Here is a 281,239-nt window from a genome sequence, read left to right as displayed (position 1 = left end):
CTTCATTTCTCTCTCACGTAGAAGGGAGAAGGCAGGCTTCCTGGAGATAGGCTCCTTCTCTTTACACACCATTGTCTTAGCATGTGACTGCCATTTTCAAGCTTACCTCATGGTCCACAATGGCTGCTGGTATTCCAGCCAGCATGTCTGCCTTTCAGGAAGCAGGAAGGAGGTAGCAGAAGAGGACAAAGGGCTTTCCCCAGCCATTGATCCCCCGAGACTGAATGCCTCCTTAGATTTTGCACCAAAGGTGGCTCCCTTGCCTCGTCCTTGCATCAGTCCTGTTAGAAGCTACTGCCCTGACCTTGCAATCCTTGAATATCCTTTGTTCTTCATACTATGTTATGGGCAACAGAGAGGTCCCCCACAGTTTGCCTCTGGTGGGCACTTCATTCCAGGTGACCACGGGCCATGACTGAATCAGCTGGTTCACCACTGGCTGCAGCTCCAGATTTCAATCTGTGGATCTGGTGGGATTCTGAGGAACGACTTTACTGGTGTCAAACATGCACCCATACCTATGCATATGTATGTCTATCTGTGGGCACATATACGTACAAACAGACACAAGAATAAAGTATAGAGTCAATTAGTTTTTACACTACGTCTGCATAGGCCACAGCTCAGACCCAGCTCTTCCTTCAACCCCAGAGGACCCCCTCCTGCCTCTTCCTGGATGGCACCCCCGCCCCCCAACATAACCACTCTTCTGACTTCTGTCAACGTGGATTAGTCTTTCCGTTCTGGAACTTCATATAAACGAAATCCTACAGTATGTAGCCTTCTAGGCTTCAGTGTCAGCCTTTCTTGGCTCGGTATTTTGTCTGTGAGATTCATGCTTGCCGCTCCATGCACCACAGCAGAATTCTATTACATGAATTTGCCACAATTTACCCACCTGTTCCACAGCATTGGGCATTGGGGTCGTTTCCGGCGTCTTGGTTTTTTGAATAAAGCGTCTATGAATGTTCTCGTGTCTGTCCCTTCGTGGACACGTGGACTCGCTTCTCTTGGGCCCATACCCAGGAGTGGAAGTGGTGGCTCGTACATCTAGCTATAGTGGACGTCGCTGAACACTCTTGCCAAGCGTCTGTGCCAGCGCCTGCTCTCCCCGGCGGGGGGGTGGAGCTCCAGTTGCCCCACGTCGTCACCAATACCCCACGTCATCAATCTTTTTTGCTGTCGCCATCCCAGTGGGCGTGTACAAAGGGGATTTTGTCTGCTTTCAGTCCACTGTTTCTCTGAGGGCTGATTACCTGAAATCCATTTCCAGCACCGATTACTATGCCAGTCAGTGTTCTTAGCTGCAAACAACGGAACCAGCTCTCGTGTTGTGCAGAAAAGGGATCTACGGCAGCTCACAGGCTGCCTGGGAAGGGTAGACAGCCAGGCTGCGGACCGAGCAAGAGGCAGGGAAGGCAGGTTAGTGTTCCAGTTAACTTTCGCCAACTAACTAACCACTCCAAAACTTAGTGGCCTCCCACCACCACCATTCCTTTGTGCATGCATCCTCGGGTTGTACCTTGGGCTCAGCTAGGATGGCTCATCTTTGCTCCACACAGGGCTGGCTGGCCTCACTCAGGTCAGGCCTTACCGGGATGGCTGAGATGGCTGGGATGGCTGGGAGGGCGGGGCCCCTCTCTGCATTTGGTCCCTCGTCCTGGTGGACGCTACCCAGGCTTGGTCGTGTGGTGGCGGTGTTCCATGTGTCGAGATGCGAGGCCACCTGAGGCCTGGGCTTGGAACTCACTCACAACGTCACCAGATCAGCATGGATCCAGAGCGTGGGAAAATAGACTCCACGTCCTGATGGGAGGAGCTGCCATTTGAAATGGGCTGTAGCCAGGAGGCTGAGGACAGCTGGACTCAGATAGATTGGAAGTGAAGCCACCAACACCCCTGCCATGGACGTGTCGTTGTCCATGGGCCACGCCTTCCCCATGCTGCTGCTGCTGTTTTACCGCCCCTAGCGAGCATTCTGAACCGTTCCTGCCTCGCTGAGCCCTGTGCTGCAGGCTCGAGGCCCTGAGAGGTTGTCGGAGAGCAGCAACCGGGGCTTTAGGCTTTCACGGGCCAGGTTTCCCAAGCGCAGGAAGGAGGTTCAGATACACTGAGGAATAAATACCCTACGGGCCCTCCATAGAGGGAACTATTACACAGCCGTTCAAAAGGACTTTGTGGCCCCATATGTACTGACGTGAAAGATCTCCAAGACACAGTATCAAGTTAGACAAACAAGCAAGTTGCAGAACATTCCAGAACCTTCTACTGGTTGTCCATTGAGTCTCCATGTCCCATCCTTACCATTCCCAAAAGGATCTCGCTGTTCCTTCCAGGAGCTACCCCTCCCACACTGGGCAGCAGCCCTGGGTGATCCAGGGAGGGCCCAGGGAGCCCCGAGCCGCTCTGCCGCAGTTACTGGTTTGGGGTGCACTTGGTGGGGGCGAGGAGCACGTGACCCGTGGTAGTGCTTCTGTTGGGGAGGGGATTCCCAGGTGATTCTTTCACCTTGAAAACATTTGTGTATCCCTCATGCAATGACAGGGTTTTGTTTGTTTGTTCAATTTTTAAAAAACTTTTTATTGAGATATATATGACATAATGAAAGGTTTTTCAAGAGCAGTCTCCCCACCGCTCAGGCCCTCACACCCCAGGTTTTGGCCACAGCTTCGCGCAAATATGCTCACAACTCCCTGAAATGCCTGGAATTCGTGGTAACTTCCTCGTGCCCCACCCATGAGGTCCCGGGCGAAGGTGGCAGGCCCTCGGGCCTCAGTGAGAGCTGGACGGAAACGGTTTGATGTGGCAGCAGCTGATCTTCTGCAGGAATGTCGCTGGGGGCACGCCAGGAGCTGCGAGCCAAGCATGTGGTAGTTGCAAAACGTCGGAGAGAATGCAGGGCTGGCTTCCCGGCTTCCTCTTCCTCACACCACAGCTCCGCGTCACGGGCCGACTCAGTCTGCACACACGCCCATGCCAGATGTGTGCATTCGCATGGTGCACTCGGGCCATCAGTGGAGGAGGACCTTACGGAGGCCCCTCGGGCTGAGCTGGGGGGTGATCCAGAGGACCGGGGTCTCTGCCTGCAAGAGAGAAACATAGAACGACACAACTACACCAAGGCGGCAAAGAGGAGCTGGAACTGGGTTGGGGACTGCAGGCCAGCAATGATGGCCTTGATGGAGGAGACCGCCCCAGGCTGTCATCTAAAGAGAGAAAAGGAGGGAGGCGTCCAGGAGACGGACTGAGCGGAGACAAACGTGGAAGAGTGGGACCGAGGGGTCTCAGGGAGGCCAGGTCAGCCAGGCCAGGCCAGGGCATCATCGTACTGCTCACGGTGAGGCAGGGAACGTGCGGGCTGGAGTCCCGGCTGCCCTGCTCTGGCTCGTCATCAGAACTTGCTCAAGCAGGGCACCAGGGGCAGGCCTGCGGATCCCTGCCTCACCGGAGCTTGCCCACACCCCTGACCTCCACACACCCGCTAGAGAGGACCTCACGCCCCTGGAGCAGGCAGCCCAGGTCCCCAGCCCAGCCCGCCCACCTCAGATCCCAGGGGCTGCACGGATGCCCAGGCCTGACTCCCTGGAAGGGGTAGGAATTTGGGACTTGTGTTAGTTTCCTGGGGCTGACATCACAAATTGCCACAAACTGGGGCCTTGAAACAACACAAATTTATTCTCTCCTGGTTCTGGAGGCCAGGAGTCTGAGATCAAGGTGCTGGCAGGGCTGGTTCCCTCCAGACACTCTGCGGGAGCATCTGTTCCAGCCTCTCTCTCGGCTTCTGGTGGCTGCCAGTGATCCTTGACCTTCCTTGGCTTGTAGACACATCACTCCAGTCTCTGCCTCTGTCTCCACATGGCCTTCTTTTCTCTGTGTCCCTTTGTGTCTCAAGCCTCCATCTCCTCCTCTTATAAGGACTTCAGTCATTGGATTTAGGGCCCACCCTAAATCCAGGAAGATCTCCTCTTGAAATCCTTGACTTGATTAGATCTGAAGGACCCTTTTTGCAAACCAAGTTGCATTCACAGTTACTGGGGTCTAGAAGTCGGACATATCTTTTTGGGGAACACAATTCTCCCAACTGTGGGGCTGTTCAGAGTTCTAGGAGCAGAGCGTGCTCAGCCTCCGCGTGCATTCTCTGATCTGAACCCTGCTGGCAGCCGGGCAGGTGCTGGTGCTGGGGGCTGGGTCCTCTCGCAGCCTCACATTCCCACCACGGGACCCCAAGGGCACCCAGAGCTACGTGGGGGCCTCCAGCTCTGTTTTTCTCACCTGAAAACAACAAGCTCCTGCGTCTCCCTCCTGGCTGGGGACTGACGTCCAGACTCCGCACAGCTCGCTGTTCCCGGGAGTCTGCTCACCTTGGGCGGGACCCAGACCCTTTCATCCACTCCAGCAAATCCCCCGTGTCTGGCAGGGCTCTTGGCTGTGGCCAGCTCAGCTCGTGGGGGACTGGTGCTGAGCTCTGGTACAAGGCCTCGGGCGGTGACTGCGAAGCTGACACGTAGACGCTGACGGCGATTCTAATCCACCTGCGTGTGATGCTCCCGGTGCTCCGTGGGGATTCGCGAGCCGGGTTTGAATGGATCATGGACCATGACCCCTTTCAAAGATCCGAGAGGCCGAGGCAGGGAAGCCCCCGAGAGACGGATTTTGACTTAATGTGAGGAGGCACATTCTAACGGTCTGAGTGGGACAGAGACAGACGGCTAGCGTTTGTCAGGGACGGTCACAGAGGCAGCCAGCTGAGGCTGGGACCTGAGTTCCAGTCCATGGCTGTGGAGCTGAGCAGACTGGGGCCCTTCACCCCCGTCCTCAGCCTCCTCTTCTGTAAGATGGGGACCCCGCTGGCTTCTGGGCACCCTTTCATCTCTCAAGTCCTTGCTCTGGACCCAGAGGGACCAGCCTCTCCAAAGGAGGCTGAGAGAAAAACTGCCCTCTTCCTGCCTCTCGTTTCCTGAGCATCCTGGTGACACCGCTCGGCCACCATCTGTTTGAGGGGCCCCCCGGGCGCCGCCACACCCTGGGCTTCCCATCCAGGCTCCACAGGGAAGCCGGAGCTGACTGTGCAAAGAGCGAATGTGTTCTTGGAATTTCAGCAAAACAAGGCAGCAGTTTTACCAATGAGAGGCGTCCCCCACTCCCGGGCAGTTAAGGAAGCCCCCCAACCCGGCAAACCTGGAGGTTTGGTCACCCCACTTAAGGATGGACAGTAGCCAGAGGTTCCCTGATGGTGGTCCCTTCAGAAGGAAAGAAATTTCACCACCATCCACCCCAGGCCCCGCCTCTGGGCCATGGAACTTCTTTTCCCTCTCAGAATGCACACAGACAATTTCTTTTTCTGGAACGCTCTTTCTGCTCCCCTCACAAGGTTAATTCCTACACATCCCTCAGTCTGGGGTCTCTCAACCTCAGACCCCGGGGCTCTTGCTGAAAAGGGCCTGAGCGTCCGCGTTTCTTACCGGCTGCCAGCAATGCTGATGCTGCTGGTCCAAGGACCACACGCTGGGCAGCAGGGGCTCAGCGGCCCGACTGACGTCTGGGAACACCCACCTCTCTGTCTTCAGAGTTGAGTCAGCCGCCCCGCCTCATGCCCGAGACACGCCCTACGTCCTCCCCTGCAATAATCCCTCCACAGGGCATGGTGATCCACGCTTGCGTCTCTGCCCCCACTGGACTGAATTCATCTTTCCCACGTTCGGATCCCAGGAATGCCCAGCGCAGAGCGGGAGCATGGTCAGCCCTTAAATCTCCATCAAATGAATGAATCAACCCCCGTGTTGTAACAAGAGGTCAACACAGGCCTACGCCTGCCGTCTCCCCTACCCCATCTACGCAAACCCAGACGCTTAGGACGTGGATCTTGTTTAGAGCCGTAAGCAGAGGAAGTGAAAAAGCTGTGAACGCCGAGCCAGCTTAGGTCAGCTTCAGCTCAGATCATCTCAACCAGCGGTTCGCAGAGTGGGGTCCCTCATCAGCAGCATCAGCACCGCCTGGGTATCAGCATCGCCTTGTTAGCAATGTGAATTCTTAGACTGCCTGGTCCCGCTGAGTCAGAGACCCTGGGGAAGGGGCTGCAATCTGTGCTTCCAGAGCCCTCCAGGCATTCTGGGCAATCCGCCCCCCCCCGCCCCCCACCGCCGCAACCACGGCGTGCAGAGCACGCGGCCTAGACAGGAGACAGCCGCAGCAGCTGCGTCTGGGAATCTCTGGGAGCTTTGAAAGCTCTGATGCCTTTGGGTCTTTGATCTGTTGTCACAACCCTGACAGCAATGAGAGGGTTTTTTCCTCCTGACACCTAACGGGCGGTGTCATTCCCAGCAGCCCTTCTCCGACTCTGACACTAACTGCCTGGGGTTAGCGCAGACCCCCAGGTTAAGGGCTCAGTCCCGTTAGACTGCCCGCCACTTCAGACGCCAGCCACAAGTCCCAAGGGGGGTTCCCACCACCCCCTCTTCGGGTTGGATAATTTACTGGAATGGCCCACGGAACTCAGGAAAACGCTTCACCTACTGTCACGGGTTTATCGTAGAAGGATCCAATGTGGGAACAGCCAGATGGAAGAGATGCCCACAGCAAGGTATGGGGCAGGGGGTGAGCTTCCCCGCCCTCCCCGGGTGCCCCACTCCCCCAACACCTCCACCACTCGTTCACCAACAGCAGGCTCCCCGAACCCCGTCATTTTGGGGTTTTTATGGGGTCTTCAGGATCGATCAAACCACTGGCCACTGGGGATTAACTCAACCTCCAGGAGATGGGGCCGGGGCTGGAGGTTCCAAACTCCTAATCACGTGGTTGAGTCCTCTGCAACCGGCCCCACCCTCCAAGAGCCACCTCATTAGCATAAACTCAAGTGTGGTCCCTACGGCTCCTTAGGAATACCAACAGATGCTCTGCTCTCCCCAACCACTCAGTTAATTCCAAGGCTTTAGAGGCTCTTGTTCCAGGAACCAGGACGAAGTCCTAGCACGCATTTCCTATTGTATCACAATATTGCAGGCCCCTCCCCCGCCCCCCATTCTGGCAGGTCGGCTGTGCTCAGGCTCCTTTTGGCTGCCATGGTGGGGGAGGGAGGGGGCTGGACAGGAGAAGGCAGGGGCACCCAGGTATCTGGGCAGGACTGCTGAACAAGGAGGGAGGCTGTCAGAGGTGGGGAGATGGGGCCCGTGGGCCTCTTTTCCCAGAGCCTTGCCCGCGAGCCGGGAGGCTGGCAGGGGTGCGACCACGGGCAGCTCCGGATGATTCCGTGTGTGCTGTGCGGAGCAGCTGTTCCCCATCGGAGCAGCCTGAAGCCCTTTCCGAGGAGCCGCGTGCAGAAGGCTTTGCTGCGTCACTGCAGACCCAGGGATGGGTAGCAGGGAAGGAGCGTTGCCTTGGCAACGCAGTGACTCAGGGGGCGCGATGGTAACCAGGGCTGCTTTTGACCTTGGCCATCTCCCGGGGCTGGTGGCTTTCTCTTCTCCCTGCTCTGCCACTGGGGCCATCCCCCGCCTGTGATGAGACACCGTTCTCAGGGGAGGCCTTTGGCGACCCCCTCACTCCCACCCTCTCATCTTGGAGGGCAGTTGCCTCTGAAATAAATTTCCCCAGGTGGCGCAGAGGAAGCCTGTGCCCATTTGAAAGAGCCTAAACCACAGCGAGGACCCAGCTTGCCCCAGACTTGCCCTGTGGCCCAGAAGAGCCACACCTGCCGCTCAGTGCAGCTCTAACCAGACAAGCAAGGTGACCTCTGAGTCCCAGGTGGATCCGACACAACAGATGATGAAACACAGCCTTAGAGTCACATCTCCAGGCTTAACTGCTGTCTCTTGGCTGTGTGACTTTAGGCAGAAGGCTTCACCTCTCTGAGCCTGAGCGTGGTCTCTGTAAAGTGGGTGTCGATACACTGCCTCTCTCCAGGGGCTGGCGTCACCACTGCATGGAAGGGCATCTGAAGGCTCCCATGGGCCACGGTGCCCTTATCATGATGGGGAGGGTGTGTGTTACTCTGCTCAGGCTGCTACTACAGAGCACTGCAGACTGGGTGCCCTACAAGCAGCAGAACTTACCCCTCACAGCTCTGGAGGCTGGAGCCCGAGATCAAGGTCCCGGCAGACTCGCTGTCTCTGGGGGTCCTCTCCCTGATTCATTGATGGCCATCTTTTTTGCTGTGTTTTCACAGGGTGGAAGGGTGGAGGGAGCTTTCTGGGTCTCTTTTGTAAGGGCGCTAATACCATCATGGGGCTCCACCCTCCTGACCTGATCACCTCGCAGAGGCGGCACCTCCAAAGACCATCCCGTTGGGGGTTAGTTTGCAACATGCGAACTCGGGGGGGACACCAATGTTCAGTCCACGACAGGATGTTATTGCGCCGTCTTTCCTGGATGCTCACGCAGGTCCAGCTCTGTGCCAGGCCCTCCAGGAGTCTCCGCTCTTTTAGAGGCCTGGGTTAGAGACCCAGTGCCCCCAGGCCCCGCCAGGAGCTTTCCCCACCCGCTTTGGATTAAGGCAGTGTTGCCCTCGGGGGTCCAGGCTTCATGGTCTTTCAAAGGCTTTGGGTTGACTGAGGTTCAGGGAGGGGCCCACGCTGCAGCCAGGCAGTCCCCATGGGCCCAGGGAACAGCCAGGAGGGCTCCCCTTGACCACACAAGGGGCCAGGCCAGCTCCCCTCCTCCCCCACCCCCGCTGGGCTGAGCTGCTCCCTTTGACCTTGGCGGCATCTGCTGGCTGCCTGCACAGGCAGCCTGCCTGGTCTCATGCAAGGTCAGAAGATTTCTGAAAATGCTTGAAATCTTCAGTTCTTATAAGAAGGATTCTCTTCCTTTTGGCACAGTGGGGAGTTTCTGGGCTGTGGGTTGTCCAAACCCTGGGGCGCCTGCATTTACTCATCCAGGCAGGGAGGAGGCCGGGCTGCGAGGAGGCTGGAATGGGGTGCCTGGAGCGGTGGGTCTTGGGGACTCGCCCTGAGCTTCCACAGGCTGGGAGTCAAGGCCCTCCAGCCAAGGAGGAAACAGGCCAGTTAGGTGCCCCTCCGCCCCCAAGTCAGGGCTGCCAGGACACCACGGCCCCGGGGCTGGCCACCCAGGGAGTCATCCAGCCTGCCGGCTCCAGCTGGCCCAACACTGGCACCTGCTCCCCGCACAAGCTCCAGAGGGCACCCTGGGAAGAATCCAGAGGGAGAGGGGGCCCCCCCCGAGGCCCAGGAGGAGGAAAACTAGCTTGGCCCCTTTAAGAATCTGTGTTGCCAGAGGAGGGAAAATGCAGAGCAAGCCGTTTGGTAAACATCTGAGGGCTCCAGTAACAACTACCAGCTGTGCAGGGGCGCGGGGGGCGGGCAGGGAGGGCCGGCCTGGCTCGGCTGGAGGGTGGGATGGGCTGAGGTCAGTCTGGGTGGGAACCAGGCAAGAACAACTGTAGGGAGGACAACTGGCTCAAACAGGGAGAGTCGTTTGTTCGAGGGCAGTGGACAGGGGGAGCCTCGAAGCCGCTGAGCCACCTGGGCCTAGAAACTTCCATTTCCCTTGGTGCCTTTCCCCCGAATCCTTCCGGGAGATTTGTAGCTTCTCCTCAGTGCCAAACAGCGAGGACGATGGGAGAGGAGGCTGGGCCCAGTCCTGCGGGAGGGGAGGGCAGGGAGCGTTGGTGCAGCTTTCTTCAAGTCACTCCCAATAGCTCAACTGCTCGTCCGGTTCTTCATCCGAAGAGGGTGGTGGTTTGTATCTCTTTCTATCACTCGTAGTACCAAGCACAGCACCTGTGAACTGTCACTCAGCAACGCTCGTCTCCAGACCCATGACCTTGACCTTCACCTCCCTTGCCTGGGAGTTTTGCTGCAGCCTCCTGAGTGGCCTCTCTGCCTCCCACCCCTCCAGGCCAGAAGCATTGAGCCACCAGAGTTATTGTTCTAAAGCACCTGATCGAGGTGTTCCCCTCTGCTTGAACCCAGATCATGACCCCGTGTTAGTGATAGTGGATATATTAGTTAGGATGCTTTTGCTTATGGGTAACAAATCCAATTCAGAAAGGCTTAGGGGCTGGCTCTGTGGCTGAGGGGTTAAGTTCGCACGCTCCGCTGCGGTGGCCCAGGGTTCGGATCCTGGGCACGGACATGGCACCACTTGTCAGGCCAGGTGGAGGAGGCATCCCACATCCCACAACTAGAAGGACCTGCAACTAAGATATACAACAGCGGGGTTTGGGGAGATAAAGCAGAAAAAAAAAAAAAGAAAGAAAGGCTTAAACTTTGGAGAGGATGTTTCTGTTCGTATCGACTGGAAAGAACGGAAGCTGGCTAGGCTTCTTGGCAGGTTGAGCCAGCAGTTCAGCCATGTCCAAAGGACCAGGTTCAGGTCCACCTCTCCTTTCTACCTTCTGTAGCAGCAACTTTATCCTCACATTGGCTTCCCTCATGGTGCCAAAACGGCTGCAGTAGCTCCAGCTCTATACCATGACTTTTAAAAGGCAGAGCGAACCTCTTTTTCAGGACTCCTGTTCTAGTTATCTATTTCTGTGTAACAAATCACCCCAAAACTTAGTGACTAAATCTTTTATTTTGCTCACAAATCTGTGATTTGGGCAGGGCTCAGCAGGAATGGTTCCTCCTTATTCCACATGGCATCAGCTGGGGCAGCTCAACTGGGGCCTAGAGAATCTATTTCAAGATAGCTCACTCACGTGGCTGAAAATGGTGCTGATGATGGCTGGGAACTCAGCCGGGGCTCTGGACTGGGGACCTCGGCTCCTGCTCATAGCGTGGTGGCTGGGTTCCAGGAGAACGAGGCAGAAGTGCACGGCATTGCTGTGACTGGCCTAGGAAGTGTCGCAGCCTCACTCCCCTTGCATACCATTGGTTGAGGTGGTCACAAAGCCCTGCTGGGTTTCAAGGGGAGGGTCCACAGAGCCCACCACTCACGGGAGGAGTGTCCAGGTCACACTGCTGGAGGAGCACGTGGGATGGGAGCTATTGTTGTGGCCATCTTGGAAAATAGGATCTGGGGAGGAAACCCGGATGAGCAGGGAGCAGGGAGAATACCTGGGGAGGCAGCGAGGAAGCCCGGCACTGGGCGGACGAGGCTGGGAGGGGAGTGGAGGGCTCAACTCTGCGAAGAGAAAGTGAACGACTTCCCACCGTTGCCCAAATCCATTCCGCTGAAGCCATGTTTCTACCAGGACTTCGAGGCAGACATCCCCCCCCAGCGTCTGAGCATGACCAAGCGCCTCTGCTACCTGTGGGTGTATCCTGAATCCTGACAGGGCTTTATGGAGCCCACTCCTGGCAGGCTCCCTGAACTTGAAGCCACCAGACCCCACATGGAAGCAAGGGCCTCGTGTCCAGCTGCTGCCCCCTCGGTGGAGGGACAGTTCCGTGTTCTCGTGGGTGTCACTGGGAGTGTTGCAGCTCTGAAGTTGCCCCTTCTGGTGCGAAGGCTTTTGGATATTCCTGGCCTGGAAGTAGCAGTAGTTAAAACTGAGAGAGCCAAACATTTCTACACTCCCAGGATGTTCCTGTCACCCTCGACAGCGATGCTGATGGATGGGAGATGTGGCAGCGCCGATCTGATCCACTTCTCCACATTGACCTGCGGCAGTGTGCAGACCTGATGCTGGTGGCTCCTCTTGATGCCAATACTCTGGGGAAGGTGGCTAGAGGCATCTGTGACAACTTGCTTACCTGTGTCATCCGGGCCTGGGACTGCAGCAAGCCTCTGCTCTTCTGCCCGGCGATGAACACTGCCTGTGGGAGCACCCCATCACCGCACAGCAGGGGGGCCAGCTCAAGGCCTTCGCTGCGTCGAGATTCCCTGTGTGGCCAAGAAGCTGGTGTGTGGAGACCAACGTCTGGGGGCCATGGCTGCAGTGGGCACCATTGTGGACAGAGTGAAAGAGATCCTCCCCCTTCACGGTGGCTTCCAGCAGAGTTGAACCCAGGATTTCTGTCGTGTGTGTCCCTCTGCACTCAGCGTGTTTTCAGGCCAAGCTGGTGAAGTAGATGGACGTTGGCAAAATATGATGAAGACGCCTGCATTTGCTGAGTAGGGCTCCAGCCTGGGCCTGCTCTGGAGCCTCCCCCGGGGCCTGACTTGCCCCAGGTTAAACGAGACCAAAGGCCCAGGTCTCAATTCCTTTCCACTTAGAAGATACTCACTTTCTGGAGCCCCTCCCCACCTCGTCCTGGGATGAGCACAGCAAGCAAGCGGAACAAGTTGCTGTATCGTCCCTGCGCTCTGGGAGAGGGACAGAGGAGTGGCTGAGAAGCCTTGACTCTACATTGTGCCCAAGAGCAGCTTTTAGAAACAGCCAAAGCTGGAGATCCCCAGCATGGCGGGCCCCTGGCCAGGCCTTTGGAGCTTCAGCTCGCTGGTATGGTGCCCAAGTGCCACGGAGAGTCAGGGAAGCCTGTGAGCTGGCAAGTCCCTGATTCCCCAGAGACCATGCCATGAGATCGGGGGTACTGGAGAAGAAAGTGACCATTTAGGAGACTCTGTCCTTCCTTTAGAGCCCGTCTGTGGTCTCAAAGATTGGAGGCATTGCTAGGTATGGCTGGGAAGGGTCTGGGCTGATGAGTGACTGGCGCTCCTTAGTCCCCATGTTGTGTGGTGGCTAAGGGCAAAGGACCCTGAAGCCAGACAGCCCCTAGCTCAAGCCCCAGCGCTGCCACGTACTAGCAATGGGACCTTGGCTCAGAGCTCAGCCTTTCAGACCCTCGCTTTCCTCATATGTGTTATCATCCAGCTCTCATGGAGAGTTGAAAGGATTAACTGAGACAATATGTACAAAAAAAAAGAAAAATGAAAAGAGGCTCTGCCGCCACCTCCTGCTAATGTCTCCTCCGTTCTCGCTGAGTCCATTTGGGGCACGTGCTTGGCACTAAACGGCTAGCCGAGGCCAGGGGACGGGCCCCGTGGCACCACTGAGCCCGGGAAGACTCGTCTCTCCCCAAAGAGTCTGGGCTGCGTGGGGAGGTGTAGATTCCAAACAAACCCAGCAGGGTCCCCCAGAAAGAGGGAGGAGGAGCCGGGACGCCATCACAGTGCCCCCGCGGCCGCGCTCATGGAGTGCTTACAGGGCACCCGGGGCTGTGCCGAGTGCTTGATCCTCGTCTACTTGATTACTTCTCCCCACGACCCAGCGAGACCGGGGCTGTTCTCCACACTTTACAGAAACCGAGGGCTATAACTTGCCCAAGGCCACAAGGCCAGAAGACGGCAGAGACAGAGTTAACGGTCAGGTCTGTCTGGCTCTGAGTCTACGCTTCTAACCACTGCATAGCAGAGTTCAAGACTTGTGGTCCGTGGCCGAAGAAAGCAACTGGAATGTGGAAGCATATGGCCTGGGTGCACTGGCAGCCACTTTGTGGCAATCCAATTTAAGAAAGAAGCAGATGAACGGAGGACGGGGGACCCTTGATCAAACACGGCAATGTCTGCCCTCCCTGGGGCCCCTTCTGTGAAGTGGGCCAGTAAATCTACTTTCCTGCTGTATGAGTTTGTGCATAGTTATCTACAATGGAGCGCCTCTTAACCCACGTGGACGGCTGGTGTAATATTTTTCCCATTTCATCGTAGGAATCGTCTGAATGTCTGTCTGTGCGATTGGACAACAAGCGGCTTCGAGAAGGGAGCAGGCCTGAAGCATGTCTTTATGCCCAGTGTCTGGCTCAGCAAGTTACACTTCATTTTTTGAACCATATTAGGAGAGGAAATAAATGAGAACAGGTGTAGCTATTCTTCCAGGATTTTCAGGTGTCCATGTCGTAACCCTCTCTCTCTGCGTCCACACCTGGGGGCCTTCCTTCCCGGCTCCCTATTGTCAGAGTGCAGACACAGAGCCCACCTTGCAGCTCAGTCCCCCAGAGGTGACACTGGTGAAAGAAAGAAGAAAGGCAAGTAAGTGCCTTTTTCAGGAGCAGCCAGGCCGTGGAGAGACCATGCAGAAGCTTTGTGGGAAGCGAGGGTGCAGCCCCAGTGCCCCGACGCCACCAACACGCTTCCTGGCAATAAACTAGGCCTCGCTGCTGTGAGAGCCTTCAGCCCGAGAAGAGCAGCCTTGCTTGTTTTCTTTTTCAGGGTTAACTTTTCACAAGTCTGATCTCCTCCCCCTCAACCAGCCCCGTCAGGGAGCTTTTGGCACCTGGAGCTTTGCTGAGCCTGATGAAGGAAAGCCTCAAAAGAAAAAAAAAATAGACGTGTGTTCTGGGAGTGTTTCTGGGGAAGTGTGCCAGCCAGCTCCTTCTGAAGCCTTCCCTCCTCGGCGTGGGCGCCCAGGGTCTGTCTCCGGCCCCCGGCACTTCCTCCAGAGCCGGCGAGTTGGAGCATGGTGGTCACCCGTCTCCACCCGTCTGGGAGGAAGAAGTGGGACCGGGAAGATGCAGCTGTCTTTTCAGAGAACGGGACTCATCAGCTGATGGGTCTGGCTCCTGTTCTGACGCTGGGTCTCTACTCGGTTTGCTTTCCATCACAAATAAAAGAAAACTCCATTCAACAGGTGTGAGCAAGAAGAGTGGTCTAGAGCTGTCATCTAACACAGTCCAGAATCAAGAGGTCCCAGCGTGTGTTCGCTCAGGGGCTCAGCGCGGCCGCACCCACCGCCATCGGCGGACTGTGGTTTTCTTACCCACTGACGTCCTCGGTGTTTGACATTTTCTCTGTCCTAACAGCAGCCAACCTTCCTTGCTATTTTGCCTGCCCCTTAGTTCTGTTCTGGGTTGTTTTCCCAGGAAAGGAAGGGGATGTTGGACCAGATTCTGGATATTCCTCGGATGTTGAGCAATTTCGACAGACACGATTCCTGCCACCTCGTAACTTTCCCTCTAAGACAGTCACCCCAGTAAGGATAAATGCAGACCAACTGTTGGCAAGAAATTGCAAGTTTAACCCAACTAAGCAGTGACCATGTTTTCTATATAAATAAAGTCGTCTTTGCAAAGATGACAAGACAGGTTTTTGAAAAATTGAGATGTGTGTTTGCGGTGGCCTGACCTAAAATAGAAGCCTGGCAAAGTGAGTCCCCACAGCTGGCAGTCAGGACAGAGGTCAAAGAGGGGACAGGGACCGGGAGGGGACACTGAGGAGGTGGTGTTCCAGGTGCTGGCGATGCTCCATTCCTTGCTCTGGACGGTGGTCATGTCGGCACGTTCACTCTGCAGGGATGGGCCAAGCTCGACCCTTCAGATTCGTGCGCTTCTCTGTATGTACATTGTGCTTGATTAAAATGTGTCTGTCGGTATCTCTCAGCCAGGGGGCCCAGAAGCTCCCTCTAAGGGGCAGGTCAGAGGGATGATGTCGGAGGGCAGAACTGCAGAGGATGGCACCTATCAAGATGCCCCGGCGAGAGGAGATCGGCAGGGGTTTGGGCTCTGAGCCCCAAAGCAAAGTTGCAAGGGCGCCCCTCTGATTTGTGGGTGAGCTGCCTATTCTGCGTGCAGCTCCATGCGCGTGAAGACGAGAGTCATGGGGTGTCGGCCCTGGTCTCGCTGAGCAACCTGGTCCCTGAGCAGCGCTGGGAGGCCAATTGTCTGGTCACAGGTCTGGGAATGGCTGTGCCTCTTCTGGAACCAGGGCTCTGCCTCCAACTCTCTGCCTTTCAGAGGTTGTTACATCCTGCTCGGACTTGCCACCATCACAGGAACCCTCAGTAGATGCCTTAACATGGGCAAGTAGCCCGAGATGTCGGGGTTGCCCCTTCCTTGAGCCCCAAGTTTCCCCTCAAACACATCACAATCGCGGAGAGCAAAGCAACCACATTATTTCATAACATCCGTGCAGAGTGAGACTCTGAGGGAGGAGAGCTCCTGGGCCACGGGTCTTAAAGCCCGCCGACCCCAGCGCTTCCTACAGGCAGACGACCCTCAGCAGTTGCCGGCCCGGCTCTGTCACCTGTGCTCCTGCAGAGCCAGCATCGAATGGATAGAGGATTTTAGCAGCATTGGTAGATGGCCCAGACCCAGCCTCGCTCCATCCAGGCTGCCTGTTTTCCTCCATAACCCTGAAACAAGGATGCTCTGTCCCTCCTACATGTGGCAGGGCAGCAGTTAGCCTGTCCAGACCCCAGTCAACAGGAAGAGAGGCGTGGTGCGGTCATACAAGAAGGGGCACCTGGGTCCTAAAGGCAGGCCATGGGAGGACCCCGGTACCCCATGGAGACAAGATGACATCTGGTGGGTGATGTTCGACCCAGGCTACCTGTGGTCCTCTCTCAGCAAATGTCACTTTCAGGGAAATGCCAAACATATGAGGGAGGGATGGACAGGTGGAGCACAGAGGATTCTTAGGGCAGCGAAACGACTCTGTAGGATGCTGTAATGTGGATGCACGCCACCATACATTTGTCCAAACCCACGGAACGTACACCACCAAGATGAGTCCTAATGTAAACTGTGAACTCTAGTTAATAATAACGTGTCAATGTTGGCTCAGCTGTGTAATGGTCCAAGTGTTTGTCTCCCCTCAAAGTTCATATGTTGAAACCTAACCCCACCGTGATGGTGTTAGGAGGCGGGGCCTTTGTGAGGTGCGTAGGTCATGAGGGTGGAGCCTCCTCCATAGAATTAGTGTTCCTATAAAAGGGACCCCAGCGGGCTCCCTTGTCCCTTGTGCCCTGCAAGGACACAGCGAGAAGATGCTGTCTATGAACCAGGAAGTGGCTTCTCACCAGACACCAAGCCTGCCAGCACCCTGATCTTTGACTTTGAGCCTCCAGAACTGTGAGAAACAAATTTCTGTTGTTTAAGCTGCACAGCCTCTGGAATTTTGTTGTAGCAGGGAATAGGGAAAACCGAGGCCAGTGGGGCTGGGGGGTAAAGGGGTACTGTCTGCTCAGTTTTCTATAAAGCAAAAACTATCTTAAAAATTAGTCTAGTCAGTTAAAAAAATTATTTCAGTAAAAAAATTAACAATTTTAAAAGTGATTTAAAAGCAATTTAAATATTTAATGAAGGCATCACATTCAGACACTCAGTAGAACTTCCCTGATTCCTCTTTTCCCAGCTCTCCTTGCGTCACACCCAGAGCACCCGCCCCAGAGCCCCTCCCCCTCCTACCGGTGTCCCCAAAGCTGTCACTCCATCCCAGCCCACGTTTTCAACTCCCCGTCTTCCCCCTCTCGACATCCGGGTGGCTTTGTTGATTTAGCTTGCTCTTTTGCCAGCAAAGCTCTGCCTCTGCCAGCCCAAGGATGAGAATCTGCTCTCACCTCCTTCTGTTCTCTCTCTCACCCACAGCTCCCCCTCCGACAACCGCGGTCCCAAGGCCAGGAGTCAAGCCAGCAGACCCCATGGTTCTGGGGTCCAGGGTGGGTCCCGTGTGGCAGTAAATACTCATATGTTGGGGGTTGTCCTGCCCAAAAAGAGACGATGGTGATGGAGAAGCTGGTGGTGATGCTGCGGGGAGGGTCACAGTGGTTCTCAGGGGGCCTGACTCAGAGACGGGAAGGGTGACAGCTGGCTGGAAAATGTGCTGGGCTGTTGAGGAGGGGAGCGGACAGAGTCCAAGCGAGGAGAGGCGGTCGCGTGCCCCTGAAGCTCTTTCCCCGGGAGCGTGTGCTGTGAGCCTTTGCCGCATCTTCCCATCCTATTTCCGGGGTCCCCCTGACAAGCTGGCGGAGCCATCCCTGTTTGTCTCTGCACTCTCTGGCCTGAAGGAGGAGCCCTAGCCTCAGGCTCTCTTGGGAGGGGGCCTCTTCTATCGTCCGCCCCTACCTCATCCTCCCTGCCAATGTCCCTGCAGATGCCCTCTGCTCCTGCCAGCCTGTCCTGGCCAGGTCCATGCCCACAAGCCAGGCTGGCTCCCCTCTCTGCCTCGGGAAAGCCCGCCTGTCCACCTGGAAAGCTTCTTTTCCTTGACTGTCTAAATTATACCCAACCTTCAAGGCCCAAATGCCACCATCCACATATCCTTTTTTTTAAACAGCTGTATTGAGATATAATTCACTTACCATACGATTCACCCATTTAAAGGGTACAATTCTATAGTTTTTAACATATTCATAGTTATGCAACCATCTCCACAGTTAATTTTAAAACATTTTCAGCACTCCAAAAAGAAACCCCCTACCTCCCCTCCCCGCTCCCTCAGTCCTAAGCAACTGCTAATCCACTTTCTGTCTTTATAGACTCGCCTATTCTGGACATTTCAGATGAATGGAGTCATGCAATGTGTGGTCTTTTGTGTCTGGCATCTTTCACTTCGCATGTTTTCGAGGTTCATCCCTGATGTAGCGTGTGTCAGTCCTTCGTTCTTTTTAACAGCTGAATAATAGTCCCTTGTGTGGATACAGCACAATTCGTTTATCCAGTCCTCATTTGATGGATATTTGGGTTGTCTCCACCTTTTGCTATGAGGAGTCCACCGTCCACATTTAACCTTTTCCGAGCAGGTGTGTGCATTCTGATCTTTCCGAGCAGGTGTGTGCATTCTGATCTCTCCTGTCCCCACACAAACACTTCTTCTAATGATAACCACCCTCTACCAAGCACTGACTACGTGCCAGGCTCCCGACTGGCTCTTCTTATGTCCCACCATGCCTGAAGCGTACGGTAGATACTATTATTTCCAATTTATGGATGAAGAAGCTCGAGTCTGGAGAAGTAAACAGATTGGCCAAGAACACGGTAGAAATTGCGCTCGAACCCAGGTCTGTCCTGCAACAAAGTCCTCCTGTTGTATTTATCTCATTTTTGGCATTTAGCCCTTCATTAGTCAGGTTTTGCATATTTTGGGGTCTCCTCAAAACTGTAAGCCTCTTTAGGGTGAGGACCATGTCTCTCGGTCCTTTCGTCTTAGATCCACTACCTTGTTGGACATTCCTTCCACACGGACTTGTAGAGTTCCTGTTGGTTTGCAGCCTGTGGGGACTCTGTGCTTTTCATCTGCTCAGCATCCCTCCCCTTAGCCTCTTCCTGGCTACAGGATGGGCATGTGGCTCAGCTCTGGCCAATCAAAGCCCTCAATCCCACTGGCTTCAGTGATTGGCTCAAGGATGGGCATAGGATCCAAGCCTGGCCAATCAGAGTCTTCCTCTTTATTTTGCCATAGTAACAGCTGAGGACACCTGCTTCCTCTTTGGGACTGGGAGCTATAAGGACCATCAAGCCTGGAGCTGCCATTAGCAACTTCATCCTGCCTCCCGGGGAGAGCCTGCATGAGAATGCCAGGCAGATGTTAAAAATGGCATTGCAGGAAAATATTTAATGATCTGGAGAGATGTCCATGATACCTCCTTGCATTCAAAAAAAACAAGCTACAAAACAGTACATACCCTATTACTTGCTATATCTCTGCTCATATCTATTCATGTGCAAATAACAAAATGGATGATAGATGCCAAGATATTAACAGTGGTTCTCTCTGTGTGAGTATTGGTTATATTTTTTTCTTTTTGTTTATCTGAACTTTCAAAACTCAGCCTGAATTCTATACTTTTCAGAAGTTTTTGTTATTTTTACTTTTGTTTATTTTAAGCTAGAGCTCATGCAGTCCCCTCAAGAAGTCATTTCTAGCACATTCCTCTTGGGAACGATTTAGTTCAGCCTGAGTTGTCTCATTTGCCTTTTTAGAGCACACGCTTTTCCAACAACCCCAAAATCTGCCCTGGTCCCGGGCCTTCCCTACCCTGGCCCCTCTGCTCACCTGGTCCCCTCTCGGCCACCAGGACCTGCAGTCCCGACTGTGCCTGAGTGATGTCATCCCCGACTGTCTCCAGGACTGTTGGAGAAAGCCAGACCTCCCTCCCCACCACTCATCCTGCTGGGTGTTGTGTTTTCATTCTCAGCTCACAAGGAACCTGCAAAAAATATTTTCCTTGGCAGCCAATTAGAGAATAGCAGCCCCAGACATGCCTTCCAGGTGACGTCCGAGCCTGGAGCGGCCACTGCCTTCTGCAGCTGCCAGGAGACACGGTCATGGACAAGGCCAGGGTTCAGATCTCATTGCCTTGAATAGGGTTCTTCCCCCATCAAGGTTTGAGAGAGCACAAGGCCTAGGAGACGGGGCCCCATAGGACCTTTCCGGTGGACCAAACCTTTCTCCAGCCAATGGCACAAGTCTATCCTGCCAGGAGGTGTGGATGGCCCTCCAGAGGCCCAGACCCTGACTGCCTTCTCTCAGTGCTGAAGGGTCCCACGGGCAGGCAGTCAAGGGCCCAAGTGTCCCCCGGGCCCACGCGTCTCCTTGTGAGGGCCCTACCCTCCCTCCAGAGAGGTGTCAATCCCACTCCCCTTTTGAGCAGGCCTGTTCTTCAGACCCCAGGCCCTGCCTACCCAGTTGGTGCCGGTGGCCACAGCCATCATGCCCGGTGTGAGTAGTCACCTGACCCCAGCTGGCTCATCTGATCATCGCACACAGGAATGTGACACAAGAGAAGAAGGAACTGGGTGAGAATGAACTGAAAGGGCAGCAGGGTGGAGCAGCCAGGCCGGGCTGTGGAAAGGCAGAGAAAGCCAGAGGAGAAAGCAGACGGAGAGGCAAGTAGTTGGGATAAGCCATTGAGGGAGGGAGCGGAGCAAAGGGAGCAGGTGCCCGGACAGTCCTGCAGATCCTGCCGTCCGGCTGTACCTCTTGTTTGTAAGTTACATGACAGGCCCTGCATCTTTTGAACAAAGCCCACTTTAGTTCAGCCGCCTCACCTGGGCTTTATTCCCTACAACGCAAAGATCCAGATGGGCTTACACTAAGGGTGTCTGTCCCTAGGTGGGAGGGTCGTCCTTGCCTGCCTCCAGGTGGAGGGAGATGGCTTCCTCTCCTTCCTCCCCCCTCCCTTTTGCTGCTCATTCCCAAGAGCCTTGAGTTCTTGAAGAAAGTGCTTCCCTGGGACTGGACATCTCCCCAAACCCTGGTGTCCAAGGGGTGAGTTCAGGGCAGAGGACCTTCCAGATCACGACCAAAAGTCACCAGGCAGCCGTGGTTCAGTGGACCCTAAAAAGCATGCTGGTTGGGCATGCTGGCCAGTGGAAAAAGGAAACAGTTTTCAGGGTCTAGCAGCTTCCCAGCTACGCGACCTGCTTTTGTCTCTTGGCTCCTTGGTAGCCAATATCACCCAGAACTTGCCGTGTGCTGGACGCCTTCCTATGAGCTCCTCTAGACAGGACTGCTAGTAGGATCCTGTTTTCCAAAGAAGGAAGTGGAGATGGGAGAGGTTCAGCAATCGTGCACAAGTCACGTACCTGGTTTATCTGAGTCTGGGGAGTTGGTTTTGCCCTAAGAGAAGAAAAAAGTCTGTGCTAAGATAAACCCTCATAAAATAAGGTTAACGCGCTTCTCTACCAAGAAGAAGAGAAGGTAAACCTTCCAAAAAAATGTTCTTCCAATATTTACACAGGAACTTCGACGTCTGGGATTTGCTTCAAAATAACCCACTGGGGCGGGTGTCGATGAAACAGAATTGGATGAGCTGATCACTTTCGAAGCTGGGCATTGGTACGTAGGTGAGCATCATACCGTTCCCTCTCCTCGTGAATACGCTCGGAAGTTTTCATAATAAGACATTTTGTTAAAGCGGCAAGTAGGAACCTGGCCAGAGCTGAGGAGTGAGCTGACAACAGATGTGAAGGTGCAGGCAGTGAGCCCCGAGACACACACATAAGGAGCCCGGAAGCCCTCCCCGTGGCCCCACCGCCAACCACGCTCCCTCCCCACCCCTCTCCCTGTTGACTCCCATGTCGTCCAAGAACCCTCGGCTCTGAGTAATAAATGTGCCTCTCGGCGGGACATGTGTTTCCAATCATACTGCTCAGCAGTGAGTCACCACCGACAGCTGCTGCCTGTCTCCATCTCCCGCCACTCACCTTCAGATCCGCCATGCTGACAGCCCGGGCCCTGCCCCCACCCCAGCTCTGCGCTCAGCCAGCCTGACTCTCTGCGAGCTAGCTGCGGTGTCCTCCTACCTCCAGGCCTTCAGGCGGGCCAGTCCTCCCATCTAGAACAACTAGACCTTCCGTCTTCACGCAGGCCGGTTCCCCGATCTGGAGCAGTGCCCTCATCCTTTATCTGGATAACTCTCACCAACCTCCAGGTCTCATTTATCCCAGGCGGCCTCCCTGCACCACCTGACCTCACTGGCGCCCTTGCTCCACCAGCTAGCACTCAACACGCTTTGCAGTCGTCTCCGTCTGTGTCTCTACTAAAGGGTGGTTTGTGCTGGAGGAGGGAAGGACTGCTTTTCTTCCATCACCATCCTTGGTCCTGCACACACCTGGCACATGGCTGGTGCCCAAACATGTTGAGAGAATGAATGAACGAATGAGCTATAACCTTAAGAAGTAGGAAGCCATGGGGAGACAGACAGGAAGAGAAGAACCGGTGAGAGAAAACACAAGGAGACTAAGGAGTCCAGGTCACGGGCTACAGAAGGGCAGTTTCCATCTCTGCCCCTCCTTAGGGTGACCGGCTCTGCACACAACCCCAGCCGGTCACCTCCCTAGGAGGGAAATCAATCACCGGCCACCTCCGGCTGGCTGGGCTGGGCTGGCCTGGGGGCATGGTGAGGAGGGATCCAAGGCCTCTGGCCGGCCCGGCTCCCTGGGGAAGGCGTGCTGGAGCCATTTGCCTCTGAGGGGACTTGGGGGGGGGGGGCGGGGAGCCAGGCAGGGAATGCCCGTGGGCTACCTGCCAGACACGAGGCTGCATCGAGACATCCCTCTTCCCGCCCTAAGGTGTCAGACCACAGTCCTACTCGATGGGGAGCACTGAGGGGGACCCAGAGCACTCTCCACATCTGCAGGAAGCCTGGTGCTGGCCCAGCCCCCCGTGACTTCTCTGTGGGCATCCAGGCAACATGGCTCCGGGGTCAGGTGACACCTGTCAGGGGACGCTGAACAGGAGCTGGAGAACACAGGGGACACTGAGCGATGACTAGCCAGCGGCCTTGTTCCCAGGCCAAGAAGGCCAGGTCAGAGCCAGGGTGATGCAGATGGAGGAGAGAAGCAGCAGGATTTGGGGTGGGACTGCTCACACGAGCCCACTTCTACCCAGGTGCTAGGCAGGCCCAGGGAGACGCGGGGACCGGAGAGTGAGCCACTGCCTGTTGGCCCCTCTTGCCTATGGAGCTGGGCAGCTCTCTCCTAGCTGAGGGGAGGACGAGAGTGCTAAAAAACAGAGAGCCAAGGAGGCAGACCCCAAACTCCAGGAAGCAGCTGGAAACGGCGGTAAGGACCTGATGAATCACTTTCCGAGGACCTGGGCTTCTCCCGGCCTCTCCCATAGCTCCGTGGCCTTCTGGTCTCTTTGTTGGTGACCAGAGCCACCTCAAACCCTGCTCTTCCTGTTGCCGGGCATTTCAGCTCGAGGCTGAATGAGAGCCTTTAGGAATTCTGTCCCTCACCCTCACGCCGTGCTCCACAGGGTGACGTCTAGGGCCTGAGACCTGTTCCATAGGCTTCAAAGCTGGTCACAGAGGGAGGGAGGCAGCTTGGAATCTGAAGGTGACAAGACGCTGGATGGGGATCGAAGGAGCTTGGTGCTGGTGACCACAGGGCTGACCTCACTGAGAACCTGAAGCATCCCCAGAGAAGAGAGTGGGGTGGGGGGAGAAGGAGGGAAAAGGAAGACAAGGCAGCAACATAGAAAGAAAGATAGGATTGGGGAGAGGGAAGGAGAGAGAGAGAGGAAATTCTTGGGCACAGTCCTAATCATAGCCTTGAAATGAAATTTACTGCTGCACTCAGCATGGGACGCCAGCCAGCGCCCCAAACCAGCCCCCCTTCTGTTTGGATTAGGCGATGACATCATGGCCATGGGCCCGTCACTCCCAACACCAAAGGAAGAGGAGGATGGCGGGGAAATCTGAGCCCCCGCCTCTGGGCTTCCAGGGAGGGAACCTGAAACCAGGAAACTCAGCCTCAACAAACCCCTGCTGAGCTGGGCAGCCAGTTCCCGAGGTGTCCCCGCCCCTCGATCCTGGCCAGCCCCTGGTCCCCAGAACGTCAGCTGAGGCTGCCTCCTGCAGAGAGCCGGGGATGGAGGAGCACTGGGTTCCCAGGCCTGCTCGCTGGCCCCGCTCCCTAACCCGCCCGTGAAAGGAAGCATATGACCACACGCCCAGGGCCAAAAGGAAAGAGCCGGGGCAGGAGCAAATGCAGAGCAGCAGGCCTGACAGAGCCACGCTCACCATCTCTCTCGGTCCTTTGTTTTTCACGGGAACCAAGTCTAACCCAGGACCCAGGAGAGCCGGTTCCGGGAGATGTAGGAGGCAGACAGGTGGGCGAGCGTGGAGGAGAAGAGGAAGGTAGAGCTCAGGTGTGTGGACTCTGGGGAATCCTGGGGTGCGGATTGCTGTGGGAGCTGCTCCCTGAACCCTCCCTCCTGGTAGGAGGGCACGGGGCCCTGCTTGAACCCGCCCTGGCAGGATGGGAGACCCTTCCGGGTCAACGGGAGGTGAAACACGGCCACAAGGAGGAGAAGCAGTGCCATTCCAGAGTCCATGTGGGACAAGGTCTCAGAGGCTTCCGGGCACAAGGGTGACATTGCTGCTGTCCCAGAGCCACCCCCAGAGGAAGGCTCTATGTGCTTCCAGTCCACGTGTCTGCCCCCAGATATTTTAGATGTGGCAGTCTCCTCAAGCCGATGACTTCATGAGCTTCCAGTTCACCCCCAGGACAGCCACCCCGCTCCCTCCTTTCTTTCTGGAGTGACTCTAGACGGGATGGGAGCTGCAAGGGTTGGTGTTGAGACTGCTGCCCGGTCTGTGAAGGCTGGTGCTCTGCCGAGCAGGGACCAGGGCTTCAGATCCAGGCAGGCTTGCAAGGTGGGAGCCCTGGCTCAAGGCTGCCTTTGCCCCGAGGGGTGCCTGCGTGGGAGGGGAGGCAAAAGGAGTGACAGGTGTGTAGGCCAAGAATGAAGGAGAAAGGCCAAGCCCCGCCTCCTTAAAGATGCCCTATGGGAGGGCGTAAAACACAGGCGCGCACGCAGCGAAAGAAACCCCAACGGGAGATGTGAGCCAAGAGCACTGTAGATGATGGAGTGGGATCATTTGAAAGTGAGTGCCTTCAGGAGTGCAGCCAGGGCAGGCTGTAACAGTGCTACACAGAGAGTATAGAAAAACATCCGCATTTCTGCCCCGGGAGCTGTCCATTTTAGGGTTGAAAACTGCTTTCTCCGTACAAGGCGCAGATATGACACCCATCCTGTCACCTAAGTTTCCACCACCGGAGACACTCCACTAACTTTTCCATCGACAGCTTTTTATACATCTGTCTACATCCATGCATGTGTTTAATGTCACATAAGTGAAATATTATGCATGATGTTTACTCATGGACACTTTTTAAAAACAACCTTTGGAATATTCCTTGCCTCCCCTCTCTCCCCTGAGAACCGATGTGGACGGGCTGGTGGGTCACCCCCGGCCCTGTTCTCTGGCCACATGTGGATACCCTGACCCTCCCACATGCATTATTGTTTGCTCGGCAGAAATGGGACCTTGCTGTTTACATCTCTATATTTTGCTTTTCTCGAGGCCAAATATTTTTATTAGTTTCCCTAAGTCAGGGATTATCAACGAAGGCGGTTTTGCCCCCCAGGAGACATTAGGCAATGTCTGGAGACATATTTGGTTGTGACAACTTGGGGGGGTGGGGGTGCTATTTGCATCTAGAAGGTGGAGGCCAGGGAGGTTGCTCAACACCCTGCAGTGAACAGGACGGCCCCGCCAGAGAATGTCTGGCCCAAAGGTCAGCAGGGCCGGGCTGAGAAGCCGGCCCTGGCTGAAGAGGACAAATCTTGAAACGAATGAAATGAAATGAAAATCGAAACGTCCTTTAGCGTGTCCACTGCTGATCATGAAGATGCTTATGTTGACCGTGCAGTGAACTGTGGCCCATCTTTATGCCACAGACGGCCCGATCATTCTTGACTCACCCTCTTGTCATCTTTGGGATGTTCCGTGGTAAACAGCCCTGCCTGCCAGGGAACGTCCAGGACACATATCTGGGTTGGGTGGCACCACCCACCTACTGGGGCTATGATTCTGATGACCAGAGTTGATGGGGGGGGCCCATCGTGACCCCAATGACGGTTGCCCATTCCTCTCTGAGGAATCAGAGGCTTGCATCGCAAACTGCAGAATCGTCCCAACTGCGGGCACACTTCCTGAGCGTGCGGGCCGATCTGAAGGCCTGTCGCACAGCATAGAGCGTCTGGCTCCCCAGAATCTGCCGGAAGGAGTGCGGGGGCTTCAGCTCCGCTCCAGCTGTCTCCAGGGAGGGGATGCTCCACGCTCAGGAGGAAATGGATCTTCTCCAAACTGGGAGGCTGAGTCTTCCAACGCTCGTCCTGGTGCTGGGTGGACAGAGCCTGGTGCAGCCGGGCCTCCAGCCGGAAGCCTATGAGGTCATTCTGACTCTGTTTACCTGAGGGAGCAGGAGGGAGGAGGTGTTGCACTTCCTCCCGGCCCTGGACCACATTTACTCGGCCAAGCCAGGCCCGGGGCATGCTTGCTGGGTATGCTCATGTCACACGCCTGGGACACCTGGGACAGGCTGACAGCTCTGCTGGGCTCCGAGATGGGAAAGTCTTCGAGGGGGAGGCAGGGGCAAGGTGACTGTTTCTGCTGGGAAGTGCTGGCCCCAGGAGCGTGGTCTGAGGGTCCTGGAAGGCCCCCTTCCTGGCTGGCCTGGCAGGCGCTGCCCCCTCCTGTCTATCCTAAGTCCTGCTGGGAGCCAAGGATACAAGCCGAGATCCAGCAGACTGAGGTCAGAACGCACACAGGAGGCCGGGCTGGGGTCTCCTGTATGGCTCCCCTGTTAGCTTGCCCCCCATATCAAAGCAGAGGAGGCAGGTTGGAGAGAGGGTGATAGAGGGAGCTGCCAGCCTCGGGGGCCGCCTTCCTCCTTCCCTCTCCTGCCTGGGTGTGGGACGTCCTAACCCTGTCCTCCCTGCCCGGGGCAGAGGTCAGACCTGCAGCCAGGCCCCCACCTTCATCCTGTGCTGGTGAGCCCTCCTGGCGGTGGAGCAGAGAGCACGGAAAGAGCAGCTTGTTGACGCTAGTGGCCAGATTCTCATCTACTCCCATCTTCAGCAGATTCCATATCTGAGGCCTCAGTTCCCTTCGTTTTGAGATGGGAAGATTCCAACTAGAAGAGGACGCCAGAGAGGGAGGAGAGGTCAGTGGGACTGAGGCTGGGCTCCCGGGAGCCAAGGCCACGGCAGGCACTGGGCGGCAGTAATGGCTGGGGCAGGTCAGGGTGTGATGGGGGACACTGAGTTGGGAAGACGAGGAGGTTTCAGGGACTGCTCTGTCCCTTCACCAGCTCTGCCTTCTGAGAGTCATTTAACACTGGACACCTCAAGCCTCGTGATAACAGCCACCAGTGCACCAGATTTTAGAGCCTTCGGTCAGCCATTCACAGCAATCCCCTAGGAAGGGACTCCTAAGCACTTTGTGGACGGAGAGGCAGGGCTTGGCGAGGCGTCAAGGCAGCTGGGCTGCCAGTCTCCGAGTCACACTGGAGCCTCTGCCCCAACTCCTGTCCACACCACCACAGAGCTCCGTGCTTTCAGGGGAGCCCGCTCCGCCATCTGCTCCACACCCTCAGAACGCTCTGACCTCACTCAGAACAAAACGTGTGCCCCTCCCAGCCCCTCCACCCACCTCCTCTTCCCGCACTGCCCTCCTTCACTGGCTCAGGGGCCTTTCCCATCACTGTCCCCGGGACTTTTGTCTGTTCTGTCCACTTCTGAATGTCTTGCCCTTCAGACAGTGTCCACTGTAGACGCTCAAGTAAGCATTGTGGATGGAAGGAAGGCAAGCAGGGAGAGAGGAGGGAAGGAAGGGAGGGAGGAAGGGAGCCCAGGCCCCTTATTTCCACTACCACCCCCCTCCACACCGTGCAGCCAGCCTTGACCCCGCCCCCTTTTGCAGCACCATTGCTGATGTATTTCTGATTCTCACATGCACTTGGTCACTCACATGCATATCAGCCTGAAAGACTGAGAGCCCCAAAGTTATCTGTTTCTCTCATAAACTGACAAATGGATTTTAGATTCTGTTAAGTTCCGCAGGACTTTGTTCCACTTGTAATAAAAAAGAAAGGAAGAAAGGAAAAGCCTATGGGCAGCCAACATGTTCTAATTTTCCGAATACACTGTGCTTTAAAACGTTAGCATCAAATATCATTTCACAAACAACACAACTCTATTTTACACGTACAAAACCCGATAAAATGACTTTGGGTTTGTCAGGGTGCTAAAAATAACTGCTCTGCCTATTTAACTTTTCTCCAAGTTGTCTGTTTCAAAGCACACGTAAACAGAAAGACACTGTTTTTCCATTCTTTCAATATTTTTCCAGTTTCGTATCTCCAGTCAGCAGTACACCGAGTAGCAGGCAATTATTCTCTCTTTGTGTCATTTTCCTCTGTTTACTTCTCCCCTACTAGATAACAAACGCCCTGCGGGCAGGAGGGAGGTCCTCTGTGGACCAGTACGCTCGCAGAGGGCCCGGCAGGCTGCGGACAGGTAGACAGCGACCCCCGTTGTCACACTCCACATGTGGTCCACACCTTTAAGGTCCTGGCCTTTCTGGAACGCAGACTGTTTTGGGAAAAGTCCTTCAGCTCCCACATTTGCGGGCTAAGGGAGGGAACTGTGAGCAGAGCCCAGCAAAGGCCTTCATCCAATCCTACTGCGTCCTGGGCTCCTGGGCCCACCCTCCTGACTCTTGTTGGCTGGTCAAAAATATGGCCAGTTTATATAAAATCCTGTTTTGTTCATAGTAACCACGCCCACCTCCCCCTCCCACTAAACTGGCCAAGCGCACTTAAAATTCTAAGGCCTCCATTTGAAAGACGAATCCTCAGTAAGCTTCAGGAGGCCACCCACCCACAGCGGGCATGGGGAGGGGGCGGCAGGGAATGACCCCTGCTCCACAGCGCACATCCACTTTGCTCAATGCCTGGCTAGAATCGAAGGGCCCCCAGGGGTGGAAGGGAATCAGGCAGTGTACACCTCCCGCGCCAAGCCTGAGGGGAAGGGGTGCTGGGTGGGCCGCCTGGTGCGCTGGAGGGGTGGGCTGCCAGTCCCAAGTGCTGAGTCAGGGCCCACTGGGGCTGTCCGCCCCGCAGCGCCCCGTTCCCCACCTCTGGCGATCTGGGCGGCTGCGGGGTGTGCCCCGGGCGGTGGGAAGCCAGGTGCGCGGCGGCAGGCCCCTAGACGTGCCCGGCCCGGCACAACAAAAGCTCGGGTTTGGGAGAGGGCCGCGGAGGCGCGGGAGGCGCGCGGGGAGGGGGCGCCGGGAGCTCCCGGGGCCTGCATTGGCCGCCAGCCACCGGGAGGCGGAGCCGCCGATCCCGGCCGCGCGATAAAAGGCCGGCCGGGCCCGCGCCCGCAGCGCACACATCCATAGAAGGCAGTGGAGGCAGCGGCCTGGCCGCGCGTGCTCGCCCACCTCGCCGCCCCTCACCCGCTTTCTTCGCCGCCGCGTAACCCGCTCCCTCGCCCCCCGCCGGCCCCTCGCCGACCCGGCGACAGAGACCGAAGAAAGTTTGTGCGGCGAGTCCGGGCCGGGTGCGGAGGGCGCGCCCGCGGAGCGCTGCGGAGACCCGCGCGGCCCCCGCCCGCCGAGAGGGGAGCGCCCCGAGCCCGCGCCCCCCGCTGCCATGGGCGCCGCGGCCCGCAGCCTGCAGCTGGCGCTCGGCCTCCTGCTGCTGGGGACGCTGCTCCGTCCGGCCGACGCCTGCAGCTGCTCCCCGGTGCACCCGCAACAGGCGTTTTGCAATGCAGATGTAGGTAAGGACAGCGACCGCGCCCCGGCCCGGTGCCCAGCTCCCCCGCGGGGCGCGCGGGACCCCCGAGTTCCGCAGGCGCCCCGCCCGCCCGCATTTTGCAGAGGACCCAGCGCCCGCCTCCCGGCCCTCGGCGCCTTCTCGAATCCTGCAAGTTGATGCCAAAATCGCACTTTCTTTTTCCCTTCCTTCTCTCCCTTTCTTTCCTTCTCTGCTGAGATGCTTCTCAACCTCAAAATTCCACCGAAATTCCGCTGCAGCTCCAGCCCCAGAAAAGGGAGCCAGGGAACGGATTGGGTTTTGGCAGGCGGAGGACCTTGGGATGCCATCACGGGGGCGAGGAGAGTGAGGGACACAGCGTGGGGGGCGGGGGTCTGGACCTCGGTGGGCTGGAGGACAGGGGACCCTAGGAAGAAACTCAACAGGTGAGATGGGAGTTGGTTTCCTCGGGACTAGGGGCTGGATGGGGAAGCACTCTGCCTGGGCCTCTCCCACCAGCTCTGTTTGGGGGCTCACCGGATTAAGCCTGGGCACGATGGAAGCGTCTCTCCCCTCGGCAGGTTCCTGGGCTCAGAGAGGCAGCTGAGAAAAGCCTGCAAAGCCCCATGGCTAGCTCCTTCCTCTGTGCCTGGCACAGGAGGCACCTCTCACAGGCCGGACAGAGAGGAGGGTCCTTGGGTTTGCTGCCCGCCCCCTGTGACTGCTTTTTCAGGACATCCACAGAAATTGGCGACTTTGGGACAAGTAGGGTTGTTGGAATCCCCAGAAAATATCTGTCACCCTCAGGTCTCCTTGCCCCCCAAAGATGGGAGCTAGCAAGGGAGAGAGGAGCCCAGTTATTTGTTCTGATTCACAGAGAGGCAGGAGACAGAAGGGAGAATGCAGCAGAAATGGGAGGAACCAGCTGGGCCCCGGGGGGTTTCCATCCTGCTCTGACACTTGCAGGTCTCTGCTGCCCTGGTGATAGTCAGCCAGGTTTTCCTGGGGCGAGTTTGGTTGAACCAAAAGGACAGAGGTGCAGCAGGTGGGCCTCTGCAGCCCCCTTGGACTTCTCAACAGATTTATTTTCTGCTCCTAAGTCTGTGCCCGCCGAGCATCCTGTTGCCAGGCCAGATGTGGTGAGGCTGGGCTCCCCTCACCTGTGCAGACTCAAAGCCAGGGTCTCCGGGTTTCTTCTGTTGTCAGCCATGCCCTCCTCATCTCCCCCCAACCCCAGGGCTCCTGGCCACACCCTAGTTGGCTGCCTAGCCAGGGAGTCTTAAAGGGGCTACCTGTGGGCCTCCTGTGGCTCAGGCCACCTGGCTTGGAGCCCGGCACGTGCTTCAGAGCACTTCCACGAAACCTGAGTTGGGGGAAAAAGGGTCTGTGCTCCATTGGTTTTGCTGCTCAGCAAGATTACATAGGAAAGCAGAGGCTCCTCCCACTGGGGGAGCCAGGATCAGCCTTCCCTTGGGGTGCCCCTGGGAGTCCAGGCCTGTGCTTCTGACTAGCGAGTCATGGGGCAGAATCGGGTCCAGGCCCGGGAGGAATCCATGACTCGTAAGGCTCCTGGGCTTGGTTGGCAGGAACTGAGTGGGAAGGGCCGGGCCTTGAGGCCACCCTATATTCCTCAGCTGCATGGGGAGAACGACCCACCGGCCACTCCCGTGCTTGCCCAGCATCAGCTGAGGTTGGGGCTGTTTTTGGCTCCAGGTTTGGATCAGGGGGAGCACAGGGTCAGGTTCGAGGAACTTCGGTATGCTTCGAGGCTTACACATTCCTGTCTCCGCCGCCTGGATCTCCTGGCGTTTGTGTCCAGTTCACTGCATCAGGATCATCGTAGAGCCAAAACTTTTAACCCCATCCCAGCTTGGAGGTCCAGTCAGGCCTGCTGGTGCCAGTGCAGGAGATCCCTGGGGCTGCTGTAATGGATTACCGCAGACTGGGGGGGCGTGAAACGACAGGAATCGGTTCTCTCACGTTTTAGGAGGCCCAGAGTTCCAAATCAAGGGCTGGGCAGTGCTGGTTCCTTCCGGGGGCTGTGAGGGAGAGGCTGTTCTAGGCCTGTCTCCTAGCCTCTGCTGGCTCCAGGTGGTCCTTGGCGTTCCTTGGTTGGTAGACACATCACTCCCGTCTCTGCTTTCTCTTCACCTGGCCTTCTCTGTGCGTGTCTGTGTCCAAATTTCCCTCTTCTTATCAGGAGACCAGTCATTGGATTTAGGGCCCACCTTAATCCAGTATGACCTCATCTTAGGTTGATCACATCTGCAAAGACCCTATTTCCAAATAAGGTCACATTCACAGGTTCTGGCTGGACGTGAATTTTAGGGGGATGCTGTTTGAGCCAGCTGCCCAGTCCTGTTTCACAATCAGCCCTTCTGTACTTGGTCAGCTTGGGATGCAGAGCCGAGGCGTTGCAGGGCGGTGGGCTCTGGGTGGCCCTGGAGTAAGCCTCCCGGCCGAGGCAGCGGCCTTTTCCCGTTGCGTCTCCTTTAAGCGGTGCGGCTTCCTGACTTCCTTGACAGTGATTCCCCACTCTGGCAGAGAGCAGAATTGCCTGGGGTCTTTTAAAGATCACTCCAGTCTGGGCGAGACTGTGGCTCAGGCCTCGGCTTTTGTAGTTTTAAGAGCCCAATGGTGATTTCGTGTGCCAGGGCTATGACCCAGGGGTCCAGGGGGGCGGGGGGGGGGGTGCGGGCCAGGTGTGCATTGGGAGTTACTACAGGCTGGCCTTTAATGTGGTGTGCTGGCTCCTTTCATTGCTGGCTGGATGCAGCCATGTTAAATGGCTTGGTGTCTGCAAGAGGCAGTTGGCTTAAGAAGCAGAGCTCTGGCTGCCTGTGTCAGGGTTTCGGGGACGCATCTCCCTAGCTCCTGCAGTCCTGAGAATGGGAAGTGTGCTCGGTGGAAAGAGTTCATTGTGAGGTTATGAGATTTAGGAAGAAGGGGCCGCTGGGTAAGGGGATCTGGCTCCCCCCGAAGGCCTGCTCCCTGTCCTTCCCAGGAAGGTGAGGATGAGCAGGAAGCATTTCATGTCTCAGCACCACTCGGCTGGCCTGCCCCTCCTCTCACCTGATGGAGCCCTGCGCGTCTGCTGCAAGCCTGCGCAGCTCCGGTCATCTGGCTGGACACTGGCTTTGGCCTTGCTCTTCAGCCAGTACCATAGTGTGGGGAGCCTGGAGTCACTTAGCCAGCTGAGCGACTGGGCAGACCCTGTCTGCTTCTGCCAGTTTCTGGAGTCATGGGTCGCTCCAGGAACCCTCTGTATCCAGACAAGAAAATCTCCCCTTGAGTGTGGGTGGCAGTGCCCAAAGCCACATTACTCCAGCAGCATGCCCATGATGCCATCTTTCTCAGGATGTGCCCATCTCCACACACTGCTTTCTGCAGACCCTCTGATGGCCTCTAGCACCAGGTGGAGAAGGGCCCACAGCCAAGGCCATGGGCTGGATGGCAGGGCGAATGGTACCCACTGATGGGACCCAGATAGGGGCCACCCCAGAAAACACGCAGCAAGCGCTCAGAAATGGTTCTGTCTTCACCAGATGTGTGTGCTCGGGAGAGGCAAGGCAGATGAGATGCCTGTGAATTGACTCAGGCCTTAAGGGCATGGGGGCCAGGCTGGCAGTGGCGGGCGCCCTTTAAAGAAACTGTTGGCAACTCTTTCTGCAAAGTGCATACTTGGTCTGTGGTCTATATGTCCTGGTTTTCATATTGGGCTTGTCTGTGTTCAAGAAGCAGTTATGGACTGGCCACTCCCCCCGGGTAGGTAAGGGAAAAAGCAAGATGTCATCCTGTCCCCAGGAGGGGCGCACTAGACGCCAGTGCCAGGCAGTGTGAAGGCGGGTTTAAAACTGTGGGTCGGGCGGGCAGAAGCCCTGCAGATCCCACCTGACCGCCAGGGCATGGTGTGAGGTCAGTCAGACTCGATGTGCTTCGGGCAGATAGTTTAGTAACTGTGTGACAAGGTGAAGTGCATTTGGGGAATCTGAAGATAGAGGGTTCCGATGGGAGGTTGGGGGGTCAGGCCTTGGGGGGACTGGATCTCCTGGGCTCAGTTTTGGATAGTGTCCCTGGAAGGATGTGTTCTCCAGGGGAGTGATGGAACCTGCGTTGGGAGCCGGGAGGAGATGTGTGCAGGGTGTGGAGGCTGCTCTGCGGGGGCGGCAGGTGGATAGAAGGGAGCTCTCCCGGCACCATGCGTGTCCCCTTCTCTGTGATCTGAGCGCACGCTGCCGGCCTGCAGCCTGGGAGCTGCCCCGTCCTCTGGAATTTGCAGTCCTGGCCAGTGGTCCACACGCTGCAGGCAGGCTGGGGTCCTGCCTCTCTCCTCCGCTCTCTCAGCTGGGTTGCCAGGGGGATCCCACTGGTGTGGGCTGCACAGTCCAAATCCTTTGGTGACATTTGGGCACATGGAGAATAGGGGTATAGATGGCTCCCGGGCTTACAGGGCAGGCACGGCAGCACACAGCCACCTTAGTCCTGATGCAGAGCCAGTGATACCTTAAGAGCACCTGCCCTGGACACTCCCTCCACCCCACAATGCGTACACATGCACAAACATGAGACCAAGGGCATGTGGTCCCATGATTAGGATGGTCTTTCTGGAAAGAGAAAGCAGAATTGGGAAATCAAGGTTGGGGAACATGAAGAACCCTGAATTGGAGGACAGGGTCAGGGGACAAGTACCTGGGCATTGTTAAGTGCATCATTAGTGGTGGCAGGGCGAGGGCATGTTTGGACGTGCTAAGCAAAGCCTCTGACTGCCGGGGCAAAGGCTAGAGAGTTCTGGGTGCCGAGCAGGCCGGAGCAGGGGGCTCAGGGCTGGGGGGACCCGAGAGGGAGATTGGGACCAAATGTCACCACTCTGGGTTATCACATGGAGTCTGTGTTCCATCCCAAGGACCCGAGGAGAGCCATCGAGGATGTGCACCTGTGGGATGACAGCAGGCATGGCCCAGGGAGTTCACTGAAAGGCAGACACCTGAACTGGTGTCCTGAATTGGAGCCTCGGGGCACAGGGCGTAGGCACTGGTATTTCTAAGACTGTCCAGGTTGTTCTGACTCCGGCCGAAGTTTGCACAGAGCAGTTGTCTCCAAAGTGGTGTACCCCAGACAATCTTGGTTCAAGAAGAGAATGTTAGAGATGTTTAGTGTACTGATTGACAGCTGCACTTGTCCATGATTTTAAATGGACGGGGAGATGTGGAGAGTGCTTGGCCACGGTTCTGCTTTGTTGCTAGAGGGTCTGAACAAGAAATGGAGACTGCAAGGACCACAGGGTCTTGGGGCGGCATTGGGGAGGGGGGGGGTAGATGAGACGCCCCAGGATGCCAGGAGGAGAGGCAGCGAAAGTGGGGAGGGACAGAGGGAGACTGCTAGACTGAGGGGTGGTCTGGAGCATGAGTGTCTGAGAGGGCGGGTGGATGAAGCTGGCTCCCCCAGCCCAGACCCGCGACCTCCCAGGGCCCACCCCCTGGACCCCTGAGGCCCAGGCTGGCTGGAATCCCGGAGCCTTCGGTGCCTCCATCCGTGTGTGGATGTGCAGCTCCTGGAAAAGTGGCCGAGACCCAGGGGAGTCCCATTTTGGAGATGACAAACTGAGCTGCCCCCTGGGTAAGCTGTGTCCCAGTAGCATCCTGGGTTAAGCTTCTGGAGACCCCAGCAGGCAGACTGGGCAGGTGTTGCTCTAAAAAGCAAGTTGAGGTGTAGTCCTTATAAGGAAGGGTCTCAGCCTGGGGCATATAGACCTCTGTCCAGAGATGTGCCTGGGGGGCCTTGAGCCCCCCAGCTGTGTGTGTGTGTGTGTGTGTGCACGCGTGTGCTCACGTGCATGCTCATGCCCATGTTTTTCTGTGGACAGGGGCCGTGACTTCCACCAGATTGTCAAAACGGTGTGTGACCCCTAAAAGGTTAGTCACTGCCGTTTAAAAAGTCTTTTTACCACCTGTTAGGGACAGTGGAAGACATGGTGGGCAGGGTCACTGGAACCGAAGTGTGGGCAGCCTTGAGCCCAGGTGCAGCAGGAGAGCCTGGAGTCCCGGACTGGGACCCACGGGAGGTTTTCGTGGCCCCGAGAGCTGTTAGGCGTGGGGGCGGGGGTGGGAATGAAGCTGCAGGCAGGAGAGTGATTTTAAGGGGCTTGCAGTCATGCAGGTGAGTGGAGCAGGTACCTGCATGGGGGGAAGGACTCGGGACAGAAGGCAGGTCCCGCACCTGTGGTGGGGGGAGTCAAAGGGCTTGTGAGGATATGGGGGGGTTGCCTCTGTGGTTTGACCTCAGTGCCTGGTGGCCAAGTGTCCCCTCATGTGGTCAGGCCGGGTCGCATTCCCTGTTGAGTTCCACTGGGGGACAGTGACATTGGGCTCTGAACGGGAAGGTCGCCAGCTGTAGCTGCAGGAGGCAGTGGACATGTATGAGGGGACCTTGGAGGGAAGGGGACGTTGGAGCATGTGGAACATGGAGGGAGAGGGAGAGTCCCAAGGAAGCAGGGGAACTTCCAGTTGTAGCAAGTGTGGCGAGGGGCCTGCTCTGCAGCCCCGCAACTCAATCCAGCGGAGTGAGCCCGGGCAAGCGCCCTCGCCCTCGGTTTCTCCATCTCTAAAAAAGAGATGCTAATTTGCCTCCCTCTTGGGGTTGTCGGCCAAGATCACAAGAAACGGCAGGGGTAAGATGCTTAGGGGGCGCCCACCGAGGCTCTCGAGGTTGGGGGCACTGGCTCTTTCTGGGCTGTGGTTGTCACTCGGGTAGGGCAGAGGTGGAGACACAGCTGGGCTCTGGTGCCTCCAAGGGGGAGGCCAGGGTGCAGCCAGGGAACTGGGAGGGAAATGGTGACAGTTCTGTGAGGAGAGTGATGGTGACAGCAACAGCAGTGACAACAGCTGGAGGTGCTGGGTGCTTGGAACCGTATTCCGTGCATTCCTGGTTTAATTCCTAATCATTTTTCCCCATTTTACAGATGATCAAACTGAGGCATGGGCCAATTACATGACTAGGAAATAGCAGAGTGAGAAGAGAGTTTAAAATGAGAGGAGCTGCACACGGCAATTCCAATCCGCGCTGGCGTGGAGGGGGTGGTCTCCAGGGAGCGGTGGCTGCCACGTGGATGGGCGACCACGGAGGGAGAGAAGCTCCTGAGGGCTGACCTTGTGTGTGAGGTCTGCCTGTCGACTGGAGATGAGCTGAATGAATTAAGCCCTACCCTGGCAGCAAAATATTCCGCAGTCATTTTACGGGGTTTTATAGATTCGTGTTTATGACCTAGAATGTTCGGAGTGTGCTTCACAGTCATAGTCAATATGCTGTCACATTTTAAACACCGTCAAACATAACATACGTTTTTTAAAACGCACAACGTTTAAATGTACATTTTAACAGAAAGTTATCCAGTGAATACCCAGGTCAAGAAAACGAACGTCGCTGCCACCCTGAAACCTCTGTTTCTTACTCCTGGTCCCCAGCCCCCCCGCCGCCCCGCTTTCCCTTAGAGATAACCCCTGTCCTGGTTTTTATGGTGAAATTTCCCTGGCTTTTCTTTGTGTTGTTTTACCACTTCTGCATGTATCTTTATATCTCCTTTAAAAAAAAAGTGCACACAGTCCAATGCATGTACAAAGTCCGGAAGCATGTCCCTCAAAATTCTAGGCAGTCGGTGAGGTCAAGGTGATTTTTCTTTTTGCATATCTGCGTTTTCTAAATTTTCTGTGATCAAATGTATTAGTTGTGTAATGACTCTAAAGTCAAAAGGCACTGTGGAAGGAGAGACGGGGCAGAGGGTTTCTTTGAGGCGGGAGAGGCCAAGGGAGGCTGCAGGTGAGAGGGAGCGCCCTGTGCCAGGACAGAAGGCTGTCTCCCAGGGCTGCCTCCTTTGTCTTGTCCTCTGAGATGGAGGCTTTATATTTGACAGCTTCCAGAGGGCCCTGCACTGGGTTTGTCTGGTGTTTCCCAGAGCAGACTCGGGTGGTGCAGGGGGCTGTGTCCTTCCCATCCTCACGGCAGGGGGCACGTGATGGCAGGTGGTCGGCCGGCCTCCTAAGACTCCGCTAGCCTTTCAGGGCTTGGCGAGTTGCACCCACTGTAGCAGCAACGCCTGTTGCTGGAAATACGGTTGCGCTGGGATGCAGCCACGCCCATGTGTAATGCAGTGTCCACAGCTGTTTTGAGCTACAGCAGCAGGGTTGAGTAATTGCAACACGGACCACGTGGCCCGCACAGCAGCGCCTAAAGCACTTCCTCTCTGGCCCTTTACAAGAACTTCTGACCCCGGGGTGAAGTCAGGAGGTCTTACTGCTCAGGTGTGAACTTCCTGATGCCAGCTCACCTCTCACCTGGTTGCCTGCTCCCTGCTTTCCAGGAGCAGGGGAACTTGAGAAGAAATGATGCCTATGGGGTATTCTTCTCCGAACTGACCCCGAAGATACAGTGAAGCCACCCACCTTTTCTGGGCTCTTGAGCCTGTGAGCAAAGTGGCCTAGAAGAGGGAGAAATGAACTTCAAGGCAAAAACTTGGACTTCTGTTGTGGAATGTTCCACGGGTGAAGAGACCCTGAGGTCTCGTCCGTGCATCCAGAACTGGCTCGGGTTGACTGTTTGGCCCTTTCGGGTCTGTCGTGTGGTGATCTTGGTTGTGGCCACCTGCATAGCCTTGCTCAGCACACGGGCCCTGCCTCGGGCTTTCCCGAGGCCCCGCTGATTATAGTCAGAGGCCCTGGTTAGTTAGAAAACACTTCGACAGCTGATTCTTAACCTCACCAAGGACAGAAGAGGAAATGGGCCGACATTTTAGAGAAAAAAAGACAAAAGTGGTTGGTGGTGGGAGAAAAAGCCCGGAGCAGCTAGAAGTGGTTCTGAATCCTGCCTCTCTGCCTCTCTGAGCCTCTTTCCTCTTCCGTAAAAGCAGGATAAAACATCGCAGTCTGCCAGAGTAGACACTGCGTAAATTTCTGATGGATGGGTGAAATAATGCAAAAGCACTGAAGGGGGTCGGTAGATGTTAGTCCCCCCCGCCCCCACTTCTAGAATTTTGAGACCCTGGATGATGCTTCTGAGAAGCCTTGTGGCCTGTGTCCCTGGAGCTCTTCAAGAAGGAAGTCGTGTATGTGGGACGGGAACATAAGCCTTCCCTTTAAAGTCTGTGGCCAGCTCTCTCTTCCTCCTGCAACACGCTTTGCCCAGCTCGCTTCTGCTGCCCTCCTGCCTTCGGTCCAAATCGAGAGCTCAGGGACTGTGGACTTTCAGGGCAGGCCAGATGACAGGAGGGGGACAAGTGCACTTCTCAGTGATCTAAGTAGGAATTTCAGCTTTGATGGTCTGCCACTCTGCCTTTTCCACGCCACCACACCCTGGTCATTCCAGGCGGGTGAGAATTCACTGTGCCGAGTTGGTTGACCCTCCACAAGGCCACCTGGGGGCACTGACATGAGGAGTGGAAAACAAGGACAGGAGTTGGAAGGAAGCCAAGAGTGCACTGGAGCGTTAGACCTGGAGCCTTGAAGGCATGATGCTCTTAGGCTGCGGGTCTGGTGTGTTTTCCCCTGCTCTGTGAAATCTGAGCTCACTATGGCCCTAGGCCATGGAGGGCTCCTCACCCCCAGGCTCCCACACTGAGGGAGATTACCTCATCCGTTTGCCCATGGCCAGGCGGCTGGGGGTGTCCCAGCTGCAGCCACAGCCGGGCACTAGATTCCAGGGTGCTTTCAAGAGACAGCACTGCCTGTCACCCGGAGGAAGGACCAGGGTCCTTCGTGGTGGGTTGCTCTGTTTAGAGAAGAGTGTCTGTTTCCAGAAGGAAGGTGCTGACCCTTGGCCAGGTGGCTTTGGGGGCACACAGCCTCCCTGCTTTGTGGACAAAGGCTTTGATGGATGCACGGCACATACGTCTCTCCTGGGGCCTTTTCTCGACAGCCCTCCTAGTGTTTAACCTTTAATCCTCAGAAGTCCCTGGGAGGAGAGGACCAGCCTGGCCCTGCCCCAGCAGGACCAAGTACTTGGGGAGGAACGGGTCAGAGCAGAGCTCTCATGAGCGTCGCCCGTCCTAGATTCTCAGTGGGCCGTCTCATCCGACATCTTGGCCCAGTTGGCTCCAGTACAGGGAATGGAGGAGCAAACTAGGGTGGTCTTTGCATTCTGTGCATGGGTTCTGGAAAGCCAGGAAAAAAACACCAGGCAAAAGTCACCAATCGTAAGTCTCTTAGAAAAAAATGTCAACTGTCTAGGGCTTTTCTGTACACAAGGACATCACAGCTCTTCTCATCCACAAGGACTCTGTGAGGTTGGTGAGGCCAGTGTCCTCGCCCGCCTGGATGGGGAGCAGTTGGTGACTTGCCCAAGGTCGCGCTGCTGAGGGGTGGTGCCAGGAGTCTAAGGAGCCGCATCCTGGCTCGAGTCGCTGCAAATGGGCTTGGACGTCACAGCCTTGGACTTGCCGTTGCTCTGTTCCATCTGGCCGAGAGGCTTGTAGTCCTTGGAATGGCTGGACTTATAGGTATGTTTCCTCCTAACCTGAGCACTTTAGAGTCTCGGAAGGGCATTTTGGCAACGCGATCAAGGGCTTTAAAAATGAGTCTCCCTTTGATCACACAGCTTTATATCTAGGAATTTTTCTGCAGGGAAATAATTAAGGACACATGCTAGCATTTAGTCACAAGGCTATCCATCACAGTCTTGTTTATCCTCGGGAAATGTTAGAAACACCTGTACATACAGCAGCAGGGAGTGGTTCGCTAAATCACAGCTCTGGATGCTCTGCGGGACCAAATGGTGGAGGATTTTTATTTTTTATTGGGATGTAAAACATTCGGGGAAATTAGACTTTCTTGCGCAAGCGTCTGTTTTCGAATTTTTTTAAGGTGAACTTGAATGATATGTGTTATTTTTAGAGTTTGCTAATGTATAGGTTTAATTCAGTCAACCGTAGTACGGACCCAGACGTTTAAAGCTGGGTTGGTCCCACATCAGTGAAGCAGCTCAGGGAGACGGGACCGCTGAGCAGAGCAGGTCACTGCAGAGGACGGGAGCTGCATGCGAGGAATCGCTAAGCTGTCGTCAGGAGAGCCCAGGCTAGGGGGAAATGTCTTCGATCCAGAAACTGCCTGGAGAGGATAGCAGTGGTGGCTGTGCTAGAACATTCTGGAAGGCTGTCAAAGGCCCTGTAAGCTGTAGTTTTTGGCCGCGTGTTATTTCCCCCTTCCCTAGAGCTTGTCCTTTGCTGAAAGGTGGGTCAACAAGACCCCACTGTGAGGCTAAGGGGCTGTTTTTCTTTGCGGAAAGAGGAGTGGACACAAAACTTTGTGTCTATAGGGCCAAGAAGAGGAACCCAAAAAAGTGCCTGGGTGGGGACTATGGCTGAGCACTTTCCCGTGGGGAGAATTCCTTCTGCCCCTCGCCAGGTCAGGGACCAGATGACCTCTTCAAGGCCCCCTTCCAGCCCCAGCTTGGGGCTTTCGTCCCAGATCAGCTCTCTTGAGACTTAACTTCCCTGAGATCCCCACATTTCAGCCAAGTTTCTGCTGTTGACTTTCTGCTTTCAACACACCAAACCCCGAGAATCAGTTGCTTTGACTTCTTGGGGCCCAAAATCACGTACCCCAAACGAAATTTCTTAATTGTCAAAACTGTAGAGGATGCGCACAGCCCTAGTAACGATGGCAGGAGTGTCCGATTTCTTATTTTGGGTGGGTGACAAAGGGGGCCAGGGCCAGGATTCCTTCTCCCCCACCTCCAGTTGGCTCAGCTCAACAGTGGCATCCTGGAGGAGCGTGTGTCCCCCAGCCCGAGTGGGAGCAGACACTGCCTGAGGGAGAAGGGGCGGGTAAGCATCTTCTGGGAATTCTGACCCTGAAGTGCAACAGCTCTGGGAGGAGCGACACCACAATGAGGAGCATGGTCACCATGCTGCCAGACTGGGGAGGGAAGGACAGCCAATGCCGCGGATGCCTTCCTTAACCCCACGTTGGCCGTCCCTCTGCTCATCGCCCCAGCTGTTTGAGGCAAATCTTTATGATCAGTGGACCCACAACAGGTGTCCTGGCAGGTGCCCACCCTCTGGCTGGCTGGTCACTGTCTCTGACTTCAGCCCTGCTCTGATGTCACAGCACAGCAGCTCTGTCGTTCCCGTGGCAGCAGCCTGCCACGGTTCACCAGTTGGGCAGACGCTGGGCCTCTGGTGGAGGTGGGGGGCTGCGATTCCAGCCAGCTTTGGTCAGTGGGCCCCGGAGACCCCATGTAGACTGCCCAGGGCCGAGGTTTTTGTTGTGTTCCCTCAAGATCCCACATAGGGGTGGGTTCTTTCTGTGCCCGGCTGTTTGTTGAGGCTCCTAAGAGGGCCTTGGAAAATGGGCCAGTGACAGTCTCCAGGCCACATGTCCAGGAGGCTCGTTTGAAAGCCCCTGCCCCGTGGGGCCCACCTCTACGGTCTGTGGGAAGGATGGGTGGTGGAAGCTGGTGGGACAGGCTTGGGGATGAATGTGGTTGTGTGGGGCGGGGGTCATTGTGCAGCAAGAATAGCTGTTGGTAGCAGAGAGTCCTGACCTAGGCTGGGTACCTGGAACCCGTAAGGTTTAAGGGAAACCCGATGATTGACCTTGTCAGGAGACATTTCGTAAGCCGCCAGCGGGATTGGCTGTAAGTGGCCCACCTGGCGAGCTGATGCCCCTATAAGTCTGGAAGAGTCTGCCTTTGTGAAGCTAGTTGAGGAGGTGGTGGAGACACAATGGGCCTGAGCTGGTTCCCCAGCCATCTGGGCTTCTAGAGCTCTCCCAGCTCTGTGCATCAGGCTGTGCATCAGGGGGATAGTTAAACATCACAGATTCACAAGCCCCACCTGCAGGATTTGAGTGAAAAAACCTGCTGAGGGGCCAGGCTAGGACTCACATTCTACCACGACCATGCCCCCCAGGTGATTCTGATGCAGCCAGTCCAAAACCTAGCCAGCTTTAGGAACCACCCCTCTGCACCTTAGCTGAGAGTCAGGAAATGGACAAAAACTGAGGCTCTGGGCTGGACACTGGGTGTCACAGGATGTATTTTTAGAGAGTGAAACTCCAGAGAAATGGATTTTAAAATTTTTCTGTTGTTTGTTTTATCCGGGCTTGGCTTGGATGCCTCCAGTGATGGGTGTCTCACTACCTACTGAGTCAGCCCAATGATTTCAAGACAATCCATTAGAAAGTGCTTCTTTCCACTCCACCAATTTCTACCTCCCTGTAATGTGTTCTCGGTGGTCTAGTTCAGTCAGCTGGAGACACACGGTAAGTACCACCCTCTTCCCCAGACAGCTCGCCAAGCATTTGGGTGTTTCACGTAGTGATGAGAGCTAGCATCTGTATAGATGGCTGCTCCTGTTACCATCCCCATTTTACAGATGAGCAAACTGAGGCACCTGGAGTTGAGGAGCTTGCACTAGTCACACAGTTAGGTAATACTCTTCACTACCACCCTATGCCGTTCTAGACTTTTCTATCGCCTGCAAGCCCCGCTCCAAACATTCTTGGTTCCTTAGGACTTTTCTTCCTGTGACCTGTTTTGTTTGTTTTTTCATTCTCCTCCTGAACGCTGAGGCTCTGGCCCTTCTCCCCATCCTTGTCACTCAGCTTTGTCTGGATGCTGTCTGGAAGGACACATCTCTCCGTTATTCAGATTTCTCCCTTATTTAGTAAAGTTGTAGTTCTCATTTAGTGTAGGTTTCTTAGTAATTTCTAAGCATTTCAGGAGTTACAGTTTGATTTTGAAACTTTTTTCCCATGACAGCGTCTGGTTAGACATTGCTAGGCATAGACACCTCTTACCTTTTGAAAGTTGTTTGTTCACACGTCTGACCATCGGCTCCCTGCATGTGGGACCGACCGGCTGTGTTTGTGTCTCTTTGGGAGGAGAGGCTGACTGCGCCTTCCTGGGAGCCAGGCATGGTTCTGATGCCTCCCAGGCTCCCGTTTGACACTCACAGCGCCCCGTGGCGTGGGATAGGGTGGGCGCTCCTGGGGCGTTGGCAGACCTCTTCCACAGTCCGTCCGGTTGATCCAAGTGCCTCTTTCACGCTGGTGTCTGGATCGGACCATTACCCGGCTTGTTCCAGGCACTTCTATCAACGCAGGTAAAGATCCCACTGGCTCTGGGTGGCCACGTCTCTGCCAACTCCTGGCTCACTGCCGGCTCCAGCCTTTGACTCTGGCGTTGCTTCTTGAGAGCTGGCTTCTCCCGTTTGCACTGGGACAGTCGTATTTGAGGACTCACGTGGGAGTTGTAGACACGTTCCCGATATGTCTTGTCTTGTTGGGTTTGCCCAGGTGTTCAGGCCTGTTACAGATCTTCTGAGCTGGAGGCTGGCGTTCTGGCCCCACGGCTGGTTGTCCATCTCCCCGTGGGTGATGGGGTGTGGTGGGTGACCACGTCTAGAATCGATAAGCTTAGAGTCAGACGCTCAGTCCTTGACTCAGAAGAGCCTGTTGGTGCCCCAGACTTATCTACCCTTGCTTCAGACATAACGTGAACAAGCTGCTTTGTGTGGGTGCAGTTGAGTCGGCAGCAGTTGAGAAGCTGTATCGAAAAGGAGGGTAGGAGGCCGTCAGACCCGCAGACGGAAAGCTGCAACCGAGGACGAGGACATAGGAAGCTGTAAAAAGGCAACTTAAGAAACCCAGAGTATATTCTGGGGTCATTCGTTTAGAGGAACGCTGTCTTATACGTCTTAAAAGCCCTTGAGGGACTCCCGATATTATAGTCCTAAAGATAATCCAGAGTTTTCAAAAAAAGGTCAAAGTCTATTCTTTGTAGTCTAAGAAGACAGAGAAATGATGTACTTTACATATGAAAGAGTAAGCTTTAATTATATGGAAATGTTCTCTCTCTGGCCATGCCAGCTAATGGGAGCCCTTCTATATCTATTTTTAAATGTTTCAAAGAAAAAGTGCTACCCGGTGTCACCCGGCGCCGAGTCTGTGGGCCTGTGGAGGAAGGCAGGAGCGTTTTCCCGGCTGCTGTGAAAGTTGGGGGATGTGCTTGGAGGAAGGAGGAGCCGGACCTGGGCTGGGAACTGTGGGCAGGATGGTCGGGGGCCGTCCGTTTGAGGAAGAAGGACCCGCATGAGCACAGTTGTGGTGTCGGACCTGGGTGGGGGGCATTTGGGAATGGCAAGGAGCCTGGCCAGCCATGCCCAGCTGGGAGAAGGGGGCCGGATCATGAGCTGCTGGAACATTCTCAAGCCTGCAAGCCAGGGATTGCCCAACTGACTTTGAAGAGATAGTTCACTGAGCACATTCCTGGGCCCCTCCCCACAAAGGCTGGGATAGGATCAGTCTGGGGCGGGGCCCCAGAATCTGCATTTTAACTGGCAGCTCAGGTGACCCGTGGTGCAGGTGGCCTGTGGCAGTGTTTGGAGACTTGCCGGTGTGGACAACAGGGAGCTGTTTTAGATGCTGGAAGTTGCGTGGCTGCCTGAATTAGAGTGCTGGCTCCAGCCTGGAGGAGGGGGGAGGGGAGGGGGGGGCCGCCACGGGAGTGGGGGAAGGGGAGGACAGGCTGGTTATCAGGCTTTGGGAGGGGCTCAGGGGAGAGACCGGCGGGCTCAGCTTCTGTGGGGCGAGGGGCTGGCGAGGAGGGGCAGATCCAGACACGGATACTGGGCAGAGTCCTTTACTGGGGCTTTGCTGCTCCCAGTGTGGTCCGTGGGCCAGCAGCATCGCATCCCTGGGAGCTCCTTAGAAATCAGCGTCTCGGGCCTCCCTCAGACCTGCTGAGTCGGAACCCGACTTTCAGCAAGGTTCAAGAAGCACTGTGCCAGGTCTTGCCTTGCAGTGTTCAAGTAAAATACTTGAATGGAAAGGGAGAGGGTGCTCCGTTCTGTGGACTCAGGTGAGTGCACGCAGAGCACGCTAAGGCTCGACTCAGTACCAGAGGCTAAGGGCCTCTCAGAGTCACGGGAGGTCAGAGGTCAGATGAGAACAAAGCTCAACCCAGGGTGGAGTTCTGGCTCCCAACTCTGGCCACATCAGCTTCAGGGGAAGATGCTGGGATCAGGGGTCTTCCTGCTCTGACTTGAATCCTCGCTGCACAGCTTATCAGCTCTGCGGCCTTCGGCAAGTTACTTAACCTCTCTGAATCGGTTTCCCCATTAGAAAATGGGGCTAGGAATAGACATGGTGAGACGGTGTGTGCAAAGTGTGTGAATAGCCTGAGTCACCAGGGCCTGCCGGCACGTGGGTCTACGTGGTAGTCGATGTCATGTCCACACAGCAGGCTCCGTTTTACCCTCTTATGTTCATCTATGTACTTCATTTGTCTGTGAAATCACACACAGTCCCAGGGGCTCAGATAACACCTTGGATCACATTGGGGTGGGTTCCAGCCAACAATATGGTGTGTGTGAGGCCATCGCCGACCCCGAGCTCTCCAAGGGGATGGCATCGGTGTGTTGGTTACTGGAATAGAGTGCAGAAGTTTCGCGTCATCCTGACCCCGCCACGGTGGGCGTTGTGGTCCCTGGGGGTCTGGCAGCACCACTGGAGCTTGCAGCATTGTCACAACAAACCCCAGCAATTGGAGGGCCTGGTCTTTGTCACAACCACCATGTGTTAGCTGTGCCACCTCCCACTGTGAGCACTGGCCGTGGGTGGGTCCTCGGTGGCACATACGTGTCATGCCTTAGTGGCCCTGAGTGGGCAGCATATGCCTCTTGTACACCTGCAGAAACCGGAGGTCACAGGGGGTTATGGCAGGACCTGATGTCTGTGCCGGGAAGCATGGCCTCCGATCCTGGTGGCCTCCTCACGGCTGTAGGGCTCCCTGGAGTCTCCTTGCGGGGTGAGAAGGCAGGAGGACTGCCGACGGCCTGGTGCTTCCCTGCCACCTGTGAGGAGGGTCCCCTCTGGTGGCGTGGAAGGTGTCTGCTTCTGCTGGACAGCTATCTGAGCCACGGGCTGGCTCCACACGCTGGCCCACAGGGGGTGAGTGAGGAGAACGGCCCAGTGTCCACTTAGCGCTGCCGGAGGCCAGATGGGTGTCCACCCGCCTTCCCGCCTGCTGCTCTGAGTGGGGCTTCTATGGGGACAGGGCCGTGGTTTTCCCCAGTGGTCGAAGGCAGCCGGCGTGGGGCAGCCTGATCAGCTCTGGGGGAGCAGGACTGGGAGACCAGAGGGTGATGGGACGCCTAGAACACTCTGGTCTCAAGCTAGCAGACAGGGAAGTGCTGGGAGGTGACAGAGTGGAGCAGCTGGCATGTGGGTGTAGGGTGTGCCGGTGACACAGGGTTTTCAGTTCCTAAACTGTGGAGCTCACTCGTTTCTGAACTTTGTCCCCAAGATCTCTGTTCAGATGTTTTAAGTTTTCATTCATTCGCATGTCTCCAGGAAAACCAACTTGGCAGTTTTGGGGTGCCCGCCCAGGTGGGCCTGGCTCAGGGTGTACGGTGGGGCACTCCAGAGGGGGAGAGGCTTGGCCAGGTTTCCTGATTGTCACCGGTTAATGAGGGTGTGGGCCAGTGGCTCCAGGCACTGGATAGGCTTTGGGTCTGGGGGTGCGATTTTCCCCATTCTCTCCAGGTGTCTTCCAACACAGATGAAGGGACGTTCACAGCTGCCCCGACCTCGCCGCACCTGTTGGACACCCTGTGGCCATCCCCAGGGGTGGGAAAAGCTCAGTGTTCGGCATTTAAGACCCAGGTTGAAACCCAGCCTCCTCCCTGTGAGCTGGGAGAGTTATTGAGTCTCTCGGAGCTTCCGTTTCTTTGTGCGGCTGCGTGCTTTCCTTGCTGGGTCATGTGGTAAATTGTCTTCACCGTTTTAACACAGACCGCCAAACCGTTCTCCGAGACCGCTCACCATTTTGCATTCCCACCAGCAGGGCGTGAGGCCTCCAGTCACTCCACATCCTCACCAACGCTTGTCATGGTCAGTCTTGAATTGTAGCCGTTCTAGTGGATGTGAAGTAGTGTCTCACAGCTGCAATTTGCATTCCCCGATGACTATTGAGGTTTGACGTCTTTTTTGGGCTTTATTAGCCATACTGTGTCTGTCTTTGGTGAAGTGTCTATTTCAGTCTTTTGCCCATTTTTAAATGGGATTATTTGTCATCTTCCCATTGAGTTGCCAGGGTTGGCAACATGATCCGGATTCAGGTCTTAACGTTGGCGGTACGAGGCGCAGGTATTCTCTTATTAGTGATGTCTTTTGAACATTGCAAAGGTTTTTAATGTCCATGATGCCAAGTTTATGAACTTCTTTTATTGCTTGTGCTTTTGGTGTTGTATCTAAGAAATCTTTGCCTAACCCAAGGTCATGAAGGTACACTTCCGTTTCCTTCTAAGCATCTAGTTTTAGACCTTACATTAGGGTTGATGATCCATTTCGAGTTAATTTTTATACGTGGTATATAATTTCATACATGGTGAGATAAGGATCTAAACTCATCTTTTTTGCACGTGGAATATACAGCTGTCCAGCACCGTTTGGTGGGGGGACAAACAAGCAAACGAACGATTCCCTCCCCCATTGGATTGCTGTGGCACCTTTGTCGAAAATCTCAGTTGTTGTGTCTCATGCCCCCAACTTTCTCTCTCTCTCTCCTCTTGCTCATCATGGTAGTCGGCAGACTGGTAGAATGTAATGTTAGCCGCTATTCTGAGTATATAACTGCACGATCAAATTTACAAAAGCCGGCGGCAGTGTGACCAGCCAAGGTTAGTCAAAGGCACTGTGGTCTATCTGAGAGGCAGAGGCCTGTCTCTGCCAGTCACCAGCTGTGTGATCTGGGTCAAATTTCTTAATTGCTCCCTGCCTCAGTTTCTCCACCTGTGAACCAGGGGTGATAACAGCTCCTCACCTCAAAGGTTACTGTAAAAAAGCTGAGTGAATACGTGTGGAGGGCCTGGAGGGGAGCCTGTGCATTGACGTTAGCTGTTCCATAGACCCGGGGGTGTTTAGCCTGGCTCCACACAGACTGAAATGGAAGAAGGGTTGTGGCAGGTGAGGGGCAGTCCATACACACTGCAGCTGCCCAGGGAGCAGCTCCCTTAACCCACACATCTGGCTGTTGTTGACATCAGCGGCAAGTGGCAACAGACGTGACTCCGTAGTCTTAGTGTAAAGGCACCTCCTTCCCCAGGAAGGCCCGGCAAAGCACATGTCCCTTCCTGATGCTAGAGGCGGCCTCTGATAATTACACGAGAAAAGAGTTGGGAATCATGAAAAAAGAAATACCATCAGCTTACCACCCTCTCTTATTGGTGCACACACACACACACACACTTGCCTGCATACACTCATGCACACACCCCTCCCCCTGCAACCCTTGCCACACACCCCTGCCTCGCAGGCTCCTCCTCCTCCACCCCTTCCTCCTTTCGTTTATAAGTAGCTAAGTCATTTGCATCCTTCCGCTTCCACCTGAAGCCTAGCATGTCTCCTGGGCTGGGGGTTCTCGGCTGCAGCACTGTTGACAGTGGGGCTGGACCACTCTGTTGTGGGGGCCGTCCTGTGCACTCCAGGATGTTTAGCAGCATCACTGGCCTCTACTCACTAGATGCCAGTAGCACCATCTCCCTCCAGTGTGACAATAAAAAATGTCTCTGAACATTGCCACGTGTCCCCTGGGAAACAAAACCACACCCTGTTGAAAACAGCTGCCCTACAGGATACTGTTAAAGGTGAGCAGGACGGAAATCAGGAGACAGAATGGGCCCTCGCAGGGGGCTGGCGGGGGGGAGGGCGGAGGGACACGTTGTAGAACTTACCCCACATTAAGAGCCCTGTGTGCCTTGTCTCCAGGGGCTTGCTCACTCTCCTCGGAACACTCCCGGGCAGTGCGTGTGTCCTGCCCTTGTAGGCTTGACGTGGAACAGCCGTGGCTGCTCAGCCCCGGGTGCCCTTGAACCTGCGCTCCTGGCTCACACCACCTTCCCTCTGAAGCCGTGTCTGCAAAGGTCTCCAGGATGAAAAGAAACACACAGAGCGCCGCTCAGCCGAGTCCTAGTCCTGACGGCGAAGCCTTGCTTTTGAGGCGGAAGCACAGATTGCTACAAGTCAGAGAAAAAGGAGACCTTGCTCTGCAGAGAAGACAAGATCTCAAGTGGTGGAAAAGTCAGCAGCTCCAGCGCTTGGCCGAGGAGTTGGGGGCAGAGTGGGAGGGGGTCCCCAGCCGGCAAGTCCGAGGCCTGGAAAGGCTGTATTTAGGGCATCTCTTAGGTCTGGGAGGAGGGCAGACCAAGGATCGTGGACTCCACCTGGAGCTGCTGGCCCAGCGAGGAGCAGCCTCGCCGCCAAGGGCCGGGGACAGGCACAGAGCGGCCGTCAGAGAAGAGAAGAGTCGCAGAGAAGAGCTGATGAGACAGCAGCCCTGCCACAGCAGGCCCCCGAGGAAAGCAGTGGGCGTGGAGAAGCAGGGAACCACCAAGGCCATGGGCCTGACTCATCCGCCCCCGAGCCCCCCAGGGAAGCATAAGGGGGAACGAGCACCGCCAACCAAGACCAGCGGTGGCCGCCGTGCCGTGGACCCTCGAGTGAGCCGAGGCCTGGATGTGGAAACGCTCTTGGCTGTGGCTGGAGAGACCAAGCACCTGGAGGACAGGGAGAAAGACGTCTCCCGAGAGGGGAGGAGGCAGCTGGGGAAGGGGACGGCTCGTCTCCTTCAAGACCTTCGAGACAGCTCCGTGACTGAGAGCCCCGAGGGCAGAGCGGGCGACCTGGAACAGTGGTGGCCGCCCGGCTCGCCCCGCGGACCGGGAGCCGCACCACAGGCCGCCCGGTGCGAGTGCCGTGAGAAGAGCAGGTGGAAGCGAGAGCTTGAGTTTGCCTTTGAAGAGTTATTTAACACAAACAGGAAGCTGAAAAAACACCTGAGCTTGTACCTTGAACCCAGGCCCGGGGTGGGTCAGCACCCCAGGGAAGAACAGGGCTTCTCGGAGATGCAGGGACAGAGAGGGGAGACCCAGAGAGAGAAGAAAAGCATCCACGCAGAAACGGAAATGGTGCCTGCCGGGGACTCCGTGAGTCCAGCAGAGGTGGACGCCCACCACACATCATCCAAAACCAATTTGGAAAAGTTATTAAGCAAGCTTGAGAACCAAAAATACCGTCTAATGGCCAAGCCCGCATTTAAGAGTGAGAGTAGACTATCGTCTTCCGAGGCAGGAACACCCGGCAGTGAAGCGAGGCCGCTCCCGTGCACCACAGGACCCAGACAAGAAGCGCCCAGACCGGACACACTGGTGGAGGGCTCCCTAGAAGGCCAGGCAGGCAGGGTTGGCTTGGTGGCGTCACGGCAAAAGCAGAAACTGGAGATGGAGCAGACAAGACAAAAGCAGCTGGAATTGCTTGAACCCACTGGACTCCCAAAGATGAGCTTGGAAGCTCACTCCCAGGCCGTCCTAGAAGATGAGAGACGGGCGCAGGCACGAGCTTGTCTGGCTTGTCTGAAGTCTCACTCCTCTCGAGACCAGGAGGAGGAAGGAGGGGATGAGCCCGGTGCCACTTCCGCCTTGGCCGCCAGCACCGCTGACGACGACAGGCACAGTCAGATGATCCGTGGCCTTGAACAGCAAATTTTAGAGCAGAACCAGTCGCACAAGCAGTTTCTTGAAGAAGCCAGGAAGCGCTTGCAAGAGTTTCAGAGAATATGTTAAAAGGGAGAGTCCCACCCGTGATAAATACATCGCTGATGCCCGGGCGTTATGCCGGAAGTGGTCTCTGAGTCTGTGAGATGTGTCTTTGCGACTTTGGCTCGGAAACCAGTCGGCCTTTTAAAATGGGTCATCCATCGTCCTGCCATCCTTTGGGCCAAGTTCCTCTGCAGGAATTGTACTATTCTCTAATCTTGCCTTTAAAACTAAGTCCTATTTAGGAAGGCTTCTTAGCACAAAAACAGGAGCCCACGTGGGGCGCAGTAAGTGCGTCTGGCCAGCGTAGCACAAAGGGTGTCCCTGAGCCAAGCTGTTTTCATGTGCCACGAGCACAGATGGAAACTCCAGGTAAATTAAGCACTTCAGATGTTTTAGCCAGAAAAACACTAGACTTTCGGGGCATCCAAGGTCAGACAGGCACAATGTCAAAAGAGACGTCGCTTGTTGCTCAGCCGCCAGCTGAGACGCTAATGGAGAGATTTAGTGAAAACCTCTCCTGGTCTTTCAAACCAACAAAACCAACATCATCTAATAGGACATCGCTTAGTAATGTTCTTGTCGCTTTAATATTAGAAAGCAGGAGGGAGAGAGAGAAAGTGTTTCCTGGCAACCCAGTGCCAAGAGGTGACTCCCTCAGGGGCTGGCACTGGTGGGGGGACCTGGGTGTCTGGTCAGTTTCCTGCCCCCCACCTTTACCTCTGACTTGGCAGCCACGGATAGCCTACACTGGGTGGAGTTTTATCTGCCAATTGCATACTTAGGGACTGGGAGAGGGGTGGACAAACTTTTTTCTGCAAAAGAGCCAGGTAGTACATACTTCAGGCTTTGCCAGCCATATGGTCTCTGTGGCAACTTCTCACCCCTGCCATTGCCACTCAAAGGCAGCTGCAGATGATACACATATGAATGGGCGCGGCCAAGTCCAAGACTTTATTTACAAAAATAGGTGGGGGCTGGATTTGGCCCTCCAGCCATAGTTAGATGACCCCTCAACTAGCATATCAAGGAGGTGGTTCCTGCCTCCCGCTCTCCCTCTCTTCCAAGGACTCCGGTGCACTGAGTTGGATCACCCATCTTCGGTCATGACCCATTTGTATCATTGGTCCATGAATGGCCTATTTTATCTTAGAGATATATATATATTTTTTTTTCTTTACAGATTGGCACCTGGGCTAACAACTGTTGCCAATCATTTTTTTTTTTCCTGCTTTATCTCCCCAACCCCCCCCTGTACACAGTTGTATATCTTAGTTGCAGGTCCTTCTAGTTGCGGGATGTGGGACGCCGCCTCAACGTGGCCTGACGAGCGGCGCCATGTCCGCGCTCAGGATCCGAACCCTGGGCTGCCGCAGCGGAGCGCCCGAACTTAACCACTTGGCCACGGAGCCGGCCCCTCTTAGATATATTTTTTAAACAAAATAATGAACAACTGTAAGCCCACCATTCAGACCCAAGATCTGGGATAGTTACTGAAAACCAGCTTCTGTCTGGCTGCTTCCCCTTTCTGTACCCTATTCCTCCTTAGCTCTGTGCCTGCTGAACTTGGGGGCCGTCCCTACTTTTCATATATTTCTCTCTCTCTATATATATATATATACATGCACGCACACACAATACACTATATTTAATTTACTTGAGTTTGAACTTTATAAAAAAGCCTTTACACCATGTGTGGTCTTTTGGAAGCTTTTTTTGGATTCAGCAGATTTAATTCCTCCGTGTCACACATAGGTGTCATTTGTTCATTTTTGCTGCAGCATCATATCATTGTGTGACTATCTGGGCCTCCTTTCCAGGATCAAAGCTGCTTCTCTGTTTTATGCCTGTTCCCAAAAAGAGGACTACCTCCCTAAGGCATTTGGATCAAAAGGCCAGGCGTCAAAAAGTGCTTTTGGAAAGTTTGAACACCAAGTGGGATGTCAGCATGGGAACGGTCCTATTCCTCTTTTTCTTTCCCGTTTTCACCGTTTTTGATTTTGCCCTGGAAAGGGTTGACCTGATCTTATGCTATTTTCCCTTGACAAATACTGAGTGACAGACGCTGTCCCAGTTACTGGACGTGAACAGTAGACGACACACCTGGGAATCGCAGGGCTCTTGTTCCAGTGGAGGATGCTGGTAGCGAGTCAACGTGCCGTGGCAGACGGCGATGGTGGCATGCCCTGGAGACGTTGGGTGACACCCAGTTACGTGTGCCTGAGAAACCTGAGCCAGGCTTCCCTGGAGAGCATGGAGCTCACAGAACCCCCAAGATGCCATTTGTATGGGGCGGTAACATCAGCCACGGGTCTTTTTGGTTTTGTTTTTACATTGTCAGTAGCTTGGGTGAGGAACCTCCTACCATCTCACGTCTTCATCGTGTGGGTCTCCATTGTCTGTCTGTGGCTTTTCCACTTGGGATGCAGAGAATGTTTGCTCTCAGCCAGGTTTCCTCCTGACATCTGCTTCTGGAATGTCATGGGTCAGGCTGCAAAGCAACTCAACAATTTGATGCAAGCCCAACGTGATTAAGAAAGCAGTCCTGTGGCCCGGAGGGCGTTGCCACTCCCAGGCCACGTGAGGATTATGGGGGGAGGGGCCCTGGGTTTTCAATGATGCCCAGCATTGCGTGTCAGGAGGAGACCACCTGGAGAGCTCCTGTCTGCCGCTGAAGGGTCACCTTGGTTGGGGAGGGTGCAGAGGGTGCTAAGGGATCACCATGTTTAAAGTGGTGGCCACGATGGGACCCAAACACTGAGTGATGAAGTCGTCCTGACTCGGCCTAGAGGCCACTGTCTGGCGAGTGGACCAGCCTGCCTTTGAGTGGTTATTTTTGTTTCCACTTTCAGAGGTAGCGTTTGTGGCCCATGTGCTCAGTGAGGGATGGCCCCTTCTTGGCTACGCTTGAGCTAAAGTAAGTGTGGGGGGTGGGCAGCGAGACATGGCGGAGGTGACTCATCTCTGCCTGCATGGTCACACCTACACTGTCCCCTGGCAGCAGGACGAGACACTGTGCCCTTTCCCACCTGTGTTGCAGAAGGCTAAAGGGGGATGGGGCACTTCTTTGCCCAGGCCAGCGATATGGGAAATAGCCTTCCAGGACCCCCCCCCCCCAAAAAAGGTGGCCCTCCAATGATTCCCTATGGAGAGGTCATGGGTAACTTCCCTCTCGAAGTGGTATCCAGAGGGCAGGCTGGGGGCCCAGCAGACCCTGTCTTCTTGTTTACGTTGATGCAGCTGGACTGGAGTGCACTAGGACAGTGCCATCTGGAAGGGCATGGGGCTTCTGGAACGTTCCCAAGAGATTCTGCCAGGTGGCAGTGAAGACCCCTGACATCGTGGCTGTGTGTACCTTCAGCCTCCGAAAGCACTTCTTGGGTCCTCCCCAGGGGTCCTCCCTCCCTCCTTCCCCCATGGGTTCCCCTGCTCTGAATACTGTGTCTTCTGGAGTTTTCCACTGGTTTTGTGCTTCTGCCCCCACACTTGGAGGCAGCCTCCCAGTTCCCGTCTCAGTCTGCATTTATTAGAACGGTCATCGTCTGGTCACTTCTTTGCAGCCCTGTCTGTCTTTCTCCCCACCCAGACCTCAGGGACTCAGTAAGACCTCTGTGGCCAACCTGCTGATGGATAGGTCCCCCGTGTGCCTACGGGGCGTGCGGGTGGAGCAGCAGCACTGGTTGTGCGTGCTGCCGAGGTCCCCTGTCCATAGGGCAGGTGCAGGCCCACAGTGTCTGACAGATGCCAGGATAAGAGCAGTTCACCCCATGACGGCCTGGCCCGCTCCTGCACTTGCTGGAACGGTGGGCATCCTTGGTTTTGGATGTGGCCACACCTTCCATGCATGCTGCTCAGAGGGCCCTCACAGCTGTCCCCTCCCCCAGAAGTTGGGTGCATGGCCATAGTGTGTGAGATAACATCCAGAACCTCAGAAATGTAAACTAATGGGGAAAACAAGATTTGTAAAGTTGGGAGGACAGGGGACCCATTCTGACCTGCAGTAGTTCTTTCAATGAACGGAAAGTGGCCCCGGAGATGGGAAAGGCGTCTTGCGTCTGCCCTCCTCCCTCTGTCATGCCGTGGAGGGTTTATGTAGAAGGGCAGCCTTCTTCACAGGTCCTGTAATGCCCAGGACATGTCCCAGGCTGGCACAGAGGGCTGCATTGACTGCACACCACCACACGCTACCAGCTCCAAGGGGCAGGTGGGCTGTAACTTGGGGTCTTATTTGCAAGGCTAACGAGAAAGAGGAGGGGGGCGTGAACTGCCCAGCACACCCGCTTGGGTTCTCTCCACGTAGGAAGCTGGGTGTGTGGGCCCTGGGATTCCAGCCTACATCCCTCTTTCGGTCCCGTGAGAAATGCAGTGGGTTGGGGTCAGCCCGCAGACTGCATGCCTCAGAGTCCCACGCAAGGGCCACTGCTGCTGTGCTGTCTGTGCTGACGGGCCTGAGCCATGAGCCCAGCCCGCATGTGTTTGCTCCTGAAAATGAGGCAGCCTGGAGAGGAGCAGAGACCTGCCCGTGGTCACAGCCCACCAGCCAGTGTGAGGACAGGACCCTCGTCTGCTGCCCTCACTTCTGAGCTGTCCTGGCCTCTGCGTGCCCCTCTCAGCCTGTGAGTGGGGAGGGATCGCAGGGGGCGGCCAGGGGCTCCCTCAGCACCTCTCCAGGCTCCCTCTTCCTCTGCCCTGCCCCACTCCTGTTCCTGCCCCCCAGCTCCGGGCTTCAGGCTTGGGGTTTGCAGTTTGCAGGGCTGAGCTTGGCTCCTCCTCAGGGGCTTGGCGGAGAAAGTGCAGAGCAGCAGTTCCCTCCACAAAGCCGCACTGTTCTCAGCAAATCCTCCCAGGATCGGGATGCATTTTTTTCAAATGATTCAGCAGCACGTGAATGGGAAGGGCTGAGCCCAAGGCTTCGGGAACCATGACCAAGGCCTCTGGCATGAGATCCCGCTGGGCCCACAGGGAGGGGGGAGGAGGGAGGAAGGGTGGCGGGGCTTGAGTCGGGGGTCCTGGGGTGGAGGAGGGCAGCTTGGAGGCTGGGCACCAGTGCTGTAGCTTCTCCCTGCACAGCTCAAGCTCTCGGAGATGTTGTTTTCTTCATGCTCCCAAGGGGAGCCACAGCGAATGGACAGGAAACAGAGATGGGAGAGCTGGTCTCCATGGAGACGGGGCTTCCAGCGGACAACAGCTCACGAGTATGTGCTCGAGTCTTGAACAGCACTGGGCAGGGCTGGCAAATCCCCAGGGACCAGGCTCATGGGCGGCACGGCCTGGGGTGGGGGCTGTGCCCCATCGGTCTCCCTGCCCCGCCCTGAGCCTCCCACAGAACACATCTGCTCTGAGCAGTTGTCATTCCAGGCATTTCTAACCCTGGCCTGAGTCACACTGGCCAAGTCTTGCCCTCTCCCTGGACAGCCCCAGCCCTGCCCCAGAGCTAGGGACATCTCTTGGCTCCTGGGGATGGGGAGGTTTGGAGGGACCTGAGGGCGCGTCTTGTCTCTCACAGCTGCCGCAGGGACAGAAGCAGCCCTTGGTTCCCTCCCAGCACTACAGGGCTGTTTTTAATTACTAAATGACAGCCCCCACCTTTTTTTTTTTTCTCATTTCCGTAAAAGGAGCGAACTTGGAGGAGTCTGCTCCACTACCGACTGAAAGAGGCCAGGCGCTGAGGCCAGGGAAGGCAGAGCTGAGGGTTTGGGAAGAGCCCCCACAACCTTGTCCACCCAGGGGCACCTTGGAAGGTGGAGGTTGGGCGGACAGTGAGGCCAAAGGGGCAGGCGGGGCTGGGCACGCCCACAGACATCCAGGCGCCGAGCCAGTGCTGATACCATGCATTCCTTGTGACATCTCCCAGGTTGCTCAACCGCACCTCGTTCCCCCGTGCAGCTCTGTAGGGAGGGGCGTGGCCTCCATACCTGGGGCGTCAGAGCGAGTCTGCAGTCGTCCGTGTGAGCATGATCCCCTTTCTAGACCACCATCTGCCCGCACCTGCCCCTCCAGCTGGTGAGGTCGGCGCACCTGCTAAAGAAGCAGATGCAGTCCCATTGGAGAGATTCAAAACCGTCTTTATCCTGCCCCCCAAAGCCCACTGAGATGGTTTAGTTCCGTGCAAGCCCTTAGGGATCCTGCAGTAGTCGCAGGCAGGGCCCTGAAAAATAGCATCTTGTTGCAGCTTTCCTGGGGCAGAGCCATAGGCTATGTCGGGTGTAGACGTGGGTATAGACACATGCTGGGCATGTCTCAGGGGTAGACACAGGAAGTTGGGCACCCCCTTACTTTCCTGACTCTGACCTTGAGGGTTAATGGGTGGCTGGGATGGAGGCACTCTGGGTCCACCCTCATCCCGGGCTTTGGACAAGTTCATCAAAACCCAAAGGTCAGGGGGCCTTGGCTAGGTCGACCAGCCATCTGGTGTCACTGAGTCCACTTGAAAGGGACAAGAAGCTCTCATCCCAAGTGGCAGCCGCAGGCTGTAGTTGCAGGCATTAGCGAGCACTTTGCTAAGATCTGTGATGTGTGGGTGTAAATGTCTAAACTCGGGCGCCCCCTTTTTTGGAGAGCATAGACAAAAGCTGGAACCCTATGGCCCTCCCCAAGTGCCCCAGGGGGCAAGTGCCCCTGGAGAGCCCGTCAATCCTTGCCCGGCCTGCAGTAGGTGGGGGCTGGCTTTCCTCTGAAATGATTGGTATGTAATTCTACCTGGAGACGAGGAAATGGACCTATGACCCGTGGAGGACGTTTGCCGCTCAGCTGCAGCCACTCCCTCTGCATCTAAGAAATGTCCTTCTCTGCCGCCAGCCCCTGTAACCGCTCGTAGCCACCTGCAGCAGCTGCTGCTGCTCTCACACCAATGCCCATGGTGCTCCCATTGCAGTCACAGCAGTACAGCAGCCCCACCCACTCTTTTTTTTTTTTTTTTTCCTTTGCCAATCTTCCTTTATTTTTTATAGGTCTGCACCTGGGATCCAAACCTGTGAACCCTAGGCCACTGAAGCAGAGCACGCGAACTTAACCTCTATGCCACTGGGCCGGCCCCTCACCCACTCTTGATTGGGGCCAGTAGGGTCTTTGGCAAATGTGCTAGCGGGTCGAAGGCCCTCACTTCCCCTCTCCCCAGTGAATGGCATTGGGACTTGTGCCCCCAATTGGCTGAACTAACTGGGTGTTTTCCATAGGGCCCTGAGCCAGATGCAAGAGCAGAGTGGCACTGTCTCTGCTATTGCCCGTCCCCCCCGGGTGCCCCTCCCAAGCCCGAGCTGGAGGCTGCAGTAGGTGGGCTGGGCTGGGAGGGGACAGTGGCCTCTGCTGACACTGCCACTGCCAGCCACCCCTGCCCGTCTGAGTCAGTACACACGTAAGGCTCAGATGATCCAGGGCTGGATTTTGACCTTGTATTTAGGTGGATGTTTTTCCGCATCCTGGAGATTCCCGCACCTCTTCCTGGCAGATGGGTGATTTTTTTCCTAAGCCAGAAGCTCTGCTCAGCAGGCGCTGGGGGCTCGGGACTTAGAGTGTGTTGCGTGCATTGGGATGAGGCCGTGAATATCTCAAAGTCACATTTCACGATCCACAGACTTACCTGTGCTCCGGAGTTGGAGCCCATGCCCGGGCAGAGTGGGCTCAATGGGGAAGGTCCTATAGGATGTATTCATATACAGTCACGCGTCACGTGAGGACAGGGATATGTTCTGAGAAATGCGTCATTAGGTGATTTCCTTGTCGTGTGAACGTCACAGAGTGGATTTGCACAAACCTAGATGGTACAGCCTGCTACACACCTAGGCTGTGTGGTACTCATCTTAGGGTACCACCATTGTATATGCGGTCCCTCATTGACTGAAACGTCATGATGTATATGGCATATGGGATTCCTCAGAGGGGCAGTTGGACCCATGACAAGGTAATAAAGATAATTCAATAAGTGTGAGATAAATGAACGTCTCAGAGGCAGTTCTCTGTCGGGGTCTGGCTCTCCCGGGTATGTGCATGAACACAGTAGGGCTCAGAAGATGTTGGTGAGGTGTGAGAGGGGACTTGAACCTCGGCCTGGGCTGATGGAGCATGTTGCACCTCGACGCTGGCCCAGGCCACGTCGTGTGCTGGGGACACCTAGAGTTTCCCGAAAGCCCCCTCAGTGTCCCCTCCCCCCAGGATAGCAGCGGGACAGTCTGGCCTCCACTGGCTTTCCCTGGGTGGTTGTCAGCCCTCCCAGTCTGAACGCAGCCTGTGTTCTTTGGATCATTGTCCGCGACCTTGACTTTCCACCCGCCGAGTTCTTTTCCATCCCAAATCTGGCTGGGTGTCCTAGGGATTGTTTTTGCAGGCTCCTCGCAGGGGGAAGTGACATCATGTGGTGTCCGCAGCCCGAGGGGTGGGGGCGGGGACTCTGTGGTTGCGTGTGCTTTGAATTAAAGTCCACGGTTGTGCATTCCAGTAGCCAACATCTGGCGGTGAATGCATCAGCCAATGTATCACCCTTGATCTCAAACCCAGATGTTGTGTTAACGGCAGAAGGGAAAGAAGGAAAAACAATCTGAGCAGCCTGGGGAGAGGCCATCACTTTTGGGCGCAAAGCAGTTAGAACAAGAATCTTTATAACGACTCTCCCTCCTGCCTCTGCCTCTGGCTCCTGCTGCTAGGGGCAGGGTGGTGGAGCAGAGTGGCCCCCTCCCGGCGGGGATGGAACAGGACTGGGCTGAGGCCCCACCCCAGGGCCAAACAGCAGGCCCAGCATAGAGTAGGTGTTCAATAAACGTGTGCGTACCGGGATTTTAGTTTCTTCCCAGATTCTTTGGGTCTCTTTGCTTTTCCCCAGCCCTCTTGTTTCACTGGCTGGCGACTCAGAGAGGGCCACCCCTCCCTTGGAGTCGCCTCCATTCTGCAGCTCAGGGTGATGCCCATCGCCTTGGGTGCAGGAAGCGCGTTCCTGGAGAGCTCTCCCTGCCTCCTCCCTCCCCACCACTGGCAGCTGGAAACAGTGTGCTTCCGTTTTCCTGTCCCTCCTGTGTCTTTGAGCCCAGGTTGGATGCTTCTTGAGAGCAAGGGCTGCTGCTGAAGATGCTTGCACACTTGACTCCTCTCTCCCTTTGGGCAACAGGAGGGGGATCCGTGCTTTTGGGGTTTGCACTTGAAAGGCAGCCCAACCCCGAGCTCCGAGTTTGGCGTGTAAGACAGTCCCCACTCTGGCCGGGTGCCAGGGCAGAAGGCTGAGGGTCTGAACATCTGCCTCCAGAGCTGGCTGGATCTGCTGTGATGCCGCCCCAGCCCGCCCTCCTGTGCAGCCCATCCGTCCTGTTTCCCCCCAGGTCTCCTGCCTTCGGCTTGCCTGTGGGATCCTCTCGCAGTGATGAGTTAATTTGCCAAAGCTTTGCGCACGCCCTCCCCCCGCAGAGTGCTGAGCCCAGGCGGTGACTGCCGCCCTGAGTGGGTCAGCGGTGTCGGTCCTCACATCTGAGTGGGCAGGTGTGTGCCCAGCATTTCTCCTTCATGCCCAGAGGGTGTTGATGTTTTGGGGAAGGTTTTCATAGACCTGGTGCTTCCCTGCCTCTCTTGATTCCCACTTTCTTTCCTTCCCATTATCTCTCATTTTGTAAAGTGGGGAAGAGCTTCCCTCCAGAATTCAGAGAGACCCCAAAGAATCTGAGTTCTTGTCCTGCATGGACGAGCCCAGTTGGAGATCCTCCCGGCCTCCCGGCTCCCTGGCCCCACTTCCCTGCAAGCCACTGGCGGCCTTGGTGCCAGTTACTGTTCTGATCCGAACCCCACAAGTCCAGCCTGGACCCTGGATTCAACGAGTGTCTTCTTTCCGGACAGTTTTAAAAAGGACAGCGTGTGGTCTGTAGTCCCAGAGCAAAGCAGACGCATCGGGAAGCTGCCGCAGACCCAGGTTCTAGGGTCCACGCTGACCAGGACGGGAGCTGTGGACCGAGCAGTGACGGGGTGCAGCGCTCCAGCCCCATCCCTCGGGGCCGGGCAAGTTTGTGCCGTGCTTCTCCGCGGCTGCCTTTCATCTGTCGGCCTGAACTAGACCTGGTGCATCAGGTGCCAGGCGCTGCATGTCACATACGCCCCCCCGGCTGTTAGTCCTCCCCACACCTGACAGTGTGCAGGTGCCGCTGGTGTATCTCCATTTTGAACGGGAGTGGCTGTCTCACCGAGGCCAGGGGACTTCCTGAGACCACAGTGGGTAGGGGGCTAAAGCAGGATGTAGCCCCCGGTCTGCCCCTTTCAAATGAGAACTCAGATGGCCTGGGAGCCTTAGGTGCTTTTGTAAGAGAAAAATGAGTGGACCTTAATGCGTGGAATGCAATGGAAGCTTCTGGAATCCTGTTTGGGAGTAGTTTCTGCTTATTTTCTGATTGCCAGTGGCGTGTTTATGGAGCGCCTGTTGTGCATTAAGCATTGTGCAGAGTCGTGGACCTCTGAAAAGCAGGTCCAGAAAGCATGCAGAATTGAGTGTGCCGTGGTAAAACCCAGCAGCGTTCCTCCTTCTAGAACTGTTGTCTGCTGTAGATGTTCCTGGTCCGTTTCATATCATGAGCTGAGGTCGATACTGCAGAAGAGCAGGCTTATGACAGGCTGATCTGGCATGTTTACTGCCTGGCGTAAACACCTCTGTGCAGCATTGCAATCAGGTGTAGATTAGGCAGGTAGTAAAGGGACCAAGTCAGTCCTCGTGTGGTGACCAGCCCAGGTGTCTCAGGTGCAGCCCAGTTCCATCTGGCAAACACTTAGCACCGACTGTCCTGTGGTTAGAATGTAGCCTCTGCCTGTTCGAGGCTCCCAGGGCCGTGCGCAAACAGGTGTCCAGGCATTTACGGCAGAATGGACGAGAGATGCAGAGTGTACCAAGCGCTATAGGAGGACAAGATTTCCCAGAGCAAGACGGGAAATGGTTATTTTAGCTGGGTCTTGAAGAATGAATAGAAGGTCTCCAGGCAGGGAGGGGAAGATGGCATTTGGGGCAGAAGGAACTTGCCTGTCTAGAGGTGGGGGCACTCCTGGCAGGTTCAGGTTCAGGGCAGGATCATGGACTGGCAGAATAGCAGAGCAGGGGCGGCTGACGCAGCTGGAATAGCCACTGGCTGGCACCAGGTTGCAAAGGGTCTCCTCTTTTAGACGAGGGTAGCGGGCGACCAAGGAGGATGTTTGAGCTAGAAGGTGTGTGACTATAAGAAGACAGCTCGTGCTGGGGGGAAGATGGGTAACGGGTGGGAGGAGACACTGGAAACAGGTTGACCTGCTACCAAAGGTAAGGCCCTTTGTTCTGGGGTGGCCCAGCGGGTGGCATTTCCTAGATGTGGCTTTGCAGGTTGGGGCCTAGCTTAGCCTGGGAAACAGGAACCTGTGGCTTTGGCCAGTCATGACTCAGCTCCAACAGAAGGAGAAATAAGAAAGCTGTTTGGGCCTGGGTGGGGCGGTGGGGCTGTGGTGTGGGGCTCTGGTGCCAGGCTGGGATTCAGAGACATTCCTGGGGTCCAGGGGGATGGGCACCCATGGGAGATCCACATGCCTGGGCCTCCCTACTCTGTGGGAGAAGACAGCCCTGGCCAGGGCTCTCTAAGATTTGAGCTGTCCCTCGGCATGGAGGTGGGAGCTCCTGTGGGCCTGGCGCTGTCTGCTCCTTTTTTCTCCATTTTGCTCATGTTCACACTAACATGATGCTCACCCAGAGTGACCCTGCACAGCTGAGTTTGGGAGGGCAAAGCTTTTAAAGCCATTAAAAGAGGCCATGCCACCAGCTGATGAGTCTCAAAATGGCAAAAGGGAGGGCTGTGCCCAAGTGATGACGTGAACTGCTGATCTGTGCCTCAGGCAGGTCACGGGCTGGAGCCGAGTCCTACTTAATTGCTAGTAGGGAGCCCTGCGGTGCATGGCCCTCGAGCAGCCTCAGGCTCCAGAGAACATTCTGGAACCTTCTCAGTGCGACCTCTTCCCCTCTCCTTCATCTTGCATCACCATCTGGGCTTGTCTTCCTTTCTGTTCGCCCTCCTCCCTCGGCATCTGTCCCTGAGGTTGGCCGCCCATGCCCTGGGGCGTTTCCTCACCCAATTTGCCACGCTTTGGGTTAAAGCACTGTGACCTTCCCCCTTGCACCCCCGAGAGAATGTGTGTTATTGCACTGAATCCTCCACAGGACGTTGTCCAGGCACGCTTTTAGGACAGATTAGGAGGGCGTCAGGGTCAACCTTTTAGATCTAAGAGCCCCAAACCTAAATATGATGGGGCCTCTTTAAGGCGGGTAACTACCCTCTGCCTTCAGCCTGAAAGCCTGTTTGCCAGCAGGCCCTGGATGGAGGGCAGTGCTGGGCATCTCCCCATCCTCAGCCCCACGGTCAGGACGGCAGGCCGGTCCCGGTTCACTCCTCTGCTTCCCCATCCACCAGTACGTACACACTGGAGCCGGGGGGGAAAGCCCCAAAGCAGTGCAGCTTGACACCAGCAGAGAGCTCTGTTCAAATCAGTGACTCCTCTGAACCCCCGCATCCTGAGGGACTAGAGCACCTGCTCTTGGCCCGTCCGCAGAGGATTCCTGGGGAAGAATCCTGGAACTTGGAGGCGTCTCAGAGCTTTACTTCCTGGTCATCCCCTTCGGCCTGTGTGGGCTCTGTTGCCGCCGTGTGGGTGGCTGGATCGCCTTGCCCCTCGCCCCCTCCTCGGAGCCAGGACGGTCTCGCAGGGACGCTGCTCACCTCTGTGTGTTTGTTTTGCAGTGATCAGGGCCAAAGCGGTCAGTGAGAAGGAGGTGGACTCTGGGAACGACATCTACGGCAACCCCATCAAGCGGATTCAGTATGAGATCAAGCAGATAAAGGTAACAGTGGCTGTTGCTGGGCGGCTCCGTGGGGCAGAGCTGTGGGAGGGTTGGGAGCGGGGCTGAGTCCTCCAGAAGACAGACACCATGCGAAAGCATCCTGCCGTCTTGAGGTGCTGCTGGGTCCCTGGACGGGGGCCAGCCGTCCGTGGAGCAGACAGTAAGGGTGTCCCGCCACAGGTCGATCCGATTTTCCTTAATGCATCCATGCCTGAAAAGTGGTGTGGGCAGGGTGTGTTCGCGTCAGCTAAGTTATTTCAGAAATGTGTTATCTTCCTTTCCGTGGGTAATGAACTGGTGGCATGGCCTCAGCGTTGTTACCAAGTTCCTCATAGCTTCTGTGGAATGTTCCATGAGCACCTGTCGGTGGCTGAGCTGTTGTGGGGTTCAAAGGCAGCAAGAACTTGGCCGTTGCCTCTGGGAGCCCTAATTCCCCCAAACTGTGGTGTGGGGTCTGCTCTTGACTGATTAGCTTTAAATTCTAAGAGGAAGAGGGATTTGGAGAAAGGAGGCTTTCTGTGGAGAGGCCTGGTGGGGGGCCACTTTCTGAAAGAGGGGAGCCAGGGAAGAGATGGAGATGGCAGGCAGCCTGGCCAGTGACGAGAAGGTGACTCGCCAGGTGGGAGAGTGACGGGCGGGCATCGGGGGCTGCAGACAGAGGGGGAGGTGGTGGAGTGTTCATCTGTTCAGAACGGTATTCATGTTAGGGGCGTGTGGTAAGGGACCCACGTCTGAAAGGGACACGGAGGGAGCAAGGACATGGGGGAGGGAGGAAGGACAGGGCCAGCGTTGGCAGAAAGTTGTTGTTGACAATAACTAACTTGGTCTGCAAGATAGAAGAAGATTCTAGGCTCCAGCTGGAGAGACAGCTGTGTCACATGGAAGTGTTGTAGCGGTCTGTATTTAATTTTGTTACAAAAATAAAAAGTAGTAGAAGATAAATGTTATCAGAAGGTCAGTGAAATGCCTGTTCATGGCCTCTGTGTCATTTAAGGGGCTGACCCAGTCTCCCTGTGCCGAAGTCTCTGTTTTTGAAGTGGGACAGAGAACCTCTCCGTTCTCACGACCTCATTAAGGGGTCAGGAAAAGGCAGGTGTTAACACCAAGGAAGCCTTTTAGCCCTTTGGTGAAAGAAGTCATTTAACCCAGCATGTTGTCACCATCAGCGTAAGCTTTCTTGGTGTGGGTGGGAGTGTAGCTCTTAGGAAGCTGGTTCATCATGACATTGTGGATGACCCTGTTCCATTTGGGTTTGTTTACTGGAACTCCAAAAAATCCCCACAATGCCATTAATCTTGGTTTAACCATGGCAGGAGTCCTGTAGGGCTGGTGTGGAATGGCAGGGCCCAAGGGTGTCTACATTCGCACCCCCTGCTTGGCCTTCTTTGTCCTGTGGTCCTGGAGCATTTGGGGTTTCCCCTTTCCAGTCTCCACTGCCCCCAAAACCAGGGTGGAGGGCCGTGCTCAGTCCAGATTCATCTCCCGCCGTGGGGCAGCAGCGACTCTGAGGCTTTCTCACTTCCTGCCAGGGCACTGGAACAACTCATCCCTTCTCCTGGGCAGCAGGTGTGTTCCCAAAAGGCTGTAAGAAAATGAGAAGTTGAGAAGGCAGATCCCCTAATTGCAGGCGTGCCTCTGCCCTGGTCCCTGTCAAGTAGCCAATGCTTGATTGAAATTCCTGGAAATAAACAAAGGTGCTGGTCCTCCACGATGGGTCAGAATCACCTGAGATGTACAAGTCCCTCCCCGGAGATTCTGAAATGACTCCTTGGTGGTAGGAAGAGCAGATGTTGTCCGAGACAGTTCCCGCCAGGGGACAGTGCTGTGTCTAGCCCGCTGACCGCCTCCATGCTGAGCCATGAGTGACTCCAGAGAATGGCTTTGCAGTGGGAACGGTCATCTCCTCATCTGTCTCACTGGTACATTTCTGTCCCCCTGTTCCGTGCTGGCCATGCCGCAGTGCAGGTCGGGCTGTCCCGGGGTGTTCTGAGTGGGAACGGAGTCTGTGGCATGCAGCCCATCTCCGCTTACGTTTCCTCGTCCTCATCTTTCCAGATGTTCAAAGGACCTGACAAGGACATCGAGTTCATCTACACGGCTCCCTCCTCGGCCGTGTGCGGGGTCTCGCTGGACGTTGGAGGGAAGAAGGAGTACCTCATCGCAGGTGTGTCCGTGGGCGTGGCTGTGGGGTGTTCTGGAGACCATCGGGGCGGGAGGTGGGGTGAGAAGTGGGGCACAACCCAGACACCACGAGGGGGCTTCCGGGACATCTGGGGCTTCCTTGCCTTCTCCTGTCAGAGAATTCCTAGTGAATTGTCACCTACCCACCGGTGGCATTCTTCCTGGTTGGAACAGTGGGACGAGTGGGACTTGATGGGAAGAAATTAAGTAAGCCAGTATTCACGGGAAATTTGAGGTCGGGTGGAGACAAAGAGGTGAGAATTTTTGCCTTTTGTTCCCGCAAGGGAGGCCTGGGCCGGAGGCCTGGGCCGGATGCTGGCATGCTCAAGGCTGGGCAGGAGGCAAGGAAGGAGAGTTGCAACCTTGTTTTAAATCTATTGATATTATTACACACGCTGTGCACTCGGCTCCTTTCTTTGTTTATCATCTCTCTCTTTTGTATTGAGGCAAAATACATGTAACATAAAATTTACCATCTTAACCATTGTTAAGAGTACAGATCAGTGGCATTAAGTACATTCATGTTGTGCAACCGTCACCACCATCCGTCTCCAGAACTCTTTCATCTTCCCAAACTGAAACTCTGTCCCCATGAAACAGCTCCTTATCTGCCTCCTGCAGCCCCTGGAAACGACCATCCTACCTTCTGTCTCTGTGAACTTGCCTCCTCTAGGGACCTCACATAAGAGGAATCACGCCGCATTTGTCCTTTTGTGACTGGCCTATTTCACTCAGCATACTGTCCTCGAGGTTTGTCCGGGTTGTAGGACGTGTCAGAATTTCTGTCCTTTTTGGGGCTGACTAATATTCCATTGTGTGGCTGTAGCACATTTTGTTTCTTGTTGCATTGCTTTTTGTATGCTTTATTCTTAAATAAAATTATTTCCTTTTACTTTTTTCTGCTCCCTCCTCTGCCTGCCCAGCTAGGCTGCACCCGGGAGTCCAGAGTAGGGTTTCGCAACCTCGGCACTACTGACATTTGGGACCAGATCGTCCTTGGTGCTGGGGGCTGTCCTATGCATTGTAGGATATGGAACTGCATCCCTGGCCTCTACCCACGAATTGCCATAACATCCACCCTGCAATTATGGGGTCTCCAGACATCACCAGATGTCCCCTGGGGGGCAGAATTGCCCCAAGTTGAGACTCACTGGTCACAGAAATGCTCTCTGTGCTGTCCAGTGTGGCAGCCACTAGCTCCTTGTGGCTGCTGAGCACTTAAGATGTGGCTGGTGTGACCGAGGACTGGAGCGCTAATGTTACTTCATTTCAATGGATATAAACGTCAATGTAAACAGCCACATGTGGCCGGTGGCCACGGGACTGGCCAGTGCTGTCTCGGTCAGTTAAGGAACTTACTGTCCTTTTCTTAACTTAAGAAAAAAGAAGAGACAGGAGGACAGCTCCCCTAGACTGACATTATATTTTGTTCCACAGTCCAAATTTAATCTTGAAAATAAATTCTGAATCCAAATCTCCATGATTTGGGATATTTTCTTCTGTTTAGGTTATTTGTGCCTTTTTGCCCTTCCCTTGAGAATATTCAGAATCAACACATCTCTCGCGGGTGTCTGAGAGATGCCCGGCCCTGGTGCAGCGGGAGCTGCGGGGAGAGGCCCTGCCGTTAGGAAGCCGCACACAGTCCTGCTGCAGGGTGGGAGACGAAATTCGAGAAAATGAGACAGGTTTTCTGTGCTGGGCATGTGAATATCGGGTGGATGTGTAGGAGAGGTGCAAAGAGGAGGAGACCCGAGCAGGTGCGAGGGTCCAGAGGAAGGCACTGACCGGGCCGTGTGCGGGAGGTCACTGCAGGAACGGGGATGCAGTGGGGAGTGACAGGGCGAGGAGGCTCCCGTAATCTCCTTGGAGAATGCCTCCCTCCCTTCCTCGAGACGCTCCTACCCGGCATCGGCTTCCTTGTTGCTACATCAAGACTTTTGTTCCTTTCCTGAGGGATAATGGGAGGTTTTTTTCTTCTTTTCTAGGCACTTCTGAACTTCCTAAGTGTCTTGTTATGAGCATCTATTATTCTTTAACAGTTTTATCGAGATAATTCACACACCATACAATTCACCCACTTGAAGTGTGTACTGCAGTAGTTTGGGTATATTCAGAGAGGTGTGCACCCGTCACCACAGCCAGAAAGAAACCTGGGCCCGTGTGCTAGCACCTTCCCGACCCCACTTCTCCCCCCACCCACAGCTCTCAGCAGCCACTGCTCTACATTCTGGGTCTTGATCTCTCTGCTCCAGACCTTCGTATTAGTGGAATCATTGAATGTGTGGCCCTGTGTGTGTGGCTTCTTCACTCAGCATAATGTTTTTAAAGTCCATCCTGTTGTCGCACGTGTCAGAACTTCACTCTTTTTATTTATTTATTTATTTTTTGAGGAAGATTAGCCCTGAGCTAACTACTGCCAATCCTCCTCTTTTTTGCTGAGGAAGACTGGCCCTGAGCTAACATCCGTGCCCATCTTCCTCTACTTTATATGTGGGACGTCTACCACAGCATGGCTTTTGCCAAGCGGTGCCATGTCTGCACCCGGGATCCGAACCGGTGAACCCCAGGCCGCCAAGAAGCAGAACATGTGAACTTAACCGCTGCGCCATGGGGCCGGCCCCAGAACTTCACTCTTTTTATGGCTGAATAATTTTCTATCGAATGGATAGACTACACCTGTCTACCCACTCATTTCATGCACACTGGGGTTGTTTCTACCTTCTGCTGTTGGGAATAATGCTGCTGTGAAATCTATGTACGGGTTTTTGTGTCAACGTGTGTTTTTAGTTTCTCTAGGGTAGCCACCCAAGAGTAGAATTTCGAGACGTACGGTGACCCTGTGTTTAGTCATTGGAGGAACTGCCACACTGTTTTCCAAAGCAGCCTCACCATTTCCAATTTGCAATATCTACTATTATACGATAAGAAAAATAAAGTCAGCTGGAGAGAGGGGTAAGGGGACAACATCACGATGCAGAGATCTTACAGCCTGATTACGCCATCACGGTAACACAGGAGATGGGAGAGGCAGAGGGGCCGGCCAGGGGTGGAGGCCTCACCAGCGTGCGCCTGGAGGTGTGAAAGGAAACACGTTAGCACTGGCCGTGTCTGTTTTTTTCCTACTCTCCTGTATTTGCTAAATTTTACAAATTATGACATCTGTTACCTTTATGATCAGAAAAATCGAGAGAGAAGAGAAAGGAGACCCAACCTCCCGTGGTGCAGGGAACTTGTCACCCTGACAAATCAGCGGCCTCCAGCTTTCCGCGTCCTCTTTTTGCGCTGTCCGCGAGCCCTCCCACTCGGGCTCCCCCACGCCGCCCTCTAGGGTCTGTCGGGCCAAACTGCAGAGCCGCAGAAGCGCTGTGAAGGAAGGAGGACTGGGTTCCCTTAACCGGGGGCTCCTCGGGGGTAACGTGACCTTGGTCTGGGCCAGCGCCTGCTTCCGGACACACGCAGCTGAATCCCTGCCCACACGGAGGCTCGCTCTGTCTCAGAGGTTTCTACAACCAGCCTCAGCATCTCCCTGTTAATAGAAATGGGAAGCGCCCTTGTCCTGGCACTGACCTTCTCCATTCAATCCTGGCAGCCCCCAGTGACCACGGTGCTACTATGATCCCAGTTTTACTGATGAGGAAAACTGAGGAATAGAGAGATGGAGCGGGGTGCCCCAGGTCCGGCAGTGTGTGCCTGAACCCACTTTCACAAGCCGATTGTTAAATTTTGGTTGGTATGTTAGTAGCCTGAAATCAGACAGGATGGGGGCATGTACAGCATAGAAATCGGCAGATGCTACACACTGGAGCTTTTCCTCCCGGGAGAGCCAGCTGTTACACGTTTCTCAGCACGCCTCTGCCTGGGTCACTCTGCGGGGAGGGGTGCAGCCAGAATTTGGCCCCTGGTCTTCCTGACTCCTGGGTCCATTACACTCTGCTGCTTCATGTGGTCTGGGTTTTAGAAGCCTCACGGCCCCAGCATCTAACCCAGTGGTCCACCAGCTGCACTGCTCAGTGAGATTCCATGGGGGAGTTTGTCAAAATCCTGACACCCAGGTGGCACCCCAGACCAGTTCATGCATCCTCGCTGGGGTTGGCACCCAGGCATCAGCATTCTTAAAGCTCCCCAGGAGGGTCCAGTGTGCAGCTGGGCCTGCGCACCAGCGTCTAACCAGAACTTTCCTGCTCCCAGTCAAGGCTGAGGTTTCAGAGGCACCGTGCAGCCGGTCAGCACACGCTCAGGAGGGCTGTGCCCAGCGGCCGAGGTTGGTCACCTCCCTGGCAAAGGGACTCTCTGGACATTACTTTTGCTTCCAGGGCCCTTTATGGTTAGTCAGACCTGCCTCCTGCCCTGATGTCCTGAGGACCTTGGCACGGCCCTCTGTTCTGTGAGATGGATGGTCCCGATCACAGCGCCCTGTAGCTGGGTCCTGGGGCAGGACAGCCCGGAGACGAACCAGCTCTAGCCAGAACCCTGGCAGGCAGTGTCTCCAGTGTGGGTCCGGTTCTGTCCCTGTCCCACTTGCCCTGAAGGGTGGGAGGAAACCACAGGGCCGTGTAGGTGTGGGTCCAGAGCAGGAGTCAGCGGCAGAGGGTGTACCACAGCTCCCGTTGTTTTGCTGGTGGTTGCTTTGCTGTCTTTCTTTTGGGGGATGTGGTTGGAGAATCTATTTTGCTCAGCCCCTGAAAGAGAGAGGCTCCTGCGTCCACCTGAAGCCTGTGAGTCAAATGCAGAAAGCCGAATAACTTCCCTGACTCTCTGTTGACATTGGTGTTTTCTCTCGTGCAGAAGCTCAGTCGCTCATACTTGCCATCAAAGGTTATTTAACATGTGACATGTATGTGTCCGCTGCTTTTCCTATACGCAGGCCCACTAAACTGTCCCCAATCTGAATGAGAAGATGGGCATACACTAGGTAACTTGGATGCACATTCATAGGCTCCTCTGGCCGAAACCAGCCGAATCATAGCCCCGTGTGTAATAAAAATTAAAGACGGTGAAGGTACCTGCCCGTGGTACCTGTGTGCCTATCATCTTAGACTTCTGCACATTTAATATTGGAAGCAAGCAAGTGACCTGGGGCACATTTTCGTCTCCTTTCTGGCCATGGAGCATGAGATCCATAAAGGCACCTCCAGCAGTGGCTGTCTCACCCCGTTTCAGAGGCGCCGCCTCTCTCCTCCCGCTTCTTTCTCCGGCTCAGCGAGGCCGCTCCGGAACAAATCTGGTGTTTACTTCCTGAACCACAGAATCTAGATGTTGTTCTCCTGGAGCCAGGACGGGCTAACCAGAGTCACGGGGCACAGTGAACCACTCAGGCTGCTCTGGCTGCGGCCCCCTGAGTGACCACACGGCCGCTGCGGCCCACCTCCTCTTGGGCTCATGACTCAGCTTCACATGTCGAGCTGGGCACCGTGAGGCACTCCTCTTGAGGAACTTGTACAGAATTGGCCCTGTAATTTTCTGCTACAGTCCTTTCCTCCAAAAGGAAAAATAAACATCCAACCCTCAGTTACAAATTTTAATTAATTCCTGTTTTTCAAGAAAGACTTTGCCTTTTTCCAAGGCAGACATAAGTAGAATGTTGTAACAGATGCTCACGTCATGCATGCCCAACCAAGTCTTAATTATTGCCTCTGAAAGGGGTCTCCTTTTAACATCCCAAGATGCCACCCCACTTATACATGACACCCCAAGTTCATGTTAGCTCAGTTACTAGGGCCAGTGAAAAGATGACAATTTGCATGTCATCTCCACGCCCTGCCTTTGCCTACTCTCAGCAGAAGCTTGAATTGGTGGTAAAAAGGTCAAAAGGGAAGACAGCAGAAAAAGACAGGTCATGAAGCAAATTGTTACAACAAATACCCATGTCCTCATCAGTAAGCTTTTGTTGAGCAATTGCTATGTGCAAGCAACTGTAGATAAAAAAGGATTAAGACCAACCCTTCCCCTACATGCTTCTTATCTGGCTAAGGATCAAGGTTTATAAGAAAGGCCAAGAACCGTGTACAGCGGGATATGGATGCCAGAGAAGTGATGCAGTGGACATCGTTGTAGAGGTTTGGAAGGTGGAACCGGAGGGGGACTCCACCTGTCTGTGATGAATGACCAGCTGGGCAGGGGAGGGGCTGTGGTCCCCCTGTACAGGGTAGTAAATGCCAGCAGAAGCCAGGATAGAAGAACGAGTTACTTGCCATCTGTCAGTTATGCTCCCTCCTTAGCTATTCTGAACACACAGGAAATGGCTACAGGACTAGGGAAAAAGTCAAATATCTATTTTCAAAGTGTTTAAGGCTACCTGAACACTTACCTTTTTAGTTACTAGAATTCAGAATAAATTCTATAGTAGTAATCCTGCTCCTTGATCTTTTCTTCGTCTGGAGTGTCAGACAAGTCCAAACAGATACAAGGAAAAATAGAGCTCCCGGAGGTGAGGGGAGCGGTCAGAACAGGTGTAAGAGCATAAGAATTCACATCCAGGGAGTGCTTCCCACAGCCTGCCCAGCACAAGGGTGTCAGTTCATGCCTGCTTGCGACTGCAGACAAGCCGATCCCCCTGGTGACAGACACTAGTCATTTATTTGTGACGGGGATGCGGTCAGCAGGCTGGATTACGGCTTCACTGAGCTCTGTTTCCGTTAGGGATGCTGCACGGCCAGCGCTGTGCCTGAGATGGTCAGGTTGGATGCACTGAGGCTTTGTCAAGCGGAGCTGCTCGGGGGCAGCCCAAGGCCCCTGCCTGCCTCTCGGGGAACCGCCCGTGGCCCTCTGCCAGGCTCTGGGGCTCCGCACTGGGCATTTGTCTTTTGTGACGAGGTGCTGTCAGAGCAGAAGGCACGAGGATTGCAATGCCCTCCCCAGCCCTCGTTAGCCTCTGTCACTCACCAGAATGCACTTATTTGTCTTTCTCTCCCGCTCGGCTAGCTCCAGGGCCATCGCCAGTGTGAGCTCTTCAGCAAAGGAAAGGAGCGCTGAGTAAGGAGCCTACAGGACGAGGGGGCAGCAGCGCCTCCTCATCCCTGGGGGAGGGAATTCAGAGCAGATTTCTAGTCTTATAAAATTCCAGGTTTCTGCTCTTCATGATGGGAAAACCCAGAATTACAAGTTCCACATCAAAGGGAGGAAATGCCTGTGAATAAATATTTGGTGAAAAATAAAAGAGGAAACAGTCTGCATACAACATGATCTTTTTTGTGTGAATACATATGCATAAAAGAATATTGGAAGGAAATGCATCCAAACATTAGCTGTAGGTAATGAAAACAGGGAATTCTTTTAGTCTGCTCTTTCCTGCATCTTCCAAGTTTTCTCCGTGAGCATGCATTACTTTTATGCTCAGAATGAACAGTCCGTGGTGGATTAGTCAGCTTAGGCTGCTCTAACAAAATACCACTGGCCAGGGGCCTTAAACAACAGTGGTGTATTTCCTCACGGTTCTGGAGGCTGGACGTCCGAGATCAAGGTGTCGGCAGGGCTGGTTCCTCCAGAGGCCTCTGTTCTTGGCTTGCGGACAGCTGTCTTCCCCCTGTGTCTTCACATGGTCTTTCCTCTCTCTGTGTGTGTGTCCTGATCTCCTCTTCTTATTAAGACACCAGTCCTCTTGGATTAGGACCCACCCTACTGACCTCATTTTTAACTTCATCACCTCTTTAAAGACCCTCTCTCCTAACACAGTCATGCGTCCCTTAACGACTGGCCGAGAAATGCATTGTTAGGCAATGTCGTCATTGTGTGAATGTTATAGAGCACACTTACACAAGCCTAGATGCTACAGCCTACTCCACACCTAGGCTGTATGGTACTCATCTTATGGCACCACCGTCGTGTGTGTGGTTTGTTGTTCTGTGGCACGTGGCCGTACGGTCACATCCTGAGTGCTGGGGGTCAGGGCTTCAACGTAGGAACGGTGGAGGGGACACAGCTCAGCCCACAGCACGTGGTGGTGTTAGAACTAAACGTCCACATGCCCGAGTCACATCCAGATGCGGGAGGTGGGCAGGAGAACTCGTAACTGACCCTGAGCCTTTGGTCCCTGCCTCTCCCCAGGAAAGGCTGAGGGGAACGGCAAGATGCACATCACTCTCTGTGACTTCATTGTGCCCTGGGACACCCTGAGCACCACCCAGAAGAAGAGCCTGAATCACAGGTACCAGATGGGCTGTGAATGCAAGGTAAGCCGGGACCACCTCCTTCTGGGCTTCAGCTCATCACCACCACCTCCAGGTGGATGGCCAGGGTTTGATCTGGGGCTTTCCAGTGTCTCTCAATCCACGGGGTCCTTAGGACAGGGCTCTGAGGAGACGTGGCCTCCCACGAGTGAGGCTGTCTGGTTAGGGACAGAGCCGTTGGGCCCTGGGCCCTGCCGAGCCCTGAGACGCACCTCTGCAGAGGGATACTGGGACGGTAAAGGGATTCTGGCTGTGTGGCCTGTAGCTTCTAGAAGGGAAGCCTTCCAGGAGGAAGAGTTTTGTGGGGAGGACACGTTGGTCCTATGAGTCTTTTTCTACAAATGTATAAGTGCGAGGGACTTGAGCATGTCACGAAGGCGCGTCCCAGGTGTTACGCTTCTGCCAACGTTCTGGCCATTTCCATGCACAGGTCCCTGTAAACGTGGGGTCTGTGTGTTGAGAATGCCTGAAACCCCAGCCCCGCTTCTTACAGGCGGCCCAGAGGTGGTGCCAGGCAGTTACTGAAGCTCTGACATTCAGATGCAGCCTAGAAGCTGCAGTCTTCTCCTCCGCCCGGGCTTGGATCCTGCCATCCTCTCCTGACCCCTCCCTCCCCACGGCCCCTCCCTATGGCCCTGGCACAGGAAGCAGTGCTGGGGACCAGGCGCCCCTCGGTGGCGCCAGAAGTGCTGCTGGGCCGAGCGTGGCCTTGTGTAGGCTGCAGGGACTGCCCAGTGCTGGTTGGTGCTGCTTGTGCGGCCTTCCTGCCCGTCCTGGTAGAGTGTCGCTAGCCTGTCCCTTAGCTCACTGAGATGCGAATTCCAACCTGCAGCTACGCGTACATGTGTGGACGTTCAGCAGACTCCTCCGTGCCCTTGCGAAATGAAAAACAAGTCCTTCCTTTTCCGCTATGTGGCCGTGAAGGTTTTCGCCCTCTTGTAGACTCAGGTTTCCGTGCCAAAATGCTACTTGTTGATCCCCACAAAGCCTACGCGTGCTTGAGAGCAAGACGCCATCCTTTTTATTTGACTTGAACCTATCTCCAGGAAGTTTAAGACCCTTTATGGTTGTTGATATTGTACTCCCAGGAGGGTGGGGCTGTGCTGAAGCCGTTTTGTCGCGCTCAGATGGCGCACAGCAGAGGCTCCCCTGCAGTAGCTGGGGACGCAGAGGTCGTGTGCACAGGCCTCCCCCAGACCCCGCTGCCACCTGCTGCCGTTTGGAGAGTGTGGAAGTCGGGAAAGGCTACTGATGGCGCCGGTTCCACTGAGTCCCAGTTTCCTCCCTCCCTCCCACCCTCCCTCCCTGCCACACTTCTTTAGTCATTTATTCAACAAACCGTCCTTGAACGCCTTTGCCAGGCACATTGTGAGGTTCTGGAGATGACCCCTGAGTGGCTGCGGTCTCTGACTGCGTTCACCTCCGTGTCGCTCTTCTAGATCACGCGCTGCCCCATGATCCCATGCTACATCTCCTCTCCGGACGAGTGCCTCTGGATGGACTGGGTCACGGAGAAGAACATCAACGGGCACCAGGCCAAGTTCTTCGCCTGCATCAAGAGAAGCGACGGCTCCTGTGCGTGGTACCGCGGAGCGGCACCCCCTAAGCAGGAGTTTCTCGATATCGAGGACCCATAAGGAGGCCAACAGCACCCCTGTGGCCAACTGAAATGCCTCCAAGAGTTTAGACTGGTCCAGCTCTGACATCCCTTCCTGGAAACAGCATGAATAAAACAGTCATCCAAGTGGGTCTAAATTAGTGTGATTCTCCTCCCCGCCCCCATTTTCCTTTTAAAGAGGGTTGTGGGTCTAAACAGGGAGGTGGGTCCCACATTCCATCCTCCAGCCTGGGCACTGTGCATTTCAGTCTTCAAATCTGGGGTGTGGGCGGGGGGGGACACACGGGCTTCCCTCCCAGGCCCAGCCTTGGCACTGTCACAAACGCTGAGGAGACAGCACTTAGGGGTCCCCCCGGCCTGGTCAGAGCAGAGCCTGGAAATGTGCATTTTGCAGAAACTTTTGAGGGTCGTTGCAAGACTGTGTAGCAGGCCTACCAGGTCCCTTTCCTCTTGAGAGGGGCATGTCCCTCGTTTCCTGCAGCTTCCACACCTCTGGCCCCTAGAGGAGCAGTCCCTGTCCTGGCAAGTGCACCCCCACCTCATCCCCCTCAGGCCCACCATGGACTCCCCACACCTGTGACTCCTGTAAGTCCAGGGGCAGCCCTGGACCAGTGGCTTGTTCTTGAAGGAGCCCCAATTACTTGTATTCATTTGCAGAATTCCGGTGGGAGCCTCCCTCTGGGGCCCGTGCCGAGATGTGGGAGTGACAAACTTCAGCTTCCGCCAAGTCATTCTGGTCCCATCCACCCACCCCAGCCCCACCCCACCCCCAGCCCTTGGGGGGAATCCATGACATTCTGCCCTGAGGGCAGACGTGGTGGGGAGCACTTGGCTGCCCCTATAGTTTATTCTTGAGCTTCTGAAGTCACTCTAGCTTCCTCCTCCTCATTCTGGCATCCGGCATCTAGATGGAGTTGTGCGGGTTGGCTTTGCAAGGGGTTGCGTGTGGCAGTGGCACAGGCTGTGCTCTCTGTACATCCTGAGGACATCAAAAGCTGGGTCCCGCTGTGTCCCCCAACACACCCCAGAGCCCCACCTGAGCAGGTGCCACAGGTTCAGTATGACCTCCCTCCAGGACTGAAAGTCACTGTGCTGTCCCTGGATTTCTGTGAGTGAGGTTAGCCAAGTGCATTATGAAGTCCTACCTAGGAAAGGACGAATTTGGGAGGTAGGTGGCTTCAGTGAAACTCTCATTTCTTTCTGGGCCTCTAGGACTCTGGCCAGCTTTGAGAGACATCTCATTTTTCTCAAGATGAATTCTCCCCAAGTTGCAGGTGTACCAGCCTCTGCTTCTATTTTCTTACATTGCAAAGATCTCTCAGTTAATAAACTTCATAGGGAATCTTTTCCCTGAAAATGGTTTTCTGGTGCCAGTAAAATAGGGGTTACTGTAGGCAGAAATTTCTCAGTAAGAGTAAAGATAATCTCCTCTTCCTTCCTGCTTGTGTTATAAACTATTCTATCATGCACGTTATGCAGACACGCATAATGAAACTGAAGTCTGTCAGCCGGCAAGTGGTCCTTCTGCAAAATGCTTCCAAAGTCACCTTCTAAGCCTGCTCTATTCTTCGGTGACCCCAAAGCACCTGTAAGACTCCTGACCCCTGGCACGCAGCCCCATGCCCGCCCGGGACCTGGTCAGCATAGATTTTGATGACTTCCCTTTCGAGGGCAGACTAGGAGAATATCCAGGAAGCGGCCCCCGCTCCAAGGGCACTTTCATGCTGTACAGTGTTATAAAGCTTGTGAGATGTCATAATGGACCAGTCCATGTGATCAGTATATACAAGAGCACCAGACCCCTCCGATCAATAGAACACCCCACCCCCATTTGCTTCCTGTATGGTGTTATCATAGGTAACATTTACTCCTGTTTCTGCTGATTTTTTAAGTGTCTTGGTTTGTTTCTGCCATTGGTTGTAATCATTCCTGTGCTGTGTTTTTTATTACCCTTGGTAGGTGTTAGACTTGCATTTTTTTAAGGTTTCTGCATCGTGGAAGCATTTGACCCAGAGTGGAGAGCATGGCGGGTAGCTAGCCTATGACAGTGGATTCCTACAGATCTTTTCTTCAGTTCTTTGAATATTGTTGCTTTTCCATCTCCCATCTTTTGCTCTCTGGTTCGAATTATTACAAAGTCAAGGATCTGTGAGTAGGTTGGTTCTAAAAGATGGCCTTTATATTCAGTCCATGCACATTGGTCTTGAAGCCATGCTGAGGAGAAAAAAAACGAAAAAATCAAGATGGCATACCCAGTGGCAGCTGAAAGGAGCAGCCACTCAAATACCTTCACAGTAAATAATTGCAATATATGTATAGTTTAAGAAGGCTCTCCATTTGGCATTGTTTAATTTATATGTTATATTCTAAGCACTACTCTTTCCCTCTCTTCTTCATGCAAGCTACTCAAAATATTTAAAATAAAGTTTACATTGTAGTTATTTTCAAATCTTTGCTTGATAAGTATTAAGAAATATCAGACTTGCTGCCATAATTTAAAGCTTTGTTGATTTTGTTTGTTTTTGTTTGGATTCTCTCTTGTTTTTTTAATTTCCGGGCAATGTGTTTTTGCTGGAATATGAAGTCTGAGACCTCCCTGTGCTGGGAACACGTGAGAGTTGTTGAAAGTTGACAAGCAGACTGCGCATGTCTCCAGTGTTTTGTATCATTCCTGAGTGATCGCTCGGTCAGTGGACAATAAACAATATTATCAAAGAGAACTCTGGCTCTCCGTGTGGTTGTACCCGACGCTCAGAGCTGCCGATTTCTAGCTGAAGGCGGGGGGTGGGGGGGGGGCTCTTCAGAACAGAGCCTGGGTGATTGAGGCCCACGAGGGATGTGGCAGAGACTGGGGCGGACAGCAATGAATGTGGTTTTGGTAAACTGGCGAAGAGGCAGGAGCGCTCAACAGGGGCCCCTTCGTTCGTTCAGCACAAACGTCTCAGTTTCTGTTACGAAGCGTTTCCAACACACACACGCAGAGAAAAGCGGAGCCTGCACCCATCTTGCATCTTCCACAGTGAGCGGTTCATGGCCTGTCTCCCTTCTCCACCCACAGCCACCCTGCCAGAGACTATTGGGAAGGGAAATTCCAGACATTAAACAGTTTCATCTGTGAATGTTTCACTAGAAATCTCTAAAAAATAAGAACTATTTGAAAAACATTTTCAAAATGCTTTTATCACACCTTAAAAGCTTAATGAGGGTGGGCCCCATGGCCTAGTGGTTAAAGTTCATGCGCTCTACTTTGGCGGCCCGGGTTTAAGGTTTGGATCCCTGGCACAGACCTGCTCTGCTCATCAGCCATGCTGTGCAAGCATCCCACATACAAAATAGAGGAGGCTTGGCACAGATGTTAGCTCAGGGCTGATCTTCCACCAAGCAAAAGAAGAAAAAGGAAGATTGGCAACGAATGTTAGCCCAGGGAGAATCTTCCTCACCAAAGGAGAAAAAAAAAGCTTAATTAGAATCCATTAATGTCATTGACTAGTCACTGTCAAGGCATCTCTGGGGCTCTCATAAATGCTTTTTTATGGTTTATTTTTTAATCAGGATCCAAATAAAGTCCATACATTGCACTTGCTCCCTCAAGTCTCTTACTCTAAAATTCCCCTGACCTTTCCCTCCCTCCTTTCCTCCCCCTCCTTCCCTCCTCTCCCCCTCCTCTTCTCTTAGGCTGATAAGATAATAATTTAAACTTTATAATAATTTAATTTAAATTATTATAATTTAAGATAATCATAACTTAAACCAATCTCATAGTACTTGAAGTCACCATATGAAATTTTTTTTTTGAGGAAGATTAGCCCTGAGCTAACTACTGCCAATCCTCCTGTTTGCTGCAGAAGCCTGGCCCTGAGCTAACATCCGTGCCCATCTTCCTCTACTTTATAGGTGGGACGCCTACCACAGCATGGCTTTTGCCAAGTGGTGCCATGTCTGCACCTAGGATCTGAACCAGTGAACCCTGGGCCACCAAGAAGCAGAATGTGTGAACTTAATTGCTGTGCCACCAGGCCGGCCCCTGAAAATTCTTTAATGGCATATTTGAACCTGTGCCCGACCTCTGCCCACAGGTAGAATTTGTTATTCCGGGGACGAGCCGGAAGATTTGTATTTCCCATTTTGTGTGGCCGCTCCTACCCAGCCAGAACAAACCTACTGATGCCTTTTGAAGCACTGAGAAGGGGGTGGGACAAAGTTTGCACTGATGGCTGTGTCACAAAGCATTGAATGCCATCCCTTTAATATCCCCTACTGCAGAAATATTTGGGTTACTTTTTCCATATGGTGCAATCTACGGGGAAGATGGTTCTGAGGCATATAGAGTAAGATATGAAAGCTTCCTGTGTCACCCAGAGGACCTGACTTGGCATTGGTGCTGGCAACAGTTGGGGTTTTAACAAACAACACACCACACAATTGCTACCCATTTCATTTATTTTATGTATTTAGGTCAAGAGTAACTCTTTAAAAACCCTTCTCAGTATGGAAATTTTCATACACAAAAATGCAGAGAATGATAACAAGCTCCATGCACCCATGATCCCGTTTCAACAATTATCCAGGTTTCCTTAATCTTTGCAGACAGTTTTAAGTCAGTTTGAAGACTCACATTTGGGGTAACCAGATTGTTAGGGATACTACCAGCCACCATGGTTCCCCCCAGCTTGCTCATTCGGTGAAAAGAAAGAGAACGAGGACAACTGAGGGCAGCCACACGTGGGTTCAAAAGGGAAATGCAGCCACAGACACTGCAGGAGCCAACTGGAAGAGACCACCGGCCGGGGGTGGAAGAGTTGCCGGGACTGGTTAAATATTTGAGAAGTTTGAATGGCACCTAATTATTAATGGATATGTGTGCCCGATCTAACATAAGAAAAATCAAAACAGTGGAGCCACAGATATTTTCCCAGGATGCATTTTATTATGGATCCTAGTAAACAGCAATTTGCTGTTACCATGGGTTTTGCATGAAGACTGAAGTTCATGAACGGCTCTGTCTCCATCTGAGGTTCCAGGTGACCCACAGCTCACCTTGTCACACATGCTTGCCTCGAATCATCTTGCTCTGAAAGGCCGTGCTTTGATTTGGGGAAATCATTTAGCTCTCAGCAGATTTTTCTCCTCCAAGAAACAAATTGATTGTGAAAAAAAAAAAAAGACATTCAGAAACATGAGATAATTCTGCACATTTTCATTCCACAACAACAGGGAGGAATGTTCCTTTCCAACTGAAGGAAACAAAAGCAGGAGACAGATGCCGTGGGAGTCTGCAGAACGGCGGGGTGTCAGGTGGGGGTCAGAATCAGAGAAGGGGTGAGTGTCAAGGCAGATTGGAGGCTGGGATCCAGGATGGCGTGCAGGGGCAACGCTGCATACATCAGCTAGAAATCAAGAAAGCCGAAAGTTTGTTTCATTTTTAGGCCAATCAACCTGTCCTGCTTTGCCCCTTCAAGCGAAGCCGGGGCTGGGGGAGGGGGACCAGGAGCAGGATTCCACCCAGGGAAGCCCAGTAGAGTCTCAGCCCCCCGGGGTTTTCACTGGGTGCAGGTCATGCAAGCGCCTCTGCCTAGTACACAGCACGATTCCAGACTCCCAGAAGGAAAGCAGGCGTTCAGCATCAACAAACAGTCAAGGCACACGAGCCATTCTTATCAGGGAATAGGGGACCCTCCTGAAATCCAAGTTCCCAGACACCAACCTCATTAGTGGCCTTCCCAAGGAGAGCGGTCTGGGCCTGCTGCGCTCACTCTGTCGCGGACAAGTCCTGTCCGTTTCCTTTTCATGATCTTTCCCCCGGCTCAGGACACCCGGCTCCTAAACCCGCATGGGCAACGGCTTAGGAAATGACTCCAATAAACCTAATAATTCCAGGCATAGCTAACATTTACCCCCGCCCGGACTTGTGCTAAGGGCTGCACATACATGATTCCATTTGATGCTCACGTTGTCTCAGAAGCCAGGCCTCTCACCTTCCCGTTTGACGGATGAGGTAACTGAGGTCAAGGGAGGTTGCATTGCCGCGCCCCAGCCAGCACGCACTGGAGCTGGGATTCGAACCCCGGCGGAGGCAGACCCTGGGGCCCAGCTCTGCACCAGCGCACATTCCTGCCCTCCGTCCTCAGCACCTCTGAGGACCACGGGGCCTTACAAACATGTGGCTCAGGTGCACGCAGGCCGCCCTCCCGCAGGTTGTCTCCCACGCAGCAGCAGGTGGGGGCGCCTGTCTCACGCTCACATCCAGAGCCTTGTAGTGGTTTGTTTCTGTTTTATGTGTGTGTTTGTTTTCAGAACAAAGGCAAATCCATCTCCCTTCTCATGAGATTTAAAGCGAAAGTAACAACAAAATCCTAGTTTGTGTTAAGATACCTGTCACACCAAGATACCCTGTTACAAGCTGTCATTTCTAAGGGTAAAGTCAGTTATCTGGAAGATTCATCTCTATATAATTATCTTCCATATTGGGACACTCTTGAGAGAGAAAGGAGGTGCTATTAACAATTAGTGAGACCAACAGGGGCAAACCAGGACTGTTGTGAACAAACCGGATGTGGTGTCTCTGTGAGACCGTGTCGTTGTGGGACACCTTCCCCAACCACACTAGGTATATCAGATCCCCCACTGCTGTTGTCCCAGATGCTCGGGCTCATCATCGGACGTGGCACCCCTACAACCCCGAGGCCCCAAAGTGTCATCCTGCCCTCCTGTGATCTGGGAGCAAAGATGTACCAGCTAAGGTAGCACTGGATGGTGTAGCAAGTAAACCCAACCTCTCGGGTGCTAACGCAAACCGAGTTTATCTCTTGCCAAGACCATGGGGACGTTTGGTGGGTGACCTCCCACAGGTGATTCAAGGACCCTGGGTCTTTCCCTCTGTGTCCCCACTGCCTTCTGGAGCCTCAGAGTCCTTTGTTTCCAGCCAGAAAGAGGAGGGAAGGAGGCACGTCAGATTCTCAGCCTCTTCGCCTTGGGAGTATCACCTCTCCCCTCCCATCCCAGGCACTGGAGGGACTGAATCACCATTCAACGCTCCACAGGCTGCTTCTGGCATGGCCCCCTCGACCCCTACCCACCTCACTCCCAGGCAGGCCCAGACACGGCAAGGAGGAGAAGTCTAACTGGGCCAGCCACGTGTCCCACCCTGGGCAGCAGTGGAGGGCGGTGGGTCCAAAAGCAAAGCAGTGCTGGGACTTAAAAGACAGGGTCTTGAACGCTCTTGAAAAGTCTCTATAATCTAGTCCTGAGGCCAAACATAGACACATGCGATGCTTTGAAAAGAGCAGAAACAGAGCAGTGCAAGGTAACACTGTGTCACAAAGAAGAACCAGAGGGACCCAAGAGGAAGGGAACAAAACCAAATGGAACCCAGCGGCACAACTAAAATGCAAAAGAATCAAGTGAGAGGCCCTGTGAGAGAACTGTGGGGGAGGCGTTCTGAGGACCACAGGGAAGCGGCTGGCCTCTGTAAAGAGTCCAGCGATTTCAGGGTCAGCAGTTGGGGGTAGCTCTTCCTGAACACACAAGGAAAACACACTCCCGTGGCAGTTATGTTGGGTTAGTTTTGTGAGAGAGAAAACCTCGCCTGGGAGCGGAAGGAGGAGGCAGGCGAGTGACCATGGCCAGCCCAGGCATTTAAGACCTGTTGGCTACTTTTTGGCCAAGCCACCAAACACATCCGTGAGAAAGTAAGATCCTCGTGGTGCAGCTCCCCTGCGGTCATCTGTAGGCAGAGCAGACAAGGTCTGAAACCCAGCTCCGGCCCCGCCACATGGCTTTTCCTCTGTGAGTCCAACCAGACAGGGTTTGGATCTTAATTTAGCAGCATCTAGAAACTGGCAATTGTTAGGGTTGTGCAGGCCCAGCAGGAGCAGCTCATAGGAACCAAAACTCACAACGACTGATGTAAAAGTCAGAAAAAGAACTATTAATTTACAACTAGAAATGTGACGTAGGTCTCCAGAAATTAACACAAATCTCTGACCATCGACCAGCTGTGACACTCGGGGAGGGGTTGAGTCCATTTGACCTCGATCTCCAAGGCAAGGAGGCCCCAGACCCCCTCTAAGCAATAATGCTGTTAATCTGTTAAGGCACCTTTTTTCTTAACATAAGTTCTAATTTGATTCATTTTAGTTACAGCTTTTTTTTTAAACTGAGAATATTCTTTCATCTTCAGTGTTTCTCTAGTTTTCTCTTTCAGGATTTAGAGATTATTCAATTGTTTCATCTTGAGCATTTCATTTTCCATTTGACTGGGTTTCACAATCATTTATCCGCAGTGTGCCTCCAGTGCACCGGGCCCAGGGACACACAGATGAATGAGACGCAGTGCTGGCTCTTAAAAGTCATGGTGGGCGAGGGAGGAGTCCAGAGAACATTCCAACTGAATGTATAAGTGGAATGTGCAGGCCTGCCCAAGGCAGCACCAGCCTGATGGCAGACATGGAGGGAATTCAGGAAGACGTCTCGGAGGAGGTGATGCCAGAGGAGGTGGTTGAAAGGCAAGCGGGAGAGGGAATTTTAGGCCAAGATCCTCTGGGGCCTGGAGCAAACACAGTCTGACTGTAGTCTGGGAGCACTCAGACTTCGCTCTGCTGAAGGCCCCAGGGCAGGCACTGGCTGGAGGGTGAGGAGGCAGCCAGCCCCCAGGGGCCATGAGAGACCATGCTAAGGAGCTTGGTTTTCCCATCTGCCTTGGGGAACAGGGAAGGGTTTCAGGCAGGTGCCCGAGGCGTTCAGGTCAGCCTTTTAAATAAGACCTTCTGTTTGGTGATTTGAGCAGTGGATTTGGCTATTCCCACAACGCAGGTGAAGATGCAGAGGGGCTTCACTTGAGCAGCTGGATGGAGGGGGAGAATGGTCTGAGGAATATTTGAGAGGTAAAATCAGCAAAATTTGTTGATTGATGATTTACACGGGGTAAGGGAGTGAGGGAAGCCCATGATGCCGGCCAGGCAGGTTGATGTTGGGGTTACTGTCTGTATCAGTCCAGGTGCAACCAGGAACACCAAAACCACTCTACAGCCTTTAAAACAGGAGATTAACGCAGGGATTGGTTACATCCTCATGGAAGAAACTCCCAGAGAAGCCAGCTAGGGAACAGCTGGAAGCTGTTAGCACCGCTAGGCTGAAGGGGCAAGAGACAGAGGGACAGAGAGGAGACATGGGGAGGCTGGAACCACAGTGCGCCTCTCTGGATGGAGTTGAGCCACTGCCAGAAACTCCATTCAAAACAGAGAGGGAGGGGGAGAAAGGCCCACTTCTCCTTTCTTCGCACCTCCAGTCTCGCCAGTGCCCCCCAGTGGCCGGACCCCTGGGGAAACCAGTTCACAAGGGAGTCTGCTAAGCTGAAAAGGCTAAGAATTTGGTCTGAGCTCCAGCACACCAGCCCAAGTGGGCAACATGGCAGAAACGGAGAGGCAGCTGGGGGAGGGTGTGGATGCACCCATTTCTGGGCTCGGTGAGTTTGAGATGCTCTGGGGACCTTCAGGGAGAGATGTCCAGGAGGCACTTGCTGGACCCACGATTCCAAAGACCAGGGGCAGCGATCTGCATGTGCGCAGTGGGATTTACCAGCAGAAGGGCAGTAGTTACAGGGAGAGCAATGGATGTGCTCACAGGGTAAGTGTTTGTTACTTAAAAGAAACGTTCAAATTATTTTCCGAAATGGTTGCATCATCTTACACTCCAAGCGGTTTTACAAAGAGTCTATTTTGCTCCACATTCTCTCCAACACGTAATCTTTTTAATTTTAGCTGTTCCAGAGGGTGTGAAATGTACCTCGTTGTGGTTTTAATTTACTCTGGTGACCTTTGTGACGGAGCACCTTATGAAAGACTTTTATATTGGCCCCTGTGGGGGTCTAGGTGGGCAAGTGGGCAGCCAACGGCTCCTCCTAACTTCTAGGTCTCAGATTACATTCTCCAGCTCCATGCAGGCCTTTCAGGCAATTCTTCTCCAGAATTCCGGGGTTACCTCTGAAGTTCTGAGCTAAAAGTGTGAATGTGGAGCCTGACAAACCTGGGTTTAAAACCTCTCGTCACCACTTGCTTGCTGGGATCCTGAACACTCAGTTTTTTTAATCTGTAAAATGGGAACAATATCTTTTTGTAGAGTTGCCATGAGGATTAAATCAGGTAATGTTGGTCAAGTGGCCAGCTTGGTATCTGGCACACGATATGGGCTCAGCAATGAAAGCAAATGTCGTTGGTTTTGTTATTAGAAGAATTAAAGAGATGCTGGAGATCGTCTTTATTTCACACATGAGGAAATCAAGGCCCAGGTTACTTATAAGAAGTGTCCAAAGCACCCCACTAACCAGGGAATCCGACCCTCCTCATTCCCCAGCCAGATGCCCCTCCCCCCCAACCCGCCCGGCACTTTCAATCACTCATTTATACACTGTAGCAGGCCTGGAACAGTGAGAACTCTGTATTTCATCATCGTTTTAGGGCAGAGTGGACTCACACCGGGGAGGAACCTCAGTCTGAAACTCTGCTGAGGATTCTCACAGACGAGCACAGGCGCAATCCCAGCCTTCCGTGGTTTTGTTTCTGCTGGTTTGGTTTTTCAAAAAACACCAACACCCACCTAAGAGCACAAGGTGAACTCTGTTCCAAGTACACCCATCCTTTCTCCATCCCCGTTCCCCGCTGAAGGCCTGGGGGCGGGCGTGGGCTTGAGACCTGTTCGAGGTTGTTCACCCAAGGAATCGCCCAGCTGCCCTTCAGACTTCTCTGCCAAGAAAGACGGCAGACAGGGTTGTGTACTGAAGTCTTCCTTTTGGGAAGTCTTTTATTCCCCCTCTTTGGTTCTGGGACCACCAAAGGCCAGGCTAGGGACCGCGTTCACCACCTGCCGTCCGCATGGGAAGAGCCCATGAAGCTGCTTAAAGAGAAGGTGATCTTTAGAAACACCGCAAAAGCAATGCATATTTGCAAACATGCCACCAAAACCTCAACGCAGTCGGCGTGGCAGGACGCCCTCGGGGAGGGGGAGGGAGAGGGGTCGGGGAATTGTGCGGGGCAAGGTCAGATGCCGTTACTCCCCGACCCTTCATTCCAGGAGCCCTTTGCTCAGCCTCCCCTGGCTTCACTGGGTCTACTGCCCTCGTCGCGCCCGGCCTGTGTCTTGGTCACTAAAGGTTCTAGGGGCTGACACCAAGCCACGGAGCCACCGCCCCGACCGCAGGCGAGAAGGCGACTCGGCCCGGACACCGCCCCACGTGCGCTCCCGCCCGGCGCGCCGGACCCGGAAGTGGGCGCCTCACGTGCTCTGCGGGAAGGTGCCGGACGCCGGCCAAGGGGGCGGTCTCCGTTTCTGCGTGCCTGCGTCATCGCGTCATCTGGCGCGGCCGCGGGACGGGGAGGTGACGTATGGGGCGCGTAAAGCGGCTGTGGGCGGGCCCGGGGAGTGAGACTGAACCTATGCCCGCCTCTTAAAGCCGCTGAGGCCTTTCGGTATCCGGCAGCGCTGGCTGTGGGCCGCGGCGCCTTTAAGTGTCGCGGTGACACGTGTGTGAGGCGGCGGAGGCCCGGATGGTGCGTGTGCGGGGCCCGGGCCGAGCGGACACCAGCGCTGTGGGCCTGTAGTCGGGCCCACCGAGGGCCGGGTAGGCTGGACCGGTGCCCGCGCCGGGGGAGGGCTGCGCGTCCGGGCGGATGAAGGGCCTCAGCCGGCCCTGGGGTGTGGGAAGGTGCGGCCCGGCGCGGGTCACACCTCGGGACACTCCGGGGAGACAGGGGCGCGCGTCCGCGGTAGCTCCGGGGGTCCACGGGGAGGGCTTGGGGCTGCGCTGTCCGCGAGGGGCTCGAGGTGTCCCCGAAGGGCCCGGGGCTGCGCTGTCCGCGAGGGGCTCGAGGTGTCCCCGAAGGGCCCGGGACTGTGCTGTCCGCGAGGGGCTCGGGGTGTCCCTGGGAGTATCTGGGTGTTCAGAGGGAGGGCTCGGAACTGCGCCGTCCGCGAGGACTCGGAGTGGCCCCAGGGAGGGTCGGGGTTGCGCCGTCCGCGAGGGGCTCGGGGTGTCCCCGGAGAGGGCCCGGCGCTGCGCTGTCCGCGAGGGCTTGGGAGGCCCAGGAGGAGTGCGATCCGGTTGCTCCGGTCCACTCTGCTGTTCGCCGAGAACCCCGGCCGGTGGTGGAGGGGAGAGCTGCACTAGCCAGAGTCCCCGGCGGGGGAGGAGGCAGCGGGTTGTGTCGATGTTGGGCACTATCGTTATGCACAGAAGCATCATTTATGCAGAATTCAGACTCTCTTTGGAAGGGCTTAAGTCAGAATTGGGGGGAGAGTGTTCTGTTTGGTAGCAGAGCGGAGACCTTGTTTCCTCCTAGTAAGAGATGCGGGAAGGGCTACCCCTTGAGGAGGTAACCTTCTTCATAGTCACGGTCATGATTATGGTCATGGTGGATGTGAAGGGGGGAGTAGAAGATGGGGTGTTTAGGTACCCATTGCTTTGGTCACATAGTGTTGGGTCTCTCCTGGGGTTCTAGGAGCTAGAACAGCATTTTCAGACGGACAGATGAGACAGGAAACCATCCTGGCACTCACACAGTACGTTTTCTGTAGAGGATGCTGAGAACCAGGCCCCCAGTAAGAGGGACGCTCATTTCGCTCCTTCCTGGCTGGGGACTGGTGCTCTGTACGCCCTGCGGAAGAGCTCAGCTCGGAAGCCCCCCTCTAAAGGAGCCCCAGGGAGGCCCCAGCCCTGTCCTTCCGGGGCTCCTTCCCCGCCAGCACGCGGTTGACCCTGTGGGTCCTGAGAGCAGTTTATCCTGGAAAAGTGAATTTAAAGGGCAGAGGGAGAGAGAACATGCTTGAATGGTGTTTGTTTGGAGGAAGCTATGTCTGAATACTCTTGGAGGTAGAAATATACGTGGATAAGTGTTAGCCGTTCCTGGACCATAAGAACCGTGCACCGGAGACAGCATCCTTCCCCAGTTCTGGAGTGTGTTATCAAGTGTGCAAATCAGAGGCTGGGTGATGATTACAAGGATGTTTTTCTCTGGGTCCCTATACCTGAGAAGGAAAACATTTTTAGGTTATTGGTTAATGTTTCAAGTGAATTGGTGACGTAGAGGTTGATCTTTCTGTCAGATTTTGAAAAATCTTATTTGTTCAAAATCTTTCTGATTCCACATTGAGGAGTGGGCTATGGGATAGGTGTTCCTTAAGTTGCTGACCTCGAATTGAGTCAGGTTAAAACTCCCAGGTTCTCTTTATCCTCCTGCTACCCAGTTCCCAACTGTGGACTCATGTCCATCCGTGACAGGGTCCTCGCCTGTCCCTGGGCAGACACGAGTCTCCACTAAAGCAGGGACATTGTGGGGAGGGCTTCCTTATACAGATTGTCCTTTGTGCTGAGATGTTCGTCGTGCCCTCTTTTTCCACGTTGGTATGCTTCCATTTGGAGCTATCAGACACGACACATCTGACATTTGCTGTCAAGTAATGTGGGGACAGGAGAGGAATGAGGATTGGTCCTGCACATAATTATTGATGCAGAGTGAGGGGACGTGGTGGCTCACTGTGTCGTTCTCTCCCCACTGTGTGTGTTTGAACGTTTTCACAGCACAAAGTTTTTAAGTACCTTAATTTTATGTAATCAGTGATTGTGGATGGTAGTTAAAGAAAAAAATCCACACTTAGCAAAGTGAAGATTTGGCCACTCTTATTGCCCCTTTGTGGGCTTTTTAAAAAAAAAAAAATTTTTACTGCTTCATGAAATCTGAGAGTTGGAGATGATTGTCTGTTACTCTTTGGAGATTTAGATTTAGATTTAGACTTGAGTTGTCTGGCGAGTGTGGGGAGATTTTTGTTCACTGGCGTGAAGGTTAAGGTACAGAGCAAACAGGCGTGTTTGGTATCCTGCACGTTGCAGTAACTGGTAGCTAGTTAGCTCAGCTCTCCTCCTGCTCTTCCTGAGTCCAGCGCTGTCTGGACTCCCGCCTTCGTGCCGACTGTTCTCAGGAGATGGTTGGCCTTCCTGCTCTTGTCAGCAGAGTGGGGCTGATGAGACAGTGGGAAGAGAGCCGGCTTCACGTGATGCTCTGTTCCTCCCAGGTTCTGATACCCATCCCGGGTGGCACGCTTGCAGCTTTGGTCATTGAACAGGCCGGAGCCGAGGAGCATGTGAATTGGAAGGCCCAGCACCACACCTGCCCATCTGCCCGAGCTCCTGACCCCACGCTGCCGCAGTGGCGTGCCCCAGTTCAGACCGTCCAGGTGAGCCCGCACGGATGTCTCTGTTTTTTCGTTCCTCCAAGTTACCGATAGGTGACCCACAGTAGTCGTTCAGTTGGTGAGACTCTTAGGTAGTTCTCCTTGGGAAAGGTGCTTTTATTTCCTCAAAGGACTAGTGCTTGCTTTTTAAAAAATAAGTTTCTTTCATTTCTGTTTTTTATTGAAAAAGAAATTTGATCCACATACAGAATTAGATGCTCCATAAGGATAAATTTGAATGGTTTAATACGAGGTGCTGGAGAAGGTCCTTTCAGTGGAGCATAGTTTGGAGGTACGCCTGACTAGTTGGTTCTCCTGTGCCAGGCTGGGTACTAGATACCCGAGGGAGTCATCATTTTTCTCATGAGAGTGAGCAATTCAAAGAACGTATTTTTCTGCTTGAGACTCGAGTAGTCGTTGAGCTTTGGCTGGCATGGTTGAGTTGAGAGCTGGTGAGTGGGGAGGAAAAATGGTGGTTACAACTGTAGCCATCAGCGGTCATGGGGTTCCTGTTTGTTCCAATTTCTCCTGGCCTGGCTGCACCGCCCGTGTCAGTCCTCTGTTAGGGATGGTTATGTAGCTAGCACTCAGCACTCACCGAGTACGAGTCGTCTCATTAACGGCACAACCACCTTTGGTACTTTTTTTGTCCCTGTTTTACAAAGAGTAGGAGACCTGCGAAGTCACAGTGATTGTCCGTGGGTTTCTAGCTAGTAGGTGATGGAAGAACCCAGGCCTGGCACATTCCAGAGCCCTGAGCTGCCACTTCCCCACTTTGCTTAGGTTTAGGTGTCTTGCATACACTGTTCCAGTCCTGTCACTGTCCTTCCTTTTCTCCCTCACTTCTCCTCACTTTTAAAAAGATTACTTTGTACAGGCACTGTCCAATAATGCAAGCCACAAATATAATTTAAAATTTTACAGTAGCCACATTAAAAAATAAAAAGCAGATGAAATTAATGTTCACAATAGATTTTATTTAGCTCAATATATGTAAAATACTATCCTTTCTGCATGTAACCGATCTGAAAGTTATTGAGCTGTTTTACACGCTCATACTAAGTCTTCGCAATCCTGTGTATATTTTGCACTTAACAGCATATCTCAGTTTGAACTGGCGTCTTTTCACGTGTCTGGTGGCCACACGTGGCTTGTGGCCTTCATTTTGAAGAGTGTGGGTGTGAACAGACAAGCATGCTTACCAGACTCACTGTGGTCACTCCTTTACTGCCCAGATTTGTGTGTGATCAGAGTGTCTTGGGAGACTTAGTGTCTCCTGTGTTTGAGCAGGTATTAGGACCACATGGTCGCCTTTTGAAGGAAATTGCACCAAGCTCCATGTCTGTGGTTACCTGACGGGTGTTTGTTGAAGAGATGCACATGGTGAGGGTGTCTGGCCTCCTCGGGCCGCTGCTGCCTCTCACCTCTGTTTTCAGAGAGAAGCGTGGACTCTGCTCTGTCTGAATGATTCGCAGTGTCTCCATGGTTTACACTTCCTTTGCAGGATTGGCAGCTGATCCAGAGAAGCTTCTGTGTGGCTAGCATCCGTAATGAGCGAAGAGGGCGTTTTAAGAGGAAGAGAGACCTAGCTGCTCATTGCTCTATGTTCCTTCTTGTCCCCATAGTGATGCACCATGCCAATAGTTGATAAGTTGAAGGAAGCCCTGAAACCTGGCCGCAAGGACTCGGCTGACGATGGAGAGCTGGGGAAGCTTCTGGCTTCTTCTGCCAAGAAGGTCCTTTTACAGAAGATCGAGTTCGAGCCAGCCAGCAAGAGTTTCTCCTATCAGCTGGAGTCACTAAAGAGCAAATATGTGTTGCTGAACCCCAAAACAGAGGGAGCCAGTCGCCACAGGAGTGGAGATGAACCACAGGCCAGGAGACCGGGTACAGACACGGGGTTTGCTGGCAGACAGGGCCTCACTGTGTCTTGACCCAGCAGATGGACGAAACGTTGACTGATTAGTAGGAACAAGAATAGAATGTAGTCAGAGTGGTGAATTTTATGTGGGGTTGTATATTAATGGAGCTTAGATATAGAAGTAATGATACAGGGTTGGTCGGAAAGAGCTCTGTGTCCTTAGAGGTTTCTTGGAACCTGTGGATGTTTAATAGGATCAGATGCAGGATTGGAAACAAGAAAGAGAAATGGGGTGGGCCTCAGAGTGCCTGGTTCCTCCAGCTGTTCATTCTCCAAGTCTTGTCCTCTCATCCATAGAGGCTCTTGGAATTCTAGACCTAAGCTGTCTGGGAGGTCTGTGGGATGACTGGGTTTTCTCCTGGGCTTCTAGGAATTTCCAGCAAATGGGAACACCAGTGACCTTTGATGCCGTGTTCTGAGTAACTGCCCACTCTAATTTACGTGCAGCCGTTTCTTTTTGTGGTCCAAGAGTGCAGAGACTTAAGGTGTCCTTCTCTCTCCCCCTGTCCCTTCCGCAGGCGGCGAGCACGGGTCTGAGGGCTGCGGTGATGGTGTCCCCGCCCCGCAGAAAGTGCTCTTCCCCATGGAGCGGCTGTCTCTGAAGTGGGAGCGAGTGTACCGCGTTGGCGCGGGCCTCCACAACCTCGGCAACACCTGCTTCCTCAACTCGACCGTGCAGTGTCTGACCTACACGCCGCCCCTGGCCAACTACCTGCTCTCCAGGGAGCACGCTCGGAGCTGTGAGTGCGAGTCGGCGGCGCGGGGAGGGCTGTGCGCCGCCGAGACAGACCGGTCTCCTCGGTAGACGGAGCCACGTGCGCGTGGGGCTGGCATTCTCGGTCTGGGCCAAATCTGGGAGTGAAGTCTGTGACATGTAATAACTGATAAAACCTAAATTTGAATTGTACCTGCTGCAGGGCAGGCTGTGAAGACAAGTCACTCAGGTGGAGTATTGTGTCCAAACTTTTCTGGAAATAATTACCGAAACAGAAAAAAAACGTTTTCAAAAGATACCTCCAAAATATGTATATTAAATTATATGTCTGTTATTATACCAATGTTTTATGTACATTATAAAACATGCCCCAAAGTAGAAATTTAAAGTGGGTAAAATAAAGATGAAATACAGTATAAGTTAACCAAACTGAAGAAATTAGAAAGTCCTAGTAGACTTTAAGCTATTAAAGAAATCAGCTCAGTGGTTAAAGAGCTTTCTATGAAGAAAACACCAGGCTGAGATGATTTACGGGTGAGTTTTGTGAAACTTAAGAAAGAGGTCATTCTAACTCTCTTCCAGAGAATAGGAAGAAAACTTCCCAGCTCGTTCTCTGAGGTTTTTATAACTCAGATAATGAAATTAAACAAGCACAATATGAGAAAGTAAAATTTCAATCTCATCTTATTCATGAACATAGGTGTAACTTTGTAAACAAAATACTGGCCAGTTCAGTTGTCTTTTAAACACTGTGAGCAGCTTGTGTTCATCCTAGCGATGCAAGGGTGTTCTCATGCCGGAAGACCCCTAGGTGTAATCGTGGAGGGAGCACAGCGCAGGTCCCTAGAGCACTGCTCTTTGGGCCGGCCTGCTGCCTTTGCAGCTTGACTTTGCTACAGAATAGCCTTGAGTCCTTGAGAATGGTGCCTCACCTCTTAAAAGCTTCCTCTTCCTCATCTGCAAGGTAATAATAATCGTCTCCCTCCTGGTGGTGGTGTGAAGGTTAAGTGAATTGTATAATTGCTTACCATGGGCCTTGGCACACAGTAAGTGCTGTATAAGCGACTGCTGATATTGCTACCTTAATTGCTATTACCATATTAACAGATTAAAAGAGAAAGGTCACCTGAAAATAGATGGAAAAAAAATTTTTGGTAAATTCTTAGCAAAGTAGCAGTAGAAAGGAGTTTCCTTATCTTGGCAAAGGGCGTCTACCAAAAACTACAAAAAAGCACTGTGAAAAGGAAAATATTGGAAGCCTGCCTTTTAAAATAAGGAGTGAAACGAGGATGGCCGCTATCACCACTTCTGTTTTTAGGATGTGTTGGTCCCAACCAGAGCTGTGACATAGGAGAAAAAAGAGGGACTAACACTATTATTTGAAAATGATATTCTTGCGTAGAAAAGCAAAAGAATCTATAGAAAAATTAGAAATTAGGCAACATGACTAGATATAACATTAATATACAAAAGTTAGTTAAATTTCTCTACACCAAGCAAGGAGTTATTTAAAAATTGATATTGTAAAAAAATGTATAATAGCAAGAGTGATAACGTATCTAGATCTAGATTTACCAAGATGTACGTGGAAAACGTTTACGGAAGGACATTACATGATAACCTATGTACGTGGGGACGTTGCCTTCACAGAGGGGAGCTTCAATATTGGAAAAATGTTGGTTCTCCCCACATTGATATAGATATTAGTTTAGTTCCAGCTGATTGTAAAATTTATGTGGAGAAGCAAAGCAAAGGATCAAAAATAGCCAGGACACTTCTGAGGAAGGATGTGAGAAGAGAGATGCTCTGCCAACTGTGAAGTCTTCTCGTAAAGTTAGAGAAATTGAGATGTCGTGGTTTGGGTCAGGGAGAGATGACTGGTGCAGCAGAGCAGAGCGCCCAGACACAGACCTGCATAACTTCAGAAATGTCGTGTTGCATGCCGCTTTTTCACATATACGTGTGTCTCCCATTTTAAATAAATGGAACTTTAAAAACTTGGGTTTACGTATGGAAAAGATGCAGTAGGACTCCTGTTTCGCAGCATACACACACACACACAAATGGATTAAAAACTTAGTATCAAAAGTCAAACCAATACTGTTACCACAAATGTGGGCAGACCTCTCTCTGACCTCGGAATGGGAGATTTCTTAAGACTCAGAAAGCGCTAACCATAAAAGAAAAAACCAGATAAATTCAGCTGCATTAAAATTAAGAACTTTTGTTCATGAGAAAACACCTAAAGAAAATTAAAAGACAAACGTGGAACCACAAACTGGGAGATGAAACCTGGGACACACAAACAACAAAGGATTGGTGCCCAGAATATGTAAAGATGGGCAAATCAGCAAAGAGAAGACAGTAACCTATAGAGAGAAACATGACGGACAGGCATCTTACAGAAGAGGAAGCTCAGGTCAAGAAGTACAAGAAGAGAAGTTCAGCCTTTCTAGTAATCTAGAAGTCAGGCACTTGCCATCAAAACCACAGCAAGCTACTGTTCACACCTCTTATCGACGGTGCGGAAGTCTGACGGCACTGCATGTCAGGATGAAGATCAGTGAGGTTCTTCGTGTACTCCTGGTCTGAATTGGCATAACTCCTTTGGAAAACAGTCTGGCGTTTGCTTCCAAGTAATCTATTACCCAGCAATTCTACTCCTGCAGAAAAACTCTGATACATGGATACCAGGAAACCTGTAGAAAAATGACCACAGCAAAAAATTGTAAGCAACCCAAGTGCCCATCAACAGAATTGCTACATGAGTCATGGTGTAGTCGCGTGGTGCGATATGAAACAGAGGTGCAGAGAATGTGTTGCAGCTCTGTGGGTGAAGCGGAGTAACAGTGTCGAGTGAGGAAAGGTCCCGGAAGACTGTGTCCAGCATGAATTCCTGTTTATAAAGTTGAAAAGCAAAAACAAGACAGTTTAGTACTTACGTGTATGTATATCTGTTAAAACTTGGAAAAAAACAAAAGAATGATTTTGAAAAATTGGTAAACAATTAAAAATGAGGAAATCAGGATAGAAGCAGAGGCGGGGGGGGTGGGAGTATGGGAGGAGCAATGTTGTGATAAAATTTTGGGTTGTGTGATGTGTTCAGGCATATTTTATCCTTGGTGCAGTCAGTGGATTCCGACTGCTAGCGACCCCGTGGGCAGCACAGTGGAGCCCACCCGGTCTTTCTGCTCTAGCCTCTCTCCTGCCAGGGCTCTATCAGGCAGTACTCCACTGCTAGTCATAGGGTTTTTTTTCTTTTAAAGATTTTATTTTTCCTTTTTCTCCCCAAAGCCCCCTGGTACACAGTTGTATATTTTTAGTTGTGGGTCCTTCTAGTTGTGGCATGCAGGACGCTGCCCCAGCATGGCTTGGTGAGCGGTGCCACGTCTGCACCCAGGATCCGAACCGGTGAAACCCTGGGCTGCCGAAGTGGAGCGCACAAACTTGGCCACTCGGCCACGGGGCTGGGCCTCAATCATAGGGTTTTCCTGGCCAGTGTTTTTGAGTGGGTGACCAGGTCCTTCTTCCTAGTCTGGAGGCTCCGCTGAAACCTGTCCGCCATGGGGGACCCTGCTGGTGTTTGAGACACCAGTGGCAGAGCTTTCAGCATCACAGCAACACACAGCCACCACAGTGTGACAACTGGCAGATGAGTGGTGTGGCTCCCTGACTGGGAAATGAACCTGGGCCGCAGCAGTGAGAGCATCGAATCTTAACACTAGACCATCAGTGCTGGCCTCAGGGATGTTAGTTATATTATAGTAAAAGAGTGAATGGAAGATGGCCATGCTATGGAAACTAGTATTTTTAAATGTCTTGTCGTTGTAATGGCTTCCTAGCAGCAAAAGTTAGTATAATCAAGGCCCAGTGCACACTTCTTTTTTTTTTTTTTTTCTGAGGAAGATTAGCCCTGAGCTAACTGCTGTCAATCCTCCTCTTTTTGCTGAGGAAGAGTGGCCCTGAGCTAACATCCATGCCCATCTTCCTCTACTTTATATGTGGGACGCCTACCACAGCATGGCTTGCCAAGTGGTGCCATGTCCGCACCTGGGATCCAAACTGGCTAACCCTGGGCCTCTGAAGCAGAATGTGCGCACTTAACTGCTGCATCACCAGACCGGCCCCCAGTGCACACTTTTAAGATGAAGTTGATTATGCATCTCTGTTTCTGGTAATGACCTTGGTAATGTTGAGGTTGTGTTCAGTAGACCTTTGGTAAGATTTGACCTTGTCTTGTTTTCGTCTCATAAGATCCTGCTCTCCCCAACCTGTAGGGAGCTCTGCCTTTTTCTTGTTCAGTGTGCTCCTTTGTAGACCTGACTTTGGTTCTTTGTTTCTCTGCAGGAATCTTTGAGCTATTTGTCAACTTTGTTAGAGTTAATTTAGTTAGAAGTAGGTGGCTTCTGTAACTCCTTGTAACCTGGCGTGTGTAAACTGCAGTGTGTCGGGAGCACGTGCGTGAGGGGGGCGTCCAGGATCAGCCCCTCTTTGTGGTGGAACGCCCTCCTCCTGTGAGCAGTGCAGCCGACCTAGAGAGAGTGCTGCTGTCACTCAGTGAAATGTTGTTAAACCTTAATTTCTTAGCTTTTTTAGAGTAAAACGTAGTAGGAGAAGTTTCACTGTTTTTTCCCCTGGACACCACTGGATCCCTGAGTGACGCTAAGCGGGCCGGCTGTCCTCTCCTCCTCCTTGAGTTCGCTGTTGAAGATTCTCCAGGATCCTGAGAAGTGTCACTTGATCATGACAGGGGTCTGCCGTAGGTGTGGCACAGAGCACCAGTTCCTGCCACTGCCTGCACCCCTTCTGCACCAGGATCTAGCTAGAAAATAAACCCTTCATGTAAAGTATCCAGGAGGATTAAATCCTGTCCAAAATGGAACGTTCTTCTCCCAAGTTTAAGTAGCAATTTCCCAAAAGTCGTGGACTTGACTTTCACGTTCTGTTTTTCTGAATCAGCTGAAGAATCTTAGTGCTTGTCCACCTGCCACTTAAGTTAACCTTGTATGTTGCCAGGGATTTGGGACCCCTGTTTCTAGTGTTTCTGGCTGAAATGGTTACTTGCCCTGTTTAAGAGTGATCATTTATCAGGCTGGCAGTCTGCAGGTTTCACATAACGATTAGAGGCTTCATTTCCACATCACTTTTATAGTAAATCTTAACCCCAGTTAGATTTTGAAAGTGGGACCTCTTTTTGTTTAACTTTTGTTAAGGCTTGTGTTTAAGTTATCTTAAATAACATTTGAATTTTTACCTAAATTTGAGCCCCTCCACCATTATTGTCATTTTAAAAATAAAAGTAATAACTAAACATGGTTAGAAGAGTCAAGAAAACTCTAAAATGGAAAATAAAAGCCTCCACTTTGAGTAAAGGCAGTCACATGAATGGTCTTGTAATATCCCTCCAAGAAGAATTTTTTATGGAAATACTAGCAGTCTTTAAAAATAAAGCTTTTTTCTATTATGGTAAGTACGTACAACATAAAATTTACCATTTCTGAGTGTACAGTTCAGTGGCATTAGCACATTCACATTGTTGTGCAACCAGCCCCGCCAGCCACCTCCAGAACTCTTTCGTCTCCCAGACTGCAGCTCTGTCCCCATTTAACACCAGCTCCTCAGCCCCTGGCACCCACCCTTCTGCTTTCTGTCTCTGTGACTCCGACAACTCCAGCTGCCTCACGTAAGTGGAATCATACAGTATTTGTCTTTTTGTGACTGGCTTCCTTCATTTAGTGGAATGTCCTCAGGCTTCATCCTTGTTGTAGCAGGTGTAGAATTCTTTTTCTTTTTAAGGCTGAACAATATTCTGTGTATATACCATGTTTTTTTATCCATTCATCCGTTGTTAGACACTGGGTTGCTTCTGTGTTTTAGCTCTTGTGAATAATGCTGTGAATGTGGGTGTATAATTACCTCTTTGAGACTTTTCAGTTCTGTTTAACTTTTTGAGGAGCCTCCGTACTGTTTTGCACAGCGGCTGTACCATTTCACATTCCCACCGACAGTGCACAGGGTTCCAATTCTGCATATCTTGCCAGCACGTGTTACTTTCTGTTTGTAAACACTAGTATTTTATCTGTGTGATAAACAAGGCTGCATGCTGTTCCGTTATTGATTTTGAGACAGGTCTAAGTAACTGGGTAATGGGAGGTATTGCAGGGGAGAATAATTGGTTTGTGCTGAATTTTGTGTTATGAGCTAGGCGTGTTTGAAAAGGTAGCGTACTGTTTACGAGACAGCAATATGGTGCAGAATCGAAGATGTGCTTGCCCTTGGTGCAGAGGTTCACCTTTTGGTGCGTGCCTTAGAGAGACTCACGTGCACACAGGGAGACGGGTAGAGAGTCATTCATCGCAGCACTGGTTGTGACAGCAGAAAAGTGGAAGGGTTAATGAGTGTTGGCGGGGATGTGTAAATGAACCGTGGTCTGGTCCCTCGGTGGAATCTTCTCGGATGAGAGAGAAGCAGCTAGAGCCACGGTTACCAGCGTGGATGACAAGGCAGGTGGTTGAATGATATGTACTACACTTTACAGTTTATATAAAGTAAGCTTAAACATGCAGCCACAGTGCCATTTGTTGTTTGTGGACACGTGTGTGTTAATACGGTAAGTACATTAATGGGAACAGTGCTGACCTAATTCAGGATGGTGGTTACCTCTGATGAGGGAGCGTGGAGAGTCGGGTTGAGAGGGGACTTCAGCTATTACACCAATGTTTTACTTAAAAAACACCTAGAGGGAGCCGGCCCTGTCCCTGAGTGATTAAGTTCGCGTGCTCCACTTCTGTGGCCCAGGGTGTCGCCGGTTTGAATCCTGGGTGCTGACGTGGCACTGCTCATCAGGCCATGCTGGGGCAGTGACCCGCATGCCACAGCTGAAAGGACCCACAACTAAAAATACACAACTATGTACCGGGGGGCTTTGGAAAAAGGAAAAATAAAATCTTTTTTAAAAAAAACCTAAAACAAACACACACCTAGAATAGGGTGGAGCTGGGTAGTGGTATAGTCTTTGTACTTCTCTTTGTATTTAAAATGTCTCAACTTTAAATAAAGGTAAAAACGTACCACTGTCTAACCTAATGCTCAGGAAGGAACAGATCGTTGCACGCATAGCGGGGGTCGGCAGACTGCAGCCCTTGGCTCAGTCTGGCCCGCTCCCAGTTTTTGTAATAAAGTTCCGTTGGGCACATCCTGCCCATTTGATTATGCATTATCTGGCCACCTGGTGCGGCCAGCTGTGCTCTCCAGTGGCCAAGCTATGTAGTCCTACAGTATGTAGGCCTGGACGGCCCCCAGAGCTGGCGGTGCTCACCACATGGGTCTTCTCAGAAGTTTGCTGAGCGCTGATGGATAGCAGTGAGGGGTTTCCTAAAAGCAGTGGAGCAGAGGTTCCCACGCTTGAGGGGCAAACCAAGGGGGTGTCAGGAAGCCCCAAATGTTCTCTTGACCATGTGATGCAACTTAGAAATTAGAGAAAACACTTCTAAATTTAATTCTGAGAATCAGACTTATTCTTTTTATAAGTGAATAGTTCTAAAAACATGAAAAGGATCTTGCAGGGTCAACAGCATTAGCCCAGGGTCACGAGTGGGCATTAGGACTGAGCTTTGGGTGGGTCGTGCCCGAATGCCCCCCCCAGCAGGGAGACATTCCCTCTGTGGTCACTGAGCCAGGTTCAGGGTCTGGATCGCCGCGGCTCGGCCATTCTTTCACACACCAGTTTGCCCTTATCTGCTGTGTTTCTCTTTCTTACGTTGGAGTGGGAGTGTCATAAATTCTCTTGGAAGCTCTTGCCTTAAAATCACTGCCTCATCCCTGTCTGTAGGTCACCAAGGAAGCTTCTGCATGCTGTGTGTCATGCAGAATCACATCGTCCAGGCCTTTGCCAACAGTGGCAATGCTATCAAGCCCGTCTCCTTCATCCGAGATCTGAAAAGTAAGAGTTGATTGGTTCCGTATCGAATGCCTGCTACCCCAGCTCTGCGGTGGGCTCTGGGGAGTTGGTGGGAGGGAGAGGAAGAGTCAGGAATGAAGTCTCAGGAGTCCTAAGACTTCATGTAATAATAATTGGGCACATGTGGTGGTGCAGACTAAAGGAATAGTGGTTTGGAGACCCCTGTGGGCCGGGGTCAGTGGGGAAGGCCTCATGGTGGGGATGCTGGTGACCTCCGGTTTGAAGAAGGGGTGGGTTATGGCCAGGCTGGGGGTTGTGTGTTTTAAGTAGGCAGGTGAGCGTGAAAGAGCCGGGAGGTGGAGAGTGGGTGAGGAGGGTGTGGCAAGGCCTTTTCTGAACCTCAGAAACCAGTGACCACAGATTTCCCTTTGACTTGGCAGGAGAGAAGGGTCAGTTGTTTTTGAAACCTGTGTGAACTGTAGTGCGATAACCTTACTATCTGTTTGTGTTTGTATTGGCTCCTGGAAAACTATGGATTGGTGGATTTCGCGTTTTTAGTGCTTGGTGTTCTGAGGCATTTGTGCTCTTCTGTTGAACGAGGAGGGTTTGAGCCTTAGGTCTCATTGAGAAGATCACGGCCGTGAGGAGGCGTAGTGGGTGTGGAAGGCTTGGGCAGAGCACTTGTCCTCACTTGCCACTTTGCGGGGGACCCTGTTTTCCCTGGGCCCGCCAGGAATTGTGATGAGCGAGCAGCGGTGGGTCGTTGGAAGGGAAGGCATGAGCTCTTCCCCCCACTCTGATGCTTCTTTTTTCCCTCTGTAGAGATCGCCCGGCATTTCCGCTTTGGGAACCAAGAGGACGCACACGAGTTTCTCCGGTACACCATCGACGCCATGCAGAAGGCCTGCCTGAGCGGCTGTGCCAAGTACGTGCTTCCCTTCAGCCCCGTTTGCAGTGGAGGCGGCCAGCCCTCTCTCTTCTCCCTGGCTTTCCTCTGTAGATGTGTGCATCTTGGTCCTTGACCTGCTGACGCTCAAATAAGGGATTGCGCCTGCTCCCCGGGACGGGCCTCTCCAGGGCCTTTCTCCGGGCGCAGGGCCGTGTGGCAGGACCAGGCGGTGGCGGTGGAGCCCCGTCCCAGCAACTTGATGGGGGAAAGCACTTTAAAGTCTCTGTGCGGTCCTCCCACAGTCAACATGGACTTTTCCCTTCTTTTTAAAATCACCTTGTTATTTTGATACAGAGGATGGGGTGGTAGCAATTATAATGTCCTGATGAAAGAACTTGAAAGCCTACAGGAAATGTGAGGGCTCGGAAGTTTATAATTTTTGAGATTTTACTCTCCTCAGTTACTGCTTCTTAATTTCAAATTTGAAAGCACAAAGTGCACGTGCCAGATTGATGACGTTATGCTGAGTATTTCTGACAGTAATCAGTTTCTGTCAGGAATATTTTTGTATCATTCGTGGGTTTGTCGGTTCAGATGAAAAAAAATTAGGTGGGAAATACTCCCTGTTTCATGGCTGTTGCCTCGGCTTGGAGGAGAACTGAATCCTCGACTGGAAATGCTTCCCAGTTACAGCTTAGGCAGTAGATGCGGAATGCCCTCCAGGAAGGGCGGTTGAGTTGCAGCCCGGATAATGGGAACCCCTGTGTCAGTGGATGAGGTTCTTAGATGAACCCTGAGAAGAGTTCCCCTGGTTCTTGGGGCGCGTTTCCCGAGCCCTGCTGGGATCTCTGGCGTGGTCACATGTTCCTCCCTCTCCCTGAAGGGACGTACACCTCCCTCCTGGCCAGGCACATCCTGGAGCTGCCCTTCCCACGCGCTGTCCTCCCAGTAACTAACGAATGGAAATCTTGGCTGCCGCCGCCTGCGTGCCAGGCCCCGTGTTGGTGCTGGGTACTCCAGGTTAAAGGCGTGGTCCTTGAGTTTGAGGAGCTGAGAGTGTGATCGGGGAAGACGGATGACCAGTCAGTGTCTATGATGTCACGTAGTAAGTGCTGTGGTGAAGGGACACTGTGGTAGCCACTCCCAGGAGAATTCCACTGTGCTCCTCGCCTGCAGGAAGCCTCCTTAGAGGAGCGACCTCGAGGCTCAGATAGGGGAAACGAGGCAAAGAGCGTGGCTGGGCCTGGACGAGGCCTGCAGAGGTGGGTGGTGAGGCTGTGACCTTCCTGCAGCAGTGGTTCCCAGCCCTGGTGACGGGGTGGGATCACCTGGGAGCTGTTAGGACAGTAACTGACCCTGACCCCATGCCAGGCTGATTAGCCAGATTCCCAGAGGCGGGAGAATTCGGGAGAGATGGGGTGGCACGTGGAATGGGTATGTTTAGGTTTGGGGATGCGTCCAGGTTTGTGGTCTGGGCAGCAGGGTCGGTGGTGGAGAGCCGTCCACGGTGCAGGCCACAGGAGCCGACCAGCATTGCTGGAAGGCGGAGGGCACCAGGTGGGCCGGGCCTGGCGGGCACCGGTGCTGGGGAGAGTCGGACACTTGCACACACTCGTCCGTGAGAAGACCTCTACTGGTCTGTGGCGAAATGAGAAAAAGTAAGAATGGCATGAGTGGTGAGCTTTCCACGAAGCTAATTACTGCATTGAATTTGCAGGTGGAAGGGCCTTTGTGTTTTTGCCCTTGTTAATGATTTTTGCTTTAACTTGTGAGAGGAGTGTTTATCCTATTTCTGCTTCGTGGACCTTGCTGCTGTTTTCTTTGTGACCTGATACGTGATGGGTATTTGTGGATGTCCCCTGTGCACCTGAGATGGCGTGTTCTCATGCTCTCGGGGTAGGGTCAGGCAGGTGTCTGTCTGTGGGTGTATCTGTTGATGATGTTGTCTGTCTTCCGTGTCTCCGCTTGCTTTTCCTCTCCTTTGTCTCTGTACCGAGAGTGCTGTGTTAGTCTGCGACTACCAGCGAATGTCTGTCTCCTTGCGTCTCCTGTAGCTTTGGTTTATGAATGTGATTAGATATTCATAGCTGTCATCTCTTCATTGAGGTTTGTAGTTTTTAGCATTATGAAGTGCCCTTTTTTGTCACATTTGAGGCTTTTTGGCTTGAATTCTATGCCCTCACTCAGCAGTGCAGCCCCTGCTTTCTGCAGGTTTCCACTGGCCTGTTACTCCCTTCTGCCTCACGTGCCTCTGCTGGGCTTTCCAGGCAGCCCTGAGCTGGAGGGTGCCGGACTCCGGAAGCCCCAGGCCAGCACCACTGTCTTGGCCTTTAAGTTATTTGGTCTTTCTGCTTAGAGGACCTCAGGATCTTGTTTTACTCTTTGAAGTCTGATGGTGACCAGGAGGGGCTTGGAGCTGATGGCTGTGGCCAGTGTTCCCAGACACCAGATACCTGACCAGCGACAGTTAGAGGTTGCATCTGCGGCATAGATGGAATCTCAGAACGTGTGGGCAGAAAAACGTTCTTACTAGCGTAGGGGTCGGCCGTCAGCAGTAGGCAGGTGGTGTCTGAACACCCTCACTTTTGGATCAGCTCTGTTCTAAATATCGTGCTTTGAAAATATGCAACAGCCAACTAGGCAGACCTTGTAAGTCAGTGTGTCGTGTCCTTTCTGAAATTTATACGATTCATTTATCAATTGCCAGGGAGAGTGATCTTTCTTTGGTGGCATTTCTCACTGATTGGAAAGTGACTGTCTCTGCGGAAACGTGTACAGGTGTTAGTTTTGTTTGTGTGGAAGGCCCTTTTTATGAATTTCTGGAAGTGTTTCTTGTGTCCTGGTTTTATACGTTGTTGGATTGTTATGTTCTCCTTTTTTGGGGTCTCCGGTTATTGGCTGCCTCCATTTTGACTCCCTTCTCTCAGACAGCTCTCTCTCTGCCTTAGTGTCCCCTCTGGTGCTTTCCCACACTGTCCGCACGTTTTTTGTTTGTTTGTTTGTTTTTGAGGAAGATCAGCCCTGAGCTAACATCTGCTGCCAATCCTCCTCTTTTTGCTGAGGAAGCCTGGCCCTGAGCTAACACCCATGCCCGTCTTCCTCTACTTTATACGCGGGATGCCTGCCACAGCATGGCTTGCCAAGTGGTACCATGTCCGCACCTGGGATCCCAACCGGAGAACCCTGGTGAACCCCAGGCCACCGAAGCGGAACGTGCGCACCCAACTGCTGCGCCACCTGGCCAGCCCCAAGTCCCCACGTTTTTATTTGACCCCTTCTCCCTTGGGCACCTTGTGATTCAGTCTTCGTTTCTGAGGTGATTCTGTGTTTTTCTTTCATCTCTTTTTCAATTAGCTTTCTCTTTTTTTGGTGTGTTTTACTTTTAGTTTTAAAATTTCTGATTCAGGGTAGTTTCTTATGTCCCCAGACGCTAGTTTGAGGATCTTTGATTCAGGTCGCAGTTTTGTGTTGCTCTTTTCTTCTTCTCTGTGCTTGTTTTCTGGGGGCTCATTGCCACCAGACAGGGTGTTTTGATTCTTGTTTACCGTTTTCTACGTGAAACACCTTTGCATGGGTTTCGGCTGCTTTGCTTGGTCTCAGAGAGTTGGGCTGTGCGCATTCTGAATCCGGGCGCCCCCTCGGTCGGCACGGTCACGCTCACTTGCTTTGATGGACGGCTTTCCCCGTGGAGGAGGGGGTAGGACAGCCTTCTGTGTTTTTTCCAGGACCCTAAGTATCCCCTTCTCTGGCTGCCACCACCCTGTCTCCGAAGGAGCCTGCCTGCCTTTGCCTTTGCCCGAGCGTCGCTGCCTTTGGGGACCGCCTCCCTAGCCATGTTCAGTACCGGGTCTGGCTTCCGCGTCTCTTGGGGATTCCAGATGACCCTGGGCTGCCTCTGTTCCCCTGTCTCTACCTCCCTCGGCGTTTTCTGGACGCCCCTGCCCTCCCCCGGGGCTTGGGTGGGAGCGTTTACAGTAGCTTGCTGGGATCTGGCTCTGTTTCCTACTTTGGGTGATTTGAAGTTTGAGCTTTCTCTGCTTTGGGCTGTGCTGAGAGTGGGTTCTTTTTTTTTTTTTTTTCTCTTTCCTATATCTTTTTTTTTTTTATTGAGTTATTGATAGGTTACAATCTTGTGAAATTTCAGTTGTACGTTAATGTTTGTCAGTCATGTTGTAGGTGCACCACTTCACCCTTTGTGCCCACCCCCCACCCCACCTTTCCCCTGGTATCCACTAAACTGTTCTTAGTCCATAATTTTAAATTCCTCATATGAGTGGAGTCATACACAGATTATCTTTCTCTTGCTGGCTTATTTCACTTAACATAATTCTGAGAGTGGGTTCTTTGTGGCTGCCTTCGCTCCTGTTCTCACAGGCTTCTGGGTGACTTGGGGGCCATCTAGCCTTCAGCAGCTGCCATCACCGGTGGCTACTCAGAAGTTTTTGGTTTGCTCTGAGCTTATGTCCTTGCTAGTTTTGGGGCTTAAAATGTCCCTTCTTTTGATGAATGGTGGTGATAGTAGATGATGGCAGTTGATTTTTCATTTCTTAACTTTGCAGAATAAAACTTCAGTGACCCCATGTTGGTCTCCCAAATACTTGGGCGTTATTCTCCTCGATGAGGTCCAGATCTGGGCAGTGCTGCCATAAATGGTAGCATAGACTGGGTGAGCTGCTGAGACAGGGTGCCGTCAGGTGTCTGCAGGGGCGGGCAGGCCGTGCATGGACGGCATCGTCCAGGTGGCCTCACGTGGCGGGAAGGGCACCAGGAAGCAGCAGCACCACTTCGCGCCTGGCGGATGACTCTGCCGCATCTGGAGTGTGCGAGGAGGAGCAGGAGAGCGCACCTGGGCGCAGAGGGAGGCTTGTTCCAGGAGGGAGTGGACACGCCGTCCAGAGCTGTAGTGCTCCAGTAAAAAGACTAAATGTCCACTGGGTTTGTGTCCCGGAGGTCGTCAGTGACTCTGAGGAGGACGGTTTCAGAGGAGTGAGAGCCACATTCAGTGGGTTGCACGTGGAAACCAGGAGCAGAGGCTCGATACAGGGTGTTGTTTCCAGAATCTTCGTTTCGTGAACAGCTGCGGTATGCGGGCGCTGTGCTGAGTGCTTTCCGCAGCTTGGCTTGGCCGCCCTATGGGCAGGCGAGTGTTAGCAGCCGAGACCCGGGCTGGCCCCAGGTCCCAGTTGGTAGACGGGGTGGGGATTTGAGTGCAGACCTGCCTGCCCCTGAAGCCCACACCCGTGACAGTTGCTGTCCCGCTGAGCAGATGCAGAGGTGGGGGTTTGTCCCTGCTTGCCCCTTGCCCCCGCCTTTCCACCAAATGAGAGGCTCATACATGTGACAGCTGGTCGGGAAGGAGTGGGGACCGTGCAGGACTGAGGCGGGTGAGCTGGAGAGGTGGGGGGTGGCTCCAGGAGGACGGGGCACTTCTGTCACTGAGACTGGGAGGCAGACAGGTGCATTTCTCAGGCCTCTTATTCTCTGTGAAGTGAGGGGTGGGGTCACCTGCTGAGAGGAGTGGGAAGGAGTCAGGAGGGCCTGAGGCAGCTGTTGGAGGGGAGGAGGCCCGTGCACATCAGCGCAATGTGGAGAGACCGCCCGGCCCTGCTGGGGGTCCCGCCGAGATGCCAGTTGAGTGTGTCAGCATGCGGTTGTGCTGTGGAACTTCCCAGCACCCAGCTGAGCTGCTGATGGAAGGGCAGGGGCTGGGGTGCCGGTACTGCTCTGCCCTGTCCTACCGTCATTCTCTTGAAGGCTGTGACCTTCTTTCCAGGTTGGATCGTCAGACGCAGGCTACTACTCTGGTCCATCAAATATTTGGAGGCTATCTCAGATCGCGTGGTAAGTGGAGATGTTTTCTCTACCCTTTCTTGTCAAGGATCAGAGCATTAACTGGGAGATGCTGACAATTTGTGCCCAGGCTGGGGCTCTTTCCTAGCGAGCAGCCCTGGGCAAGCCCTGGCGGCCTCAAGCCTGGTCTCCAAAGCACCCTTGCCCAGGCACACTGTCCCGGGAGGAAGTTTGGAGCAAAGCGTCAAGAACATGTGGATGAGGGCAGTGTCATCTTTCCGCTGACCCCCTTAGTTCCTCACATGTGGCTGCTGCCCTTCAGCTGGGAGCAAGTGCCTGCCAGGCTGTCGGTCAGCAGGGAAGGCGGCCATTGCTGGGCGGCGTTGGTTTGACATCCATCTCCTGTGGGCTCTGCTGTCAGTGAGCTCTCGGGCTCTCAAGGGGCTGGTGAGCGGAGAGGGGCCTCCTGGTTCCAGGGCTTGGAAACCCGGGCCGGTGCGCTGGGGCCCGGCTCCCTCCCAGCACCTCTTCCTTCTGTTGCAGTGAAGTGCTCAGTGTGCAAGAGCGTCTCGGACACCTACGACCCCTACTTGGACGTGGCGCTGGAGATCCGGGTACAGACCAGGGTTGCGTTTGCAATAGGACAGGGAGAGCAGAGGGCAGAAAACCCCAAACAACAAAGACCAACATGGGCATGTTATCCAGTTAGATCAGGAGAAGAATGCTTAGAATCCTGCTGCCTTAAAGTAGAAACAAATGTTTTTGCATATTTCTTTCTAACCTTTTTCCCATGCATGTTCCCTTTGTTTTAAAAAAAGGTAGAATGCAGTTTGTGTCCTGAGGCAGGTAGAGTGACGACCCCGTAGACGCAGGGCTTGAAAGGGGAGGCCTGTGGTAGCCGGGGGCAGCTCTTGCAAGTGCTCGGCCTTCTGGGAGCAGAGCCACCCGTGCCCTTGGGAGGGCAGCTTTCATTCGTTACCGCTCTCTGTCGCTGCCGCCTCAGCGAGGTCCTTTCGGCCTGAGGTTTAGAGCAGACGCAGCTGCAGCTTTGATGCACGTGGCTGCCTCCCTTGGTAAGGCTCCGTGGCTGCGAGTCCTTACCGCAGAGCAGGGGTTACAGCCTGGCTCCCCGTTCCTTCCACGGCTCCTCCTGAGTCCTGGAAGGTGGCAGCTAGCTGGCCAGTTTTTATGCAAGTAAAATTTTGTGATTTGCTGCCTCAGCCTAAATAGACCTTATCCTTGGCATTTCTCAGGTCAGCGTTTTTCTGCTGCTGCTGATTCTGTCTCCCGTTTTTGTCCTCCTCAGCAAGCTGCAAATATCGTGCGCGCTCTGGAGCTGTTTGTGAAGCCAGATGTCCTGAGTGGAGAGAACGCCTATATGTGTGCTAAGTAAGTCCTTTTGCTCGTGGCAGAGAGGTCAGGCCGTCCAGAAAGAGGTGAACGAAGTCAGCAGTCAGCTAACCTGGCCCTGCTGCTGTTCCCGCCCCTCCCTCCTGCAGAGGGGGCCCCAGTCACATTTCTTGAGTGGCATATATATATATCTTGAAACCAAAACCTCCCAACAAGACCAACGAAGTGATAGCTGACGTCCACATAGCACACACTGTGCCCGTTGCTGTCCTGAGTGTCTCACGTGTGTTGCCTGTGAAGTGGGCGCTGTTATCTGCCCCCCGCCATCTCACAGGATGAGGAAGTGGAGGCACGGAGAGGTGAGAGGCCTGCCTGGACACCCATCTGCTCCACAGGCCGTGCTCTGACCACTTGGCTGTCCTGCCTCGTAGATGAGCCGTGTTCCACGGCTTCTGTCTTTTACTTTAATTGTCTTGGGCGTTCCTCCGTTTCAGCAGATGAAATCAGACCTCGTTGTTAGAAGGGTCGCCCAGGCGCACTATCTGGGTGTCTTACTTTATGTTAGGTCACTTTCAAGCTGTAGTCACTGAAGAATGGTTTTCTTTCTTGTGCTGATGAGGTTTATCATTCTGTGTCACAGTGCTGCGTTTCCCCCTCTGCGAGTCCGTCTCCCTGCTCTCTGGAGCTGCCTGTCCACCTTGCCTGTCGTCTCCCCTTCACGTCCTTGTCTCCGGCTTTGCTTGCCCTGATTTCTTGCCTGCCCGGTTATGACTGGCTGCATCTGCTCTGATTGGGTCTTTCCTGTGTTTTCCCAAAGTGACTTTTCGTGGATCTTATCTAGTCTCCCACTTGGCAAAGGGCTCCACTTGCGCTTTAGAACCTCCGGCTTCTCTCTAGGCCCCATTTCCCCGTGTTGGCCGTCCTGTACTAAAGTCGCGCTGGTTTGATTTTTAGGGCTGCGGAAGGCCCGCCTCCCATTTAGGAAGACCTCGTTGTTGTAGAACAGTTGTTAGGGTTGTCGCCCTGTGTGAGGACGGAACCCCAGGGCCCAAGCTGAGCCCTCCCTCCTTCCTCGTAGATGCAAGAAGAAGGTTCCAGCCAGCAAGCGCTTCACCATCCACAGGACGTCCAGCGTGCTGACGCTTTCCCTCAAGCGCTTCGCCAACTTCAGCGGGGGGAAGATCACCAAGGTGAGCCCGCGGTGCCCGGCCTGCTCAGTCAGCCGCTCCTTCAGCATGAGACGCCAGGCTCTCCCGGAGCCCGCGAATTCAGCTCTCTGCAACACGGGCCCAGGATGCTGCAGGCTTTTTGCAAACTCCCTAAATGATTGTTTTGCACAATCAAGTTCAGGAACCACTGTCTTAGGGATTTTTTTATCCCACCCTCTGCCTCTGTGGGAGGTCTCCCTGATAGGGAAGGTCAAGGTTTCCTTAAGAACAAGCATAGTGAACACTGGGCCTTGTAGCTCTCATCCATCATATCCTGTTTTGTGTCTGAAACAGGTGCAGTTGTATGCTGTGGCTTTTTGTGGAATACAGAGTGAAAATCTTTTTGCACAATGGCATTTTAATGGAAGATGTCCTGTTTCATAAAAGTCTGGAGTTCTGTCCTCAGTTGTTAGAGCCTAATTGTGTGTTTGGGGCCAGGCAGGTGTCTGAGTGTCAGTGTCTTTACCAGCAGTGATAGTGGGCTTGCTCATCTCCTCGTTTCCCAAAGTGGTGGTGTGCAGAATGTTGATATTGTGCTTTGAAAGAAAGTGTTCCATGCCCAACTGAGTTTGGGAAATGCCTATCTGAAGTTAAATAGTTCTTTTTAGTTGCAGGCCTTCTCAGAGCCTTTATTAAGCTATGTTGCATTTTGAATCTCCAAGAGGGAGAATTTATTATGAAGCATTTTCTAAACTTAATTGTCTGGGGAATCATTCATTCCTCCCTTTTTCTAATACTTATTATGTATTTACATTGAACGGTGCCTTGCAAGGCACTGGCAAATCAGTGGGAAATAAAATGGTGAATGAGATAGTTTGGTTTTGCCCTGAGCAGCCCATGTCTCACCTATTAACGTCTCCTGGAACTAGTTTTCCATTGAAATGCTGTTTGAGAAACATTGGTCTGTTTGATTGGGGGGGGCCCATATCCAGCAAGTTTGTATTGGGGCTCATGAGCCTATTGTGCTTTTGAGATTTTGAGTTTATCCATAGAAGGGAAAAGATATGTAGGTAAATATCACGGACATGATATTGATCTAAAGTAGCCAGACACGAAAAACTACATAGTGTATGATTCTAGTCCTATGAAGTTCAAGAACAAGCAAAACCAACCAATCTCGACAGAAATCAGAACAGTGGATATTGGAGATGGGGCTCTTCGAGGGATACAAGGGGATTTTCTGTGTTGATGTCCCTACCTCGATAGGAATATGGGTTACAATCACTATACGCTTGTTGGAACTCGTAGAATGTGCACCTAAGAGCTATGCATTTTGCGCTGTAAGTTATACAGCATTAAAGAAGAAATGGCGTGTGTATAGGCAGAAATGCAGGTATGCCTCCTACTATTGAAAGATAACTTTTGAAATAAATAATTTTGGCATGGCCTTTGTTCTGACCCAGCCCGTTAAAAGTTTAGCTCAGTGTAGCAGTGGGCAGGGAGTCAGCATCTCTCTCCTGGAGGCCTGGCACCGGCGCTGTCTCCCTGTCCCCCTGCCGTGTTCTGTGCAGTGGCCGGGAGGAGAGCGAGTTGTTCTTCTCACTTCACACTTGGGGCCCAAGCAGCGAGAGCCCTGATTCTGGTGCGCGGCCAAGATGGCAGCTGACTGTAAATCGCTGGATGGGACAACACAGTAGAGTTTCTCAGGCTGGTTGGAACCTCTTCTTGGCTCCTCATCGTTGACTCGAGAAGGTTCCTGCCAGGTGTTGCTGCAGGCCAAGATGCCCCGAAGTGTTAAAGACCGTCTGACCGAGCATTTGCGTAGTCGTCTGTGGAGAGGGCGAATTGACCCTTACTCTCGATGAGGAATTGTAATTGCCTTTTGCTTGGCTTTTCCAACAGGATGTAGGCTATCCGGAATTCCTGAACATCCGCCCATACATGTCCCAGAGTAGTGGTGAGCCTGTCGTGTACGGGCTGTATGCCGTCCTGGTCCACTCGGGCTACAGCTGCCACGCTGGGCACTATTACTGCTACGTGAAGGTCAGTGGTTGCTGTGCACGGGTTTCTTGCATAAGGTGGCAATGCATGTGCCACCGCCTGGGGCATGTTCGTGGCACCTGTCTGTACAAGTCCACACGTGGCCTCTGCAGCACATTTTGTCTGTACAAGTCCACACGTGGCCTCTGCAGCACATTTGTGCTACGGAAACAGCGGCAGTGTTGGCACATGTGCTCAGGTCTTATTGTCACTTCAGTGTGAGGAGTGCAAAGATGTCTTTAAAACCCATCCCACTAGGATCTCTAGTCCGGGACTTGGGGCGAGACCCTGGCGGGGGCTGCCCCCAGAGCTCTCTGCTTAGAGCCCTGGAGAAGTCTGGGGAAGGCCGGATGCTGGTGGGAGGTGCTCTGCAGATCAGACCTGCTGAAATAGCCTTGGCAAGGGAAAGCTTGCGTCTGTTGCGTCACCAGGAAGGAAAGGGGACTCAGAGCACACTTTGGGGTCACATTCAGAGTTAGACAAATTTTAGACATTTTCATATGAAACCATTTCTAGTTAATTAGCAGTTGGATATACATGGTAATAAACAGCAGATATTTTTATCCCCTTTTTCAAAAGTGAGGATCGTGGAATGCTTGTTGATTGTTTTGTTTTGTTTTCCACCACGGCCCATGCTGCTTCAGGCAAGCAATGGACAGTGGTACCAGATGAACGATTCCTTGGTCCATTCCAGCAACATCAAGGTGGTTCTGAACCAGCAGGCCTACGTGCTCTTCTACCTGCGGTAACTGACTCCGCCCTCCCCCAGTGAACCCGTTCCCTGTCCTCCTGCACTCATGGGTCCCCCTCACCTTTACCCGTGTGAAAGTAACTGGGACTCTGTGGAGGGGAAACTGTTCAGCAGCTCTCGTCCCACCGGTGCTGTGTGGCGGGGCGTCCACTGGGAAGGACCCTTTAGATCACATCTGCCTGGCTGTTGCGTCAAAGCCAGAGCCCCGGGGAGGTCAGAGCAGCATTCATCTGCCCACATCGAGGTGACTGGGAATGTAAATGGGAAAGGTACCTGTTATTTTATATTATCGCCCCAGTCAGATGTCTTGTGTCTGGGTGTCGGCCAGGCAACACCTTTCCTCTGTGGGCAAAGTTGTCCTGGGGACAGGGAGGCAGGCTGACAGGCGCTGCAGCAGAGCACCTGTGGAAGCTTCCACTCCTCGGGGCTGGTTGTCACCGGCCTGGAGGCTGGAGGACGTGGAGGCCGGGGGTGTCTCTGCTGCTTTATATGTATTCTCCCAAATTTGGATGGAGTGTTTGTAGGTCCCTTTAGCTTGCTGATAAGTTGAGAATCTGATCTTGGAGGAACTCTGGCTGTGACGTGCTCTCTGCTTCTGTTGAGTGGGTGTGCGAGGCCACGTGCCGGCTTCACGTTGCTTGAAAGGCACAGTGAGAGTTCAGCGCAGCGTGTTAGGGCCGACAAGGGTCGCTCTGGCTGTTTGCTAACTTTTTTCTTTTTAACGGAATTTAACTTGACTTTAATTTATTGTGACTCACGCTCACACTCAGTTTCTGTAAGGCCTTTGTAGCTTTAGTAAGAGACTCCAACAACTTGTTTTCTCCGTTGGACAGAATTCCAGGCTTTAAGAAGAGTCCTGAGGGCTCCATCTCCAGGACAGTCTCCTCCCTTCCCAGTCGCCCTGGTGTAGTTCCAGACCACGTCAGGAAGAACGTCGGCAACGGGACCGTTTCCTCCCCGCTGACTGGAAAGGTACTTGTTTGAGAGGATCAGTATTTGCACGGCAGATCTTCATGCCTGTGCCTCTCGGGGTTCGAGGAGCCCCCAGAGCTCTTCGTGCTGGGGAACTCGGCCCAATGGAAGGAGAGTCTGCACAGGTTGTCCCGTTTTATTCCATGTTCTCTCTTAAGTTGGTCATCAGCTGACATTGGGTGAGGAACAAGAGGGGACAGTGATGAGCAAACGTGACTCAGCCGATCCAGACCGTAACTCACGGCGTGTGCCTGTCTCAGCCCACCTGCCGTGCAGAAGCACAGGGACAGGCTCGCCGAGCGAATTCTTGACCTTCAGCATTTGGGAAAAAATATTTTTTATCCTCACATTTTAATAGTGAAAATGTGAGTAGTTTGGACTAGTTTTAATTTCCTGATTTTGATAAGTGTACTGTGGTTATGTTAAGAGAATGTCCTTACTCTTAGGAAATACACACAGATGTATTTAGGGATAAAAGGGCATCATGTCTAAAATTTACTCAAATGATTAGAAAAAGAAATATAATAGAGAACAATAAAACTAATGTGGTAAGATTAGGAAATACTCTTGAAGTTATTTTTTGTGTATTTGAAATTTTCTGCCAGAAAAAGTTAAGAACTCAGTTTTACTGGCAAAGAAATGAGCAATTTCCTTATTATAACACAGTTTATAATTCAAAAATAACTCTGGGGCCGGCCCGGTGCCACAGCGGTCAAGTTTGCACGTTCCACTTTGGTGGCCCAGGGTTCACCGGTTTGGATCCTGGGTGCGGACATGGCACCACTTGACAAGCCATGCTGTGGTAGGCATCCCACATATAAAAAGTAGAGGAAGATGGGCACAGATGTTAGCTCAGGGCCAGTCTTCCTCAGCAAAAAGAGGAGGATTGGCAGTAGATGTTAGCTCAGGGCTACTCTTCCTCAAAAATACAAAACAAAACAAAACAAACTCTGCCCTTTCTGTTGACTGTGCCTGTGACGCTTTTCCTTCAGTCTGAAGATCAAATGCAAACACAGGCTGCGGGGCCTTCAGTCAGTTCAGCACATCCGTGTTTCCCTCCCAACATTTGAGAAAATAGAAGCCGAATTAGAGACAGCGTAATGGACCTGGCAATGAAAAGTCGAGACCTAATGGCAAGGCGATTGCCGCTGTGTCCCAGACCAGGAGAGTTGGGCCTCAGGTGCTGCTCCGAGGAATGCTGTGGCAGCTGGTGCCTGGGGTGAGCCTGGGTGCAGAGAGGACCCCTGGTCGTCCACCCACAAGGCCACCTCACTTATCGTGCATGTTTTAATTTAAAAAATAACTTTACAGATGCACTGCAATCGCACGAAAGTCATTTTACTTTAACGTTGCATAAGCTGCATATACTTAACCTTCCACAAATGAGAAGGTTTTGCAGTGCAATGGGAAGATGTATTCCCCTTAGAAAGAATTGTCAGTAAAGAATACATATTTTAGGGGCCAGCCCTGTGGCACAGCAGTTAAGTGCACACGTTCCACTACAGCAGCCTGGGGTTCGCCAGTTCGGATCCCGGGTGCAGACATGGCACCGCTTGGTAAGCCATGCTGTGGCAGGCATCCCACATACAAAGTAGAGGAAGACGGGCACGGATGTTAGCTCAGGGCCAGTCTTCCTCAGCAAAAAGAGGAGGATTGGCAGCAGATGTTAGCTCAGGGCTAATCTTCCTCAAAAAAGAAAAAAAGAAAACATATTTTAAAATGTAGGAACAAAAGAGAAAAAACTCGAAAATAGAAGTGAATTCTTTATAATAAGCCTCTGGAAGAGGGAAGACTTTGTAAGCTTAGAATTGAGAGATAAAATATAGAAAAACAAACTATAAATTGGCTAAACTAAATCTTGAGTTTTTGACATAAAATATTACAAATAAACTTCTAAAATATTTTCAACAAAAAGTTATTTGTAACGTAAAAAGACTCATTCAGATGACTTAAAATCAGTCTGTTGCATGTGCAAAGGATATGAATGTTAAAGTGATGAGAGCCAAAAATAGTGTCAAGTGAGCAAATATTTTGCAAAAGAAGTACGTGTTTCTGGTAAGAGCATAAATGCAGTTTGGCTGTATGCATCAGAATTCATGAAAATATTCATAGCCTCATTAATTCCATTTCTAAGGAATTACCATGAGGTCTAAGTACAGAAAAAGATTCAGTCTTTTGATTGTTCATTCAACAAATACTATTTCAGCACTGACTCTGCGAGACTGAGCCAGTTGGACAGGCTGTAATCATAAACCAGACAGTTACAGGCCCAGCCTTGGGAGCTTTATGGTCAAGCAGAGGAGGGCCAACGTTAAGTATTTAAATACCGAGTGAATGATTTAGGCCCAATTGTATTGAGTGCTATGAGGGGGATGGATGGGGTAGTTGGTACTGCATTGTTAATTTCCATAACAGTTGCAGACGATCTAGGTTATGCAAACTCTCCATTCAATGCAGTGGTTGCTGGTCAAACATTAAAGACCTTTATTAAGAGTGTAACTTTGAAAATGCTTCAGGTGATAGTGTTAAGGGGAAGCTGGGGCGCAGCTGTGCAGCCAAACCGTTCAGAAGGAAAGGCCAGGACCAGCCCGGTGGCACAGCCGTTAAGTGCGCACGTTCTGCTTCTCGGCGGCCCGGGGTCCGCTGGTTCGGATCCCGGGTGTGGACATAGCACCGCTTGGCACGCCATGCTGTAGTTGGCGTCCCAGGTATAAAGTAGAGGAAGATGGACATGGATGTTAGCTCACGGCCAGTCTTCCTCAGCAAAAGGAGGAGGATTGACAGCCGTTAGCTCAGGGCTAATCTTCCTCAAAAAAAAAAAGAAGGAAAGGCCAGAGGGAGAAAACACCAGTCTCATAAGCAGTGGTTATGTTTAAGTGAGGGAACTTTTGTAAACGTTTTTCCTTTATACTTTTTTGTTTTTCTTGAATCTTTCTGAAAATGTACTGCTTTCATAGTAAAGATTATCATAAAGATACACACCCGTATGTGCACAGCTCACAAAATACTAAAATTATTCAGAGAAGTAACTGTCTTCCTCGTGTGTCCGCATAAATAACGTGTCGAGCTGCTGATCAGAGGCCCAGCCCACTGCACGGCGTGCTTCCCCTGCGGGAGAGTCGGCAGGGTCTGACCGTCCTCTTCTTCGCTCCCCTTTAGAGACTAGACCCTGCGGCGATGAAGAAGCTGCAGAGCGTGGAGGAGCTAGGTGTGCCCGTTTCCAGGAATGGCTCCGTGTCGGGCCCAAAGTCTCAGAATGGATACGCCCCTCCAAAGCCACCCTCGGGGTCCCCTTCCCCCAGACTCTCCAAAACACCCACACACCTGCCCACCATTCTGGATGAGCCTGGAAAGAAGGCCAAGAAGTCGGCTCCCCTGCAGCACTTCTCCCCATCACCCAGAACTTCTCAGGGCTTCCACGGTACCAGCGACTCCAGCGGCGGCAGGTCTGAGAGCCACAGGCAGGCCTCCTGGGACGGCAGGAGCGCCGTCCTCCCTACCTCACCCAAGCTCCTGGCTGGAGTGACTGCCAACGGGCATGGGCCCAAGGGGGGTGATGAGAGCCCCGACCCGGAGAGGAGGGATTCCAGCAGCTCCAGCCCAGAGCACTCTGCCAGCAGCGGCCCCGCCAAGACCCCCCAGACCCCCAGGAGCGCAGCTGCCCACTTCTGTGATTCTCAGGGAACAAACTCTTCTGCCGCTGGCCCCTCGAAGGTGCTGCTCGACGGAGAAGGCGCAAAGGTGGTGAAGCCCAAGTCCCCCGTCCTGAACAGCACCGCGAGTGAGCCCGCAAGCACCATGTCTCCTCCACCAGCCAAAAAACTGGCCCTTTCTGCCAAGAAGGTGGGTGTGTGGGAGTCGTGTCGCACGGTCCGAGAGCAGGTTCGGTTGCAGTGCGGGAGGAGCAGGACCGTGCAGGGCATCTGGCCTCCCCTGGCACAGAGGGACACAGTTGCTGTCAGGGCCATACCGAGGGCTGTCCTGGGGTGGAGGCGGGCATTGTGCAGGAACTCTGATCGTCGGATGATGTTGCGTGTGTCAGGTGGAGGTTTGGGGCGACAGGGCAGTTCTCCGTTTCTGTCTGGGGATAAAATACCCTGAAGGAGCCGCAAGAGGATGGGCGGGTGGTGGGCCCGGCAGGCGGCTCTGGGCACGGCCAGCGGTACCTCCGTGTGTAGCAAAGCTCAGTGATGTAACTGTCGTGCTGAGATTTTTGTTTGAATTTCTTTCCTTTTTTCCTTTTTGTTTCTAACCAAAAATACTTCTGGTTCTTCTTCTACCATCCCCCACCCCCCCTTTTTTTCTCTTTCTGTCCCCTCATCCTCTGGGCTCTTTCATTTTTATTTTTTACTTTTTTATTTTCATTTTCCCTCTTCACTCACGGCAACCTTTTTTAGACCACCAAGTTTTTATTTATGTCAATAACTGCAGGCCAGCACCCTGCGGAGGGCAACCGGCAATGACCTCCATCCACCTGCCCTCTCACCATCCTCCGACCTCACCTACCCCAGGAAAACCACTCACCCCGTCGTCGCCTCCACCTGGCCTGTCGGTACAATCAGGTAAGCTGTGGGCGCAGCCCCTCTGGGCAGGCTGGTTAGTGCCCGTGGCTGGCAGAGAGTGGAAGGTTATCAGCCTGGCGGGATGGACGGTGGTGTGAGGCTGGACAGGTCCAGGGCACTGGCCAGCACCGCGTTCTTCCTGTTTTCTCGCTTCCACCTGGTCAGGGAGCTCCGGCTGGCCAGAGGCAGGTTGGTCTCTGCAGTCCTAGTGCTTTTGCTTCTGTCCTCATCTTCTGTGTGCCATATCCATGCGGTGACTCAGGAGTGCTGAGAACTGCTCTGTCCTGTGGCCCCTCCCCAGCCCAAAAGACTCACAGTTGATTAGAAAGATGGGAGCTCCAGACAGACCCGAGTGAGCTGAGAGTCCCGTGATGTCAAGGGTTGTCCTCTTGCTGCCAGTAGCATCTTGCATCTCCGAACGACACTCCCCTTGGGCTTATCTATGAGTGGAGACCGTCTGTCTCCTCAGCCCCCTGGAGCCTACCTGAGTAGGCTCCTTGGGCTGTCCACTTTGCACTGCCTTCTGGAGTTCCACGCTGGCTTCTAGGGCTCCACGCTGGCTTCTGGAGCTCCGCGCTGGCTTCTGGAGCTCCACACTGGCTTCTACAGGTCCGTGCTGGCTTCTGGAGCTCTATGCTGGCTTCTAGGGCTCCGCGCTGGCTTCTAGGGCTCCGCGCTGGCTTCTAGGGCTCCGTGCTGGCTTCTAGGGCTCCACGCTGGCTTCTGAAACTCCACGCTGGCTTCTGGAGCTCCACACTGGCTTCTGGGGCTCCGTGCTGGCTTCTGGAGCTCTGTGCCGGCTTGTAGGGCTCCACGCTGGCTTCTGGAACTCTGTGCTGGCTTCTGGGGCTCCGTGCTGGCTTCTAGGGCTCCACGCTGGCTTCAGGAACTCCGCGCTGGCTTCTGGGGCCCCACGCTGGCTTCTGGGGCTCCACACTGGCTTCTGGGGCTCCGTGCTGGCTTCTGGAGCAGGGAGGTGTGGTTCTGTGCGTTCCAAGAGCTCCTTCAGGGCTTTTCCGGCTCCTGGGTTGACACCCTTTTGGAGGTTTGGGTTCTCCCCTCTCCGTCCCTCACACATAGGGTGCTCACATCCCGTAGTGAGCTGAGAGGCAGAAAGCTGAGGATTGTTGATACCTGGCTGGTTGATGGCTGGTGGGGCTGTCTGGCCTTTGGCAGCCGCGGAGGGAGCGGGGAGGAAGGACGATGGGGCGAGGCTGTGAGGTGCTTTGGGTGGGTTTGGTGTTTGCTGTGGGTGCTGATGTGCCCACCCCACCCTCACCTCCATCCCAGCTGCCAGCGGGTGGGCGCTGTCTGACCACGCGCTCCCTTTGCCACACCCTGCAGCCTCTTCCTCTCTCTCTCACAGCACTGTGCCTGGCACAGTATTTTTGTACGTTCAGTCCTTAGACATTTAAGGTATTTATTGGGTGTTTTTTCTTCGTTTCTTTGACGTGGAACCTTTTTTTTTAATTCTAGACAGCAGAGTAATGTGACGTGGTAGTACAGTTTGCATGGCCATCGTAGTTTGTTCTGGTTTAAGTGATGACGATGACAGTTCTGTTTAATTCAGTAACCCTTTGAGCTAAGCATTATCGTCTCTCATTTACAAGTTAGGAAATTGTGGCTCAGAGTGGGAAGTCAGCTTTTCCAAGGCCACACAGTTAGCAAGAGGTCGATTAAGAAGTCTGACCTGACACAGCTCTAGGCCTCGTCCTTGTTCACCTTGCTGTGTTATCCATAAGCCAGCTGTCAAATCTGTGTCCCTGATTTTCCTGGCCCCCCCAAATTTAGTGGAAGATGTATAGACCTGTCCTCACGTTTTTTAAAAGGCTGACTTCCTGTACTTGGACTCCTCAAGACTTGTGGAGGTTGGAGATTTATTGCTTAGTGAGGTTTTCTTCTCCTAACACATTTGTATTGAAAATTGAAAACACTAGAATTTACAAACATACTTTGAATCGCTTGGTGATGACACACCTAAGAGGTATATAACAATTCTTATTAACTTTGATGTAAAGTAGATTTGGATTCTGTCGTTAGCTTGTCTTTTCTAACTTTACGTATATGCGAGAATCATGGAGGAAGAACCGTTTAAAACCCTGACCTGAAAGAGAGAGGGGCTGAGGGTGAGCAGCAGGGGAGAGCTCTGCCCGCGTCTCGGAACAGCCTGTCCTCACTGCCCCGCTGTCCTTCCAGGGCCATTTCACCTGCTCCCAGATCATCCAGCCATCCGAAGCCCCCCCCCGGCCCCCGCTGCGCATCAGTGTCCAGTAGCCCCCAGCCTCTCCGGACGTCAGACCCACCGAGCTGCTCCCCAACCTCTGCTCCCCTGCCTCAGGTCAACGGGGGCTTCCGGTCCCCTCCACACCAGCTGCCGGAGGCCAGCGAGGCCCCACACAGCCTCTGTAAGAAGAGGAAAAAGAGCCCCGTGGGAGAGACCCAGGGGCCGGGCTCAGTGACACGGGAAGCAGCAGCGGCCCCTCCGGGGAAGAGGAGGAGGAAGAAGAGGAAGCGCACGGAGGACGGGGACGCCTGCTCCCCGCAGGAGGGCAAGACGCAGCGGCAGCATGGGGGCCCTGGGCACAGGCAGGAGGGCCGGGCAGAGCGGCCAGGGCACAGACTGGAGGAAGGAGGCCAGCAGCAGCTGAACGGCCAGCGCCTGGTGAACGGCTGGCGAGTGAGCTTCGTGACAGACGGCCACTGCGTGAGCACCCGGAAGAGGAGGAAGAAGGGGGCGGAGGGCCAAGGTAGCAAAGACCACCTCCACCAGGACCCACCTTGGCACAGGTAAGAGCAAACACAGGCCATTCAAGGCGAGTGTCACCTGGAAATGCAGTGCGCTGACTGGACTTGTAGAGTGTGACCGTGTTGTGAAGTGTCTCAGTGGGATGGCAAGTGGATGGCAGCCTTCCAGACCTGGCCAGCACCGTATGTGCAGGGTGGTCTTGTGACGCCAGGCTGCCCAGGTCTGTGGTCCCATCGTCCAGTTGTAGGACTTGCTTCAGTTATGATTGACAGTGCAGTTTTGGGGCCGGCCGTGGCCGAGTGGTTAAGTTCACGTGCTCCACTTCAGCGGCCCAGGGTTTCACCGGTTCGGATTCTGGGCACAGACCTGCCTCATCAGGCCATGCTGAGGTGGCATCCCACATAGCAGAATTAGAAAGACCTACAAGTGGAGTATACACCTATGTACTGAGAGGCTTTGGGGAAAAGAAGGAAAAAAATAAAGATTGGCAACAAATGTTAGCTCAGGGCCAATATTTAGGGAGAAAAGAGTGCAGCTGTATACTTTTCTCTCAAACGTCCCTTGTGCTTGTCTGTGGGGACAGTGAGCGGGCTTTGTCCTCCTTCAGGCTCGGGTGCTCTCGTGGTGGCTCTTCTGCAGAGTTGAGGCGCATGCCAGCTGAAGTTGAAGTTCCTGGGGTGTCTGGACCTCAGCGTGTTTGGAGCTAACTGTTGACTCTGACTTCCCAGGAGCTGCTCCCCGTCGGACACTGTCGAGCCAGAGACCCCGGCAGCATCTCCCAGGAAGAAGAAGAGGAAGAACAGGAAGCAGGAGTCACGGCAGGAAGTGGAAGAGAACGAGCACCCCACAGGCCCCAGGGGCGAGAGGCTGGGGGGCTCTGCTGTCCTTGGGAGCGGGCCCTCGCCCGCTGTGAACGGCCTGCGTCCCGGGGACCGCACAGGTGTGCCCCACGAGGAGAGGGTGGGGCCCCTGGGGGCCGGGCCTGCGTGCATCCTGAAGGGGTCAGGCTGCAGGCGGAGGGAGCAGGGCTTCGCCTGGGCCCTGCCCGCTGGGCCACAGCTTCCTCACCTGACAGCATTCAGCCAACACTGCCCATGGGGACAGAGAGTGGGCACGTAAACTCCACACACCTGTGAGCGCAGTGTTTCCTGATTGGAGGCCATTCCGCCTCAGCCTTCCTGTTGGATGGCTGCTGGCCTCCCAGCTGGGAGTTTTTCTGTAACCCTTGAACTTGTAGAGTTGGGTTCAGAAGCTAACCTCCCTCTGCCTCTTTTTGTGGTTGGGCCTTTCTGGACATCATGTGGCCTCTTGCTGTTGGGGTTCTGGGTGCTCTTGCTGTCCCCTGGCCTTACCTGCCTGTGGCTGAGGCCCCGCCCCCCAGGTGACTCCCCTTGTTCTCTTTTTTTTCCTCCTTCAGGGCTGGCTGGGCTCAGCTGGGCTCTTCTGATAGAATCTGTCTGTTAAACAGAGCGGGGAGAGGCCCCTCGGGAAGGGGCCCACTGGGCGGCAGATCCTGTGAGGTCTGCTCTGCAGTCTGGGGATCCGGTTATGTTGGTGCTTTCAGGGTCAAACAGGCCCCTGGGGATGGACTAGTTTTTATCAAACTCCTGCGAAACGAACTCATGAATAAACGTGGAATTTTATTATGTTGCAAAACACTGCTGCTGGGCAGTGAAGAATAGGTACATCAGGGGGCCAGTGTGTAGTTGTAGAAAAGGCCGCACAGAAGTGGCGGCAGAGCAGCGTGGTGGCAGTTGTCAGACCACGGGGTCACTTCATTAGACGCCGACCATGTAGGAGATGCTGCCCGGCCGCAGGGCTTGCCACCTGGTGCCGGAGCGGTAGGTGTGCTGTGGACCTCAGACCCCCGTTGGTTTGCTCTCAGTCTTGAACCTCAGAAGAGTTGCTAAACGGGGAAGGGCATTTGCAGCTAAGAGGCTGGAGAGCATTGTGGGTGGCTCCGCCTGCCCACTGGGCCGAGACGGTGCTGAGGAATGTCAGAAGAAGAGGCTGGAGAGGGCAGCAGGAGTAGGCCGTGGGGGCAGGCCGCGGGCACTGTGGTGCCGTCGCGCTCGGGGCACTGAGCCTGAAGGTCACAAGGTCTTTGATGGATTGGAGGCCAGGAGAGGCGCGGCCAGGCTTGTGTTTAGGGGACTGAGTCTGTTCCGGCAGTGGTAGTGGACGGTTGGCGGGGACCAGGTGAGGGGTGGTCAGTGCTGTCATAGTCCAGATGGTCCTGGTGGCCGGGCTCTTCCAGGACAGGGCTGGGAGACTGCGGAGCTTTCCTTCGGAGCTGCGGTGGTGGTGGCACTTGGTCATTCCCACCAGTTCACACCGTCCCTCGTTCCTGGCTGGCTCCCCCTGGGTGAGGAGCCCATCCTTGCCTTCCCGTCAGACCAAGGACTCCCTGCTGATGATGGATTTTTGTTCTGGGTTCGGGATTTGGGTTGGGTTTTCATCTTTTTCAAGAGTTGATTTGGGCAGTAGCCTCTTCCATTGAGCAGTAATTGTCGTTAACTGCCTTGTCAGAGGCAGGAAGGAAAAGCCTGTTTTCGTATATTCTTTAAAGCATTTATCTTTAGTAAGTTCTGCAATTCCGTTATAAATAAAAGGTGTGTGATCGTTTCCTCAATGTCTTACTTTAAATGTATATAAATGTTTCTCTGATTGCAGGGCTGGGACAGGCTCCTCTTGTGTCCTGGAATAGAGAGAGAGAATCCGATGTGGTCCAGGAATTGCTCAAATATTCATCTGATAAAGCTTACGGGAGAAAAGGTACTGGCTTTGAGACTGGACTTCTGTCTTCCTCCGATTGGCTTATGTTGGGGGTGGGAGGTCTGCAGCGAATCCTGGTGTGCTGTAAGCCTGGCGCCCGGGTGTCGCTTGCCTGTGAAGCTGGGAAGAGGAGCGTGAACACCTGTTGTAGTCCTCTCTGACCCCCACAGCCATTGCACAAAGGCCAAGAACTGCTCCCTGGGGTCTGGGAGGAGGGGGAGAGCAGATCGGGCCTCTGTGGGCAGGGCGGGCTGGGGAGAGCGTTAGGATCTCTGGGCTGGGGAAGGGAGCGGACTGAAAACCCCTCAAGCATTGTGCTTTAAGTTATTTTTCTAATTCAGACTTGGAGAAAGAGCATGAGATCTTTGTTTCTCAGATGCGGACATGAGCTTAAAAAGAACGAAACTCAGTGTGTTGGTGATACAGAGAGTTAACAACACGTGCTCTTAGGTGACAGAATCGTCAGCTGTCTTGTCCACTGGAGACCACTCTGTCCCTCCCGTTCTCCTCTGCACATTCATTCTCACCGAAAGGTGGCGCTCAAAAATTTCGAATAGGGCCGGCCCCATGGCCGAGTGGTTGAGTTCGCACACTCCGCTTTGGTGGCCTGGGGTTTCGCTGGTTCGGATCCTGGGTGCGGACATGGCACCACTCATCAGGCCATGCTGAGGCGGCATCCCACATGCCACAACTAGAAGGACCCACAACTAAAAATATACAACTGCGTACCGGGGGGCTTTGGGGAAAAAAAGGAAAAATAAAATCTTTTGAAAAAATTTTGAATAATTAAGAACAGGCCAGTCTAGTTTGTGAACTTCATTCTGGAAGTAAATCTCCAGGACAGCTGGGGACACACAAAGGTGTGAGCACCTGTGTGTCTGTTTTGTAGTTCTGCAATGGGACGGCGGGGTGTCAGCCGTAAGCCAGGATGCCATCGAAGACAGCAGGCTGGCCCGTGCTGCCACAGTCATTGATGACTGGGACGAAGAGTTCGATCGGGGGAAGGTATGGTGTCTCGTGGCAGCTGGTGTGACGAGCACTTGGGCGTCGCTCAGCTGAGGGCCGGGGCAGAGGTAGCTGGAACTTTCTGGGTAGTTTGAAGTGGCAGCAGCATTGTAAAGTGGTCGAGGACGAGACTGGAGCCAGACTGCCTGGGTCCACGTGCCGGCTTGGCCTCTAAATGTGCATGGACATGGGCCAGGCACTTGTCCCCCAGAGCTTCCGCTCCCCGTCAGTGAGGCGGGGTGGCAGGACTGCTCCCCGGCGGTGTGGAGGGTGGGTCTGTCGGTTTCTGTAGCGTGGTGAGAGTCGTGCCTGCGGGCACTGAGTGCTCAGCGAGGGCCCAGGACCAGGGAGCACCCTTTTTGGGAATTGTGACACCTGTGATTCTTGATATAGGAAAAGAAAGTGAAAAAATTAAAGAGAGAGAAGAAAAGAAACTTCAACGCCTTCCAGAGACTTCAGAGTAGACGGAACTTTTGGTCTGTGACTCATCCAGCTAAGGCTGCCAGCCTCAGCTATCGCCGCTGAATTTGCTGCTGTCGAGAAAGGTCAGTGTGTGTGAGTGTGTGGAACATGATGTGTGTGTATCTGGTATGTGTGTGGTGTGGAGTGGGAGTGAGTGTGAATGGCTGGCGTGTGTGAGTGGTGTGGACTATGGTGTGTGTGTGTGTCTGGTGTGGTCTGGAGTGGTGTGTGTGGTGTGGAGTGGGAGTGAGTGTGAATGGCTGGCGTGTGTGTGTGTGGTGTGGACTATGGTGTGTGTGTGTCTGGTGTGGTCTGGAGTGGGTGTGTGTGGTGTGGAGTGGGAGTGAGTGTGAATGGCTGGCGTGTGTGAGTGGTGTGGACTATGGTGTGTGTGTGTGTGTCTGGTGTGGTCTGGAGTGGGTGTGTGTGGTGTGGAGTGGGAGTGAGTGTGAATGGCTGGTGTGTGTGAGTGGTGTGGACTATGGTGTGTGTGTGTGTGTCTGGTGTGGTCTGGAGTGGGTGTGTGTGGTGTGGAGTGGGAGTGAGTGTGAATGGCTGGCGTGTGTGAGTGGTGTGGACTATGGTGTGTGTGTGTGTCTGGTGTGGTCTGGAGTGGTGTGTGTGGTGTGGAGTGGGAGTGAGTGTGAATGGCTGGCGTGTGTGTGTGTGGTGTGGACTATGGTGTGTGTGTGTGTCTGGTGTGGTCTGGAGTGGTGTGTGTGGTGTGGAGTGGGAGTGAGTGTGAATGGCTGGCGTGTGTGTGTGGTGTGACTATGGTGTGTGTGTGTGTCTGGTGTGGTCTGGAGTGGTGTGTGTGGTGTGGAGTGGGAGTGAGTGTGAATGGCTGGCGTGTGTGTGTGTGGTGTGGACTATGGTGTGTGTGTGTGTCTGGTGTGGTCTGGAGTGGTGTGTGTGGTGTGGAGTGGGAGTGAGTGTGAATGGCTAGCGTGTGGCGGCGTGAGTGGTGTGTGAAATGTGGAGTACACACACACCAGTCACTTGCAGAGACCGTGCTGTTTCCGAGCTCCGTCTCGTGTCATGTGTCCTTCCCTGTGTTGGATGCACACTGGAGGGTGGTGGTGGGACGCGCAGGGTCTCATTCTCTCAATGTTCTTTGTCCCACAGCCTCCACCGATGGGGCGTCACTTCCTGGGAGCTGTCCGTCTGGACTGAAGAGCAGCTTTGTGGACTCCGCTGGCCCTGTTACCTCCAGGCCTTGCACTGTGAGCCTGCCATGGGAGGACGGCCCACAGAGGCTCTGGGCTTCTGTGGATCAGGACCCCCGGCAACACAACAGGCACGGTGACAAACCACACAGTGCCGTGTAGAGCAGGTGGCAGCACACCAGCTGGGAAGGGCTGAGCGTACTGTGCTCCTGGACAGCGGCGTCTTGTCTGGCTGTGGGAGAGCGCGGGGGGCGGCGGCTGCGCCTCTCCCAGTGCGTCCTCCAGTGCCCTTAGGATGACTGTGCACTGGGTACTCTTCTCGGCGAGCCATCCACCGCCTGCTCCTGGCAGCTGACGCTGCCTTCTGGTCCTGCACCCTGCCCCTCTCTGTTCATCTGGCGGGGGCCTGTCTGTACGCCTTACCTGTCCACCCCCAGAAAGTAAGAGCCCAAGGCCAGCCCCACAGGGCAGCCCCTCCCTCTTCTGGAACTGGGGGCGGCGCTACTAGTGCGTCTCTCCCTTGCCAGGAAGTCTGGGCCATCTCTGAGAGCGAAAGGCTGCTTGGGGTGGGGGTCAGGGTTGAAATGAGGTGTCAGCACATTGCTCTTTAGGCTGCTATTTATTCTGAGGTGGCTTTGCCGCACCTTCCCTTGCAGCTGCAGTAACCCATGGGTCTTTATCGAGGTGGTGGTCTTGGGGTAGAATCCTCCTTTTATTTTACTACTTAATATAAAACGTTTATTTTTTACCAGGCCTGTGGCTCCCAGTAGCAATATGTTTCCTTTCCCTAATATGCAAGTACTGGCTTCGTTGCTCAATTTTGTGAGTGCTTTTGAATTTAGATGATTTAAAACTCAAGAAGATCACTTTTTTATCTTGCTCAAGCTGTGCCTGCCAACTTGTAACTTAATAAATATGGGAAATCACCAGTTAAGGTGATATTTTCCAGAAAAAAGAAGAATGACTCAGTTGTAGAAGGTATGGAAGTGAACCTGAAAGTCGTTCCTCAGTGCGTGCCTCCGCTTCCTTCCCTCTTGGAAACATCACGCCAGAGATGGACTGGTGTCTGCCGTAGACCGTCCTGCAGACCCAGCCTTCGTGGCCTGAGGCGCCTGGCACTGCTTTGCCACTTTCTTCCTCACTGAGCTCTGCTGCTCGCTCTGCCACCTTGCTCTGGGGCCTGGGGTGATCCTGGCAGTATCGAGAAACGCGTTACGTTTTTACATGGGGAGATACGTTAACATTTTCATGTGGGTGGTTCTTTTCGGGTTTTCTTCCTGTTTTGATACTTGTCTTTTAGAAAGGTGGGAGGATAATAGTGCCGGTGCGTGAGCTGGGCCTGCTCTGGTCCCGGCGGAAAGTGAATGGGCGTCTGCGGACGCTGCTCTGGGAGCTTTTTGCTCTATGCTCAGAGGACTGATTTCTGCATGTCACCCACCCCTTGTTCAAAGCTGAGGGGCCCACCCTTGCTCTGTGACTTTTCGTTTGTCATCTTGGGAGGGAAGGCAGGTGCCTTTACGGGCAGGGTTTTTCCCTTTTGAGGTGTTGACATTCATTCCTGTACAAATTATTTCCCCAGCCACGTTTTTCTGTAGTGTTCTGTAGTTCAAAAAGAAAATTTCAGTTGTCTACTAGCACAGAATTTACTTCCTTGATTTCTTTCCCGCCTTTCCTCCAAATCAGTCTTTTCCTTTCTCTGCTATATAATCGTAAAACCTCATCCTGAGCAAAATATGTCTGTCATCTCTTGGGCGGTGACGAGCACTGGCCTGCCTTTCTGCGGCGTTTATCACCGTAAAGTGAGGTGAGTCCTTCCCTCCCACAGAAAATCATCAGCCACATTGGGAGGGAAGGGTGCGCCCAGGAACTTAGTCCTAGGCCTAGGTCACTTGTGTATATAAACGTACAGAAATAACTAAGGCTTTTATAATCGCAGTCACTCAGTTGACTTACAATCTGGGTTTAATTTAACTTTGAGTTTGGAGTGGAGCGGGAGGTGAGCAGGGGCCTTTGTGGGAGGGACCACCTCTCCTAGATGGCCCTTTGCCACCTCACCTGCCAGTGTCGTGGTTGTGCAGCAACACCGAGTGTGCGTAGAGGTGCACGTCCCAAGCCTGTGCTTCCGCTCCAGGGGCCGAGGAGGCCCAGCTGTTGCCAAGATGTTGGTGCAATAAAATAACAAGTTTTTGTGAGTCCTGCCTGTGTCTGTGTTTTTTCCCTTTGACCCCCAGTCTGTTTTCCCAGGAGAATGAAAGGTTCTCCTGCGCGGTCAGGTAGCCCAGCAGTAAGTGGGGGCGTTTGGAGCAGGTCGTCACTACAAATAAAGGGAAATAAAGAGATTGACTTAAATGTATTAATAAAGAGGTTTATTTAAATTTAAAAAGATGGAGGAGTCCTTTGAAGTGGTTGCTAAGCTTGGTGGGTGATTTCCCATGAGTATTATATTGAGGAAACTTGGGAACAATATCATTCCACTGAGGTTTGTTGTGTGAATTTTTTTTAATGTTGGGATTTCTGCAGGGAAAGATGGGGAGAAATAACAGGTTGTTCGAAACTTGGAGTTTCCCTCACAGTTGGCAGGAGCAACCTAGGCCACAGGTTTTGGGTCCTGCCAGTTCGGGCAGGAAAATGGAGAATGGGGCGTGGGGATGGCCAGTGCCTGGGCGGCCATGCCCAGCACTGCTGGCAGTGTGTGCGAAGGCCTGGGAGATGGGGCTCGAGTGGAGAAGACAGGTGAGGACGGCCAGTCCAGTAGGACCGTCCGGCTGCCTGGCTGGTTGCCAGTTTTCTTAGACTCTGCATGCCCTTTGGGGTTTCTGTTTCTGGTCTTCAGGCAGCCCCCCGTTCCCCTCTGGTTATTCCAAATGTTCTTGCTCTCCTGCTGCCTGTGTGCCCCTTAATCTTGGCAAATGATTTCTAATCCTGCTTCAAGAATTCCTCTCGCACTCCAGGGGGCTGGCCCTGTGGCCGAGTGGTTAAGTCCGTGTGCTCCGCTGCAGGCGGCCCAGTGTTTCGTTGGTTCGAATCCTGGGCACGGACATGGCACTGCTCATCAAACCACGCTGAGGCAGCATCCCACATGCTACAACTAGAAGGACCCACAACGAAGAATATACAACTATGTACTGGGGGGCTTTGGGGAGAAAAAGGAAAAAATAAAATCTTTAAAAAAAAAAAAGAATTCCTCTCCCACTCCAAAATAAAACAAAACACTGAAAAATGAAACTGAAACCAGTTTCTCTCCATCTCCATCTGTTCTTTTCTCCCTCTGATCTGGTGGCTCCAACACGGAGTGGCGGAATCACCGGGGAGGGGCATTTAGTACTAACGAGAACAAAATCGGCATCCTTGGGGGCGAGGCTTGGACACTGGCATTTAAAACCTTCCTGAGTGATTCTACTGGGCAGCTAGCGCTGAGAACCCCCTTCTGGTCTGTTGTGTCCCATTGAAACGAGCGTCAGAATCACCGGGGGGTTATTAGAACACAGGTTGCTGGGCCCCATCCCCTGATCTTCTGATTCAGCAGGTCTGGGCTGGGGTTCCCAGGGGATGCTGATCCTGCTGGGTGGGGACCACACTCAGACTCGCGGCCGTGATCAATGGTTCTCATATGGAGTGGTCAATAGGGGTGGGAGTTTGGGAAGGAAGTCAAATGTATAGACGGAAGCTTGTTCCTCTTGACCCTCTGTGGGGACCTCCACTGTAGACTAGATGCTGGAAGAGGTGGCCCTCTGTAGGGCTGGTACCCCCCCACCCCGTGCTCTTGAGAACAACCTCTTGCATTGTTTGGGGGACCTTGCTCCAGTAATTCCCCTGTCTGCCTCCTGTCTCACTTCCCCCTTCCATCCCTCGTGAACATGTTCAGGTGTCTGCCATCCTGCAGAAAGCCCTCTTGTCTCCGTGTCTCCCAGCCACCCTCTCCCTCAGCTAAGCTCCAGTCTGCTCTCCCTGCTTCCTTCTCCACTGTCCTTAGTCTGCCTTCTGCCCTCATCGCTGCACTCGGTGACCCAGTGCCCAAATCTGATGGGCGTTTGCCATGACTTCTTTTTAGAACTTGACACTGTACACCTCCCCTCCCTAAAAACCTCTTCTTTTTCTGTCCCTTAAATGTTAAATCTGCTGCATCTGATGAGCACTAGACGCGTAGATATAGCCAGAATCGATCAACTCCAATCAAACATCCCAATGTCCGATCAATATATCCCGCTGAATGTCTTCAGCTGGGTACCCTCCTGGCAAATTCACAGCCCAGACTGAATCCATTATGTTGTCTGCGCTCCTCTTGTCTGTGTCCTGCTCCTCCTGTGTCCCTCCCGTGGCTGGGGGCCCACCCTACCCTGTTGCCAAAGCCAGAAACATGGTTGCCCCCCCCGCCCAGCACCCCCTCCCATTACTCCCACACACGCCAGTGATGGAAGCCTGATCTTTCTGCCTGGCTGTCTTGAAATTCCTTCTCTTTCCCACCCCCGCTGCCTGCCTCTCAGTTTGGGTCAACATCATTTTTCTCCTGGACTCAAATAGTCTTCTAACCAGTTCTCCAACCTCCAGGCGACCTGCTACCTGCTCTGATTTCCTGGCCTCTTGACAGTTTTTCAAGACAAGAAACCCTAATCAAATCGTTCCGACGTAAGGCTTCCCACCACCTGTCAGATAATACAGAGTCTGCTGTATTTGTGATCTAGACCCATCCTGCCTCTTCAGTCTTCTGTGGGCCCCTGCGGACCTCTGGGCAGCTGTCCAATACGACATAATGTGGTCCTTGGAAAGCACTCTAAGAGTCAAGGAGATGGACTTCTGTGCGGTGCCCGAGCCAGGAGCGTGCTTACTCGGAGCACAGCCTTTGCACAGGCCAGTTGCTTTCTCGAGGACAAGCTGCTGCATGTTGTTCCTGCTTTAAAAGGATTACAGTCGAGTCGGGTTGGAGTCATGACCTACGATGGAAAGACCAGACTGGGAATCAAGACGCGTGTTCTAATCGGGGGTCTGCCTCAAGTTCACAGCGTGGACATGGGTCAGTTACGGCCCCTCTCTGGGTGTCCTCTGTGACATGCGGACGTTCGGTTGAAGCGGTCATAACCCGTCCTCAGGCCGTGGGCCTTGCATGCTCCTCTTTCCTGGTGCTTCTCCCTGTCCGCTTCATTTTGGAGGATGGTGATTAGAAGTGGCAGGACGCGCTGTTGCATATCCATTCCATGTCATGTGAGAAACGCGGTCACAAAAATTCTGTCCCTTAAGCAGGTTCTAGGTATTTAGGTGGCTTCTTATCATCATCTTCTCCTTCTGGCCTTGGACCAGATTTTAGCAAACAGAACCGAAGTACATGGCAAATACTTGCTAGGAAAGGCGTGTAGGGAATGCACAGGGCTTCACTTAAACCAGTGACTTTTTCAGGGCGATGTTGAATGAGTGTGTCAGGCTTCATCACCCCGTGCTAACGGTTGGGATTGTTAAAATGTACCTTACGTGGTTTTTTGCTCTTGCAATATTATAAGTTATCTGTGTTTAATGAGCTTTTCTTTCTCCCCTTTAAAATGTATGACTCCTCTGTTTTCTGTCTTACGTGGCCATAGGCAGATACTTCCCATTGGCAGGGATTAGTGCTCATTGCCTCCAGCAGCGCCCAGCACTTCCAGGCACCCGGGAAATCTTTGCTGACTGAGTTGCTCTGGAAAAGTTGCTTAAGGGAGCATGGTCGGTGACCATGCATTTGGACTCTGCTCACAAATCCAGCAGCCCACCCTCCGTCGATGTCGCTGGCTCAGACATCGTCCTTGCACCAGTTCTCCTCGATGTTGCCTTCTCTGAGCCCGAGCCCCTGCCCCCCTGTTTGTTTTTCTCGCAAGTGAAAACATTTAGGCAAAGTCTGGCGGGAACTAGAGCATTAGCTCCTCTATTTGAACTGAAAGCCTGAACTGCATGGCACGTGGCCAGCCGTCTTTTGGGCGGCATGGGAACAGTTGGTGACAGCTGGATACAATCAAGTTCCATTACAAACAGATTTTAAGTGCCATTCACACATAGAAGGAACTGCAAGCTTTAGCAAAATAAAATCTGGGGGTTTTCAAAGCGAGACAATACCCCAATCTCGGCCTGCGTGAGCGATCCGGTGTGCGGTGTCCTGCATGTGTGAAGCACCCTTTCTTCCCCAGGGCACCGCCTCCTGCCCCTGAGTGCAGACTGCAGGACTGGTGAGTCAGGCAAGGATGGCTCCAGGCCGAGCTGCCCGGCCCCCTGTCTTGTATTTATTGAGGACCCCGGAACTCAATGCCTGTCTAAACCCTGTGTTCGGCCCACTCGCCTGGGTTGGGAGGGGTCAGAGGCTGTCTTCTAGAAGAAGAGCTGCTGCCTTGCCTCGGCCACCCTTTGACCTTGGTCTCAGGGAGTAGGACGGGCTCCCGTGGGAGTGGGCAGGTGACGGCTAGCAGGCCCAGCAAAGCCCGTTCTTCTCGTGCAGCAGGCCTTCTCCTGAGGCCCTTCTCAGCCTTTGGCCCCTCCCAACCCCAAATATATTTCGGGTTACCTCCGCTTAGAAAACTTCTTTCGTAATTCTGCTTCTGAGATTATTATGTAAGGCAGGGATGGCGGAAGGGAAGCATCAACTTAAAATAGTCATTAGGTGGATCACCCACCAAGGAGGACAGACAGATGGCAGTGAGAGGCCGGCAGAGAGCCCCGGCCCGTGTTCAAGGGTCTCTGAAGAGGGGAGAGATCTGGGTCAGAACCAGCAGTCTGGAGCGGAGGTCCAGATGCTCCGCCAGCGCGCCTGCCCTTTCCCCGCCCCTCTCTCCTTCGAGGTCTGCTTATGCTCCAGGGCGCAGGACACAAGTAGCGAGTGAAGCCAAACTGGGGGCTCCCAGTCTGCACTGAGACCTCTGTGAGCCTCAGTTTCCAAATCTGTGGTAGACAGATTTCATCTAATGATACCTCCATCATGAGTGTCATATAACGGCGTGTCTCTGACAGTGACCTGTGCTCAGAAGTGCGTTTTAAATCCCTACCCAATGGACACTTGCATGCATTCATACATGACCAAAACAAACACTACCCTTATTTTATGTAATAGATGCCGATTTTTTTCTATCTTCTCTTCATCTAATGATGATTGGTTTCTCAACCACTAAGATTCAGGACCTGCTGTTTGAAAACCCTGTTGGAATGAAACAATGTGAAGTTAAGGGAATTTGTAAACAGTCAAGTACTATGCTCATCGAGTGACTAGCATCCGCACAGCAGGCCCCCCACCCCTCCATCCAGAGGTACTGGGTTTGGGACTTCAGAGGGCAATTCTGGAGTATTGGAAGTGAGAAATAACGTGGTACCCCAATCGCTTTTCTTCCTAAGTTTTGGTTATTGAGCAAGAGTTCAGGTGGCAAGGGACACTTGTATACTGTCAAGGGCAGGAGGCCGCTCGAAAACACCTCGCACCTTCCAGGGACTCAGGTTAGAGAGTAGGAGGGATGAACGGAGAGGGTGGCAAATGGGGGAGAGCTCAGTGCTGTCCTGTGATGAAGGCAGACCCCCCAGGTCAAAGCGGGTTGGCTCTGAGGGCTCCTGAGGCCAGGCCAGTAGGGACCAAATGCAGCTGAATCACTGAACACGCACATCAAAACACAAGGACACCTTGGGGCCAAAATGTGACTCCCTGCTCTCATGTCACCTGTAAACTAGACAACCTGGTGAAATCAGTGAAGACTAAGCTCATAAATCCACTAGAATGAACCTTTTAGGAGAAGGCTAATCTATACAAGAGAAGTATCTAGTTTTTGGAATTATTCAAAAGAGATATGTGGAGAGGGGGCTGGCCCAGTAGCACAGCAGTTAAGTTTGCATGTTCCATTTTGGCAGCCTGGGGTTCGTCAGTTTGGATCCTGGGTGCTGACCTATGCATCGCTTAGCAAGCCATGCTGAAGCGGCATCCCACATATAAAGTAGAGGAAGATGGGCACAGATGTTAGCTCAGGGCCAGTCTTCCTCGGCAAAAATGAGGAGGATTGGCAGCAGATGTTAGCTCAGGGATAATCTTCCACAAAAAAAAAAAAGAGAGAGAGAGAGACATGTAGAGAATGTGCCTAAGGAAATAGAGACCATCTTAGACTTCCAGGAGACACCCAGGTTCTCCACCAAAGGCTGGGTCAGTCCATTCATGGGATTAGCACCTGTGTTTGTTTGTGAACGGACAATTTTCTCAGCCCCCAGAAGGGTGGGCCAGAGCCACACCCCTGATGGGACGTAAAGATTAGGGTTCCTTAGGCTGATCTGTTGCCATCCATCTCGTCGAACCGAAGTACTATCAGCTGTGTGGAAGTCGAGCAGAAGATGGTGACAGGTCTGTCACTTTACAGATCAGTTCTGGGTGGAAACCTCAAATCCGTTGGCAGAAGCCGCATTTTGTGGGTGGAAACAGGTCCGGGGGGTTGAGGTGCTGGCCCAGGTCCCAAGGCTAATCAGGAGCAGATCTGGAATGAATGAACGCACAAACTGAGTTTCCTCATTCATTTATTCCTTTTCTATGAGAGGAAATTACTTTCCTTTGTTGTCTAGAACAATTGAGAAGTCCTGGGAGGCCTATTTTAGGGTTGGCCCGTAATGAGATAGGCTGCTGTGAGGAGCCACACCTCTCCCCCCGATGGAGACAGTCCAAGAGAGCTCCCGTGACCCTTCGGGGACATCTCCAGGGCCATGGGTTGAGCTGTCCTCCAGCAGCCCCTGGGTAGAGCATGTGGTGCTCAGGCATCCGGTGGTACACGCACCAGGAAGGCCCGGACACCCCTGTGTCATGAGCGATCCTGATGTCCCAGCCGGCTGGGGCGCTCATAATTTTTATGGCTAGCGCCAAACTAAGAAAGAGCTTTTGCATCTGGGAGTGGCTAGAAGAGTGCCATTTTTCTTTATTTTTCTAAATTAAAAAAAAAAACAAAAAGTAATGCATCACATATTTAAAAACAACCAGCCAGGACTGGCCCAGTGGCGTAGTGGTTCAGGTCGTGCACTCTGCTTCCGCGGCCTGGGGTTTGCAGGTTCAGATCCCCGGCACAGACCTAGCATTGCTTGTCAAGCCACACTGTAGCGGCATTCCACATAAAATAGAGGAACATCGGCGCAGATGTTAGCTCGGTGACAATCTTCCTCAAGCAAAAAGAGGAGGATTGGCAACAGATGTTAGCTCAGGGCCAATCTTCCTCACACACAAAAAGATAGATAAATAAATAAAAAATGAAAACAACCAGACAGCAGAGAAAGGCAATGAAAAAGCAAGTTTAGAATGAAAAGGTCTCAACCTCCTCTCCTCCCAGTTTATTTCTAGCAACTTTTTTGTGTATCCTTCCAGAAAGAAATGATTTTGCACAAAGCAGAACATGTATATTTCTATGTAGCATTTGTATCTATCAGTGAGTTTTTTTTTTTTTTGAAGAAGCTCAGCCCTGAGCTAACATCTGCCAATCCTCCTCTTTTTGCTGAGGAAGACTGGCACTTAGCTAACATCCGTGCTCATCTTCCTCTACTTTATATGTGGGATGCCTGCCACAGCATGGGTTGGCAAGCGGTGCCATGTCTGCACCCGGGATCTGAACTGGCAGACGACTGGGCCACCAAAGCGGAAAGTGCGAACTTAACCACTGCACCACCAGGCCGGCCCCTATCAGTGAGTTTTTTAAAGCAGACAAGTGTAAGGTAGTGCACTGGGGATTAAAATACACTACATCTGGCCATCAAGGTGGTCGATGAGGCTGATGTCCTCAGGAAGGAACAGCCGGGCTGCAGCCGGGAAGTCAGCAAAGATAGAATTGGACTAAGGGGAGCCCACAAGGAAGAATTCTGTACCTTTTCCTCTCTTTTCTTAGTGGTCTAAAAGGCCCTGGAGGTCCTGGGATCTCCATGGAGTTCCTGAGGCAGTGCCGTGTGGAGGGGGCCATGAGTCACTGCAGGGGAGCTGGTGGGTCTGGGGCTGCCATTCTGCAGCATTGGGATTTTCCTTTTTGTCACAAAGAGAAAGGCCTCCAGATTTCCTAGTGTCTCATTTGGTCCCTTCTTACATTCTCTTGCTGCTTTGTAAGCAGTTATTTTGAAGGGTCAAGTAGGAACGCAGTGGGGTGGGTGGGACTTATCATGCGTGTTGGGTGATAGCCTGGGAGGGCCGCCCACCTGGCCCTGCCACAGCCCTAGGTGTGCCCTGGCCTCGGGACTTCCTTGGGCTTCAGTTTTTTGGTCTGAGACTTCAAGGGACAGGATGTTGTCTGAGGGCCTTTCCAATTCTTTCCTTTGTCCCTTCACTGATTGACATCTATTAAGGAGTGGCACCTGGATTGCGCAGGTCCTCAACCTCCAGGGGCAGAACCACTACCCAGGCTCAGCAAAGGTCAGCTCAGTTTACCAGTGGGAGGGGACTGCCCCGCCCAGTGCAGGGAAATAAACATGTAGGGAGCAGTCTAGAAACGGGAGCATTTAATGGATGCGTGAATCAGGAATCCTGAAACGCTGGGAGATGAGGCACCTCCCTTTGAAACCTGACCCAGGTAAATTCAGCAGTGAACTCTGACGTTCATTGTGCTACGGTTCAGACAGCAGAAATAAACGAATTCAAATACTCAGCAGCCTTTGGCCAACCACCGGGCCCTCCCTGGCCAGCTGGGGCAGGCCTGGCCCGCGAGGTTGACGTCAGCGAGGACCACCCTGCCCTTCAGCGGCCGGACGCGACCTTGGGCCTATGTGGGCGGCCCGGCTGCCGGCTGCGGGGCTGCCCGGGTGAGCCACCCGGATGCCCCGAGCCGCCCTTGCGAAACTCGAAACCTGCGCGGCCCAGCGGAGGCGGCGGGGGCGGGGCCTCGGGCCCTGGGGCGGGGCGAGGGGGCGGCGCCCCGGACGAGCGCGGGCCGGGAAGCGGCAGCGTGCCAGGGTGTGCGTGCGCGGGGGCGGAACAGCGGGCCCAGGGGCGGGGCCTGGGCGTGCGCGCGTGCGCAGGCGCGGGTCTGGAGGCCGCCGAGTGCCGGGGTGCGTGCGCGCGGGCGGTGGGGGCGGGACCTTAGGCCTGGGGGCGGAGCCTGGGCGCGCGCGCGTGCGCAGGCGCGTGCCTGGAAGCGGCCGCGTGCCGGGGTGCGCGCGCGGGCGGCGGCGGGCGGGGCGCCCCGCGGGAGGCGAGGGGCCGGCGGCGGGCGCGGGGCCGGGGGCGGGGCTCCGAGCCGGGCCGGGGCGAGTGGGGCCAGGTGCGGCGGGACGCGGGCGGCGAGCGGCGAGCGGCGAGCCCGGCGCCGGCACCATGGAGGAGGACGACAGCTACGGTCAGTACGGCCGGCGGCCCGGCCGGCGGACGCCCCCTCCCTCGCTTCCTCCCTCTCCGGCCCGGCGGCGCCTCCGGCGGCTCGCGTTTCCCGGGGACGGTGGTGCGGGACGCGAGCCCCGGGCGGCCGGACCGGGCGGGGGCCTCTGCAGGGCGGGGGGCGCCGGGGCCTGAGAGGCTGAGGGCTGAGGGGCGCCGGGGGTCTCCGGGGCGGGAGCAGGAGGTCGCAGGGCCGAGGTTGCCAGGGTCGCAGTTTCTGGGTCGCCGAGGCGGGGACCGGGGTCTCCGGGACGGAGGTCGCAGGGCTCGGGATTGCCCGGCCCGGGGTCTCGGGGCGGGGGTCTCCGGGGCGGGGTCGCCGGCCGCTGTCACCCGGCGCAGGCCCGGCGGTGCCCCCGAAGGTGCCGTGTCCCCTGCGTCCCCGCCGCGTTCTCCATAGTTTCTGGCCCCTTGGTGTTGGCAAGTTGTGTGCCCCGGTCCGTGCCTTTGTTCAGAATCGGAAACGGGAAAGCAGCCAACGAACCGAAGCGGACAGGCCACTGGGGACGTTTCTGCGGCCAAGTTACCGGTGACTTGAGGGTGCTGTCGGGGGCCAGGAGCCCGGCCACTGGTCACCCGGGAGGGCCGGGTTAGTTATGCTGACCACCGTTAGGTTTAAATAGGCTACCGGTACAGCGCGCTGTCTGGGCAGCCTGGAGGTGCGTGCAGGAAAACTCAAGTTTGCCTTCTCGGCGGTGCGCATAGACGCGGCATAGTGATCACACCACACGGACGGCGAAAACTTGACAAAAACGAACAGTTTCCAAATTCTCCCCCTGCTAACCTTACCCTGGAAACTGTTGGCCGTCAGCGAGGGCGTTCCTCCCTCGCGTGGCTTGAAATTGCAGGGGCTGCAAAGGTTGTTTGAGATGCTTTAGTTAATTAACATTTTATTCGAGAGGAATTTAAGAAAGAATGGCAAATAGAACAGGTGGTGAACTTGCGTGGTTTGGGAGCAGAGTACAGATCCTGCAGAATTTAAAATGCTTATGTGGCTAAATGGAACCAGATCCTGGTTTAGTGACTAACACAGGTTGTTAGGATTATCTGTTTGTTTATGGGTTAGTGTTGAGAAGCTGTTGACTGGTGAAGAGGTGGGTTTATGACCTGCAACTTGACCCTGAGCTGCAGACACTGAGCGCGCAGCTGCTCTCAAGACCCACTTGTGCCTAAGTCCAAAGCTGGTTAGGGAGGGGTCCCTGTCAGATGGCCCCTGGTTGCCTTCCGAGTAAAAGCTGTGTGTGTGCTTTTCTTTTGTGATTGAACAAAAAAATCATCCACTGGCTGGTCCCAGAGGATTTTTTGGCCCCTCCAGACCTCTCTTTCTGCCCGTGAGAAGCCTTGTCCAGCGTTGCCTGCTGCTGTTTTCTCTACCTTCTCTTGCCGTTTAATCTCTGTCACATCGCAGTGTTCTGCCAGGCTTTCTTCTTGCCCTCTCCTGGTGTTCTTACCCGCCAGGCGAGACAGGAAGTTGTCGGTCTGGTTGCTTTTAATACAGTGACTGCTTTGCCACCAGGCATGACATGAATTTGTGCTTGAAAGGGGTAAATGGAAGCAGGATATACTCATTTCCTATGGCCGCCGGAACAGATTAGCACAAACTTGGTGGCTCAGCCCAACGCAAATTTGCTATCCTACAGTCTGGAGGTCAGAAGTCCAAATTTAGTCTCAGCGGGCTAAAATCAAGGTGTTTGCAGGGCTTTGTTCCTTTCTGGAGGTTCTAGGGGAACATCCGTTTCCTTGCCTTTTCCAGTTTCTAAAGGCCTCCTGCATCCCCCGGCTGGTGGCCGCCTTCCGTGTCCACAGCCAGCAGGCGGCATCTTCTCGTTTCCCTCTGACCTCCGCCTCTTCTCCTTAGGACCCTGTGATTACATTGGATCCGCCTGGATGATCCCGCATGAGAATCAGCATCCTTAGTTCTGCGGCAGTGATCCCCCTCTGCTGTGTAGGGTGACGTGTTCACAGGTTCTGGGGATCGGGACGTGGATATCTTTGGGGGCCATTATTCGGCTGACAGCACATAAAGATGAGAAAGAAATTTATTCTTCCCCTTTATACAATTAAAAAAAATCATCTTCTTTGTATTTTGGAGGAACCAAAAAAGGTTGAGTTCAGGAAGATTCCCCACCCATAGGGTTCACCACACAAAAGGGAGCTAATAGCTGAAGATGGTCATAGGAAGAATGAGTTTCCCAGTTCTTCAAGGCTTGCCTCTGGCTCCAGAACTGTCCATTTTCCTCATTGGTTTTACAGAGAAGTAACCTTGAGAGATAAGACAGCTGTTCGGAGGCCACATTTCAAAAGGAAATGTGTGGCGCAGACTCTAAAGCACGCGAAAGGCCGTGTCCAGAGGCGCCCTCAGAGCCTCCGTTGTTGCGTGAGTCAGCCTAGGAAAGCACCCCTGTGTTAACATTGTGTCTTTGGGGAAATGGGTTATGATTTTCCAAGCTACCACTTTGGCGTAAAAAACTTTTGGAACATAACTCATTTGTAGTATGCTGAAGACAGAGGATGAGTCTTAGTTTCCCTGTTCAATTAAAGAGAATTTTGAACACTAACAACAAGGCCTCTCTCAGCGCTGTGTTCTTTGGTGTCCTGTGTAGATCCCCCACTGACTACGGAAGCTTCTTCCTGCAGACACTCCTGCAATACCGATGGTGTCTTCTGAGGTTCCTAACTCACCAGACAGGTACAGCATGGCTCAAGCTCCACGTGCAGTGTGATGGACTATACTACGAAGGCCCATGGAGGGGAAGTTAAACCAAAGTCACTTTAAAGCTTATTTTTCTTTGGAAAATGTGGAATTAGTCATTTTCTAAAAGCTTAATAATTGACGTTTTAAGAGAGATGTTCGTGTCGCTTGTGGCCGATTGGTTGTTTCCCTCAGTTTCTTTACGAATGTGACATAATTGGGAAGTTGTTTTTTTTTTAGAGTCACGTTATCTCCTTGTTAGAACGCTGTCTTTCCTGGGCTTCACAGTTCCCATTTGCACAGGGAGGAAGTGTTTCTCCTTTATGGGATACCCTGCCCAAGAGAAGACTCAGTTTCTCTTGGTGATTCTGCACTTGAGCAGACATTTTAACCTGCCTTTTCATGGGACTCCTCTGGAACTTTATGTGAAAGTTTTTGTGAATGTGCACTTTTGGAGGGTCCTTAGCTATCATCACGTTCTCAGACGGTTCTGACCCCAGGAATGGCTGTTCCAGAGGTTGCCAGCGTGCTGTCCGCCTCTCTTAGGACAGGTCCTGAGGTAGAGATGGGCAGGGTCATCTGGTAGTAACATTGGAAATAGTAGTGTGATGATTCTCTGTCACAGTGATGACAAGATACTCCACTCTCCGAGCATAGCTTCTTAAGATTATTGAACTCGTGGTGCCACTCAAGGCCTTTACTTCTCGAACACAGCTTCTCCTCCTCTTGCTTTTTATTGGCTTCAGACTTATGCCTCTTCTGCAGTGTGAGGGAGAGTTGGCCTTTAAGAAATAAGCTTCTAAGAGAGAGCGGAGATGTTGATCTTAACCAGGCACAGCCTCCGTCCTCAGCGGATAAAGTCAGGTGTGGGCAGTGGCATGCGTGGGTCCTGCTGCAGGACGGCGAGTGGGAGCCCGTGGCGTTCCGGGGAGATTTGCTGTTTCGTCTTTGTGCCTCTGGAACAAGCATGGGGCCTGGGGCCCAACAGAAGCAGCCTAGCAACTGTTGAGGGACTAATAGCTTGCACCAGGTTCCCTGAGGCAAAAGTCACCATTCAATGAGCTTGAGCTTTTGTCTTCAGTCTCCATCCCAAACAGAAACAGGAACACTTTTTCGTGTGCGTTTGACTCCATGCCAAACCAATTTGCTTTGTTTTTCTCTGATATTGATGACTTTCATTGTTCTCAAATTTATACACTTAATGATTTGCCTTTATTGAAAAGAATACAATTATATGAAGTCAGGGCTGTCTTAGAAAATCTGGAACATAAGGTTACCATAATTACATATTTTATGGTCTTTAAGGTAGATTTCCAGGGGTGACATTAACTTGTCAGAGGGTATAAACATTTTCAGAATTCTTGATGCGTGGTGCCAATTTGCTTTCCAAAAGGGCTGTGCCAGTTTACCCTGTTCTTAGTGATGTGTGGGGTACATGTTCCAGGGTCACTGCAAGTGTGCCACTGCTGAGGATTAGCATTTGAAAGCTTTTTTTTTTAAAAAAAACCAATTTTATGGTTACAAAATGGCACCTCTTTAAATCTATTGATTACTAGCCAGGATGAAAAAAAATTCTTTTGCATATTTGTGTATTATATGTATTTGCACATTGTGTATTATGACCTGGCTCTTCATGTGGGACGATGATTTCTTCATTTACTTAACTGAGATTAACTCTTTTTTTATGGCCTGTATCAAGTCAAGTGTTTATGTTTTTCTCTTATTTGTAGCACGGGGGAAATATATATTCATTCTGACTGGGATTTGGGTCAGGTTTTGACCAATGGTAGTTGTCACTTATTTACCTTTCCTTAATTTATCTTTTAAAGATCGAAGGTCTCTCAACTCAAATAGTGTCTTCTGGCCAAGTACAGTATGTTTCCTTTAGAGGAGAAATCGTGAGTTGAGGAGCTCTTATCGGTCTGGGTTATGATGATCAATAGTTCATCCTGTGGGGTCTTAAGGCACATGCCTACTGCTTTCCAAGTGTCCCGTGTGTTAATCCAAAACAGTCTTGCCAAATAGATCTTTTTCTTATATATTTCACGCCTTTAGGATCAGGTAGTCCTACAGTAAGATCCAGGAGAGTGCTTTCTTGTTTCTCGTTTCAAGAGTGAGAGCAAGCATATGGGTCACTTGGGGGAGGGGCGACAGGACTGTGAGGCAGAGTTTGGAAAGGGGGGGGGGGGCGTCTGCTCTGCTAGAGGCCTCTGCGCCCTTTCCTCCTCCCCTCCAAGATGAAAGGCGTGGACAGTGGGCCCCTGGAGAAGGGCTCTTGGCCTGACCTGTCTGTCTGCTTCATTGCCACACTGCTTCTGGATTGTCTCTCTAATTGTTGTTGCTTAGTTTCGGCTGCAATAATAGAGGCATGGAGGAGGTGGGAAATTATTTAGAAATGTTCGAGAAGTGAGTCCCACATCCTCTGAAACTGCTGGTAATGTTGTTTTGCTTCGCTCTTTTCGTTGACTAAAAAAAACACAATATAGGTTGAAGGCTGTGTAGGGGATTTTGGTTACTCTTGATCATCCAGGATCACGGAACGTGGTGTCTGTCTGCTTTCTGCTGGTGAGGTGGTGATGACCTGCTCTCTGTGATGCCTGACTCCTTCAGCAAGGGTCAGGATGTTACCTTCCTTAGTCAAGTCTTTTCATGTTTTCTACTTTTTTTTTTTGAGTCTTCCATAAGGTTTCTATTTCAGAAGCATGACTTTATCTGGCCATGTTACAGTCTATGTTGTAATTATTAGTGTTGGGTATGAATGATGGAATTGGTTTAATGCTATTAAAAAAACTTTCCTTGGGGCTGGCCCGGTGGCTTAGTGGTCGACTTTGGTGTGTTCTGCTTTAGCGGGCTGGGTTCGTGGGTTTTGGATCCCAGGCACAGACCTACACCACTCATCAAGCCATGTTGTGGTGGCAATCCGCATACAAAATAGAGGAAGATTGGCACAGATGTTAGCTCAGGGACAATCTTCCTCAAGCGAAAAAGAGGGAGATTGGCAACAGGTGTTAACTCAGGGCCAGTCTTCCTCCTCCCAAAACAAACAAACTAAGAAACCAAAAAAACCCACTTTCCTCCTCAGTAGTACTTTTGCAGTTTTGGTTTCTGTGAGCAATTTGTAAGTGCTTATTCAGTCAACAAGCGTTAGTAACCACTGTGGACGGTGCAGCCCCTGGTGTCACGGATGCTTTGAGCCTAGACGGAGACAGATGTGGAAGCACGCTATGAAGGAGAGTGTCAGAGTGGATGTTGCAGGGGTGGACATGACAAACTGAGGTAGTCCGAGGAGAGCGGTCCTGTCTGGAGTTGGGGCGGATGAGGGTTGGGCAGAGGAAAATCTGCAGGAGAGCTTCAGTTTGAAAGGTGAGTTGGTGCTGACCAGGGGAATATGGCAGAGAGAATGAGCAGAGCCAGGAGGCGCCGAGTAACTGGGCCCCTGGGGCACCGCAAGTGGTGTGTGCCTGAGAGCAGGCGTTGGGGGGGCCCGGCGAAGTCGTGAGGGCTTCTGTGTGTTACCAAGGACTTTATTCTCTGGGCCATGGGGGGTGGTGAACGACGCTCACTTTGCATTTTGGGAGGATTCCTCTGACTGGTGTGGTTCCGATGGGCACCGGCGAGATCCCTGGGGAGCTGTTGCAGCTGTCCAGGTGACCTAGAGGATGAGGGCCTTTGGAGGAGGAGGAGAAAGGGAGGAATAATGACAAGACGGGTGGAGGACCTAAAATCGGTAGGATTTGGTTACCAGGCTTTGGGAGGGACAGAGCGCCCAACGGATAGGGGCAGGGTTGCAGGTGATTGCCAGCTTCTGTCTCGGGGCCACTGCTTGGAGAGTTTTGAGACGGAGTGTCTAGAGGTGAACCTGGGAGCTCAGTTTTGGACACACAGAGTGGAGTTTTGAGGTACTTACAGACCGTCCGCTGTGAGAGGTCTGTTTAGGCAGTTGGATTTGGAACTGGAGCTCAAGAAGTTATCAGCGCGTGAGTGGCGGTGGAGCCCAGGGAAGGGGCGAGATCCCTGCTGGTTGAGAAGAGGTGCAAGGATGCCCAGGAGAGAGCGGTCTGGAGAGGAGACGCGGGGATCAGTTATCTCCCTCTGGGAGCTGGCCTGCACGTGGGCGGGGAGAGGGTGGCGCTGGAGGGCTGCGGGAGGGAGGGGCTTCGTTTGCAATTAGGGGCCTTAGGACTGTTGATGGACCGCCTTACACGCATTTTGCAAGCGATCCTGAGCCAGTCTTGAGTCCTGGTACTCAGATACTACAGCTCTAACCTCGATAGGGCGGAGCTCTTATTCCGTTTTCTGTTTGGGCTTTTATACACAGCACCTGCCATTTAGTTTAAGTTACTTTCTCTTATGTTCTCTGCTTCCCTGAAATGCAGTTGCCACCAGCCCTAGTGGCTGAAATTAAGAGGATGTTTTGACTTTTAGCTGTATTCTTGCGTTTCAGCGGCCCACCGGGCGTTCCCCTCAGACCTTCCCTCACATCGCAAATTCTGCGGGTCTGAAGGCCTTCTTTTCCTCGCTCCACTCTGGTCTTCCCTCCAGACTTCCCTAATTGTTTTCACTTTTATCACCATTTACTTCTCACTCTAGCTATTTAGGCTTGAAAAAACGTTGATTCCCTGCTTCCTGGCCGCCTCAGTTGCTTTCCAGCCATCCATCCATCTGTCCATCTCTCCACCCTCTTCTTCATTATCTTCTTTGTGTCAGGATATTTGCTTGATGCTGGGGCTCTGAAGAATTTTAAAATAAGGCCCTGCTTTCAAGAAGCTCACAGGGTAGGGGCTTGACAAGTGGAAAAATTTCAAGATGTGTGGAGATGGAAGCAGACACTGTGGGAACCTGGAGGATTCCAGTTTTCAGCGTGTTTTGGCTGAGAGCTACTTTGAATAAAACACCTAATTATGGGCTCGCGTGCGATGGGCGCATTCCAGAGCAGGTGTTAGCACTGTCACTGTTTTCACAGCAGTAGCTCACTGCTCTGCACCGAGTGCACTGCGGAGCACTTTCCATGAGTGCTCGTTTAGTCCTCACAGTGGTCCTGTGTGGGAGGAACTAATAGCAGGCCAGTTACAGGGAGGAAATGGAGCCTGGGAGAGGTGGCTGTTTACATGAGGTGACCCAGCTGGTGGGAGCCCAGATTTCTCAGACTGCAGAGCCCGGCTTTCATCACTCTGCCGTGCTGCCCGCTCCTTTCCATTTCTCCACACCCCTCTTCACTGTCATATACCTTATATACTTTTTATGTCTGTCTTTCTCCTGCAATTGGGGTACAGAGTTCCATGTCTTGATAAAGTTGGGGTAGTTTTTTGGTTAAAATCTATTGCGGGTTATTCAACGGATGTGTATTGAAAGAACCCATTGCTAATCTGAGGGTTGCGGTCTGAGGAGTGTGTAGGATCTTTGTCCTGGTCTGCGGACGGGGTTGGTGTAGAGGCCCTTCCTCCGGGGGTTGGTAAGCGGGGCTGGTGTCGGGGCGGTCGGAGTCACGCAGCCGGGCCTCTGAGAACTCCTTGGAGCCAGGGTACAGCTTGTGGTTGGGCAACCAGCATTTATATGAGAAATCCAGGTAACTAGGTGAAGGTTGATAGTAGTAATCCTGCCTCTTACAAATCTGTACTCAAGCTTGCGTCTCAGCCACTTACAGGGCCTTTTCATGTCACTTCTTGCCTTGTCACCCTTTATGCTGAAATAGAAAAGGCCATTGAAAGAAGAAATTCAACAATGAAACAAGAGAACACTGCAGGAGAGTAGCATTTCTTCAGGGGAACGACCGAGTACCTCCCAGAGTCTTCCTGCCTGAGGCTCTGACTTGGCAGCCTTGTCCCTTGTTGGAGGAGAGGCTGGCTTCTGATGCGCCCGTCAGGATGGCAGTATCCTGATGGGGTCGCCGAGGATTGTGAGACAGGACTTCTGCTTTGCAGGTTCACAGACAGACTTTGGGGCCTGCATTCGTAACCACTGAGTGAGAATGCCAGTTTATTACTGTGTTTGAAAGAGTTTTTAAAAGCGGGCTTTGGTCATTTGGCTGCTCTCAGCCCAACTGTGGACGTACCTGCAAGGGGACTGTCGTTCAGGACACCCAGCGAGCTGGGACACCAGAGTGTCCTCATTCTCATGCCTCCTGGTTTTCACCTCCTGTGACCGTCACTTCTGCGTCAGGACGGCAGCTAACAGTAAAGTGGAGTCGGAGTGCAGCTGCTGAGTGTCCTGGGCTGTCTTCTTGGACTTGGAGCCCTCCCGGTCGACTTCGCGCTGCGTAGGGCTTGCTTCCTCCTGAGGGCGGTTTGCCTCCCTTCTCCGCGTGACTTTTACTGATTGTGAAAGAGTGTGACTTCTTCACCCTATTCAGTAACTTTGACAAAGACTTCCAATGCTTTCCCTCTGTGTGCAGACAGAGCTTGGAGGAAGTGAAGTTCTGAAAAGATTGCTAGGATTGGAACTGAAGGATTATTTTATGGACTTATAGAGGTCCACCCTAGACTTTGTAGTCTCACTGTAGAGAACACCCCCAGGTGTGTTCCGTGGTGCATAGGGAGGGCGCCTCTGAGTATGCTGATGCCTCTGGGGGGCCCCACGAGATGTGACCCCTCACAGATCTCCATGCCTCGGCCCACTGCCTGCAGGGCCAGAGCGCACCAGCCACATACCCCCATTAGGGCCTTTCTCTAGCTGTTCGCTGGGCTTGAGGTGCTTTTCACCCAGATGTCCTCATGATTGATTCCCTCACTCACCAGCCTTTGCTCCATTTCCCACTCCTGGCAAGAATTACCCAGATGGTCCAACTAATTAAGCAACTTGAGTGGTGCTCTCCCGCTCTGCTCGACCCCTGTCGGCACTCATCGCCTTCTACCTATTACGTTTACTATTTGTGGTTGTCTTCTCCAGCTGAGATGGAAGCTCCATGAAGGCAGGAATCTTCATCTTTTGTTATCAGACACAACCCACATGCCTACAACCGGGCCGGGACGTTGTAGGCTCTCAGAGTTTGTCGAATGAATTGTTAAATCCACACTCCCTCTTCCCATCTGTTTTTGATCTCACTGAAATTGCTCATGTCAACTCGTAAGTTGCAGTTGAAATTAGCATGTAGCCCTTTCACCTCACACATGTCATGTCCCATCTCATTCTTCTGTTGCTTTGTGGTTTATTTGGGGCTGCAGCTGGTCGAGGTAATAACCAGCTAGGAAGTTCCTCACTACGGATTTGCTGGGAGGGTTATGGAAGGCTTTCTATGCATTCAGAGATTTCAGTACAAATCTTAAAAAAAAGGGACGTTTAGACGAAATATGTGATGATTCTATTCTTGAAGATGAGTGTGGCAAAGAAATTCTTTAAGAGATGCTAGTAGAGGGGCCGGCCCGGTGGAGCAGTTGTTAAGTTCGCACATGGCACTTCTCGGTGGCCTGGGGTTTGCTGGTTCGGATCCTGGGTGCGGACATGGCACTGCTTGGCAAGCCATGCTGTGGCAGGCATCCCACATATAAGGTAGAGGAGGATGGGCATGGATGTTAGCTCAGGGCCAGTCCTCCTCAGCAAAAAGAGGAAGATTGGCAGTAGTTAGTTCAGGGCTAATCTTCCTCATAAAAAAAAAAAAGGCTAGTAGAACCTCCAGTAAGGTGATCTGTGGTCTGAGTCCACTTTATCTAGGAAGTGTGAAGGTGTTTGAGAAATGCGTGTATCTTGACAAGGATTACAAATTTGTGATTGATTTTTTTTCACGATTAAAAGAATCAGGAAAGCAACTGGATATCTTGGTAGAATGCTACTCTGACTTGGATCCTTTCTGGACATGCCCTCAGCACCATAGAGAGACAAAAGAAGTGGCTTCATTTATCTTTTTTTTTATGGCTGCTGTAACAAACTATCACAAATTTAGTGGCTTAAAATAACACAAATTTATTATTTTACTACTCCCTGGGTCACAAGTCTAGATTGGGTCTCACTAAGATCAAAGTGTCAGCAGGGCTGGTTCTGTCTGGAGGCTCAAGGAACGAATCTTTGCTTCCTTTTCCACCTTTTGGAGGCTGCCTGCATACCTTGGCTCCTGGCCCCGCTCTGTCTTCAAAGCGGCAGTGGCTGGTCGAGTCTTTCTCACATCTTGTCACTCTGACACTGCCCCTCCCACCTCCCTCTTCTGCATTTAAGGACCTTGTGATTACACTGTGCCCACCCCGATAATCCAGGACACTTCCCATCCCTAGGTCACCTGATGAGCAACCTTAACTCCGTCTGCAACTTTAGTTCCCCTCTGCCACAAAGGTGAACAGATCCACGCGTTCTGGGATCAGGACGTGGATGTCTTTGGGGGCCATTATCCTGCCGACCACACCACCCTGTGGCTTTTGTGTCCCTGGGTGTTTCTAGTGAGGATAAGCAGCTTAGTCCTTCGTGCGTATCTTTTTCTTCTTGAGGAAATGTTCCAAATGCATAGTAAGGATTACAGAATCGGGCTAGTTCTAGAGCATTCCTAGTTGAAAGTGTGTGCAAAACATCAGGCTTTGACCCGTACATCCTGTTTCTGCTCCTCAACAGCCCTATTTGTCATCAAATTACCAGAAGAAAGTCTTCATTCTGAAGGCTATGTTGTTGCTGCCCGTTCTTAGGAATGTGTTTGTACTTTCTTTGATAACAAAGAGAGTTTTTCCTAGTTTCAGGTATTGGAAACATCCCTGAATGATGGAGCTTGATAGGAAAAAGGAGTTCATTATTCTAGAAGGAGATATTGGCATGTCATTATGTGGTGATTTTTTTCCCAGACATCTGTCTTTTGTGCTTTGTCACATGATGGACGTCTCATTGTGTGGAGGAAGCAGGCCGGGTGCTGTTACTCTTGCACAAATTCCTGCTAAAGGCTCATTTGGTTAATTTTTACCCTGAATAGATTTCAGGGATACAAGACTGAATTTTTGGCTAGATACTACTGGTCTTCCTCTTTTCTGATTTTGCTATAATCTCCCATTTTCTTGAACACATAAATATGTATATATATAGCACTCTAATAATAGGAATTTAAATTTCTACCTTAAAAAATTATAAAAGTAACATATCTTTATAGTAAAAACTTGTTTGATAGAGAAAAGCATATAGTTAAAAGTCACTTTTGATTTTTAAAAGGGTTTTAATAGACTCTAGGAAGTCTGAGCAATTTTAGTTCTCTGTATTATCCCCAAGGTCAGTTGATTTACACACAAAAATAGGTTATACGTCACCTGATTCCAGCCTGGAGCAGCAGGACCGAAGAAAACAGTCGCTATGAGACTGAATGGTACTTGGAGATCGTGACCTGGAGAAAATAACTTCAGAACCATTTGGACTCAAAAGGCAGGTAGCTGAGGTGTGCATGTGAACAGGATGTGTGCTGTAGCATGGCTGCGGGAGTGGGCTCGTGTAGGAGAACATGTGAGCAGGATGTGTGCTGTAGCATGGCTGCGGGAGTGGGCTCGTATAGGAGAACATGTGAGCAGGACATGTGCTGTAGCATGGCTGCGGGAGTGGGCTCGTGTGTAGGAGAACATGTGAGCAGGACATGTGCTGTAGCATGGCTGCGGGAGTGGGCTCGTGTAGGAGAACATGTGAGCAGGACGTGTGCTAGAGCATTGCTGTGGGTGTCAAAACTTGGAAACTACTAAATGATTGTCGGTAAGGAGATGGTTCAATATGTAATTGTGTATTTATGTTACAGAATGTCAGGTGCCCCTTAACAGCTGTGAGATCTGCATGTACAGGTGTGGAGGATAGCCATATGATGCTGAGTGCAAAACAGGTTGCTCAGAAGATATCCTGGTTGTTATTACAAAATTGTGTTTTATCAACTCACATGGGTCTCTGCAAAGAAAAACGTCTATAACCTTTATAAGGATTCAGACCAGACATTGAAACTAAAGCTAAGCTGTGGACCTGGAGCTGGCGGTGTGCCAGAGGGAGCAGGCAGGGGCGTCCTTCGTGCTCTACAGGTGAGTGTGGCAGGGACGAGGAAAAGCGCTGGAGCCTCTTCTTGACTGTCAGTGAAAATGGGGGTGGCTGAATGACAGTTGTATTTGGGGTGAATTTTGATTTTAGGAAGTGATGTCATCAGATTTATTTGATACCTGTAACTTTGAGAAAGATGGGTATGTGGTACTTTGTGTCGAATTACTTTTTACTTCTGTTTAAAAATCTTAAGAACTGTTGTAGTGGGGTTTTTGTTTGCTGTAGGAAAAAAGCATTTGAAACTAGTAAAATGTCATTGCGTTCTTTGTTAAACTGTAAAAACCTAGCTCTTTGGATGCGAGGCGAGGAGTAAAACATCGGTGGTGAAAAAGAAGGAAGAGTTTTTGACTTTTAGATATCTGAGTTTGTAAAATGACCATGCATTTCCAGTTCCAGATCGATACCTATTATAATTAGAGTCATCAGGTGTCTCAGGCAGATGAAGATAGAAAAGTGGTTTGTTTAACCTACCTATTGGAAGTGTATAATCTGGTAAATTGGATTAGAATGGTGGTTCCCATAACTGGCTAATCTGCAAAATCACCTGGCTGAGTTTTTTTCAAAAGCAGTTTGCTCTGGGCCCCTACTCCAGCCATGTCTGTGAACTGAGATCCTCCAGGGCGGGATCCAGGAGTGACGGAATACATACATGCACACGTGTTGTCAGAGCTGCTGAATTCCTGGAGCCCAGATGTACGAGACTCGCTCTCCCGAACCTCATGCGCTCTCCTCAGGGTGCGTTGCAGGGCCTGGCTTGGGTCAGTGGCAGAGACGGTTCCCTTCATTTCCTGTGTTGATTGTATGAAGTGATGGTGAGAGAATTTGTGTGTCCGGGATTGTAGGGAGGGAAGGCTGAGTGTTAAATGCATTTCTCCAACTGTAACTATCTAATTGATGTGGTTTTGCTTTAGGCCATTCAGAATTCCCCTTAGAGGGTTTTGAGCTTTCAAGCAGAGCTTTTTCAGAGGCTCAGCAGATCAAAGAAGCAAAAAATAACCAAGCTTGGGGTTTTTTTTGCTCCTTTATTCTAGCTACCAAGTTTATCTACCTCCCCACTTCAGCCTCCCCAGGTGTCTGTGTGGTTTCTGTTTTGCTCCTTTTAGAAAAAAGCCAGCTTCCCTTGGTGTTGCCCTGTTGCTAGGCAGCCCCAGGACGGTGTCATCCTAGAGCCCTGAGCTGCACTGCAGAGGAAGGGGCCTGAGGAGATCCTGCCCCTCCCCACTTGGGACGCGGACTGCCAGGCACACGGGACCTGCGCAAGAACTGAGGCTCACTCGCCTTGCCAAAGCATCTTCTGAGTCGTTTTCGTTCTCCTCAAGGGCTGTTGGGAGATCGTCTGAAAATTAAGCCACGTTAGGTGGCCTGCTAGGATTGGCCATAATTGTATGTGGCCTCCTTACTTTAGCACTTGGGCAGACTTTGAAAAATTACTACTAAGGAAAATTTCAAACACATGCAAAAGTAGAGGGAAGAGTATAATGAACCCCCACGGACCCATCACCACCAACGCTTTGGTGTAATTTCCTTTCAGTCTTTTTCTATGCATATTCCTACATGTTCACTCCTCTTAAGTACTTTTTGGAAAATGTAGGATTAAAAATTAAGCTTAAAAATTAGTTCTAGTCATTCTGTGGAATGTTTTGTAGCTTTTTTTTGAGAAGTGTTTTGAGCTTTTTTTTCTGAGCTAACATCTGCCCCCAATCCTCCTCTTTTTGCTGAGGAAGACTGGCCCTGAGCTAACATCCGTGCCTATCTTCCTCTACTTTATATGTGGGACACCTGCCACAGTATGGCTTGACAAGTGGTGCGTAGGTCCACACTCGGGATCCGAACCGGGGAACCCCAGGCTGCTGAAGCAGAACGTGCAAATTTAACCACTGTGCTGGCGCCCCCGCCCCCCACTTTTTTTAAAGATTTTATTTTTCCTTTTTCTCCCAAAGCCCCCCAGTACATAGTTGTGTATTTTTAGTTGCAGGTCCTTCTTGTTGTGGCATGTGGGACACTGCCTCAGCATGGCATGATAAACAGTGCCATGTCAGCGCCCAGGATTTGAACCAGTGAAACCCCGGGCCGCCGAAGCAGAGCGCGTCAACTTAACCACTCAGCCACGGGGCCGCCCCCTCTTTAAAAAAATAGTAATGTACGTTTTTCTCTGCCATTAAAATTTGTGTGTGGACAGTTTTTTAGTGGCATCTATCAGGAAGGGACCCTGTCCTCATAGAGGACAGCAGGAGAAGCGAGACCACACAGGAGAGGAGAGGATGGGCAGGCCAGCTGGGTGGCCACAGCTCCCTGGGGCTCACAGCAGGTAGTGAGACTCACTGGGTCAGAACCAGACACTTTATTCCATGGAGCACAGCAGACAGTAGGACCTCAGCCTGGGGGTGCTACTTCCCCAACCCCAGGTCCCACGGAGTGATGTGATGGGCTCGGACCATGGCCATGCTAGAATTGGGTTGATCTGCAGCTGAGGAACCAGGGACTAAGGGCTTAGCACCTTTTGTGGCAGGCAGCAGACAAGCCAGGCCCCCTCCCCAGGGAGCCAGCGAGTCGTGCTATGGTCCCCTTGACCAACCAAATGTGACAGAACGACGTGCAGGCATGCTCGGGCTCCATGGTGGCCTGCCTCTGCCAAACGCGGGGTAATATGGATGCAGCATCATTTAATTAGTTGTCCTTGCTTGTCGGTTATTTAGAAGTTTCTGCTTTGTTCTTATAACAGATAACATTATTGTGAGTAAAACTGCCCACATATCTGAGGCTATCTCTTGGGCTAGATTCCTGAAAGTGGAATCACGAGGTCAGTAAGTTTGACTTTATATGTTTAGTCCAGTTTCATCCAGTTGTATTTTTCTGTTGAGTTTGGATGAGGGTTTCTTAAGAATTGGAGTGAGAACTCATCTGCTTTCCGCCTTGTGGATGAGCGTGGTCTGATTTTTGCTGTGTTCGTTAGACTCGCTCTGGTACTTGAACTTTGGTTCCTAAGGCATTTTTTTAGATATCTGTGTCTCCAAGATGTGTTAAATACTTTTGAAAGTAAGTCCACACAAACCGTGATTTAGTTCTGTACAGATAGCTTTTAAATTCTTTATATCAGGATAGGGAAGACAGTGCCTGTTTAGGGACACCTTGGTTGGAAGCAGCTCAAACTTTGCATAATAACTTTGTCTTTTAATACTTTTTTCAACATGCATTGTTAGGGCTCTTTCATCAGTCAGCCTTAATTTATGCTCTGGCTGTCTTGTGCCTTGGGCCAATTATCTGTCTTCTCTCAGGGGCACAGAATCGGGCTAATGACACAGTCGTACCGGGTCATTGTACAAGGTCATCGTGCAGGGTCCATTGAGGTGCTCCGCGTACATCAGTCAGGGAGCTGACCTGCAGCGGGGGCCTGGGAGTGTCGGCAGCGATGGCTGTCATCCACAGATGCTCTCGAGGCCTTCGTGGGGCCTCCACAGCAAACTAGGGTACCAGTGGTGATGTCTAAACATCTTTAATTTGTGATAATAAGTACAGTAATTTCCACTTCTCTGCTACAAACTTTTCAGGTTCTCTCTTCTTGTAGTTTTTAAAAAAAATTCTCACAGGAGAAGCATTTATTTATTGAGGTATAATTTACATATGGCAAACTGTATCCATGTCAAGTGCGCAGTTTGATAAGATCTATGTGACAGATTTGTACACCACTGAGGCCACCATCACAGTCAAGACACAGCACGTTTCCATTGCCCTGAAATGTCCGTGTCCGTTTGTAGCCCATACCTCCCCTCCACCCTAGGCACCCCCGATCTGCTTTTTGTCACTGCTGATTCCTTTGCATTTCCCAGAATTTTCTGTAAATGGGATCATACAATGTATTCTCTATTGCCTCTGACTCTCACTCAGCTCGAAGTGTTTGAGATCATTTTGGGGGTGTCACTCTTTCTTTTTATTGCTGGGTGGTGTTCCACTGTCTGGAAGACCACGTTTTATTTATCCATTCACCTGTCATGAGCTTGTGGGTTGTTGTCCAGTTTTTGGCCATTGTGAATAAAGCTGCTGTGAGCATTCATGAACGGGTCATTGTGTGGCTATGTTTTCATTTCTCTTGGGTTAATACCTGTGAGTGGAATGGCTGGGCTGTATCATAGGGGTTTTTTTTCCCACCTTAAAAATGTTTTATTATATGTAAAATGTAGTAGAGGTAGTCAGGAATGGTATGTAACTGCTTTTAAGTCTTAGAAAAGCTTTTATGTAAGTCTCTATTATGCAAATCAGTTAAAGAATGTTTTAATATGTTATCATTTTTGCATCAGTCAACAAAAATCTGGATTTACCTGGGTCCGGCCCAGTGGCGCAGTGGTTAAGTGCGCACGTTCCGCTTTGGCGGCCTGGGGTTCGCTGGTTCGCATCCCAGGTGTGGACATGGCACTGCTTGGCAAGCCATGCTGTGGTAGGCGTCCCACATATAAAGTAGAGGAAGATGGGCACAGATGTTAGCTCAGGGCCAGTCTTCCTTAGCAAAAAGAGGAGGATTGGCAGTAGCTAGCTCAGGGCTAATCTTCCTCAAAAAAAAAAAAAATTTGGATTTACCTGAAAAAAAAAAGTGACGTAAAACTTGAAACAGTCACAAGTAAATGAAAACTTTTTTTTCTGTTCCTGTAGTAAAAATCTCAATTTTATACTTCCTTAAAATTCGGGGGGGAACTTCGTGCAAAAATTTAGAAGTATAAGTTCCCATGAGTGGGCAGATCCCCGTAAGAGCACTGCACCAATTGGGGGCGGCGTGTGGCCCTTTGGAACGTTCCGTCAGCATGTGTGCGCTTCTCCTGTGCTTTCCCTTTCCAGGCTTTCTCTGTCTGTCGGGTGGGTTTCTCCTCGGTAGCTCGTGGCTCTTGTTCATGACGTTGTGAGACAAACACCATGGAAGGTCCTCCACGGTCACTTTGTTCCTCCCCCGAGTGTAGCTAGAAGACAGCGCCCTCTCACGTCTCAGCCAGGCGTTTGCCACCCGCTGGATGGATCACACCACTCAGTGGTAACCTTTGAAAAGCAGGGAGGGTGTCAATATTTTTTTAAAAGGAATTACGCTATAAAGTCTTTTTAGAACAATTCTTTTGTTGAGGGGTTTTTAGTGTTTGAACTACCAGGTAGATGATCTTCTACTTTGAAATTAAGGTATTAATTAAAGGTTATTCTAAAGAATCGGTGATTTATGTCCCCAGACGAGTTAGATGGCAGGAGTTAAAAGTAATCTGACTTAAAGTTGGGGAAATTGGCCTTTTCGTAATTGCAGTATTTAGTCCACTTATTATGTACTGTTTAGTACCTTATTATGTGCTGTTTTCTATCCTAATTGTTAGTACTGCTTAATTTAATGTTTGCGATCTCTTGCAAGATTCCCAAGGTTGCTGCGTGAATCCCGTGTGATTAACAAGGGATGCCCGCAGCCTCTCATCCTTTATGTGCAGTCTGCCAGCCTTTGGGTGGGCCGAGAGCTTGGCCCCCATGTCCTCAAGCTCCTGGGCACCCAGCTCACTCAGGCACGAGCATGAAGACTTGGGGCAAAAAGAGAAAGTCTTTGGGGAGAATTGTGAACTCTGAGAGGACTCTTTTTTTTCTCCATATGTTCTTGGACGTCTTGTTTCCAAGCCAAGATTATACACAGCTTTTTGGCAGGACTTTTTGGCAGGACTGTCCCATACTGAACAAACAAGTTTTGTGTTCTACAGTACTGCCTATAGCTTTGTATTTAATTAGGTATTTACATTTTCAGTATAAAGCTTAATTTGTATAATCACTTTGTGATATGAGGTTTGTGACATTATTTACATTTACTTGGTCAAAGTTACAAACTAATTTATGTGCTTTTGCAAAATTCTTAGTCGTCTTCCTAACCATTGGCAGCATTATTTACCCTCTTAGTCCTGTAGTCAATTGATGATAGAGATTTTTCCCCAATTAGATTCTTTTTAAAGGTAATTTCTATGAAAATTGGTATGAAACGCATATGATAAAGCTCTTTCCCATACAGGAGGAGAGAGCAATAAACAAATTGTCTTTCTTTCCCTTCCAAGTTCTGAACTCCTAGAAATAGAGAAAGGTATCAGAAAATAGAGACAAAACTATCGGCTTTATAACTGGTGAAGAGAGGAAGATGGAGGGGTCCCCGACTTCAAGCATCTGGAAACAGGTTGCAAATTTGTGAAGTAGGTCAAGGTTCACTTTCTTCCTAGGTAGTCAGATCTTTTGAACATTTGAAAGTATTATTTGATGTAACCAATGGTTTTAAGAACTACCTATCCTCCGATGTCTCCCAAATTTATACCCCAGTCCTCATTGTTTGTGCATCCCATATTTGTGAATTTGCCTACTCACTAAAATTTATTTGTCAGCCCTAAATCAATATGAAAGTGGTGCTTTCACGGTTGTTTGTGGACACGAGCAGGGCAGTGAAGAGTGAGAGTCACCCCGCAGATGCCAGGTGTGGCGCCCAGGTGATGTTCTCCTCGGTGCAGCTCTCATGCTGTGAGCAAGGGTCCTTTATGTGCTCTATTTAGTGCCACATTTTTGTGCTTTTTGTTGGTGATTTGGCTGTTTAAAATGGCCCCAAGCATGGTGCTGAGGTGCTGTCTAGTGTGCCCAAGTGTGAGAAGGCTGGGATGTGCCCCACGGAGAAAACACGTGCGTTGGGTGAGCTTCCTTCAGGTGTGAGTTCAATGGCAGTGAGTCAGTGGATCGAGCGTGAACAAGGTGTCCTTAAACAGAAACACCTAAGACAAGCTTGTGTGTTGATCGCTTGAGAAAATGTTGTGATCAGGGGCCCACGGGACCCTAGCCCTGTGTTTCCGTGGGCGTGCTGGCTAGTGTGGGCCAGTGCAGGCTTAGCAGGACCTTCTGGGATGTGACTACCAAATCGCGAGGACAGACTGTGTCTCTAGCCCTCGTCCTCCCCGCAAGCTTCAGGCTCTGAAGGCGCACTGCCTCGTGTGTCATCCCCCCGGGATGCCGAGGGTCTCACACAGCAGAGCCCCTGACCCTGTGCCCCGGCTTCCCCGTCCTGGGAAATAGCGTGTTGGTCCACCCAGTCGTGCAAATCAAACGTTGGGAAACCAGCCGTGAGCCCTTCTTTCTCTCGTTTTCCGTATCCAGTTCATTAGTAGGACTCTTCATTCTGCCTCCAAAATGTGCTCTAAAGGAGTCTGCTTTTCTCTGTCTCTGCTGCTCCACGCTCGTGGGGGCCACTGGCATTGCTCTTGGGGATGTGCCCCAGCTTCCTGGGTGGACAGCACTGTGTGCCCGTCTCCCGTGCCCTCCCCTTTCTGGGCACGTGGGAGGCTAGACTGGCAGTTGACAAACTGTCCCTTTCCGAAGACCCCCAGGGAACAGGCTGAGAAATAGTTGGTGCGGTGACGATTTGGTATTATTGCAGGAGCGCTTGGTATTTCTTTGGTTAATGGTAGCTTCTGAGAACTGCTTCTAAAGCTGCTGGGAATGTTTTTGGGACTGGAAGGGAATTTTTTTAGGGAAAATCAACATCTGAACAATGATTTAAGAGCTTGAAGAAAATCTTGAAGAAGCACCCTTTCAAAAATAGAGTTTTCTTGTTTGTTTTGTTTTTTACTGAAAGCACTCGCCTTCTGAAACAAGGAGAGTAGAGTTTAGACAAAACAATGGTTTCTGCTTAGTTTGTTTTAAAATCAATAACAGATATCAGGAAGTCTGGACTGGCTGACTTTCATGGTACTATCTCCTGCCTTCTTTGCCCCACGACAAAATGTGATCATGGTCTGTCTCCCTCAGCAGCTCCTCTGTCATGTGACGACTTCATCTCCGCTGGCTCAGTGTGCTGTCAGCTGAGTAAAAGGATGGGTGGAGTGCACCGGTTTTGTAACGTTGGTCTTGTGGTTTTACGAAGAAAGGAGGTGATGTATAATTAGTAAGGCAGAAAGGGAGCAGAGGAAGCCGGAAGGGGATATGCTGTGCTTGCGCATCAGAGCAGACGGCCAAAGCGAAGAGCAAGCGGGCCGACTCCCCTGTTCCCCGCCTCTGTGCTTACGCTCTGAGCTGTCGGAGGACTGCACTGTCACAGACACACTTGCATTCCACACCGGGATGTCAACTGTTTAAATATTTAGTGAAGACTGGAAATTTTTTTCTAAAAATTACTAATTGAATTTGTAATTCAGAAAACCCAGTGAATTCATTGGATCGTCTCTCCTCCCTGACATTAATTTTGTATTCCCCCAAATAGTAAAAGTACCAGAAAGATCATTGCTGGAAATATCGGTTGAATTTATCATAAATGGCTGATGCTTTTAATGCATTACTTTAATCCAGTTAAAGAATGACCTTTCCTGATAGCTTAGTCATCATTATCTGCCTACAAAACCGTTAGGCTCATTTGACCTTTAAACATTTTCGTTTGACCCAGGACATGTTGAAACCATCCCTTCATCACGCGGTGGGACGGTATTTATACTGAGCCGATGGAGGACCTAACGTGATTACTCTGTGTTTATCCCAAAGCAGAGAAAGCTGGCTCAGCAGTCACTCTTCATCGTTGAGAATAGGAGTCTTAGTTCATAGAATCATAAAATCTTTAGAGGTGAAGCTTATCAGTCGGAGTCAGCGCCTTCAGCTTCGTTTCTTGTATGTGGGGCGCGGTGGGTGAGGGTGAGAGAGTTGTGGGAGGAGGCTCTGGAGCCGACCTTGAAGAATATGTAGGATTCAGATAGAAATAGAGAAAATGCTTTAAAATTTATTTTTATCACAGTGATACATGTACCTAGTTTAAAAGATCACATATACCACACAAAAATTTACATGAATGCTTATAATAACATTATTCATAATAGTCAAAAAGAGAAACAACCCAAGTGTCCATCAACTGATGAATGGATAAGCAGAGGGGGGTCCAGCGCTACCGTGGGTGTCGTTCAGCCGTAGAAAGGAATGAAGCCCTGACCTGTGCTGCAGTGTGGCTGTGCCCCGAGGGCGTTATGCTGGGTGAGAGAGGCCTGGCACAGGAGGCCACGTGTTGACGAAGGCAAGGCCACAGAGTCAGTAGATTAGTGGTTGCCAAGGGCTGGGGGTCTGGGCAGTGGGGGTGACTGCTGAGGGGCTGTAGGGTTTTCTTTTTGGGTGATTAGAAACGTTCTAGAATTGGGTAATGGTGATACTTCCGTAACTTTGTGAGTATACTACAAAGCACTGAATTGTACACTTTAAAAGAGTGAACTTTATGGTTTGTAAATTCTATCTCAATTTAAAAAAATTCTACCTTAAGGAAATTCAACGTGTTGATACCATTTTGGGTTAAAGTAATTTTTAAAATATGGTTAAATTTCACATAGTGAACCCTCGATGTAATCAGCACGAATTCCGTTTGATCTTGATGTTTGGAAGCACTGTACTGATTTAAAATCAGCCTCTTTATTTAAAAGTCTATGTGATATATATATATATAATGTCTTTTAAATAACAATCCAGACAAACATTTGCCGTCTTGGAGGAAAGAAAAACATCATAGTGAATTAAAGGGTTATAATGAAAAATAGCAATTCCCTGCCCCCCTGGAGACCCTTTCCTGAGGGGCAGCCGTTTTGAATTTTTTTAACCGTTTTTCACACAATTTATGTCCAAATTTAAAACAGTAGTCTCCTGCTGCTGCTTGATTGCCATTTCAGACGCGCTCTGTGGGTTTCTGTCGACCACGCCGCTCTTTACAACCCTGCCGTCCTTCTGGTACGACTCTTTGTTTTCATGGAGCTATTGGTTGCCTCCGTTTGTCCTTTGCCTGGTTTTCTGGAAATTATCAGTTGCTTCCCAAAGTACTGCACCTCTGCCCTGCGCTTATCTGTAATGTTTTCCACCTGCTTAGACACATCAGTCAGTCGTCTTCCCCTGGACGGGGCTCAGCATTCTTCTGCTCAGATCTCCATAGTTGCTCTGCTGTGTGGCCTGTTTCGTCTTCCCTGCAGAGTCACTCTGGGCTTAGCTCTCTGTTGGATCACCTCTTCCTAGGCCCATGTCTTTCCTGTTTTTGGTTTTCCTTAAGTTTGCAGAAGCACATTCTCTAGAAGTTTACTAGGAAAGGGTATGTGAGAGGTCTGTGTTCTGACTTTGCATATTAAAAAATATCTTAGTCTGTCCTTAACACTTTTCTTGGATTTGGTATAAAATTTTTCCAATTGGGCTGGACCGGTGGCGCAAGTGGTTAAGTGTGCTCGTTCCGCTTTGGCGTCCTGGGGTTCACTGGTTCGGATCCGGGGTGTGGACATGGCACCGCTTGGCAAGCCGTGCTGTGGCAGGCGTCCCACATATAAAAAAAAAAGTAGAGGAAGATGGGCATGGATGTTAGCTCAGGGCCAGTTTGCTCAGCAAAAAGAGGAGGATTGGCAGCAGATGTTAGCTCAGGGCTAATCTTCCTCAAAAAAAAAAATTTTCCAATAAAGTTATCTTCTAATTTTGAAGGCCTTTTTTGCTTAACATTATCTCCATGAGATTTAACCACATTGTTTCCTGTAGCCATAGTTTGTTCATTTTTGCCAACGTATAATATTTCATTGTTTGAATATACCACAGTTAAAAAAAATCTGTTCCACTTTTGATGGACTTTTAGGTGGTTTCCAGTTTGGGGTTATTGCTCCAAATGCTGCTGTGAACATTCGTGCTCATATTTCCTGGTATTCATGGGAAGGATAATCCCGAGTGACATTTATGGAAAAATCCATGTGCGATTTTCTTCCCACTCATCTGTGTGGCCAGCTCTGTCACGTGTCAAGTGTTTATATCTGTGTGGGGCTATTTCTGGGCTCTACATTCTGTCCTGTGGGTCTGTCCCATGCCAGTACCGTGCTGTATTAGAATCCCTAAAACAAACAGCTAAAACCTGCTGGGGTTGTGATTTGCAATGGCATTGAGTTTATAGATTGTCTGGAAAAAAAACTGCACACATTTAATATACTGAGTCATGAGTATGGTTTCGCTCTCCATTTTTAAAGACTTCTTTAAAGTCTTTCAGTAAAGTTTTAGAATGTTTTTCCTTAAGACTCTTCTACATTGTTGATAGATGTATACTGATTTTCGTTACTGTTGGTTGCCAGTGTATTGGAATGCGTTTGTCCTTTAGATATTGATCTTCTGACCAGCAGCCTTGGCAGTGATTCTAACAATTTATCTTTACCTTTTCTCTGTGGACAGTCAAACCAGCTGTGATAATAATGGTTTCGTTTCGTCCCTCTTCCCCATCCTCTTGCCTTTGTTCTTGCCCTGTCATTGGCTGGGGCATTAGGGCCTGATGCTCTGGGGGCCCCTTGATTGAGAGAGATGGGGCTAGAAACCCTCCAGCACAGCATGGATGAGTTGCCGAGGCTGGACACCCTGCGTTTCCTCCCAGGCTCACAGGGAGAGCGCTCAGGGTTCCCCAGCAAGGGTCTCATTTCCTAGAAGCTGTTTGTAGATACCCTTTATCATGTTAAAAAAGGTTCCTTCTGTTTCTAGTTAGCCTGGAGACTTTTTTCAGTCGTGAACGAATATCCCCTTCTCTCAGTGCTTCTCCCGCGCGTGCGTGTGGTGTTTTTTACAAGAACTTGCAGCCGAGTCAGTGGGCTGGCTGGGCCTCTGCTGTCTCCTGTGGTAACGACAAGTGAGGCCTGGAAGTGTGCTTTGAGTGTGAAACATGCACTGGAGTGTGGAACCTCAGCACGAAAGAAGAGTACAAAATATCTTATTAATTATTCATTATATTATTATATGTTGAAATAATATTTTAGATATAGTGGGTTAAATAAAATGCATTATTAAAGTTTGCTTTACCTGTTCTTTTAATTGTTTAGTGTGGCTACTAGAAAATTTAAAATCACATATTTGGCTCACATTTTTATTTTGGACAGCACTGGCTAGACAGACCAATGGTTATGCAAATTCAGTTTATAATAATAATAGTTAACATGTAATAAATGTTTACTAGATGTCTGCACTGTTTTAAGTACTTTTTCAATAACTCTGTGAAGTGGGAAAATTTTCTCCATTTCCTAGATGAGAAAACTAACGACATGGAAAGAGTAAGCACCTTGCATACCAACAGCCAGTAAGTGGTGAAGCGGGGATGCAGCTGAGCACTTGACTCCTAGGCCTACCTTGTACGGATCATGGTGACACTTCAGGTCGCTGGGCAAAGGACCGGCTTTCAACCAATGGTGATGACAAGTGACTATCCCTTCAGAAAAAATTTCGATTCCCCCGTCATTCTGTACTTTAAAAACAAAGAAAGAAAACTCCAGATGGATTATAGGTCAAAGTGTGTATATATATATGTACATAATATGTATATTCTCTCTATATATTAAGGTGTGTATAAAGAAAGTTAAGACAGGCAGTGTATTTGGAAGAAAGACTTGCAGCACTTACAAGCAAAGGATTACTGCCCACAATACATCAAGATAGAAACAGATAAAAAGACAACAGTAGAAAATAGTACAAAGTATGTGAGCAATTCACAGGAGAAACATGGTTGCTGTGAACCTAAGTGTTCAGTGTTCCCAGTAACAGAGAAACTGACGTCACAACAGCGGTCAGATCCCCAGAGAGGAGGAGCGTGGGGGAGGTGGGCAGGTGGACGGTCCTGTGGTGTGTGGTGGGGAGGAGTCAGTGCGGACTTTGAGAAGGCAGTTTGATAGTGTCTGTAGCAGTTAAGATTGCTTATAGCGTGTGCTCGATGCCCAGATTTTGGTTTCCAAATACCATTCTCCATGAAAAGGAACCGCAGATCCTTGGAGAAATCGTTGATTCTGGGACTGGGGCAGGGAAGAATACAAAATAAGCCTGCCTGGAAAATCATGTGATGGCAGAAAGTGAGGAGGTGCTGAAAAAATGACGGGGACGGATTGAAAGACACAGGTGCCAACTGGAGGAAGCTCCAGCCATTGACACTAAAGTGGATGGGCAGGAAAGGATGATGAGGGACTGATGTCTGCACCCTCATAGTATCTCCTAGCAGCATCCTTCCTAATCACAAAGGACAAACAGTCACTTTGCAGAGGCCTAGTGGCTCCCCTTTACAACACTAGTGAAGGATTCATCCGTTTCATGTACCACTGGTATGAGGCACTGAGAATATAGCCTCGCTTTTTGTGCCATTCTTGCCAAAAATGCACAACCTTGATCAAATCAGTAGAAAACCACAGACAAATCCAAGTTGGGGGACATTCTACAAAATAACTGACCGGTACTCTGCAGAACGTCAAGTCCGTGACACACGAGGACTGGGGAGCTGTCACAATTGGAAGTGACCAAGGAGACACAACAACTAGCTGCAGCGGGGTCTGCTGGATTGGATCCTAGACCAGAAAAAAAGGACATTAGTGAGAAAATTGGTGAAGTTCCAGTAGGATTGCCAGATGAACGGTTAGCACTGTCTAGGTCTGAATTTCCTGGGCCCAGTAACGGTGCTGTGGTTATGTCACGTGGTGATGGAGGGGACGGTGGGCAAAGGGTATGTGAGAACTCTTTTTTGCAATTTTTCTGAGTCTAAAATTGTTTAAAATAAAAAGTTAAGTGCCTGCATCAGTCGACTCTGTAATCCAGCTTTTCTGAATCTCTTCCTCAGCTGTGCTTCCACATGTGCAAAAAGACACATGTGTGATGGCAAAGCGTTGGAGACAGCTTACAAATCAGTGGCAAATCAGAGTGTGGCACAAACCTCACTGGGGGATGTACCAATTAAAAAAAAGCGAGGTAGAGCTGTACGTTCGGAAGTAGGGCAGTCTCTAAGACATATTGATTGAAAACAGTAACTTGTAGAAAAATACATACTGTTTAATCTTTGTTATCTAGGAAAAGCCCTCCGGTACAGCTGTATGTGCGCGTGTGTTAAATACAAAGAAAAAGGTCTGCACGAGCGGTGTCAAGGTGTTAGTGGTTTTTTCTGTGAAGATTACTAGATGGCGGTAGAAAAAACCTTTTTTATTTTTGTATTTCATATGTTCTGCCCCCTCCCCCTGACCCCGGAGTGTAGTAATTATGTATTTCTTCTGTAATTGCAACACAAGAAGAGAGTAAGTTTAGTATTACTCTGCCTTCAATGAGATAATCCTTTTTTGTGAGTTAAAAAAACTCAGGGGGATCATTTAATGTTTATGCTTTATTTCATTAGCAGCTTAGTTGGATAAAAATGAAAAGACTGGAATTTAGCCTTTAGGAGAAGTTTCTTACTGACTTGCTTTTGTGGTTCTTCAGCTTGTTTCAGTAGAGAGGGGCTGCCATCGAGGCGGTCTCAGGGGTAAGGGAAGTTGCGCTTGCCAGCCTCCACGCTGGCGGCTCTGGTTCCTCCGAGGGTCCCGTGCGGTGGTGAGGGCGCAGACCTCCTCGGGAAGAACCCCGCTGGGCTTGGTGCTGGCAGGCTGTGGTCAGTGTGGCTCTGGCCGCTCTGCGTGTGTCCTCAGCTCGCGTCATTGTGAAGTGGGGGTGAGGAGGCGGATGGTAGGAGTGATCCCCTGCTCTACTCCAGGGTTATTTTGATGCTCAAAAAGTGAAAGTATCTGTGTTTTTTGCAAACTGATCCATGCTTTTAAAAATTACCTGATTGATTGTTGTGTGTTAGCACGTGTCCCTTTAGTTAGCGTGACAGACCTTATCAGGCTGTCTAACAGCTCCATGAGCCCGTTTCCTGTTGGGACCTCCCATCCTTTTATCTTTGAGTCTGTGTTTCCTAGGTCTCTTTTTCACACAGACTTCTTGTCCAGGTAGGTTTGCTTCCTGGCTGGGAAGAGAATGTGCAGCCCAGCCAACATAAATACTTGTTCTGTGACTTTAAGTATGAAATCATTTTCAAAAACAGTAGAATAACTGGACTGAGGGTTTGTTCAGGGGAGGAAAGTTATGTTGGGGGCCAGATTCTTGGAAGGCTGAAACGTCATTATGTAAGTACAGAAACGCGAACAGGTCTCAGTGGGTGGTGGGGTTCTTGTGGGGTGACAGTAGCCAGGTGGGGAGCCAGGCAGCACCAGGGCCTCTTGTGCTGTGCAGCTCTGTCTAAATATGCCCTTCTCCCAGACAGTGCCTACTCAGCCCTCAAGCTTGGTCTCTCCTTCCTTCAAGACCGTGGCCACTGGGGCTGGCCTGGTGGTGAAGTGGTGAAGTTCGCACATTCTGCTTCAGCGGCCCGGGATTCGCTGGTTCGGATCCCTGGTGTGGACATGGCACCGCTTGGCAAGCCATGCTGTGGCAGGTGTCCCACATATAAAGTAGAGGAAGATGGGCTCGGATGTTAGCTCAGGGCCAGTCTTGCTCAGCAAAAAGAGGAGGATTGGCAGCAGATGTTAGCTCAGGGCTAATCTTCCTCAAAAAAAAAAAAACAAACGACCGTGGCCACAGATTGGTATTTGAGTGTCCCCAGATCTCCTCCAGATAATGCCACTAAGAATATGGGTGTTCTCACAAGTCACTCTCCTTTTTTCGACTGCCCATTCCCCCTTTCTCCCTGCCTCTCCCAGGGACTGCTTTTTGGCATCCTTCCTCTAAGAGTCTGGAGTACCAGCCTCTTCCGTAGCCTAGTCCTTAGCACGTCACACGGTAGTATGTGACCGGACCGCTGCCATCACCTGGTTCCTCCAGGACCCTTCTTGTTTCCCGGGAGCATTGTGTGTGGCCCCAGCACCAGCTCACACAGTATTCAGCACAGGTCAACAGGCGTCCTTTAAACTGAACACTCAGTAAGGACTCAGATGTTTTTTGAATGAATGCACAGTACTCAGCATGTACTTTTTTTCTTTTTAAAGATAATGTGTAATGTGTGTGTGAACACCAGTCAGAAAATGGGAGAACAGGTGTTCTGAATGTTGGGCTCTTTCTGGTTGAAAGTGAGAGACTCTCAGGTGACCAGGGGATGAGACTTTCTTCTCGAAAGACACAGGGAGGGGCGGCTTGGTGGCCCAGTGGCTCTGGCCCACACGGGCCTCTGTGGGGAAGTGGCCTTGGTGATCAAAGCTTGCAGGCACCGCATAGTTAATTTCCTTAGTCCACAGGCTGAGGCATAGGAGGTAGGAGGTTCGAGAAGAGTAGAAGTGCATTTCGTACACCACAGAATTTTGGAAAAGAAAAGCCTGTATGTGGTCCATTTTTTAGGGGCTGTGAGTGGGGATTCTTAAGGCTCAGATTTTCTCTTCTCAGTGATGCCCGTCCTGACTGTGCTCAATACTTTAATAAACCGTGTCCCCAGGCATCCACTCCTGATTCTTTCTTTTCCCCACAGCACTTGTGCTTTCTAGCATGCTGGTGAATTTATTACTTAGTGTGTGTGGTGTTTGTTGTTTTTGTCTGCTGTATAATATAAGCTCCCGTTGGCTGTTACCTATTCCCACAGATTAGCTAGTGTATGGACAAAGGGCAAGACAATTTTAATATTAACAAAACCCTTTCAGCAGATAAGTACTGGTGAGCATCACCAGAGCACGGCCTGTGTGCTAGCAGAACGTGAGTGTCCTCTGTCCTCCCTGTATACGTTCAAAGGGTCGTTTACTTTATCGGCAAAATAGCTAATTGTAAACTTTTTAGCAGTCTCGTCATCTAGCCAGCAGAGGGCAGCACAGATTGAATTCACTACCTCCAATATTTTTGACTTTGTTTTGAAGGGCATTTAAAACTACTTAGCAACTGTTTTCCGGTCTAGTTTGAAGTTTATTTCAACTTCAGTTTTATTTCTCTTCTTTTTCACTTGTGAATCGTACTCTGTCTTCGTGCAGGAAGGTGTTTCTGTTTAGCATCATGAATACGTCAAATGCATATTTTCTAAAGAACACGTGGCTCGTCTCCACGTGTCTCCTTGGACTGTGGTGAGGTTGGTGGTGGTGACTGCCAAGTGTGGTCTTGCGGGGCATCGTTCCATCACCACCAGAAAGGGGGTTCTCCCGGGCACCATGCTGCCTCCACCTGCTCTGAGGGCTGTGATCCCAGACTCAGATTCCCCACCGTGAGGGTTCTCTCGGAGCCACTGAGGATGTGTCCACCTCCTTCTCAGAAAAAGATATGCATAAACTCAAAACCATACAGTTTTCCACTTTTATGGTATTTTATGGCATTGATAATGGATTTTCTGCGCGTAGAAAATAAGGTCAGACTTTGTGAAGAATTGCACCTTTCTTATTCTTATTTTTTCCTTGGAAAAGTTAATGACTTTTGGAAAAAAGTGAAAGTCAAATTATGTACATAAAGCAAAGGACGAAAGGCCATGGTTTGGGTTCTTTGTTTTTTTAAATTGGTTTGACTTTTTCTTTTGATGGTAAAAGTGCTAAGAGTCTGCCTCACGCAGGTGCTGACGGCAGATGTGATCAGAAATCCCAGCGCTTGCTCTGCCAGCCGCGGGGTGGGTGTTTGTCAAGGAACAGCAGCATCCTTTCAATTCTTCATTTGAGTTCTTTGCGACAGTTTTTCCTCTGTTCTCAAGTCTTTTCTTTTTTTTTTGCAAGGTCTGTTTGGTGCTGTTCATGTCTGTGAGGAAAAATAGTACAAATCCGCTTTTGCCAGGTGACCCGAGTAGACATAACCTTCCAAAGATTTGCAGCATTTCCAGGTGTGTGTGGGTTCTGTCTGCAGAGCACTGGTGTTTCTGTCACTCTCCAGCCACCCACACGTGCACTCCCAGAGGCTTTAGGGCACTTGCATGATTGTGTGCCCCAAGCCCTTCTTTCACGGGCAGCTTGTCAGGAAAGATCGAAGCTGCAGAGGGAGAGGCTGTCGGGAAGCAGAGCGATTTACCCCCAAACCCCAGAAAGGCTTCAGGGCCTCTGCGAATGCAGCTATGGAATGAGGCTAAAAACGAGGGTGGGTTGAAAGTGTTCATCGTGAGTAGTTAAGACTCTCAGGTCTCTTCTCCATCTCTTGCAGCAAGGCTATTTCTCTTCCACTTTTGGTAAAACCTGAAGGTTTAATTTCTGAAGAAGGCCGTAAAGGCAAAGAGAGTGAGTGAAAGTATACTTAATTGTGAACTTCCCATCCTTTCTGCCTCTCCCTAGCTCCCCAAATGCTACTGGTCAGGTTTATAGCCCACACTGCCCAGGGAGGAGATTGGAGAATGATTCTTTGGGTCACCAGCCCAAGAAGAAAAGAGCCTACAGAACCCCTCCTGGGGTCTCTACCTGTTACTGTTTTATTATTTTACAGTGACACCCACCACCCAATAGGCTGCACCCATCACACAGAGCTCCTAATCAAGTTGTTAGTGCCTTGTTCTTAAATAGGAAGAAAACAGCCCGTGTTTACTAAACATTTAAGGAAAACCGTCAACATTAACAAGAGAACAAAGCAAACAACAGAAAAGAAATGTGAGGGAAAAGGCATGGAAGATACAAAAGAAAGCTTTAAATTAAAACTGTGTACTTAAGAGTCTTAGATATTAATGAAACAAGAGCAGGATGCTATCAAAAAGAAATATTCATACATTAGGAGTGAGTTCTTGCAAATTAAAAATAGCAGGAAGAAAACATTCAGAAAGGTTGGAAGGTAGAAAGATTGGAAGCTGAACTGGAGAGCTGTCCTCCTTGGGGCTGCCGTCACAGAGTGCCGCAGCCTGGGCGGCTTCAACAGCAGACATTTCTTTCTCACTGCTGTGGAGGCTGCAGGTCTGAGAGCAGAGTGCCGGCACAGTGGGCTTCTGGGGGGCCCACTTCCTGGTTCACAGAGTGCTGTCTTGCTGCGTCCTCACATGGCGCAAAGAGAGCAAGCTGGCTCTCTGGCCTCTTCTTAGGAGGGCACTAATCCCATTTGCGAGGGCTCCACCCTCGTGACCTGATCACCTCACAAAGACCCCACCTCCTAATACCACCACATTAGGGTTTCAGCCTAGGAGTTTGTGGGGGACACAAACGTTCAGTCCATTGCAAGAGTATTTCCTAGAAAGCAGCTCAAAAAGGAGATGAAAAGTAGGAGTAAAAAGATAAGAAAAATTAGAGGATCCACAGTGGAGGTCCAGTGTCCCACTAATAGAAATCCCAAAAAAGGGGAACTGAAAAAAAGATAGCAAATTATTAAAGAATATAAGACTTTAGAACTGAGGTCTACCTAGCATAAGGTATGAAACAGACTCATACTTAGACACTTTATTATTAAATTTCACAATGCCAAGGGCAGAGAGAACATCCTGAGGGCTGTCTGAGAGCGGACGAGGTCACACAGAGAGTACCGGGATCAGAATGGCGCCGTGGCCAACAGCAAAGCGGGAACAGCGAACAGTGAGGGAATGCCCCCTGCATTCTGAGGAAAAACGATTTTGACTTGGAATTCTGTACTCAGCCAAAATGTCAATCAAGTGTGTGAGAAGAATAGAGGTATTTTCAGACCTGCAAAATTTACAACAACAATGATGAGAAACCCACCCTCCACATCCTTTCTCCGTCAGTTATTAGAGGACGTGCTCCCCCAAAATGAGCAGGTAATCCACGAAAGACAAAAACTTGGGATCAAAGAAATAGGACCCAGTGTTGGGACACGGCTGGCGGATGCTCAGGAGGATGCTGTGAGAGCCTCGAGAGCCACAGGCCACGTGTGCAGGGGGTGGAGGTTTCTGGAGGGCTGGCTCGGAGAGCAGATTCCTGTGCGTCTGACGCTGTGATGGGTTCGTGCCTGGGTAAAGAGTGTGGCGATTAATAGTAACAGACACACAGAGCTAAGCAAACTGAACAGAGGACACTTGAGGCCCTTCTCTGGTGGTTCTCATCACAGGATGTGGTGTAGCTGAGTTGTGAGCAGTATTTATGCAAATGCTAAATACTGATTTAACTGGAAATTTAACTATACTGAGTCTGTGTAGGGGGAGGGTGAAAACTGAGTCTTCGTCTTCCTTGGCAGGCAGTTGACATCTAGAATTGAAAACTCGAGAATGAATAATGTAGACACGTTATTTAGAAACAGGGAGGTAATTAGCAGAAGAAAAAGCTGAAAGAGTTAGCTCTATGAAGCAGGATGGGTGTAGGGTAGAGTTGGGCAGGAAACTGATTTTCTGTTTTAAGCCTTTGGTACTATTTGCCTTTTTATGTGCAGTATGCATGTTATTTTGGTTAAAGGTAAAAAAAAACCCAGGCACAAGTGGTGAGCCTGGAGAGAGAGCAGGGTCAGATTAAGGAGAGTCCTGAAACCATGATGAGGAGCTGAGACTTAGTGAGCAGATGATGGGGCCGCTGAAGACTGAAGGAGTGGCTCCCAGTCTCTTGAGGTTTGGTGTGGTGTCCCCATCTCCACTCTCTGTGCTTCCCCTCCTGCTCTCTGCTGGGGGCTGCTCTGGATGGAGGCGCCCTCCTGCACCTGTTAGATTTGTCCAGGAGATTGAAGGCAGAGGAGAGTGAGGTTACGGTTTTCTCCCTACCAGGTAGCTGAGGGTCAGCTGAACCCTCGGCCCAAGCTCCTGCCAGTGGTCCCTGCATTCAGCCACCTAGCCGGCAGGCCTGGCAGTGATAGGCTGCCCCTCTTTCTGGCTCTGGGGTGTTCCTCACTCCTTGCTGGTCTCCCCAAACCTCACCCTCGCTTTTACAGACAGACCCTCTCTTAACTCTCCGACTCCCGCTTTGAGTGCGTCTCTGTCTCCTGGGATTATGACGGGCGAGGGCATCATGCTAAGAAAAAACGCTCTCCAGAATGTTACATGAGCGCTCTTGTACGTTTTCTTTTAGTGTCATTTTAAACTGTCATGTTTGCACATTCTCCCCTTATCTGTCACCATAGGAGATGAGGCTGGGTAAAGGATTAAGGCTATTTAAGGTATTTTATTAATTGAAAATGGAAAATGTCTTGAGTCAAAGCACCTGTGTCCAGATGCCCTTACGTATGATTTTCATTATGAATAGCTATAAAGTGTTCTCTTCTGCTTTGTTGGTTTAGTGCGCATTACAGGGCCTGGCCAGTTCCTGTCTCCCATCTCCTTACTCAGACACTGCTCTGAGGCCTAGGGAACTGCTCTGGTTTTGTAATATGCCGTTGTTTTTCTAGTTATTTCAGAATGTACTTTGAAGCCTCCTTGCAGCTTCCCTTTGAATGGCTGTGTTCTGATCCTCCACGTGCTGTCCTTGGGACGGATGCTGTAGACGGGCCTGATGAGCCGGCTGGTGGTGCTTCGTTTGCCCCGGACAGTCCCAGTGTACGCCTGTTGGCTGATGGGATTATGACTGGTACCCACTTTCAATCTCAGAAATGTCGCAATACGAATGATAAGTGGTACAGTTACTTTCCTTATGAGCGAGTCAGCTTCATAATTTGGTTCTTCAGTAGTTAAATTTCTATTTTAAGGAATTGAAGACATGCGTCTTCATTCATTACTTCCTTTTTCACAAAGTGTGCTATTTGTTGCTCTAGCTTTGGAATAACAGAAATCACATGGAAGATAGGCTGGTATTAGGCCAGGTGTGTCCCTCGGTGCTCCCAATTAACACCTAAGCGGCAGCTCTTACAAAAACAACTTTGGGGAGATGGGAAGAATCCTATCTTGAGGGCTGGCTGGGGGGGTCTGTGGGGTGGCCCACTGTGCCCAAACAGAGATAACAGCTACGTGAGCCATTTAGAGTCCATCTTTTGAGAATGTGAACTTGGCAGTATAGCAAGAATGCAGTGGCAAATAGTGGAGCAGAGCTGAAAGTCCCGAGGTCCCACGAAGCAGAGCAGACACAGTGGACTCAGTGATGGAGACTGTGAGGCTGAGGCCTGCTGGGTAGCGTGGAAACTGGGAGTCCTGTTGGCAACCCGCTGCTTGGAGGATGGCAGCTCCCTTCTCCTTGCCCAGGCCAGAAGGCTTGGGGTCATCCTGGACTTCTTTCACACCCTACCTGGAATCCATCGGCAAGTCCTTGGCTCTGTCTTAGAAGTAAATACAGCAGGGATTTGACCTCTTACTGCCTAAGCCGCCATTCTCCCACCTGGATGTTGTGACAGCCTCTCAGCTGGTCTCCCTGCTTCTGCTCTGGCTGCTCTGCAGGCTGGTCTGCCCCGCCAGCCTGAGCAGTATCCTCGCAAAGGAAGTCAGATCCTCCGCTCTGCTCCAGACGCTGGTAGCGGTTGCCCGTCTCACCCACAGTGGAAACCAGCCCTTAAAATAGCCCCCAAGGCCCGGGACGCACACCCCCCCCCCCCCCCCCCCCCCCACTGATCTCTCTGCTCCAGCTATGCTGGCTTCCTTGCCCTTCTCGGGAGTGGCCATCCCTGACCACCTGCCCCACCCGCCCTGCCCCATGTAGCATTTATCATCCTATGTACTGGGTATTTCACTTCTTGTTTCCCTGTCCTCCCCAGCTCCCGATAGAGTATAAACACCACAAGGGCAGGTGCTATAGTTTCCTGATGCGTCTCCAGTACCCGACACTCAGTTTGCTCAGTGAATGCTGGATGAAACTTGTGAAGGATAAGATTATAGATTTGATTGCAACACATAAGAACTTCTGTAAGACAAAACGTACTACAACTGAAGTTAAAAACAAGTGACAGATTGTGAGATAATATTTGCAACATATGATACAAAGGATTAGTAATATATAAATCAGAAGGAAAAGATAACCAATAGGAAAATGGGCAAAGGATATGAACAAGCAGTTCACGAAAGAGGACGTAGCTCACACTTATGAAAAGATCAAGTCAGTGCAGACTGTAAACAACAGCAAGAAGCTGCTTTTCACCTGTCAGACTGGCAGAAGTGCGGTCCAACCTATCAGGGAAGTGGCGCGCCTTTGGAAGGATCTGTGAACGCTCTAAGTACGCATGCCTGGTGGCCCTGCCGTGCTGCCTCCCAGTGTCTATTCCAGAGAAACGCTCTACCAGCTGATAGCAAGTAGAAAATAGAAGTGACTGTCGTCTTAAAAGTAGGATGAGCATCAAAGCCCAGCCCTGGCACCAGAACGTAGAAATACTGATTTGGGAATCGTTAAATGTAGATTTTGAAATGGAGCAGGATGGAACTTCTGGGGTGTGTTAGGGATGGAGGATGGGAAGGAGAAACCATAACTGTGATTTTGACACATGCAACTAAAAGGTAAAAAGTTGGGTTTGTATTAGTTGCCTCCACAAAACAGAGTGGTTTTTAAAAATACGTGCATACGTTCTGCTTCTCAGCAGCCCAGGGTTCGCTGGTTCGGATCCCGGGTGCAGACATGGCACCGCTTGGCAAAAACCGTGCTGTGGTAGGCGTCCCATGTATAAAGTAGAGGAAGATGGGCATAGATGTTAGCTCAGGGCTAGTCTTCCTCAGCAAAAAGAGGAGGATTGGCAGTAGTTAGCTCAGGGCTAATAAAAAAATACATGCGTATATATTTATTATTAGGTAAGCAGGAAAAGGGTGGGCTGAGGCCACTGCCCTTGAGGCACCTCTGAGCACCTTCAGAGTGTGACGAGGCAGCGCACTGGTGTCTCCCTGGAGATGTGCGTGTTTCTGCCCCGCCATGGGGACCCGGCCGCTGGACAGCAGGCTCGGGCTTCCTGCACACCTGCTGCAGGAGTTTGTGTTTACAACCAGCACTGACGGGAGGAGGAGAATTGGGGTCCAGCAGTAGAGCCAGCCAGAGGGTGGGCCCTGCATCCAGACACTTGGTTGAATGTCAGGTTTGGGACTTTGGGCAACGTCTCTGGGCCTCAGAGTCCTCATCTGTGAATTGGGGCTGAAGATGACACTCCCCTCATGGGGTTCTTTCCAGACTACATGAGTTCGGCCATGTCAGGCCAGGTGCAAAGGGAGCACTCAAGGAATGTTCTCTACAATGATGGTGCCACAGGTGCAAGTTCTCCTTCTGATTGCCACTCGTAAGTATGAGCAAGTGAGTTATGGGACCCCCTAGTCCCTCCCATGAACACATAGGAAGCTGTATCTGAATCCAGGAATTGTACTTCGAAGAATTTTTACTAAGGAAGTAATGAGAGACACGTGCCAGAACGTGTGCGCATGGATGTTGAGATTGGCAGAAAAGTTGGAAACCACTTAAAAAGTCTTCCAGTAGGGGACTGGTTAAATATGACCTCCATGACATGGGTGATAAAAATGTGGCAGACAGCCGTCTACAGTCCTGGAGAAATGTCGTAGGTAAAAACAGCTGGTTATAAAACAGCAGGTAAAATAACCAATTTTTGTTTCTCTCTATATACGTATTTAGTTATCTCTATTTCTTTCTTTATATATGTTGATCTATATACATACTATCTCTTGAGATAATATAAATATATCTTAAGAAAGATAAATATATCACTATTATATATTGTATAATATGTATGGTTATGTGTATCATATGAGAGATATGAGATACAGAGAAATATAAAGAGAGAAATATGTGTATATCTGTATATGTAGAGAGAGAAATATATATATAAAGACAGAAAGAAAGAGAATATAATATATACAATAAAAATTTGGAAGAAAATAAAGAATACACACCAAAATGTCATCAGTGGGTGATAGGATTAACGTTTTTTTCCCTCACTACTTTTACCTAATTTCAACAGTGAAAATGTATGATGAGTATAAAAAAAGAGTATGCAGAAAAGAACACATTAGAAAATAGAATGGGGATGAGATTGAACTTACATCGGGAGTGTTGCCCTTGGATTTTTTTCGCCTGTAAAATCTGCCTTCTGCTTTTAGCCTGTGACCTCATAACATAGCGTAAGGATTACAATCTCTTAGTCATTCTCTTGGGAAATGCGTCATTACTTCATTGTGAGAGGACCGGGGTTTTGAGTGATTCCGTTCTAAGAAAGTACTTGGAAAGTGAGGAGAGAAATGACATCTAGCCCTGTCCCTTGCTGCAGTCCAATCTGAGAAAAGACCAGAAGTGCAGCTGTTGCCTCCTTGACGGCAGCGGAAGGCGGCTTCCAGGGAGGAGGTGGTTAACTGCCGGCAGCTACTTGAGCTTGACTTCAGGAACTGGGTGGTGGCCGTGAGCTGGGAGTGACGCTCCTGCAGCTGGAGGCTGATTGGTCTAGGAGTGCGGCCAGCGATTTTCCTGTAGGTTCAGGAAGCAGCTCTGAGCTGTCCTGGTGGCTAGACAGCCCACAGGTGTTCCTGGCCCCACCCATTCCTACGTCCCAGGGAAACTTGGCTGAGTTCTCCTTTGAAGAACAAAACTGAGCAACCTTTAGGGTCCTGCCGTGACGGAAAAAGATGGTCCTTAAAACCGAAGAGGAGGATGGTGAGTCCCAGTCCTGGCCTGGGAGTATGGAGTGGGGTTTAAGTATCTCTTTTGATCAGTGTGTGAAATCCTGTGATGACAGTTTGACTGCCTTTGGGGACGAGCACGAACCCAGACTCTGCTTTTTATCTGACTGTTTTCAGGAGAAAGACTGGAGAGTGCTTTAGTGGTTAAGAAGCTAAGGTTCTTGGTGCGCGTGCGTGCGTGTGTGTGTAACTCAGTGTGTTTTTAAACCGGAGAAGTCCCCCACCCCAATCTTTGCTTTTCCTTGAAGATCCGCCCTGGGTGCTTGTTGCTGGAGTGTGCGCTCTGACTTGCTGACTTGGTCTGTACTTCCTGAAACTGAACCGCGTCGGTCAGGGGCTCTGTGAGTTGCACGGATATCCAGAATGAGTGTGATGCTGAAAAGTGAAGATGTCAGAGACCAGGTGGAGAGCACCACTGAGGTTCAGGATAAATAATATCCACTTTTATTAAATAAAATGTGACAAAATGAAAATGCGTAATTAATTTGATCTTCCTCTTTTGGTGTTCAGCCTTGTAGGGTCTGTAGAACTTCCTTCGTCTTCTCCACACGCACACTGAACAGTGAAGCTATGAGTAAAGGGATGACAAATTTTGTGGCTTCTGAATCCCAAAAGATTCTGCAGAAGAGCTGTCTTGCGCCCCCTGGGTCGGGGCTTTCAAACTCTGCAGTCCTACGAGCTGTGTGTGTGGACGTGTATGTATTTTATTGTGATGCCTTCATCAGATGGCAGCGTTTTCATGCCATAGGACAAAACAGCAAAGTTTATACTGGTTTGTAGCTAGTGATGAATGATATGAGTAAGTTTGAAATAAACATTAGGCTATATTTCAAAGGGGATTTTGTGAAAGTTATAATAAATGTTGGGGCTCCTTTTTATGCTTTTCCTTGTCTGATTCACTGTAAAACACATTGTAAAGTTTCCCCTTGAAGTGCAGATTATCTTTGACCATATCCGTGGGCTGATTTGGAAAGCTGTACCATCTGTGAAAGACTTTGGACGAGAGGAACGTACAGGCGTTGAAAATAATACTCTTGCGTTTGAAGAGGGGACAATATGAAAGGCAGTTCTAGGTCAGGGTTGAACTAGCCCTATGGGAGGTTTTGCATCTGAAAGAGAGTCCACGGAAGCCAAGGTCTCTAGTTCAAAAGGGGACACTTTTGAGAGTAGACAAGGACACTTTACTGATGATGCCGGACAGTAGGTGTGAGCCTGACTTGGAGAGACAGTGACCGCTGGTCACCGTGCTACAGCTTCATGCTTATTGCTGCTGGTCCTTCCGGGTGAGCCTGGCCTCAGCCCCACCAAGGAGATGCTGTTTACTAGTCACTTCAGATTCGAAGTCAGAGGGATCCCTGTCGTCGTCCCCTGGCCATCCTAGAGGCTTTAACATTCAACACAAGCTGCTCACTGTGTGTGCACTTGACTCAGTGGTGGGGGTGGGGCACCATTTTAGGGCCAGGCATTTTCGAGCTCAGATTTTTGAGATAGGATTGGTGGGCAACTCTGCTTTTAGTAAGTAACCGTCAAGAACGGGCCCTTCTCTGTTTCCCTCACCCCCTCCTGGCACGTTCGTCCTGTTGTCTACTTGGGACGTTAGGGAGGGCAGTGTTGTCCTTTTCACCACTGCGAAAATAGCTGCCCCTAGGTGTCCGCTGAGATGCAGAAAGGGCATTCAGGCAGATGTGAGAGTGAAGGGCACAAATGGACTTTCCTCTGGCAGGTCCCCAAGATCCCAGGGGAGGGAGAGTTCAGTGTCAGCATTCTTCAGATTTGTTACCAAAAGACTATGCCTAATAAAGGGGAAGTGGGGTTTTTTGAAAATTTCTTTAAACAAGTAAGATCCTTTCCTGCTGCACTAATCTCAGATCCATAATCCTCAAATTGAAGTGCTGCTTTTTGCCTCTGTCCTTACCTGGTATTTGTGCTCATCAGTTTGCATTCCAGCGTCACGTAGGTGTGTGTAGGTGAGAGTTAACCAGTGTCCTCAGTTGGGCACTGTTTTCTTAACTGCCTTAGGTTGGTATTTTAGCTATTGAATCTTATTTTTCTAATGCTTAGTCCCCCTGGATTTGCCTTTGAACCTTCTCTTTGGGATGGAATCGAGGCTCCTTGCTGTGTGGGACACGAGGCCCTCGCAAACTGACATGAGGCTCTCTTTTGGGTGCCAGCCCAGTCCCCATGTGCCTGGGGCCCTGACCGGGGGTGTATTTGCTGTCCCGTGGCACCCAACCACTTCCCGGCCTGCCCCCTGCTCAGTATGTGTGTCCATATTGGTCTCTGCTTCTCCATTTGCGGAATCCATTCATCCTTCACGTTGTGGCTCAGAAGCTTGACTCTCTGAAGCTGCTTGACGTCCCCAGTGCACTGGGTGTGCATGGCCGCGGTGGCCAAGTGTGCTTCTGCTCCCAGCTCACACACCTCCCCGACTGGCCTTTATGTTCTGTGCAGGGCGGGGATGGGAGCTGTTTCAGTCCCAGCTCCCAGCACAGGCGGGGTGTGTGCAGGTGCTTGGTAAATGCTGAGCCGAAGTGAATTTGATTATTCCAGAAGAGAAGATAAAGAGCTGAGGACTCAGCTGGCCGTTGGAATTGGGCTCTGTCTGTTCGTGGATCATATCCTCCGTGAGTCTTACCACATCTCTGAACTGGAGGTAACAGGGCATAGTTCATTGTCAGGAAATGTGCGAAGTTCACGGTTGGACTTTGTTGTCAAGTTCAAATAAAAACGGAAATGAGAAAACAGTTTAAGCTGTAAGATACCATGTGAGTATAAAGTTGTAGACTTTACAGGAAAATATGCGGCGTGGAATTAAGTATAGTGCCTCTTCATGGGGATACTGGATTTTCAGGTTGCCTCTCAAATACTACCCCTGATGTTAACTCACTACCCAGTCCTGTTCTCTTAGTGCATTCCTTGTAGTTGTGCCAGCCTCACGGTGGACAAGTTGCTTAGGTCGAGGTGAGTATTGGGAGGAACACCTAAGGTGCTGTGACTATAAATTAATATTCCCACAGATATTTCTCACTCCCTTCCTTATGGATTGAGTTTGTATTTTGCAGAATCAAAAATGGTCCCTTTTTTATTTTTAAGCAGGAGTGCTTGGTGTTGTACAAAGCACATGTCACAGCAGACCTGCATCACCATCTGCTGCGACGAGTTCTGAAGGGGGCTCACTGTGGTCTGAACTTGAGGGCCTGTTCCGTGGAGCACAGCAGGGATGAGTGCCTGTGGTGTTGCACAGGGACCAGCACTGCCCTTTCTTTTTTTTTTTTTTTTTTAAAGATTAGCACCTGAGCTAACAACTGTTGCCAATCTTTTTTTTTTTGAGGAAGATTAGCCCTGAGCTAATTGCCAATCCTTCTCTTTTTTGCTGAGGAAGTCTGGCCCTAAGCTAACATCCATGCCCGTCTTCCTCCACTTTATATGTGGGACGCCTACCACAGCATGGCTTGCCAAGCTGTGCCATGTCCACACCCGAGATCCGAACCAGCGAACTCTAGGCTGCCAAGAAGCGGAACGTGCAAACTTAACCGCTGTGACACCTGGCGGCCCCTCTTTTATACCCCCCTGCTTTTTCTCCCCCAATTCCCCCAGTACATAGTTGTATATTTTTAGTTGTGGGTCCTCCTAGTTGTGGCATGTGGGATGCCGCCTCAGCGTGGCTGATGAACCATGCCATGTCCATGCCCAGAATCTGAACCGATGAAACCCTGGGCCGCCGAAGGCAGAGCGCATGAACTTAACCACTGGGCCACGGGGCCGGCCCCTGCCCTTCTTGATGAAGAAGGTGAGCAGAGACGAGGCATGGGTTCTGCCCCTCTGAAAAAGGTGGGTCTTTATTTGTTGTCTGAGGCTTTCTGCACCTCCCAGGTTCTCTTTGTCACGGAATATGAAAGCACAGGACTGGCTGCCGATGGTCAGGACCCAGAGTCGGTAGACGGGGGGTGTGGAAGGCAGCAGGTGGGCTTGTCCAAGAAGCCAGCGTTGTCGAAAGAAAAGGCAGTGTTGTGGGTCTTGGCAGGCACGGGTCTAGGGCCTCAAGAGCCCTTCTCAGCTTGCAGTGTGGTCAGCTGAGGCGAGGACAAGGCAGGTGCTGAGGATCTGGATGGGGGCATCAAGACCCTAGGAAGTGGGAGGCATTCCGGCTGTTGTCACCTAACCCTCCTGGGGCTCTGGAAGGTTTGCTGGAGTATGTGGTGGGGGGCTGACAGAACCTGCAAACAGTTTGCTGCTAGTTAAGAGATGGAGGGTAGAGCTTCTGGAAATTTTTTAAGGTACCCATTTCTCACTTTTCCCTTGCATTTTGACAACCCTCCAAAGGCAACCTTGCTGAATTTACGTTGTTCTTGTTTCTGTTCTTCTTTCTGTTTGTGGTCGGCTCAGCTGAGATCCCCTTTTTAGAAAGAGACTGGTTAACTGCTGCCATCTTCTCCGGGTTGCCTTGTGAAGAGCTTCAGCTTGTGGGAATTCATACGAGTTTCACCTTGCAGCTGGGACAGTCACTCAGCACGCTGCAGTCACAGACTCGTGGGGCTGTGAGTGTCTTAGAAGTGACCTGGTCTGGCTTGGTCAGCTGTGCCATTGAGAGTCATCGCCGTGGCTCCTGGAGGGATGTCAGAGTCAGCCAGGAGCATCAGTGGAACAGCACAGTTGGGACATGGTGATCTCCTGACTCCATGGAGTCTTTCCTGAGGACGTGCTGTGTTTGGTTGTATAGACACAGGCCATACATGAGGGGAAAACAGAGACGGAAGGCCCAAGGCCTGCCGCCCTCTGCTCTGCTGGTGCTCAGGACTCACCCGGCACGTTCTTTTGCTTCTTAAGAAAAGAATTTCTCGAGTCTTGTATGTTCTTCCTTCCTTGCTCTGCAGAGAAACTGTGAAAGCTCAAATTCTGACCTGAAAGGAGCCACGTGAATTTCTTCTCTGAGCCAGTGGCTGTTTCTGCATGTCCTTTCTTTTGGTGTCTAAAGTCTCTTCTCCTTTGTATTTTCTGTTAAGAGTTCAGGAGCCTTGATTCACAGACTTCAGATGGAATCCCACATTTCCACCATGGCATAATCAGTACTTACAGCAGGGGCTCACAGGCATTATATCAGAACTTGAGCATCTTCCCTCCACAAAAGAGATGCTTAGGCATCAATCTGAGCACTGTTTTGGGGTAAGTGGCTGGTGACATTTCCCTGTTTTCTCTGAATAGAAATTGCAACATAAAATTGAGTTGTAGTCGTGGATCTACATACACAGAGAGGTATGAAATGAAGCCTTGCTGCCTCCGCCCGCTCTCCACCTCCTCGTCTCTGAAGAGGATTCCTGTTGACAGTTTCAAGGGCATCCTTCTCAGAATCTGTGCATTCCCCAACGGAGGTGCCGTGTGCCTGGTGCTCTGGGCCTTCCTGCTGCACTGCGTGTGTCTTAGGGAGCTTTCTAGATTCGCATTTACAGATCAGCTCTTTCTTTTTAATGACCAAATAGTGTTTAAGTAGTTTTTAATTTTTGCATTTTGAGAGTATATCCATGGGGTAAATTCTTAGATGGAATCACTAGATCAAAAGGTATGTGCGTCTTAAGTTTGGTGCTGCAAAGAGAGTGTGCACTTTACACCCACCAGCAGCGTGTGAGACTGATGTGCAGCCCACGCCCTTGACGGGGTTCGTGTCTTCAGACGTTTTCGTTTCTGCCAGACTTGTGGAAGGCAGAAGGGTCTTCATGTCTTAATTTGCGTTTTTCAATCTTAGAGAGTTCAGGTGTCTTTTCCTCCTTGCCCGTTTGTCTTTCTCTGTTTGTGATCTGCCTGTATGGCCTTGGCTGTATGTTTGTCGCCATCTCCTCACCCTGTGCTCTCTCTGAGGGGAAAGTCGCACCTTCGTCCTGCGCTCCGCATGCCTCTTGTCTGCTTGTTTACCGTTTAGCTCACGGGACTGCATTTTTAGTGTAGCCAACTAAACAGACTCCAAGACTGTGACCGTAGTAATCTGAGCTTTATTCTAGAATTGTTATGCTTTCTTTGTTTTTGTTAAAATCTTTGATTTAGCTAGGATTTATTTTGTTATAAATGAGGTAGGCATTCAGCTAAGTTTTCCCCAAAATGGCTAGCTAGCTCATTGCCCCACCACCATTGACTTAATAATCCTATTTTGCTTTATGATTTTATCTTTTCCTTACGTTTTCTTTATGAGATTTTATGATTTGAAGTGCCACCTGTGTTTCAGTATTTCTTGAGTTTCTCTTCTCTTCTAGTGCTGTTTCCAGTTGTTGAAGCCTCGCATGCTGGAGTCTCGGGTGGCTGCTCCCCTCACATTACCCTTTTTCCCCCTTCATATTTTTCTGAACTGTTCTCATATGTATATATTTTCCATGTGAACTTTGATATTATTTTACTTAGCGCATTTCGGTAAAAATCTTGTTGGTAACGTAAATAATATTTGTAAAGATGGATATGCATCCTCAGGAGAGATCTTTCCCTGTTGGGGCCTTCCTCCCTCTGCTCCATCTTCCTTTCTTTCGTGGCTTCTTCCTCCTGCCTGTGGGAGAGGCTGGTCCTGCCACAGTAGCCGCACCGGCTTGGGGGAGAGTTTGCCAGTGTTTGGAGGTAGCAGAGAGTTTGTCCAGAGAAAGCAGTCACATCTTACCATCCAGGATGAGGGTCTGTTTGTCTTCGAGGGAGGCGGCCACAGGCAGCCTTCCTGGTGTCAGGAATTCACAGCCCAGCCTCGCCTCGTGAGCCGATTTTGGAGAGGCAGAAGTGCCACCTGGGTCTTGAAAGGTAGAGAACAGGGAACTCAGCTTCGCTCTCCTCCAGCCTCCTCACTGGCCATCCTCGGCAACGGGCCTGCTCTTCCTTCCTCCCTGCTGTTCTGCCCCCGTCTCAGCTGCACCCTCAGCAAAGGGCAGGAGATAGAGGATAGCCGGACAGCGGCCTCAGAACAGACTGGATCCGCCCCTTGGCTGGAGCAGAATTGAGGCCTCCGGTGTTGCCCCGGGGAGGAGGGCCCCTCCAGGAGACTGGGCCCCCGGCGTCTGCCCAGCTTTGCCCTGCCCTGAGCAGCGCCCAGGGCCTGCCAGCACTCGGGAAGCGGGAGCCAGAGTCAGTGCCTCTGGCTCCTCCAGGCTGCTCTCATCTTCAGAAAGCCTTCTCTGGGCCCTGGGCAGCTCTGAGAAGGGTCCATGTCTGGTAATGGGAGCCGATTTCTTCCTGCTTTGAGTTTAAAGTAGAAACTACTACTCTCTCAAGAGATCTTCAGGCCCTTCTCGGAGCAGGAACAGAGGGCGGTCTTTGCTCTCTAAAGAGGCGTTTATGCTTCCAGCTTTCATGGAAGAAGTATTAAACATTTTTAAGCATAAGGACTGGAGTAGAACCATTAAAACTCCATGCTTCAGTTTTCATGTGACACAGAAGGATGGGAGACTGAGTTCTAAGACGGCCTAGAGGCTCTCTGCCGATCGTGCGTGTTGGTGCACGGAGCTTTGCCCAGCTTATTTGGGTGTGGGGATCTGCATGCGTAGGACTAGCAAGTTTGAGATGTTGATGAATTGAAAAACACCAATTTATTGCCACTCAGAAGTTGCTGGTTCAATAAAGTGGGTGCTGCAGATCCCCCGCACGCTTGGTTGAGGTCTCTGCTGCTGGCCTGGGGCCTGAGCCGGCGTTAGAGTGAGGGAGAAGTCAGTCGTGCGTGTGGGGGCTGTGATCGCATAAGATGGCAGCTGAAGCTGTGAGTTGCTAGTCGGGGCGGAAAACCCTTAGCCGTCTGCTGCCACCTCTGAACCAGACTTACTGCCTTGGACAAATAAATGCCCGTGTCCGTGTCCCTTTTCCTGCATGACCACTGAAAAGCTTCCAGTCCCCTTTCTTTCTAATGCCCCTCAGTGCCCCTTCTTACCCTTCCTAAAGTGCTCCTTTCTCTATCTGACCTCCAACCCAACGAAAGAATAGAGTCCAGGTGTCTTTGTGCCGAATTCAAAAGACCACACTTCAACTTCAGCAGCTTTTCCAGACATTTCCAGTTTGTTCTCCCCTTCCTCTTTGAGTCTGTCGCTCATCCAGCCTAGAGTGCTCTCTGCCTCCTGACCCAGCCTCCAGCCTGGGCTCCAGCTTCCTGTGCGGAGCCTTCCAGGACAACTCGCCTCCGTCCCCACCGTCTCTGACCCTGGAGCACCTGTCAGCAGCACTTACTGCGTCCTCTTTTTTCTTTAAAAAGCATAGCAACATGTAAGCTCTTTGGGGGCTGAAACCACGTCTTATCATCTTTGTATCTTCTACGGTAACTAATAGGGTGCCTTCTTTATGGCAGTAGATTTTTTCTTTAAAGCTTGTGGAATTATGAATCTAAGAAAATCATTTTTAAAAACTTTCGTTTTCTCTGTTGGTCGATTTGCTGAGCTTTCTAGCTGGGAGCGGTCTGTTTCTCTGGTCGTCACTGTGGTAGGCGGTGTGTTTTACCTCCGTCCTCTTTAGATGCGCGGAGGGCCACTGCACACCTATTGGTAGCTCTTTCCTCTGACTTCTTGTCTGCTCGCTTTCTTGGATCTTGTTGTTTGTGCCAAGCGTGGGCACTCACCAGCTACCGCGCAGGCTTTGCTACCAGCCGCCTCTGGCCTGGGTTCCCGCTGAAGCCTCTGCCCGGCTTCGCATGCAGCAGGTAAACCCCAGCTCTGGATCCCCTGTCTGTCAGTAGCAGCTGGTGAGTTAAAGCGGAGCCACAGCGAGCCTTGCACGTTGGGACTGAGTCTTGCACAGGACGTGATAGGTCAGGGTTCACCTGCTGGGATTTTTAAATCCTTGAACTGTGTGTCTGCATATTATGTAAAAACTGGTAATATTACCTCAAAAAAGGGGACATAGCCCTTTAGGACTGTGTAAAGTGGTGTGAGAATATTTACAGTATATTACTGGAAAACAAGAGCTTAATTTTGTGGACAGGTAAAACTCCTGGGAACAGGACAGTGCATAACCAGATGGTGAACAGAATGATACAAACATGTTCCAAGGAGGCAGTGCCGATGAAGATGGTCTTCAGGTGACGCAGGTAAACTGAGAGCAGTGTGGCCACAGTAATCTGGGAGTTCTCCCTGTAAGAGGTGGCTCTTGATGGGTGGGGATGAAGAACCTCTAAACAGGAAGGAAGCACAGAGAGGTTGGAACTGAGTAACACTGCTGGAGCAGGGAGGGTGGAATCTCGATGGGGCCAGGAATAGGGACTCTCAGTCCTCGTGGTTACTGAAAACTTGTATCCTTTTGCAGGTTAAAATAAAGATTTCGTAAATAATTTTAGAGGTATTTCTTATAGACTTAGTATGATTCTTTTAGATGAGAGCTGCCGTTTTGACACAAAATAAAATTGTTCATATTATGGCTGTTTTTTTTTTTTTTTGAGTAAGATTAACCCTGAGCTAACATCTGCGGCCAATCCTCCTCTTTTTGCTGAGGAAGACTGTCTCTGAGCTAACATCCGTGCTCATCTTTCTCTACTTTATATGTGGGACGCCTACCACAGCATGGCTTGCCAAGCAGTGCCATGTCCGCACCCGGGATCCGATCCGGCGAACTCCGGGCCACTGAAGCGGAACGTGCGAACTTGACCGCTGTGCCACCAGGCCAGCCCCTGGCTGTTTCTTAAAAGATGCAGGCTGGACTGCAGAGCCCAAGTGTTTGGGTCAGGTCTGGTGACCCTGTTATGGGGATGAGGAGACCCCAGAGTATGAAACCTAAATTAATATGGGGGAGTCTTGAGCAGGGCTTGCATGCTGGGTGCCTCCTTTCAGCAGTTTCCCACGGACAGAAGACTGGAAGCCAGGGAGGGCTTCGGGTGGTGGGGAGGGCATTGTTTTTAGATTTTTCTTTTCCTTTTGTTGTTTATCTGGAGGAGTGGTTCTTAACCAGGAAGGTTTTGCCCTCCAGGGGACATTTGGCAATGTCTGGAGGCATTTTTGGTTGTCTCTCTTGGGGGTGGGGTGGGGGTGCTGCTGGCATCCAGTAGGTGGAGGCCAGGGGTGCAGCTAAACAGGCCACAGTGCCCAGCGTCCCCAGAGCCACCGCTGGGATGTCAGCAGTGCTGCGAGGGAGAGCCCTCATCCAGGGTAGTGGTTTATTTTCGTTTGTTCTCCTTGCTTATTTGGCACTTGTTTTAAAGCCTGCCTATGTCTCTTCCCTTATTATCAAAGGCAGTGTTTCTCCGAGCGGGCTGCAGACAGCTCCCTCCACTCGTCTTGGGTTCTGCTTTAATGGGGAACCTGTGCCTGTGGAGCCACGTCTCGGGGTGGGGTCCAAGTCTGTGTTTAACAGCGCCTGTGCTGATCCTTGCACCCTCTGAAGTTTGAGAGCCGCCCTTCTCAGGCTGTAGCGATGTTTCTTGTCACCAGCCATCTTAGAGTGTCGTCCCCAGGATTAACCTGCCTAACTTCCTAACCAGAATGTATTGGAATGCGGTGTTCCAGCCTCTGGTAAAGAAACAGAACGATGGCCAGCGTGTGGAGACAGCGACTACCACATGGCCCGAGTGGGATGGCCCTTTTTGGTAAAAGGCGGTGTGTCCTATGTGGAGACGGGGGCCTGGCCCCTAGGACAGGAAGCCAGGGTTGTGTTGAGGTAGCCTGGTCAGCGTCACTGCCTGCTGACGTGGTGCAGAGCCGGGGAAAGAGGTGGCCTTGTGCCGAGGGGTGGCAGAATAGCTTGCACACCGTAGATCCTGTCCTGCTCAGTAAGGAGAAGGCATCTTAAATAAGGTTTAACGTCCTCCCAGGGAAGCAGCCATCAGCTTTTTGCTTCCAAGAGGGAGAAAAAAGCAAGTGTAGCTTGTGAGCAAATGCTGGTGGTGCCCCCTCCCCCCGCAGGAGGCCTTCGGGGGAGTGGTAGGAGGGGCCGGCTGGAATTGCATTCATGGAAATAAGCCTGCGAGGAGCTGAGCAGCACACGCTCCAAGTGTCAGCCAGGCGACAGCTCCGGGCACGGCCATCTCTCCATCCTCGCCAGCCTTCCTCACCAGGATCAGCTCCCTTTCCACCCGGGGTTTCCGCTCAGCTTTTGTTTCCTCCAGCCGCCTGCCTCTCCCCTGGCTGTGCTGGCACACATGCTGTGCTTGCTCCGTCCCTCCCTCCACCTGGAGCTGTGGGAGCACCCTGCAGCCTGGGCCTGGGGGGTGGCGGTGCTGCTCTACCATGGCCTCTGAAGTGGAGAGCTGTGACCTGCCCAGGCTTTGACATTGCTGCTCGGGGGCTGCCGGGACACTGGGGCCACAGGAGAGGGGACTCGCCTTGGGTAAGAAGCCGCGTGGATGGCGTGTGTGAGCTCATCATGTAGAGTCTGCGGATCCGCTCTGTTATGCTCTGCTGCCGGCCTCTCCCACCCAGAAGCCGGCAGCAGAGCTGATGCATGCAGCGGCTGTTTCACTGCATGTCTGTCTTGTGGTTTCGCATTCTGCTCTCCTTCTAGGGCTTTTCCGCTAGCTCCATCGGACAGATAGATGTTCAAGCATTCAGTGTGGTTTCTTCTGGGCCTAAGATATACAAACAAGCTAATAACCAGTTTTCATGATCCTGCTTCGATGAGGTAGAAATAGGACGACAGAAAGCAGAGGGACAAATTCAGGGCGGTTCTCTTCCCTCTCGACCCACCCCAGGAGTTTCTGTTTTACTCATGAAGGACTTGGGAAGCTTTCCTGGGCGTGGGTAGCGCTCCTTCCAGCAGCACACGTAGGAAGGGAGTTGGAGTTGCACCTTCAATTTGATCCCAGGAGTCCATTCCAGCTGTCAGGCCGAGGGAGAATGTTTTAGTGAAGAAAATTCAGGGTTTTCCTTTGGAAAACATACAAAACACCATACAAATAGATTTTAGGAACAAGGGGAAAGTGAGAGGGAGCTGACTTCTTAACCCGCCCCCCCCCCCCTCTATTTTGGACATGAAAGGGGTGTGGTGACACAGCTGTGCAATATGACGTGATTGCAGCTGGCACGGGGATGGGGGAGCAGAGCTTCTGGGGCCCCTTCACTTGGGAGGATGAGGGGGGCCGAGCACAGATGACTTGGTGTGTCTGGTGGGATCAGGAATTTCTGGGCTTTCCTTGGGAGCTAAGGACCTGCGCTGTCTCCTGGAGGCCGAGGCAGAAAATGGCTCTTCCTCGATGAGCTGGTTCCAGCTCTGCATTCAGCCCTGCGACCCTTTCAGAAGCAGCATTGGAGACAGAGGTGGGAAGGATGAGAGCTAGAAGGAAAGCTGCAGAGTGCCGGCTGGATCAGGTATCACCACTGCAAGGTTTCAGGAAAAAGATCGAGGTTCTTAAAATGATTATTTTCTCGTTTTTAGCGTTTATTGAAGGCAGATGTTAATTTTGTTTTTCTAAACCAAACTTTTAGGATGAAATTTTATGATTTAGTTTCTTTTACTACCTTGAAAGTTGACTTCATTTCCCTTTGGTTAGCTTGTTAAATCATAACATTATGCAAATTATGTCTTCGAGGTCTAGGGTTTATTAGATAAAATGTGTCAATTGCTTTCTCTATGTAAGGTAAGATTATAAAGTACCTGGCTTTTATAAGACAATTTATAGAGCTGTTGGATATACATTCTCTCATTCAAGAAGGGCAAGATGGTGCCATGCCCCTTCGTGCTTCAGGAAACTGGGGCGGGGGAGGTGGTGGTGTTGCAGAACTGACGGGGGGAGGGGGAACCCCCGAAGGCGTCTCCCCCAGCCCTGGGCAGCGTCTCAGCTGAATTGACCAGGCCTGAGTTGTTCGTTAGTGGTTAGGGAAGTTTTCCTTAAAAATGCAGAGGATGGTAATTAAGTCTTTAATATACTTCTGGGTAGGAGGCTGGATGGTTTTTGTGTGGAAAGAATTTAAAGTGGAAGAGTAAATAATCGTATTGGCAGTTTGCTAGAAGACACCTCTGTCTCTCACTGTTGAATATCAGTTACGCTAGCCACACGCTAATGTAACTCTTTTTGGTCCTGGTCGTGTGTGTAGATTCTTTGAAAATCTCTTAGGCCATAAATTGATGGTGAGACACTTTTCAAGTGCTCTATACAAAAGTCAGATCATAGCTTCTTAGGAAAGGGACTGAGGTCAGCAGAAATCAGGAACTCAGGATGTTGCTATTACATTTTTGTTTAATTATAGTAAAATACACATTACCTAAAATTTACCATTTTAAGTGTGTAGTTCAGTCGTGTTACGTACATTTACACTGTTGTGCAACCATCACCACGGTCCATCTCCAGAACTTTTTTATCTTGCAAAACCGAAACTCTGTCCCCAGTAAACAGCAGCTCTCCATCCCCCGCCCCAGCCCTTGGCACCCACCATCCTTGTTTGTCTTTGTGAATTTGACGACTCTAGGTCCCTCATCGGTGTGCAATCTTAGTATTTGTCCTTTTGAGACTGGCTTACTTCACTGAGCTTACTGTCCTCCAGGTTCATCCATGTTGCAGCAGGTGTCAGAATTTCCTTCCTTTTTAAGGTAGAGTAATATGGTATTAAATTTTAGAGAGGATTGCTGTGGTTTTGACTTAGTAGGAAGGAAAAGTAATTGGTTTCCAAAGTCAGCAGACTTTCTACAAAGGGGTGAAGTGAGCGCATTGGCACACCTTGGCCGCATACATGTCACCAAGTTTCAGGCTCAGTAGCATCCCTTTGCTCATCCATCTTCCCCCCGCGCCCGCTGGTCTTGACAGCTACCTGAGGCCTGTCTCTGAATATAAGGCTTTCCGTGAAATTCTTCATCACTGCTTTTTGTTGTACGTATCTCTATGTCGCCTTTCACCTGAAAGACATTCTGAATTTTGGTTGTGTTCTTACCTGTCTTAAAGATCTGACCCCATGTATTTCCGACGTCAGCACAGAATCAAGAGTTTTGGGAAAGTTTGCTGGACGTCTGTATGTCTCCACAGCCTGAGTTCTTCCTGGTCTTCTGACTTTTTCACATTGTGAGTCACTGGCTTTCCTGGCAGACAAGGTGACTTGCAGGTGCCTCCCAGGGCAGGGCACTGTGAGGTGCTCTAACTGGCAGCATCTGCACAGGCGTGAGGTCACTGAGTGCAGGGTGGTGTCACCAGCACTGGCCACACTGGCAGTTCTGTGCCTACAGGCCCTTCGATATTTGTCTTCGGAGGTGTGAGAAACGCTGCCTTCACTCCTTGGGCTGTTTGCCAATTTGCACTCTTGAACCTAAAACCTGTTTGTAAATAGCTGTTGTTCCCTCTAGAGCCAGTGACAGTTTCTACAGAGGGTATGGGACAACACGGTGTTGGCTTTACCGCTGCTGCCGCTATTTCAGATGTGCTGAGGGTTAGGTCTTTGAAGCTGTGTGTGTTTTCAGTTTCCTAAGACTGGAGGTCTGTAGAGGGTCAGCGGGGCACCCTGGTGCAGGTGCTCTGCGGGACTGGCAGCGTCTGGACACACCGAGGCTTCCGAGGCCTAGGGGAGAAAGTGGACAGGTTCTCTCTGGTCTTTTTACCTTCTCCATACAGTCAGGGAAAGAGAGGACCTTGCTGGACTCTTGGCCTCTCTAATTAATGTTTCTTTGCTGTGCTGGTTTAAATTTGGACCCTTCTTATCCTTTGAAAGGCAGAGGCTGTAAGAAAAGTGACAGTTGATGATTATGGGGGAAAAATAAGGCAAATGGTATATTTCAAAGCTAGGCAGAGGGACCTGGTTTATCTGGATGACCTCAGAGAGTCGTGTCTTGGCCCTAATGCACGGTTCTAACTCTTCATTTAGGTCACCCCTGGGGATGTAGGACAGACAGCATGGTCCATTTTGGCTGGCAGCTGCCTATGCTCCTGCTGAGAGAAACTGCTGTCAGAAGAGCCGCTTTTTCAGTTGAACCTCATGGTGGATCACTGGGCACCTGCCATGGCGCTGAGCAGGAGCCTCAGCTGCTGGCCATGTGCTTATTCATGGGCTCCTGGCCGGGAAGGAGGACCCTGTCCCTTTAAGACAGTCCTCCTTTGTATGCGCTGGATGGAGTACATCTCAGCTCTGAGTTCTGCCGACTGTTAAAATCTGCAGAGCAACATTTAAATAAAGAAATAGAAGCTTCCCTCTATGGCTTTGCTATTCACAGCCAAGCACAATAGCCCCTTGTTGTTGTAGGCACTTTAATCCCCTTCATTAAATAGGAACCCTGCAAGGGGATGGTGAGGGGCCCGTAGTGGACTGGTCCCCGTGCTGTAAGCAGGACACCTTGTAAATTAACCTTTGCGGGAATGAGGCCGGCCCCTTGCTCTGCTCCATGTCCTTTGTGCACAGGCTGCTGTCTCCCCGGGTGCCATTCTTTTCCAGCGAAGAGGGCTTAGCTGCCGTCCTGGCACAGAAGCGTGGCTGCAGCACGTGGCAGCGGGGAGGGAGGAGCTGTTTGTTGCTCTGCCATCTGGCCTGTCAGCCGATCATTTACAGTTTAACCCTGATGGCTACACAGGAAAGCCAGAGCATGGAGAGATGCCCTTCCCAGGGGCCCCCGCTGCTTTCCCAGACTCGCGTGCAAAGGAGATGTGGTTGTTTCTGAGCCTGGCTCCTCCTTTCCTGTCCTGGCCACGGCCTTCCAGGATCCTGCAGACACTAACGAGGATCCCAGTGGAGGTTTTTTCCCCTCTTTGGGCAGTACGAGAATGTAGGCTTGAATTGAAGATTTGATGTTGTGTTGATAAGTTTAAGCAGAGGAAAATACATTTGTTAAAATGTTGGATTTTTCCTCATCTCAGAGCAAAATTCCACTAGAAAAATGAGACCTAAATCTTTTTTTTAGATGATTTGTTGAACCAAAAGGAAAGCAGGACTGTGGTTTAAGGTGACCAAGTGTGGAGGAAGAAGTGATTTAGAAATCGTGTGGTTAGTGTCAGGAAACTGCATCAAAATAGATGTGAATAAATGTCTTGTTTGTTTTAACTGCTAATTGGCTGAAAGCTTTTTCTGTCTGACCACTAGGACAGTAGATGGCCTATCTTTTCCAGTAACTGTAGATTAACGTTTTTGTTTTCATTTTAAAAATGCAGTAGTGCCTAAATGTATTTTTTTAAGCAAGTATTCAGGGGCTGACAGGCCCCTTCTCTCCATTCCCAGACCCACTCCTCAGAAGCAACCACCAGTAAGTAACTTTTTCTGGCTTTTGGTCTTCTGGTAGGTGCTACCAAATTCATATTTAATATTCTTATATTGCTGATGATTTTATCAAAGTCAAAGATTATCTCCTGACTCCCTCACTACATCGTTCTCTTCCTGCACTCTCTCTCTGGCCATTTTTGAGAGTTTATCACATTGTCTGGTTCCTTTATTTCACGTTTGAAACTTCCGTAAACATATTTACAACTTTGATTTCTTGTTCATGACCTTTTACCAACGCGTCCTGCCCCTTTCGTAAGACGAGGCGGCGGGGGGTGGGGGGGGGGGACCCTACTTGCCTTCCTTGCTGCCTTGCTCCCTCTGGCCTTCACACCTCTCAGCTCTTCCCCCACTTTAATGTGATCATAGTTGATAACATATAACTTTTGTTCTGTAAGCGGAATTAGCCTTTGTTCTGTGTCCACAGGTTGACTCTGAAGTTCCCAGCCCGTGCACAACCCCGTCACAGGCTGCTCAGCCCCGGGTGGGCTGCACTCCCACGGGTTCCCAGTGCCGAGGTCCAGTGGGCTCTCCTTTCTTGCCTTCACTGGTGGCTCAGGATGCGCCCACAGGAGGCTTGCTCGTTTATACTGTGATTCCATTGAGTTTTTGTTTTTCCCGTTGCCACTTACCTTTGTATTCTGTCGAGAGGAGACCGAGTGGCCCTCTCTTACTGTAAATGCCTCTCGTCTGTCCTCGTGTTCGTGCCTGATTTTGTTCTTTGTGAGGACGATCTTGCAGCCGTTGGCTCCTGGTGCTCGTCTGCTCTCGTCTCTTGCTGTCCCCCCAGAGTGTGTGTCCTGGCCTCCCGAGTCTGTCCCCCACCATCCTTGTGAGCACGTCTTCCTCCTCCTGAGGGAGTGCGTGGAAGATAAACTTTCTGAGTCCTCGTATGTCTGAAGAGATGCTGTTTTGCCCTCCTGCTTGACGGAGAATTAATTCTAGGCTCAAAATAGTTTTGTTTAGAACTTTGAAAGCCCCTCTGCTGTCTTCAGTACCCACCATTACACCAGCCAGATTCTGGTTTTGTGAGTGGCCTGGTTCCCCTCTTCGCTCCTCGTGGAGGTTTTAGGATCGTCTTTAATCCTCCAAATTCTGAATTTTACTATGAGTGTTTCTCTGTGAGATTGAAAAAGCTTTATTATACTGAGTAAATTGACTTTGCTTCTATTTGCACTCTTTGTCCTGCAGGAGTGCCTTGACTTTATCTTTTATTCCTTTATTGCCTTTTTTATTTGGGGCACTTGGGGGCAAAATAGGTTTAATTCCCAAGAGCTTATTATTTTTCTGTAATTTTCCCCTTTTCAGAGTCTCCTGTTCCTGTGAATTTTTCTTTTGTTCCCTTAATTATGTCTGTGCGCTCCAGCCTGAGTTTTCTGTGCCTGCCTTGCTTCTCCTGCGGGCTGGAGGCCTAATCTCTGTGAGCATAAGAGTGACACAGTGGGGGCTCCATGTGTTGGGTGGGCCTCGCGAACCCAAGCCTCTGCTCTAGACGGGGTGGGCAGGAGCATCATTTTCTGGGGAAGTACCAGGGGCTTCACCCTGGGTTCCAGCTCCCTTGCGAGCTGCTCACTCACCACAAGTTGGTTCAGTTCTTTTGTTTTTGCCTGGGGGTGAATATATATTCAGTATCTTTGGTTTTGGGGGCACCATGTGGGCACTGCAGACATAGCAGTGACAGGCGTACAAGGCCCCTGCCCTCGTGGAGTTTGCATTCCAGAAGGAGGTGTGGGCACTCTGCTTTCTCTGTCCTGGAAGTTCACTGACATCTCTTCTGTCGATGGCTCCTCTCCTTGTGTTCTTGATATTGTAGGTTTATAGTTTTATTTATTCCTTTACTAGTTCTAAAACAGTATCTTGCAAAGAAGAGGACTGGAAGCACATTTTGAATTTATAATACAAAATCTAGATTGTGACTTCCTAGAAAAATTGTCATGTGTGAATGCTAACCCAGAATGGTTGGGTGCTAAGATTCTGAAAAGAAGGCAACCACACAGAGTTTCCAATTTGGAACGATAAAAATTGGTGTCTGAGGTACACAGCAGTCTTGAGATATAAATGTTTTACACGATGGTCCTCATTGTGAGGACCTTGGTCTTGCCTCTGCTTGGGTCAAGACTCATTGATGATCTCATTAAGCCGTCTGTAGCTTCAAAAGCAAAGCCCGACTATTCATCCCCGCCATGGAATAGCTATTTAAGAAAATGGCCTATGTTATGTTAGAATGAATGTTTGTCTTCTAGAGCCTCAGGAAGTTAGTTCCTTAAAAGGATCTTCTGGTCTTCAGGGACTAGAAAAGCTCTGGTCGGTGAAGTCCAGATAAAGTAGACTGAGCTCCCTTAGGCGTGCTTTTCTCCAGACTGGGGTGTGAATCGGAAGAGTTTCTGTTGTTTCTCGAAGTGCTTTTGCCCCAACTGGAGCTGTTAGTTAGTCTGACTCTCCCAGAGCAGCTGTTGGAATGCTCGCCCTCAGGTCTCGGTGCAGTGGGGGCTGCCTCGCCCTCGGGAGGAGGCCTGGCTGCAGTCTGTAGAGTGGCGCTCTTCCAGCCTCTGACACGGTCAGAGTGTGTTTCAAATACAGAACTCACTGAGTGAGTTAGGCTATGAAATCAATTTCATGGGCTACGGCCACTGTTAAGAAAACTTAAGAGTAAAACAACAGAACACAGCAATAGATTCACTTGGGGAGGGTGTTATTTTTGATGCTGTTGTGTATGGGGGAGATTGCGTCATGATAGCAAATGCATTTCTTAGTGTGGGTCTTGGGGAAGTTTAATAGACACTTTTCTAGAGAAGGGTGGGGAAAAGCTGGATACAAAAGGAAAAATCGGCTTTTCTAATTAAGCTGTAGACTTAATTGGGGTCTGTTGTTTCTACCTCTTCTGTGGTCTTACGGGATTTTTATGAAATATTTGGGAAAGTAATTGCTCTCTGAATGCAGTACATTGTTTCAGTGCCACAGTCGGAGAGTCGTGGATCCTAACTGCTCTCAAGCAGAGCAGTTGTTCAGCTCCGTGCTCCTCAAGCAGAGCAGTTGTTCAGCTCTGTGCTGCCCAGGAGAAATGTGAGCCACAAACGCAGTGTTACTTTCTAGTAGCCGTGTGAGATCAATGAACATAATATATTTGGTTTACCAAGTTGTTGGTTCAATGGATAATCAATATAAAATATTAGAGATATTTGACTGTTTTTATACAAAGTCTGGTCTGTATTTTACACATATAGCACATCTCAAACTGATCTAGTCTCATTTCGAGTGCTTATTAGCCATACGTGGGCTGTGGCCACCATATCGTGTAGCGCTGTTCTAATGCGTTTATTCGCCTATGAAGGATGCAGTGTCCATGAGCCGCCCCTCCCGTCAGGCTGCGTGGGCACCTTTGCTTTGGCCCCAAAGGGCACAGGAGCCAGCGTTTTTGAGCTCCTGCTCAGCACCAGCTAGGGTTCCAGGTGCTTTGTTGGACTTCATCCTCCCAGCAGCCTGATGAGGTGGGTGGTGGTACCCCACTTTACTGGTGATGAAATGTGGCTCAAGTAGGTTAAGTAACTTGTGCAAAGTTACCTGATTGGTGTTTGGTGGATTGGAACTGGATTGGAGCCCGAGTTTGCCCAATGCCAGTGTTTGTTCTTCCCATTGACCACATTGCTTCCCCCAGCACAGAAGAAGAAACAGGGTCATCATGGGGGTTTCTCCCCCAAGGCCCTGTTTTTATGAGCGAGAGGTTGGAGTCTTGGAGGTATGTAGGAGTGTTTTGTGGTGAGAACTGTGATCGGGATTAAGTAACTTTGTTCTGATGGTAAGAGCTCATTTTAAAACATTATTCAAACAATGTAGAAGGGTATATAAAACAGAGAGAACAGTTCCTATAACTCAGTCCCCAGAGTTCAGTGCTGTTTTCAGTTTGGGGTATACCCTTTTAGATTTTTCCGAATACATATGTAGTCTCCCCTCTCCTTCCAGAGATGGCACAAAACGTTCCTTCATGTTGCTTTTTACTTGTCCCTTGCTCCCCACTTAGGCATCATGGACGTGTCCTATGTTGGAGTGGGCTCAGTGGGGGAGCTGAGGCTTGGAGCCCCACTGAAGGCCATGGGGGATGGACTGCTGGGCCATGACCGCCTCCGCTTCCCGGCACAACAGCCGCCTTTAACCTTCGGCAGCCTGTTCTCTCTCTTTTCATGCCAGATGCTCTTCTATCAGAGCTTTCCTCTGTGATCCAGGACCCTTTCTCCCTTTGGTAAACCTGATGGAGGATGGGAGTCAGAGCTGTCCCCAGCAGTTGGTCATTTCCAAAACGGGCTTCTAGCTCCTTCCAGGGAATCTTTGTCCTTTTGTGGTCTCTGGATTTTATTTATTTTTGGTGAGGTAAAAGCTCTCTTAGAACATTTCTCTTCTTTTTTGTAGTTCCCAGTGACCTGACTGCAGAGGAGCGTCAGGAGCTGGAGAACATCCGGCGGAGAAAGCAGGAGCTGCTGGCCGACATTCAGGTAGGAGCTCGCAGCTGGGACACATGCTGTTGTGTGACAAGCGTCCTTTCCAAAGGCCTCCTCTCTCACCACGGCTTTGAGCGAAGTGTAGGGATTGATAATCGCCTTTGCTTATTAACAGCTGAGAAGTGGACTCTCAGAGGTTAAATGGTTTTAAAGCTCCTCCCAGCCGCTCAGTTGTCAGAACTAGAGTGGCCCCAGGTCTCCTGACCCCTGAGGGCAGTTCTCACTGCCCAGCGGTGAGTCGGGGAGAGAGACAGTTAGAACAGGGGCTTTGGGTTAAGCTGGACCCATGTCCAGGTCCTGGCTCTGCCGCTTATTGGCAGGGCGATTGTAGAGATGAGAATTTGGTTCTTTGAACATCAATTTCTTTATCTGTAAGATGAGAATGAAAACCCCTGTTGACGGGTTGCTGGAAGGGTTAAATAAGTTCTTGTTTATACGGGACATACAGCTGGTCCCTAGGAGGTTCTTAGTCAGTGATAGCTATTTTATCCGTATTTTTCTAAATTCCTTTGCATAACTGCCAAGCTTTAGTAGGAAATAAGTCATAGAAGCCATTGGTTGGGTTATTTTAGCCCTTGAGGCAGCAAATGTTATTCTTCTGGAATTCTTTGTAAAACATTTGGGAATTCAGGGATGGGGAGGGAGGGGGCATACCCTGTAACCCCAAAGCTTCAAAGTGTGGAGAGCAAAGACTTGACTTGCTCCAGTGTTGATTCGAGTGTGTTTTGATCGTTTTGCCCTAGCTTTGATTCCTCTTTCACTGGTAAAGGTTACGAAAGCTTAGCAGTTCTTCACTCAGAGCCTCCTTGACCATGGCCATCCATTCTGAGGGCCTGCTTAAATGGGGGAGGTGGTGGAAGGCAGGAGCTTGGGCTGAACGTTCCCTCTGCTGGCCGCTTGGTGGCAGTGTTGGCCTGGGAGCAGCACCGCTGGTGGCCGCCTGGGCGTTTGGGTGGAGTAGCTCGTGCCTGCTCTCTGGTCACACTGAGTATGGGAAGCTGTGGGTGTGCTCTGATGGACTGGATTGAGGCAGCCATCTTTCAGTGAAACATACATATTTTGCAGAGTGTATATGATTAGAAGTTTCTTTCCTGGACTGTAAACTCCCTGAGGTCAGGAGCTATATCTTCTTCACCTTTGTGTTCCCTAGAATGTTTACTGTTTGGTAGGAGCTCAATAAATGTTTGTTGACTAGATGAATGTTTCTAGTTTACTTTTTAAGATTTTTTTTCTCATCTTATTTCATTTTCCTTTATTTTATTTTGTGTTTGATTGGAGTGTATTATGTGAGATTTTAGTTTGTTCTGTGTCTTCCTATCCCAGTAATTCTGGACTGTCTGTCTTATAGAGGCTGAAGGATGAGATAGCAGAAGTAGCTAATGAAATTGAAAACCTGGGGTCCACAGAAGAAAGGTGAGTCTGTCCTTCTGCTGGATGGTTTTGTGGTTGTAGCTTTGCCAAGCACCCAGCCTATAACTGTGATGTGTTTACGTGGCATATTTAAGGAGAAAGTGTGTTTTCTGGCCTCTTTTCCTAAAAAGCACGTACGTAATATACTTTCTGCCTTCCACCCTCAGTGCGGGGACGCCTGGATGTAAGGGCTTTGACCTTGCTGGGAATGTTGAACTAGAGAACTTGGAGGGTCCCTGAAAGCCCTAAACTACCCTTAAATTATTGTGTAAACTCCTCTTCCTTTCCCTCTATTGTCTACTGTGTGTTTTAAAAATTTGTGTTTTTCCTTTGTGTAAAGGGAAAGCGTAACGAACGCTGTGATGTGGTTTTGGAAGCAGGAGTGCCCGCGTCTGTCTGGGTGTCGTTTGAGTTTGTTGATGCCTCCCTGATGCTTAGGAGAAGAGGCTGTGAAAACGAAATTATTGTAGTGCAGAATGGCAAGGAGTGTTTGCAGGTTATGTTTTCCTTTTAACTGCGTGAGGTGTTAGGGTAAGTGAGAGTCTGGTTTGAATGGGGCTCCCAGACCGCGTTCTAACTGCTCAGTGCAGTAAATGGGCTGTTTCTAATTCACTGCGTGTCTGTATTTTTCTAAGCCTAAGTCACCCTGTCTGGCTTCATAAGACCGTTTGCATTTGTTGTTTAAACACTTGTGGGCAGTGCCATCAGGGATTAGCGGAGCTGTGTGTTCTGCAGAAAGTGGCCAGCTCATCACTTCCAGTCTTGGAAGTGTCAGTTTTGGATTATAGCTTTTTTACTTTCCATCTTAAGAATTTGTAGCTTAAAAGAAATAGATAAATTGGAGTTCATCAAAATTTAAAATTTCTGCTTTTATAGAAGATACTGTTAAAAGAAGTGAGTGGGCAAGCCACAGACGAGGAGGAAATATTGGCAATACCTGTAGTTGAAAAAGGACTTGTATCCTGGAGATATATATATTAAGAACACATAAAACTCATTAATAAAAAGACAGCCCAAATAAAAAATGTGCAAACAACTTGAATAGACACTTTACAAAAGAAGCTATATGTATAATAGACACATGAAAAATGCTCAGCATGGGTAGTGCTAAGGAGATGCAACTTAATGCTGCCATGAGATGCCGCCTCACGCCCACCAGGATGGCCGACACGAAGTGGACTGCCTGTGTTTCGTGCTGGTGAGCGTAGAGTGTGTACCCACGGGGCAGGCAGTCTGGCGTTTCCTGTAATGTTACCATATACCCGTGCTGCGCCCAGCACGTCAGCCCCCAGGCATTTACTCAAGGGATGTGAAAACGTGCCCACAAAAGGACTTGTACAGGAATGTTTATGGCCTTCTCCTTTAAAATGACCCCAAACTGGAAATAGCTTAACTGTCTACTGGCAGAGGGAGGGTTGAACAGATTGCGGTGACAGTTGTTAACTCACAACATGCACCTGTGGGGCAGAAACGTTCTACAGGGAGCGATGGGGGCAGGTGCACAACTTGGGAGGCTTGCTGCAGATCACTCAGATGGACCCTTCAGTGAGTGTGTGCATGATATGTAAGTTATACCTTAATGAGGTTTAGAAAAATCGTGTTAAAAAAAGGACAGCACTGGGGCCGACCCCGCAGCCAAGTGGTTAAGTTCGCGTGCTCCGCTTCAGTGGCCCTGGGTTTTGCCCGTTCGGATCGCAGGCGTGGACATGGCACTGCTCATCAGGCCATGCTGAGGCGGTGTCCCACATGGCACAACCAGAGGCACTCACAACTAGAATATATAACTATATACAGGGGGGTTTTGGGGAGAAGAAGGGAAAAAAAAGATTGGCAACAGACGTTAGCTGAGGTGCCAATCTTTAAGGAGAAAAAAAAAAAAGAACAGCACTGGGGCAGAAGGAACCAATGAGCCTGGGGCAAGGGCCAGGACTTCAGCTGCCCTTCACAGTGAGACTTAAGGGTGCCTGTGCTTGCCTGGGTGAGTCTTTCGGAAATCCGTATAAATCAGTGGTTGCCTGTGGGGGTGGTCTTTCAAACCTTGCTGATCACCTGGAGTACTAAAACTGGCTGTGGTGGTTGTTTTACAGGAAAAACATGCAGAGGAACAAACAGGTAGCCATGGGCAGGAAAAAATTTAACATGGATCCTAAAAAGGTGAGTGAAAGGAAGCAGCAGGCTGCAGCCCGTGCTCTCTCAGGTGGGCTGTCCCAGAGCAGGCTGCAGCCCGTGCTCTCCAAGATGGGCTCTCCCCAGAGCAGGCTGCAGCCCATGCTCTCTGAGGTGGGCTCTCCCCAGAGCAGGCTGCAGCCCGTGCTCTTCAAGGCGGGCTCTCCCCAGAGCAGGCAGGAGCCCGTGCTCTCCAAGGTGGGCTCTCCCAGAGCAGGCTGGAGCCCGTGCTCTCTGAAGTGGGCTGTCCCAGAGCAGGCTGCAGCCTGGCTGGCCTGCCCTTCTCTAGAGCTTCCTGAGCCGGTTCCCCTCGTATCAGTTGGCAAGTGTTTATTAGATACTTCTCTGTGTCCAGAGCACCCACACCCATTCTTCCTCTGCCCTTTGTCCTCCTTTCTAGATGTTTCCAGAGTAAGCGTCTTTGGCATCTGTTGTCTTTTCTAGGGGATCCAGTTCTTAATAGAGAATGACCTGCTGAAGAACACCTGTGAGGACATTGCCCAGTTCTTGTATAAGGGGGAGGGGCTCAACAAAACAGCCATCGGAGACTACCTGGGGGAGAGGTGAGGCCGCAGGGACTCAGGCACAGGGGTGCAGGCCCGTCCAGAATTACTGAGAAACAGACTCCAGAACTCTCGCCACAAGTCCTTGAAGAGAGTTTGGCCCTGAGGCAGCAGCAGCCGCACTGGGAGGGCGCTGTTCTGGGAAAGGGTGGCCGGCGTGCTGGGGTGTGAGCAGAGGAAGGCGGCTCTGCCTTGTGTGTGCTCGGTCGCCTTCCCCGGCCCACAGAGCTACAGGACTCCGCGTGGGAAACCGCCTGGCTGGGGGTTGGGATGACCTTGGGTTCTCAGCGTCAGTGTCTCACGTCTGTGCCCCACCCCCTCCCTTTTGTTTGTCTTGCTAGAGATGAGTTCAATATCCAGGTTCTTCATGCGTTCGTGGAGTTGCATGAGTTCACGGATCTTAACCTTGTCCAGGCGCTGCGGTGAGTGTGTTCGAGGGGAGCCCCTTGGGTGGTGGGAGAGGCAGGTCTCTAATCATGTCTGTCCCATGTGGCACTGTAGTGACATACCGTTGGCGGTTCTTTTGAATATCTCGAAGTATTTTAAAAGAAAACAGTCTGCTGGCTTATGATCGAAATGATTGGATGGTTAAAGAGAATTACATTACAATATATCCTGAAAGCAAATTTTGCAAAACTCTTCCTCAGGTCTTTCATTTAACGTTTTGGAAATCAATGAATGAATACATTTTGAAATCTTTTCTAATTTTCAGTTTAGAAAACCCTTTGATTTCCTGCACTAGAATGGGAAGTAGCTTAAAACTTCATTGTAGATGAAGAAAAGTGAACTTTAATTTTTTTACTAAATCTGTTATCTTGTGCCTTTTGGGAAATTGTCGTTTGGTATTTCCACTGCTGTAGGTTTAAATAATAACACCATTTTTGTGTTTTCAGTTAGATGGAGATAATCCTCAATTAAACCTGTTGGCCGTGGGCCTCTCTGACTTAAAGGGATAAATTGTGAATGTTTTGATAGAAAATCTCTTTTGCCACTTCATCTTGTTTTCTGGAAATTGGAATTCATTTAAAATGAGCATTATCTATATGTATTACAGTCTTGTGTATTAGTTTAAGGATGAGAACTATTCTTTTGAATAGGAAAATCTTAATTTTTCCTAAATACTTTTGCCTTTGATTAAGAGAACAGTGATGTAGAATGGTGATTTTGCATCTGCTCTGAGTTCCTGTAGCAGAAGACTGAAGCCCTCCCTTTGCCCTTTGGTATAAAAATCACTTGAAGTTAACAGTTCCCAGAGAAATCAATGCTCTCCCCAAGTCCTGTAACGCAGCCCGTCTCCACCACACAGGCAGTTCCTCTGGAGCTTCCGGCTGCCAGGAGAGGCCCAGAAGATTGACCGGATGATGGAGGCATTTGCCCAGCGCTACTGTCAGTGCAATAACGGAGTGTTCCAGTCCACGGGTAGATGAGAGACTTCATCCTTGTTTGCGATGGGCGTTTTACGCTAGATTCTTTTCTTGGCACTAGATAATTTCTAAAACCAAAGGCCTGCGCCAGCCCTCACGGTCTGGTGGTTCAAGTTTGGCACTCTTACCGCTTTGGTGGCCCAGGTTTGGTTCCTGGGTGTAGAAGCACACCAGTTGCCATGCTGTGGCAGTGGCCCGTGTAAAGGAACTAGAAGGACTTGCGGCTGGGATATGCGACCACGCACTGGGGCTTTGGAGAGGGTGAAAAGGGGAAGATCGGCGACAGATGTTAACTCAGGGCAAATCTGTCCCTGCAAAAAGTAAAATAAAATAAAAAATAAAACAAAAGGCATTAGGTTTATGCCTAAGAACATCAATTTAAATTTAATTTATGATAGTAAATGATGGAAACATTCAAAAGTCCAACATTAAGGGAGTAGGAATATGTTGTGGTATCCCTGAAATATGAAACATACAACTGTTAAAAGTCATGTTTTAAAAAGGAGTTTTTATTGGCATGGGAAAATGCTAATAAGATTACCAAAAAAGCAGGCTTCAAAACTATACATCTGTTTTAATCCAAGTTTTGTTACAGTATGTATCTGTGAGGTACGTTTGCGATTTCCAGTCATGCATCACTTAACGACGGGGACACTTTCTGAGAAATGTGTCATTAGGCAATTTTGTCATCCTGTGACCATTGTAGGCTGCACTCACACAAGCCTAGACGATATAGCCCCCTGCACACCTTCCTAGGCTCTGTGGTACTGGTCTTGTGGGACCACTGTCATATATGCTGTCTGTTGTTGACCGAAACATCATTATGCAGCACGTGACTGTATTACACACAGGCACATTTATGTAATAAAGCAAAATAAGCTATTACTAGGTAGCAGGATTATAGATAACTTATACTTCCTTTTTTAATACGCTGTGTTGTTTTTCAGATTTTCCACAGTGTACACCTTGTCCTTTTACGATCTGAAATAATGAACATCTTTAAGTCTTGAGTGCTTCATGCCCTTTTCTGTGCTCTGCTCTTTTCAGTTAGCAGTACATAACTTCTCAGAGCATATCCGGGTGTGTAGATTTGGCCCATTCTGTTGAGGGCACCACTTTTCATTCTTGATTTCACGTGGCGTTTCTGCGTCTTTCAGTAAGATGTTTCTGATTGTCTTTTGCTTTACTCTTCAGACACTTGCTATGTCCTCTCGTTCGCCATCATCATGTTGAACACCAGCCTGCACAACCCCAACGTCAAAGATAAGCCCACCGTGGAGCGGTTTATTGCCATGAATCGAGGCATCAACGATGGGGGAGACCTGCCCGAGGAGCTGCTCCGGGTGAGCATGGCCCTTGTTCAGGAGGCAGTGACCTGGGGGCGGCGGCGTTGTTTTAGGAGAGGAGAAAGATGTACGCAATTCATCCAGTGTCTTCTCTTAGCATTCGTTAAATTATGTGAATTTCATCAAGAAATTGGTAGTGAGGCCCAGTGAAGGAATCAGGAGGGAAAAGCAATGTATAAAGCTGAAACTAAAGGCTTGAAGGAAAGTCAGGCTGATTTCTTTTCTTTCTTAATTATCAGTAAGCATCTTACTTATTTTGTCACTGTGAGCTGCCTGAAGGCAGAAGTGGTCATGTTGTTCTGTTCTCAGTGCCTAGCAAGGTGTGTGGCATACTGTAGGCACACAGTGAATGCTTGTTGAATGAATGAAGAGAAAGGGGAGGGAGAAAAGATATTTCTAGAATCAGAGACATGCAGTGTCATCTTTTATCCCAGAATCTGTATGAGAGCATAAAAAATGAACCCTTTAAAATCCCGGAAGATGATGGGAATGACCTTACTCACACTTTCTTCAATCCAGACCGAGAAGGCTGGCTATTGAAACTCGGTAAGTAGTGCCCTTTGGGTTAGGGCTCCTAACACAGATACGTAGAAAGGATGTGTGCGCCCACACACACAGATGTACGCTGTGGGAAAACGGGGGTTGGTTACGGGAGGAGCTGTGGTATGAATTCATGCTGTTACAAGATCCACCTCTAGAAAGGAAGTGAATGCAGCGTCAGTGCCCCCATGGGACACTAGAGACTATTGGGGACAGACTTCACTCCGCAGAAATATTGCCCAAGTGTATTTGCGCGCCACGTTTCCACTGTGGAATTGATCGATCAGGTTTTGTTTCAAGGCAGTTCCCACAGGACCTGGTCCTTTCCCCTTCCCTGCCCCCTCAGTCACTGGGAGGGTGACCAGCTGTGTCCATCTTTCTACTTCCCATCACACAGATTTGACCTGGTGCTCCTGCCTCCCCCACCCCAGTGCATCATCACTTCCTTCTGCATCTGCTCCCCACAGGCAGTGTGCATGGCAAACCTAGAGCCCTTGGCTGCAGCGCATCCACAGCACTCTTACTCATTCTCGGGCAGTGGTTTTTTTTCCCCCTCCTTTCCAATCTGAATCAGCCACGTTAATGATTTTGTTCATTCAGAAAAATAAAAGATTATTCCTTTTCCCTCTGCCAAAAGTGAGCTTGTATTGCTGAGATTTGTGGTCATGCCTTGCCCTGAAACTGATAGAGTAACCAAAAGGAAAAGAATAGTGGGTTTTCATACATATTCACGGCCACATGGGATTATTTCATTAATTGTTTCAGAGCACAGAGAGAGCCCCTGGACATAATGATGTCCATTTTATGGCCACTGAAAGAGTACTTTTCTCTGTTTTCTTCCGTGTTGGCCTTTTGATGTGTGAGTTCCCACATTACAGGTATTTGTTAGAATGGTCCTTCTCTACCATTTCAGCTGCTTGTCCCATGAGATTAGAAGTCCACTCTCTTGGCCATTGACTGACACCTTGGGAAGCACTGAAATGGAAACTTTAATTTCTGACCAGTTCAGATAGCAGTAGGATTTATATTTCCTTTAAAAGCATGTCCCAAGTCCTCGTGTTTATACATAATGACTTAATTCATAAATTCTCCTTAAAGCACCACTTCACTGATTGGAGTTTTAAATATCTCTTGAATTAATCAACACTTGATATATCTTTAAGCCAGTAGAATCTTTGAAGTTAAGGCTCTAAAATTACTAACCCCAAAGGCAGCCATTCTGCTCTGTGTTTTTATTGCCAAGCAGATGGAGTTAAAAAGGAAACCTACTGGAAATTTAAAAGTGCATCCAAGTTTGGATTTACTGCCCCCTCCAGCAAAATTTGTTTAAATGCTAATGCTAAGTGTTAGCTTGACAGCCCAGATACTAAAATTAGAGTGGTACAAAGATGAGCTTGGTTCTTGCACCAGGATGACATGCAAATTCATGAGGCATGCCATATTTTTAAAAAGAAAAAATTTAACTAAATGTGGGACTCGCTTTTAGGTTATAGTGGGACTTTTTCTAAACCTCCCCTAAACCGTCCTAAACCCTTCATCTCGTGTTTCATTGTAGTGCGCTCAGACCCGCCCCTCTGTATCTGTGTGCTGCAGAAGGCGGGGTGCCACCCTCTGTAGCTGTGTGTACATGTCTGTGTATGCATACAGCTGTAAGGATGTGTATTCTTGTGTATACACATATGTACATATGTATTCATGGGTTTGTGTGTGTGCGTTCTTACACACACTTTAAAAAGTGGTAGCTGTCTGAAGAAAGACATTTAATTTTCCCCAAAGTAGTCTTCACTCTCTTTGATCTGGATTCTAGATATACTAACACATGTTAGCTTGGTGAGAACTGATCTGTGGCATCTTTGGGACCAGGTTCTCGGTCATGCCTCAGATCTTGCCTTTACCCAGTGGGAGGTGGCAGATGAGAGGAGCCCCTCCTCGCCTGCAGAGTGGGCGCTCGCCAGGGTAGTGTTTTTATGTCCCCTGCTCCCCCCAGGCAGACACGAATGACTAATACAGTGCACTTTAAAAATAAGGAGTCGGGTTTAATTTCTTTGTTTTAATTTTCTTTTCTCCCTCATTTGTATGTTTCCATGATTTTGGCTCTCCTTTTCCTTGCCCCAAACTCCAGGAGGTATGTAATCCCCTCGCCCTGCTCGCGCGCTCTGCCCAGGCCACTGTAACTGCTGCAGCGTTTTCTTCTTTTGTTATTTTTGGTTATTTTGTTTTTTAATTGCTGGTGGTAGTGTTAATGCTGCTTCTAACTTGTTGTACAGTCCCTAGGGAACTGGTCAGGATCAGGGGTTCGGAGCCATTTCCGTTTTGCCTTTTAGGAGTAGTACGTAGTGCATCGACAGCTAGGCACCACATGTGGAATAACTTAAACTTGACTGAATGTGGTAATGCAAGAAAACATACTAAGAGTGGGTTTATAAAAGCAGAGAAAGTATTCACTGAATTTTCTCTTGGAATTTTTGGCCAGGCCTAAGCTATATTTGTTGAATTAAAATCGACATCCCTGAATTAATTTCTAAAGTGGAGAAGAGGAGGAGGAGAAGGCAGTTTTGACTTCCCAAAGCCATGTGCTTCTGATGTGCCACAGTCAGAGCGCAAACTAGGACAAGAGTTAAATGGGACAACTTAGGACATTTGCCTTTGCATGAAAAAGGGAGATGCTGTTTCCCAAACTCAAAATGATGTTAAGTAAAGTTTTTGAAAAGAAGACAAAACCCCCAAGCCCTTCCTTGAGGTCCTTTGATTTGATTTCCTGGGTGTTAGGGGAGGGCATTGCAACCTCAGCTCTGTTTTTTATGTTTTGTTTTATTTTTCTCCCTCCTCTTTTTCAATGAGTCGTCATTAAATAAACCCCCCAAATTGGCCTCTTAGTTATGTCGTTGGTATCTGCTCTCCATTTGCTGATTTGGGAGAAATAGGCTTTTCCTAGGTGAGGAGCTCCTCAGGTGTCTGCTTTAGCATTACTTGAGCGGAGCTACATGTAAAAAGAACGACCCACACGTTGGCGTTTATGAAAACGTTTTGGGGACTTGTCGGGTGATTCCCTACTCTAGGGGAAGCCTGGCCTGCACATCCAGGGGTCAGGACCCGTGAGTGTGGGAGGTGGTCCTGTGAGTTCCACAGGGACTGTCCTAGGTGCGCACGTTGACCTGTCTGCTTGTGTCCTGTCTGCTTTCCTTTCAACATGGCAGTGTTGCCCCGGGACCACAGTGACGCTTCGTGGTCGAGGTCTCTGTAACGCGGCCGATTGTCAGGGGACATAACCAAGCTTTTCTAATCCGGGAGAAGATGTCTCCAGCTTTGCTTTCTTGCCTAGATTTCCTTCCATCTTCCTTTTGGCATCTGACCCCTCTTCTGTGACCCTGAACCCCAAGTGCCTCTGGGTGGCTCTGTGAGGGAGCGCATGGTAGTCATCGTGGGTTGAGGTGTCTTGTGTGCTGAGTCCCGTGTGGGGATGGAGGCCCAGGAGGTGGGAAAGCCGATTTCTCAGCCCCTGAAATGGGGAGCGGTTCCTTTTTACAACAGATTGGCTCCAATTCTAAATATATTCCTTGTCGTCTTTCTCCTCCTTATTTATTTTGATCCTGCCCAGGCTTTCCTGTTTTCCACATGCATGCCTTATTTTCATCCATGTTTTTTCTTAAGTCATGCCTTAGGGCCTTTAGGGGCCAGAGGCACACGCGCATATAAACTGGCAAACCGCCGTGGGGGGGGGTCAGCCTTTGCTTGGCTAGTGTAGGGCAGGCGGGCGGGCAGCACGCGCTTGCTCACGGCACACCTCGTTCCATAACCCAAGGCTGTGCCGCTTAGGACCTTTGCGATGAACGATCCATCACTTTACCCCTCCGAGGTTTCAGGCACCCAAGCAGAGCCATGAAAGGGGCCAGCAGGTCCAAGAGTTTTTTACCAGCTGCCAGGACCTATGCTGACCCTTTATTGCCATAACGTTATTGGCATTACTCCAGCAATCAGCTTCTTTTAGGAAGGCTGGTGTGGGCACGCAGGCATGTCTTGGCAGCTGGAAATACTCCCTGTAAAGCTGTCCGACTCTTTGCTTAGCTGTCTGAGATGAGGGGCGAGGGATAAAACATGACTAGGGTCACACTGGACTTACACCCCATGGGCCTGTTTATGAAGACGGGAGAAGTGATGTTTTCTGTGGGTTAAATCTTAGCAGAAAGAGCATGTACTGTCCTGGACAGTAGGAAGTATTTGTAAAATGCCGTGCGTATCTTAACACGTGAACGCCTTTGGATAACTTTTGTATGGTTTGTGTTCAGAAAGCTTTCCCTTGACCCAAAGTGAGTAGAGGAAGAGAAAGGTGTGGTTCATGGTCATGACTGAGAGCAGGATGTGGCTTCATTCAAACAGGTCACAGGCGAGTTTTCCCCTTCCTTAGTGTCCATCTCAGCGTAACTTCATGACCCAGCGTTTTTGAATTGAGCAGGACTGAGAGAGCCCTACCGGCTCACAGCCCCCATTAGTGCCCGTTTGGCCGTGGCCCCTCGCCCAGCTATTTTTTTTACCAGCTTCTGGAGAGAAGTCCAGAACTGGAAGGCTCCTGAGCGGGCCCTCTGCTTGCCAGTGGGTTCTTCTCTGATACAGGGATTCCACTTCATCTCACCCAGGACGCTGGGGAAATTTTATTTTTAGGACACTGGCCCAGAAGCCTAAAAGCCAGTGTAGAAATTCACTGCAATCAGGAAGGTGGGGTAGAGGGGGCAACCAGGGAATTTGAGCTCCTTGTTCTAGGAAACTGTGGATTCAATTGTGAAGAGAGTCAAATGCCTTGCTTCCTGTTTCCTCCCTCCTGCCCCTCCTGAGGAAACAGCTCCATGCGTGCCCCAGAGGCTGGTTGACCTGGCAGTGTAGCTTGGACCAGGGGGCTGACCCTCTCCCCTCTTCTTGTTTGTTTTCCCATTTCCACCACGCTTCTCTGGCTCCCATCAGATTTGCATTGAGAGTCATCATTGCCCGGGTTCCGCCCAAACCCATGCTCTCATTCTGCTGTCCTGGTTTCATCTCCAGGCTGCCACCTGACTTGCTTGCTCTGCTTGTACCCACAGACTTTCACTCCGTGAAAGGTGCTTCTGTTTTGGCTCTGTGTCTTGTTACTGATGTAAATTTTGCCATGGTCTCAATGTTCCCCTGGTTCCCTGCCCCTTGCTTCCTCCCTCCCCCTCTCTGAGAGCAGAGCTCCATGTGTTACGGAGCCCGCGCCAGCCTGACCGACTCCTGTCGAACATGCATCTCTTTTTGCTCTGCAGGTGGCAGGGTAAAGACTTGGAAAAGACGCTGGTTCATTCTGACTGACAACTGCCTTTACTACTTTGAATATACAACGGTGAGCGCCTGCTGGTTGGCCAGGACAAGGGTGGCCAGGCCTCGAAACAACTCTAATCAAACGTGGTAGGAGGAGGCGGTGGGGAGACAGTCGCATTTATTCTTCGACGTCTTTAGGCATGAGAGGAGACTTTACGTGAAGTTGGAGAACTGAGACACATCTCAAAATTGGGGTCCTTGAGGGTGATGTGGAGTGTCTTGCCAGAGGAACTGGGGCTCTGAGCCAACATCCAGTTCTATATTGGGACCAGAGATGCCTGGCCAGGAGAAAGCAGTAGAGAGAACATTATGCATGGCATTAGAAATGGTTTTAGAGCCAGGCTGGAAAGAGTGGACTTGGATCAGTTGCCAAGAAAGAGTTTGTGGCCCTATTGGAAGGGAGATGAAGATAATCGTATTTCGGAGGGTTCACATTTTCTAGGGTGGCAGAAATGCTGAAGCATGTGATTCAGAAGAAACAGCCAAGGGGTAAAATATATGATAGAGGAAAAAGAAGTGAAATGAAATGGGAAGAGTTAGAGATTATCTGGAGTTTTAAGAAATTGAAGTTTTCTTAAACTGGAAGTTTTGTTGGTTTTTATCCAGTGGGAATGGAATTAGAACTGCACATATGTGTTAAATCTAAGGTTCTTTTGTAATAAAAGCCTGTGAGAATAAAAATCGTAAAATAAAACCTTTTCTGAAGCCCCCACTAACAGAGCACCCAGACAGCCTCGAGCTGGTGGCTGGCACGTAGACGGGCTCGCCACCTGCGACTCGGTGCTCTCATTTCTGCCATTCTTCTTCGTCACCTGAGAGCACAGCAGGTGTACAGCTGGCGGCGCTGGACTTGTGTCTTGAAAGAAATCAAGGTCACTGAGTTGGGATGCTTTACTTTTGTCCTCCAGCCACGTCTTCACTGAGTGAAAGTCACTGATCTTATGAAAAAATGAGGATTTAGAAGTGTCTTTTGTAATTAATGTAGATGAAGATGGTACTTGAATCAAAAGGAAAGCCCTGGCCATGTTTGTGTAAGACTTCGTAGGAAGCAGGGGACAGGTCCGCGCCTCAGCACTGTGCCGCCTCAGAGTGAAGTGGGTTTCTGTTGTCACCTTCAACACCTCGGGTTCTCCGTCACCGTGGACGTCATACAGATGCAGCTTCTCCCATAGGGAACGCGATTCCTAATGGCATTTGCTTGTAATTCAGTCACTCATCCTGAAGGTGTACTGTTTATTGTGACATCCAGTAATTTTCAGGGGAGTTCTGACCAGCATTTTGTGTGTTACGGGGCTAAACTCACGCCCCGTAAAGTCTGCAGCTGGCTTTGCTTTTCTGTAATTAAAAAACTTTCACATATGAGAGTGATATAGTTCAAATATATAAAACAATAAAAATATAAATTCCTCCTGTTTCGCCCCCGAAAGGACCACTGTGAATAGCTTGGGAAATTTCCTTCTGTTTTGTCTCCCCCGCTGCCCCATATTTTACCTTTTTCCTTGAAGACATCTAGACTGATGACATCTTTAAGATTGTCTTTGGGTTTTTCTCGCTGTTCTCTGCATTAAAAGGAAACATGCAGGCATCGAAGCAGTAATGCCCCTCAGTACTGGGAAGTCTCAGTAGTAATGCAGTGGGATTCTAGAATCCTGTGGGCTTCACAATGCTGACCATGGGGGTGTCACCTGAACCCAGCTCGGCAGAGAGCCTGCGTTCTATTGGGCAGTGGGACCACAGAGAGCTCATTTCTTAAGGGGCAGAGGAGCAGCCTCAGGGTTAAGAGGGTAGGTGGAGACTTCCACACAGAATTACCTAATAAACAGGCAAATCTAGTGGAAACAAGTGGAGCAATAGCAACAAAATAAGAAAAATGGCGGAACTAGTTCAGTAACTTCAACACCAGGTGGCCGGGATGGAGGCAGCAGCCTGGAGCCCAGTGGAAGGACCCTTTGCCACATGGCCCTGGGGCACTAATGTGCCCTAGCCACCTCCTCAGGGCCCTGAGTCTGAGAGAAGCAAACTGAGTAGGAATTCTTCCCCTTTTCCTCTTCTGATAGAGGAGCAGTAAGGTCTGCTGCTGGGTAGAAATCAGTGAAATGGGGAAGTGTGAAAACAAGCCTCACTTTCTGTAGCACAGGCAGAGACTCCAGACTGTTGTCCCAGAGGGTGTGCCCGTGAGCATCACGTCCCTCCCCAAATAGAAGGAACGACCCTGACGTTGGACATTAGCAATCCCAGAGGAGAGTCAGCTCGGGGTGTTAGATGTGAGCTCTCCCTCCAGCCTCCATTCTCTCATGAGACTGTGGAAGTGGCTGCAAGATGCCTGGCCCTCTGGAACTTTCTGAGTTGAAACAAATGAGAAGCAAAACTATGTATGTAGAATATAACCATATAATTGTAGAATTGTAACTTAATTATTAACAAATAAGTTAAAACTTTAAGGAGTGGAAGAGATTAGCTAAAAGTAGAATCACATTCATAGAGGAAAGGCTGAGAGAGATTGTATCTGAGAGACAAGTTTAAAGACAATTAGAGAAAAGCTCACAGATGTGGAGGGCAGATAAAGGTGATCCCAACGCCAGAATAACTGGTACCTGCAAATTCGAAGATAGGCCGCGTTATGAGATTGTTTCCTTGAAGAGGAGAGGAAAGCTGGCCCTGCAGACGGAGAGTGTGCAGGGAGTCTCAGCAACGTTTGCCCTGGAGCCAGCTGGGGATGACGGGGTGGCAGGGGTGGGGTATCGGGTCTGTTCTGGACGTAAGTTTAGTGCCTTTTTAGATCCTGTGGCGTTGTCAGCCAGGCAGTGTCTCTTTGAGGGTCCTACAGGCTGACTAGGGGAGGATATAGGGCTGGAGATAATGAATAGTAAAGACATGCAACCCTGCTATGGTCCCAGGCCTTGGGGCGCAGAGCTGGGCACCTAGGGCAAGCCTGGGCTGATGCCGGGTCTGAGTCTTAAACGACGAGTAGGCGAGCCAGGCGAAGAAGCAGGGTAGTTTCCTGCGTGAAGGGCTCACACGTTCCCTCCTGGACGAGGCCCCTCGCGAGCTCTTCCAAGCACACGCCTTCAGGGCATCTCTTGAAGCTCCCTGGGCACTCTCCTTGCCAAAGGCTTTTGGTTAGAGGGATTCATATGTGTTATATTGACAACACCTATATGGTTCTTGACCTTATTCTTGTTTTAGACCACAAGGTGTGGGCCCTAGAGCCAGTTTGTAAACTTCTGTCCTGGGAGAAGGCGGGAGAGCCAGGGTAAGGAATGTAACAGGATGCGTGTTTGCAAACTGAGCAACGACGGGTCAATGACATCTTTCTCTTTCCAACTCTTCTGCAGGATAAGGAGCCCCGTGGGATTATCCCTCTAGAGAATCTGAGTATCCGGGAGGTGGAGGATTCCAAAAAACCCGTGAGTATTTTTGGTGAGATGTTTTGGGGGCACAAAAGGGATGGATGTAGTAGCAGTTCTTTGAAATAGAATGAAATTGCGAAAGTTTACTTAAAAAGGAAAAAAAAACCAGAGACATACTATCAGGCCTTTAATTTAGCCTAACTTTTTATCTTTACTGTTCAAGCCAAAAATGAGATTCTAAACAACCTCTTTCATTCTGTGCAGCTGCTTTAGTTTGCTTACTTAACGTCGTATGAGGCGTAGCGCTGTCCCTCCTTAGAAGGGAACAGCACGCGCTCTCGACTGGGCTGCTGGTTCTCTGAGCTCTGGAGACCTTGTGAATATTGGTCCTTTGTTTTGGAATATCATGATGTTGCTAGCTTGCCTTTAAAGGGATTAAGTACCCTACACATCTCTCCATATTTTCTGTGTATTAGGAGTAGAGCTAACATATATCTGGTTGATACCTTTGCTAAGAACGCCTATTTATACACAGTTTACATTCTCCAGAATTCTACTTCTAGGATCCTCTTTTCCACAGGAAAATCTCTATTGCCTATATTTTATGAAGGTCAGAATAAAGAGTCTTTGGGAAATAAATTAACACTTTTTCTTGGTCAGCAGCTTTCTCAGACCTCTGTCACTGTCCCCCTCTTTTTGATTCTCAGAACTGCTTTGAGCTTTATATCCCTGACAATAAAGACCAAGTCATTAAGGCTTGTAAGACCGAGGCCGACGGGCGCGTGGTGGAGGGGAACCACACTGTGTACCGGATTTCAGCCCCCACACCTGAGGAGAAGGAAGAGTGGATGAAATGCATCAAGTAGGTGGTGTCTGAAGACAGGAGACGTGCTCTGACCTGGGGGGACTCACCTCTGAGATCCTGACTGCGCCAACTGTTACACGTGCGGCCCGTCCTGGCCTTCTCACGTTGTGTTCGGGGAGTAGTGTGATTGTGACTCCCAGATGACTCAGTGAATCTTTGGATTCTTGACCATTAGAGCATTTTTAAGAGAGTGCCCCATTCTCTGTGTCCCGGGGCACCTCATAGACCCGAAGAGGGAATGGGGAGCGAGTTTAATGGGCACAGGTGCCATTTGCTGAGCTGGTCTTTTCATACCTTAGAAACAGGTCTCGTTTCTGTGGGGGCAGCTCAGTGGAGATAGTAATCATAATGTTCTGTAATTTCTTTGTCCTGTGAGACACTGGGGTCCCATTTACAGATGAGGAAACTGAGGCCAATAGAGGTTAACTAATTTTCCCAAAGCCACGTGGGCATGATCCAGGGTCCTGAAATGGAGCGCCCCCTTGCCGCTGTGCTGTGAGGAAGCTGAGGGTCAGGAGGAGGGCAGAGATTTCTCAGGGTTCCGCAAGGTGAACGGAGCTGTGGGTCCAGGGCTTGGCTCCTGGTTCTCGCTCTGCCTGCTTTGTCACGCCGCACACTGTGAGCTCTGTTACGGGTGGAGGTGTCCTGATGCGGCCAGTCTTCCTCCTCGTTCCTCCCTGGAACTTCTGTGCGGCCTGTCCAGATTGCCATCACGCCCCCGTCTGTGTCATCACCACCCGTCTCCGTGGTGCTTCCTCCTGAGAGCACATCCTAGCTCTCCCCACTGGGCACTTTGTCTGTCAGATGTCACCCAGCTGTTTCCTTAGGGAGCTTTCCTGGAGACCAGGGAGGCCCCGCAAGTCCTTGCGTTGTCCCATGTGGTGGGTGTTCTCCCACCCAGGCCGCAGCCCACTCCTGGGGGTTGAGAATTCTCCAGTTTTTGTTTTGTTTTTTGGTCTCTCTTCTAAGACCAGTGTAGTGCTGAAGCCAGGGTTAACTAGTGAGTCAACGACTGAAGATGGAGATGATGGGATGATGGGGGAAGGGACCGATCATTCATTCCCACAAAAGTAATCTCTGGAAGTCATGCAATGAAAAGAGAGGGGAACCAGATGGGAGGGCGTGGGTTTGGAGTCCGGTCCCCCTGTGCTGTGTTCTCGCTCTGACTCGCGGTACATTGCCTGCCTTCCTCCCAGAGCCTCAGCTTTCTCCTAGCATGGCAGGCAGGGTGGGGCTCCCTGGTGGCTCTCAGGGACGTTGCCTGCCCTCTGTGGGATGGAGGTAACCCCTAACCTACGAGGCTGTTTGAGGGTTGAGAGTGTGCATGTTCACACGCCTCCCGGCCTCTGGTGGCCCCTGGGCTGACGGCCGTTCCTAGAAGTGTGGCGTCGGCAGGGACCCCACTGTCCTTCTATCCAGGGCATGAGGCGCTCCGTTTTTCTGGAGTCGTGATCAATATCAGAGGCCCGCTCCACCGGACACTGGCCCTGAGGCCTGGGCAGGGAGAGCCAGTGCTGGGGGTCCCGTCCCACAGAGTGCGCATCACCTGTGCATCCTGTACCGTTTTTCACCATATGTTTTTAAATATTTGACTCTTTAGCCTGTATGAAATTTTTTCTTTGCCTTTGGTTTGAAATAAAAGATGGAACTTTATTCCCCCAAGTGAATAGCGGATTGTGCTGGTACCATTTGTTGATTAATCCATTTCCCCCACCAATCTGAGGTCCCCTCTTTAGTTTGTACCAAATTCCTGCTTGCGCCTAGGACGTCGTGGGTGCGTCATGTCTCCAGGCGGGAGTGCTGTGCCGCAGTAGCCTCTAGAGTGTCAGTGTGTTCTCGTGCCGCGTGCGAGCCTGCCCCGCTGCTTCTTCTTTCAGAAAGGTTTTGTCTGCTCTTCTACCTGTTGTCTTCCATATAGTTTGTACTCGTAGCCAGAAAAAATTCAGCGTTCTTTGAAGTCACGTTTGTATCATTCAGTCCTTTGGTTGAGGTGAGCGCAGAGGCCTCCTCGTGGGGTGGCTCGGTCCCTGTGGTCTGCCCCAGAGCTGGCCGCGTCTCCCCTGCAGGGTTTGCAGATAGCAGTCGAGCACTGTACGGCACTGTCTCCTCGCTCCTCGCCACACCCCTGTGCAGGACAGGAATGGCAGGATTGTTGTGCTTATTGTGCAGAAGAGGACACTGAGGCACAGCAAGCTGAATTAAATTGTCTAGCACCACAGAGGTGGTGCTGCCCTTCAGACCCGAGCATTCTGACTCAAGAAGCTGCGCTCCTGACCCCCTGCAGTGCTCAGCTCCAGCCGTCCTTTGCTCTAGATGCTTCTCCCCGCAGAGACGGTGGAGGCGAACGGTGCCGGAAGAGGGGTCTGATGGAATGCAAGCATCTTCACAATGTTGCTGGAAAGGTTTTGCAGAAGGTCAAGTGCAGGACACGTCTTTCTCTCACTAGTGCTCTTCCTAGGAGTCTCCAGCCACCCAAGTTCCTAGTGTCACTGGCACATGATTGTCACAAGCATCTGGTTCAAGAGAGTGCGGTCTCTGTGCAGACCGAACTGCAGCCTCACAGTAACGGCGCCCATGGATCGAGAGCTGCCGTTTGCCAGGCGCTGGGATGCGCACTCAGTACGGGTATCTCTCCTCCCAGCCTCCCAGGACCCGGCGGGGGGTGGTACCTCCAGTTAACCTGCGAGGATGTGAGTTAAGAAGGAGCACACCGTGCGTGCGGAGCCTGGGATGGGGCCTGGGTCTGTCTGAGTCCAGCCTCTGCTCTTCACTGTTTCTTGGACCACGTTCACGTGGACGGGAAATGTCACAGAGCGTCCCTCAGGGGACTGGCCCAGCCAGGGAGCTGAGGCAGAGTCACCCTGTGCCCCGAAGACGAAAGCAGTGCTTCACCTGCTGGGATTCCCTCATAACCACTCTGCGTGGCTGGACCCTTTGTGGCGAAGTCCCCTCAGGATGCATTCTGGGCACTGACAGGTTCTAGTTTCCCTGCAGAGCTGTGGAGACACTTGTCATGGACACACCCTCTCTGACCTCTCGGGAGCCGTCACTTACCTGGTTGGGTGCAGAGCCAGCAGCCACTGGGCTCGTGAGTGGTGTGGGGACCAAGCAGCACCCAGAGTCCTGCTCCTCTGGGGCGCACACTGAGCCTTAGGACTTTGCATCACAGCTCACTTGGACTTTGAGAATGACAAATATAGAGGGACGTGAGGCCTGCTGTCACTGTCTTGTGCTGGTCTCTGGGGCCAGTGCAAGAGCGTGCCCAGCCTCCCTCCCCACCGGGCTGTGGACACAGCAGCCTGGCCGGCTGCTCACTGCGGCCCCAGAAACAGCACTGATTGCCCGGTTAGGGCTCTTAGTTATCGTGCTGGTGCACGTGGGGACTCAGAAGTTGCAGGGTAACGGACTGTGGCCGCCATCTAAACACACCATGCTCCAGATGCTTCCGTGTGACACATGGGTTGTGTGGTGCTCACTGCGCCAGACAAATGCCAACCATCATCGTGGGACTAAAGTACTACATTTGTTTTTCTGAGTTAGAGTACAACTAAACTTAGATTGATTATTACGTTGAAACAGGCAGTAAACATCCCCAAATTATCTTGTCACGTGTACCATGTGCCTCTCTCAAAGCTCGTCCCTTAAGCCGTCATGTGGGTACAGTGAAGGTTGATGGCACTGACTTGGTGAGCGGGGCCGGGGGCACAGGTGCCATTGGGAAGACCCTGTCTGGGCCTGTCTCTTCTGGTCCATCCCTCAGTCTCTTGTGTTCTCCCCTTTTCTGTGTTCCAGAGCAGCCATCAGCAGGGACCCTTTCTATGAGATGCTGGCAGCGCGGAAGAAGAAGGTCTCCTCCACGAAAAGACACTGAGTCTGCACAGTGAGCGGAGCCGGCGTGCAAGGCGCGTGAAGCCCCAGGTTCTTCCTCCGGCCCCTCCCGCAGACGGGAGAGGGCTGCTGAGCAGGAGCGTCTTCTTGCTGGGCATCGCCCTGATTCCTAGAGACTAGCTTCAGCTTTTGCTTTTTATTTTTAAGTGGGAGAAGGGTAGGCAGTTACCACTGGGGAAGAGGGACCTGGTGCCTGTCAAGCATGGGTTCTGAGCCTCTCTCTAGAAAGAACAGAGCTCCTGTCAGCAAAGCAGCCTCCTTGGGAGTCTCTCCGCTCAGTAGGTCTGATAGCAGAGCTCGGAGCCGACTGTTTACCTCTCGGTTATTTCCCTGTGAAGACGCCTTCAACCCTGCACCATAAGTACATGTATTGACATATTATTCTATGTTAAGAAAAAAGGTGGAATGGAAGAAGCCACATACTATAAAGATATATTTTTGTTTTTTAGAAAAAGAAAAAGATAAAGTAGAGCTGTTCCGATGCATTCTGCCCAGTCTGATTTGGGAGGCTTCTCCTGGAGAAGCAGCTCCCTGAGCATCTGCTAGGGGGTGTCAGCCCTGGGCCCAGGGCGCAGCAGGCCCACCTCTCCTGCCTGTCTGGAAGCTGGTGGGAGCGGGTGAAAGGGGTGGAGAGGGGCTGGGGAGGCAGCAGGTGCCTGAGGACTCAGGACTGGGCAGAGTCCGACGCTGGGATCTGCGGTGCTGCGGCTGCTCCAGCTGATGCTTTTCCATTCCAAGTGCCTGGGGGAGCCTTGAGGGGAGGAGAGAATCGCCTGGACGCTCACATTGTTTTTCTCTTTCAGAATTCGTTCTTGTTGGGCTTTAAAATAGAAAGTCAGCATTTTTCCTTGAGCTAAATACCTAATAACCAAAACTGTGAGGAAGGTAATCCCAGCAGAGGTTCCGGGATGACCTATCTATCTCTTATTTGGTTTTTCTTCCTCCTCCCACAAAACGCCACTCCTCGTTTTAGAGGATGGGGTAGGTCTTACTGGATCACCTTAGGGCTTCAGCTTTTTCTGCCTCAAAACTGGCCCTTGCCTGGGCCACTCTCGATGCATTTGTGGTGGGCGCATTGGGGGGAAGTGGGCCGTTACCTGCTGGCAGGGGACAGGTGGAGCGAGAGGGTGAGAAGGCTGGCCTCTTGTATCGCTGTTTTTTCCCTTAAGATGTGTGTGAGTTGGCCTTGCCCCTCCTAATTTATGGTGTGAAAGGAGCCGTGAAATGCAGCGTTCTCCTGCCATTCTCTCAGGGACTCTCAGGGGCAGCTCCTGCCGCTCATCCAGGGCCCAGCGTGCCAGTCCAGGCAGAGCAGGGGGCTGGCCAGGCTATCTTGGTGCGGCCCCTCCAAATTGCCCAGGACCAGGCAGTGCAGAGCGCTGTTTCACACAAGAAGGCCGAGAGCCGTCGGTCTCCCCCAGGCAGCATGACCCCAGCTCCTCTGACACCTTTAGGGCAGGCTCGCATCTCTGGAAATAGCTTTTGTGAAAGGGAGTGGTGGGAGGAGTGTTGGGGTCTTCCTGGGGTCCCCCCTTTGTGTAGGTCCTACCTGGAGTGGCTTCAGGCGTGTTTATGCCGGAGCTCGTGAGGGTGGTGGAAGAGGGTCCAGGCAAACCTGAAGCTTCTGGGTGGAGAGCCAGGCGGTGCCAGCCGCAGTCCAGGCCGCCTCGGGCCGTGCTGGAGCCTCCGGCCGGCCGAGGCCCTGCGCTGGTTCTCATGGATATTGCCTAGACGGAGAGGCCCTGGGTCAGTATTAGTCTATTTATCAGAGGTGTAAATACTCCATGTATAGTTTTTCTCCTTTTAGATTATTTTGTATTTGTTTAAAAAATTTTGTCAAAATTTAAAATATAAAGAAATGACTGAAAGTTGTTGACGGGGTTTTTAAAAAACTATAATTATTATTACAATTGTTTTTTGTTTTTTTTTGCATTGTAAACTAGCGCCAAGGAACTGCAGCAAATAAACTCCAACTCTGCCCAAACCATCTCTGTTGTCACTGGCGTTCTCTCGCTCCGCGGGCTGCGCTCCGCGTGGGAAGGTCGTGCTCGTCACGTGTGCCCGTGCAGGAGGACGTATCGCTTTACCCTCTCCTCTGAAGTCCAGCGATAGTAGAAATTGGAAGTGGGGAGGAGCGTTCTGTCTTCTACTAAGGAGAGCAGAGCAAGAAAGACAATTAGCTGACTCATTGCTCCCTTTTTTGAAGAAGAAACAAATGTCAGACATCTTGATTAAGATCAAGAAATGTGCCTTCAGCTGACAGAATACATTTTCATTATTGTTTCAGTTTCCAGATGTGCCTGCAATGCCAGGGAGCAGTCACAGTGAGATAGAACTCAAAAGCAGAGCAGACGCTCAGTGTGGTGTCACAGAATAGAGGGAGACGGAGGAGTCCTGGCCTCTCCCCATCAGCTGGCGGTCCTTTCACCAACTGCTGAGTGTCTTTCCTACCAACAGCAGCAAGTTCCCATTTTGCCTTTTTCTTCAGGCCCCCAGCTCTACCCCTTTTGTCCCTCCAGTGACCTCTCCACTTTGCTGAGAAGAGAGACCGTTAGATGGAAAGGACAGCTTTCCTCCCTTCCGATGCCAAACTTAACTCTCTTATTCCTTTGTTGTTTCCTCCCATCTCTGGCAGAAGTGACCTCCTTCCTTCTGTCTGCTTGCCCAGGACCTCTCTCTGTTGATTATCCCCTCTCTTGTGCATATCCTTACATCTCCTTCCCCACTGGTTCCTTTCCCTCAAACGACAAAAATGTCCAAGTCTTTCATTTGAAAAACAACAGCTCTCTAAGCTCAGGAAGAAGGCAAGGATGTCTGTTCTTACCACTTGTATTGAGCATTGTACTGAAGGGCTAGCCAGGGCAATCAGGCGAGGAAAAGAAGTAAACAACATCCAGATAGGAAACGAAGAAGTAAAACTAACTTATTTGCAGATGACATTACCTTGTATGTAGAAAATCCTACAGCACCTACAAAAAAACCTATTAGAGCTGATAAATGAATTCAGGGTTGCAGGATATAAGATTAATATACAAAACTCAATTTTTTCAATACACTAGCAATGAACAACCCAAAAGTGAAATTAAGAAAACAATTTCATTTATAATAGCATCAAAAAGAATAAGATACTTAGGAATAAATTTTAAAGTGCAAGATATACTCAGGAAACTATAAAACATCATTGAAAGAAATTAAAGAAGACCTAATAAATGGAAAGATCCAGTATTCATGGATTAGAAGACCTAATATTGTTAAGATGACCATACTCCCTAAGTTGATCTACCGATTCAACACAGGCCCTGTCAAAATCCCAGCTGGCTTTTTTGCAGAAATGGAAGAGCCCAGCCTAAAATCCATATGGAAATGGAAGGGACCAAGAACAGCCAAAACCATCTTGAAAAAGAGCAAGGTTGCAGGACTCACGCTTTCTGATGTCGAAACTCAGCACAGCCAAGACTCAGTGCTGCTGGCGTGAAGATGGACTCACAGGTCAATGGAATAGAATTGAGAGCCCAGAAATCAACTCACCTTTGTGGACAGTTGATTTCAGACAAGAGTGCCACAATTCAGTGGGAAAGAACAGTCTTTCGACAAATGGTATTGGTAGAAATGAACATCCACTTTCAAGAGAATGAAGTTAGACCCTTGCCTCACATCATCTACAAAAACTAATACAGATCAAAGACCTAAATATTAAAGAGCTAAGGCAATAAAAATCTAGAGTAGGGCACTGGCATGGTGGCACAGCGGTTAAATGTGCATGTTCCACTCCGGCAGCCAGGGGTTCGCTGGTTCACATCCTGGATGTGGACATGGCACCTCTTGGCAAGCCGTGCTGTGGTAGGCATCCCACATATAAAGTAGAGGAAGATGGGTACGGATGTGAGCTCAGGGCCAGTCTTCCTCAGAAAAAAGAGGAGGATTGGCTGATGTTAGCTCAGGGCTAATCTTCCTCAAAAAAAAAAAAAAAATCTAGAAAAAACATATAAATCTTCATAACCTTGGATCAGGCAGTGTTTTTTTAGATATGAAACCAAACCATAGCAACCAAAACAAAGGTGACTTGGACTTCGTCAAAATTAAACATGTTTGTCCTTCAAAGGATACTATCAGGAAAGTGAAAAGACAGCCCACAGAATAAGAGACAATATTGCAAATCATAGGTAAGAGTCTAGTATACAGAATACATGAAGAACTCTTTGAACTTAACAATAAAAAGACAAATAATCAAAAATTGGGCAAAGATTTTGAGTAGATAGTTCTCCAGAAAAGATATACAAATGGCCAATATGCACATGAAAAGATGCTCAAAATCATTAGTCATCAGGAAAGTGCAAATCAAAACCACAATGAGATACCGCTTCACCCCCACTTGGATGACTATTAATCAAAAAGACAGACGATTCCAAGTGTTAGCAAGGATGTGGAGAATTTGGAACCCTTGTAAGCTGAAGGTACTGCGAAATGGTGCAGTTGCTGTGGAAACCAGTTTGGCAGCTCATCAGAAAGTTAAATGCAGATTTACTGTATGACCAAGCAGTTCCATTCCAAGGTATATACCCAAGAGAATGGAAAACACATGTCCACCAAAAACTTGCACCTGAATGTTTATAGCAGCATAATTCATTAACAGCCAAAAGGTGGAAACAACCCAAATATCCATTAACTGATGAATGGATAAACTTTAATATGTCCATACAATGGGATATTATGCAGCCATAAGCAGGAATGAAGTACAGATTCATGCTACAACATGGCTGAATCTTGAAAACATTATGCTAAGTGAAAGATGCCAGGCACAAAAGTCTACATTTTGTATGATTCTATTTATATGAACTATCTTGAAAAGGCAAATCTGTGGAGACAGAAAGTAGATTGGTGGTTGTTAGAGGCTGGAGATGTTGGGGGAGGATAGGGAGTGACTGCTCATGGGTACAGGTTTTCTTTTTGGGGTGTTGAAAATATCCTGGAGTTAGTGGTGATGGTTGCACAACATTGTGAATGTACTAAAACCCACTGAATTTTACACTTTTAAAAGGTGAATTCTGTGGTAAAATGAATCATGTCTCAATTTTAAAACACCACCAATGAACAAATACCATCACTTCCAATGGTTTCCCTGGTTCTGAAAGTGTGGTTTCCAGATCGGCATCTTCAGCAGCATCTGGGAATGTGTTAGAAATGCAAAATATCAGACCCCAGCCCCACCAACTGAATTAGAGTCCCTTGTACTGGGCCCAACGTGGTTTAGAGGATTCTCCTGGTGTTTTGATGTGCACTGATGTGGGAGAGCCGTTGCCTTAAATGCTCTCCCGCTCCTTTCCTTCCTGTTCACTGCTAGGCTTTTATGTGTATATAAAACTTTATTGAAGTATAATTACATACCATACAATTCATCCATTTAAAGTGCACATTAAATGAAACTGTGGGCTGGTTCTCTGAAAAGATTAACAAAATTGACAAACCTTTAGACTCACCAAGAAAAAAGAAGGCTCAAGATCAGAAATGAAAAAGGAGAAATTACAATGGATGCCACAGAAATGCAAAGGATTATAAGAATATTATGAAAATCTATACACCAACAAATTGGATAACCTATAAGAAATGGATAAATTCTTGGAATTATACAACCTTCCAAACCTGAATCAAGGTTGGATTCAGATTCCAAATGTGAATCAGGAAGAAATAGAGAATCTGAATAGACTGATCACAGTAAGGAGATCAAAACAGTAATCAAAACCCTCCCCAAAAACAAAAGTCCAGGACCAGATGGCTTCCCCAGTGAATTCTACCAAACGTTCAAAGAAGATTTAATACCTATCCTTCTCAAACTCTTCCAGAAAGTTGAAGAGGAGGGGACACTTCCTAACTCCTATGAGCTCAATATTATCCTGATACCAAAACCAGACAAGGAACAACACTAAAAAAGAAAATTACAGGCCAGTGTCTCTGATGAACATAGATGCAAAAATCCTCAAGAAAATATTAGCAAATTGAATATGGCAATACAGTAAAAGGATGATACACCACAATCAAGTTAGATTTATTCCAGGGATGCAAGGATGGTTCAACACCTGTAAATCAATCAATGTGATATACCACATTAACCAAGTGAAGAATCTCAACAGATGCAGAGAAATCATTTGACAAGACACAGCATCTGTTTATGATAAAAACTCTCAATAAAATGGGTATCGAAGGAAAGTACCTCAACATAATAAGGACCATATATGAAAAACCCACAGCTAACATCATACTCAGTGGTGAAAAACTTAAAGCTGTCCCTTTAAGAACAGAAATAAGACAAGGTTGCCCACTTTTGTGACTCTTATTTATCATAGTACTGGAAGTCCCAGCTGGAGCAATGAGACAAGAAAAAGAAAAAAGAGGAATCCAAATTGGAAAGGAAGAAGTCAAACATTATTTGCAGATGACATGATTTTATATATAGAAAACCCTAAAGAATCTGCCAAAAAACTATTAGAAATAATAAACTAATACAGTAAAGTTGCAGGGTACAAAATCAACGTACAAAAATCAGTTGTGTTTCTATACACTAAAAACGAAATAGCATAAAGAGAAATCAAGAATACAATCCCATTTTAAATTGCAACAAGAAGAATAAAATACCTAGAAATAAATTTAACCAAGGAAGTGAAGGACCTGTACACTGAAAACTATAAAACGTTGTTGAAAGAAATCAAAGAAGACACAAAGAAATGGAAAGATATGCTGTGCTCATGGAGTGGAAGAATTAACATACTTAAAATGTCCATACTTCCTAAAGCAATCTACAAATTCAGTGCAATTCCTATCAAAATCCCGGTGACATTTTTCACAAAACAGAATAAAGAATCCTAAAATTTGTATGGAAGAACAAAAGACCATGAATAGCCGAAGCAATCCTGAGAAAAAAGAACAAAGCTGGAGATGTCACGCTCCCTGAATTCAAAATATGCTGCATAGCTATAGTAGTCAAAACAGCATGGTACTGGCAGAAAAATAGACACACAGATCAATGGAACAGAATCGAGAGCCCAGAAATAAACCCACAAATGTGTGGACAGCTAATTTTCAACAAGGGAGCCAAGAACATACAATGGAGAAATGAAAGTCTCTTCAATAAATGGTGTTGGGGAAACTGGACAGCCACAGGCAAAAGAATGAAAGACCGTTATCTTACACCATGCACAAAAATGAACTTAAAATGGATTAAAGACTTGAATGTAATCCCTGAAACCATAAGACTCCTAGAGGAAAAGACCTAGGCAGTACACTCTTTGACATTGGTCTCAGCAGCATCTTTTTGAATATTGTGTCTCCTCAGACAAGGGAAACAAAAAATAAACAAATGAGACTCATCAAACTAAAGAGCTTTTGCATAGTGAAGGAAACCAACAAAATGAAAAAGACAACCTAGTAATTGGGAGAAGATATTTGCAAACCATAAATCTGATAAGGGGTTAATATCCAAAAAATATAAAGAACTCACACATTTCAACAACAGCAAAAAAACTGATCAAAAAATGGGCAGAGGATATGAACAGACGTTTTTCCAAAGAAGATATACAGATGGCCAACAGGCACAGGAAAAGATGTTCGACATCACTAATAATTAAGGAAACGCAAATCAAAACTACAATGAGATGTCACCTCATGTCTGTCAGAATGGCTATCACTAAAAAGACCCAAAAAAAGTGTTGGAGAGGATGTGGAGAAAAGGGAACACTTATACACTGCTGATGTGAATGCAAACTGGTGCAGCCACCATGGAAAACAGTATGAAAATTCCTCAAAAAAAAAAAAAAAAATAGGGGCTGGCTCCGTGGCCGAGTGGTTAAGCTCGCGCGCTCCGCTGCGGCGGCCCAGGGTTCGGATCCTGGGCGCGGACATGGCACCACTCGTCAGGCCACGTTGAGGTGGCGTCCCACATCCCACAACTAGAAGGACCTGCAACTAAGATATACAACTATGTACAGGGGGTGTTTGGGGAGATAAAGCAGAAAAAAAAAATAGAACTACCATATTATCCAGCTATTCCACTTCTGGGTATTTATCCAGAGGACACAAAAACACTAGTTCAAAAAGGTACATGCAGCCCTATGTTCATTGAAGCATTATTCACAATAGCCAAGACTTGAAAACAACCTAGGTGCCCAACAAGGGACAAATGGATAAAGAAGATGTGAGATATATATACAATGGAACACTACTCAGCCATAAAAAGATGGAATCTTGCCATTTGCAAAGACAATAGGGATGGACCTTGAGGGTATTATGCTAAGCAAAATAAAGTCAGACAGAGAAAGCCAAATACTGTATGATCTCACTCATGCGTGGAAGATAGAAACAACAGCAATAGCAAACACACAGATGAAACAAGAAGAAGCAAACACGTGGATACAGAGAACAGATTGGTGGCTACCGGAGGGGACGGTGGGAGAGGGACGACGACAGGCAAAAGGGCACGTGTGTGCGGTGACGATTGGCACTTAGACTCTGGGTGGTGAACATGATGTAATCTACACAGAAGGTGAAATATAATGATGTATACTTGAAATTTGTATAATGTTATAAACCAGTGTAAGCTCAAAAATTAAATAAAAATTATAAAAGAAATAATAGTGTACAAGCAGTGGTTTTAGAATATTCACGAAGTTTTTCAGGCATCAACACAATTCATTTGAGAACGTACTCATGAACCCCAAACCAACCCTGTTGTTCTCGCTGTTGGTCACTCCTCATCCTCACCCCAGCCCTAGGCAAACAGTAACCTAAATTCGGCCTCTATGGATTTGCCTTTCATATGGATGGAATCGTACACTGTGTAATCCTTTGTGTTAGCTTCTTTCACTTGGCATGTTTTTAAGGTTCATCTGTGGTGGAGCATGTGTCAGTACTGCATTCCCTTTTGTTGCTGAATCATAGTCCGTTTTATGGATATACCACATTTTGTCGTCTGTTGATAGGCATTTGGGTTAGTTCCACTTTTTGGCCATTGTGGATAATGCTGCTGTGAGCATGCGTGTACGGGTTTTGTGTGCATGGCTGGAGTTTTGCAGTGCACCCTCATCGCACCTACATCCTTGCTTCTCATTTGCTTCTCAGCCCCCCTCCACTCTTGGCTTTGGTGGACGAGCCCATCTGGGCTCCCCTGCCTCTGACGGCTCGCTGTCAGCCGCTGTCCCTGGCTTCTGCTCTCTGCCCACCCATCAGCTGCGGGCGTACCCGGGGTTCCAGCCTCCAGTGCTCATAAGCTCGCTCCTGGACGGATGACCAGTCCCATGGCTTCAAGTGCTGTACCTGCTGGGGTCCCTAAATGTGCCTGTGTGAGTCCACTCTCCCCCAGGTGCCCCTCTTTGTCGCTGACTGCTTGATTGGACCTCTCTACCAGGGTGTCCGCTGCGCCTCAGCCTGCACCTGAACCTGCTCTCTGACCACCTCAAGAGTGCTCCTTGGTGACATTTCTCCCAGACTTGGCCTCTTTGGTGATTCTCGCCTGAACGCATTTTCCCTCTAGTGGCTGCGAAATGATGAGTGAGCCCCATCTCCAGAGCGCCCTGCAGTCGACCGGTTGGCCCTCGGCATCCTGACTGTGGGAAGGGGCCTGTCTTCTGCCCTCGTGTGCATCTGTTATTGGCACAGACGCGTGGGTTCTTGTTTCCAACAGTCTGTAACACGTTACTGTCCTGAGTGAGTTTGGTGCTCAGATTGTCCCAGATTTTGCCAGCGGGAGCCCCTTCAGCCTGCTCTGTGTCCCGTGACACGCCTCCCTGCATCGCAAGATGGTCCGGAATCATCTCGTACCTACCCTGCCCCAGCTCCAGGGTCAGACATTTCTTTGAGGGGCCCTGGTTCCTTTTAGAGACCAAGATCTGAGTGCTAGGTGTGCTTATGGCTTCTGGGGTATCTTTGCCTCTTGGCCCTTTCAGGGGACAGAGCTAGAAAACGTGCACGTGCATACACACATGCACACGCACGTGCACATTTGTATGTGACAGCGCATACCTCGTTGAGTTGTAAGAGGCTGAGGGAATGTGTATTAAAAAAAACCAAACAGCAACACAGGCCAGCACCTGAGACATAGAACTCAGTCAATTTAGCTATTATCATTATTATTATTAAAAACTTTGCTATCAATGGGAAATTTAATTCTCTACGTGCCATGGGTGAAACCCCATGTGCGGTTTGGGGTCCAGAGCGAGGGGCAGCTGACTTACCCCTTCGCTCGAGGCGGTGGACAGCTGCGCCAAGTGGCCAGGCTTCTGCTCTGGAGTGCGAGGTGCGGACAAGCCCAACAGCTGCTCCTCCGTGTTGCTGAACGTATGAGCATTCCCCAAGAGCGCGGAGATGACTCCTCGATGGAGACAGACAGCGCTGAGCCGAGGCTGACACGTGAGACGGGTAAATGCTGGGTGTGGAGGAAGCGCTCTGCCACACTTCTCTTTCTTGTGTCCTTCCAGGTGCTGGCACGCCAAGGGAGGGCCGTATGGGCAAGCCCGCCGTGTCCAGGGCCGCTTGTCACATTCAACTCGTTCCTTCTCTCTGTGCTTCAGGAAAGCGTTGTCCCACTCCTGTTATGGAACTATGAGTGCCTTTGTGACCGGTCTTGCGTGGACAGGTTGCAAGCAGCCGTGTTTACTCAAGACTCTGCTGTGAGGTGTCTGCTCTCAGAGGCATCTCCTTACCAGCCAAGCGTCCTGCTGGACTTCCATGGTTTAGTTCAAGTCCAGCTTCCATCCGGAGTGAGCCGTTTCCTAACCTGGTTAACCGTGCTCAATAAACGGGTGGCTGGGCTGGAGCTTCTTTCAGAGAAGACAGTAAACATCCTCAGGCCCTGTTAGCCCACAGACGGCCATGTGAATCAGAGCCAGAACACGTGTCCTGTACCGAGGTGGACGAGAAGAGTCACAGCCGAGACCGGCGCCATCTTCCTTAACCCCTCCTGCCTCACGTTTCGCCACGCGCCGTCTCACGAAGCGCACTGCTTCGGGTTTGGGTCTGGGGACAGATTCAGTTGGACCAAATTTGTTTGCTTCCTTCACGGCTCTGCCTCGGCTTCCAAATTCTGCCTGTCATTTCCATGACCAACATCATCAGTAAACATGCAGGCAGGGGTTATTATACAGAGTCCTCGTTTCTTTGTGGTCTTAAGCAACGCATGATTAGCTTGTTGAGCTCCCGTGTTCCAGGGCCTTTTCATTCAGTTCTTCATTTAACTCTCGCGACGTGAGATGGCTGGTCATTCACAGGAAACCAAGATGTGAAGGGCGTAGATGCCGGAACGAGGTTCCAGATGGTTTTGTGTGTGTAGACCGGATTCAAATCCAAGTCTGCTTTCTGAGCAAAAAGTCTCTTCACAGTAATTACCAACTTGTCTGTTCTTTGTTCCACTAATCCAGACCCACAGGTGTCAAATCCTGAAGCCACTTTTGTGGTGTCTCTCCTGTCCCTTTGGCCGTATCACGGCAGTGCCTCTCCTGCAGGGGGCCCAAAGGGGGCTCCCATCACCCACCAGTGGGTGTCGGAGGGTCTGAATTTCCTTTGTTCTGTGATCATATATTTCCCCAACTATTACCTAAAAAGCCAGCATCCTGCCAGATGTTAACGGGCGCCCCTCAACAGATTTGGGGAATGCTGGTTTGGGCCACGTAGCCGGTGTTCCTTCCTGCAGGCCTTCTCGGCTTCTGCAAGTGTCCCAAGCAGGTGGCATTTCCTAAACCTGTATGCCATCGTGCTCCTTTGCAGGTGGCATCTCAGGAGAAACCAGTGCCCCTCTGCATGCTTGCGGCCAGCACTGCCCGTACCTGGTCCATTCCCTCTGCTCAGACCACCTGCTCGGACTTTCCTGAGGCACCGACTCTCGCTGCCCGTCTGGCCAGCTCTGCATTCTCTGGGATCTTGCCCCTGCTCACCTCCCAGTCTCGGCTCTTCCTTGCCCCTTTCCAGGTTCCCCTCCTTCCAGCCCCTGGGTTCTTGCAGTGTTCTCATCGACCATCTGTCGCCCGCCTCCTGGCCCCTGCAGTCGCTCTGCTTTCCACTTGGAAGTCGCCCACCTCCCTCTTCCCTGGGATAGTCTGCTCATCCCTAAGGCCCCAGCTGGGCCTGCACCCCCAGGAGTCCACCTGCCCCATCCCACGTTCCCTGCCAGTGCCCTGTACTCTCCCTGTCACGATTCCCACCAAACTCTTCTGCTGGGAAAGTCTCGCTCTTAATTGTACAGCTTGCCAAGTTTCACCTAATCACTGGATTTTAATTTCACAGTGGTTTGTCTCAGCTCGGGCAAAATCCACGGGAGCTGTCCTCGTCTCGTGCTCACAGACAGCCCAGGCGGGGAGGAGTGGCTCCCGGGCTTAACACACCGAGACTTGAAGGCTCGGAGAACTCAGTGAACTCAGAAGACAGGCGCTGCCCCGTGCCAGCGCCACAGGCCCTCCCGGGAGCTCTGCGCGGCGTCTCCTCACATCATTCGTGGCTTGACTTTGCTGCAGGGTGTCCTACTCATTGGTATTTATCTCCTAGGACCCTCGCTTGTTTTACAGGGGACCAAGGGCCAGGGAGGGTGAGGCGTGATCCAGACGTTCTCCCAGGTCAGTGAGAGCGTCTAGGTTCAGGGCCCGATCCTGATGCCCAGTCCAGTCCCTGTGACGGTTCGGCCTTGCCTTCTTAGGGCTGAGGCCGACAGGCAGGAGGGCTCTGAAGGCCTCCCCAGAAAGCTGTTGAGGCCCAGTGTGCGCAGGCAGCTTCGCCGAGCCTGGTTCTGTCTCGTGGGCTGCAGGGGGGCCGCCCTGCAGAACCGTCTGTCCATGACTCCAAACGAAGTGACCCCGGGGTCTCTGGAAACCATCGTCTGTTTAGCTTTTCACCTTGGCTGCCAGGAAGCCCAGAGACCTGCGACTTCCTCATGTGACTTAAGTTAATCCTGCTTTTCACTTTTATTTTTACTAATAGACTTTATTGTTTTAGAGCAGTTTTAGGTTTACAATAAAATTGAGGAGAAGGTACAGAGATTTCCCATATACCCCGGTCCTCACACCTAAACAGCCTCCCCGACTATCAGTGTCCCCCACCAGAGTGGCACATTTGTTACAAATGACGAACCTACATTGCCACGTCATTGTCACCCCGAGTCCACAGTTTACGTTAATTAGGGTTCGTTCTTGGTGGTGTCCGTTCGGTGGGTTTGGATAGATGTGTAATGCCACACAGAGCAGTCCTCCCCCCTCCCGCTGAACCCTGGCACCCGCTGGTCTTCCTGCAATTTACCGTCTCCATACCTCTGCCTTTTCCAGAACGTCCTCTAGTTGGAATCATACAATATGTACCCTGTGCTTTCCACTTTTAGTCGTGTTTTTTGAACTTTGATCCTGTTTTATTATTACCATAGTATAAATCTGAATTTATAAACTTGTTCACCTTTCTTTAGAAAGGAAATTTTTGAATAAAATATGGAAGAAAACTTTGAGAATTACTTGAATAACTGGTCCGACTTGGCCTCTGAGACACTTCTGTGTCCTTTGGCAGTTTTGTAATTTTTTCTGTGTATTCAGAAAGGAAAGGGAACACTTGACTGCAGAGTGCGTGGCAGTGAGGAGAGGCGGGTGATTTCCTGGGGTTGGTGCCGAGGTGTGGCCATCTGTCTGACTCGCCCTTTCTGACTCCAGCCTCTTGCTAGGACAGGAGGGCAGCCTGGGGCAGCCGTGACATGTGGCCAGTAGAGCTGACCTTACAGCTCTGTTGCTGTGGGTCAAGCCTCCTGTGATGGGTTGACAGGGCAGAGTAATCCTTTCCCAAATTGCCCTGGAAGCAATCATCCCAATTTCAAATTCTGTCCCCTCTCTGCCTTATCAGATTTTGCCAGAAACCCTACAGAGGGTGGGGGAGCACCCTCTGGAAACCTGTGGGCACCTGCCAGAGAATGACTTTTCTTGAAGGAATAGACGGTTACGGATGATGTGGAACGAAGATCACCACGGTGGTCGCTGTGGTTACAGTGATGATGTGATTCGGAGCACTTCTGGCAGAGCGCTCCTTCTGAGAACTGTCCAGAGACAGGGAAGTGGCCCAGCACTCGAGGGCCCCTCGCTGCCCTGGCTGCACCTGCCTGTCTCAGGGGCACCCCCCCCCCCCGCCCCCTGCTCCTGCAGGGCCGCCTTTAGCCTTTGACGCAGGTCGTCCCAGCGGCTTCGGCCTCCACCTCTCTGGAGGGCTGGACGCGGCGCACTCTGCAGGGGAGGTGGGCCGTGCGGGCGAACCTGTCTGTCTCCCCCTTCTCCCCAGCCACAGCGGGACGCGGGCCCTGGGAAAAGAAGCCGGCGGCCTCTCTAACCACGTGGCCCTGTGTGGGTGGGGCAGCAGGGTGGAGCCCTCCTGTCTTCAGACAGATGGCCCTGACAGCACAGCGAGGCTCCAGCAGCACACGGCAGAGGCGGGTCGCACCTGGCGTTTTACCTTTTCTCGTGCTCCTCACTCTTTAGGCCAGTCTCTCCCGGAGGCACCGCGTGTCACCTGTCTGAAGGCTTACTAGTCATCGTATCTTCTAGAAATCAAGAGTGGCTCTCATGTTGTTTTCTGAATCAGGGGTGAGGGTACCACCCCCGGTTGGAACTCTGGTCTTGACAAGTCAGAGGACAAGCCCTCCTGCTGTGATGAACTGTGCTTTTCCTGCCAGGAAAGGACCATGTCTGGCAAAAGCTTATGCATCCATGTCGCCCAGAGCCTCCAGGGACGGGAGGGTCCTACTGTCCGTGGGCCACAGGCCCCCCTTGCAGCTCATACGGGCTGCGACGGTCTCCCCGGAAAATCGCACAGGCAGCCCGAGTGCGGGCGATGGAGCCGGGGTCCCGCGCCCCTGAGCTCCTCGTGAAGCAGCCCCGCCAGAGGTGACTTGGGCGCCTGAGCGCCGGGAAACCAGGAAGTCCTGCCTTTCGGTCATGTGCATCTTGCGTTTTCACTCTGTTCCCTGCGTGGTCATACCTACTGTTTAAATAGATGTGTTTGTCTTAGTCTGCTCAGGCAACTAAGCAAAACTACCACAGCCCGGGCAGTCTAAACAACAGACCTGCTCCTGCAGTTCTGAAGGCTGGAGGCGCAGCATCGCGGAGCTGGCCGATTCGGTTCCCGGTGGGGCCCTCCTGCCTTCTCGCCGGTCCTCACAGGTCGGGGGCAGAGAGAGAGGAGCAAGCTCCCTGGGGTCTGTTGGTGTGTTTCTCTGGAGACCCCTGACTGATGCAGACGGCAGAGACAGGGGAAGCAGCCTCGGGGAGGAGGGGCTGGTGGGAGGAGTCTTGGCAGGGGTGTAGGAGGAGAGCTGGAAGCTCAGCTTCCTTCCCTCTGCTGTCTCACCCTCCATCGCGCTTCAGAGTGCCTGCGGTGGCAGGAGCTTCTGTCAGGCCCTTGGATGACGCTGTCAACTCATGTTGACCCAAATCCACTAACCCTGTAAAGGGTGTGCCCGTTTGCAGCTGATGACGCCTTGGAGTAGCACCCCTCGCCCAGCACAGGGAGGCTGGTTTCTCCCCTATGCACGCCACCTTCCCCATTTACTGTCGGGTGACTGTCGCGTGTCTGCTCAGCGGGGTCGGTGCACTCGCTTAGAGACGGCAGGAAAAGAGCTGGGTTCCACTGGTGAGTTCTTTATACCTGCTGGGCCCCCAGCAGGGATGGCAGGCGCCTCCCTCAAGGCACACAGCAAACCGGGCACCTGCAGGCCCACAGGGTGTTAACGGAGATGGCGCCTCACTGAAATTCAGGTGCACAACCGACCCAGGGTCTGGGGAGCCCGTCGAAATGGAAGTTAGGGTGGTGTGCCGTAGGGACTAGTGACTTCCTGTTGACTTTGGCCCCGGGCTGAAATATAAGCAAGCAAGGAGTTGGTCCAAGTCTTTGAATATTTCATGGAAGCAGCCAGTTGCTTAAATTCTCTTCCAGGGAGCAGAGCCCAAACCTCAGATAAAGAGCCCTATACACGCGTTTATAGGTCCGTGCAGATTCTGGGTGACAACGATGTGGCTACATGCAAATGCTGGTGTTGCTGGTACGTGTATTGTGTCATTGGTCTTGTTAAACTTTCCAAGTAATCATCGCTTATAACTTTACCGTCAGCTTGTGATTCAAAGGTTGGGTCTGGAAATGTCCACGGACGAAAGAATGCTGTGTGGCTAGAGTGTTAGAAAAACTCAGTTCTCCACTTCCTGTAGGTCTCTCCTTTCACACAGAACGCTTCACTTCTGGCACTTCTGGTCACCCAATGTACGGGGTTTTCCCCCACAACAAACAATTTTTCGCAACAACAGCTGGGTGTCCTACAGTTTAACTCAGTTCTGACACCATCTACCTGTAGATAGCGTCAGATCCCTCAGATTAGGGCTCAGGCCCACACAACTGCCCCCCGACTCCAGACGCCAATCACAAGTAGTGGGTCCCCAGGCTCCCCACAACTTCTGCCCAACTGGCTACAAGTCGGAGGTTCCCACAATCCCTTCCTCTGGTTTAGTATGTTAGAACGGCCCACAGAACTCAGCGAAAGGCTTCTTATGCTCACCAGTTTATTAAAGGACATGATGGAGGATGCAGAGGAGCAGCCAGATGGAGAGATACATGGGGGAGGTCTGGGAGGGTCCGAGCCCAGGAGCTTCTGTCCCCGTAGAATTAGGGTACGTCACCCTCCTGGTATGAGGGTGTGTTCCCCAAACCCCACACTATTGGGCTTTTCTGGAGGCTTCCTCACATAGACTGGTCAATCGTTAGCTCCATTGTCAGCCCCTCTCCCTTCTCAAGGAATGGGGGTGGGGCTGAAAATTCCACGCTTCTGGTCAGGGCTTCTTCTTTCTGGTGACCAGCCCCATCCAGCAGCCCACCCCGAGTCACCTCAATAGGACAAAAGACACTCCTATCCCCCAGGAAATTGCAAGGGTTTCAGGAGCCCTGTGCGGGGAAGCCGGGGCAGAGATCGATATACGCATATTTTCTGTTATCTCGCAGATAGACAACAAGCCTCTTCCTGTCCTACCACATGTGTTAGTTCCCGGTGGCTCCTGTAACAAATTACCACAAACTCAGCGACTTAAAAAAAGACAGTGATTCGTTTCCTTAGAGTTCTGGACGTCAGAAGTCCGAAATGGGTCTCAAGGGGCTAAAATCAAGATGTCGGCAGGGCGCTTTCTTTCTGGCAGCTCTGGGGGCATCTGTTCCTTTCCCTTTTCCACCCTCAAAGCACCAGGTCTTTATGGACGAGCAGACTGTGCAGAGCCTGACAGCTGAGATTAAACTCCCAGATCTCGACTCAAGGCTTTCCCCTGATCCCTGACTTAAAGCATAACCACATTCCAGGCAGAAAGAATCCATTTTTATTCTAAAGGCCCAGTGTGTGTCATGTTTTCACATTCTCTCGTGTCTAGTTTCATAAACAGCCGTGTTCTCCTGCCCCTGAAAATGACTCACATAAATCAGGAAGCGTCTCCAGGCTCCGTGAGAAAATCCAGGACGTCTGTAAGGGAAAGTTCTGCTCTGCCATTTGATTGTTGTTTTGATTTCTAAGAGGTCCCCGGGGCGTTTGGTTTTCATCTTTTACCACGTCTTCCAGATGGAAAGACCCAGCAGCTCCCTGTGGAGAGTGCACGCGGTCGGGCTGGCCTTCCTTCCCCGAGCCGCATTCCCTAGGTTTGCAAGGTTGGCGATTTCCTCCGCATTTCACAGTTTATGTCAAATCTCTGTGCACATGCAAAGCAAATGGACAGCTTCATCCATTTTGACATTCCTTGGTGGAACTTGAATTCTCTAACTCTTGAGAGTTGTGGCTGTTTCTGTAAATCACTCAAGAGAGGCAGAAGCAGGTTCTCAAGCTAGTGAGAAAGACTGGGGGGAAGAGGAGAGCCTCGAACACCTTCCACTGCCGGGAGACTGCTGGTTGACCTACCATAGGGTCCGGGGAGAGCGCCATGCCGGCTTTCCCAAAGCTGTTTCCATGCCGGGCGCACAGTTGACTTCCATGTGAAAGAAGACCTACTGGCAATCAGCACCTTTTTTCTCAGCTTCTGATGGGGCAGACATTTCCCAATATTTCCTGGACAAGGACAGAGGTAAAGTGCCAGGTGCTGAGGTCAGGGCTGAATGAATGTTTGTGCATTTGTGCATTAGAGACACAAACCCAGGATAAGTGTGTAAATGAGCTAAAACACAGCACTGGAAAATATCCCAGCTACCAGCCCCAGCAAGACTGGGTCACTACCAGCACCTGTGAATGCAGAGCGACGCATAGAAATGCAGAGAAGCACTGTGGTGGCATTACGCCCACGCTAACAAGAACTGTGCTCTCAGGTGAGTCTTGAAGCACGTCGTCTTAAATCCGGAGATTCTCAAAGCTTGCTTAGCGATTCCAGAGCAGGACGTGTCACAACAGGATTGGGGCTCACAAAATAAAAGTGCGGATGCCAGACTAGACAGCTGTTGTTTGTTGCTGAGTTTGGTGTCTCGTGGGCTGAACCACAGGATGCCAGAGGAGGGTCTTAGAGATCATCCAGTCACTTTATGTTATAAATGAGGAAACAGGCACAGAGCGATGGGCACCTCTGCAAGGGCGCTGAGCTAACCACGGTCCTGTTCTCTCCGTGGCAGGCTGGGTGCTGGGATCTACTGTGTCTTCTCCGCCCTTGCCATGTTGATCTCTTCGCCATGAAAGCGAAGATGAAGAGAAGGGGGTTTGTCTTGAGAGGAAGAAACAGTTCAAGGATTCCCTGTTTTTCTGGTATCTTGGAACTAAGTTGTTGAGAAACGGCCTTGTGTCCCATGCAGGGTCCACGGCCCCCACGTAGGTCCAGATGTAGCTGCTGGCATCAACCTAGCTGGGCCCTGGAGTCTCTGATGCCAGCCGCTGTGGACTGGCAGAAGGAGGTATGCTCTAGGTACAAACGTGTGACCACGCTTAGCTGCCAAGGATTAAAAAAATGGGGAATTCAGCTTCTTATTCCACAATGCAGGAGTTCTGTTGACAGTTATATTTGGATAAATGGAAGTTTGAGGTTTTGATGGTTCTCTAGTATTCTGACCACACCAAAACTGGGCTAGTTACTATATAAAGAAGAGGAAGATGGGCACGGATGTTAGCTCAGGGCCAGTCTTCCTCAGCAAAAAGAGGAGGATTGGCAGATGTTAGCTCAGGGCCAACCTTCCTCGGAAAAAAACAAAACAAAACAAAACAAAAAACTAGGCTAGTTACTAATACACTCTGTATCAGTCAGGGTTCAATCAGAGAAACAGAACCAGCAGGAGATGTGTGGGGGTATGTGTGTGTATGTAGATTTATTGCACGGAATTGGCGGATGTCACCGTGGGGGCTGGTTAAGCAAGTGGGAGATGGTAGGGCTGGCTACTGGGAAGGGCAGACTGGAACTCTTGAGCAGTGGCCAAAGCTGCCAGCCGCAGGTGGAATTCTTTCTTCTACAGGGAAACCTCAGCTCTGCTCCCATGACCTTCCAGCTGATTGGGTGAGGCCCCCGCCCCCGATTGTCCAGGATAATCTCCCTTACTTACAGCCAGCTGATTATAGAATTTTATCACATCTACAAAACATCTTCCCAGAAACACGCAGGGAGTGCTTGAATGAGTAAGTGGGGACTGTAGCCTCACCACGCAGACAGACAGAGCTGCTCTGAGCGCTGTGTCCCTGCAGAAGGAACCACTTCGTACTGGCCAGTCTGTGAAACTCACATTCGCTAAACTCCGTCAGAGTTTGGCCACAGAGACGACAGACTTGACCATTTTGCTACTGATTTCTTGACAAATGAGAATTTAGACCCAACCCCTAAATGCTCCATCTGAACCCATGGCATCTCCTTTCAGTCTGAGAGCTCAGGAGGCCCCCATCCATCAGGGCTTGGCCAGCGAAGCACCAGGATGGGGAAAGGATCCCCAAATCATCAAATCCATGTAAGGACGTGGCCTTGACTCTTGGGCACGGGGTTGTTCCCTGTGGGTTTGCCCTGTCTCTTTGGACTATAAGCTAAAGAAACCCAAGTCATGCTTCTTCAAGCCTAAAGAACTGAGAGTTTTTTCACAGGACCCAAAGCCCACAGGGCAGATGGGTCTTGGGACATCTGGAACATTCTGGAAGGCTGTCAGGACTGTCTCCGTTTTCACTCCCTCTGTTCACTTGCTCCACTATTCTCCTCTCAGCAGATGTTCTTCTGGGCAGATCAAGCCCACAGCCCCCGAACCTTTCGTGTTGAGATTTCAGCCCTGGGAGGGGGCTGCTCAGCTCCTTCTTTTCCCCCAAGGTCAAGACTTGACAAAGTAGAGGCAGTGAGGGCCCATCTCAGGGTCAGCCAACCATGACCATGAAGCCATGGGGGTGGTGGAGAGACTTCCCATCCAGAAAGGGCAGGGGGTGGTGTGGCCAGCAGGCTGGGTGGCCACCTTGTACCTTTCCCTCTGGACAGTGCAGTGACTGTCCCGCAGTCCCCCAGGCAAGTGGACACGGGGGTAGGCGGATGGGGAAGTTGGTTGAAGGCCTCAGCACCCCTCGATGCCCAGCCCTGCTTGCTCTGGGCCTCCTTTGTGGCAGCATCTTCACTGGCGGCTCTGCACACAGCATCCCGGTGCCGGGCTTTCTTGACATAAACTTGTGCCTTAGCATTGTGCTTTCCCTGTGTCCCAGGCCTTCAGACGTCTTTTGTTTGCTAGCCTGGTGCTTCTCAACTACCTGTGGCAAATTACCTGTTTTTTTTTTTTTTTTTTTGATTTCCAATCTGTTATGGGACCAATACTTTTGTAAATACAATAAAGATGAACTGTCGGAAAAACGACCATGCACTTAGCTGCCATGGGAAGGTCAAGGTGTCATCAGGGTGTCTGAACGCTCGCTCTCAATTTCTGTGCTCCCCGCGGGCCCAGAACAATCAGTTCTCAGCCTGTCACTGAGCGTGGACCGTGCGGGCCAGATGGTCAGTCAGTGAGCTCTGTATTTCTTGAGGCACTGTTTTAGCTCATGGAACTTTACTTTCAGTGGAGGGAGACAGACAACAGATGAACACAGAAAATAAGTGAAATAAACACTGTGTTAGAAGGTGATACACCCTATGGGAAGCACGGGAGGGGAGGTGGGTGCTGGCTTGGTTGGGTTTTTTCCCCTTGGGTGGCGGGAGTGCAATTTTAAATAGGGGAGTCAGGAATGAAAACGTGTAAAGTAAACGTAGATAGAAAGGTGAGCGTGGCTATCCTTACCAGCTAATGCCTTTGTGCAGGAATAGGAAGCTTCTTATTAACAAACGAACGAAAGGCTCACAGGATGAGAACTGAGACCCCGGGTTGATCTGTGCAGGCAAGCCGGCGGGACAGGTCAACATGGGGCCTGGGAGAGCTCTCCACATTGGCAGAGGAAGAGTGCCGGCGGGCCCAAGGAATTTCTGAGCGGAGACGGGAGCAGAGAGGACAGGAGGAAGAGATGGAGAAAACAGAAATGACTGATGTTGAGAAGCCAGGTACCCACCACCCATCATGCTCAGTAGGAGGGAGAAGGGACATTCTCGTTGGGCTCATTTTCCGAATTCACCCGGCAGGAGGCCATGTGGAGGGAGGGCGTGTGAGCCAGTGGACGTAGCACAATGGGGACAACCTGGGGATCATCGCTCCTGTTGCAATTAGCGATTCTTAGCAACAGTAATGTGCTCATCGGCTTCACCCCAGTGGACGGGGTGTTCAACTGTGCAGGAAAAGAACAAAATTAGTGCATGTGCACTGAGGGCTGGAAAGAGGCTGTCCAGGATGCTGCTGTGACATTAGGGATTCTGTAGTACTTTTTAGCTTTCAGGGTGAAAGAAAAATTCCACAAGAACATATATATATATGTATTTTTTAAATTGGACATCATATTGGTTTATAACATTATATAACATTGTGTAAATTCAGGTGTACATTATTATATCAGTTTTGTATAGACTGCATTGTGCTCACCACCAATAGTCTAGTTTTTATCTGTCACCATATATATGTGCCCCTTTACCCCTTTCACCCACCCGCCCACCCCCTTCCCCTCTGGTAACCACTAATCTTTCTCTTTATCCATGTGTTAGTTTATCTTCCACATATGAGTGAAATCATCTGGTGTCTGTCTTTCTCAGTCTGGCTTATTTTGCTTAGCATAATTCCTTCCAGGTCCATCCATGTTGTTGCAAATGGGATGATTTTGTCTTTTTTATGGCTGAGTAGTATTCCATTGTATATTTATACCACATCTTCTTTATCCATTCTTCCCTTGATGGGTGCTTGGGTTGCTTCCAGGTCTTGGCTATTGTGAAAAATGCTGCAATGGACATAGGGGTGCATAGATCTCTTTGTATTATTGATTTCATGTTTTTTGGATAGATACCCAGAAGTGGGATAGGTGGATCCTATGGTATTTCTATTTTTAACTTTTTGAGAAATCTCATGCTGTTTTCCATAGTGGCTGCACCTGTTTGCATTCCCACCAGCAGTGTATGAGGGTTCTGTTTTCTCCACATCCTCTCCAACACTCATTAATTCTTTTCTTGTTAATTATAGCCATTCTGATGGGTGTGAGGTGATATCTCATTGTAGTTTTGATTTGCATTTCCCTAATAATTAGTGATGTTGAACATCTTTTCATGTACCTGTGGGCCATCTGTGTCTCTTCTTTGGAAAAATGTCTGTTCATATCCTCTGCCCATTTTTTGTTGTTGAGTTGTATGAGTTCTTCGTATATTTTGGAAATTAACCCCCTGTCAGGTATATGATTTGCAAATATTTTCTCCCCGTTGGTGGGTTGTCTTTTAGTTTTGTTCGTGGTTTCCTTTGCCTTGAAGAAGGTTTTTAGTCTGATGTAGTCCCATTTGTTTATTTTTTCTTTTGTTTTCCTTGCCTGAGTACACATGGTGTTCGAAAAGATGCTGCTAAGACCAATGGTCAAAGAGTGTACTGCCTTTGTTTTCTTCTAGGAGTTTTATGGTTTCAGGTCTTACCTTCAAGTCTTTAATCAATTTTGAGTTAGTTTTTGTGCATGGTATAAGATAATGGTCTACTTTCATTCTTTTGCCTGTAGCTGTCCAGTTTTCCCAACACCATTTATTGAAGAGACTTTCCTTTCTCCATTGTATGTTCTTGGCTCTTTTGTTGAAAATTAGCTGTCCATAGATGCGTGGTTTTATTTCTGGGTTTCAATTCTATTCCGTTGATCTGTGTGTCTGTTTTTGCGCCAGTACCATGCTGTTTTGATTGCTGTAGCTTTGTAGTATATTTTGAAGTCAGGAATTGTTATGCCTCCCACTTTGTTCTTTTTTCTCAGGATTACTTTGGCCATTCGGGGTCTTTTGTTACTCAATATACATTTTAGGATTCTTTGTTCTATTTCTGTAAAGAATGTCATTGGGATTTTGATTGGAATTGCATTGAATCTATGGATTGCTTTCGGTAACATGGACATTTTAACTATGGTTATTTTTCCAGTCCATGAGCATGGAATATATTTCCATTTGTTTGTGTCTTCTTCGATTTCTTTCAATAATGTCTTATAGTTTTCAGTATATAGGTGTTTCACCTCTTTGGTTAAATTTATTCCCAGATATTTTATTCTTTTTGTTGCAATTACAAATGGGATTGCGTTCTTGACTTCTCTTTATGCTAGTTTGTTATTAGTGTATAGAAATGCAACTGGTTTTTGTAAAATTGATTTTGTACCCTGCAACTTTGCTGTAGTTGTTGATTATTTCTAATAGCTTTCTGATGGATTCTTTAGGGTTTTCTGTATATAGAATCATGTTGTTCACACACAGTGAGAGTTTTACTTCTTCCTTTCCAATTTGGATCCCTTTTATTCCTTTTTCTTGTCTAATTGCTCTGGCCAAAACTCCAGTACTGTGTTGAATAGAGTGGTGAGAGTGGGCGCCCTTGTCTTGTTCCTGTTCTCAGAGGAATGGCTTTCAGTTTTTCCCCATTGAGTAAGATGTTGGCTGTGGTTTGTCATATATGGCCTTTATTATGTTGAGGTACTTTCCTTCTATACCCATTTTTATTGAGAGTTTTTATCACACATGGATGTTGGATCTTGTCAAATGCTTTCTCTGCATCTATTGAGATGATCGTGTGATTTTTATTCCTCATTTTGTTAAGGTGGTGTATCATGTTGATTGATTTGCAGATATTGAAGGATCCACGTGTCCCTGGTATAAATCCCACTTGATCATGGTGTATGACCCTTTTAATGTATTGCTGTATGTGATTTGACAATATTTTGGTTTCTTCATATCTATGTTCATCACCAATATTGGCCTGTGATTTTCCTTCCTTGTGTTGTCTTTGGTTTTGGTATCAGGGTAATGTTGGCCTCATAGAATGAGTTAGGAAGGTCTCTGTCTTCTTCAATTTTCTGGAATAGTTTGAGAATGATAGGTATTAAAACTTCTTTGACTGTTTGGTAGAATTCTTCAGAGAAGCCATCTTGTCCTGGACTTTTGTTTTCTTGGGAAGTTTTTATTACTGTTTCAATCTGTTGTGATTGGTCTATTCAGATTCTCTATTTCTTCTGGATTCAGTTTTAGGAGGTTGTATGAATCTAAGAATTTATCCATTTCTTCTAGATTGTCCAATTTGTTGGCATATAGTTTTTCATAGTAGTCTTTTATAATCCTTTGTATTTCTGTGGTATCCATTGTAATTTCTCTTCTTTCATGTTTAATTTTATTTGTTTGAGCCTTCTCTCTTTTTTTGTTAGTGAGTCTGGCTAAGGGTTTGTCAATTTTGTTTATCTTCTCCAAGAACCAGGTCTTAGTTTCATTGATCGTTTCTGTTGTTTTTTTAAGTCTCTATGTCATTTATTTCTGCTCTAATTTTTATTATTTCCCTCCTTCTGCTGACTTTGGGCTTTGTTTGTTCTTCTTTTTCTAGTGTCTACTAGGTGTAGTTTAAGATGACTTATGTGAGATTTTTCTTCTTCGGTTAGGAAGATCTGTATTGCTATAAATTTCCCTCTTAGCACTGCTTTTGCTGCATCCCATAAGAGTTGGTATGTTGTGTTTTCATTTTCCTTTGTCTCGAGGTATTTTTTGATTTCTTCTTTGATGTCTTCATTGATATAATGGTTGCTCAGTATCTTGTAGTTTAGTCTCCACATATTTATGAATTTCCAAGCTTTTTTCTTGTAGTTAATTTCTAGTTTCATAGCATTATGGTCTGAAAAGATGCTTGATATGATTTCAATCTTCTTAAATTTATTGAGGGTTGTCTTGTTTCCCAACATATGGTCTATCTTTGAGAATGTTCCATGTGCACTTGAGAAGAATGTGTATTCTGCTGTTTTGGGATGGAATGTTCTAAATTATCTATTAAGTCCATCTGGTCTAGTATTTCATTTAAGGCCACTGTTTCCTTGTTGACTTTCTGTCTGGGTGATCTATCCATTGATGTAAGTATAGGTCCTTTATTACTGTGTTGCTGTCAATTTCTCCCTTTATGTCTGTTAATAGTATACTTTGGTGCTCCTGTATTAGGTGCATATATATGCATAAGTGTTCTGTCCTCTTGGTGGAATGTCCCTTTTATCATTATATACTGCCTCTTTTTGTCTCTCATTGTCTTTTTTATCTTGAAGTCTGCTTTGTCTGATATAAGTATGACAACATCTACTTTCTTTTGTGTGCCATTTGCTTGGAGTATCATCTTCCATCCTTTCATTCTGAACCTATGTTTGTCTTTGGAGCTGAGATGTGTTTCCTGGAGGCAGCGTATTGTTTGGTCTTGTTTTTTAATCCATCCAGCCACTCTATCTTTTGATTGGAGAATTCAATCCATTTACATTTGGAGTGATTATTGATATATATCGATATATTGATATATATATAAAAAGGCTTAATTCTGCCATTTTATCTCTTGTTTTCCAGTTGTTCTATATTTTCCTTGTTTCTCTTCCCTTGTATTTCTGACTGCCATTTCAGTTCAGTGGTTTTCTGTGATGGTTTTCTCTTTGTTTATGATTTGTGGCTCTGCTCTCATTTTTTGTTTAGTGGTTAATGTGACATTTGTATAAAAGATCTTGTAGATGAGCTAATCCATTTTCTGATAGCCTGTTATCTCCATCAGCCTAAGCAGGTTCCATCCCTTTCTTCTTCCTCTTCTGAGTTATTGTCACCACAAATTATTCTTTTCTGTGTTGTGAGTTTGTGACTAAATTGAAATGTTTATAGTTATTTTTGATGCTTTCCTTCCCTTTGACTTTTATGTTATAATTACCTGTTTACTAACCTATTCTTATATAGAGCTGCAATTTTCTGTTTCTATCTGTCTATTTGTCTCCTTGCTCAAGGTTTTCTAAACCTTTCCTTTTTAGTTTCAGACAGGAGGGCCTTTTCAACATTTCTCGTAAGGCAGGCCTAGTGGTGATGAACTCCCTCAGCTTTTGTTTATCTGGGAAAGCTTTTATTTCTCTATCATGTCTGAAGGATAGTTTCCCTGGATAGAGTATTCTTGGCTGAAAGTTTTTGTCTTTCAGTATTTTGAATATGTCATTCCACTCTCTCCTAGCCTGTAAGGTTTCTGCTGAGAAATCCACTGAAAGCCTGGTAGGGGTTCCTTTGTAGGTTATTTTCTTCTGCCTTGCTGCCCTTAATATTTTTTCTTTGTCATTGACTTTTGCCAGTTTTAATAGTATATGCCTTGGAGAAGGTCTTTTTGCATGGATGTAATTAGGAGTTCTGTTGGCTTTGTGGACTTTTAAGTCCAGTTTCTTCCCCAGGTTTGGGAAGTTCTCAGCTATTATTTCTTTGAACAAGCTCCCTGCTTCTTTCTCCCCGTTTTCTCCCTCTGGAATACCTATAATCCGTATGTTGCTTTTCCTAATTGAGTCAGATATTTCTTGAAGAATTTCTTCATTTTAAAAAAAAGCTTAGTTCTCTCTTCTCCTGCACTTGAAGCATTTCTATATTTCTATCCTCTAAACCACTAATTCTGTCATCCATAATGTCAGCTCTATTTTTAAGGATTCTAGATTATTATTATTTTTTCAATCTCATTAATCGTGTTCTTCATATCAAGAATTTCTGTTTGGTTTTCTTTTAGAGTTTCAATCTCTTTGGTGAAGTATTCCTTTGCACATTAATTTTATCCCTGAGCTTGTTGAACTGTCTTTCTGAGTTTTCTTGTAACTCGTTGAGTTTTTTTATGACAACTATTTTGAATTCTGTCATTTAGATTGTAAATTTGTGTGACTTCGTTATTGGTTTCTGGAGACTTGTCATTTTCCTTCTGCTCTGAAGTGTTACTGTAGTTCTTCACAGCGTTTAATGAATTGATCCTTTGCTGGCACATTTGTGGTAGTATCAGGTCACAGATTCCACTTGCCATGGCTGGGGGGGCAGGAGCTGTGTTTTCTGATCCCGCCCCATCTGCTGGAAGTTATGCTGGTAGGGCTGCTCTGAGTTTGTGTGCTGACTGCAGCCGCTTGGCAGGTCACACATGCATGTGCAGGCAGGACCTCTGTGCTCTCCCAGGAAGTTGCTCTGGTATGGGACCACTGTGCTTGGCAGGGAATTGGCCAAGCTGGTGCACTAGGCAGGAGGGGAGGGGCACTTTCATTGTGTGCAGGCCAGCTCTGTGCTTGTGGGCGGCTCAGCTGAGCTGCTGTGCTTGATCGGGGCTCCTTCATGGGAGCTGAGCTGTGCCACTTGGTGGGGAGCATTCCCATGGATGGGGCTGCTGTGGCACGGTGGGTGCTCCTGCAGGCTGGGCTACCACTCTGAAAGCATTCACATGCAGGCTTGGCTGCCCCTGCCTCCTCTCAAAGTCACGCTGGCTGCTGTATGAGGACCCATGACCTAGATTGCTGCCGTCTGGGAGGGGGAGGGGTATGCTCACCTAGTTCCACTAGTTCCTGGGGATCCAGCCCCCCACCTTCAGATGTAAGGCTGCGTGGATCTCTCAGATGTCCTATTGTGCTGTGTAGGGAATCCTCTGCTGGTTAATGAACGTCTGTCTAGTAACTTAGAGGGGAGACACAAAGAGAATAACTGACTCTGCCATGATGCTGATGTCGCTCTCCTAAATCTATTCTTGCCTTTATTGAAACTCTCTGTGGATGCCTGTTTTTAGCCAGTACCACCTTTTGGGGTTAATAAGTCCCTTACCTCTACTTTGAATTACGGGAAGTTTGGTGTTTTCTTCTCTTCTCTGTCTTAAAGGATCCCTTTCCAGCAGGGCCAGGACTGTGGTGAGGCTGGTGAACTGCTCTCCTTGGTGCAAAATTTAGAGGTTGGGGCCAGGAGCAGTGTTACTGGGTCTTCCTTTTACCTGCAGTTCCAATATGGCTTCACACAGCACTGTTAATAATCCTGTCTGTATTTAAAGGTTGAATATTCTATTATCATGAATTATTTGCATTAACTTTGATTTTCTTCAAATATCCCAATAAATACTGTTTATCTTGATCACTGAGTTTCGGGGACTCCTTTAAATTTTATACCCAAAGCAAGTGCCTCACCTTCCTCACCCCAGCCCCTTAACATCTAAGTGTTCCATGATTGGCAAGTAAGCACGTTTTTAATGGATTTTTAGGTTTCAGTCATGCTTTCTGCTTCTCTTTTTGTTGATTAATAATTAATTCATTCCCCAAATATTTCTTGAGCCAACTCGGTTCCAAGAACTGTGTCAGGTGCTGGGGATTCAGGGCTCAGCAGACACATGTGGGCTCGGCTCTGGTGGAGCTCACAGCTCCCTGGCAGATCCTCGGGTCTTCACTTGATCTCACACCCTGCACCCCCCGGATCCCTGGCTCACTTTCCTTCACTTTGTCCAGGGGATGAGGGGCTCCTGGGAGAGGCCTGCCCCTGCTCTGCTTTTGGAATCCTGGCTGGCAGCACGTGTTGGGGGAGTGAGCCAGGCTGCATGCCTTCTGGGTCCCCTTAGGCTTCACCAAGGTGCAAAGGGGCTCCCTATCCAGGTGTTTCTTCCTTAGTGGAAACAACTGTCAGAAGCAGCCTTCAGGACGCCTGTGCGGAGGGAGACTGCAGACAGGAAGAGCGGACCCTCCAAAGGTGCTGCCCTCCTTCTCCACCCTCGGCAGGCAGGCGCATTCTTGCTCCTTCATAAACACGCTTAGAAATGTGGAAACGAGTTCCAACCGCCCCCAGCACAGGACCTCACAAGCGCAGGCCACCCGTGTGTGTTGAAGAAACAATGGTAAATGAGCGCACCAATGAAAAAGTCCAGCTTTTAAAACCTAAGGTGTCATCTGTTTTGCAAACCCAGAGATATAAACTGCATTAGGTCAGCTTTGCTCCTCGCCGGCAATAATTTCCATTTGCCTCCTGGGGGAGGCTATTGGCTGTTGGCAGGTCTGAGCTCACGAACACTCAGTTCTTTCCTTACTAGGAGTCAGAAGTCGGTGGGTTTCTTTCAGCACAAAGGCTTGTAATGAAATCTCCCCTGACCCATAGCTTTGCGCCTCCGTCACTGCAGTGTGTGTCACTAAGGTTGTCCATTACCTTGGGCAGTTTCCAGAGCTGTGTGGGTTACTTTTTGGTGTTAGAAAAGTCTCATTTTCGAGTATTAAAAGTCCCAAAGGTCGAAATCATGACTTTGATCTCTCATCCACTAAAAACCTTCTCCCTGCCCATTCCTTTCCCCGTCTCTCGGCCCCTCACCTTTCCACTCTCAGCTCGGGCCCGGCTCGACCCTGGGATATGATGGATGTAAACCTAACATCTTGCTATTGTTTTTTATTTGTCCCATCTGTTTTCTTGTCCCCTTTTCCTGCTTTTTTTTAGATTAAGTATTTTTTGTGATCCTATTTTATCTCCATGATTGTCTTACTGGCTGTTAGGGACTGAATTGTCTCTCCTCAAAACTCACATGCTGAAGCCCTAACCCCCATTGTGATGGTATTAGGAGGTGACTAGGGTGAGACGAGGTCATGAGGGTGGGGCCTAATCACTAACCAAGGGATTAGTGCCCTTGTAAGAAGAGGCCGGGGGAGCTAGCTCTCAGTGTGAGGCCTTCGCGAGAAGTCGGCCGTCTGCAAACCAGGAAGTGGACCCTCACCAAGAACCGGATCTGCCAGCACCTTCACCTGGGACTCCCCGGCCCCCAGAGCTGTGGGAAATAAACTTCTGTGTTCAAGCCGCCCAGTCTATGGCGTTTTCTTGCAGCAGCCTGAGCTGCTAAGAAGACAGTGGCTATTCCTCTTTTTTTGTTTTTCAATGGTTACTCTAAAATTTACAGTATACTAGCCACTTGGCTGTTATAGCTGTCACGGGTAAGTGTACAGACATACATATAGTTATGACGACGCCTGCAGTTCACTTGAAAATATTCCCCTGTAATTGGTGTGACCATTTGTGTGTCGAAGAGATGAAGATTTAACCCCGGGAGTCAGCGGCTAACTTGCTCTCCCGGATGGGCTGCACAGTCCTGGGTGGTCAGCTGGCATTTCATCTGAAAGGGCCGCCCTCGGGAAGTGGCGACTACATGTCCTTCTGGCTGCAGCTCAGTCCACAACAGGCGCTGCACGCGTTGTGTCAAAGATTGTTGAAAGGGTGTTGAAAAGATTTTTTTTTTATTGTTGAAGTTGGAAACCTGCTGCTGAGCCCAAGGGATGTGTGCGTGGGCTGCAATTTAGAGAGATTCCCCCGCGTGGATGGGGTGCGAGAATCTACCTGCACCCCCCACCCCACAGCGGCGGCGAATCTGGAACAAGCCCTCGCTGGTCCTGGGTCCAGCCGTGGGTCCAGGACGACTTCTGACAGCATGATGCTGACCAGAGGCAACTGGAACCTGCTGCGTCTGCCCCAGCCCCTTCCAGAGCGCCTATTCGGAGCAGGGATGTCAGTCCCGCCTGCAGCTTCAGCCGGTGGTGTCGTGCCTGCTTGGCTGGTTAACACTCACCTCGTCAGTGCCATTCTGTGTGGTGGAGGCTGCTCTGAGACTTGTTTCTATTGTCATCCAGCGGTGAGGTTGTAGGGGGCCGACTCTGCCTACTCAGGCACTTTTGGTAGCTCCCGTCAGGAACCAAAAGGACTTTCCAGTTGTGCATGGTGTGGTCGTATCACAGCTTAGCTGGGCTCCCACAGATCCGAAGGGAAGAGTTACATCACTGACTCTGTTTATGAAATCGTGACACTCGTCGTCCAGTCTCATCGACCAGGTATGCAGTTAGAAAACAACTTGGCTGGTAAATTTCCGCCTGCCCTCATGTTGGCCAGTTTTCCTTATAAACTAACAGGAAGATGTCATATTTTAAAAGGTTTAACAAAATGGTTAAAAAGCCACTAGAACTGTCCCCTTGGGGGATTTCTAAAGAAGTAAGAAGATTATTTAAAGTGAACAAGTATGAGAATTTCTAATAGGTGAAACAATTATATCATATTTGGCAACAAAATCAAAATAACCATGGAGATAACTCCTAATATCTGTTTTTAAAATAGTAGGGTCTATAGGAAGAATTTCTTTCAAAAGCAGTTGTTTTCTCACTCATTGTTAAATGTTATCTCTGCATTGCAGAAGCAGATTTGTGTGTGCGTGTGTGTGTGTGTGCACGCGTGTGTGTGTTTAAATATCTCTGGGGTAGCAATTTGCTGAGAAAAACCTCAAAAAATTGCTGAGAGGAATTTCAAAAGACCTAACTAAACGGAGAGAGCGATCGTGTTCTTGGATCGGAAGACCCCATACTGCAAAGACGTCATTTCTCCCCGGGCTGACCCATAGACTCGACGCAGCCCTAATCAATATCCTGACAGCTTTTTGTAAAAAAATAGAAACTGACAATCTGATTGTAAAATTGCTACGGAAATACAAAGGACTGAGCGTAGCCGAAATAACTGTGAAAAAGGAGAACTCATTGGGAGGACTGGCACTGCCTGATCTCAAGACTTCTTATAAAGTTACAGTAATAAGGCAGGGTGGTGTTGGCATGGAGATAGACAGACTGGTCCGTGGAACAGAATAGAAGGTCTGGAAATGGACACCAACATCTGTGATCAATTTATTTACGACAAAGGTGGAAGTCGACTCAATGGAGAAAAGATAGTCTCTTCAACAGATGGTGCTGGAACCATTGGACATTCGTGTGCAAAACTAGAGACCTCTGCCACAGCTCACATTTTGAAATTAATTCAGGATGGAGCATAGACCCGAATGTAAAATCTAACACTCTAAAACTTCTGGAAGAAAACGTCAAAGAAAATTTTTGTGCTCTTGGGTTAGACAAAGATTTATAGATACATCAAAATCAATCTATAAATGAAAAGTTGACAGATTGAACTTCATCAAAATTAAGAACTTCTGGTCTTTGAAAGAAACTGTTAAAAAAATAAGAAGTGAAGCCACAGATTGGGAGAAAATATTTGAAAATCACATATCTGTTCAAGAATTTATATCCAGATTACACCGAGATCTCTCCAAACTAAATAAGAAGAAAACAACCTAATTTGAAAATGGACAGAGGAGTTGAACTGACACTTCGCCAAAGGAGAGAGACAGATGGCAATTAAGCACGTGAGAAGATGCTCAACAAAATTAACCATTAGGAAAGTGCAAATTGAAACTACAGTGAGATATCATCCCTATCTACTAAAATGGATAAAATTCGAAAGCCTGACGATACCAACTGCTGGAGAGAGAACTTCATCCACGGCTAGCAGAAACAGTACGGTGGAAAACCGTTTGGCAGTTTTTTAAAAAGTTAAACGTATCCTCACCATATGATCCAATAAACTACTCCTAGGCATTTAGAGAAATGAAAACACTGTGTGCATAACAAGCCGTCACTGCATCCATTTGTCAAAACTCACCAAATGGTATACCTTAAACGGTGAGTTTTACTGTTTGTAATTTATATCTCAAAAAACCTGAATTATAGGGGCCGGCCCAGTGGCGTAGTGGTTAAGTTCGCACACTCTGCTTTGGCGGCCCAGGGTTTGTGGCCTTGGATTCCAGGCACAGAGCTACACGCTGCTCATTAAGCCATGCTGTGCCAGCATCACACAAACAAAATAGAGGAAGATTGGCACAGATGTTAGCTCAGGGCCAATCTTCCTCACAAAACAAAAACAAACAAAAAACACCTGAATCATAACATCCCTTCATGATAAAAACCTTAGTAAAGTCGGTGTAGAAGGAACATACCTCAACATAACAAGCCCGTATATGACAAGCCCACAGCTAACATCCTCCTCAATGGTGAGAGGTGATAAACCTTTTCCTCTAAAATCAGGAGCAAGACAAGGGTGCCCACTCTCACCTCTCCTATTCCACACAGTCCTGGAAGTCCTGGCCAGAGCAATCAGGCAGGAAAAAGAATGAAAATCCGTCCAAATCAGAAAGGAAAAAGTAAACTTGTCTCTCTTGGCACATGACATGATCTTAAATGTAGAAAATCCTAAAAACTCCACCAAAAAACTGTTAGAACAAAAATAAATCCAGCAGTTTCAGGATACAAGATCAACAAGAAAAATCAGCTGTGTTTCTATACACTAACAATGAACTATCTGAAAAAGAAATTTAAAAAAATCCCATTTACAATAGCATCAGAAACAATAAAATACTTAGGAATAAATTTAACCAAGAAGGTGAAAACTCTGTACGCTGAAAACTCTAAGACGTCGATGAAAGAAATTGAAGAGAACAAATGAACTCCATGTTCATGGATTGGAAGAGTTAATGTTGTTAAAATGTCATACTACCCGGGGCTGGCCCTGTGGCCGAGTGGTTGAATTCCCACGCTCCATTGCGGGCGGCCCAGTGTTTCGTTGGTTCGAATCCTGGGCGTGGACATGGCACTGCTCATCAAACCACGCTGAGGCAGCGTCCCACATGCCACAACTAGAAGGACCCACAATGAAAAATATACAACTATGTACCTTGGGGCTTTGGGGAGAAAGAGGTAAAAAATAGAATCTTTGAAAAAAAAAAGTCATACTACCCAAAGCCATATATAGATTCGATGCAATCCCTATCCTATTCCAATGGCATTTTTCACAGAAATAGAAAAAACAGCTCTAAAATTTGTGTAGAACAACGAAAGACCCCGAATAGCCAGAGCAATCTTAAGAACGAATGAAGCTGGAGGCATCACGCTTCCTGAGTTCAGACTATACCGCAAAGCTATAGCAATCAAAACAGTATGGTGGTGTCATAAAAATAGACACAGGCTAATGGAAGAGAGTCAAGAGCCCAGAAATAACGTCCTGCATATACAGTCAACTAGTATTTGACAGGGACCCAAGCACACTCAACGGGCAAAGGAGAATCTCTTCAATAAACAGCGCTGGGAAAACTGGAGGTTCCCATGCGAAAGAATGAAGTTGGACCCCTATCTTACACCACTCACAAAAATTAACTCAAACATAAGACCTGAAACCATAAAACTCCTAGAAGAAAATGTAGGGGAAAATGTTCCTTGACATTGGTTTTAGCAATGATTCTTTTTGGATATGACACCAAAGCTCAAACAACAAAAGCAAAAGTAAACAAGTGGGACTACATGAAACTGAAAAGCCTCTGCACAGCAAAGGAGACCATCAATAAAAAGAAAAGGCAGCCCGTAGAGTGGGAGGAGATATCTGCAAACCATCTATCTGATAAGGGGTTAGTATCCAAAACACATAAGGAACCCATACAACTCAATAGCAAAAATCAAAATAATCCAATTAAAAAATGGGCAGAGGACCTGAGTAGATATTTTTCCAAAGAAGACAGATGAATGGGCAACAGGTATGTGAAAAGGTGCTCGCCATCTCCAATCATCAGGGAAACGCAAATCAAAACCACAATAAAGTGCCACCGCACGCCTGTCAGAATGGCTCTTATTAAAAAGGTAACAGATAACGATGCTGGCGAGGGTGTGGAGAGAAGGGCGCCCGTGTGCGCTGTCGGTGGGAATGCAAACTGGTGCTGCCGCTATGGAAACAGTATGGAGGTTCCTCAAAAAGTTAAAAATAGATCTACCATATGATCCAGCAATCCCATTTCTGGGTATACATCCAAAGGGAATGAAATCACTATGTTGAAGAGATAAATGCACTCCCACGTTCATTGCAGCATTACTCACGATAGCCAAGACATGGAAACAACCTAAGTGCCCATCAACAGATGAAGGGATAAAGAAGTGGTATATATATACAATGGAATATTATACGCATTATGCACATAACAAAATTTACCGTCTTGACCGTTTTAAACTGAGCCATTCAGTAGCATTTAGTACATTCACAGTGCTGTGCAACCATCACCACCGTCTGGTTCCAGAACTTTTTCATCACCCCAAAAGGAAGCCCCAGTAACCCGTTAGCAGTCACTCCTGATTCCCTCTTCCCCCAGCCCCTGGCAACCACTCATCTACTCTCTGTCTCTATGGGTTTGCCTATTCTGGGCATTTCATATAAACGGCATCATGCAGTATGTGGCTGTGGCTTTTTTTTTTTAATATCGTGTTTTAAAAGATTTCTCTTCCTAATTTAAAACTGAGCAAAAGATCTAAGCAGACACTTCTCAAAGAAGGAAGGTATACAGATGACAAATAAGCATATGAAAAGATACTCCATGTCATATGTCATCAGGGAAATGCCAGTTAAAACAACAATGAGGGGCCAGCCCTGTGGCCGAGTGGTTAAGTTCGGGCGCTCTGCTTCAGTGGCCCGGGGTTTCACCGGTTGGGATCCTGGGTGCGTACATGGCACCGCTCATCAAGCCACGCTGAGGCGGCGTCCCACATAGCACAACTAGAAGGGCCTGCAACTAGAATGTACAACTATGTACTGGGGGGCTTTGGGGAGAGGAAGGAAACAAAAAAAGATTGGCAACAGATGTTAGCTCAGGGGCAATCTTTAAAAAAAAAAAAAATGAGATACAACTACACACCTATTACAATGGCTAAAATCCAGAACACTGACAATACCAAATGCTGACAAAGATGCGGAGCGACAGGAATTCTCATTCATTGCCGGTGGGAATGCAAAATGGTGCAGCCACTTTGGAAGACAGTTTGGGGGTTCCTTACAAAACTAAACATACTCTTACCGTACGATCCAGCAATCATGGTCCTTGGTATTTACCCAAATGAGTTGAAGGCTTACTTCCGCCCAAAAACCCTACACACAAATGTTTACAGCAGCTTTATTCATAATCACTAAAACTTGCAGGCAACTGTCCTTCAGTAGGTGAGGGGATAAATAAACTGTGGTCCATCAGACAAGAGAATATCATTCAGCGATAAAAGGAAAGGAGCTACCAAGCCAGCAAAAGACGTGGAGGAACCTTAAATGCATATTACTTAGTGAAAGAAGCCAGTCTGAAAAGGCAACAAACTGATTCACTGTATGATATTCTGGAAAAGGCAAGACTATGGAGACAGTGAAAAGATGAGTGGTGACCCAGGCATGGGGTGAGGGCGGGATGAGGAGCAAGCACGGAGGATTTTTAGGGCAGTGAAACGACTCTGTGTGATACTGTAACGTGGGTGTGTGTCATTACACGAGTCCAGATCCACAGGACATACACCACCAAGATGAGCCCTAATGCCAACTGTGGACTTCAGTTATTAATAATAATGTATCAGTATTGACTCATCAATTGTAACAAACATCCTACGGAATGCAAGATGTTAATAACAGGATTATCCGGGAGGCAGGACGGGGATGAGAGGCATATGGGAACTCTGTACTTTCTGCTCAATTTTTCTATAAAGCTAAAACTGCCCCCCAAAATAAAGTCTCTTAATCAAAAAAAAAAGTCATGTATCAAATAATTGATATGTTTTCCCAGTTTTATTCAAAGACACATGTAACTGCCCTTCAAAACTTGGTGAGACTCTCCCCAGAGTGTAGGCTCTTGCCGTTTTGGTTAGCGAGGGCAGGCTGCTCCCAGGTAAATGTACCGTTTTTCTGTGGCTTTAGATAACATCAGCAATGGCGCCAGCACCCCACCCCCTACCCCATTTTTGCCTCCTGCATCTCTGGATCCTGGCTTCCGCGGTCTATTCGTGCATGCACATCCCCTGGGGACAGGGTGGATGCAGGTGTCTGACTGAGTCGCAGGGTGGGGTTGGAGATTGTCCATTTCCAACAGTTTCTCAGGTGGTCTGGTCCGAGGACCACCATTTGAGTAGAAGGGTCGGGTTCCAGGACCTTAAAACAAGGCTTTGCAATTAGAGTGGTCCTTTGAGCGGCATTCGGTGAATTGGAAAATCAGATTCCAAACCTGGCTCCACTAATTACAGAATGGGTGGTCCTGGGACAGTTCCCAGCCCCCCTGAGAGCCACAAGGGAATTCTTCTGGGTTCCTGACAGGTCCCCAGGAAACAGCCAGCCATGTCACTTCTACTCCAGTTATCACAGTGCTGAAGACAACTTTAGGGCCACCACCTAGTCCCGGTGTGCCTGGGACTTTCCTGGGCTTAGTTCTGGAAGTCTCAAGTCCTCAGAAATCCTCTGTCCCGGGGACACCCACCAGAATTATTAGTGCTTTCACGCTAGCAATGAAAAACACAGAAGACAAAAGGAGTGCTATGATTCAAGTTCCTCATTTCTCGAGAAGCCTTCAGGGACCCGGGCCAGACAGCAGGGACTTATGCCTTGGGTGACAAATCCCCAACCCACCCCAGAGTCAGCATCTCAGGCTCCTTCTCAGCCGGTGCAGGAGCCGCCCTGCTTCCCTGATAACCTCCCTGACTCAGGAGGCTGGGGCTGCCGAGACAGCCCCGTCCTGCGGAACGAGTATCCTGGGGGTAGATTTAGAGACGGCGGGCGTGAGTCAAACCACAGGCAGGAAATTTCATTTCCAGACCTCGTTCAAATTCTTCTTTCCTGACTCATTACATTTAAGGCACGTTTCGTTTTGCAGACGAAGCTGAGGAGCCCCTCCTGCAGAGAGAGACCCGCCCCCAGGCCTCGTGTCTCTCCCTCCCCTGAGGTTCGGAGCTGAACTTGAACTCTCCCGGTAAACACAGCGTTCAGGAGGGCCAAGCTGTTTTTATGGGAAAAGCCTAGTGTCTGGCAGCCTTGGGCCATTGTTTTCACTCTCAGATATTACTCAGAGCATTTGATTTTCATCTTGGGGGTATTTTCTTCTAGTATGAGTTATTATAAACTGAGTCACTCAAGAGGAGATTATGCCATAACACTGTTTAAGGTTTTTTTAATATTCCAAAGCAAAGGGGTCTTTGTCCTTTTAAGACGGAAACACTTGATGTTTCCAGGGCTCTGGTAGGGGCCCAGCGGTAACATTTTGGAAACCATTGGAGGGATGGACCACGGACCTCTGGAGCCCAGGCTGTCCTTGGATACTGCCCCGCAAAAGTACAGAGCGTGCCGAAGGGGCGATGTGACTGACGGGCAGCTGGCATGGAAAATGACGGTGGGGAGAGGGGCAGAGAAGCAGGCTCACGGCCTGGGACTGGCCGGGGCCTCCTGGGGCCTCTCCTGGAGGAACTACAGGGACATCGGAGGTCTGCCCCATTAGGGTCAACGATGAATGGGCCCAGCTTCGAGGTTTTTGGGGTGAAAGCGGCTCCAAATTCTGAGTCCCTGGGATGTCGTTCTGCTGTGCGCTGGGAAGCGTTTGTCCCTGGGTCGAATCTGCCCGCGTTTCTAATTTGTTTTGTCGGCGATTTTTGCTCTACAACAGGCCAAGGGCAGCAACACTCGCCTCTGAGGGGCGCTGACTCCCTTCGGAGCGGGAATTCCCCACCCTGCCCACATGTAGACCCAAAGGGGAGCTTTGGGAGCTCCCACTTTTGGCCCTGACCCTCTGGAAGTAGTTCTGGAAGCTTCCAGGTGACCCCACTGTGTGGCCACGTGCAGAACCACTGCTTTCGGCTGCACCTGCTCCTCAGGTAACCAGTGGGGCTTGTTGAAGGGAGCTCAGGCCCTGCGGGTGGGGCTCCCCCAAACGTGGACGACCATGCAGAAAGGAAATAGGGGAGGGCCTTGACACCTAGGGGGAGGTGGCTGCTCCAAATGAATTTACTCGAAACAGAGATCAGTCTTGACTCTGAATCAGTGGGTCTCTGCCTTCAGCGTGCGTTAGGGCCTCCCGGGGCTTGTTCAATATGGTTGCTGGGCCCCCACGCCCGGGTCCCTCGTCTCAGCAGTCTGGGGAGCACGGAGCATCTGCGGCCCTAGGTCCCTCCCAGGAGATGTGGGTTGATGCTGCGGGTCCCGGGACCCTGCTCTGAGAACCAATGTCCTAAGGAATGCGACGAAAGTAACAAGCTTCATTGGAGCATTTTTAGAAATAAAAGTGAAAATTATGGAGAGCTTCTTTTATCTTACATTTAATAGAAATATAGACTTCAGGCGCCATAAGTTCTTAGAGCAAGAATGAATTGGGCAGCGTGTGTGCGATGAGGTGAGTGGAAGGGCAGGGGGCAGAAAGAAGCGGAGGGGCAGCCCGTGCAGCCCCCCTGGGCCTCAGCTGGGCGGAGAGCAGGGCCCCTGTGTATCAGGGATGGGTGGCCTCGTCCACAGCAGGTTCTGATGGACTCAGGACACTGGCAGAGACAGGGCATGGGTCCCAGAAGCAGAAGGTGTAGCGTGCCTGCCTGACATGAAGGTTTTGATGCCAAGGCATCCATTTCAAAAGACATCCATTTTGAACACTAACAATGAACTAACAGAAAAAGAACTCAAGAATTCAATCCCATTCACAATCACAACGAAAAGAATAAAATACCTTGGGATAAACTTAACCAAGGAAGTGAAGGATCTATACAATGAAAACTACAAGACTTTCTTGAAAGAAATTGACGATGACATAACGAGATGGAAAGACATTCCTTGCACATGGATTGGAAGAATAAACATAGTTAAAATGTCCATACTACCTAAAGCAATCTACAGATTCAATGCTATCCCAATCAGAATCCCAAGAACATTCTTCACAGAAATTGAACAAACAATCCTAAAATTCATATGGGGCAACAAAAGACCGCGAATTGCTAAAGCAATCCTGAGCAAAAACAAAGCCGGCGGAATCACAATCCCCGATTTCAAAACATACTACAAAGCTACAGTGATCAAAACAGCATGGTACTGGTACAAAAACAGGTCCACAGATCAATGGAACAGAATTGAAAGCCCAGAGATAAAACCACACATCTACGGACAGCTAATCTTCGACAAAGGAGCAGAGGGCCTACAATGGAGAAAAGAAAGTCTCTTCAACAAATGGTGCTGGGAAAACTGGACAGCCACATGCAAAAGATTGAAAATTGACCATTCTTTTTCACCACACACCAAAATAAACTCAAAATGGATCAAAGACCTAAAGATTAGGCCTGAGACAATAAGTCTTTTGGAAGAGAACATAGGCAGTACACTCTTTGACATCAGTTTCAAAAGAATCTTTTCGGACACTGTAACTCCTCAGCTGAGGGAAACAATAGAAAGAATAAACAAATGGGACTTCATCAGACTAAAGAGCTTCTTCAAGGCAAGGGAAAACAGGATTGAAACAAAAAAACAGCTCACTAATTGGGAAAAAATATTTACAAGCCACTTATCTGACAAAGGGTTAATCTCCATAATATACAAAGAACTCACACTGATTAGCAACAAAAAAACAAACAACCCGATCAAAAAATGGGCAGAGGACATGAACAGACATTTCTCAAAAGAAGATATGAATATGGCCAATAGACACATGAAAAGATGTTCATCATCGCTAATCATCAGGGAAATGCAAATCAAAACTACACTAAGATATCACCTTACACCCGTTAGATTGGCAAAAACATCCAAAACCAAGAGTGACAAATGTTGGAGAGGATGTGGAGAAAAAGGAACCCTCATACACTGTTGGTGGGAATGCAAACTGGTACAGCCACTATGGAAAACAGTATGGAGATTTCTCAAAAAGTTAAAAATAGAAATACCCTATGACCCAGCCATCCCATTACTGGGTATCTATCCTAAGAACCTGATATCAGAAATCTCAAGAGCCCGTTGCACCCCTATGTTCATCGCAGCATTATTTACAATAGCCAAGACGTGGAACCAGCCTACATGCCCAGAAACTGATGATTGGATAAAGAAGATGTGGTATATATACACAATGGAATACTACTCAGCCATAAAAAAAGACAAAATTGGCCCATTCACAACAACGTGGATGGACCTCGAGGGTATTATGTTAAGCGAAATAAGCCAGTCAGAGAAAGACGAACTCTATATGACTCCACTCATAGGTGGAAGTTAGTATATTGATAAGGAGATCTGATCGGTGGTTACCAGGGAAAAGAGGGGGTGGGGGGAGGGCACAGAGGGGGAAGTGGTGTACCCACAACATGACTAACAAAAATGTACAACTGAAATCTCACAAGGTTGTAATCTATCATAACATTAATAATAAAAAAAAAACACCAAAAAAAAAAAAAGACATCCATTTTGAATGAACAGATTGCCAGCCGTATGACGCAGCCACTAGCAAAACAACCAGATAGGGAGCCGGACCCCATACCCATGAAGGTCCCCTTTCAGAAAACATGGTGGGAACGGATAAGCCTGGGGCACCACTTGAGTGACCCTGCCTCAGTCTCCCATGCTCTAATTCTCACATTCATGCATCCAGTTAGCCAATAACGAGTGACCCCCTCGAAACCCCAGACACCCCACTCTTAGACCCTAACAATTGCAGAGCCTGAGGTCAAGGTGTGCTCTCCCTCTCTCTGAGTCCCCACGACCTCTCTGTGTGACCCTCGGTCGAGCCGGGTGCCCTCCAGGGCCTGTGTGATAGGTAAATCTTGGTCCTCCCTGATGGTTTTTGCTGAAGTGCGTCCATCCTGGGATCACAAGAAGCACAGGGCTGGTCCAGCCACGACGTCAGCCCCAGTTATTCGGGGAGTGTCTGTGGGTCTTCTACCAGTAACATGGGCTCAGGCGAGAGCCTCAGGTCATCACTATCTAGAATGGGCCCCAAACAACAGAAGGGCCCCCCGTGACTGCAGAGAACACAGGGGCCAGACCCCTGTGGCCAGACCAGCCCACAGGGGAGAGAAGCCCTGAGGTCTGCCAACCTCCTGATCCCCAAAACACAGAACCCCTTAGTAGGTTGAAGCCTGACAAAGACCCCCTCCTTGACCAAACTTGGAACAGGTTGCTCTGAGCCCTCTCTTCAACAGGCCTTGTTCCTGGGCCTGCCCTGGGCCTGCCTAAGCCATCTTAGCAAAGAGCCCTGCTATGTTACCCCCACCCCTGACATCGGATCAGGTTCCTCATCCTGGCCTTTGATGTCTGCGTCCTCAGCTGCCTTTATCGAGAATCCTGTTAGGTTCCTTTCGCAAGAATCCCCCTCCCTTGGTGTCTGCGGTTAGTGATCTTCCATTCACCTTCCCCCTCGCCACTCACTGGCTGTAAATCCCCAGCTGTCTTTGGAGTCGAGAGCAGCTCTTTGCTCTCTCGCAATAGTGCCGAATAAACTCCATCTCTATCGCCTCTAGCTGATGTCCGGCTCCTTTCCTGTGGGACCAGCCCACACAGGCGTGTCTGTCAAGCCCCTGCCTCCACAGGCAGCACTGCCCGCTCCCCCTGTATAGACAAAGCCGGATTTTGCTGTGAAATCCTCTCACTGACCTGCCCTGTTTCCCAGCCTGGATCACTTGGCATCCATACATTTCTGTGCCTTGTGGGGGGCCTTACTCCAGGGCTTGCTATGCAGAGACCCCAAAGGAGAAAAGGTCCCCCGGCCTCCAAGGTGCCTGGCCTTGCGGTGACCTTTGAAAACCTAGCAGGGGGAGACATCTGTCTGTCCACACTGCCCTCTTTGTGAAGGAAGAGTCCCCTGCTGGGCCAGGCGGGTTCAGCCCTCCCTTTCCACGCAACCCGGGGGCACGGACATCCAAGGCGGCCCTTCCTCCTGTCCCCTCTGCTGGGAACTCAGCATGAGGACATGTGGCCAAAGTAGACAGCGAGAGGATGTGTGTGGTGGGGGGAGTGATGAGACCCAGATGGCCCGGCCCCCGCTGTCTGCAAGCATCCCCAGCAGGGGAAGATTGTCCTGCAATTGCATTTAATGGTGGGTCACGTCCGTCGTGAACTTGTCTTCCCAGTTAATTCAGCAGGGAGGAAGTGCTCCCAGGGGACTGGAGCAGCCGATGAGCCTCTCGGCTCGTCCCCCACTCGGGCTGTGACCGTCAGAGCAGAGGAAATGAGGGGATGATGGGCCGCAGCTGGCGGCCCTGCAGTTGGCCACCCAGTGCTCTGCCCCAAACGCAGACATCAGGATGCTTCACGTACACACTGCCCTGGCCGTTTCCGAAGGGCCCGCTCTTTCTGCTGCAGCGTGGACAGTGTGTCCGTATCGAAGGTTCCTTGTGTCATCTAGGAAACGTGAGTCCTTCTCTATCTTCTTTGATCAGCTGGGACCACAGGTGTGACCTTTCTCCACGTCACTTGTGAGTCTCTCCTTCACTCCAGGCAGAGCACAGACCCCAGGGGCCCAGAGCTGTGGTTTGAGAGCCAAAGCGGTGTCTCCCTGACTCCCTGCCGTGTCCATGATTCCACCACCAGACATTCGATCCTTTGTGTCTAGGTGACACATACACCCTGGGGAGTACAATTTGTGTGGAGGTTGGACCCGGAGCTCAGGGAGGGTTGACCCACAGGAGGGAGGGCTGCCACCTCTGTTAGGTCAGGTCTGGTTGTGGACGATTCAGAAAGCTGCCTCTGGGGGCTTCTGTTTTCCACCCGAGTTAATGGCCGAGTCATCTGCTGAGGGGAAGAGAAAGGTCAGTCGAAAAATGCAGGTTCAGAAGTGTCCTGGAGCACAGCACGGTGAGTTGACAAAAAGAAAATTTTTAATTGAAAAAAAACCAACCCAGCAGAAATAGCAAGCAGTATGTGGGCCTCGGGGGGTGCATAGGTGTGTGCCTGTCCCCAGCACTGCTCAGTGGCCCAGGAGGCCAGGGCACTGATGAGGTCATCTGTATGGACACTGACATCCCCTGGGGTGATGCAGAGGAGTGAAATCTGACAGTGATCTAGAACCCAGAGTCCCGAGGGAGTGCAGGATGGCAGGATGGCAGGGTGGCGGGGGTGTGAAGCGGAAGGCACGAAAGTGAAGGCACGAAAGTGGCGGGACAGCCTGGCTCTCAAGGTGAAGTGGGGTTTCTGTGTGCGTGGTAAAATAGAACGTAAAATTTACCATTCTAACCATGGCTGAGTGCACAGCTCAGTGACATCAGGCACACTCACATTGTTGTGCAACCATCGCCACCATCCATCTCCAGGAATTTTTCACCCTCCCCAACTGAAACTCTGTCTCCAGGACACGGTAACTCCCATCCCTCCATCTCCCATCCCCCGCTGACCTCCCTTCCCCTTTCTTTGTCTGCAAATTTTACTCTCCTAGGAGCCTCCTGTGAGTTCATTTCCCTGATGACTAATGAAGTTGAGTGTCTTTTCACATACTTATTCATTTGCATATCTTTCTTGGAGAAATGTCTCTCTATATCCTTTACCCATTTTTAATTAGGTCGTTTGTGTTTTTATTATTGTTATGAGTTCTATGTATATTCTGAATACAAGTCCCTTATCAGATACATGATTTGCAAATGTTTTCTCTCACTTTGTGAGTTGTCTTCTCACTTTCTTTGCAGTGTCCTTTGAAGCCCAGAAATTTTTTGTTTTGATGGTGCCCAATTTATCTGTTTTTTTCGTGGGTCTCTTATGCTTTTGGCGTCCCACGTACGAAACCGCTGCCTCCTCCCTGGTCACGAAGCTCTACTCCTGTGCTCTAGTCTAAGAGTTTTATAAACTTAGCTCCTACAGTTAGGCCTTTGATCCATTTGTAGTTAATTTTTGTAGCTAGCGTGAGGCAACTTTCCTCCTTTGCATGTGGATATTCAGTTGTTCCAATACCATTTGTCGAAAGACTGTTCTTTCCCACTGAATTGTGGCACTCTTGTCTGAAATCAACTGTCCACAAAGGTCAGTTGGTTTCTGGGCTCTCAGTTCCAGTCCACTGACCTGTGAGTCCATCTTCGCGCCAGCAGCACTCAGTCTTGGCTGTGCTGAGTTTTGACATCAGAAAGCTTGAGTCCTACAACCTTGCTCTTTTTCAAGGTGGTTTTGGCTGTTCTTGGTCCCTTCCATTTCCGTATGGATTTTAGGCTGGGTTTTTCCATTTCTGCAAAAAAAGCCAGCTGGGATTTTGAGAGGGCCTGTGTTGAATCTGTAGATAAGTTTGAGAAGAACTGTCATCTCAACAGTGTTGAGCCCTCCGGTCCGTGAGTGGGGATGGCATTCCGTTCATTCAAAGCTTCTTGAACGCCTTCCAGTGACGTCTTGTAGTTTTTCGTGTGTAGGTCTTGCCCTTGTTTTCAAAAAAATTATTCGTGATTATTTTATTCTTTTGGTGCTATTGTAAATGGAGTTGTTTCGATAATATTGTAAAATGAGGATTGCTTTCTGAATTTCATTACCGGGTTGTTCATTGCTGGTCTACAGAAACACCGAGGATTTTTGTATGTCAATCTCGTATCCTGCAGCCTTGCTAATAGTTGTTTTATAGATTTATTAGGATTTTCTACGTACAGGATCATGGCATCTGTGAACAGAGAGAGTTTCACCTCTTTTTTTCCGTCTGAAAGCCTCTTTTTTCCTTTCTTGCTGAGGCCCCCCGGCTGGAACCCCCAGCATGGTGATGAGGAACAGTGCTGAGAGTGGATGCCCTCGTCGTGCTCCCGACCTTCGCTCACTGTTGGGATGAGCTCCAGGAAATAAAGTGCATCTTCCGCTCCCTCCGCCCGGCCAGCAAAGCTGGCTTTTCCGGAAGATAAATGGAAAATGCTGATAGAGGCAGAAAGCGATTGATCCCAGGTGGAAGCTCACAGGGGAAAACAAAGTGATCATGGGGGGAAATCTAATGAGTATTTATTTATTTAACTACCAACTACTTAATTACATTTTTAATAATAATAAGGTTTTAGAACTAAAATTTACGACAATGATGTATAAGTTGGGAGAGAATGCCTCATCCAGGAAGAGGGCAGAAGCAAGGACTGTTACACTGTGACAGGTCAGGAGGCGTGTGATAATGTCCATGTGCCCCGAAAGAAAGACAGAAGATGTATGATAACTGAGCTAATAGGAGGAATGAAATAATAAAAATTATTTAATCTAGAAGAAGTCAAGAGAGGAAAAGAAAGGGAACCTAGAAGAGGCCAGGCAGATAGAAAGGGTTTAAGAAGAAGATAATTTAAATCCCAATCTATCAGTAATTACGTGACATGAAATGGGCTAAATGCTCCAGTTCAAAGGCAAAGATTGTTGGATGGAGTTTTAAAATATTACAGCCTGAGAGCCTGTCCGCTGTGGGGCATGATGGAGGGTTGCTCATTTGCTGCGCTGCCACTGGTCACTTGAGAAGGTTCCAGAAGTTCCATGGCAGTTGGAGCCCCTCAGGGAAGGGAGCCGTTTGCTTTACTGGTCTGGGAAAGAGCTGCCCATCAGTTTGTCCTGCTTGAGACTGGAGCAGCCGTTTGCCGTCAGGTGGGTGCTTGGAGGCAAAGCTGGGGGCTTCAGAGGACAGAGGACCCAGGCCCTGGCGGACGGGAGACCCATCGCCCACCCGGAAGTTGCTCTGCTTCCCCTTCAGAGCTGATCAGGGGTCTGGGCTTGGGATGCAGGCTGCCCATAGCCAGCCCGGCCCCTTCCTGGACGGCTGTCTCCCTGGTGTCCTCACTCCAGCCACTCCAGACTATTCTCCACCCTGCGTCAGCCCACAGTCTTCTCCTGGAAGCCCCCCACCCTGGCTTCTTCCTGTCAAGTCCTGAGGGCCAGCGTAGGTCCACCTCCCCGAGAAGCTGTCTCTGAGCTTCTCCCAGGGGCAATGTGAGCAGCTTCTGGGGGGTCTGTGAGGAGTCAGCAGTTGGATCCCTTTATGGGCACGTGGTGGAGAGTACAGGGGGGAGGGGAGAGGCTGACGAGCAGGGCAAAAGTTGGGGTACACTCTGGCTGGGGTTAGGACAGGGAGAGCATGATGGGCTTCACACCCTGCAGGTCAGGGCCAGCCCTCCTCTTTCCGGGTTTTGCCCGTGTCCTAGGGGTGCCATGTCCTTCCATCATCTCCTTTTGGGACCCTTCAACCTGATGATGCCATCGTCTCGTTGGGCCTTCCCCCACCCCTCAAGCCTTCAGACTATCTCACCGCCATCATTTCCTTTTCCCCAGCATCCATGTCCACCTTTCCCAGCCTGTTACTTCATGGTCACAACTCACACAAGCACACACCGCTGTTGTGTGGCCCCGCTCCACGGTGCCACCCACAGCGAGGCAGGGCCAGCTGTCCAGCCAGGGCAGACGGGTGTGACCTCCTTGTGCCTCCCTCAGCCCATCCACAGCTGAAAGCAACACACTCACGAGGACCCTTTTTTCCTGCTTGGTTAGAACAGGGATGTCCAATGGTTCTGGTGACGGATGGGAAAGTGAGATCCCCAGAAGTTGTGTCGCATCCGTGTCTCTGCTCATTTAACAGGTGACCGTGGTGTAAGGAAACGTCGAGATGACGATTACACCGGACGTCAGACTAGAGTATTTGGAGGGAATAGCTTCTCTCATCCTGAAGTTCAAGCCGGACAAGTGGAGCAGGATGATTGGAATGGAAGAGAATGTGGCGTTGTTCACCGAGTTCTTCGAGAAGCCGGAAGTCTCAGTCCTGGTGATGACGCTCCATCCCTCGGGCATGATCCTTCCCTGCCTGGGCTTCCCAGCGTCGCTCAAGTCCAAAGGAGTTTACTTCATCAAGAAGAAACCTGAAAACATCAGCAAGAGCGACTACAAGGACCGTTTCATCTACGGGGACATAAGCCCGGCGCCTGTGGACCAGCTGATTGCGATCGTGGAGGAGGTGGGTGCACCCAGGCGGCCCACCCTGGGCCAGGGGCGGGGGGCTCAGGAGGAACAATCTCTGTTTCTCGTACTTTTGGGGAGTGGGCTAGAAGCCGGCTAGTCAGAGGGTGGTCCGCAGCCCGGCAGCATCAGCACGGCCTGGGAGCTGGTTGTAAATGCAGAAGCCCAGGCCCGCTGCCCTGACAGCTGGGACAGGCCTGCCGTCTGACCAGGCCTCCAGGCCATCGCCTTGGTCTCTCTGGATCTCATGAGAACCTCGTCCCTGCCGGCAGCTGTGGAGGGTGTGGGCCATTCGGATAGACGACGGGCCTCCTCAGCTCTAAGACTTTGAGTGAGGAAGGGAGAAAATGGGCTGCTAGTTCTGCCTCTCTCTGCTGTCCTGCCTCCTCCGGGTGACACTCTCGGCAGGTACGGCAGCTGCGGCACGCTGGCACGCTCTGGCAGTCAGACCGGGCAGAATGCAAGTGACCCAGTCCTCTGGGCGTTGCTGTGCTCATCTGTGAACACGCACGGAGGGCTCCCCACTCCTCCTGGGGGTCACTGAGCTGGAGATGGCGCGGGCAGAACTAGAGACCCATTTTCTTTCAGGTCCTCTACTCTCTCTTAAACCAAAGTGAAAACATGAGTGGATGGCCCCGGGTGGTCTCCGAAGACATTGTGAAGCAAGTCCACAAGCTGAAGAACGAAATGTTCGTGATGGGAGGCAAGATCCGAGGGAAGACCCTGCTCCCCGTTCCGGAGCACCTGCGGAGCCTGCACGGCACGCGGGAGTCCATGGAGAGGTAGGCAGGCCTGGCCCGGGGAACGCGCTGGGCGGAGAAGCATCTCACACCAGACCACCGAGGACAATCTGTCCCACTGCAAACGAAACATACGAGGGCAAGATGGTGCTGGAGTCCCAGGTCAAAGGCACAAGGACAGGACAGGATGAGGCGCTGGAGCCGCCTCAATTCCAGCTCCGGCAACCGCTGGACACCTGTGCTCTAGCCCCACCTCCATCACACATGTGCACCCGTCCCGGCATCACATGACATGCAAAGGATGTCACATTGTCATACATGTCACACAGCCAGGAAAAGGATACCCAGCTTTTGGACGTGGGGACTGAGGGGCAGTGAGGGGCATGGAAGGGATTTTCAGCAGGTGGAGGCTGCAAGTCAAGAGGGTGTAGCGTCCCAGGGACCCCAGGAAGCACGTGGACCCCAAGCTGTCCCCTCGCACCTGCCTGACCACCATTTACAACTGCCTGGTGTCTGAGTGAGGCCCTTGCAGCCGTTACAGTGTGATAGCTTGTTGGATTTGCTCGCATCAGAGGGCGACCTCTCCTGGGGGGCTCATCCTACGGGCAGGTCCTCCCTGGATTGTCCACCAACCCCGAACGCATGCCCTGTGGTGACCCCCATGAGAACTGCTGGGAGGAGCCGCCTTGAGCACAGAATTTATTCCAGAGTTGGTCCTCCTCTTCCCCTTTCTTCTGGGTGCTGGCATCTCTGACAACACCCAGCATTTGCTCAGGGTCTGTCACAGCTGGGAGGTTTGGGGAATCCTCCGGCCTCCCCCAGGTGACTGTGAGGAGCCCAGGGACATGAGGCAGGACCAGTGCCACTGGTGGTTCTTTGGGGCCTGTTGGCTGAAGGAGGGAGGATTCCCGCCCAGAAGGGCCAGGGCTGTACCCGGGGCCGTGAGAGCATCTTCTCGACCTTCTGCTCTGCAGGATTCCCGCTTCCCTGGACAACTCGCTGCTGCACGCCATCGAAACCATCATCATCGACTGGTCCCACCAGATCAGAGACGTGCTGAGCAAGGACTCAGCCCAGGCCCTGCTGGACGGGCTGCACCCCCTGCCCCGAGTGGAGTTCGAGTTCTGGGACGCCCGGCTCATGAACCTGCAGTGCATCCATGAGCAGGTGACGCCTCTTTGTCGCCGCGGTGACCGGGCGCTCAGCTGCTCAGCCAGGCGAATTCATGAGCACCCACCCTCTCTGTGCTGATCCCCAGGAGCCCCGAGGGGACCCAGATAACCTGTGTCACTCCTCAGCTCCAGCCGGCTGCAGGGTCAGGTCGCCCTCGTCTGGGGTCTGCCAGTTTCTACTGAAGGGTTGATATTCTTCTTCTCTCCTTCTCAGCTAAATAGGCCCAAAGTGAACAAAATAGTTGAGATCCTGGAAAAAGCCAAAAGCTGCTACTGGCCAGCCCTGCAGAACGTGTATATGAACATCACTGAAGGTGGGCTGGCGACCCGCCCAAGAGCCGTGAGAAGCTGGGGATGCCTTCTGGGGGGGCTGGGGGAGGCCTGGCACCAACCCCGGGGGGCATACGCCTCCCCCATAAGCAGCTTCCCTGGGCCCTCCTTTTGAGGAAGGCCCTGTTTCTTAGGAGCAGGTCTCGATACACACACAGTTGCACCGTCGTCATTTCTGACCACCGCAGGTGGGGTCGATTTTCGCTCTCGCGAGCACAGGCACTTATTCTTGTTCTGCGCAGGGCTGAAGGAAGCCAACGATATTGTTCTGTATCTGAAGCCGCTGCGGATCTTGTTGGAGGAGATGGAACAGGCCGACTTCACGGTGGTATGTTGTCAGGAAGAAGGTCACTTTGTAGGGGCTGCTCTCGTGTCTTGGGGAGCGGGGGCTGCGGGCCTCTTTGCTGTGATCAGGGGGGTGGTCCCAGGGAGTGCCTCCTCCTCCCACGTGGGGGTCCCCTCCTGGAGCTGTGGGGAGGGGAGAGCTGAGGTGGCGCCACAGCGCGCGCGCGGGGCCTGTCTCTCCCCAGCTCCCGACATTCATTGCCAAGGTGCTGCACACCATCTGCTTTATCTGGGCCACCTCTGAGCACTATAACACGCCCTCCAGGATCATCGTCATCCTTCAGGAGTTCTGCAACCAGATCATCGAGATGGTACCCTCCCCCAGCCCGTGGCCGCCCCATCGTCACCATCGGATCCTCTCTCCCCTTCCACCCGGTTGTCCCCCTGCTCACACACCCCGGCCATTTAAAAGCAGGCAGAGATATTGGCACAGGGATTTTCAGGCCTGGACTAAGCTTGGGCCCTCTTGGTGGCCACCCAGAGTTCTCCCAAGACCTGGGCAGTGGCAGCCCAACCTGCCCCATGTTGGGAGGGAGGCAGAAGGGAAGGGGGCTACCCCTCACGTCCCAGCACCCCAAGACTCGGCCAGGGGCTTTGTGGGCTTTATCTGGTCCTCTGCCGAGCCGCCTCTTGTCTCTCTCAACACAGATTCCCTCTCCTTCCTTCTCACGAGCACGCATTTACTGGCCCCCCTGCAGGACGGAAGGGCACTGGAGCCCGGGATCCTGCAGCCCGTAGCAGGACTGGATTTCTGGACCCCTAGTCATCTGTGACCAAAATCGGTTTTTGCTGCAGGCTTAGCTCGGGACGAAGGGCCAGGGGAGAGAAGCAGCTCGGTCTGCTGGAAACCACCCAGTGGTCGGCAGGCGGGTTGGGACGTGAACCTGAGGGACAGCTGATGTGTCGTAAGAAGCAGATGGTGGGGCCCGGTGGTGGGTCATCTCTAAGCGCCAGAGCAGCCTTCAGACACAGGGTGCCTGGACAGCCCCCACATGACTCGTCAGAACTTCGGGGTGTCTTCTCTTCTGCCCCAGACACGAACTTTCCTGAGCCCAGACGAGGTGCTGAAAGGCCTGCAAGGCGAAATCGAGGAGGTTCTGAGCGGCATCTCCCTGGCTGTGAATGTTCTCAAGGAACTCTACCGCATCTACGACTTCTGCTGCGCCAACATGAAGCTCTTCTTTAAGGTGCGCCGTGAGCTGCAGAGCGGCCGTCCAGCCCCCCGAGGTTGAGCGGGTGTCAGCCCTGTGCGGAGTCCGACGGAGCGGCTGGGGCCAACGTGACCTTTTCTCTGGCGCTCTCTCCTAGAAAAACAAGGAGCCGGTGCCTTGGGAATTCCCTTCTTCCCTTGCATTTTCCAGGATGAATTCCTTCTTCCATCGCCTCCAGACCATTGAGGTAAAGGTGGAATTTGGCTCACCTTCGCCGACTCTGCGCAGGCTGCCCTACCTCAGGATAGCTGCGTCTCCCATCCTCACCCCGCTTTCAGATAGTCTCTCGGGAGGGAAAACGAAAGTCACACCCAAACATCCATGTCATCGGGAAACCGAGCCGTTGGGCCAGCCTCCTCCTAGCCCGGAGCTGTTAGCCAAGAGCAACAGTGACCCATTCTGGTTGCCCCTCCCCTTATCTCCTTCCCTTTGTCTATGAGCAGGCTGATGACAAATCAAGTGACCATGGTCAGGAAGCCTGGAGGCCAAAGGGAGGGAGGTAGTGGGACTACGTACAAATGAGTACAAATGAAGACGTAAGACGGGCCCTGCAGAAGCACTGTGGGTGCAGGGGGCGACACATAGCAGACGCAGATTTACAAACGGTTCCAGACGGTCTCCTCTGGGCGAAGAGGAGAGGGTTGAGGATGTGGGAGGGCAAGAAAGCTTTGCTTTTTGTTTTCTAACCTTCTGCAGGTTTTTTTTTTTTTTTTTTTAACTTTCTGCACATAGTATTCACACCTTTGAAAAGGGGCAAAAACCATCCTGGAACCATTGGGCTTTGATTTGATGGTGGTGCCTTTAGCAGAGGCTTTAGAAAGCCCTGTCTGGGTTGCATCCACGCCCTCTGGGAGGCAGAAGGGAGGCCCACATAGGATTCCGGAATTTCCATCATGGGGTGCTTGCTTCTTCATGTCCGAAGGCTCCCAGCCTGAGAACTGAGGGTCCCAGCCAAGTTTCTGGCCAAGTAGCCATTAGTTCCTACATTACAGATTCTGAGTCAGGATGAAGTTTCTGGGAAAGAGGGGCTTTTGAGGGTGGGGGAAATGGCCTTCCTGTCCACCCCCTGCCACATGGACCACGTCAGCCATGCCAGCCTTGTCCTTGTCCTTGGGTGGGAAGCCTGGGAGCTCAGGGCACGCCCATGCCGTTGCTTTTCGTGGATTTGCTTTGGTTACGGCTCGACGTGTCTTGGACTCTTTGGGAAAATGGCGCCAACCTCAGCACCAGCTTAGGGGAGTGAAATGAGCGCCATATGCAGATCTTCAGTCCAAATGGTGTTGGGCGCTGTGTCAGACCCTGCTTGTGGTCCTCAAGGAGCCTTTGGGATCTCAAGTGGGAAATAAGAGCTGCACACAGAAGTGTTAGATCACTTGATGGGACCGAATGGGATTAAATGCCAAAACAAAGAATGCAGATAGCAAATGGGGATTCTGGAAAGGTAGGCGCCACTGTGGGCTGCAGTAGTCAGGAAAGCCTCCAGGAGAAGGCCAGACGAGAGCCACAGCTCAGAGGAAGCAGAACACACACGCGCACATCCGTCAGGCATCCTGTACGGTAGGGGGCATCCTCTCAGACCACCGTCAGGGACGGGCCCTGAGTGTGGAATGGTCTCCCAGGAAGCACAGAATTTGAAGCTTAGCAAAAGCATCAGAAACGACGGCATGCCTTTCCCACCGCTTCCTCCCACAGCTGAGGAAACGGAGGCCCCAGTAAAGTGTGGTTTGTTGAGAGACACGTTTCGGCCAGCATAAGTTCGGGACAGGAACCCAGCCATCATCTCCTCCTCCTCCGTGTTCACTACTTGGAGATGATTCACGGAACTCTTCCTCCCATCCCCTCTCTCTCTGTTCCAGAAATGACTTTAGAGAACATTAACATAAATAAACAGAGGGCTCCCAAGATTGTCATGTGGCCCTGGGGCATCGCCCTCCCGGCTTCTCCCTGCTGGGGTCAGATCTGGATTAGTGACTGAACCATTGAGTTTGGTCACCAAGATGAATTGACTAAGTGCACTGGATTTTTCCTCCACCAGGACCTTTATAAAACAGCTATTGAGTTTCTGAAGCTAGAGAAAATCGAGCTTGGGGGCGTGAGGGGCAACATCCTGGGAAGCCTGGTCACGCAGATCTACGATGAGGTCTTCGAGCTGGTGAAGGTTTTTGCTGACTGCAAATACGACCCCTTGGACCCTGGGGATTTGGTAAGTCGGGAGCCTTGGCTGGATCACTGACCAATGCCCCGGGAGTGGGAGGACACGCTGGGGGAGTGTGTGGCACACAATCCCAGCACGTTTTTTGAGGACGTCACTGTGCACTGGAGCAGTCCACAGGCGATGAGCACGCCAGCTAAGATGCAAGCCCGTGTCCTGCCCGTGGGCTTGGGGGCGTTAGACCGAGAGCTCCTCCTACTTTGCACGCTGATTACGAGGTTGACGTTTTAATTCGCTTTTAGAGTTTTGATGACGATTACGCTGATTTTGAGACCAAAATTCAAGATCTGGATAGGCGGCTGGCCACGATCTTTTGCCAAGCGTTTGACGACTGCGGCTCCATTGAGTCCTGCTCAAAGGTACGCGTGAGTCGGGGCTCTGCGCTGCCGGCGGACTTGCCACAGAGCACGTGCCTGACGCTGGGAGCGGCTGAGAGGGGGGTCTGATCATCTTCATTTAGAGATGAAGAGCTGGGCTCGCAAGGGCAGGGACCTTTCTCACCGTCTGGGAGCTGCTCGGCAGTGAGCACCTGGAGCAGCTCCTGTTGGGTCTCACTGCCGTTTCTTAGAGCAAGAGAAGAAAGAGAGCAGGAGGGGACAGTTATTTTACTGATTCTTGTGTCCTTTTATTCTTATTCGATTCAATTCCCCCACTGCATAAAAGAGCAAAAGTCAGAGAGAGGCAGAATTGCTATAAAAATAAAATGCACCCGCGTTCTGCTCGCTGAGCTGAATCGACATGCTCTCAGCGTTTGAGGCTCAGGAAGCAAACCTGGGGCGTTGTGGGGAGCCATCTCTGTGTGGTGGGCGGTGGCCGATGTGTCTCTGTCTTCTGTGGACTTTTCTACCATTCTAAGTTGCACGGATTAAGTGTATGGTACTTTTACAAATGGAAAAAAGAAATGATGCTATGAAAAAAGCATTTTAAAAGCTGGATTGTAGAAAAGCACTAAAACCCACAGAGAACGTCAATTCCAAAGAAAACCACAAGTGGCCGATCCACACGTCTGTTTGAAGTTTGACCTCACAGATAATCAGAAAGTGCGTTTAAAACAGCAAGGTGCTGTTGTCACCAATCAGGTTGGTTAACGTTGTGAGGAGCCAGACCCTCTGGTCCCCACTGCTGATTGGCGCACCCCTCCCCGAGGACCCCTTGCCAATGGGCACGATGGGGGGTGGAGAGGGGGGCCTCTGAACCTTTCTGGTCGAAGCTCACATGGTGGCCAACGTTTGGGGCCCACAGGCCGGTTCTCTAACTTGCAGAGAGAACGATATGCTGAGCAGCCGGGGCACTCAGACACAGCATGAAGTCTCTCTGCTCCTGTCTTCCCAGGACTTTCTGATTTTGAAACTGAAAGTCCAGCATTTCAGGGACCCCTTCGGTCCCAGGCACACTGGGGCCCTCACCAAGCAGGCAGGAGGTGCCAAATAAGCGTGAATGAGAACAGAAGGAGCCTGGGCGCTGGTCACGTCTTATGGCATCAGTCTCTTTGCTCCATAACAAATTACCACAAGGGAAGCCAGCACTGTAAATAATAAACTCAGAAAAACATAATGCCCAAAGAAAAGTTACATCCCCTCCCCCCCATCAATGTAGCTGTGCTCAGAAATTAAACAGACACGATGACGATTGGGTTTCCCAGCGTTGTGCATGCATCCCGGTCTCAAAAAATAATGTGGCGTTGATGACTCAGGCTGCACAAAGACCCCCACTCACTCTGGCTCATGTACTTTTGAGATAGAATTCACACGCCGTACACTCCACCCACTTACAGTGCACAATGGCTCTTAGTATATTTAGAGTCGTGCAACCATCCACAATCAATTTTACAGCGTCTTCATCCCCCTCAGTCATTCCTCACTTCCCCCTAACCTCCCCCAGCTTGGACAGTCACTAATCTACTCTGTCTATATGGATCTCTGTTCTCACATGGCACTTTAAGAATGTTTCTAGGAGCCAACGTGTAAAAATTGAGAAAGCTCAGATAGAAGTTCGGATTTTCACCCTCTCTTGGAAAAGTAGATCCGGCCACACGGGATACACAGTGTTTCATGGTAACAAGCAGCTGGAGAGGAACAGCTGCTGTTCCCTGTGGACAGAACATGAGTGGTCCAGTTTGCCCCAGTGCCCACCACTCCTCATTGTCCTGGCCCAGCCTTCTGCTGCATTTGTGTGGCCTGCTTTGCCCCACAAGCGGCTGAGAGGAGCTGTCTGCAGGATGCAGTGTGTGCGGCTGCAACCTACAGCCTGTCTGGAGAACGGGCGCTGAGTATTGAAAGGAGCGCGTGTGCGTGTATGCTGGGGAACTTCTTATTCCCCTGCCCACTCTTACGTGTGTTTGTCGACTAGGACTCTGCAGGTCGGGGCTCTCTCTTCCCTTCCCTTCACGAGCCTCCAGGAGCTGCGGGAGTGACACGCCCACAGGAGGTGCCCAGTGGTCCCTAGAGGATCTCAGGTCCCAAGCGCAGTTCTGAGCACTGTGCTGTCTTTTTTAATTCTCACAACAACCCCCGCTGTTTGCTAAACTCATTACCCACAGTATCCATCCCATTTTACCAGCTCACACAGGTCAAGAAACCTGCCCAAGGTCACACAGTTAGCCAGCAAGTAGAGGAACCAGGACCCCGAACCAGCCATGAGCTTGACCGCTTCCAGGGCCCCTGTTCTGAACCACTCAGCCAGCCGGGCCCCCGTGGCGGGAGGCAGTCGAGTGGCCTGGGCAGCCCAGGTAGTGGCCATCTTTCCGGAGGATGTCATGGCTGGGCTTCCTGGGGCTGAGTTGGGGACCCAGGAAGCCCCCCACCCCTGAGCACAAAGATCTGTCTAATGCAAATACCAGGATGTTCCTTTGCCTTTTAGACATTCTTTTGAAAAATGCAAATACAAGGGAATTTGAAGCTCTGCAAATGTAAGGATCGCTTAAGTCTTGGATTGAGTTGGTGCTCCAGGCAAAATATCAATGAATGCAAATTAATACAGCGCCTCACTCTGTTCCCTCCTCTGGGACACTCTGCCCCCAGGTGGCTGCCTCATGCCACCTTGCAAGAGGGGCTTCCCTCCACTCTCCTCCCTCAGTGGCAGCCTCCCCCCTCCCCTCCTTCCCTCTCCCCTCCTTCCCCCTCCCCAGTCTTCCCTCTCCTCATCCTTCCCTCTCCCCTCCTTCCCTCCCCCACGTCTCCCCTCTCCCCTCCCTCGTCTCCCGTGCTGATGCTGAGCTGCTCTGTTTCCTTCTTAGCTCTCGGCCTCCCACTGTTCTGTTGTATAGCGATCTCTATGTGTTCATTGCCTTCTCAACTAGAATATAAACTCCCTGAAGGCGGACGCTTGGTTTGGGTTCATGCAAAATGGAGCCCAGCACATAGTAGGTGCTTGTCAGCTTTCCCTGTGGAGGGAGCTGGCTCCCTCTGAGGGAGTCGTGGGGAGGCAGCCTCACTCTGGGGCAGACCTCGGGTGTGCAACCCCAGAACCCAGAAGATGTTAACACAAGGCTCCAAGGGCTGCCCACCTGCAGAAGGGTCCCCAGCAGAGGTTTCCAGCCAATCCTTTAATTTGGAAACAGCAGGTCCTCCCTTGTGAGGGGGTCTCCAAAATTAAAAGGCGATGCTGCAGCTGACCGGCTGGGCATGCCAGGCACTTAGCAGCCTTCCCCTCCTGTGAGGGCGGCACCCCCAGACCTCCCACCCGCAGGATACGGCTGGGTGTTGTTTTCCAGTAACGGGAAGGGTTGATGCCTCTAAGCTGACGCACCTGTCCCCTTCGTGAGATGAGGACGTAGTCAACCCTGGGATGGGGGGAGGCGGTTCAGGGGGACACGCACTATGGCGCCCGCAGGATTGAAGCCCACCCACCCGGGCCTTTCTCCTGTAGCTCGTCCCTCCTATTAGGCCTAAGTCCAGCTTCTGTTCTCTAAAAGGAAAAGTCCTTTTCTAAATTTTAACTTTAAGTTTATGCTAGCTTAAAAGAAAAACAAGGGCGAAAACAACTCTTGGGAACCATTTCCATCTCCATCTGCTCGTCTTTCTCTCGGTACCTGAGAACATTTTCTTCCCCATTTGACAACCCTGCGCTCTGATTAGGACAGGCCCTGGGGCGCCCTCCCTCCCGCAGGTCCCCTCCATTCCCTGCATGTTCCCAAGCTGCCTCAATGCTATTTCTCGCTGTCAGTAATTCACACATGGCCAGGAAAGTTCTAGAGCAATTTTCCGCATGACCTCCTCTTGGCAGCAAATAAAATTAGCTTCCTTCCTAGAAGACAGAAGCCAAAAAAAAAAAAAAAACGTAAACGTGAAATGAAGGGAAGAGGAAGGAATAGGGGAGAAGAAGTCGGGAGGGTCATAAACCAAGAAGGGGAATGTTATTTTCCCAACTGTCACGTGTCCATTTTTAAAAATGACACTGGCAACCTAATATGTCGTAGCTGCCCTGCGGGGAACTGTGGTTAGAACCTCAGAGTTTCAGTTTCTTCCCAAGGGTCAGTGGCTACTTCAGCTGGCTTTTTGGGACCTGAAAATCTCTCCTCCTTTCTCTGCAGCCACCATTTTTAGGGACAGTGGTTATATTTTTCAGACCAAAAACTGGGGCAAATCTGAGACTCGGGTCCAACCCTTGAGGCAGCAAGAGCTGCGGTCATGTATCCCAGAGAAAGTGTGGCTGCCTGGTCTGAGCATCGTTAGAGCAGCCCTCTGCCGTGGGCGCCACCAGCCCCCGGCACTCATTGGCTCGGCCAGTGGGGAGCCCCGGCAGGAGATGGGAGGGAGGGAGGAGAGGGAGCCTCAGGTATTTCTCCTCCCCCTGTGGGAGCATGTGGGGGTGACTTCAGGGGGTGCAGAGCTTCCAGAAATTCTGTCACATGTCCACCCCACACAGCCTCTGTCTCCAGGTTCTGGTAAGGGCCCACCTCACCCTCCAGTATTTTGGGACTCAGCACGTGTCAACATGAAGATCACAGAGGCATTCATTTAACCAATTGTTACACAGAGAAAGGTCCAAATGGATCTTTATCTTGGCAGGGTACCTGCTTTCTTGCTCCTGAGGCTTGGCTGCACACATTGCATCAACAGCCATGGGGCTGGGCAGGATGCATGGGGCAGGCGGTGGGGAGCCTACTGAAGGCACATCTCTCGTCTCTCTCCAGCTCCTGTACATGTGCGGGGGCCTCTTGGAGCGGCCTCTGATTCTTGCCGAGGTGGTACCCAGGTACTCAGTCATGCTGGAGCTGTTTGATGCTGAGCTGGACAACACCAAGATCTTGTATGATGCCCAGATTGCAGCCTCTGCAAACGGGAATATACCCCCAATCCACAAAAACATGCCCGCAGTGGCCGGGCAGCTCAAATGGAGCCTGGAGCTGCAGGAGAGGCTGGAGGCCCCCATGAAGGACCTAAAGCATGTAGAGCACCCGTGAGTGGCGGCACCGGGTGGGCAGCGCCCCTCCACGGCCAGGGCCGGGGGGGAGGGCATCTATCCCAATCCCGAGGCAATCTGACGCTTCGTATTGGCCAAGCCTTTACTTCCCAAAGCACAATCCCAGAGGACACCCCAGCCATGTGAGCCCTTTCCTCCTGCGGGCGCCTTCTCGGCAAGTGAGGTCAGGAAGAATCTGGCTTGCCCTCTGCTGATGGTCAGCCTGATGGAAATTGTTTAACAAAGGCCACTCAGATGAGAACAAGCACAGGCTGTCCACTCCGAGTTTGCCGTGGCAGGGAGGCGGCCACCATCACCTGCGTTTGGCCGAGACTCGAAGGCAGGCAGTGGAGTGGGACAGCTTGCGGAGGAACAGAGGGAAGCTTCGGGTGTGCCCCGCGGGATCGGAGGCTGTTAGCATGGGGACTAGAAGAGGGGCACCCCATGTGGTTGCGTAGGGGGCGTATTTAGCCATCTCTGGTTGGTCCTAAGTTGGAAGGGAGGGCGAAAATGAGGGAAGCTGGCCGTTGCTAATCAGGTCCTGGCCATCTGGGGCCAATTGCTCCGGGGTTATTGTTTGACTTGCTGGACTGATTGCTGCAGATTGACGGCCATTGTCCATCTGTTTACTCAGGCTCTCGGCCTGGAAGAAACAGAAAGTGAGCTGTCTGTGTCAGCGCCCCCAGGTCTGACAGACAGAGTTGGGACTCTAACGAGGCCCCAGAGGAAGCGAGAACGTGAGGCCTGGGCCTCACCACCCCATCTGCCTCTGATGGCAGGGTCATGTCCAGCGTGGAGGCCAAGCTGACCTACCAGAAATACGACGAGATGATGGAGCTGCTGAGAAGCTACCGAGAGAAGATCTACGAGCAGTGGGTGGCAGGAGTGGACAAAGATTGCCACTTCAACCTGGGGCAGCCCCTGATACAGCGGGACCCCATCACAAACCTCATCCAGGTCAACTTCAGCAAAGCGGTGGGTGCTGTCTTGCCGCCGCGTCGGGGTCCCGGGTTCCACTGCAGGTGGGGGTGGGAGAAGCCCGAAGCCGCTGAGGCCACTCCCCTTCTGCCAAGTGTTCTTGGGGGATCGATGCTTATGTCCTGGTTAGCTAAAGCTTTATTATTTAAGTATTTTGAAAAGTATGTCCAGGATATTTTTAAGATATGAGACAAAATATCTTGGAAATGGCTTCAATGATTACACGATTTTAAAGCTTGGCCACCTTTCCTGGTCTCCCAAGAGGGAACATCAATTTGAGAATTTACAAAAGAAAGAAAAAAAAAGGTCTTTGCAGCATCTGAACAAACAGGACACCTGGTCACGTCGGGCAAGCTGGAGAGAATTGGTAGTGTGGACTGGGCCCGGGGAGTTTAGATGGGCACCAAGGACCAAAGCAGAGCAGCCTTCTGCCCACAAGCACTTGCCCAGCAAGGAGGCGTTTGCCCCGCTCTGAACAGGGCTGATACCAGGAAGGCAGGACACCCAGGTGTGACTTCCTCCGAAAGCTTCTCTTTCACTAAAGTTCTCTCTTTCTTTCATTCAACGAGTATTTGCTGAGCACCCCCGTGTGTCCTGGGATAGTCAGTGAGCCAGCGGACAAAGCTCCCTGTCCTCCTGGGGCTCACCTCCCTGGGGGGAGGTGGAGGGAGACGGGGAGAGCTGTGTGAGAGAGCAAGGAGAAGGGGGGATGACGAATTAGCACGACAAGAGAGGTGAAGCCTGTAACACTGAGAAAATGGTGATGGGTACCTCAAAGGAGCGGAAGGGCGGGTCAAGGGGGTCAGTAGAGCGGAGGGAATGGGGCAGGTTGCTGTTTGGGACGTGAGCACACTTGCAGGAGTAAGGCAGTTGGCCAAGCAGAGATCTGCGGGAAAGCCTTCCAGGAGAGCAAACAGCTACAGCGAAGGCCGGAGGTGTGAGTGTGCCTGGTGTGTTCTGGGAGCGGCAGGGAGGCCAGCGGGGCAGGTGGAATGAGCTCAGGGAAGGTAGTGGGAGAGGAAGTGGAGGGGAGGGCGGAGGAGGGGGGAGCACAGAGCACAGGGGAGGTGGGTGGAGAGGAGGTGGGGCGAGGGCAAGGACAGAGCACAGGGGCCTCACAGGCCATCGGGCACTTGGGTTTTTGTTGTGGGTGAGACGGCAGTCATCGCAGGCTTTCGAGCAGATAAGGGCTTTGGTCTGACTTACATTTTTCAAGGATCCTTCTAGATGCTGTAGGGTGAATATACTGAGGAGAGGGCAAGGCTAGCAGCAGGGAGACCAGCTGGGAGCCTTTTGCTGGAATCCAGCATGAGAGATGCAAGGGTGGTGGCCAGGACCGGAGTGGCAGCAGTGAAGGTGTGAAGAGCGATTGGACTTTGATCACAGAGCCGATGAGCCAGTTGATCTAGATGGGTTGGAAATCCAGCTTTGAGGAAGAGCAGAGTCAGCCCCAGTGTTTGGGGGTGGGCAAGGAAGGATGGAATTGCCAGAAGCTGAGATGGCAGCTGGAGACAGCAAGTGGAGCAGGCTACAGGGCAAGATCGACGGAGCACATGTGTCTCGTTGAATTTGAGATGCCAGTTAGACATCCACATGGAGGCATTGAGCAGGCAGGTGGATATATGTGTCTGGGGGTCAGCAGTGAGGTCTAGGTCGGGGACCTAAATGTGGGAGTTCTTAAAGCCATGAAGTCGGGTGAGGTCACCAAGGTGAGAGTAGATTGAGAGGGACAAAGCTCTGTGGCTCTCCAACGTGCAAGTCTCGAAAGCATCAAGAGAGACTGATGGTGGTGACCAGAGAGTCTGGAGCCCCAGACACTGTGCACCCAGGAGAAGGAGTGACCAGCAGCTGAGCGGTCAGGCGAGATGAGGCCTGTGAAGTGACCAGTGGATTCAGCCACATGAAGGTCACGGACCCGGAGGAGAACAGCTTGGTTGAGCAGCAGGGCAGAAGCTCTGTTGGAAGGAGCCCTGTTTTCATCTCTTGGCTGTAACTAGGTGGGAGGAGGGGGGAGAGGGAAGGCTGGATCCTGCGGAGGACCCAGGTGAAGCCCTGAAGCCTTTCTCCAACATGCTGGGAAGTTACGATGGTGTCGTCCACCCACGCTGGCGATGCCAGCACTTTCTGGCTTGGGACCAGTAAATAGGGTGAAGAGGTCCTGATCCTGCCGGCAGCTCCCCTCCCCAGACACACCTCCCCCCAGCTTTGAAGTCCCCCTGTGGACAGGCTGTAGCAGCGTCCTGGGGACAGACCCTCACTTGTGTTGCCAAATCTTGTACCATTGAGGTCACCCCTGACCTTCTTGTCATCTTCATTTGCCTTAGTTGGTGGCCGTTCTGAGAGAAGTCAAGTACTTGAACTTCCAGGAACAAAAAGAGATCCCAGGCAGCGCTGAGAATCTGTTCTCGCAGCACGAAACCTTCCGGAAGTTTGTGGGCAACTTGGAGCTCATCGTCGGCTGGTATAATGAGGTGGGCCAGTGGAGTTTTGTTTTGTTCTGTTTGCCAAGTTTCGGGTTTTGTTTAGAACAAACACAGGTGTTGGATCTCCAAGTGCAACAGAATCACTGACTTCCTTCTCACATTCAGACGTGGTTTGGAGCCACTCTCCATTATTCACCCAACGGCGGCCGCAAAGCTGGCGACAACTCAAAACAGCTGATGATGGAAATCTTGCTTCTGTTGGACTTCGGCTTCCATTACACGCCTGTTTATAGATGCTGTACGCTCCTAAATATATTTTGCTTTGGGTAATATCAAAGTCATTGGAGATTACTTCCGTTACACCCATCGAAGTGTATGGGGTGCATTTCCTGGAATCGACTAGGATTACGAATCTCCCAGCGGCATGTGGTGAAGAAGCCGAGTGTGAGGTGCTGCCTCGAGATAACCAGAGAGGTGCCTAGGGAGGTGGCTGGTCCACCCTCAGCTCTGTGGCTCAAGAATTCCTTTTCCGTCTTGACTCCTGACGTCGATCCCATCTGGGGCTGTGACACAAGCACCATAAAGAGGCTGGTCATCACTGAGAGTTCTCAGTCACTGACTAGCCTTGGGGGACAACAGGGCTGCTCGTTCTGAGAGCCTCCTTCCTGCGTGGGAACCCCTGGGAGCTGACTCAGTGACCAGAAGGGACCTCGAGAGCATGGACTCAGGGCACAGCATGCAGTCAATATGCCCATCCTCGTTCTAGGCACCCCCTCTCTTACAGACCCTACCCACAGATCCCAAAAAAGGCTGCCATTTGTACCCCACGACCTCCACCCCGCCCCAGGCCGCAGCAGGTTAGGCCAGATGTGGACACTGTGTCAGTTTCCTGTGGCTGCTGTAACAAACAGCCGCAAACTGAGGGGCTTCAAAGAGTACTAATGTATTGTCTTCCAGTTCTGGAGGTCACAAGGCCAAAGTCTGTTTCCTTCTGCTGAAAGCGAGGTCCCGGCAGGGCTGCTTCCTTCCAGAGGCTCCAGGGAGAATCGCTTCCTTGCCTTTTCCACCTTCCAGAGGCCGCCCGCGCGCCTTGGCTCGAGGCTCCGTCTTCACTGCGTCTTCAGATGGCATGACTCCCACTTCTGCTTCTGTCCTCACATTGCTTTCTTCTCTGTTGACCTTCTTGCCTCCCTCTTACAAGGACCTCGTGATTGCATTGGGCCTGCCCAGATGATCTAGCGTAATCTCCCCGTGACAAGGTCCTGAGATGAGTCATGTCTGCAAGTTCTCTTTTGCTGTGTAAGGTGACATAGTCACAGGGCCCAGAGATTAGGATGTGGACATCTTTGGGGAGCCGTCACTGAGCCTACAATAGACACCTAATCCAAAAAAGGGGCTAAGATTCTCTCTCCGCAGAATGCTGGGAGTTCGGAATTGGGTCGCAGCCCCATTGACGGTGGATCATGGGGGAGCAGAGAAACTGAGAGTGAGCAGAAACACAGGTTGCAGCAGGAAGGGAGCAGGGGGTGGAGCAGGTGGCCAGAAAGGCCTCGAGAG

General features: G+C 50.8%; 5 protein-coding genes, 2 long non-coding RNA genes, 1 other non-coding gene and 1 pseudogene across 17 annotated transcripts in view; 7 read left to right on the top strand and 2 right to left on the bottom strand.

Annotated features, from left to right (window-relative positions):
- Positions 1 to 10,267: 10,267 nt before the first annotated feature.
- On the top strand, positions 10,268 to 12,615 carry LOC106846368 (phosphopantothenoylcysteine decarboxylase pseudogene; annotated as a pseudogene).
- A 12,784-nt stretch (positions 12,616 to 25,399) lies between these two features.
- On the bottom strand, positions 25,400 to 30,346 carry LOC123276397 (uncharacterized). The gene is made up of 3 exons (XR_011493964.1): positions 30,207 to 30,346; positions 26,884 to 27,041; positions 25,400 to 26,318 (listed from the first exon to the last, which is right to left on the bottom strand). It is a non-coding gene; the product is annotated as an uncharacterized lncRNA (long non-coding RNA).
- TIMP2 (TIMP metallopeptidase inhibitor 2) lies at positions 29,246 to 78,747 on the top strand. Of its 2 annotated transcripts, none has more exons than XM_014863442.3 (5): positions 29,246 to 29,694; positions 63,963 to 64,063; positions 66,119 to 66,227; positions 74,288 to 74,412; positions 75,849 to 78,747. In XM_014863442.3, exons 1-5 carry the CDS (start codon positions 29,565 to 29,567, stop codon positions 76,044 to 76,046), a joined length of 663 nt encoding a protein of 220 aa, XP_014718928.1. In that variant the 5' UTR covers positions 29,246 to 29,564; the 3' UTR covers positions 76,047 to 78,747. The 2 variants fall into 2 exon arrangements, with proteins under 2 accessions (XP_014718928.1, XP_070339844.1); XM_070483743.1 differs by lacking the exon at positions 29,246 to 29,694 and adding an exon at positions 39,908 to 40,152.
- CEP295NL (CEP295 N-terminal like) lies at positions 47,595 to 51,466 on the top strand. Its single transcript, XM_070483742.1, has one exon. It carries the CDS (start codon positions 49,588 to 49,590, stop codon positions 51,274 to 51,276), a length of 1,689 nt encoding a protein of 562 aa, XP_070339843.1. The 5' UTR covers positions 47,595 to 49,587; the 3' UTR covers positions 51,277 to 51,466.
- A 1,333-nt stretch (positions 78,748 to 80,080) lies between the features above and the next one.
- Positions 80,081 to 82,482, bottom strand: LOC123276322 (uncharacterized). The gene is made up of 3 exons (XR_006512697.2): positions 81,956 to 82,482; positions 81,732 to 81,847; positions 80,081 to 81,414 (listed from the first exon to the last, which is right to left on the bottom strand). It is a non-coding gene; the product is annotated as an uncharacterized lncRNA (long non-coding RNA).
- Positions 82,483 to 87,436: 4,954 nt separating this feature from the next.
- USP36 (ubiquitin specific peptidase 36) lies at positions 87,437 to 128,631 on the top strand. Of its 5 annotated transcripts, none has more exons than XM_014863382.3 (21): positions 87,437 to 87,570; positions 90,089 to 90,250; positions 91,873 to 92,134; positions 92,687 to 92,908; positions 100,715 to 100,825; positions 101,606 to 101,708; positions 107,446 to 107,513; positions 108,006 to 108,076; positions 108,769 to 108,851; positions 109,891 to 110,002; positions 111,863 to 112,003; positions 112,645 to 112,745; positions 113,585 to 113,723; positions 116,883 to 117,566; positions 118,155 to 118,285; positions 120,482 to 121,072; positions 121,760 to 121,971; positions 123,705 to 123,806; positions 124,696 to 124,811; positions 125,205 to 125,356; positions 126,399 to 128,631. In XM_014863382.3, the coding sequence occupies exons 3-20, from the start codon at positions 91,882 to 91,884 to the stop codon at positions 125,334 to 125,336; spliced, it is 3,372 nt and encodes a 1,123-aa protein (XP_014718868.3). In that variant the 5' UTR covers positions 87,437 to 87,570; positions 90,089 to 90,250; positions 91,873 to 91,881; the 3' UTR covers positions 125,337 to 125,356; positions 126,399 to 128,631. The 5 variants fall into 5 exon arrangements, with proteins under 5 accessions (XP_014718868.3, XP_014718859.3, XP_044600499.2 ...); XM_014863373.3 differs by having other exon boundaries at positions 87,440 to 87,641; XM_044744564.2 differs by lacking the exon at positions 87,437 to 87,570 and adding an exon at positions 87,602 to 87,725.
- An 8,927-nt stretch (positions 128,632 to 137,558) lies between these two features.
- CYTH1 (cytohesin 1) lies at positions 137,559 to 219,021 on the top strand. Of its 5 annotated transcripts, none has more exons than XM_070483737.1 (13): positions 137,559 to 137,715; positions 196,066 to 196,148; positions 197,503 to 197,567; positions 199,652 to 199,718; positions 200,175 to 200,293; positions 200,635 to 200,715; positions 201,600 to 201,712; positions 202,912 to 203,060; positions 203,498 to 203,609; positions 208,877 to 208,953; positions 212,267 to 212,338; positions 212,989 to 213,143; positions 216,939 to 219,021. In XM_070483737.1, exons 1-13 carry the CDS (start codon positions 137,694 to 137,696, stop codon positions 217,015 to 217,017), a joined length of 1,194 nt encoding a protein of 397 aa, XP_070339838.1. In that variant the 5' UTR covers positions 137,559 to 137,693; the 3' UTR covers positions 217,018 to 219,021. The 5 variants fall into 5 exon arrangements, with proteins under 5 accessions (XP_070339838.1, XP_014718820.1, XP_070339839.1 ...); XM_014863334.3 differs by lacking the exon at positions 137,559 to 137,715 and adding an exon at positions 175,093 to 175,541; XM_070483738.1 differs by lacking the exon at positions 137,559 to 137,715 and adding an exon at positions 186,201 to 186,826.
- LOC123276554 (U6 spliceosomal RNA) lies at positions 204,947 to 205,049 on the top strand. Its single transcript, XR_006513058.1, has one exon. It is a non-coding gene; the product is annotated as a U6 spliceosomal RNA (small nuclear RNA).
- Positions 219,022 to 259,869: 40,848 nt separating the features above from the next.
- The window catches only part of DNAH17 (dynein axonemal heavy chain 17), a 121,213-nt gene continuing 99,843 nt past the window's right edge, over positions 259,870 to 281,239 (top strand). Inside the window, exons 1-15 of the mRNA XM_014863319.3 lie at positions 259,870 to 260,347; positions 262,633 to 263,509; positions 264,495 to 264,866; positions 265,457 to 265,650; positions 266,583 to 266,775; positions 266,995 to 267,094; positions 267,353 to 267,438; positions 267,641 to 267,766; positions 268,490 to 268,642; positions 268,764 to 268,853; positions 270,702 to 270,869; positions 271,121 to 271,237; positions 276,013 to 276,278; positions 277,061 to 277,256; positions 279,584 to 279,730. Coding sequence (XP_014718805.3) covers positions 264,522 to 264,866; positions 265,457 to 265,650; positions 266,583 to 266,775; positions 266,995 to 267,094; positions 267,353 to 267,438; positions 267,641 to 267,766; positions 268,490 to 268,642; positions 268,764 to 268,853; positions 270,702 to 270,869; positions 271,121 to 271,237; positions 276,013 to 276,278; positions 277,061 to 277,256; positions 279,584 to 279,730 — 2,181 coding nt within the window. The 5' untranslated portion in view covers positions 259,870 to 260,347; positions 262,633 to 263,509; positions 264,495 to 264,521. The remainder of the gene's footprint in view (positions 260,348 to 262,632; positions 263,510 to 264,494; positions 264,867 to 265,456; positions 265,651 to 266,582; positions 266,776 to 266,994; positions 267,095 to 267,352; positions 267,439 to 267,640; positions 267,767 to 268,489; positions 268,643 to 268,763; positions 268,854 to 270,701; positions 270,870 to 271,120; positions 271,238 to 276,012; positions 276,279 to 277,060; positions 277,257 to 279,583; positions 279,731 to 281,239) is intronic.

This window comes from Equus asinus, chromosome 13, assembly GCF_041296235.1.
Source record: "Equus asinus isolate D_3611 breed Donkey chromosome 13, EquAss-T2T_v2, whole genome shotgun sequence".
Classification (NCBI taxonomy): Eukaryota; Metazoa; Chordata; class Mammalia; order Perissodactyla; family Equidae; genus Equus; species Equus asinus.
This window is presented reverse-complemented; position numbering and strand designations above follow the sequence as displayed.

Coding starts and splice junctions, on each gene's coding strand:
- TIMP2 (XM_014863442.3), top strand. CDS start 29,565: ATGGGCGCCGCGGCCCGCAGCCTGCAGCTGGCGCTCGGCCTCCTGCTG. Junction 66,228..74,287: donor GAAGGAGTACCTCATCGCAG/GTGTGTCCGTGG, acceptor GCCTCTCCCCAG/GAAAGGCTGAGGGGAACGGC. Junction 74,413..75,848: donor AGATGGGCTGTGAATGCAAG/GTAAGCCGGGAC, acceptor TCGCTCTTCTAG/ATCACGCGCTGCCCCATGAT.
- CEP295NL (XM_070483742.1), top strand. CDS start 49,588: ATGAAAAGAAACACACAGAGCGCCGCTCAGCCGAGTCCTAGTCCTGAC.
- USP36 (XM_014863382.3), top strand. CDS start 91,882: ATGCCAATAGTTGATAAGTTGAAGGAAGCCCTGAAACCTGGCCGCAAG. Junction 113,724..116,882: donor CCTCCCCGCTGACTGGAAAG/GTACTTGTTTGA, acceptor GCTCCCCTTTAG/AGACTAGACCCTGCGGCGAT. Junction 121,073..121,759: donor CAGGACCCACCTTGGCACAG/GTAAGAGCAAAC, acceptor CTGACTTCCCAG/GAGCTGCTCCCCGTCGGACA.
- CYTH1 (XM_014863334.3), top strand. CDS start 175,514: ATGGTCCTTAAAACCGAAGAGGAGGATG. Junction 196,149..197,502: donor AGCTGCTGGCCGACATTCAG/GTAGGAGCTCGC, acceptor TCTGTCTTATAG/AGGCTGAAGGATGAGATAGC. Junction 200,294..200,634: donor GGAGACTACCTGGGGGAGAG/GTGAGGCCGCAG, acceptor TTGTCTTGCTAG/AGATGAGTTCAATATCCAGG.